The following is a 288,358-nucleotide window of genomic DNA, read 5'->3' as shown; positions in this document are numbered from 1 at the left end:
GTTAATTTATTTCATTATCTGGGAGTGCAATATGGAACTATTTTATCTGACTCAAAGTTCATCAGGATTGCAGTTTTGCTCAAAATTTACCATTATTAGGATTATATTCTAATTCTACTGTAGTTTGCTTAAGTGTTGATCTCTGACTTGTTTTCCAAATAATGGTCATTTTTTCATGGTTCAATCAGTTGGCATTTGAGCACATTTTTATGCATTTTAAACAGCCCAGAGCCATTTTTTTTAGAAAAGTTCTAGCATTTTAGATGCCATATCTTTGGCACTGATGAAGAGTTAACAGATGAAGTAGCCCCCAGAGAATGCCTCCGTAATTTGTGTAACTCTACTATTAAGTACGTTGTTCATTACATTATCCAATGTGCCATCTATAAAAAAAAAAAACATGGTGATACAGTTTCCAATTTTTGATACAAAACTCCATCTATAATTATAACAAAAATGACCAGGAGATGAAACTTCTTACCGTTTTTCATCTGATAATATTGGGGCAGGACCTCCTTAATGAAATGGAAATCTCACGTTATTCATTCCATCCTTAATACCTGAAATGTAATGAGCTGCCACTGCTCAAAAATCCAGAAAGCATTTACTTCTGATTAGTCAGTTTGCTCTCAACAACTGAATACTGAGATGTGTATGTTTTCATTGTCACTCCAACTGCTAAGAAACTCAGAGATAAAGGTTTCATGCAATTGCTCTACTAAGGCAGCAGGACGTGGGGATTTGATACAAATATCTTTTCATTTACAAAGTGGTTTTGCTTTTTTATTGTGTTTAATGCTTTTTGGTTTATTACACTAATTCCATTATCATTAAATGTCTGCAATACGTTTTTGAATGAATTTTAAGATAACAGAAATATGTATGTATGTATACACCATTAAACAAAATTTATGGGAAGGCATTATTTTAGACCAGCCTCTTGTCCTAGGCCCCAGCAGACCAGACCAAACCAAAATGGAGCCACTCATGCTAAATGTCACATAATCAAACTGAAACTTTAAGGAAGCAGTCAAATCCCCAAACAAGCCAGTTTTTCCTTAAAACAGATTTCAACAATCAGTAAGAACCCAGTCTACCTGAGATAATGAGGAAGTCCCTTCTGCTCTAACCTTTACAAGGAAAGAGCCCTGTAGTAGCCTGATATTAACCAATCTATTCTTTTTGTTGTTCTTTTTTCTTGTTTCTACCTTACAAAAACCATCTGTTTTGTCATACACAGGGGAACACTCATTCTATCTTATGGAATGAGGTGTTGTCCAATTCTAGACTCACACACAAAAGGCAATTAGATGTTTAAACTAAACTTATTGTAATTTTGTCTGTTGACAACCTTTTTTATTCACACTTTCTTCTTTCCAATTTTCCATTCTACTTAGGCTTTGTGTTTGCCTGAGACTCACTACAACCTCCCTACCTTCACCATCCACCCCCTGCCAGAAAGCAGAATCTGAGACAAGTGCTTTTGTGCAGGTAGTCTATTGAGCTAGCAGGACAAGAGAACAGGAAGGAAGGATTAGAGAGAGTGAAACAGAGAAGGAGAGAAAGCCAATTCACTGTTAATATGCTATGCTGATCTCCGTAGTGGACAACTGGAACTCAATACGGCCAAGGCCTTCTGAGGTGTCTTAGAGAAATGTGCCTCAAAATGTCTACTTCAGGGAGATAAGGGACCAGATTTCTTCCACCATGAGTCAAAATGGGCAAAATGGGCTACATGCAGTGTTAATAAGCACTCAAATCCACCCCACGCTACTGCATCCAAGAATCCCCAGGCCGAAAACGAGAGATATATAGTGCTGTCAGGTTACATCTGTGAGAATTCGTTGCTGCAGCAGTGCCCAGAAATAAAGATTGAGCCAAGAGGATTAGATGCAAGGCACAAGAGATATCCTATACAAGTTTGAACTTGGTGGGAAACCCTCGGCAGCATTGCCTGGTTTTTTCCTTTTCACCAAGGTGTCACCTGACACCACTGTATGTTACAAATTTGCCATACGCCTTCCTCAGTGGAAAGAGACCAGTGCCAAACCATTTTATTTACTCAGCAGATCTCCTTTTCTTGGAGGAATTTATTTAATGGAAAGTAGTAGCAATATAATCAAGGAGTCCAGAACAATGTCTCAGAGGCAGAGACTTAGAATTGCCTCAGTGGTTTTATCGAGACTTCCTGGGTAGTGAAATGACCCCTTTTCTGACCCTACATCTGTCAGACAAACATTGGGTCTGTGTGGTGGGAATTACAGCTTGTAATAGACTTTGAAATCATAGGAGCTGCCAATTAAGTAGGAAGGAGAATACAAAATCTAGGTTTCTTCTGCTTGTCCTCAACTCCTTCCTAACTCCCAATCTCCAATAAGTGCTTCCTTCCTCCATCTGGAATGTTCCTACCAGATATTAGGAAACAGCAGGAGGGCATCTTTACTCTCTTTCTCACAGTTCCCAAAGAAGGGCCCAATATCCCCATTGGTAAATAGATTTTAGATCTATTGTCACTCATGAGATTATTTTACTGGCTCCTTCATAGAATGTGGAATCATATATAACAGCTGTTTCTTCCCCCGGTGGGGCAAACTGATAGGTGCTACAAGATGGGAGGGTGAAGGTCACTTCCTAGGCAGTAGACTTCAGTGTTAGAGGCAGAGTCCTCATGTTGCTGATCTGGCACCAACGGACTGGCTCTCTGATTTCTAGAAAATTTACTTAACCTCTCTAGGCCTCAGTTCCCCTGATCAGTGAAACGTAGACAGTGATGTAAGTCATATAGGGATGTTGTGAGTATTAAATGAGGTAGTACATAAAAATTGCTTAATATAGTCCCTGGCATAGAGAAAGTGAATAATAGTGCTGGCCAGCAGTATACTACTATAGTGGGAGAATAAAGAAGATAGAGCCAGATATCCAAGGATCAGGGAATAATAGAAATTAAAATGCAAGGGACGCTGTGACCAAGAGGCAAATAAAGAAATAAGGGAAATCACAAAATCTTATATAACTTTTACCCGCAGCCATGCCCATTCACAAGGCCTATTTCCCCCTCTTAATGGTAATACCAACTCTCTAACTTGGTGCCCGTAACTAAAACATCTCAGCAACCTTAGAAGAATTTCTTTCATGAATTTGCTCCTTTTTCTGACCTGCTTTAGTTCTTCCAGCTGCCATTTTAACACAGATGGACCAACTGGTGGTGTTCTAGCAAGGGCAGTGCCAAACAGATATTGTCATACACACTTGTTAAAGCAAATCAAAGCTCTGATCTCTGCAAGAGCACAGGAGAAATGGTTTACCAAATAGGATTGAGAAATCAAGAGGAAAAATATTACATTGATCTCAATAATTAAAAGCCATTAGGTAAATACCCACTGACCAGAGACTTTTCACTTCATCTGCTTAAAATTAATTCGCAATTATGTGTTGGATAACCTTAGTCTCTGGGTCCATAAAATGTATCATTTTTACTTTGAAAAGCTATTTTAAAATATTTTTATATTATTATTGAAGCCAAACCCAAAGTAGATGAGGTCATCCCCTGTGCAATTGTCAGTGTTTGAGAATATTTGCTAAACCAATGGAAAGGCATGGAATTGCAGAAGATGAGGTCCTAAACTATTGTGAATGTCTACCTATTTTAATATTGCATTTGTTTGTTAGCTTTCTTTTCATAGTTAATTCTCTAATCTGTGGGTGAGGAACCATATTGTTATAAATGTTAAGGAGCAAATATTATTGTCTTAATCATATTATTTGATATAATATTGATACTAATATTTTCTATTTTTGATTTAAAATTGCACTCTATTATAATTTACCAAGCATACAAACAAAAGAACTGAAAGTCTTCTTTGAAAATTTTGGACAATTTCCTATATTTTCCATATTACTGGTCATTCTCTTTCCATATGGGATTGACCCAGCATGGCCACCTCTGCCTCCCTTCCTGGAATTGAGCTTTACATCTCCTCAGGTACTATTGAGTTGAAGATTCCAGAAGTCAGTATTATTTGGCAACTTTTTTATTTGTTTGTTTTTGGAGACAGGCTCTTGCTCTGTCACCCAGGTTGGAGTGCAGTGGTGTGATCATCGCTTGCTGCAATCTCATCTCCTAGGCTCAAGTCATCTTCCTGCCTCAACCTCTTGCATAGCTGGTACAAAAGGTGTATGCCACTATGCCTATTTTTTTTAAATTTTTAGTAGAGATAAAAATAAATTTTGCTATGTTGCCCAAACTGGTCTCAAACTGCTGAGCTCAAGAGATCCTCCTCGCTTGGCCTCCCAAAGTGCTAGGATTCCAGGTGTTAGCCACCACACCAAGTCTATTTGGAAAATTTTAAGATCAAGTGGATATAAATGAGACTTAGGAGAAAAATAAACTTAATTAGAAGGGGTGCCTCATTGTGATAAGCCTGTGTTAGGGTGAGTTAGACATAGTCTCTCCAAAGTAGCTACATTATTTGATAAACTGAAGTGTTTTCCACATGGAGTGATGTGTGCCACAGGTAGTCCAGCAATGAAAGGCGTTGAACCATTGAAGAAGAAAGCTATGCCTTTTAAATTATTTTTCAGTTCTTCTGATTATGTCAGTGAGATAGCCTTACGTTAGTGAAAATTGTCTTTTCTTTCTAATGCTTGCTAATTTTCTCTTTTAATACATAAGGAACAGGACTCAGGCTTATTGCTTTTTGTAGATAATACATCAAGAACATCAATCACAGCAATAATAATTGCTAATAGAGTTTAGAGCTTATCACATGCCAGGTGCAGTTCTAAGAACATCACATATGCAATCCCATTTTAAAAACTTTTTAGAGAGGTTTAATATATAAAAGATGTTTTGTACATACACACAAAAAAGTGTACAATTCATATCTTTACAGTAATAAATTTTTAAAACCTTATCCACCCTTTTAATCAGCACTCATATCAAAAAACAGAAGGTTGCAAGCACCCCTCTGTGATCCTTCCAATTCCTACCTACCCAAGGATAATAGTATCCTGACTTCTAACAACACAGATTAATTTTGCCAATTTACTCTATAAATGGACATATTGGGTACACTCTTCTTTTGATCAACATTATATTTGTGAGAAACCCATATTATTTTGTATAATTATGGTCTTTTTTATTGCTGAGTAGTATTTTATTATATAAAGATAGCACCATATATTTATCCATTCCATTATTGATGAGGATTTGGATAGTTTCCAATTTGGGGCTATTACAAGTAATGCTGCTGTGACTGTTCATGCACATCTCTTTTGATGAACACCTTTCTATGGTGTATATGCCGATGAGTGTAATTGTTGGGCTTAACAATTAATTTATGCGTCAACTTGACTGGGCTAAGTGATGCCCAGGTAGATGGTAAAAACACTCTTTCTAGGTGTGTCTGTAAAGCTCTTCCAGGAGAGATTGGCATTAGAATCAGTAGACTAAGTGAAGAAGATTATCCTCACCAATGCAGGTGGGTATCCTCTAATCTGTTAATGGCCTAAACAGAACAAAAAGGTGGAGGAAGGGCAAATTTGTTCTATGCTTGAGCTGAACATCATTTTCTCCTGCCCTCAGACATGGACACTCTTGGTTCTTGAGCCTTTGGATTCAGAGCTAGACTTACACCATTGGACACAGTTCTCAGGCCTTCAAACTCAGACTGGGACCTACACCATCAGTTCTCCTGGATCAGGCCTTTGGATTTGCACTGGAACAACCCCATTGGCTTTCCTGGGTCTCCAGCTTGGAGATGGCAGACTGTGAGACTTCTCGGCCTCCATAATCACATAAGCCAATCCTTCATAATAAATATATTTTAATATATCCATCTATATCTATATCTACACCTATCCATTTGTTCTGTTTCTCTGGAGAACCCTGACTAATATATTGGGTGATAGGTTCGTACATGATCAACTTTAGTAGAAGAGTTTTCTAAAGTGGTTATACCAATTTACATTTCCACTCATAGTTTATAAGCATTCTAGTTGCTCCATATCCTCCTTGATACTTGGTATTTTCCAGGTTTTTTCATTTAATAATTCCTGAAGAGCTGAAGAAACATGCAACATACTCTAGGCTGAGATTCCAAGAATGACTTCTGTAGTCACACTGGAAAACTGGATTGCCTAGGGAACTGTGTCTGTCTTGTGATCCATGTCAGAAAAATTGCTTCCCTTTTCCTATTTCTTTTTTCAGCTTTTTAAAAATTGTGAACTACAATATAGCATACACACACACACACGTGTGTGTGTGTGTGTGTATGGTATATAGTTATATGGTATATAGTTTAATAAATAATTTCAAAGTAAATGCCATGCAGCAGCATCTAGGGTAAAAAAGAGCAATTGCCTTCAGCCCCAGAAAATACTGTCTATCCTTCTGATTTCAACTTTCTACCTCCAAGGGATAACCACCATTCTGACTTTTGTGATGACAGTTCTGTAACAATTTCCTTATTTTTCTTAAAAGTTTTACCACATATCTATAAACATGTTAGTTTATTTTCTTTTTTGTTTTTGAGGAAAATCATGTTGCTGTTTATTTCAGGCTTCTTTGTGAAGTTCTTACATGCTACACGTAGTGTAGTCCATTTGTGTTTATTGCTATATGGTATTCCATTATATAAATATACTAAAAATTATTTATTCACTCTACTATTGAAGTACATTTTGGTGGTTGCCCATTGTAAGCCATCATAAACAAGCTGCTATGAAAATTCATAAGTGTTCTGTGCACATGTGGATTGGTTTATAGTATATGCCTGGGGTACTGAGTAGTCATAGCATTACATATGAGCCAATCCCTCACCTTTAACAGATAATACCTAAATGTTTTTGGAAGCGCTTACACTAATTTACACTGTCCCTGACAATTTACCAGAATAAACAGTTTACATGTTGTTCCAAATTCTTACCCACATTTGCTATTATCAGACTTTGATTATGCAATCTGGACATTGTGTATTAGTTTCTGACTGTTTATCTCCATAATGATTAAAGAAGTTGAACGCCTTTTTATGTTTATTAGCTCTTTGAATTTCTTCCTTTGTAAAAGACCTGTTCTTATCTTCTGCCTATTTTTCTATGGGGTAGTTTGTCTTACTGATTTGATTTTCAGAAATACTCTATATAGCCTGGATATTAATTCTTTGTAATGCATTCATATTACAAACATATCATCTTCCTTGATAGGTGTTTTAATTTTCTTTTCCCTGATGGCTCATGAAGCTAAGCACCTCTTCATAAGTTTACTGACCTTTTGGACGTTCTCTTTTGAGAAGGGCTCAAGTCTTTTTGGCCAGTTTTCCATTGGATTGTCAAACTTGCAAGTGATTATTTATTTGTGGGAGTTTTAAAATATGTTATGAGTACTAGTCCTTTGTCAGATAAGTGTATCATGAATATTTTTCTCTGTGTGTGGCTTTTAGACTTTATTAGCAGTGTCTTTTAATAACCAGAAATTCTTAATTTTAATATAATTACATTTAAATTTAAAAATATCTACTTAGTACTTTTTGTTTTCTGACTAAGAAACCTTTTCCTATGACAAGGTCATGAAGATAGATGGTCTTCTGTCAGCTTTGTTTCCCTTTCACATTTACATCATTAATTCACCTGGAATTGAATTTTTATGTATAGTGTACAGTAGGGGTCAAGATACATGTTATTTTCCAAATAGATATCCAACTGATGAAGCACTATTGAATGAGATCATTTCTTTACCACTACACTGTACTGCCATTTTCATTATATCTCAGGTAAATGAATATATGTGAGTTTGTTTCTGGAACTGCATTTTATTGCATTTATCAGTTTGTCTATCATTGCTCCAATATACCAATGTCTTATTGATATAGCATTACAGTAGTCAGTGAAAAGCTCCCAAATCTGTTCAGCTTCTTCAAAATTGCCTTGGCTAGTTTCCAAAAATTAAATTGCCTTGCCTTCCCATATAAACTTTAAAATTTGATTGTCGATTTTATCAAAAGAAGAAACCAGGCTGGGAAAGGTGGCTTATGCCTGTAATCCCAGCACTTTGGGAGGCTGAGGCGTGGATCACCTGAGGTCGGGAGTTCGAGACCAGCCTGACCACCATGGAGAAACCCTGTCTCTACTGAAAATACAAAATTAGCCGGGCTAATGCCTGTAATCCCAGCTACTCGGGAGGCTGAGGCAGGAGAATAGCGTGAACCCGGGAGGCGGAGGTTGTGGTCAGCTGAGATCACACCATTGCACTCCAGCCTGGGCAGCAAGAGTGAAACTCTGTCTCAAAAAATAAATTAATAAATACAAGAAAAGAAAAAACCTGTGGCGATTTCAGCTTAAAAAAAATAGAATCTGTAGATCAATTTGAGAAGAATTGACATCTTTATCTCATTTAATTTTCACTAAAATTCTCTGAATTATGAATTTGTTATCTACACTTTATTGATGAGATAACTAAAGAAAACAACAGTAAAGAAACATATCTTATATCATCTCAATAATTAGTACTCACTTCTGGATCCTTATCCAGAGTGTACAGGGCAGGATGCAGCTAAAGTACAATTGACAATGTTTTGCTTTCATATTTAATTTTACGATTACTTTCTATTTATAGCTTACTTATTGCAGATATATAGTAATGGTAACTTTATATTTGAAATTAAAAATGAGACTATCTAACAAACATTGTAACAAGTAGTTTAAATCCTAGGCAGATTGTAGAAATAGCGTGTATGAAAGTTTGACTGTGTTTGAGGAAACTCTAACCAATTAAAAGTGTTTGCTTAGTGATCACTAAATTAATATTAATGTTGTTTGGAACAATAACTAGTTAAAAGTATCTAGTTAACGTCATTGACATTGATGTAGGTAGTTTCTTTGGTTTTACTCCTGCTAACTGGATGACATGTAACTTTAAAACCTATATTGCAGGCCGGGCATGGTGGCTCACGCCTGTAATCCCAGCACTTTGGGAGGCCAAGGCGGGTGGATCACAAGGTCAGGAGATCTTGACCATCCTGGCTAACACGGTGAAACCCCATCTCTACTAAAAAATACAAAATTTAGCCGGGCGTGGTGGCGGGCGCCTGTAGTCCCAGCTACTCGGGAGGCTGAGGCAGGAGAATGGCATGAACCCGGGAGGCAGAGCTTGCAGTGGAGCCGATATCGCGCCACTGCACTCCAGCCTGAGCAAGAGTGTGAGACTCCGTCTCAAAAAAATAAAAACCTATATTCCAAACTATTTAGGAAATAAGAAGTGAAACTAGGACACAGCTCCTTTCCAAACTGTTTAGAATGGATGTCATCAATCAAAAACCTATTTTCAATTACTCTCATTCTGGTAATAATACTAACTTTTGAAAGGCAAGATTAACCTGGGACCCACAATAACATTATTTTGCCTGGGAAACGAGACATTTAGTTACAAGGGAACTGAGCATATAATCCTAAAGTTTTCTCCAAGGTATAAAATTCTATTATTCTATGAAATCAAAGAGCTATAAAAGGTTATTGAACACTGCGAAAAAAAAAAGTTATCCTATACTCCTTAATTGGCAAGAATGAAACAGGGACCATTCCATGGTAGCTGTGAGTTTCACATGAATAGTCTACAAATAGCTACTGAGCTGCTTGCTATTGTGTGTATACCATTGAGCCAAACACACACAGCTTCTGTCTATACAAAGCTTGCAGTTTAAGGAACTAGTCTTCATGGAATATTGCAATGAGAAGCAAGTCCTAAAATTTGTTAAAACGCTTAGAAAATGATTTAACCCTCTCATGCCTCATGTTCTAGTTTTTAAAAAGGGGGCAACATAGAACACTAATTTTTTTCCCTAGGATCAAACATAGCTTGTATTGGCAGTTGGTATCAAATTTTACAGATTAGTAGGTTTACAATTAGAACATACAAAGGAGGTTTTTTTCTTTTTCTTTTTTTTTTGAAGAGGGAGGAGAGTTCATACCTGTATGGATAGAACTATGCTTAATGTATTAAGATATATAGTAACAATTTGCGTGTACCATTAAGGATAAATTTCAAAGTACTCCTAATGTAGTAACTCCACTAGTGGATCTTTTAAACTTGTATGTAACTGATATTATCTTGGAAAATAAATATAGTTACCTGGTGCCTAATATATGCAATGTTATCATTTATGAAATGAAGAAGAAATTGGGGTAAACATCCTATGTGGTCATCAAAAGAGGTTTGTGCTTTTACAATTTTTTTTCACAGAAGTTATGCATAGGTAACAATTTTGTATTGCCTAATCTTAATTTTATATTGACCTTTATATCAGAGCAAACGTTTCCTTTGGTTTCTAATGAAGTCATTTATTAAATAATAATATATTAATTCTAATTTTATCTGAAATTATTTCTTATGTCTAGTTTCACAAATTTATTTCTGTTTTATTTTCTTTTTGGTGTTTATTTGAGCCTTTTGTTGTCTACCTATTGCTCTATTCTGTTGTTATATTGATATGTATTTAGAGGGGAAAAAGCTCTCTTTGAAGAGTTCTCAGCAGTGTTAGACCTGTTTTTTAACTTCCTGAGGCAACTTATACAATTGTAAAGAGCCTCATCTTACTTTCACTGTTCCAGTTATGTGCATTATCAGATCAGATAAAATATTGAAGTCAGAGTAAATTTAAGGTAGCAATGATGACTCTTACCTGAATCCAAAGTATCTTCTTTAAGGAAGGAGAAAAACAAAGTGTTGATTATTAAATAATCAAGTATATTTCTCCCTTAATGTGAAATGTAAGTAAAATTCCCTGTAAGCTTTACCAGAAGCCTAGTTAGCACTTGAAGATTGTAATTATACAAAAGTGTAACCAAGACGTTTTAAGAAATTATTAATGTAGTATTAATGTAGTTATAGTATTCCTATTATAGTAGCCAGTAGGAGACAATTTTTCCAAATGAGATTTTCAATGTAAAAATCCTTTTCAGAATCACTCCCAGTTCTATCATGTTGATCTCCTAATACCATGATGTCAACTAAGACTATGTTTGGTTCAGAAAATCTGTGCACATATTAGCATCAGGGCTTGTATGTATTAAAATATCTGAGGCCAGCCTTGTCAGAAAGCTTGATATCAAGGTGGAACACATTTTTGTTATAAGAATTAACTATCTCAAAAGGTGACACTTAGAAGCTTTGAAGACAAATGCCTCGAAATGATACAGACAATCTTGTCTCTATCCAAATTACTTTGTTGGAAGGCGGATTAAGAAAAGAGGCTAAAATCTCCTTTTCTAAAAGTCAGGTATTTTGTATTCATAAGAGGTAATTGAACACCAAGGAAGTAGCCAGAAGGAAAGAAAAAAAATCACCAGGATAAAGGGAACATTCAACTAGTCACCTCCCTTTTTTTTTTTTTTTTTTTTTTTTTGTCTTGTTTATGCTTTCAATGCCCAGAAGAGACACAGATCACAAAAAGTTGGAGGTAATTCTGGTGGAAAAAGAACTGAATCTCAAGATAAGTGAGTTGCTTATAATAGCACATAATTTTGAAATGTTTGTCTCCTGACATAGTCAAATTGTAACCCAGTTTACCAAGAAACACTATAGATTATTTATACTCAGTTAGTTTTTGAATAACAACAAGTAATGAATGTGAAATCAGAAGACTGAAGGTAAAGTTAGTATCCTGATTTTTTTTTTAAGAAAGAATATTATGGGAACCAAGTGTAGGTTTTATATGTCAGATTTCAGAAAAGGAATGGGCTACACATTATTAGATTAGCAAATGATGACCGTCTTCTTTGTTTAGACTGCCATAACAAAAATGTTATCGACTAGGTAGCTTATAAGCAACTTTTTTTTATTTCTCAGTTCTGAAGGCTGAGAAGTCCAAGATGAAGGCACCAGCGATTCCTGGGCTGGTAAAGGTCACTTCTTGGTTCACATAAGGCAGTGTCACTGAGTTCACATTGGAGAAGGGAGCCCTCTGAGAGTCTGTTTTGTAAGTGCAGTGATCCCATTCATGAAGGCAGAGCCCTCATGACTAATCACTTCCCAAAGGCCCCACTTCCAAATGCCCTAACATTAGGGATTAGATTTTATTTTATTTTATTTTATTTTGAGACGGGGTCTCACTCTGTCGCCCAGGCTGGGGTACAGTGACGCGATCTCAGCTCACTGCAAGCTCCGCCTCCCGGGTTCACGCCATTGTCCTGCCTCAGCCTCCCGAGTAGCTGGGACCACAGGCGCCTGCCACCACACCCGGCTAATTTTTTGTATTTTTAGTAGAGACGGGGTTTCACCATGTTAGGATGGTCTCAATCTCCTGACCCTGTGATCCGCCCGCCTCGGCCTCCCAAAGTGCTGAGATTACAGGCGTGAGCCACCACCCCCGGCCAGGAATTAGGTTTTAACATATGAATTTTGAGAAGACACAAACATTCAGTCTATAGCCATGATCCTAAGAGCAAACATACTCATTTTTCTTTTACATGTGTTTACTAATCTGGCAGAGGGGGAAAATACTGTGATACTCTTCATCTTATTTTCAATATGGCCATTTATTTCTTATCCAGGCAGAAATAAGTTATTCCAATCTTCAGTCCATGGCAATATAGTTGTATAGTAGATTCTGTAGAGTTCTTGATCAATATGTTATTTAACAAATCTAATTCTAACATATACTTCCATAACTTGCTCAATATAATCAAAGAATATTTCACAACAATGTTTTAACTTTGGTTTTCACAGTAAGAGATGTATGAAAAACCAAATTACTTAATTCTCAATTAGTATTTTTCTTAGCGTTTCCTCCAAATAATTTCGTTGATGTTCCCTCTGGGACATATGAGGGTCTTAGTGGCCAGATTTGGCAGGTAAGACATTCTGAGTTTCTCTCTCTTTTTACCTCCAAAGGATTGGGGAAGCATCTCAGTTTGCCCTAAAATTAAACTCAACAATCACAGCTTGAGCTTTTCATTTAGCTAATTAGTACTTATTCTTTCAATTGTATTGTCACCCATATGGGAGAAGGACAGCAGATTGCCTGTCTCCTGTCTGTTTCTTTTGATTTTCCTATTAAGCTATTGATAAAAGAAAAACTTCAGACAAATTAAATTTAAAGGAGTTTCATTGAGCAATGAACAGGCAGCCACCAGAATCACAGCAGATTCACAGAGACTCCAGGGGTGTCTCGTGGTCAGAACAAATTTATAGACAATAAAAGGTAAAGTGATGGCCAGGTGCGGTGGCTCACTCCTGTAATCCCAGCACTTTGGGAGGCGGAGGCGGGCAGATCACGAGGTCAGGAGATCGAGACCATCCTGGCTAACATGGTGAAACCCCGTCTCTACTAAAAAATACAAAGAATTAGCCAGGCATGGTGGCGGACGCTTGTAGTCCCAGCTGCTTGGGAGGCTGAGGCAGGAGAATGGCGTGAACCTGGGAGGCGGAGCTTGCAGTGAGCTGAGATCCAGCCACTGCACTCCAGTCTGGGCTACAGAGGGAGACTCCATCTCAGAAAAAAAAAAAAAAAATTAAAGTGACGTACAGGAATCGGAAGTGAAATACAGAAACAGTGAGATTGGTTACAGCTTGGCATTTGCCTTATTTGAAAGCAGTTTGAACATTCAGCAGTCTATGAGTGGCTGAAGTGTGGCCACTGGGATTGGCCAACACTCAGCTCTTGTTATAGGTGCATGCTACTAAGTTAGGTTTTCAATTTTGTCTGACTATTAAGCTAGGTTCCAGTTCATCCACAAGGACTCAAATATAGAAGTAGGGAGTCCTTCTCAGGCCATATTTAGTTTGCTTTAACACTATAAAACATAATGGTTTTTTCTTTTTTTTTTTTTCTGGTTTCTTGTCACTATTCCATATAATCAAGAGAAATTGTGAGGCAAGGAGTAGGAGGAGTAAAGCAATCTCTTACAGAAAAGGCCTCAATTTTCCTTTGTAGATATGTCTGAGCATGCAGGGCTCACGTATACAAAACAACATGTAAGTTTAAAAAATTTCAGGGCAATAAAAGCTAGCAAGCAAATCCATTGCCTGAGAGTCACTGATGACCAAAGCCCTATCTATAGATCCCTAGAAATGTGTATACAAATATGAATTAAAACAATAGCTAAGTAGATTCTCCTCAAGATGCTCAGTAGGAAAAGTGTACCTTTTGAAATATTAAAACTGTTTTAGGTAGTTTTTGTTGTCATTTTTGTTATATTGTTAACAAATAAATTCTTAGCTCTATAGGTGTGGTTATTTGACTATATAGCTACATGTATCTATCAGTGGATGTCCTGGCAGGAGAAAAAAGGTTCACACTGATAGTATTTTGAAGAAAATATAATAAAGAATTCTCTACAAAGGAGAGGGGAGAAGTAAGGAAACCAGTGAAAGGGGTAGAGTAGAGATGCAGTCATGGCTATGAACAGGGGAAAGGGGTTACCACCTCTAAGCCTAAAGGAGCAAAGAGAGAAAGCGCACCAGAGCCAAGTGAGTGTAAGAAGGGGCATGATGGTCTTCCATGTAGGATGGGAGCAGAAATACCCTGGCCTCTTTGTTCCTGCCCTCCAATTTCCTACCATCACCTGGGACAGAGAAAAGGAGAGGTTGCATGGGGCCGGGAGGTGGGGTTGTGGCACAAAACAAGAAGAAATAAACTTATTTAATTTAAAAAAAATCACAAATGGAGTATTATTATTCCACACTGTACAATTCCATGTTACTTCATTAGCCTTTTATTTTTCAGTCCAAGTCTATGACCCATTGTTGGAGATGAAGATGATGTAAATTTTAAGTTCATAGAACATAGAAAGCACTAAATAAATGTCTATTGAATGAATACATGAACAAGTGAATGAGAAATTTGGTTGATTATCTATATGGAATTTCTCAGGCTCAGATTAATAAATGTCTTAGTTCTATTTTTATGATATAATAATTTTTATATTTCCAAAGCTATTCTTCAAACATTCACTTTTTATTCCACTGACCCATTCTAATTCTAAATCTTATCAATCTATTTTTCTAAATTCACTGAGATACATGAGCCTCATATTTTCTGCTCTCGATCCAGAGTCCAAAATTTACATCAGCAAGGTGTGCCTCAGTAGAGGCAAAAGGAATCCAGTCCCCAGTCCTTGAACCCTAAAATAGGAGGATGAAATGGTATTAATGGTTCTGCCTGATTCCTAAATCAAGCATTATACATTATGTCTTCTCTCTCTTCTATTCCATCAAGGGACCAAAAACTTTAAATTAGAAAACAACCTTATGTCAAGGTAAAGACAGTTATTTTCTTTGCTTGAAATATAGTTAAATGTAAGGGCAAGAGAGAATTTTAATGCAGTGAGGACAAAAGTGGCCTTATTTAATAGATTCTAAGCTGCTTCTTAGGCTGTTCTGCAAATAGCAGCATTTCAGAACAATAATAATATATTGATTAAGTGCTTTAAGTAAGTTCTTTCTGGCCTACTGTTTGAACCTTGCAGTTATTGACCATTTTTAATGATAATAATAATATCAATAAAAATAACAGCCACCATCTATTAGGTACCTGTTATGCACAATCCTCATTTGCATTCTCCAACTCAATTCTGCAAACAATTTTACAAAGCTGAAATGAGAGTTTAACATTTAACTGATCAGATAACCTTGCCCAAAGCCTCACAGAGAGGGCAGTGGACACATCATGAGTAAGTGGCAGAGGTAGTTGGAGCCCAGTTTTTCTGAGCAAAACCTTTGCTTTTAAACAATACAGTGACAACCCTCTTTTGACTCCCATTTGAATTAATATACTTTTGGCTGACATTGGAAAAGCTCATGTCTCCTACTTGGATCTGCAGGGTGCTATTAAACTGCCTCTGAGAAAAGAAAGACAGAAATTTTATTTCTACCATGTGTGGTATAGGGGAGGAAAGTTTAGGTGACTTTAATGAGAGTGACTATGATGAGATAAGAAAGATAAAAAACATGTACAGTGAGAAGAGTGAGTTTTTGAAGGAAAAATGGTGCCAGTTGACTAAAGGAGAGTGCATTGTCATTCTGCTCCATGTTCTCTTTCCACTCATACATATTTTCCAAATGGAGCCACAGACATTCAACTTGACCTATGACTGCCCTTTAAATAGGCAGCTCTCCCAGACAACTCTCAGAGGCAGCCTTCACCAGAAAGCAGGGGCAGCAGCACTGACTGGTCCGCTAATTCCTCTCGACCTTGGCTGCTGCTTCCTGCTAACTACCATGACACTGGACTCTCAATTTCCATGTTAGTTTTTGATCTCCAGTCTGGTGGTCTACTAGGCTTTCCTTCTCTGCCTTAGTGGAGTGAGCCTCCCTCTTATTCTTTGGCCCCTGCCTCATCTTTGAATGCCATCACTGGCCATGGCTTTGAGGGCAAAGACTCTCTAAATCAAGTCTTGATCCATTTCCAACCCACCCCCCAGTATACCTGGCCAGAGAAGAAAAGTTAAGCCTAAATTTTTTACAAAAGAAAAAATAACCTTTACAGAATTAGACGATTAAGTATGGCAATTTCTACCTACTCTTATCAAGTAGTTTAATATTTATTTTGTGCATTTACTTCTATAATAAGTAATTCATTCCCTAAGTTTCTATCTAGGGTTCTGTCTTACATGTATAAGACAGAAAGACATTTATAGAGGGCTCTGTGCTAAAAACGCTTTTTTGAAATCAATTTTCAATGCTGCTTAAAAATGGTTTTTAAATGTTTTTAATATAAGCAAAGTGAAGCGGATCTTGAAAGAAAATCTAATCTGCATACTCATTATTCAGAAAATAAACAGATGCGGGATTTGCAATAGAGGCAGGATAGTACAATGGTTAAACATATGGGCTCTACAGGCAAATCTCTTAGGCTCAAATCTTAACTAATACCTATTAGCAGTACAAACTTAGACAAATTTCTTAACCTTTCTCTGCCTCAGTTTTCTTATCTATAAAATTGGAATTATTATGATAGCAACTGATACACAGGGTTTTATGATAATTGAATGATAAGGTAGTAAAACACGAGAAGTACTTAGAATAGTGCCTGGCATAGAAAGTGCTTGATAAATGGCAACTATTACAATAGCTAGCAAGTAGCTCCATGATCAACGCAATTCACAGACTTTATCAGCAACTCACTATCTTCCTCCTTAAACAGCCTTGGCCTGGAATGTAGAAGTTCCTTCTGTCTCTGGCAATATATTCTCTCACTAGAAATAAGCTCCCCTGACCAAATGGCAATTGGTTAAATTCTGACTGTTGGCATCTCACACATATTAATATTTCTAAGCTCTAGTATAAATCCCCTCCCACACAACTCCCCCCTCCCACACAATATGTCACACAAAAGAAGAGGACAGTAAGAACAGAAATCTCATCACTGTTATTATTCCCCATGCATGATTTGAAATGTACTACTGTTTGTCTGGTAACTGCAATAACTCCCAAGAAACCTCATTCTGTCACCAGAGTTACAGGCTTCAAGGATTTGCCTGTGCCATTTGTCAAGCTTTGCAACCTTCACTTTATTCTTTCAGTGTTCTAAAGAAAGGTCATCCCAAAGACTATACTGGTAACTTATTTTCCTCTCTTCTGCACTCTCCTTTATGGCTCCCTTTCTGTTTAGGATAAGAGGCAAGAATCAGAGACAGGATTCATTCAAAACCCATTTCATGCCCTGCCCGCTCTCAGTATCAGGAGAATTTAATATTTGAGTTTACCTTTGGGGACAGACAGATTCAATATCCTGACTCCATCACTTATTAGTTGTGTGATGCAAGACAAATTTCTTGGTATCTCTGATATCAAGTAAATAAGTGTTATTGTGAGATTAGATTAAATGAGATGATCCATTTAATTGCATATAGTAACCTTTCAATAGTGGTATCAATTATTACTGTACTTCCCAAACTCTAACATCTGATGTATTATTCCATGTTTCCTCTCTGAAACCATGTCCAGATCTTGATGCTTTATATCCGTCTATCCTCCTTTCCCCTCCCTCTCCAAAATCATATTCTCTAAATTATCTCCTCTGAATCCTTATTCGCCACCTGATCAAAACACTTCTGGTTCAGTGATCTTCCATATTCCTTTCAAAACAGTTATTTTCATTCCTCTGTTTAATTATCTGCAGCATCCCACAATAGAAGCCATTACCATTCCACTTTTCCTAATGTATGAGGGTAAAGCTTAGATAATTCCCCTCACTTTCTATTAAGGGCACTTTTCTGAAACCCTAGAGCACTCGGGAGGAGAGCGCATAGAGCCACTGGTGATACTGATACTGGGACCGATTGGAAACTGGCTGCGGTTGCCTCAAGGATGTGCCTGGCACACCCGCTGTCTCCTAAGTCACTGCAAAGCCTGAGGATTCAGAAGCTGAAAGGAATCATTGGTGCCAGTGCAGAGGGGTAGAATCTAGACTCATCCTCTGGATTAGGTGGCAAACACAGAATAATGCTCAAAGTAAGGACTTTAGAATTAAGCCAAATATAAGGTCAGGTTCCAGTAACACTACTTTCTACCTGTGTGATCTTTAGCAAGTTATTTTAACTTTTCTGATTTTTGTTTTACAGATTGAAAAACATAAGGGTAAATAAAGCTGTATCTACCACATATATATGTGTGTGTATATGCGTATAAATATTCATTCATCTCCTTCTTTACAGCCATAAGGCTTCCTTAAGCTACTGTTATATCCTCCCTGGAATAATAAAATGCTCTTAACTGGTCATCCTGTTCTGCTTTGCATCTCTCTACTCCATCATCCACAAAGCTGTCAAACTGTTTTTTAAATCATGTAGATTCAACTGTGTAACTCTTCTATTAAAAACAACTTTTCATTGCATTTAGGAAAAAAAACTCCAACTTTTAACAAGTAGTTGGATCAGGCCCCTGTCTACTTCTCTCTCTTCATATCATATCACTTCTCTCCACTCTCCATTGAAATTTCAGCCATACTAGTCTTCTGGCAGTGCCTCAAGTGCACATATTTCTTCCCTACTCAAAGGCCTTTGCACATGCAAAGCCTGGAGGGCTCCTTGTCTATTTATTTGCCTATTATCTCATTCTATTTCTTCAGATCTCAGCAGTAGATCCTCAGAGAGGCTATTCTACACATTTCAGCTAAATTTCATTTCCCTTTTATATTCTCCATTAGAGAATATAACTGTGAATTTTCCATTAGAGAGCTTATCCGTATTTGCATTTCTATATTTATGTTTATGTCTCAATTTAATATTCAACTGGTCCCTAAGCACAATGAACACAGGAGTCATGCCTCTTTTGTTTATTCCTTAACACCAGATGTCTAACTCTGTGTTGGACACATGGTAGACACTTCATGAATATTGGCAGAATCATTGCTGAGTGGATATGACAAATATAGGCAGGAGGCTCTTTCTACTCTTGCCATAGCATACTTTGCACCGTCAGCAGCAGCAGCAAGAATCTTCACAACAGCAGTAGCTATGATTTATCTAATGGCTGCTGTGTGCTGGGCCCTGAGCTAAACTTTTTCTATTCTCATTTAATTCTATCATCCTAACATACTTAGCAGAAAAGGGTAAAAGAAGCATACCCAAGGTCATACAGCTTTGGTGGAGCTCAAAATTTAATACAAATCTAACTGATTTAAAATCTATGACCATGGCTTGGAACAGTGGCTCATGCCTATGATCCCAGCACTTTGGGAGACTTGAGGCGGAAGTATTGCCTGAGCCCAGGAGTTTGAGACCAGCTGAGGCAACATGGCAAAACACCATCTCTACAAAAATGCAAAATCAGCTGGGTGTGGTGGTGCATGCCTGTAGTCCTAGTTACTCGAGAAGCTGAGCTGGGAGGATTGTTTGTGCCCAGTAGGCCAAGGCTGCAGTGAGCTGCACTCCATTGTGCCACTGCACTCCATCCAGCCTGGGCAACAGAACAAGACCCTCTCCAAAAAAAGAAAACAACGACAACAACAACAACAACAAAAAACCTATGACCTTGCCATAAAAAGAGAGAATTGAGCAGATTGCAATTTATCCAGAAAAATGGATTGGGGCTTTTCTTTTTTTTTTTTTTTCAGTGGTGATTTTATTTTGCCAGGCCTGTCCCTTAACAGCACTCTAGAAGGAGAATGACAGCAAAGAAAAGCTAAAAATTAATTTTCAAAATCTCCTTCAAAAGATATATTCCAGTGCTTAAACTTTTCAAATGACCAGGAAATCAGGCTTGAATCTAAATTGCCTTCTCCCAGTGTTAACTGGAGATGAATAATACATTGCCTGTGTTGTAATAGAAGCATAATGTTTCTTTTAGTCTGTTTCAAAGGTAAGAGGTAGAGAACTAGAAAGTAACATTTCTTGGACATCAGTGACTTCTACATTGATTCTGAAAAGGTCATTTTCCCTGTCACTCCAAGTGGCTACCTCATCACCAAGTGCCCTTTTAAACTAGTAAATAAAGACAATGAGTCTATCTTAATTTATACATAAAAAAGAAGCATTGAACTATAATAGGATTCTATGTATGACTTCCCACAGCAGAAGTATTCTATCACCTTAAATGATCATAGGTAATGTGTCCTAGTTATTTAATCTTTTTGGACTTGAATCAGAGACCACTGATTTCAATAGACTTGTTTAAAACAACTACAACAACAATAATAAAAGACGCTGACAAAACTGGTCATGCATGAATGTCGTCACAGGGAGATATGGATTCTTAAAAATAATTCCAGGACTTTGTATGGGCAATATATCTAGACCACAGAGAAGAAAATCTACCTTTTTCTAGCTAGCCTTTTAGATGTCATCTTAGTTACCCCAGGGTAATAGATAGCCAACTGTATCAATATTAAACTGACTTTGAATAACAAGGTCCTCAGTACCCAGAAATTTTCTTTACAATTCTTATTCAGCTTCTATGTGATTGTCTGCAAACATTATGAATAAATTTCTAGTTTTATGCTTGTGGTATTGTATACATCTGTTCCTATTCAACCCTATACCTATACCTCTAACCAAGAAAAAAGTTCATTATTTTGATGTAACTATTATGACCTATTTCCTTAGCTCGGAGTACAAATATGGTCACTATATTAGTCTGCTTAGGCTGCCATAACAAAATATCATAGACTGAATGGCTTAAGTAACAGAAATGTATTTGTTCAGAATTATCCAGGCTAGAAGTCCAAAATAAAGGTTTTGGCCAATTCAGTTTCTGGTAAGGGCCTTTTTCCTCGCTTGCAGATTGCCACTTTTTTGTTGTATCCTCACTTGGTAGAGAAAGGGAGGGAGATATTAAGAAAATGAGAGAGAGAGAGCAGAGAGAATGCTTTAATGTCTAGTCTCTTCTTTCAAGGACATTAATCATATCAGATCAGGGTCCCACCCTTATGATCTCATTTAACCATAATTACTTCCTTAGAGTAATACTCCCATGAAGTCAGGTGAGATACCAACTCTCATTCCATAACAGTCACATGTATTTTATTTTTAAATTAATTAATCCAGTACCTCTATAATCAAATAGGGCTTGTTGCAAAAAGGTCAGTTCTGCTTTCCAACACTAGGCATAGAAAAATTAAAAATCAGATGGTTTCTTAGTAGAACCCAGCTTTCTGCCTACCTTGCTTCAATCTCTGCCACAATGATGGAGTTGAACACTGGTTCTGCAGAGTCCTATGCTTCAGTGATTCCCTAATTGGTCTCAGTTCTGAACAGATTGCAGTGGCAACCATGTTCTGGATCACAAGGTGACCGTTCAACCAGTGGAACATTGAACTGAATGCAGCTCTTGCCATGAACACTTGAGTCCAGGCATTGAGCCTAGGTTACTAGGCTCTTAAATTTCCCCCTCTTGAGTGTTGACTTTTCTTTTGGGACCTTGATTTCCTTTCCAGCTATTAAAGGTGAGTGAGACCATCTCCATCTATCAGAGCAGTGCTTAAACTTTGAAGGAAAAGTGTCCTTTGTCCTTATGCACATTTGTTTATTTCTGCCCTAGCAATCAGAGCCACATTTCCAGAGCTATTATTCACAAGCACATACTTTCCCAAGCCCATAAATATCCTGTAATATCATTTCCATGGGACAATGGGTGCCCAGTACTTTTACACCTGCAAAACTGGAAAGGGTCATTAGAATAATTCTTCTGAAGAAAGAATTAGATAGACAAAGAAGTGACCATTAAATGCACCTTCATTCTTCACTCACCATCTTTATTTGCATTTTCATCTGTAAATCCTCAGAACAATCAAAAGAATCTTACTTAGGACCCAAACAACTGAGAAAGTTAGGGATTTGGGAATTATAAATATTCATAGTTTATTTTGTTCAGCCAATTAATGTTTCCTCTAATCTTGAAAGAAATAGAAATCATAGGAGAATGTAGGCAATGACACATAAAAAAGTGGGCAAATAGAAGTAATAGACAGATTTAGTGTAACCTACTTGAAAAAGAGGATGAAGACATCAGGATGATGTCCCCTAAAAATGTCCTCAGATGATATGAAGGAGTTTTGTGCATAGTCAGGCTCCATGGGAGAACAGGTAAATATGCTACACATAAACTATTATGCATGGCTGTGTATATTCAGGAATATGGATGAGTTGAAGGTGCTCTGAATAGCCAGCATATCAAGAAGGAATTTGCCAAGGTTAGGAACATGGGCCTTTTATTCTGAATACACTAAAATTAGAATTAAACTTGTCTCCTGGCTCCCAAAGAGGAAGCTCTGGTTTTCAGAGCAGGAAATACTTTCTAAGTAGTACTATTGGAAGCATAGATTCTTAGATATACTTAAAAATAGAGATTAAGATTTTTTATTATGTTTTCTACAATAATCAATGACCTTAGGGATACTCTGTGATTGGCCTCAATAGTATTACTTTGTATTCACACAATGGTCTTGTTTTAAATTTGCACCCAAGCACTCTTGTCCATGTTTCTTTAGCTAAGGAGACTAGTTAGATAAAATATTATGAAAAAACTAGCCTCATGTGGTTAGTAATAAGAATGAGGCTAAGCCCTCCAGATTCCCCTTTGTATTAGTCCATTCTTGTACTGCTATAAAAAAAACTGAGACTGGGTAATTTATAAAGAAAAGAGGTCTAATTGGCTCACAGTGCCACAGACTTTATAGAAAGCATGGCAGCATTTCCTTGGTTTCTGAGGAGGTCTCAGGAAACTTACAATTATGGTAGAAGGTGAAAGGGGATCTGGCACTTCCCATGGCCAAAAACAGGAAGAAAAGAGAGAGATGCTAAACAACTAAAGAAACATCTCGTAAGAACTCACTGTTACCATGACATGACAGCACCAAAAGGGATGTTAAACCATGAGAAACCACCCCCATGATCCAATCACCTCCCACGAGGTTCCACCTACAGCATTGGGGATTACATTTCAACATGAGATTTGGGTGGAGACACAGATCCAAACCATATCATTATGCACCCAGACCCTCCCAAATCTCATGTCCTTTTTACATTTCAAAATACAGTCATGCCTTCCCAAAAGTCTCCCAAAGACTTAACTCATTCCAGCATTAAAAGTCCACAGTCCAAATTCTCATCTGAGACAAAGCAAGTCCCTTTCACCTATGAGCCTATAAAATCAAAAACATGTTAGTTACTCCCAAGATGCAATGGGGGTACAGGAATTGGGTAAATACTCTCATTAGAAAAGGGATAATTCAGCCAAACGAAAGGGGCTATTGGCACCATTGGAAGTCTGAAACTGAGAAATGCAGTCATTAAACCTTAAAGTTCCAAATTAATCTCTTTTGACACTATGTCCTACATCCATGGCATGCTGGTGCAAGATGAGGGTTCCCAAAGCTTGGGCAGCTCTGCCCCTGTGACTTTGCAGGGTTCAGCCTCCACAACTGCTCTCATGGGCTGATGTTGAGGGCCTAAAGCTCCTCCAGGTTCAGGGTGCAAGCTGCCGGTGGATCTACTATTCTGGGGTCTGGAGGATGGTGACCCACTTCTCACAGCTCCACTAGGCACTGCCCCAGTGGGGCCACCATGTAGTGGCTTCAACCCCACATTTCCCCTCTGCACTGCCCTAGTAGAGGTCTCCATGAGGGCTCCACCCCTGCAGCAAACTTCTGCCTGGACATCCAGGCATTTCCATACATCTTCTGAAATCTAGGCAGAGGCTTCCAAGCCTCAAGTCTTGCCCTCTGTACACCCACAGTCTTAACACTATGTGGAAGCCACCAAGGCTTATGGCTTGCACCCTCTGAAGATGTGGCCTGAGCTATACATGGGCCTGTTGGAGCTACAGCTGGAGCTGGAGCAGCTGGGATGCAGGGAGAAGTGTCTCAACGCTGTGCAGGGCAGTAGGGCCCTGGGCCTAGCCCACAAAACCATTCTTCCCTCCAAGGCCTCTGGGCCTGTGATGGGAGGGGCTGCCACAAAGGTCTCTGAAATGTCTTGGAGGTCTTTTCCCCATTGTCTTGGCTATCAGCATTTGCCCTACTTTCAGTTGTGCAGATTTTTGCAGCTGGCTAGAGGTGCTCCCCTGAAAATGGGGTTTTCTTTTCTACCACATGGCCAGGCTGCAAATCTTCCAAACTTTTACACTGTGCTTTCCTTTTAAATGTAAGTTCCAGTTTTAGATAATTTATTTGCTCATGCCTATGAGCATAGGTTGTTAGAAGCAGGCAGGCTGCATCTTGAACACTTTGCTACTTAGAAATTTCTTCTGCCAGATACCCTAAATCACCACCCTCAAGTTCAGAGTTCCACAGGGGCACAATGCAGCCATTCTCTTTGCTTCTGCATAACAAAAGTTACTTTTGCTCCAGTTCCCAATAAGTTCCTCATCTCCATCTGAGACCTCCTCATCCTGGACTTCATTGTCCATATCACTATCAGCATTTTTGACACAACCATTTAACATGTCTCTAGGAAGTTCCAAACTTTCCCTCATCTTCCTGTCTTCTTCTGAGCCCTCTATACTCTTCCAACCTCTGCCCGTTACCCAGCTCCAAAGCTGCTTTCATGTTTTCAGGTATCTTGATAGCAATGGCACAATCCTCAGTACCAATTTTCTGAATTAGTTCATTCTTGCAGTATTATAAAGAAATAACTGAGACTTGGTAATTTATTAAGAAAAGAGATTTAATTTGCTCATGGTTCTGCAGGCTGTTCATAGCATGGCAGCATCTCCTCAGTTTCTGAAGAGGCCTCAGGAAACTTACAATCATGGAAGAAGGCAAAAGGGTAGCTGGAACTTCACATGGTCAAGAGCAGGAGGAAGAGAGAGAGAGGGAGGTGCTACACACTTAAAAAAAACATATCTTGTGAGAACTCACTGTTGGCATGACAGCACCAAGGGGGATGGTGCTAAGCCATGAGAAATTGCCCCCATGATCCAATCAGCTCCCACCAATCCCCACTAGCATTGGTGGTTACATTTCAACATGAGATTTGGATGGGATTTGGATACAGATGCAAAATATATCACCCTTCATTTTGGCTGCCCTTTATAAAGGGCTGTCAGAGACTACTGTCAGCCTTTTCAGAGATTGCCTTAGTTAAAGAGAATTGCTTCACCCAAGATCATATGTTTCCTAGAGGGATCCACACTTAGTGATTGATAGACACAGGAATATAAAGGCCCATCTACTTAGGCCCCAAGTGCAACATCCCTGATGAGCTATTTTAGCTCCAACCTTCCCATGGAACTGGTTTAGGCTGTCATCCAGCCTATATCACAGTGTGACTTTTCCCTCTGCCCATTCTTGATACCTTCCTCTTTCTCCCAATGAAGCTGATTATGGCAGATGTGGTAGCTGACTCTCAATACCCATTATAGGCATTGTACTTAGTAATATAATTTCAAATTTTAGATGGAAATATTTCAGTTCAAGTAAAATAACTTATTTATAAACTTCCTCACAAGTTGAGACAACCAAGGAACTATTTTGGCTAAAGAAATATAAGAAAAGTATTTTTAAAAGATGAGATTTACTTTTTTCCACCCTTTCTTCTCAATATTGGTTGGAATGAAGACATGATGGATGGAGATTGAGCAACTCTCTTGGCGCATGAGGCAATATGATAGGTATGGCAGAGAAGCAAAATAGAAGCCTAGGTGCCTGATACTTGTGAAACTACAGTACTAGCCCAAGCTATCTACTTTTTATATGATTATTTTTGTATAAAAAGAAATAAACTTTCATTATTTAGTGTCTGGGGAGTTTTGCTTTCATTTACAGTTGAATCATAATTAAAATAATATACAAGAGATTCAGGGAAAAATAATCAACAAAAGATATAAATAAAGACAATTCCTGAAATAAAACTGAACAATTCCCAGAAAAAACAAGACATGTTTATCTGACATAGAGAGCAACCTGTTCAGATAAGAGCATAAAATCTGTTTCCAGGAAAAACACTTGGAATTAATAACTCATCTCTTATGTTTGACTGTCAAAAAAATTATACTGAGAGGCATTTAAAGAACTATTAGAAAACATTAAAAAATAATTAGATGTTCGAAGAAAACTAAGTGAAAAGCAAACAAGTAACATGAGGGCTTCTGTAAACTACAGAGAAAATACACAACAATTTTTAAAAGCCATAGCATTCTTCCTGGTTCAGCATGAACAATATTTATGTAGTCAAAATAGTGAAAATATTGAGTAATCTTTTAACTAAAATTGAGATATACTGAGAGGATGTGAAGGATCAGGAAGGAGAAGAGGAATTGTGAGTTAAATCCTTACATACCATGTGAAAAGAAAAATATTAGACAAATTAAATTTGACTGACTTTATTTGAGCCAAGAGCAATTCCTAGATAGGTCAGCACTCAGGAACAGAAGAGGTTCAGAGAGCACCACTCAGCAGCATGAGCAGGAAAACGTGAAACAAAGTAGAGGAATCACCTAATTGGCTACAGCTAGGTGCCTGCCTTATTTGGGCATGCTGTGATGAGGTATTTGTCTTACATGGTATAGTCTGATGGGAGGTCCCTGGTTGCACAACTGGTTGACTTGTTGGATGTTTGAGATTTGCTGAATCTCATTTTGTTGTTGTTTTATTTTTTAAGTCAGTTACAAGAAATATTTCCAAGTTAATTCTGGTATGCTTACACACAAATTCTGGGTTCAGAAACTCCAGGTTAATGCCCACCTGCTTATTTTGCCTTGACAACCGTAATAGAAAATATTCATTAATAAGGGTAGAAAATGAAATATATGCATATTGTTTAAAATCATGCAGAAAAATACTTAGAAAACAGCTGAATGAGTTAAAAACACTTGTCTGTAAGGATCAGGACAAAGGGATAAAGTAAATATCATTTTTATATATTTTAATACTATTTACATTTAATTTCTTTCAAATATTTTTGTATGTAATACTTTTATTAAAACAACATTTTATTTTTAAAAATCAAGGAACAAAATTGAAAAGCATTCAGAGAAGGCCCAAATAAATGTAAGAACTGGATAGCAAGAAAAACTGAAGCAAAAGCCTGAGCAACTGAGAGTGCTTTAAATAGCTTTGCAATGTCATTGCTTACAACACAATATGTATAAAACCTAAGCTATGACAATTACAATTATTGCCCATATTCTAAAATTTCCCCAGAGAACATTAGTTTTCTGCCAATTCACATAAGCCGAATATCCTAAACTTTCATTTTCAGAATTAATGCTCTACCCAGAAGGAAAGATCTATGCAACATTCATTCCTAGACTTTGCCATATTGTGAGCTGCTTGAAACTTCAAAAGACATTTAAAAATCCAGATTGCCAAGGGAAGGATTTTTCAATATCTGTTAATTACCACAAACGTCATATTAAACTGCTATACAATAAAAAAAACCTTCAGCCATTTTTAAGACAACTTAAAGACTTTGTAGGGCTTAAAAATATTCCTTTAGAATCTTTTTTTGATTAATTTTTTTTCTTTGTTTCTGACCATATGTTACCTAGGTTAAAATATCTATCTCAGAATTATACCTCAGTAGTGATCTTGAGGAGTCCCTGTATGATGTTATTCATATAATCTGTGCTTGATGGCTAAGGTGGCATTTTTACTAAGTTTTGTCTAACATGTTACCTGCTTTATTATGCAAGATTCTTCTATTTTTCGCCTTGTTTATCCATCACACATATCTCAACTGTAACTGATATTACAAGCCATACAAATGTTTAAAGATGTTTTTGCTAGTTGAGCTAGCCAAAGATTATTCAGATTTGTTTTCTAAATCAAGAAATTCTGTGTCAAAAACTGAACTATTTTAAATATTTTAAATGATGTAGTTATGACCACTGTTCTCCTTTATATAGCTATTCTTCCTCACTTGTAAAAAAACAATGGATTCATTTTTTTCAAAAAAAAAATGGAGAGGGCTGACATGCAGCTCCCACTTGGACAGACATAACAACATGAAGACACACACTGTGGACTTTTTCTCCAGGAACCACTGCAGGAGCATATGAGGAAAGCTAAAAGAAATCACAGATCCTTTGAAAGAAGTGGCAGGCCACTGCAAATTCCACAAGACAGGTGAAAAACTCTGGTGCTCTCTTGAAAGTGCCACCTCCTAGCTGGAGGTCTACCAACTAGGAAATTACAGCATCTCATGACAGAACAACCCTGCTCTAAGGAAGGAGAAAACAAAAGCTAATTCCATTGCCTGCAACATCCTGGCTAACCAGTGGTCCTGAGTCTGTCCATGTGACAACTTCACTGCTCCCATAACCAGCGTTCAAGAAAGCCAGCACCCTAAACTTATCTACAACCAATGACTTTCACTGAGTCTACTTCACTCTCCTGAAATCTCCCACAGAGCAGGTGCTGGTATTCATGGGTGTGGGACCTGAAGATGGATCACATCATAGGACTCGTTGCAGACATTCTCCAGCACCATCCCAGAGCCTGGGAGCCCCTGTGGGTGGCGAGACCCAGAAGAGCAATAACAATCACTGCAGTCTGGCTTGCAGGAAGCCCCATCTCTAGGGAAAGGGGGAGGGCATCACATCAAGGGATCGCCTCATAGGACAAAAGAATAAACAGCAGCCCTTGAGATTCAGATTTTTTCACTGAAATAGCCTACCAAAATGAGAAGGAATCAGAAAAGTAATTCTGGCAATATGAAAAAAAAAAGGTTATATAACATCTCCAAAGGACTACAGTAGCTCCACAGCAATGGATCTAAGCCAAAAAGAAATTTCTGAGTTGCCAGATAAAGAATTCAGAAGGTTGATTATTAAGCTACTCAAGGAGATACCAGTGAGAACCAACTTAAACAAATTAAAAAACAAAACAATGTAGGATATAGATGAAAAATGCTACAGAGAAAGAGATATCATAATGAAAAATCAATCACAAATTCTGGAAATGAAAGAATGTCTTAAATACAAAACATGCTGGAAAGTTTCAACAATGGACTAGAAGAAAGAACTGCAGAGCTTGAAAACAAGGCTTCTGAATTAACCCAATCAAACAAAGACAAAGGAAAAAGAACCAGAAAAAATGAACAAAGCCTCCAAGAAATCTGGGATTATGTTAAACAGCCAAACCTAAGAATAACTAGTGTTCCTAAAGAAGAAGAGAAACCTCAAAGTTAGGAAAACATATTTGAAGAAATAATCAAGGAAAACTTCCCTGGCCTCACTAGAGATCTAGACATCCAAAAAAAGGAAGCTCACAGAACACCTCGGAAATTCATCACAAAATTATCATCACCCAGGAACAGAGTCATCAGGTTATCTAAAGTCAAGACAAAGGAAAGAATCTTAAGAGCTGTGAGGCAAAAGCATCGGTTAGCCTGTAAAGGAAAATCTATCAGATTAACAGCAGATTTCTCACCAGAAATTCTACAAGCCAGAAAGGATTGGTGTCCAATCTTTAGCCTCCTAAAAATAATTGCCAGTCAAGAATTTTGTATCCAGCAAAACTAAGCTTCATAAATGAAGGAAAGATAAAGTTTTGTTCAGATAAACAAATGCTGAGAGAATTCACCACTACTAAGCCAGCACTACAAGAAATACTAAAAAGTGTTCTAAATCTTAAATAAAAACCTTGAAATATATGAAAATAAAATCTCCTTAAAGCATAAATCTCACAGGGATTATAAAATGATAACACAATGAAAAAACCCAATGTATTCAGGCAATGACTAGCATGATGAATAAAACAGCACCTTGCATCTCAATACTAACATTGAATGTAAATGGCCTAAATGCTCCACTTAAACAATACAGAATGGCAGAATGGATTAAAAAAAAAAATCCACCAACCAAGTGTCTGCTGTCTTCAAGAGACTCACCTAATGCATAATGACTCACATAAACTTAAGGTGAAAGGGTGGAAAAAGATATTCCATGCAAATGGAAACCAAAAGAAAGCAGGAGTAGCTATTCTTACATCAGACAAAACAGATTTTAAAGCAACAACAGTTAAAAAAAAAGACAAAGAAGGACATTATATATGCACCATATCTGGGAGCTCCAAAATTTATAAAACAACTATTACTAGAACTAAGAAATGAGATAGATGGCAACACAATAATAGTGGGGGACTTCAATACTACACTGACAGCACTAGACATGTCATCAAGACAGAAAGTCAACAAAGAAAAAAATAAACAGCTATACTCTAGAACAAATTGACTTAAAAGATATTTACAGGACATTCTACCCAACAACTGCAAAATATGCATTCTTTTCATTAGCATATGGAACATTCTCCAAAACAGACAAATATGATACGCTACAAAGCGAGTCTCAATACATTTAAGAAAAATCAAAATCAAAATTTTACCCTCTCAGACCATAGTGGAATAAAATTGGAAATTAACTCCCAAGGGAACCCTGAATACTATGGAAATTAAATAATCTGCTCCTGAATGATCACTGGGTGGACAATGAAATCAAGATAGAAATTTAAAAATTCCTTGAACTGAATGATAATAGTGACACAACTTATCAAAACCTCTGGGATACAGCAAAAGCAGTGTTAAGAGGAAAGTTCATAGCATTAAATGCCTACATCAAAAAGTCTCAAAGAGTTCAAAAAGAGAAAATCTAAGTAACTGTAGAAACAAGAACAAATCAAACCTAAACCAAGCAGAAGAAATGAAATAAAAAAGATTGAAGAACTAAATGAAATTGAAAAAAAATACAAATGATAAGTGAAATAAAAAGCTGGTTCTTTGAAAAGAAAAGCAAAATTGTTAGACCATTAGTGATGATTAACCAACAAAAGAAGAGAGAAGATCCAAATAAGCTCAGTTAGAAATAAAATGGGTGATATTATAACAGATACCACAAAAATACAAAAGATCATTCAAGGCTACTGTGAACACCTTCATTCACACAAACTGGAAAACCTAGAGGATTTGGATGAATGCCTGGAAACATACAACCCTCCTAGATTAAATCAGGAAAAAATAGAAACTCTGAATAGACCATTAAAAAGTAGCAAGGTTGAAACAGTAATTTAAAAAAAATGTCAACAACAAAAACATGCAAGACCAGATAGATTCACAACTGAATGCTCTCAGGCATTCAAAGAAGAATTGGCACCAATACTATTAAAACTATTCTAAAAGATAGAGAAAGAGGGAATCCTCCTTAAATCACTCTGTGAAGCCAGTATTATTCTAATGCCAAAGCCAGGAAAGGACATAACAAAAAAGGGAAACTACAGACCAATATCCCTGATGAACATAGATGCAAAAATTCTAAACAAAATAATAGCTTACTGAATCCAACAGCATATCAAAAGATAATCCCCTATGATCAAGTGGGTTTCATTTCAGGGATGCAGAGATGATTTAACATACACAAGTCAATAAATGTGATACATCAGATACACAGAATTAAAAATAAATTCATACAATCGTCTCAATAGTTGAAGAAAAAACATTTGACAAAATCCAGCACTTCATGATTAAAACCCTCAGCAAAGGCGACATAGAAGGGACATACCACAAGTTAATAAAAGCTATCTATGACAGACTCACAGCCAACATTATACTGAATGAAGAAAAGTTGAAAGCATTCCCCTTGAGATCTGGAACAAAAGAAGGATGCCCACTTTCACCACTTCTATTCAACATACTATCGGAAGTCCTAGCCAGAGCAACCAGAAAAGATAAATAAAGGGCATCCAAATTGGTAAAGAGGAAGTCAAGCTGTCACTGTTCACTGATGATATGATTGTATACCTAGAAAACCCTAAAGACTCATCCAAAAAGCTCCTAGATCTGATAAATGAATTCAGTAGTTTCCGGATACAAAATCAATGTATACACATCAATAGCACTGCTATACACCAATAATGACCAAGCTGAGAATCAAATAATCAAATCAAAAACTCAATTCCTTTTACAACAACTGCAAAAATATAAAAATACTTAGGAATATACCTAACCAAGGAGGTGAAAGGTTTCTACAAGGAAAACACTGCTGAAAGAAATCATAGACAACACAAACAAACGGAAACACATCCCATGCTCATGTATGAGTAGAATCAACATTGTGAAAATGACCATGCTGCCAAAAGCAATCTACAAATTCAATGCAATTTCCATCAAAAGACCATCAACATTTTTCACAGAACTAGAAAAACCAATCCTAAAATTCACATGAAACAACAACAAAAAAGAGACCACATAGCCATAGCAAGACTAAGCAAAAAGAACAAATATGGAGGCATCACATTATCTGACATCAAACTATACTACAAGGCTTTATTTACCAAAACAGCATGGTACTGGTATAAAAATAGGCATGTAGACCAAAGGACCAGAATAAAGAACCCAGAAATAAAGCAAAATACTTAGAGCCAACTCATCTTCAACAAAGCAAACAAAAAGATGAAATGTTTTTGATATGTGAGCCATTCAGATGGTTCACTGAAACATTCAGTGTCATAACAAGAGTCATTCAAAATGCAACCTCACATGAGAAGCTGATGACTGATCTTCAACAAAGCAAACAAAACATAAAAACATAAAATGGGGAAAAGACACCCTATTCAACAAATGCTGTGGAGATAATTGGCAAGCCACATGTAGAAGAATGAATCTGGATCCTAATCTCTCACTTTATACAAAAATCAACTCAAGATGAATCAAAGGCTTAAATCTAAGACCTGAAACCATAAAAATAATAGAGGATAACATCAAAAAAACTCTTTTAGACATTGGCTTAGGCAAAGAGTTCATGACCAAAAATCCAAAAGTAAATGCAACAAAAACACAGATAAATAGATGGGACTTAATTCAACTAAAAAGCTTCTGCACAGCAAAAGAAACAATCAGCAGAGTAAACAGACAATCCACAGAGTAGGAGAAAATTATTGCAAACTATGCATCCAACAAAGAACTAATATCCAGAATCCACAAGGAAATCAAACAAATTAGCAAGAAAAAAACAAATAATCCCATCAAAAAGTGGACTAAGGACATGAATGGACAATTCTCAATAGAAGATATACAAATGGCCATCGAGCATATGAAAAAATGCTCAACATCACTAATTATCAGGGAAATACAAATGAAAACCACAATGAGATACCACATTACTCCTGCAAGAATGGCTATAATTTAAAAATAAAAAAATATATATATTGGCAGGTATGTTGTAAAAAGGGAGCACCTTTACGCTGCTGGTAGGAATGTAAACTAGTACAACCACTATGAAAAACAATATGGATATTCCTTAAAGAACTAAAAGTAGAAGTACTGTTTGATCCAGTAATCTCACTATTGGGTATTTACCCAGAGGGAAAGAAGTCATTATATGAAAATGACACTTGCACACACGTTTATAGCAGCACAATTCGCAACTGCAAAAATATAGAACCAGCCATTATGAATATTAGAAGAGCAATACCACGTGTTTGAAGTATGCCCCTTACCAAGGATCCCAATGAACCAAACCAACTAAAATTAAATGCATCAAAGAATGAGCCATATGAGGAATCTACCCATTTTAACCAAGTAGCCTGCTAATTAATTTTTTGCAACCATAATACCCAACATATTTTTCCATGTGTAATAAGAAGCATTGGCAACTGCACATATTTTTCTTTCCTGTTCAGCCAGTCGGTAGCAATACTATTATATAGTATTCCATGACTGGGTTAAATTAAAACAAAGAATGAGAACAAGTGGGTCTAGAGGTCTGACACTATAAAAGGGACCACAGTACAATTTCAACAACAGTTGCATTAGGGATGTTGCTAAAGTTACTCACTAGGTGGACTAAAGGATCTCTTAGGTCATGTAAAGATTTGGGTTCGGCATGACAAATCTCACACTTTGTCAAGTTATATCCAGAAGCTACTGACTCTGAAATTTTAATTATAGCATTATCCTGCCAAGTGAAGGAGGTAGACATAAGCAAGGGCAAAAATAAGAAGGGAAGAATCCTCATTATGATGAGGAATATTGTTCCAACATCTTGGGTAAAGCTGTCCACAGTGTGATGTCATCAGCTTCTCATGAGAGTTTGCATTTTGAATGACTCTGATTATGACATTGAATGTTTCAGTGAACTATCCAAATGGCTCACGTATCAAGCACAAGGTTTGTCCCTTGAAATTTACATCAGATTGTCCAGTCTCAGCATATAGGGCTTCAGAAACTGAAGTCTTATTCTTAGTTGAAGAGTTGCCACCAGATATCCATGGAAACTAAAAGAATTCAGGATCCAGTCCAGTCTACAGGTAGATAATATTATCTTCAGGTAGATAATGAAAACTCAAAAACAATGAACAGGGATACAATCTAATAACAGATACACTATAGTTTTTCTTCTGAGACATAATTTTTCTCTCTATAGTCACTCCCATTTCTACCAATGATAATTAGAGTAAGACTAATTTGGTCTCATTAAACTTTGGCTGATTATTTTCATAAGTGCAGCAAGAATAGCAATTAACCATATGGGCTCCTTTTAAGTTTGCTTTGCTGGCACTTTTTATAAAGAATCTCAGATTGGACTTTTAAAATAGTCTCAAGGCTATGGGTTCAAACCAAGGCAGACATCAGACTTCACCTCCAGTACATACAGATTTAGGTAAATTTCACTCTTATTTAGGTCTCTAAAATATCTTGAGATTCTTGGGTCTGCCAGGAGGTGACATTTTTTTTCTCACTCACTATAAGGCTTGGAACCTCTGAAGCTAGGCATACTATGTACATTCTCAATGATCACATTCCAGTCAAAATCTTGGTAATATAACAGTATTTCCAATTATATCCTGTTATAAAGACAGGACATTCTTATTGAACTTGTACAAATGATATTATTGCCATAAAAATAAGAATATTTACAAAAGTTTCCAAATTTTGGAAGGATCAGGTAGGGAGAAAAAAATGTTTCCATTTTTGTTCATGAAAGCATACTTACCAAATTGCTTATAACCTATAGATGGCTTAAAAGAAAAACATAGTTTCTTTAAATCTGGAAAGCAAACAAACTAAAAGAAGCAGCAAATTCTGGAAATAAAAATTCATAAAACATTATCTTCATCAGTTTGTTTTGTGTCATGCAATTAATTTTTATTCGCTTGATTTTGGAATAGTAGTTTCATAAAGTCATCACTTTCATTAGAGTTCTGGAAATTCTTACCCAGTCCAATGGTATAATCTCAAAGTTATAAGAAACCTGTACTTGTTAAGAGTCCTTCCCATGAGTCCTCTTAATGCTGAAGCACTTTCGTATTATAGTTGCTTGCAAATGCTTTCAGAAAACACTTAGCTGTCTGTGGATGATAAGACAAAATGGTCACGGCTAAAAGTATGATGAGAATTCATGATAATAATGATACAAATAACAAAGAAATTTTGTTATTTCTGTGGCATACAACATTTTAACATAACCAAAGTAATGACTGATAACATATCAGCTTTCTAAAAATTTCCCATAGTTCCTGGAACATATATTAATAATATATTGATACAAATATAACTCAAAGTTAAACATCATTTCTTATTTGAAAATGCTTTCCATATAATTTAACATACAAAATAAATGTAATTACATTCATACATATTTTCAGATGTCTCAGGGGCTCTCTGAAATGTCCAAAGTTAGTTCAAGGTCAAAAAGACTTACTTATAACCTGATTTTAGGAATTTTGTCAAAAATGTCAAAAGGTTTAAAACACTTAATTTAACAAGATTATCAGATATTGTGAAACAGTTTAAGACAAATATAGAAAAGTTACATATTTGCCAACAAAAATTTAGCTGTTTTAATACTGAGAAGTTTCTATTTTCTTAAGTAATCAAAAGACTATGACAACATGAAACACAATAAATTATCTTGATAAAACATAAAGTCTTTGTTTCCTAGGCCAATTACCTAAAGGGAAAAAACACTTTACACTCTCAAATCAATAACCCCAAGAAAACTGTCATTTTAACACAGAGAAAAACCAACTTCTAGTTTCGTACCAGTGTACTTTTGGTTTTAAGGCTCATTTTTAAAACCCTTATAACAAATCCATTCAATGATTGAAAATTCATGAAATGGTTTCTTTCCTCTTCCTCTCCCTCTCACTCTCCCCCTACTTTCTCTATCAATTCAATTTTATCTGTATCACTTCTTTTTTCCTTCACTCATTGTGAAACAAACTTTAAATAACCTCCAAAATAGACAGATTACTCTTTTCCTCAAAAATGACCAAAAAAAGTTCTCATGCCTTTCAGTAACTTTTCTTACCAAATACACATCTTTCTTTCTTTGTACACTCTGCATACAGAGTTGCCTCCCTCATTATTTCTAATAACTTTAACTACATATATTAATTAGAATTATTTTAATTCTTAGAAATCTTAATTTCTGATGAAAACTAATAGGCATTGTGTTTTACATTAGCATTTTATAGATGAACACTATGTCATAATATGATATTTGTTTTAATTTTGAGACAGGGTCTCACTCTGTCACCCAGGCTGGAGTGTGGTGGCATCATCACAGTTCACCGCAGCCTCAACCTCCCAGGCTCAAGCTGTCTTCTCAGCTTAGCCTCCAGAGTGGTTGGGACTACAGGCACATGCCACCACAAGGAGCTGATTTTCTTTCTTTTTTTTTTTTTTTGTAGAATTGGGATTTTGCCATGCTGCTCAAGCTGATCATGAACTTCTGGGCTCAAGCAATCTGCCTACCTCAGCCTCCCATGCCTCACGGTGGCATGAGCCACCACGCCTGGCCAATTTTTTATGTTCATTACCAAAGCCAAATATATTTGAGTATAGAGATTCTCTATATTACATAAAAATAAGATGCCAAAATATATATTTAAATTTATGTTTAGCAATTAATTTTTCAGTATTTTACTTAGAAATGACTAATTTTATGAATATTTATTTAATTTAACATAAATTTAAGATTTCAAAAAGATTTTTGAAAATATAAAAAGTTTATTTATAAACATTTATTCCATTTACATTCACCAAATTTTCTCATTCTTAACAAGTATGCTTGAATAGCTCATTAAACAAAGCTAGCCATTGAAGGAGTTCAGGAAACGCCACCCCAAATATGTCAGTTTGGTATATTGATTACTTCGAGCTGAAGGCACTTAAAAAACAGCAAAATGCAAGGAGAGGCTTTCTGTGAATCCCCCTCATCTGCCTGAAGACAGATCTTCTAAAAAGAACTTGATTGTCATCAATCCTCTCCCTGGGGAGTTTCATCAGCCAGGGAAGATTAACTCTTATCACAGGAGAGGTCAGATACCACACCCAGACAGACTGTCAAAAACCATCACCTCTTCTTCAAAGACCATTCATCTTTCCCCAGAATCATTAACAATAAGGATCTCTCTCTCTTTATCCCCTGATCATTTTACCGATTTCAGCAGAGTGGCTGAGTTATGGAACACCTGTTTTATCCTTGATTGACCTACCTGATTATTGCTTTATGTGATTGTTAGCTGGGTTGCTTATTGTACTCTTTGCCTTCCTTTTTAGATTTTTAGATTTCTCTGAACTGGGGTAAATAGAGTGGACTGGTTTGGGGCCCTGTAATGTTGAAGGACCAGCGAGTGTTCCTCTGGCCCATCAACCTTTGATGAATTAAACCTTTGTGTCAACCTCATCACTGTCAATTTTATTTATCCCATTTTTAATGGCCATCTAAAAATTTTGGACCCTAAATTTGCATTTCCAAAAAAGATGGCTCTTAGATGAAACAAGATAGAAAACTGACATCTCAAAATCACAGAACTTAGATTTTAGACCTAAATACCATTATTTGCCAAAACAAAGAAGGGTGTAGGTAGAAAGCCCAGTGAAAACAAAAATGATAAAAAGTGAAGTTTAGACCAATGCTTTCTCCCATAATAAGCATTTCTAGTGATTTTTCTTTGTATATGTATATTTGTTACAAGAGTTTCAAAATAACCAGCTAAATTCCAGAAAGGTGGCTTTTCAACTTAGTTTCTGTTCCTTAACTAGATTAAGTATAGAGCGCAGCCCATTAATGAATAGGGCAGACAAAGCATTTTCTATGCCTGGACTCAGAATGGACAGCACTGAAGAAGAAGCAAACTGCTTAATCTGAGGGCCTAACTTTTATTAACATTTCATCTAGCTTTCCTTTTGCCTGTAAGGTAAGATAGTAAATAAATGAAAAGGCTGGCAGATTTAGTGTTCATTATCAATGAGTTGCTTAAGCTTTTTATTTGCTTTTCATAAGGAGTTTTTTAAAGAAAAAAAATGACAAGCTTTTAGAAACTTCTACACATTAATCAGTATTCTTGGGTGGGTCTAATTTGGGAGACCTTTTTTTTTTTTTTTTTTTTTTTTTAAAGACAGAGTCTCACTCTGTTGCCCAGGCTGGAATGCAGTGGTGCGATCTTGGCTTACTGCAACCTTCACCTCCTGGGTTCAAGTGATTCTTCTGCCTCAGCCTCCCAAGTAGTTGGGATTACAGGCACCTGCCACCATGCCTGGCTAATTTTTGTATTTTTAGTAGAGACGGGGTTTCACCATGTTGGCCAGGCTGGTCTCGAACTACTGACCTCAAGTGATCCACCCACCTCAGCCTCCCAAAGTGCTGGGATTACAGGTGTGAGCCACTGAGCCTGGCTAGGAGCACTCATTTTTAAGCGTGCTTCTCAAGGACACTTGAGAAGATGGTACAACACTGTTCATCTGAACATTCCAAATAAGACCATCATAATTTTAAATTATCTTTAGGATGCCATTTTTGTAAGTATTTGCACCTTCCAGGGCCTAATACTTATACATGTAACGTCAGGTACAGCCAGAAGTTGGAATACTTGGTGTTTTAGAAATTAAGAAACCCTATACAGTGGAATACTATGCAGCCATGAAAAGGCATGAATGAATGGCATTTGCAGTGACCTGGATGAGATTGGAGACTATTATTCTAAGTGAAGGAACTCAGGAATGGAAAACCAAACATCATATGTTCTCACTGATAGGTGGGATCTAGCTATGAGGACACAAAGGCATAAGAACGATACAATGAAATTTGGGGACTTGGGGGGAAGAGTGAGAGAGGGGTGAGGGATAAAGGACTACAAATGTGGTGCAATATATACTGCTTGGGTGATGGGTGCACCAAAATTTCACAAATCACCACTAAAGAATTTACTTATGTAGCCAAATACCACCTGTACCCCAATATCTTATGGAAAAAAATTAGACTAGAAAAATAAATAAATAAATTTATAATTTAAGAAGGAAAAAAAAAGCATACCATTTTTACATTGATTTTGAGTCTCTTGGAGCCAAGATAAAAGCTTAAGGAGGAAAACATCATTAGGTTAAGTTGTGTAATACTTTCACAAGTTTCCTTCATTGCACAGACATCTTCTCGAGGATGACAGATAACCTAGTGTTAAAACTAACCCATTCCATAATCCAGCTCATCCCAGGATGGCAATCTTATTTTTAGGTAGTATACACTCTAAGCAGCTTTTAGGTGCCCGATCCATGCCCACCAGTTAAATTGTGGCTTTGGTGCTGAAATTGCTCTTGATCAACTTAGTGAACTATTTTCCCCTACCTATGCATGCAAGAAGTAACAAAGAAGAATAAGCCCAAATTCCTGAGCATTTCTGAAAGCGAGAGCTGTACACCTCATGAAGTAACAGCCACCGACTGCAACCACGGTCAGATACCTGAAAAACCATAGCTCTTTCCAGTGACTCAGTCACACAAAACTCCAAAGGGTCATGTGCTCTCTCATAGCACAAACTAACCTTGGATTCAAAAGCCAAAATGATCAATGGCTCAATGCAAAAAGAGCAGAGTCCAGCTTTTGGGGTTCCATGAGGAAGACGAAGGACCTTAAAAGGGGACAGTGGTGCCTCTCACATTCCTCGAGGAGCCTCAGGAATCATATGCAGTGTTCTTTGGGTCTAGTCATGGTCACCAAAAACTGACAAAACACAAAATTACCACATCTTTAAAGATCTAATTGGCTTTTATTTGTGATTCTAGCACTGAGCAACATCTTGCTCTATAAAACAGAATGAGTGTTTCGATGAGCTGAGCAGAAGAGTTTGGCTTTATAGACAGAAAAGGCTGAAGAAATGAGAACCTGGGAACAAAAAACAGATTGGTCATTTCAAACTTACTTTACTCATAGGGTTAAAATAGAGGAAACTCGCTAGTTACATTGACCGCAGTTGACTGGAATCTCCTGTTTGGATTTTGTTTTATTTTGTTTGTTTTGAAAACTGGCCCATTTCAAAGTTCATTTTGATCACATGGCACTTAGCACAGGTAGTCTAGTCTGCTGGTGTCTAATGCAGGAGGGTAGTTCAAAACAATAGTCTCCCATAAAATTTGTATAACACCTGAAAATCACTAAGTAGAGTGGATTTGAAGTGTTCTCATCACAGAAACTGATACATATGTGAGGTAATACATATGTGATTAGTTTAATTTAGGCATTCCACATGTAAAGATATTTCAAAATGTCATATTGCATACTATAAATATTTGTCATTTTCCATTTGTCAAATAAAATATAAATTAATTTGATAAATTAATTTTCAAAAAACAACTATTTTATTTTGCTTACAATTTTGTGATCATAAATTCAGGAAGGGTTCAGCTGGACAGTTTTTGCTTGGAATCCCTCACACAGGGTCGGTCATGGTGGCTCACGTCTGTAATCCCAGCACTTGGGAGGCCAAGGCGGGTGGATCACCTGAGGTCAGGAGTTTGAAACCAGCCTGGCCAACATGGTGAAACCCCATCTCTACTAAAAATATAAAAATTAGCTGGGTGTGGTGGCATGCACCTGTAAGCCCAGCTACTTGGGGGGCTGAGGCAGGAGAATCACTTAAACCTGGGAGGTGAAGGTTGCAACGAGCAGAGATCGTGCTATTGCACTCCAGCCTGGGAGACAAGAGTGAGACTCTGTCTCAATTAAAAAAAAAAAATCTCTTATACAATTGATCCTGGCTGATATGGTTTGGCTGTGTCCCCACCCAAATCTCACCTTGCATTGTAATAATCCCCATGTATCAAGAGCAGGGCCAGGTGGAGATAATTGAATCATGGAGGCAGTGTCTCCCATACTGTTCTCGTGGTAGTTTATAAGTCTCATGAGATCTGATGGTTTTATAAATGGGAGGTCCCCTGCACTAACTCTCTTGTCTGCCACCATGTAAGATATGCCTTTGCTTCTCTTTTGCCTTCCGCCATGATTGTGAGGCCTCCCCAGAAGTGTGGAACTATGAGTCCATTAAACCTCTATCCTTTATAAATTACCCAGTCTCGAGTATGTCTTTATTAGCAGTGTGAGAACAGACTAATACACTGGCCAACTGCATAACTGGGGCTACATTTATATAAAGGATCCATGGAATGAAAGTCCCAGATGGTTCACTCCTGCGGCAAACAGTTGATGGAGGGTGTTTGCTGGGAGATCATCTGGGATGTCCACTGAGCATCTCCACATACCCACTCCAGTATATTGCTTTCAGAGTAGTCAGAGTTACATGTAGGCTCAGGGCTCAAGATATTCCAGTAAACAAGATGGCAACTGCGTTGCCATTTTTGACCTAGCCTTGGAAGTCACTCAGTGCCACTTCTGCTGCATTCTCTTGGTTATTAATGAGAAACAGTCTCACTCTAATTCAAGGAAAATAGGATCCAACCTCTTGGTCCAACATCTTGGTCAAGTCAAAAAACCTGTAACTATTTTTTTTTAATTATTTATTGAATAGGTCTTTATTTGTCACTGCCATGTGCCAGATATTGCACTAGGGACTGAGCATTTGTGAGTGGACAAAATATTCAAACAAAATGTAGAGCAAAAGTGAAAGTTCTCTTTAAACTCAGCTCCCTCTCAAGTCTCCTATAAGGGAAACTCCTTTTTCTTATTTTTTTAAAAAAATTATTTGGATAAGAGTACCTAACATGAGATTTACCTTCTTAACACATTCTTAAATATACAATACAGTGTTGTTAACTATAGAGACACTGTTGTGCAGCAGATCTCTTGAACTTATTTATCTTACCTAAGTGAGATTATGTCCCTTGAGTAGCAGTTCTCCCATTTTCTCCTCTCTCCAGGCCCTGTCAACTACCATTCTGCTCCCTACTTCTGTGAGTTTGATTATTTTAGATACCTCTTACTAATGAAATAATGAAGTATTTGTCCTTCTGTGACTGGCTTATTTCACCCAGCAGAATGTCCAGATTCTTTCATTATGTCTCATATTACAGTATTCCTTCTTTTGTTAAGGCTGATTAATAGTCCATTGCAGGGTGTGGTGGCACACACTTACAGTCCCAGCTACTCAGAAGGCTGAAGTGGGAGGATTGCTTGAGCCCAAGACTTCAAGGCTGCTGTGAGCCATGATCATACCACTGCACTCCAACCTGGGTGACTGTATTAGTCCATTTTTACACTGCTATAAATAACTAGCTGAGGCTGGGTCATTTATTTAAAAAAAAAAGAGATTTAATTGACTCACAGTACTGCATGGCTGGGGAGGCCTCAGGAAACTTACAATCATGGTGGAAGGCAAAGGAGAAGCAAGGCATGTCTTAACATGGTGGCAGGAGAGAGAGAGCAAAGGGGGAAGTGCCAAACTTTTAAACAATCAGATCTCATGACAACTCACTCACTATAACGAAAACAACATGGGGGAACCACCCCCATGATCCAATTACCTCCCACCAGATCCTTCCCTCAACGCATGGGGATTACAATTTGAGATGGGATTCAGATGGGGACAGAGAGCCAAACCATATCAGTGACAGAGCAAAACCCTGTCTCAAAAAAGACAAAAATAGTCTGTTGTATGTATAGACCACATTTTCCTTGTCCATCCACCCATTCATGAACATTTAGGATGTTTCCAAATTTTGGCTATTGTGAATAGTGCTACAATGAACATTGGTAATAACATTGCTAATATCTCTTTGAGATCCTGATTCCAATTTTTGGATAATTACCCAGAAGTGGAATTGCTGGATCATATGTGTGATTATTAGTTTTAGATAGCCATAGCAAGTATAAATTGTGATGTCAAGTTGTTATAATCCAAGATCATATTGTTATTTTTGAGGCTTCCTAATTGAATTAGCATTTTTGAGCTCCTATGCTTTTTAAAAGTTTACTAAAGTTAGCCCCACTCAAAGTATTATGTTTGAAGTTGTCTTCTATTCCTGAGTGTTTTCTCCTCTTTGACAAGTATATCATATTAATCTTTTAACAAACGTATTGATTTTGCCAAGCAGATTTCACAATAGAGTTTCTAACCATCTCTTGCCACATTTATTAAAATAGTTTTCCACATATAGTTGTTATATTCCTTCATCTTTCCTTCCTTCCATTTCCACCACCACTCTTTCTTCCTTTCTTATCCAATATGCTTTGGCTTTTTGGTCCCACACTCTGCTAGGTACTGAGGGCATTGAGATGAATAAACCATATTCCTTGCTCTACAGTAGCTCACATTTTGATGAGGGAGATGAGAACTAAAAATGACAAATAGTGTGGTAAATGTGATTGCAGAGACATGTGCAGAGGATATGGGAGTGCTGAAGCAAGACTAAAGCTCCTCAACATCTAAGTTATTCAAGAGAGAACAGTAAAATTTCACATTCAATTTATTTTTAAGAGTGGGAGAGAAGAAATTGAAGATCTGAGATACATAACTATAATACTCAAACATATCTGGATCATACATTTCCAAATATAAATGATTTTATAAAGGACATGTCTTGAAAATAGGATTCTTTTAAAAATAATATTACCCACATTCATACAAACATCTTTTCAGATGTTTTCTTAGGCATTTTCATAGGCATTTATTTGAAATCAACATATATCTCACATCATCAAACCACTGGAGGTCAGCTTCTTTGGGGGTAGCTGATAGCAGAAAAACCCCTTGAGATAATCAGAAGTGCTAACCCACTCCAGTAATTGGATTCTCACAACTCAATTAAAAGAGAAATAGCAAGTACATCTGATCATGATATTTTAAATATTTATGAGAACAAAAGGCCTATAATAGTGTCTTTCACTATTAATTTATAGCTAGATGGAAGGAGAATTAGTTTGGACTCTTTTTACTTTCATTATAATTTCTATGATAAAATGTGCCAACTATTTCCCCTTTGGTTTAGCTTGAGAATCAAACCAATGCTTGTATCTCTATTTATTTTAAGGTAGTTTCTTCTAATCTTGCCCCAAGAGAACTTGGCTGCTCACTGCTGTTGAGAGAGGACAGAGGAAGTAGAACTTTTCAGTTTATAGAAGACATCAGCACATTCTACTCAGGAGAATGCCAAGTATTTAAAGTGGTTCAGTCAAACAAGTAGGCTAAGTTTGGGAGATATTTAAGGGAACTTTAGGTGGGTAAATGAGCTGCAAGACATGTAATACATAGAAACAATTGCTTGTAGAAGAAAACACTGGGACTTCTGTGGTACTTTTTGGAGGACAGAAGAGGTAAGGGAAATGTTCCTTCTCCAAGCTAGCTTATACTACATTGGGAAAAAACTTGAAAGTGGATAAATTAATCATATATTCCTCTGTCTTTGAATTCCCAGCATCTAACATAGTGCCTGACCAGAGTATGTGCTGAATAAAATTTACTAAATGTGTGAAGCAATAAATGTGCAGACTGCAACATCATAAAAAGTCACCAACTATAACTAGGCAAAGGGTGGACAAATCAAGTTGCCTTGCATTTGAACTTTGCAATTTCATTTTTCTTGGTATTGCTCAGACAGTGTCTGAACATGATTATCATCCTAATCATAAATCTTGAAGAAATGCATGCAATATCCTCATGTGTTATGACTATGAGGAATATGTAAGATCTTAATAGATGCATAAAAATAGAAATGAGGACTATGCTGGGTTAAGAAAATTTGGTAATGAGTTACACAGTCTGCCCTCATAGTGAAGGGCAGATAGAGTAATACTTTGATGATCCACTTAATTATTTCTAAATTACTTTTGATAGAAGGATGACATAGTTTAGTAGATATGACTTTGACATTGATTCTGCATGGTGACAGACTCTTCCATTACATATTTTATAGTTCATTATCGTGTTTTTTCCCAATAGTTAGCCTTCATTTCTATCACTGCTTAAAGTTACTTTGTCTTGATTTTTAAAAGGAAGGGCTTTTTTCTTGCAGGTTAAGACATACGTTACTACGTTCAACTTCTCATAAGATCAAAGAAAGAAAGAATTTATACCATATAAAAGAGCTCTGGCTCTGGCTCACTGAACTAAACACTCCACATTGCTGTTTGATTCTCCTTTTAGCAAAGCATCCGTTCTAGTTAATTTTTGCAACAGCCATTGCCAGATAACCAAATTCCCTTTTCCAAGGAACACTGAAATTAAAACGTTAATAAGGACTTAGAGAATTAGCCTTAGCTTGCTTGTACATTTTATAAAATGAGAATGCTGTTTGGGGAACTGCCATGTTGATGATATTTGCCATGAACCTGTTCTTCAATTTTCCTGCAGTGTATTTTCCTTTTCTTAGTCTTTTATTCTAAAACTCACTATCCATTAAAAAATGATTGGATTGTCCTTTCTGGAACATTTTCTTCCTTTTGGTTAGAGGCTTTTCTTGGTCCTTGGTGTTTCTTTGTTTTTGTTTTAAACCAAAGGCATTTATTCATAGCTTTTGTTTTAGCTATGATAGCAAAATGGGAGAACTATATGGAATGAAAGACTTTAGGTTTAAGTTCTTCATTTATCAATTGATTTATGTATACCTTCCTTCTATAAATATCACCCGAACCCTGTGAATTGGGGTGTGCTTACTGCCTTTTGTTTTTTAATTTATGAATATTGCTTCTACTTTATTTATACTGGAGGGCTATGTTACATAGGTTTCAGATTATATAGAGTCCTTAAACCCTTATAATGAGAAAGGTACTATACTGAAACTGGTAAGTAGTGTAAATTAAATCTAGTACTACCTCAAAGAGTCTACTGAGATAAAATGAAAGTACATCACACTTGGATGCTTTCATAGTTATCACAAAAGCCAACTCAAGCTGATGATTTGTTGACTCAAGTCACCAAGAAGCTCAAAATTTAGAAGAACTTCTGCACAGCTTAACCTTGACTATCACTCTATTTCCTTGTGATTCTTTAGACTCTTCTGTGTGTCAGCTTTGTTCTCAGGCCAACTTACCTTGTGGTTACAAGCAGAAACAGGGACTACGTGCTTCCTTTGCCCTCAACTGTGGTCAACATTTTGAACTTTATTTTGATTGGACTATTTCTGAGACCATTGTGGCTAAGGAAGTCCCATATTTGATTTGGCTTAGGACTTTTTCCTTCCTTTGTGGCATGGGGAAAATGATTAGACTTATTGATTAGTGCCTTTGAGCAGAGGATAGAGTCAATCTCCTCCAAACCGCAAAGTTGCTAAATAAAAGAGGAAGGCAGTTACCTCAAGGGAAATCCAAGTGCTGCTACAAAAAAGAATGAAGGGAAATTGATTTTGGTAAGGCAACCAATGACTATGTGACTGAGTCTCCATAGATAGTGTTGGTTCTCCACTCATTCCCACTTAATGTTCAAACTCAGCACTTTAATAGGACAGTAGACAGATTGAAAAAAAAACAGCCTTAATTTTTTCACATCGCTGGCAGTATGATTCTGTAGGTCATCCCATCAAAAAGTAGAGGTTATACCCCCATCCTTTGAATCTGAGCTAGAATGGCAATTTGATTTAACATCATAAAAATGTGTTGAAAATGACTGTGTGCCAGTTTTAAACCTGTCCCCCAAGAAGCTTTGTGTCCTCCACTCACTCTCCTGGACTCCTGCTGCCATCCTGCTACCTAGCCTGATCTAGTTAGCTGGAGGATGAGGGGCCACAAGAAGAAAATACAAGTTGTCTCATCGCAGGTCATTCTAGACCACTCAATGACCGAGCTTTTGACCACAGACAAACAGATAAGCCCAGTCAAGACTAGGAGTGTCTGAAAGGGAGGCGAAAGCAAGGGTTATATATACCCTATAGGACCGCTGCTTTATCATCATTCTGAAATCCAACAAACTCTTAAAAGCAAAAGGATTTCTATTAATTTATAGGAAACTCATTTCACAGCAAAACAAAATCTGAATTTATGTAAAGCTATTTGCACTCTTCATTTATCCTAACTTTTTGTGTGAATACACATATGTTTTGCTGAAAAAGATATTAATGTGTTTGGCCATAGGATGCTGCCCCAGATTCCACTGAGGATTTTACAAAATTCATTGTGTATGCAAAGTGTTAGCTTTCTAAATTACACACACACACACACACGCACACACACACACTCCCAAACCAAGCCAAAGCAAATACAAAAAAACAAACCGAAAACAACCTACCCAAATCTTGATGTATATCTGACTCAAAAATTTGGAAACCTGAAAATCCATTTTGCACAGAAAAATTTTTAGCCATTTTTTTTCTTTTTGCCTTTGTCCATCCTACTCACAAAACAGCTTCCCTAATCTTTTCACAGTGGTTTTTTTGTTTCTGTGTTTTGTTTTTGTTTGTTTGTTTTTCTTTTCCCTCCCTCCTCCTCCAAAGTCCCTCTCTTTTAGCCTGTCAGTGTCTAGTTTCAGCCTCCTTCCCACTCTGGGATTTGCCTTCCCCCACCTCTTTCCTTGTATAGTACTACTTAAACCTTTTTCAGCTCCCTAGTTTGCACTTTTAAATATCACCAGGCTCAGTAAATTGAAATACACTCCTTTGCATTTGCCTCTTTAGAAGGGAAGTGAAGGTTAGAAATCAAGGATTAAATTATGACTAAAGTTCTCCATTTTTACATAGACAAATAAAGATAATAATATATTACTGGTTCTTTGATAGGAGTGTAATAATTAGATGAGGCCAAGGTATAAAGAAAATAGTGGGGAAGGATGGGGAGGGGGCCATCAAGGAAGAGGCTTATAAAGAAAACCATAGCCTAGTAGAGTGGACTCCTACGTACGTGCTACCTGGACTTACAAATAGCTAGGGGAGTAAAATTCAGAACTAGCTCGTCTAAGTAGAGGAGGAAGCTTGAAAAAAGGGAAATTTTGATACAGCTGGGAAAATTATTTCAAAATCCTATAGTTTATGAGAATGGAGTCTATGTTAGCAGATCAGGAAGAGGTAGGCATAGGCCAGTCATAAACTTTCTCTTAAAGAACAAGCTACTCTCAAAAATGTAGAGGACAGCTAATGGGGATGAAATCAGGAGGAATTTCTAAAACATGAAAAGTAGATGAGATGTGACTGAAGAAATATGAAGCCACTACAAGGAAGCTACCAAAACAGACAGAGGGGTAAATCCAACAGAAAATCTTTGCTATGAAAATGAGTACGATTTGGCAAAAGCCAACTATGAAAAGACATCTCATGGAAGAGAGAAAGAGAGACTAAACGGAGACCTTATGCCCAAGAAATAGTTAACAGAGTAATCAGAATGGATCCTGGTTTTACATTTGAAGATATGTAAAATTAATTTCCATGGAAAGTTAAGGGAGGACATCACATTATAAAATAAGAAATAGCACAGATGGTAATGAAAATGAAGAAAAGTAAATAGTGAAGAAGTTAAAAACAACATAATGGAAACAGCTGAAAAGCAAAAACTAAAAAATAATAATATAACACATATTGGATCATTTATTATGTGTCAGATACTGTTCTAAGTGATTTGCATATTTTATTTAATTCTTTTTCATACTAGCCAAATAAGCAGTAATATTATCATCCCTATTTTACAGATATGGAAATTGAACTACAGCTCCTTTATAAAACTTATTCAGAGCCACATGGCTAGTAAGTGGCAGACACTGGACTTGACCCAAGACAACTGACTCCAAGCACACTTACTAAACCACTGTTCTACAGACAGAAGATTCAACCTAGAAATCTCTTAAATGCAACACAAGTAGGTAAAATAATAACAATAAAAAAAGGTATGAAGAAATGAAGAGGAATAGACATAGAAGTTCTAGCATCTAAGAGAAATTCTACCTGGAAAGCTTAACAATAACAAAAGGAAGCAATATTTAAATGCATGACTGGGCCAAGCATGGTGGCTCACACCAGTAATCCCAGCACTTTGGGAGACTCAGGTGGGAGGGTTGCTTGAGGCCTGGAGTGGGAGACCAGCTTGGGTAACATAGTGAGACCTTGTCTTTGCAAAAGTAAGTAAATAAATGATAATTGAGAGTTTCTTAGCTTGGAAGAAAGATGTTTCTTCTTTAAAAGAGCCACTGAGTGCTAAACAAGACAAATTTAAGCAATGAAAATTAGATATAGGATTTTAACAAGGGGATTTCCATGATTATATTTTTTATCAAGATCAATCTATGGGTAATGTTATGTGTGAATTAGCAGTTTAAGATTACAGGCAAGGTACTAACTAGCAATAAATGCAACAGTCCAGACAAGAGATGAAGTGAACCTACACTAAGGAAGCAAAAAGAAGGAAGAAGTAGCAACCAGAGTCAGAAAACCAATGCTGAGACTAATAATAATGGTGAAATACTAAAGTCAAATCACATACCATAAAGTCTAACAACATTAAAAAAAGAAACCCTAATGAAGTATAGCCATTACCTATGACACTTGTTAATGTCAGGCCTCCAATAACATAACACATAACACAATAACAGATAACATAATAGCATGGCAGAGTTGAACTATAAAAGTCCCTCAAAAATATGAATCAAAATATGAAATATTCTTACCTGACATGGCTATGAAAAATTATAGCAGTATATCTCAGGGTTTATTTTAAACAGCACCAGTTTTACAAGATGTTTAATGAAAAATAGAAGATCCATAATCTTGTAAGTTTGGGAAAACCTTAAAAACATCTCTTGCCCTTGGAGCTTAAAATCATATATTAGCAAATCAAAGGGTCTCAGAAGCCCTACAGTAATGAAACCTGCTGAATTTTCAAAGTGAGGAATCCTTTCTTCCAGAATTATTTAGTTATATATCTCATGAAACTAATATTTATATATAGATGATATATTTGGGGACATACTGCTCTTGAGACATATGTTTATGCATGTATAGGAATCTGACTTAATTATTCCTCTGATGTACGTTTGAAAGTATAAAATATAGATATAAGGTATTATGCTTTTCTAACATGTCTATTTTATAGAAAAGGGAAAGGTGCAGATGAGAGTGGAAAAGTCAAGTAGAAAGATAGTTTAAGCACTGAATAATATTACTTAAAAAATTAGTAGTAATAATAATTACATGGAAAATCTAAACTAAAATATTTATCCCTTTTAATATTAAAGAAAGCAAAATACAGTAATTGCTTAAACCACTATCTATATAGGTAGATGAACAGATCACTCATTTCCACTTTCTGAGCTCCTTTTTGACCTCCTTTTTAAGGAGAAAATGCTGTTATACCAAGTAAGCCCAAAACTTCACTGCCACAGTAGAAGTTGTTTTGATGCTCACATCTATCTCTTATATGCATCTGGTGGTTCTCCTCTATATTGTGATTCAGCAACTCTGGCTACTTCCATATTGTGGTTTCAAGGTCATTTTAGCATCATATAGAGATAGAAGATGGTATGAAGAGTACAAGGGCAGAAATATCAGACACATAACTACTTCGGCCTGGAAGTTAATGTACATCATTTCCACACATGTTGCACTGGCTAGAACTGGAAAGGTTGTTGAACAGAGATTCAAGGAGTGCATTCATAGTTAAGATTGTTTTGTCTTCTTGATATACTGATGCTTTTATACTTATTGTTTCATTCTATCCCTGGTAATATTCTTTGTCCTGAAGCTCGCTTTAATATAACCATTTCAGCTTCCTTCTGATTAATGTTTGCAGGATATATCTTTTCCTTATAACTTACCTGTGTCTTTACATTTAGATCTCACTGATATTACCTCTTGCTTGGATGATTATTATTAGCTATTTGATGACACTAGACAAGCTCATTTCCATCTATTCCCCAGAAGGATCTTTTCAAAATTTGAATATGATATTATTCTCCTGCTTGAAAACCATCCTTAGCACTTTGCTATTTTCAGAATTAAGTCCACACACCTTATCCTTACTTAGAAGACCAAAGATGATCTGTCCTCTACTAACATTTCTACTATCGTTATTTGACATTCCTCATCTCACACTTCATACTGAAGACATAATAAACGTTTTTCAGTTCCAATAATTCACTTCTGAATTGTCAGAAGTTCATCTTCATCCTGCCTTATTCTTCTAATGGCCAGTTTCTTTCTATATTTGTATCACTTGGATATTACATCATGTAGGAGCCTACTTTGACCCTTCCAATTCAGAATTCGGTTCTCTTCCTGTAGGTTCCCATTGTATTATCTATTTCCCTTGTTACAACACTTATGAAATGGTGTTATACTTACCTGTTAAACTGGCATGTTCCTCACCAGACCATAAGCTCCCTGAAAGTTGGGATGTATCCATTCAGTTCATTGTTGCACCTCCAGCACCCAGCATAGAACTAGTTGATAATTAATGGCTATTGAGTGAATGGCTGAATTACTTAAAATTGTTAATGACCTTAACACAGGCATTCAGTGCAGTGATGATCTCATAAACTGGGTTTTGTCTCTAGAAATGGATGTAATAAAAAGACAAGGAAAGAGTTTAAGACATTGAAACATTTCTTGAGATCATGGTAGAATGGTATCAGGAATGGTTCTGTTCCCTAAAAGGTCATGTGAAGAGGTGAGCAGCAAGCAGTCATTTAAATGAGCAAATGGAAGGGTACTCAGGAAATATAGAGCAGATATCAAAAATGCCAAGCCAAAAAGGGCTAAATTTAATAAAAACACATCAATCAAGAGTGAATGTGGAAGAAAAGCATTGGGCAAGAGTTGGGAAAGGAGATAGCAGAAGAGTGCACAGAAGGCTACCTGTTATTGATTTTGCCTCATGTGAAATACCTCTCTCTGGAGACTTACTGTTAAGGAACTGGTAGCAAACCCACATATCTGCAAAAGCTAAGTAGTAGGAGAACTGAGCCAGATATAAGTTAAGGGTGAGAACTATGAAAATCTGGATACTTTATGTCCCATCTACAGAGTGCAAAACCTACTAAGCTCTAGTTAATTGTTAACATACAAAAGTGAGGTCCACGTTTCAGGATTTTTCATATAATTCAAGAGAAACCAGAAATCCAAATAGCTTTCTCAAATCTTCCAAATTTCCAAATTTGATAAATACCTAAATAAATTGTAACAACTCAATGCACCAATAAAACCATGTATTTAGATCAGATTCAACCCATAGCTGTCAACTTGTGTTTTTTACTTAATTAAATTAACATGGACCCTAACAGCAATAGTAGATTAAAAAGAAAATGAAGGTACAAGATTAGGGCCAGTGAATGCAGTCTTGTTTCTAGTAAGTTTAATTATAAAGGAAATCTGTGGCCTAAAGACAACAGGGCCTTTATGCAACCAACAGACCCAAATCCTTCTACCAATGTCCAATATTCTCCCCATATTGTGCTTTCTAAAGGTGTCATAAAGTTTATATACAAAATATTAGACATGAAATGTTTCCATATTTCTTATTTTGAGATATCAGTGCCCAGATTACTTTAAATCCTAATGTTGTAAGCGTTTCGGGAGAATCTGAATAGCATACCTTTGTACACTCCTCACCCTGCCATGCATAGCAAGATGCCAGGTGAAGGTAAGTCAGAGAAAACTATCTTCAGGTTCTTCTTAAGGTAAAACAGAACGCTTAGATTTTGATATAAACCCTTAATGCAGAGATTGCAAATTAGGTGTTTGGAACCTGAATCCACTCCAACAGCTGAATCCAATCCAACAGCTTTTTATCATGAACAACTGCATATAGAAAAGTACATGAAATAAAGAGGGTTACCTCCGATAATTTAGCTCAAAGAGAACACCCTTGTAAACACATCCGGGTCAAGAAATAGTGCCAGGTCTCAGAAGCCTCCCCTTTAGTCTTCTCAGAATCACTACTCTTTTCTTCCCTTACAAAGGCAACCTACCTCTTGACATTTATGGTAACTGCATTCTTGCTTTTCTTTATTGTTTTGCTAACATCTCCAAATACTTTGGTATAGTTTGCCTCTTAACTAACTAAATATCAATGAAATTATGTAATAGAACTGCACATTGTGTATTTTTTAGTGGCTAGCTTCTTTTCTTGAGTTTTATTGTTGTGTTTTTAATATTCATATTTATTAATTTTATCCTGAAGGTACACATGGTGTTGGATCAGAAACAGATGATTTACTTAAGAGCAAATAATGACCATGCGGTCCTCTGGATCCCAATTCTTACCCTTGGCACAACACAGTGAAAGCCAGGTCAGATGTCCTAGGCGTACAAACTTTGAAGTCTGTATCACAGATGAGAAACAAGAGAAAAAAATAATTTAGTGTGTTTACATACAGAAGCAAGAGAAAACTATCTTTTCCACCCCTCCCCAAAAGATAGAAAAAAAAAATCTTTGCTCCTTGGATGCAATAATTTTGGGTTCTCTAAATGTTTCAAATATAAATACATTTCTTCAAAGCCAAATGCAGTGAGTAGGTCTAAATTACCTAGTCTATTACTACGGGAAACAAATGTTCCCAATAATTTTTTTTTTCTCTGACTCATTAAGGGTTTAAAATACATTGAATTTTGAATAACAAATTGTGATATCTGACTTTCATTAATGTCTAAATTCACTTAAGACAAAACTCAGGTAGAACAGTTAGGGGATACTGCCCCTTTTGGGAAAGGCACTTGCTCTTAACTTCGGTAATCTTCCCCATCCCTATTGTCTGTATTCAGCCACTTTATTTAAGTAACATGCCTACTTGGCCACTGTAAGCATTCTTATTAAATGGAAACCTTTCTAATTTAATGCTTTTTTTTGTTCCTAGAATCTTGTTCATTAACAAGATCTTCATTCTCTAAATTATGGTCACCTTCATTCTTAGCACCAGTATGGGGTATAGGACCATATTCCTCATGCTATCCCTATTCAATGACTGATCCTCCCTCCAGCCTATTCCAAAAATGTCTTTCTTACTTCTCTAGGACCCAGCCTCTCATAATAATAACTCCACTAATAATCCCTTAATAGTCCACTAATCAGCCCTTATTATTATTACTGAAGAAAAAGAAACTGGAACACATCCTCAGTAATTATTACAAGAGGCTGGTTGTTAAAAGTCCCAGCACTACCCTTGATTTACATGGTAAATTTACTTCTCAGAATTTTTCTTATTTTTCAACTAGTTAACTTAGTGTAGTAACGATTGCTCCTCTCACATGAAACGGAGTATAAGTAAACAGGAAAATGTGAGACATTAAAATTAGAGTAAGACCAAAATCATTATGTAGATTTCTAGATAACATTTTACAACTGTGAATTGTTTTATCAGCATATATTGAGGAACTACTGTTGCCTATGTGTCGCACTATTTCATGCCCACATATAGCTTCAAAGAAATAGAAAGAATATGTTGGTTCTCAAGGAGCTTAAATTTTATCTGGAGAGATCACATAGAAAGCACTATAAAATATACATGAAATACTTTTCTATATCTAAAATAACAGCATAAAAGAAAGCATATTATGCTACTAGAAAGCCAGTTAGAAAGGTAACGATAAGTTGAGGACGTTGAACAAGAAAGGCTTTTGAAAAAGGTTCTTGGGTCAATTTTCAGGAAAGTTTTAGACATAGACTTATGAGAGAGGGGGAAAGTATTCCAGCAAGTGGCAATTTTTGCAGAGCTTTTATTTTCAAGTGCTCAATTGGTTCATCTCTATTTTTTGTCAGCAGACTTTTAAAGGGGATTTTGTGGTGTTGGTTGGAATTGATATATTTTTAATGCTCAAGAATATGTAGACAGTCAAGTATTATTATAGGTAATCATCTCGAGTCTTCAGTTCAGTCTTGACATCTTCCCTCTCAACAGAAATACTGCACTTTCTGCAGGAGGTAAGGTGTTCAGCATGTAGATGCTGACCTTAAGGAGTTTATGATTGATTACCTTAGAGATTTAGGCACCTAAGTGAGAAGTTAAACCACATGCAGTGGCTACCTAGCCATTCCAGAAATGTCGTAAAGCAGTGGATGATAAATATCAAAAACACCAGTACTGACAAGTCCCAGCAAAGTTCACAGGAGGTGTAATCCTTGGAAGAAAAAGGCTTCAGGGAAAAAAAAAAAGTAACTTAAAATCAGTTCAGCCTGGGAATCACAGAGGTCCTCTAATCCAACTAGATGAATCCCTTCTATGAAATCACTAATAAATGGCTCTCCTTTTTTTTTTTAATCCTCACCAGTACCAGAGAATTTGCTTTCATGAGACATCAATTTAAAAGTTTTAGAAATAATGTCCTTCCTTATACAAAGTCTCAAATCAGCCTCCTTCTTAAATTTAATAGTGCTATCCAGAGCTTCTCAGATCAGTGCTTTGGCATCCTCCAGCACTCCAGTGTGTCACAGGTGTGCTGACTTATTTATTTCCTTAGCCCTCCAAGCTGTCCTGCAGAGACTGAAGTACCCACAGCCCCAGAACTATGGCCATGAGAAACCTCCTGTGTTTATCACATTGCCATAAATAGTATCACCTCTTATGTGTACTCTGCTGTAAAAAAGATTGTGAAGCATTGCTCAGTATAATGTGTTGGCAAAGAGATCAAGTCTCTGGAATCACACAGACCCAAGTTAGAACCTTAGCTCTGCCCGATATTAGTTTTCAGGCCTTGGAAAAGAAACTACATCTTTTCAAGCCTCAATTTCTACATTGCAAAATGGGTGCAATAATACTGCCTCCCTTGTGAAGTTGGTGTAAAAATTAAAGATGATAACATAATAGCACTAACAAAAAAGTATTATTGTTATTTGTTCTGCTTTTACCCTTTTAAATATACTATAGAATTCTTCTTCTATTTTTAGAAACTTCAGAATATTTGAAGCTAGTTTATTGTTTCCTCTCAGTATTCTCCTATGGCTAAATAGCCTAAGTTCCTAAGTTTTTCCTCGTCAACATAAATTCAAGTTCCTTCTACATCTTAGTTTCTCTCTTTATTTCTTTTTGCATATGTAGTACTAAGAACTGGATGCATCCCTGTAGATTTGGCTTGACAAACTAGTCCTTGAAGTGTGGATGGAATAGGGCAGTGGAGGAAAGATATTCATGCTGGAGAACCGTGTAGTAAGCAAAGGAGAAGTCATAATACATCTGTCATGTTTATCAACAAATGGGCCTCACTGGCTACAAATATAATCATATGGGGGAAAAAGAATTTTAAAGAGGGAGCATTGTGAACTCCTGTAATCATGTGACTATAGATTCTATCCAATGTAATGAAATACCAACATAATTGTCATTAAAGGAGATAGATCTCTCTTTTGAAAGCAAGCAACCACAGTATTTATGTGAGCTACAAGCACAATGTCATAATACATACTATAATCCCTAATCCCTTTTTTCTTTTTTTCTTTTTTTTTTTTTTGAGACGGAGTCTTGCTTTGTCGCCAGGCTGGAGTGGTGCAGTGGCACGATCTCTGCTCACTGCAACCTCCGCCTCCGGCTTCAAGCGATTCCCCTGCCTCAGCCTCCTGAGTAGCTGGGAGTACAGGCACGCGCCACCACGCCCGGCTAATTTTTTCTATTTTAGTAGAGACGGGGTTTCACCATGTTGGCCAGGATGGTCTCGATTTTCTGACCTCGTGATCTGCCCGCCTCGGCCTCCCAAATTGCTGGCATTACTGGCGTGAGCCATCGTGCCCAGCCCATCCATACTATAATCCTTTTTTGCTCCCCTAGAATTGTCCCAACAGGATGCTGGAAAACTGGAGATTATCTGCAAGCTACACATACCCTGGGCTTTCAGTGGCTGTTGGCTATTGCAGTCCACTCTGGTTGAAAGAGGCTGGTGACACAGTTACCTTGTCCTATCCTAAGAGTCACAACTCAGAAGATTCAACCTTCAGATTTCCTTTATTCCTGAGCCCTTTTATTCTGGCCTTCTGGTCTTTCTTCCATTCATTCCATATAGCATAACGCTTAGAATCTGTTGGTGTTCATCCCCCCCCCCCCACCTCTGCTAAGTATTAGTTGTGTGACATTGGGCAAATTATTCTACTTTGTAACTCAGTTTTGCCTTCTGTTAAAATGAGGATTTTTTTTTACAGTACTTTAACAATAAATTGTGACCATTAAATGAGATAATGTATCTATAGTGCTTAGAAGAGAGCCTGGCAATAATAAGCGCTATTTATGTTAACTGTTATTTTGAGTCATTATTATTCATACATTCAACGAATACCACTGTGCTAAATACAGGGGATGTGTTGGTACATCGGACAATCTCTTACCCCTTATGGTCATATTTCTTCTGATTTTGTGAGACACGCAATGACTTTCGAATCTGACTCCTGGATGCAATTTCAGAAGCTGCTGTTGGTAACTGTGGATGAGGCACTTACCCTCTCTGAGCCTGTTTCCACATCTGTAAAATGAGGATTAATAAAATCTACTTGGAAGATTTGTTTTGACTATTAAAAAGACAAAATATGCAAATTATCTGGCACATTTGAAGTCGAATATACTTTCCTTTTCACAGTCTTGTGGCCACACCTGAGGCTAGGGAACTCCACTCTAGGCTTAGAAAACAGTGCTGTCTTCTTAAGTGCTGGGGAGGAGTAAGAGGGTATGGCGGGAACTCATCTGCAGGAAGGGTAAAACCCAGAAGGCGTGGGAGGAGACAGAGACAGGAGGGATGCAGGGACCGCCCCTGGCCTACAACTCCCGGGATGCTCCGGGAGCGCCCCGCCCCGCCCCACCCCGCCCGCCGTGGCGGGCGCTGCCCACCCGGCGGAGCCGAGCGGCGTGCAGAGGCTACAAGTGCCGTAGCTGGTGATTGGGGGACTTTCTCCGGGAACCGTGCCGGGAGAGCGCGCGGTGCTGGAGCCGCACCGGGTGGCCGAAGCAGAAGGTGAGTGGCGGGGAGTGGGATGGGGTGGAGGCTTTGAATGCAAGGGTGAGAGCCCTGGAGCCTAGCAGAGCTGGAGCGCATATCCCCGCTCTCTCTCCTTCGTCTCCGAGTACTAGGCGGACACATCCGTACCTCGAATGCCTCAGTGGGCGCAGAGTTCACCAGAAATGGATAGCCGGATTCCTCGGCGCCTGCTGGGGGCACCGCTGCCAGGTGCTTGGGGCTCGCTCTCCCGGCTTTGCTCGCACAGGGCGCATCCAGAGGTCGCCTCCCCGAGATCAGCCTTGCCTGTGTCAGTTTAAAGCAAATATTAATGCTTTTAATTGATGACAGATGGACGAGGGAAAGTGCGTGTCCCCTCGCTTTAAGGTGCAATGTCGTTAACTGGGCTTTTAAGCAGATCAGAGGAAAAAGAGGGAGAGGACGGAAGAAAAGAGTCTTTAGCTGGTCCCCTGGGATTATCCATTCTCCACTGAGAATGGAAACCCCGGATTAGGGAGCTGCAAAGGAAATCGACTGTGCTGCTAGCATACCTCCGGTAGAACAAGCGAACAAGCGGGAGTAGCTTTTCTTTAAAGAGAGGTAGAGGCGGCCGTAGGGAATTAAGTGGGGATTTCTCTCTTCTTTTGTTATAAACTGAAAGTCTCAAAGAACCCTGCTGATTTTATCCAAGGTAGGCTAGTGTGATGAGTTAATGGTACCAAAGGTTAATCAGAGCCCCTAATGCCTGAGAAAACTGGAAGAAGAGTTATCGGTAATTGATGAAGCCTGTTACCATCACTTCATTCATTGAGGGATCCTTTAGTGGGGGTTTGTTCTAGTTTAGTAGTGATTCTTTTGCCCTGTTGTTTTTTGCTGTTTTCACTGTAGAGAAACTCCGATAACAGGAGAAAAACGTTTTCTGTTTTGCTTTTTTTGTTTTGTTTTAAACAAACTCTTAGGTGTAGCAGAAAACATGTCAATTCCCTCTCCCATATTTTGAGTTGCCAGGTTGACCTTAGGTGACCCTTGCCTGTGTTTCTGTTACCAGCTTTGGAGCTGTGGATTTTGAATTATAAGAAGCCTCAAGCCGTTGGGTTAAATCAATTATCACCCTGGATTTGGAAGCAAAATAAAAGGAGCCTTTGGTTAAAATCTCTAATGATAGTGGAAAGTGAATTTTTATTCCTTAGAAACATGGCAGAGGCAGAGAAAAGCCGATGGTTTTCTGCTCAAACCAAAGTTCTCTCCCAGAAATGCCCCTTGCTGCAGTCGGGGGTGAGGAGTGACATGTTTATAAAATTACAGAGGTAACCTTGGAAATAGCTTCTCACCTATTTGTCTCCACAGAACTCTTACTCTGTGGGTTTATAGTTTGTCTTTTATTATCAGTTCACTTCTAGATTGGGTTTGTAAAACTATCCAGATGGTCAATTTCTTGTGCATTGTGTGATAGCAAAGCATGCAGAGAGGGAGGAACACAGACCCAGGGAACGGGAGTAGCAGATCCTGCAGCTGGAGCAGGCAGGTGTGTGTGTGGAGGAGTGGGTTGGCCCATTGTATTTTGCAGGGATTGCCGTAAGGTCTGTTGCCTGTATGCTTTGGGGTCCAGAACATGCTTCCCCCATGGAGCAGTGAGGGAATAGGGCTAAGTGGAAGCACAGTGAATAAGCAGCATATGGTCTTGTAAATACAGGGCTGTGTCACTAGGGTCATTGGATGTATGAGGTGTAAGCTTAGCAGAGGTGGCTGATTAAGCTGGCCTTTTTCATCTACTTCAGAGCTATGGAATCAAAATGCTGAGTTCCTGCCCAGCTGATAGGGGTGTATAGTCATTCACTGATGGTGATGCTCCAAAGCTAATCTGTATTAGAATTTGCTCTGAACTAGGGAGAGTGTAAACACTTACAATCTTACTGAATTAACAAGTCTATGCTTCCCCAAGTCCTCCAGAAAATCGGCAGCTCTGCTAAAAAGGGCTCTTGCCTTTCTCATTTGTCTTTTTACAGGAAACTTGCCTTCTCGTTTGAGGGATCCTTTTGCAGGAATGCGCGAGTCCTTGAATAAATTTGGCTTGGTGACGGCAGTATTCTTTCTCAGTAGACACTGCCACTTCCTCCACGCACCTTTCTACCCTGACTTAAGTTTCTCAGTGTTAATCACTATGACAAGTGAGAGCATTTGTCCCTTCCACACTTTCCTGCCACTAGGTATCCCCTCCCTTCTTTTGCCTGTTTGAGGTGGAAAAGGGGCTAAACAGGTGCAGCTGTGAAGGAAATGGGGACCCCAGGAGCAACACTCCTGGAAGTACAACCTTAGCTTCTGTTGGGTTCTTATCTAACTCTGTTGCTATTGGCAGACTTTCCGGAAGCTGCTGGGGGATGTCTGACTAGCTCTCATGGAGCTCCACTACCTTGCTAAGAAGAGCAACCAGGCAGACCTCTGTGATGCCAGGGACTGGAGTTCAAGAGGGCTGCCTGGTGACCAGGCAGATACAGCAGCCACAAGAGCTGCTCTCTGCTGTCAGAAACAGTGTGCATCCACCCCAAGAGCAACCGAGATGGAAGGGTCTAAACTTAGTTCTTCTCCAGCATCCCCCTCCTCCTCTCTGCAAAACAGTACTCTTCAGCCAGATGCCTTTCCACCAGGACTTCTCCACTCAGGGAACAACCAAATAACAGCGGAACGGAAAGTCTGTAACTGCTGCAGCCAGGAATTAGAAACTTCTTTTACCTATGTGGACAAAAACATCAACTTGGAGCAGCGGAACCGGAGCTCGCCATCAGCAAAAGGGCATAATCACCCTGGGGAGCTTGGCTGGGAAAATCCAAATGAGTGGTCCCAAGAGGCTGCCATATCTTTGATATCTGAAGAGGAGGATGATACAAGTTCAGAAGCCACGTCTTCAGGGAAGTCTATAGACTATGGTTTCATCAGCGCCATCTTGTTCTTGGTCACTGGGATCCTGCTCGTGATCATCTCTTACATCGTCCCACGGGAAGTGACTGTGGACCCCAACACTGTGGCAGCCCGGGAGATGGAGCGCCTGGAGAAGGAGAGTGCGAGGCTGGGGGCTCACCTGGACCGCTGTGTGATTGCGGGGCTCTGCCTCCTCACGCTGGGGGGCGTCATCCTGTCCTGCTTGTTAATGATGTCCATGTGGAAGGGGGAGCTCTATCGTCGAAACAGATTTGCCTCTTCCAAAGAGTCTGCAAAACTCTATGGTTCTTTCAACTTCAGGATGAAAACCAGCACGAATGAAAACACTCTGGAACTGTCCTTGGTAGAGGAAGATGCGCTTGCTGTACAGAGTTAATTCTGGTTGTGAATATCTTGAGAGTCTGCCTTGGCATTTTATAATATGAAAAAAGTTAATTTATAAAAATTCACAGTGCAATTTATTTGCCTGGCAAGAAAAGTTTATTTCACAAACCAACAGCCAGTAAGTGTTTTTGTTCTCTATGTGTCTTCTATTTAGAAGAAAAGCCATGTAAGATGTATAAGAAACCACAACCAGCCACACCTATCCTTCTGAAGAGCTGAAGGCTAATTAATCTGTAATGGCCAAGAACTTCTACTTCGATAGAAAAATATTTCTAATGACCCAGTCTACAAATTATTTCTTTTACACAAATATATGATGTTATTCTTTGGACACTAGGTGGTCCTACACACAGTAGGATCAATTGCTAATCTACTTTGTGAAAAAGAACTAAGCACTAATCAATAATAAGGCTTACATCTAATTCTCAAAGGTGCTTATCCATTTTCTTGCTAAATTATCCTTCTTGTAATTTGGCTAAACACTAAAACATGGAATTTTTAGTTTGAATATTTTGAAGTTTGAGGATGTTGGGCTTTCCTTATTGTAAAAAATGTTATGTTTGAAATTATTCCTGTTTTCAAAAATGGTAATTAAGTCATTAGGATAAACTTTCTAATAAAAAAAAATTATGTAAATCATTGTAAGACCAATGTGAATTTAAACCACAGTGTTGGTGCCAGATATTAGCCAGGGTCACAGGCTCTTTTTTAAAATGAAGTCAAATTAGTTACTGATATAAGTTTTATATTTTGTGATTTTGCCATCATACTGGTTATCTGTGCTCTTGAAGTCTGCTGGTTCTCACACCAGCAGCAAGAGGCAAGGCATGAGACATTTTAAATATATTTCCAGACATCTAAACATCTAGACAGGCCTGAGTCATGATTGGCTCTGGTGTGCTTCCAGGTAACATCTTGTTATTGCTGTTTGGGGAAAACCACCAATAGAATTGCAGCTAGACTTTTGGGGACTGTGCCTCGCAGGCTGTATCACTTGCTGTAGGCCAAGCAACGAGCACTTCCCTCATGGTAGCAACAGTCCTTAAGCCCAAAGCCAAAAAAAAATAAAATGGAAAGAGAGATTCAATACACTGATTTAATGGGGACTGTAGTCATCGTCAGAACTCACCTCCCACTCACAGTGGTCTAGATGTCATTCAGCAACTGTGAACTCTTGCCTCATGCAGCACAAACTCTTCTCTAAGAGCAGCATGATGAGCAAGGTGCTCACTTTGCAAGACACACACTGGGTGTTCACAGTGACAGACCGCCTCATTATGGTGACGGTTCAGAAAAGGGATGGGAAATGCAGCCTCAGAAATACCTTACATTTTGCAACTCTGCCTGGAGGTTTTTCCAACCTGTGCTCTAAGAGTTGTTGTAACTTCCATGATTGTGTTACCAGGATCAGGGGGTCATTCTTAAAAAGAGGACAGGAGCTGGGAATTGGTATGAGACAGCAGGAATGAGGAAGTAAGAAAGTGATTTCTTTGCAGATTTTTAAAGGCTATTTCAAATGTCTGAAGTTTGTGGTGTTGTGGACAACTGTGGAATACATGGGTGACTTTGGCAAAATGTGTGAATCAGGATATTTATGTGGATGAGCTCTCATGGGTGTCAGATTGATTTGATGAGTGAGGTATGCTGCATATGACTTAAGGGTTGAACTGAAATACAAAAAGGGAGGCTCAGAAGATAGTAAAAAGAGAGGATGGGCATATGAAAGAATTATTAAGTAAAAATGAGAAATTATATGGCCATCAGAGGAAGCTAGATGTAGTTAATTGCCTTATGTTATAGAGCAATACTGATTACTGAAAAGAAAGAATTGAGATGACATAAACATGATTTTTGCTTTCTGTTGCTGTATTTTTGTGCTTTTTGAACAAACTTTGTTTTACTGTGACTCTCATTTCATGATTTTTGTTGAGGCTGCCTTACCAGTGGTATAAGTTTTATATTCTGAAGGTTTCTAAGTCCAGCTCTAGCCTGCTTAAGGATCCACTTTGGATGATGTTGAAACAAGAAGGAAACGATCTGCTGAGTGAGTAGGTCTGAGCTGTGTGTTAAAAAAAGAAGGCATTAAAAAAAAGAAGGCATTAAAGAAAAAACTAATGTTTATTCATAGAAGCTAAATGAGATCAACTGAGTTTTTATTTATTGGTGAAACAGGATTAATTAGCCAAATGGCAGACTAAACTGAATTAATGTGGAATCAATTTTCAGTTTATGAAGGAAGAGGAGTTTGGGAATCAAGTGTTAGGAGGTCTTTTCACTTGATAATAAAGCTTTTCATGTGGAAGCATTTAATGAATCTTGCAGGGCTACCAAATAATATAGATTTGATCTAGAGGTAACATTTTGAAAAATGCCATTTTGGAAAAAAAATATTCAACGGGGGAGAAAAAGACCTAACACATCAAAATACATTTCCTTTCTTTTCCCTAGAATGCTATAATTTCCTTTAAAATTTAAAATCGAAATGTGGTAAGTAAATGCACACTTCAACATTATTTAAATCTGCTAACATATAGAGCACCTCTCTTTTAAGGTTCTACTTATCTGAGGGCAAACCATTACACATTACATGATTTTGAAAATCATCTGAATGACTTCTTTTGGGCTGTGGTGACATTATTCAGATACTTGCCTTAATCGACTTTTCCCTGGGTATTTGGTTTATGTAGCCCTTATCCATCCTGCCTGAATTCAATATGAAGATTACTTGAATTTAAAATGATGGTAACACAGGCAAAGAAAAGCCATGTGCTTTATTTCCTGTTTTTCCCAATCTGACAAAGAGTGTTTTTGGCTCTAGAGGTACTTTGGCAAGACCAGGTGATGCATTCTATAGACATTGGGCATACAATACCTATAGTTTTGGTCTTGCATCCTTCATGGAGATTTGTGACCTTCCGTCTGTCTCTTCAATATGGTGCTGGTTGTTACCTGTGAAAGTTTTTATTGCTAGTCCTAGAGAAGAAAAACATATTTCAGTGGTTCTAGGTCTTTAGCTTATTTACATGGTTTTAGAAATCTAAACTCAAGAGTCATCTTCCTAGTCTCAATGAGAAGACAGCTCGTCTTTCAGCAGTGTGGCCCAATGGGGTGAGTTACAGAAAGAAAGCTGTCTTTCTCCTTTATTACTGGGATCTACACGCTGCTGGTGGATGATTTAAGGCTCCTAATATCTTTATAAGCCAGTTCTTTTTAGGGCACCTTAAACTGTTAGTGGTAGAGTTTGCAAAGAGTTTTCTTTGCAGCGCTGTGTGTCCTTCCCACCCATTGGGAGCTCTTAAAGCAGATCACATAATAAGATGTACTGGCCCCTCATATAAAGAACAGCTTTTCGTCATGCTCCCCACTGTGTAGGTGATTTATAGTTTACAGGAAGACAAGACTGCTTGGAACCATGAAGTTCTTGGAGGCCATGGTTGCTTTTACCCACATGACTGCTATAACCCTTGATTCTGTTCTATCAAGTTACTTGCCTTGATATCATCACATGCTTTGCTGTCTGCTTAAAATATGAGTTCATCCCCCTCATACTTATTTGTTTTAGGGACCCAATTGGACCAGTGCTGGCACATGCCCTTCAAGGTACAATTTCTGAAAAGAGACTGCGCTGCCAAACTTATGTGTGCCTTTACCTCAGTCCCCCCAGTATAAGGGGTGACTTAATCTTGATAAATGAGTGACTGAGCACCATGCTAGTTAAATATTGAGAATTAAAAGCCTGAACCCAATGGCTCTATTTTTTTTTACCACCTTCTGACAAGCAAAAATTCTAGGCAGGAGCATGTGAACATTTTGGTCTTCATCTTTCACGTGTGCAATGATAGGTGTATGCAAAATTTTACTTGGATTAATTGTCAAGTTAAAAAAGTGTTCTATATGTATATCTCTTAGGAGAAGGTTTTTCAACCTGAAGGTCAGATTTCATTGCAGCAATTAATGCCATCAAAAAAACGTGGTCTGACAAAAAAGATTCACAACCTTTGCCAGTGGTTCACCTATTACAGCAAGATGTAATACTATCAATACTTACTGTTCTCTGTAATGGGTTTAACCTTTCCCAGAATTGGACATAAAGAATGACTACGATGAGAAGATTATAATGAAGTCTTACTGGCTTTTCCTAGTCTAAAAAGAGTACTTAAGAAAGAGAATTAACATATCATTTCCTTTTGGCTGATTTTTAGCTATATCTGTTTTTGGTTCATAATATTCTATATTATCATCTCACAAATTTTATAAGTCTTGGGAAATAATTTGCCTGCCTAGTGAATTGACACTGTAAAAAGCAAGACGTTATTTTAAACACATAAAACTAATTTCAAGAATCTGTGGCTTACACTCAAGAGTGTACTCGTGGTTTATGTTTGTGTGCAGATTTATGTGCACTCAAGTCTATGTGCATTTGGACTATATTTTATAGTTATACAGCTTTAATATCCAAAGTTATTGTTAGAATAATTTTATTATAGGAATTTGGCATGCCTTACTATTGACATTAAGAAGAAGAGAAGTCTTTCACAAGTCATGAATGAAGAATTTGGAATCAGCCTCAGAATGAGATGCCATAATTATTATAAACCTGTTTTGGTTGTTCAGCCTCCCACAAATATTTATTAATTTGTTTTTTAACCTCTCAATTTCAGGCTCATGAGAGTGTGAGATATTTGGAAATTATTTTACCGTGAATTGTTATTTTATTTCAGGGGACTATGGGGAGTATATTCCTTTGTTTCAAATTTGGGTAACTCTCCTGTGTTTCAGGAACAGCTCTCCCTATTTTTTCACTGCCATCTTCAGGCTTCCTAGCCAGGCTCCAAACAAATGTCATATAAGAAAGAAAGATTAATTATTACATATTGTGTATTGAGAGTTTGTACCCTGTGGTTCTCATCGTGCTGTTAATTTTACTTTTCTTGCCAAACAAAAATAATTTGACATTGATTATGTGCTTTTTGATATTTTCAAGGGCAATTATTAAGGTTATGAGCTCTTTCTTAGGGCACTTGATGCCTTATATGTTAATAGCAAGTGTGTCATATCATTTTAAAATAAAACTATTCAAAGGCTTTATTGTGTTTATTAAGCTTAATTTAAATTGGAATCTGTAATGCTGATTTGGTCTTTTAAAATTATATTTGAAATTATTTGTCCAAAAAAATTAAAATGAATATTTACCCCTAATTTAGGTTTGTCATTCTTCTTGCTACCATTTCACTATATAATGTAGACTGTGCCTTATTTTTTGTTGTTTTATAGGAAATAGTCCAAGTTATTTGGGTTTCTCTAAATTACTCAGTATTAGAGTACACATTTTATGATATGGAAAAATACATGAATAAATATTTTTTAAAAACACTTATCTGAGTGTCTAGAAAGCTTTTAGGTGAGAAACAAGTATCAAATTAACTTATGCACCTGCTTTTAATCTAATTTTGATCTCCATTTTCATTTGAAGAATGTATCACAATTTATATTATTAACTGGAATTTTATCCTTATTATATATAAGTGCTGTCAAGGTCAAAAACTCTAAAGAGACATTTGGAAGTGAGGCCCCATATCTTGCTCCATCTATTTTGAATAAAAATTGGATCAAGATTCTTATCTACATCCTTTATAGGAAGAAAGTCTACTTCTTTCGATATCTGTTTTTTTCTAGAAGTTCTTTTGGCTTTTGTTAACCACCTCTGATCATTCGGAATAAGCTAAGTGATGCTGTTACATTTCCACAGTCTCTCGCTATATGACCCTTGCAGGTCAGCAGTCAAGGGGACCCAGTCTGATGCAGCCACCTTTTTACATGTCCCTGGTTGCCAAGCTAGAGGGGAAAAGAGTCTGAAAGGTCTCAAAGAGACACTGCACCAGGTCAACATGTATTTAGTCAGGACTAGTCATATAGTCCCACTTAAGCCAGGAAATGCAGTTCCATCATGAGCCCTGAAATGAGGAGAATTGGGACTGTTTGGCAAATGACACTAATGACTACCAGAATTTCTAAGGTCTTTGTTTTGTTCAAGCAGAGTATGTATCAATGAACATAAATATTCTCATCTTCTCTAATGATCACTTGATCAATTTAATATTAATACATTTATACTGGGGGCCAAAAATGCTAAAGGTCTCCAGAGAAGGCAAATTTAGTAGATCTTTATTAAATGCTTAAAAAAAAATTGTCACAATTATACTTTAATATATTACCTATATGATTTTATTGTATTATTTAATCATAAAAAAGGAGATTAAGCCAACATTTGTCCTTTCAACTCATGGACAGGAGGAAGTGCTTACTTTCTTGGGTTCTTACTATGTATTATTTAATTTATACCTCACCTCATTTAATTCTCACAGCATCTCTGCAAGGCAAGTGTTATCTGCATTTTACAAATGAAAAACTAAAGCTGGAGAATGTCAAATAACTGGCCAAAGTTATATAACTAATAAGCGGTAGGAAAAGAATTAAAATCTGGGACTCCTTCACTAAAATTATATATTAAGTTTAGAAGGAATATGACCCTTATAAAAACATCAATTTATACTGGCTGTTTTATTTTGCGCTTATTATTTTATAAACTAAAGAAAATAGCAGGCTTGTGATCTGAGAAATAAGGAACCCTTCCTATAAAGAAATCATATCACTATTTTGCTTTTAGGTAATATAGTGATTTATCAAAATATATGTCAAAACTATCAACTCACAGCCATCCTACTTCTTACCCCTAATGAGACTCAAGTAAGCTTATGCTGACACTTTTCCTTGGAATTGAAAAGAAAATGTAGTTACTCTTTCTATGTGCACAACAGTGAACATAGAGTTTATGTAGTCTCCAGTAAGGGATCCAGGGACGGAGAGAAAGTCACATTTGAGTGCTTACTATGTGCCAGGCATTCTGCGTTCATGTGCAGTATCTTGCATAATCTCCACAACACGTCGAATAATAAAGGCTTCAGAACCATGGAGACAGATGATCTGAAGTTTGAATGCCTGCTCCTCTACTCTTGTAATGACATCTGATCCAAGTTTCTCCATCTGTAAAATGAGAATAATACTGTTTGCCTTGCAAGACTCTGATAGAACGTAAATAAGAAAAGTTAGAGAAAAATGAAAACAAATCCTTTTCTGGTATACCATCATAACAGCTACCATTATCTTGAGTGAGGTTCTTTGTAACTACAGAATATGAGTTTTTGTAGGTACTTGGGATCCTATATGTTCATGTTGATTATCGGCTGATGAAAAACTGAATTGGGCCCAATTGTCAGATGATTACTGATCATCATGATAAAACATAATATTTTTTTACTTATGCTCCTTTCTCCTCCTCATCCTCCTTTTCCTTCTTAATTTCCTCTTCCTCCTTTTCCCCACTCCCTCTTTCTCTCCTCCCTTCCTTCATCATCATCATCATCATCATCATCATCATCATCATGTGGAAACTGCTTATTTGTATGTCTCTTGCTTCCACCATCATAAATACATCCCTCCAAGAAAGAAATTTACATCTCCCTTCATGAACGGAAAAACAATTTGGAAAACAGTCTTTTGTTTAATTGTGGAGTATGGTATGTAAATATCTTGTACTACAATCTTCTAGACCTTGAATAGTCATAACTCCAATCAGCATGCCATGTGGCAAAATATTAATATTTAATTACCTTTTGTTTTAAGACAGAATCTCACTCTGTTGCCCAGGCTGGAGTGCACTGGCGTGATCTTGGCTCACTGCAACCTCAGCCTCTTGGGTTCAAACAATTTTCCTGCCTCAGCCTCCCCAGTAGCTGGGATTACAGGCACCTGCCACTGCACTTGGCTAATTTTTGTATTTTTAGTAGAGACAGAGTTTCACCATGTTAGCCAGGCTGGTCTCAACCTCCTTACCTCAAGTGATCTGCCTGCCTCGGCTGCCCGAAGTGTTGGGATTACAGGTGTGAGCCATGGTGCCCAGCGTAATTATCTTTTAAACAAAATAGCTTTTACCATACCAAAACCCAACAAAATCCTGTCATTTGGTTGAATTGTTTTTAACATTCATAGAGCTAAAACTTAAAAGATTCTATCAATAAGCACTCTGACAAGAGACTGTTCTTCATTGCCATTTATCCAGACCACAGAGTTCATGTGTTTATATTTATCTTTGAATTTTATTGAACCTTGTTCACATTCTGCCAAATTAGCAAAAGTAACTGTTCTGGAATACAAATGACATTAAGAACAGTTGCTAAAAATTGAACTTATTTTCTCCTGATACTGAAATGGCATAATCAGTGATGCCCCCTGCTGCTGAGTGGATCCATAGGAGGGAAACCAGGGTACCAGAGCCGGAAGAGGGTAGAACCCCCAGCCTTCGGCCACACCTTATACAAATGATGAGCTCAGGAAAGAATTTCTTGATTGCGAACAGAATATAAGGGGGCTAGGAGAGACAGAGGCTGACCCTAAACAGTAAAATATGAAGCTGAAAGAGACTTTGAGTGATAAAAGTTCAGTAGTGATGCTGCCTTATGTCAAAGAGCATTATAAGGTCAAAGCTGTTTTTTATAATCTCAAAAGAGCATCGTTGAGCTGAAAAAGAGAAGCCATGGGTCAGGAAACAAAGAAACAACTCAGGCTGGAGGCAGGAAAATTTTAATATGGTTATTGGCACACGGAACTGATGGGAGCAAGTAACACAAAAGCCTAAGTTTGTAAGGGAAATACATTGCCAAAGAACCCATGAGCCTTAGACTGTTTGAGCCTTAATAAACAACATTTGAGTCCCCAAACTTGTAGCAGTAGGAAACAGGCTAGAAAATGTGCTAGAACAGCCCCCAAAGAGGGCATGTTTCAGAATACTTATTTTAGATGTGGCCATAGATAAAAGGAAGAAACTCCTAGGGCCTTGAATGAGGGGCCTTGGAAACAATGGACAAGTGATTCCTTCCAGAAAGAAGGACAGGGCATATCCAAGGAATTTACCCCACCCACAGGGCAGAAATACAGCACAATGCCTGACTGACAGAGTTTCAGCATTCTGATGAACCAATGATTATGTCAGATTGTTTCTTATGGTTATCATGTCCTTGTTCCATTAGTATATGTTTTATGTGAGGTGTAACATATCTTCTGTTTATAGTTTGCCAGATCACAACATCTGGCAACTTTATGAGAATACTATGTACATTTTGGAGGTCTTGGATTTGGAGCTGGAGGCATGTTCTGGATGGGTCCTTTAGTCTTCCTCCTTGGGAGTTGAGTCTTTGTGTGTAAGAAAGGATAGACTAGCCAAGTGTTGTGGCTCACACCTGTAATCACAACACTTTGGGAGGCTGAGGCAGGAGGATCACTTAAGGCCAGGAGTTGGAGACCTGCCTGGGCAACAAAGTGAGACCTGGTCTCTACAGAAAAAAAAAAAAAAAAAAAAATTAAAGGAAGGGAGAGACTATGGCACATCTGCCAAAGATCCATGCCCATTTACTTTGTGTAGAGTTTTTGCTAGAGAACAGCAGCCTAAACAAGGGTTGCATTTCCCAGTTCTCTTTCCACTTAGGTAGGTCCAAATGGCTAATTTGCACCAAAGGAATGTGAGCAAAGTGACGTGAGTTACCTCCTGGCTCTAGTGGTTAAGAAACCAACATGCCTTTATGCACTTAACTTCTCAATCTGGTGGCTGGATGAAGCTGCCTAAGAACTTACAGAAGCCACACTGAAGGCATAAATCCTCCAGCAGCCTGGTTTGGGGGGCTGTCTGCTTCACTATTATTGAGAACCTTAGGCTGTTAAAGGCTCTGTCATCTTCCAAGATTACTCTGGTTGTTAATATCTAGCTGGCAGACAGAAAAAGGGACAGCATTGGAGATTTTGTGGAAGGTTTTCAGTCCAGTTGGTTAGCATTTGGTATTATTGCCACATCCAGCTGCAAGGGAGGCTGGGAAATGTAGTCCAGCAGTATATCTGGGAGAAAGAAGAAATGGGTTTGAACAGCTAGCCAGTCTGTTCCACAAGGTATGACCTGCTTATAGTTAATTTCCTATTTAATGTTTGCTTTTCTACTATTTTCTTCATTTCTACATATCAAAATCTCCCTCTAGTTCACTATGAGCTTTGCCTTCTTTTTTCCTCAAGTGAATTAGGTTAAGTATCTCATGGTAAAATCTTAGTTTAGATCACATTTCGTGTATAAGTCATATATGGCTGCATAATACATTACCCCAAAGTGTAGCTTAAAAAATTAAACTTTTATTATCACACAGTTTTCTGTTGGTCAGGAATTTGGGACCAGCTTAGCTGGGTGGTTTTGGCTCAGGGTTCTCTCATAAGGTTTCAGTCACGCTGTTGGCTAGGGTTACGGGCATTTTAAGGCTTGCCTGCGACTGAGGATTCTATTCCAAAATTACTCACTCACATGGCTGACAAGTTTGTGCTGGCTGTTGGCAGGAGGTCTTGATTTGATTCCTTACTACTTGGACCTCTCCATAGAGCTTCTTGAGTTTCCTCCAAACAAGGCTGCTGGGTCCCCTGAGGAGAGGGACCCAAGACAGAAAGAAAGCTGCAAAGGATTTTATGGCCCAGTTTTGGACGTCAAACACTGTCACTTCCACCTCATCCTATACATTAAAATAGTCACTAACTCCAGCCCACAGTCCAGGATAGTGAAACTAGGCTCTACCGTTTTAGGGGAGGAGCGTCAAGAAGGAATGCGTACATATTTTAAAACCTTCACTCTCAGTATTTTGATTTTTCTAAATCCTTCTATTTTCTTTAGTGTTGCTAATATAGTACCTCTTTACTTAATTAGTATTTTAATTATATGTCTATTTTAATTCCTATTTTAGGAATGTTAACTGTATCTTTTTTTAGGATATATTGATGAGAGTGTTGAATTTGATCTTTAAAAAATCAGAGCTGACTTTGAGCCTTGCAGAGAAAAATCAGGCTCTCAAGCTAAATGGAAGGAAACAAGTCTGTGGGTGTGTGCTCCAGTGAATAATAACTGACCTGAGTGCAGAGCTGAGCACTGCACTTCCAAATTTAGTATGTATATCATGATTTCGAGGAAAACTTCCAGTTCTAGTCTCTTCCTCTCCTTTTCAGTGCCAAATTTGCCCAATTCTCAATCAAAATACCCATAGTTGTCTAATGTAGTGGAGAATCATTACTATATCATATTAATAAGTAACTTACTTATTGATGCTTATGTAGTTAATAATAAAAGCTAACACTATTGAGTGCTTATAATGTGCCAGGCCCCAGTTCTCATATTTACTCATCGAATCCCCATGACAATCCTGTGAGGTAGGTCCTTTTATTATCCTTATGTTATACATGAGCAAAGTTAGACTTATCATAGAAATTATTAGCTTCCCCAAGGTCACACAGCTCATAAGTGGCAGAATTGGGATTCAAATCACTTAATACACTTGCTTGAGGTTAAAGTTACCAAGTGGTGTAGCTGAGCCTTCCCACCCAGATCTAACACAAAAATTCATGCTCTTTTCATCTATAATAAATAGGCTGCCATTTACTTCTGTAGTTCTTTTCACCCAAACTGTTTGCCCTTCCCTCCACCAAGGCCAACCTCATGGATGATTAGTCACATTATCATTGATCTCTCCCTTCTTTAAATGGCTGTAGCACTTTGTATGTATTCCACAAGTTGCTCAGTATAGGCTGCCTTAATTGATCACTAATTGTTTCAAGCATTGGTCATTTCTTTCCAACTAGACTTTAAAACTCTAGGAGAATAAGGACCCTCTCTTATCTCCACAGAACCCAGATCAATACTAACTCATACTAGTCACTTGTTGGTTTTTCCTGACTTGCAAAGATGGGAACATCCCATCATGCCACATACAAGTCAGTTGGGCCCCAATGCCAACACAGCCTCTTACCTTGGTTTCCAGTATAGGAAAATAACCCCAGGAAGAAAAAACTCTCTAAAGGAAAATGACAAGTCAATTAAAGTTAGAAAACATGACCCAAAGGAAAACATAAAAGAACAATGAATTCCACCTGGACAGCCAAATGCTAAGGTATGTCTTAATAAAAATGTACTAGTTTACAGTAGCTAATATACACTCAATAATTAGTATATAATAGTTAATAGAAATATTCACTCTAACCAGGAATCAAAAATTCATATTAAAATATTAAACTATGTTAAAATATGGTAGTTTTTTTACCATAAAAATGGAAATTATGTTTCTTTTTTTTAAAGCAACATTTAATGTTGCTATGAAAGATGATACCTCATACGTTACTTTTCGGAGCATCAGTTAATACATTTCTTACTGGAACATAACTTAACAGTATGTATCTGGAGTCTTCAAGGTATCCTTTCTCCCAGCATCCTGCTTCAAGGAAATTTAGAATAGAAATATTCAAAAAGATGGATAAAAGTTTATAAAGACAGTTATCACTGAATTAGCTAAAAAAAGGAAATACCAAAAAAACCTCATATCTCAACAACAGGGAGATTGCTCATGGTGTAGGCCCATAAACTGGATTGCTGTACAACCACTAAACATAATTTGCAAAGATTCTTAAGAATCTGGAGAAATGTTTATAAAGTAACATTAAGTGAAGTAGCTGATGATGCAGCAGCGCTTTCTCTCAAATATAGCATCATCCCAATTATGTGCTATATATGTGATTTATATATACATAAGACCAGACAGAAACATATTGAAATATAAACAGTGTTATCTCTGCAGTAAAATTATTGATAATTTTTTTGTATTTTGTTATATATTCCAAATTTGTCTTTCCTTTTTTCTAAATATGCTTTAAATTTTTTAGCAAACATTTATGTAACACTATACATCAGCACTGAGTCAAGGAATTTACAAATATTAACTCATTTAATTTAATCTTCCTAAGTTCCCTATGAGGTAGGTAGTTTTGTTACCTCCATTTTATTGATGATGACATTGAAGTGTAGAGAGGTTAAAATATTTCCCCAAGGTCACACAGCTAGTATATGGTGTTAAGTCCATATACTTAACTATGCTATGACAGTGAAAAACTTTGAAATGAGGAAACAAAATAAAATAATGCCTAATTAGAGAAAATAGTAAAGTATGAATTAATTATCTTGACCTCCCCAGGTTAATATAAGAGGATAAGAAAGCAACCTGAAGAACTCAGTTATCCATCAGGAAGACTATTCTGATGTCAGGATTGTTACACTGGAGTGAGTGACAAGGGACGATGTGGGACCTTCTCAGTGAGACCAGAAAAATGGGATTGATTCTCCTCTGAACAGCTCATGTCTTCATGTGGAGGGTAGGGGTAGGAAGGAGGCTCTCAAAGTCCCTTCCAGGCCTAGGATTCAGTGATTCATGAAATCATGAAGCAAGGTGGGAGGACCCAGTTTGTCCTTTACTTACATTTATGCTCTCATCTTTTAAAGGAGCCACAAAAATGAGACTGCTTCCTGTAAATATAATATGTTAATATTTTTTTCTACAACTGAGACATAATCCAAGTACTTTCTAAGAAGAGAGAGAGTCTGCTGTTCTCTTACCTTTCTTCTCAGACTTGAATAAGCCGACTGAGGAAAATAGAGTAGAAAGAAGAACCTGTCAGCATATTGTCAGGTAAGTATAGGAATTACACCACATAAATAGCTACCATGAATAATTTATGTGGAAGCTAGATGGCATTATTTGTGCTGAACTGTACTTCATCCATTTTCCTTCCTTTTCTTTTGGGGTTTTTATGAGTTTAGGTTTTGTGTCATTATATACATCAGAGGAAAAATAAATATCTGTTTAACAATAAAAACATTCAAATTTGTTAAAAGGCCTATAAGATTCTGGGAAGTTTTTGTTGTTGTTGACCTCTATCCAGTTGCAGTAGAAGAACAATTTAGTATAATAATTGCTATTTTTTCTCACTGTACTAAACCATACCAGTTTTTTAAAAGGAATCATTTTATCTTATAACAGTGGACCCACTCTGTAGCTTTTTACTCACAAATTGAACTTCCTCTTTCTCCTCCTCTCTGTATTTGGTCATATTCACAAAGGCTGTCCATGAGCCACTTGGTAGGTGGGAACATTTCTGACAAGATCTATTGATCTATGGAGAAAGTCCAATGAAACAAGGACTAAGTAAGTAATGAAAAATTTTACCTAGGAAACAGCAATAAAAAGCTAAGATATGATGTGATAAAACTCCATAAAAGATATTTGTAGGGCACTGTAATACCAGGTTTAAAAAAAAAAAAAGATGCTAGAAGGGAAATTGGAAACTGGCCCCAAAAAGTGTTAATAGATAACAAATAAGCACTTCTTGTGAGACTGTTGAAGGGAAAACTCATAAAACTCAGAAAGGAATTCACACATATCTTAAGATTGAATCTCTACGGGGACAAAATGATCATTGTGCACCTGTTTTAGAAAGGCAGTGAATTAAAAAAATATATATATTGCTCCTCTTTGGCTTACAGAAAGTAGTAGAGAGAGAAGCCCAGGCTAGGAATATAATCTGTGTGTGGTAAAGGGAAAAAGTGGAATGACAAATGTCTCTGCCAAAGTACACGGTCCCTTTATTTAGTAAAATAATAATAATAAATAAAGAGAAAGCTGTGGCCTAGTTTGGGGTCAGAGAGAGAGAGTGGAAAGTACAACCCACTACTCTATATGAGAAATAATGAAGAATTTGAGGGTCGGGCACAGGCAACTAGGGAGAAAAGAGGACAGCAGAGAGAAAAGAACAGAGGCAGAGGGCTCAAGAAGGTGGCTGTGGGTGGAGGCTTAAGAAGGAAAAGTGCGCTTGCTGAGAAATTCTCAGTTGCAAAGATGGTTGAAGGACTTTGAAGATCTATGATGTGACTTTTTTTGTGTGTGTGTAAGATAGAGTCTTGTTCTGTCACCCAGGCTGGAGTGCAGTAGTGCAATCTTGGTTCACTGCAACCTCCGCTTCCCAGTTCAAGCAATTCTCGTCCCTCAGCCTCCTGAGTAGCTGGGAATACAGGCACAACACACACCATGCCCAGATTTTTTTTTTTTTTTTAGTAGTAGTAGTAACCTACTACTACTAAAAATAGTGTTTCACCATGTTGGCCAGGCTGGTCTTGAACTCACGACCTCAAGTGATCCACCCACCTCGGCCTCCCAAAGTGCTAGGATTATAGGCGTGAGCCTCCATGCCCTGCCTCACGTGACATTTTTAATATTAAGCTGTTCCCTCTTCCAAATTGTTCTGTATATTTTCTCTCAATATCTTCAAACCTTGCATACAAGTCAGTCATACGTAACAGCCTCAGGTCAAAGGGTCCATGGGAAATTTAAGGATAAGACATGGAAAAGAAGGCATGCCCCTTGGAATTACCCTTCTACTGAGGTCTACTTGGCAAAGGTGACAGCAGTTGAGGGAGATGGTTGTTCTAGAATTCCATGATCCTTAGGGAAACAGGTGAAGGTTTGAGCCAGACCTGAGAGCAGCAGGTAGGAGCTGATGGTAGCAGAAAAGCGGACCCTCATATGCACTGGCTCACTTTCAGTTTTTCCCAGACCTACCAGAGGAAGGTGGGAATTGAAGAGAGTTGTGCTATGACAGGGGAGGGAAACGCGGGTGTGAAAGTCTACAACACTTGGGTTACAGGAGGAGCTGGTGGTATTGCTGTCAGAGACAACACCTATGTATGTCATGATTATATAAATTGAATTTTTCTGTAGATAATGCAAGAGCTACTCATTTTTTTAAAATGAAAGTAGCATAATCAGATTTTAATGTTAGAAAGAACACTCAGATGATAGGATCGAGAAGAGATTGGAAAAGTAGGTGAGGATAGTTGGGAAGATTAGGAAGGGTCCAGAGATAAATAATAAATTAGGATGTCGAAGAGAGAAACCAAGAGGAGGCAATAAATTAGTCATTTCAAAGATCAAATCAATAAAGTTGATGGTTAATTTGAATGGGGTGGAGCAGTGAAGGAAATTGCTTGAATTATTAGTCACTAGCCAAGGTATGGAAAGCTTAGGAAAAAGCACAAGATTTAATGGGAAGGATATGTTGAGTTTGAGGTCTGTGGGGAACACTTAAGTGAAGATGGCTAATGGTCAGTGGAAGTATGGGTCTGGAGAACTGGAGTAAGGCTGGGCTTATTTATGATATAAAGCTTTGTGACAATATTCTCTCAGCCCAAAATTGGGATCCAGAGTTTTTCCGATTTCCAATGGCCAGTGAATTTATTTTCATGAAATTTTTACAAATACATGTGGAAGCGTATCATTTGATTTCAACTAATCTTCTTTGAGTAAAAGAATAAAGCCACTTGAAATCAAAATGTCCCTGAAAAAAAACGGTATATGGTCACTATATTTATACCTCATCTGTTTCAAAAAGAATTGATGTAATTGAGATGTTAGACCAAAGCTTAATAATAAAAAATATTAATTAGAAATTGATAAGAAAGAGAAGAAAATATAAGTAACTAGATCCCTGAAATTAGTCAATAACCCCAATACAAGTTTAAGTTAACTTGAGATTTCTGTTAAAATTAAGAAGGGGTGAAGAATATTTGATCAAAGTTACAAAGTATTTGATAAAAATGAAGGTCAGTATTAATTTAGGGAGAGAAACACTTCTTGACACAAAATTCTATGGAGAATTTGTCACACAGATCTGTATATAAAGGACACTGAGCAACAGTGAAAAATGGTTTTACCAAAGCTACAGAAATGTTCTCAAAATGGATCCTTCCTATATTGACCCTATTTAAAAGCTAAAGACATAATATTGAGTCCAAAGGGAAGATACTTTTTTTCAGAAAACTAAGATACCACGGCTCAAGTAGGTTGCTTTTTGATGATAATTAAAGGAATGGGGCCAGAAATCTTTTGAGGATTGGATAGTGAACATGTTTTGCTAATGCTCACATCTTAAATATTTTGAAGCAAGCTTCTGACAAAATTGCTGAATCTCTACTCTTTTGTTGTTGAATTCTCTGATGAGTGTTTAGGTTTTTGACATTCTGTGTATAGATGAAAGGAAATTTCAAATTCTTCAGGTTTCAGACTGTGATGGTTAATATTGAGTGTCAACTTGACCGGATTGAAGGATGCAAAGTATTATTCCAGGATGCGTCTGTGAGGGTGTTGCCAAAGGAGATTAACATTTGAGTCAGTGGACTGGGAGTGGTAGACCTACCCTCAATCTGGGTGGGTACCGTGTAATCAGCTGCCAATGCAGCTATAATAAAGCAGGCAGGAGAAGATGGAAGAGCAGACTTGCTGAGTATTCCGGCCTTCATCTTTCTCCTGTGCTAGACTCTTCCTGCCCTCAAACATCACACTCCAACTTCTTCAGCTTTTGGACTTTTGGACTTACACCAGTGGTTTGCCACGGGGCTTTTGGGCCTTTGGCCACAGACTGAAAGCTGCGCTGGCGGCTTCCCTACTTCTGAGGTTTTGGGACTCGGACTGATCACCACTGGCTTCCTTGCACCTCAACTTGCAGACAGCCTACTGTGAGACTTTACCTTGCGATTGTGTGAGTCCATTTTCCTTAATAAACTCCCTTTCATATATACATGTATCCTATTTGTTCTTCCCACTAGAGAACCCTGACTAATGCAAAGACCTATGGGAGAAGAGTTGAGGCTCTATTGTGAAAGTTTTGGAGGCACATTTTATGGTGGCCCACGTGGAAGACCTTACCATGTTTCCATGAATGAGGGCCTCTACAAATTTTGTAAAGGTCCTTCTAACTTGGAAAATTACTTTGAATCTATTTAATCCCTTACAGAATTTTACCACTGAAGGTTAAAGAATATAATTTTGGCTTGGAAACTTCAATAATTTGTCATCCCAGCCAAAAAAGCAAACTCTTTATTGCCTCTACAAAGAACATTCCCATGAACCCATAAGATCCAAATGAAATAACTCAATACTTCAGCTCTCTTTTGATTAGTTAAAAAGAGAGAGACAGAGAGAGAAAGAAAGAAGAAAGGAAGGAAGGAAGGAAGGAAGGAAAGGAGAAATAACCCCCAAATTAATAATATAATAATAAAGTTATCCCTCATTGCTGCTTTCACTGGACACCTTCAAATATGATCTCTTTTAAAATCCTGCTGGATGAGGTCATTTAACCATACCTATTTAAATATTAGGGAATACCAGTAAATGCAAGTATTTTCATTGTTAATTAGATTATGCTAATGCTACTGAAAATAATCTGCCGATATACTTTTTGCTTTTTCCAAAGCTCTGATATGAACAAAACAGTTTGGTTCTTACACACTTTTTTTTTCACATTTAGAGAGAAAGCCTCCCCCAATAAGAAAAATTTGTCAAAATGCTTATGAGCACTTTAGATTTAGATAAGGATACATCATTCCATTTATTGTATGTAAGTATAATAATTTAGGACAATATGTACAGTCAATCTGTTTAAAAATTGTCTCTATAAATTGTTAAGTATGTGATAAATCTTGAGCTGTTATTAACGTTAAAAGTAACTAAAGATGGCCAGGTGCAGTAGCTCACACCTGTACTCCCAGCACTTTGGGAGGCTGGGAGGGTGGATCACTTGAGGTCAGGAGTTTGAGACCAGCCTGGCCATCATGGTGAAACCCCATCTCTACTAAACATACAAAAAATTAGCCGGGTGTGGTACCACGTGCCTGTAATCCCAAGCTACTTGGGAGGCTAAGGCAGGAGAATTACTTGAACCCAGGAGATGGAGGTTGCAGTGAGCTGAGATTACATCACTGTACTCCAGCCTGGGTAACAGAGTGAGACTCCATCTAAAAAAAAAAAAAAAAAAGTAGTTCCAAACTGCTAAGACCTTAGTTAGGTTGTGTTGCCTATGGGGTCCCCAAGCTCATCACCATCCCTTAAAGTCCAGGATGATGGAAGCCTCTCAGAATCTTGACTAAAAATTCCAGTATCACTGACAGTGAGAGCAGAGAGTACTCTAAGTAAGGCAGGTTTGTCAGACCTGAACCTCTTTTCTCAGAATTGTCTAAATTCTGATCACCAGTTCAAACCTGGAACTCAGTGCCAAGGTCTTTAGTGTAGAAACAGCAAATGTGCACCTATGCACCTATTTCTTACACCTATTTCCAACCACAAGTTAATCAAGCACAGAGAATGTGTTGAAGTTGTGTGCCTGAAAATGATAACCACATTGACTTGATAGGCTGAAAACGGAAGGGGAAGAGACTAGAAGGCCCAGACACATCAGAGCCCTAAAAATGTGATATAGCGAGTGGATGAAGACTGATAAACTCAGCTTCATTGAGTTCTTATGGATTTTCTGCAGCTGGATAATGAGGCAGAGAGTTCATATCTGGCGAAACTGGGACTAATCTTATTCCTTAAGTTGCCTACGAGAGTAAAGAATGTTTTTAAAGACCAGATACAAGCATTTTTAGCAGCCAGCAAATTGTAAGTGGAGATAAGACAGAGTGGATGAGCTGGAAGAAGAGCTATCCTTCCTTGAATAGCAGTTCAAGCTCATATTCCCTCTGTCACCATTCAGACATGACCTCCGCCAGCTGAGCCTAATGCACAACCGCAGCATAAAGAAATACTGTCTCTTAGAATGGCATGCAGCAGGAAGAGGCAGGGCCTTTTGTCTCAAACCAACTTGTGCATACAGAGGAATAAGGTATTATCCTCATCTTAAACTCAAAGCACTCTCTATTTCAGAACAGGAAAAAAATGTACATGGCATCCAGGAATTTACTCTTTTATTTAATCTCATTCTCCTGCTTATCAGTTATTACCAGAACTTTATTCTCACCTTTTTAACCCTTCCTTTCCCTTTATCCCTCTAGGAAAGACACATTTTTAATCATTGACAAATGTTTGAGGTTTTTGTTTGTTTTAGTTTTAGTGTTTGTTTGTTTAGTCCTGACTATAGAACATGTCCAGCCTGTTGAAATTCTATCAAAGCTCTAAGGCTTACAGATGCCACCTGCACTGTTAACTTAGTCTTTCTTCTCCCATTGCTTGCAGTTGGTATGCCATTGCTGTAAATTAGACTGAATCTGCCATTGAGACATCCTCTCCTTTATCTTGTTTGTGTTGTGGAGATAAGAGATAAATTGAATGCCCCAAGTGAAATGCTATCAAGTTTTCCCTCTATGTGTAGAAATGGCAGTTTCTGAAGGCTCACTTATTCTCAGAACTTCCACCCTCTAGAGTTGATACAAAAGGAAAAAAAGGAGGTAAAAATCCATGTTTACTAATTGTTTTCCCACTGGGAGGCTTTTCACTAACTCTTTTACTTTCTTTTCCAAAATACTGTTATGTCAAGCTGTGTGCATGAAAGAATGATTAAATAATCAGAAACCTGTAATATTAAAAGTTGGAAGAATTTTTGTTTAATCCTGAGACTATGCAAATTGTCAGTAAGCCTATACCAGGCTGAGGAATAACTCTGGAGATTGTTATAATTTCTCAAATCAAGAATGCTTTTAATTCAGATATGGAATTTCACTAATTAAAATAAGAATACCAGTAAAATAATTAGATCTTTTACTAGAGAGGTGCCTTGCACATCTGCTTTGTGCTAAGTGCTGACATATGTTTACTTATTACTCTAAACACCATAATGAAGGGCAGACATTCTTACCCAAGGTATAAATTAATACTTCTTGGTGGTATTCATGGTCATTCCCAAATAATCTAAACCACAGATACTAAATTCAAATGCCAAGCGTCAATTGTTTCTTTTATGTTATTTATAATATCTCCAAAATTGGTGAATATTACAGTTGAATTGTATTTTAAACATACGAGTACTATGCAAACTATTTCATGCCTAGGTTTGTGTTTATATGGCTAAATCTCAGGAAAAGATTTTTAGTGCTTTAGAGGCACAGTTAACATTTTTCAGAATTACTTAAAATTCATTCATCTCTTTGCCTTTACCTCCTTGGGTTCTGTTTTCCCTTGTGTCTGACTCACAACATCTACTTTATGTGGGATGGTCTAAGGCATAATAGATGGGAATGTTACAATGGGGAAAAGGGTTGGTTTCCTGAACTTATCAATGGGAAGAGAGGAAAGGTTTAATTGGGATTCAGCCAGATGCATGGGATAATTCATTCCATGAAATATGGATTAGATGAACATAAAGAAATATGGGAATGACTGTGGAAAGGTAAAATAAAAGAAAACAATTTGGAGGAAATTTATTCTTATGTGTGCTTTCATTTATTTAATAATTTTTATTGATTGCTAAATTCTAGAGATTTTGCTAAGCAATGGAATATAAAGGTAAACAAAGCAAAACTAGAAGCTACCTGTCCTCAAGGAGTTTTTTGTTTTGTTTTGTTTTGTTTTTAAATATGAGGAGGTCTCACTTCATTGCCCGGCCTGGCCTCAAACTTCTGGTCTCAAGCAATTCTCCCGCTTCTCCCACCTCAGCCTCCTGAGTAGCAGAGATTATAAGTGCATACCACTATGCCTTCTATTAAATTTGGATCTAGTAGAGGAGACAGGTATGAATCAAATAATTACATAAGAGTACCATTCGAATTAATGATAGGTACAAGAAAGGAAAAAGATGGGGAGATATGAGAATGTATCATGGGGAAAAAGTATATATAAGGAAATGATGTTGGAGCTGAGACCTGAAGCTTGACTGGTGACAAGATAAATGCTGTTGGTCATTGAATTTTGACACATTCAAGGTAGGTTCTACCCATGGGGCTGAGTTCAAAATCCCTGAATACTTACGACAGATAAACAAAGGAACTGAAAACAGGAACACATTAAGAAATTACACAAAATGAGGAGCTGACATTAAGTCCTAAGCCTGCATATTACTAACTGTGCTTTGAGGATTTTCAGCTTATTCATGAGAATCAGCTATTTGTCCTTAAGAGAAGGCATGAAATAATTCAGAGTATTTTCTTTAGGTCACAGGAAACCCAGCATGTTGGAAGCTGGAATCCATCATGTCAAAGTGTATTATATATTTGTATTATTTGAATCTCTGAAATGTTAGTTAGGTGCAATTGGAGAAATGGAGATGATAGTCTATGCCAAGTTTATTTGTGGGCAAAGAGGCTTTCATTCATGAAGCACAGTTGTTTCTGCCTCAAAATCTTATTGAAGATGATGTCTATCCTGTCAACTTTGGCCTCTGGTGTTAATAGCAGGAAGAATGAAACACTATTAAATTATTTCTAAACTTCGCTGGATTGAATTCTGATCAGCTCAGAAGTGTAAGAGGGATTGCATTAGGTGGAGAAAGAGTCTTTAAGGGTCTTTATTCCAAAACCTTACAGGAGGGCTCCAAGCCCTGTGGCGGGTCTGTTTTGTGTTGTGACTTGATAGCAAATCACAGTGTTTGACGAATTTTTTTGGAACAGAGAGCTATTTGTATATTTTTTGTAATAAACCCTTGAAATATATTTCATAAGGGAATTGCCTAGCTTTTTGAAAGATTGGTTGATGTTATAAATGTCCTCACGCAAGGACTAAAGAGAGAAGAAAAAACTCAGTTATACCACCCAGAAGAGCATTAAAGCTGCATTTTATTTGGACAGATAGGAGAATAGGAAGAGGGTAACATATTTTTGCCTGTGGCTTCTCTGAACAAAGACCTTGGATATGAGACTATCCATCTCCAGCCTCAGATGATTTTCCTGAACACGAATAAGAGGCTCAGTTTAGAGCCTGTTAAAATATCCTCTCTAATAAGATGGAAACTGCATCTTTGTTTCAGACATGGCCTAGGTACAGAACTGTACCTATGGCTGTCATTTGTAAGGATAAAATAAACAATTTTCATAGATCATTATTAATAAAAGTTTACATGTATTGTAGACTTACTGTGTTTCATCCTCTGTGCAGATCTCTTTATATTGATATTTAATGTTTATAATAACACTATGAGGTAGGTTCTATTTATATGTTGGGGAAACCAAGGTGTAAAGAGATTAGAAAACCTAATGTAAGATCAAGTAAGTGGATAATCCTGGATAGAGCCCACGTTCCTGACTCCTGAAACCATGCTTCTAACCACTATAGTGTACCGCTTTTCATCCCCAGAGTCTAATATTTAGTTTCAGTTATACTGGTGATGTTTAGTGGATTGATGGAGGAACGAATTGATGAACGAATAGAAACCAAAATAAGGTAAATAAATTCAATTAGTTTAATAGATTCTCTTGCAAGGGAAAAATAGAGGGAAATTTAGTAAAAGTAATAAAATTTAACACACACACACACACACACACACTCCAAAACCACTTAAAAAGAACCCCGTACAAGAGGAGAACACTGCAATTAGAGGAGGCCCTTTTAACTGACAGAGTCAGCCAGCAATGACCCAATCCCAGAGCAAACAAATCATCTCTTTTCCCTTCTGCCTGGCAGATTGGCTTCAGTGTTGAACCAGTAAAAGCTTGGGGTTGTAGCACTCACAGGTTCACTATAGATCATGGTGTAGGGTTACATCGCTGTACCCTCTCCAGGTAATGACACCCTTGGCTAAGGCTCACATCAGACACCAGCTATCAGGCATGACATTGCTACAGCCAGACTACAAAGTGACATGAGAGAATTTTGAAAAAGGGCAAGGGGATAATTGCATCTCTTCCAAGGAGAGCTTCCTGAAGCTCTCCTTGGCAGTCATCCAAGTAAAGCTGAGTTAATGTTGCAGTCAGAGCAAGAACAAGCCACAAGCATTTGCTGCCTCTCACACTCCTGCCAATAGATGCATTCTGTTAAAACTGCACTCAGAACAGGCTTGCTAATAATCGTCAAGCTCTGCTACTGGCAACTCATCTCTTCAGATCGTTTCTGTGCCCAGCACAGCCTCTGTGACCGCGCATTGCTACCCTGGTGCACTTGGCTTTTCAACCCAGATCACCAGTCCCAAGAGACTGGCTGACCCTTGTTCTGCTTCACCTAAGCTGCTGGAAGTTCCACTTGCAATCAAGCAAAAAGGCCTTCAGACCTATTATATGGTCTGTTTGTCAAAGTGCTCTGAATGTCATAGTGGAAGTCTCTCTCTCTCTCTCTCCCTCTCTCTCTCCCTCTCTCTCTCTCTCTCTCTCTCTCCCAGTCTGCAGAACAGTGGCGCAATCCTGCCTCACAGCAACCTCCAACTCCCAGCTTCAAGCGATTCTCTTACCTAAGCCTCCTGAGTAGCTACAACTACAGGCATGTGCCACCACACCTGGCTAATTTTTTGTATTTTTAGTAGAGATGGGTTTCACCATGTTGGCCAGGCTGGTCTTCAACTCCTGACCTCAAGTAATCCACCTGACTCATAGTGGAAGCCTTCTAAGCCATGCTTTACATCATGCATATTAGACGACTGAACTGTGTGAAACTCTTCCTATTACAGGTCAAAATATATAGTGGTTTAACCCAGCACGTTTATCTTACCCATTTTTGTACAAAGCATATACCATGAAATTTAAATCTCATTCCACCTCATTCTCTCAGTTCTCCTCCATAGAAGCATCTGTCTTTAACAATTTATGTAAACTTCCAAATATTTTCATGGATATGCTTACACAGATTTGTTTCTAAGCATATATATTTCTTACACCAATGAGACCACATCTGTGTACATACAGTGCCATTCTTCTTTGCCTTGCTTGTTTTTACTCAGTTTATATCAAGGATCTTTTCTTCTCAGCCATTAGAGAGCTACCCCATTCATTTTGCATATTCACTTTATGGACATATCATTATTTAATCAGTCCCTTTTAAGTTGTTTCAAAAGTTTTGCTATTACAAACATTGCTGCAATACATACCTTTCTATATTTACCTTTTTATTACATCAAATATATTCATAGAATAAATTACTAGAAATATAATTGATGAATAATAGGTATATGCATTTTACGTTTTGATAGATACTGTCAAATTGCCTTCCAAAGACATTGGAATTTACCCTTCCACCAATAGCAGATGAAACAGTTCACTTTTCTTAATACTTAATCCACCCTCACAACTGTTACAGATAATTGTGTTTTTTAAAAAATAAACAAGGCAGTACAGATTAGAATTGTAGCTTATCTTACCCCTCTTCGATCTCATACCCCTTTTTACTTCCATTGAGATTATAGCCATATTAAATTTATTATTCCCACAATTTTTAATACTGTTACTTCTAATACATGGATTTTATGGATGCATTTTACATATGTTATGAATGCTTTATACATTTACTTTAAATAAACACTATATATATTATTTGGACACATGTCTTTAAGCATTATATAAATCATGTAGTATGGTATCGTCATTTGGCAGCTGGATTTCTTAAAAATCACGTTTTATTCCTGGAATTTACCCTTTATCTATATAGCTTTGATTTAGTTTATATTTTTCACTGATATATAGTACGCAGTACCCATTGTAAATGGTGGAATATGCTACCATTTATTTTTCTAACATCCCATTGATGGGAATTTATATTGTTTTATACATTTTTTAAAATATTTTACTGTTATAAACAATATGATAATGAACATTTTGTTCTTCTTTGGTCTGATAATTTCTCTGATAGGTCCAAGGGTGTGAGTATCTTCAGGTTTGCTAAATGATACCACTTTGATCTCATTTATTCTCCCATCAGCTGTGCATTAGCACTGTCATTACTCAGCATCCTCCACAGTACTTAATATTGTCCAACTAAAAAGGTTTGCTAATCTGATAGGGGCAAATTATATTTCTTATTGTCTCAATTTGCTTTTCCTCCATTACTAACGTGATTGCACATCTTTTTATACATTTCTTGGCCATTTGTACTTCCTGTTTTGTGAATTGGCTTTACATGTATCTATCCTTCACCCAACTGAGGTCAAGAGAGTTAAGCCTCCTGGTCATCTCTGTGCTTGGTAGGGTTTTTCTAATGTATTCCTTCACAGAGGATATAAATTTTAGGGATCTTTGGTATATGCCAGAGTTTCAGTTCATATGCTTGCTTACTAGTTTTCAGCATTCCCTTTGTTTCTGCTTTATATTTTAAAATGTATTTGTTCTGTTTTGTTTTATTTTGTGGTTTTATTTATTTATTTTTGTAAAGGGATTTTTAGGATCATTTCTCCAAGCTATTTCTGGAACTGGAAGTCTGTTAAATTTACTTGTAGGTTATTATAAAATTCTTATAGAATTCATTAAACGATAGAGCCTAGTTACTTATGTCTCTAAGAAAGCATCTGCATAACTGTCTGAAAGGTGTTCTGCCTTTGAAAATTCAATTTTTAAATTCTCAAGTGACAAAAGAATTTAACATTTCTCTTGATAGCACAGGAGAAAAAGCACACAATCCAACTGAAGAGTGAAAGATGCAGACTTCAGGACATCAAAGCTTCAGTGAGAAACATAATAGTATAGATTTGAGGGTAAGCTACAACGTGTTTGCTAAGGGGACATTTCTCCTGATTTGATTTGAAAGGGCAAGCAGGGAGGTGAAGAAGACTTCATTGAAGAAGTCATAGGGAAATTTAGCACATAAATGCATTATTAATTATGGTGTCATTAAGCTCATTTTCTCTAAAGCAATTATATAAATTTTAAAAGTACATCTATGGTACTTCTTGGAGGCATTAAAAGCAATGTATTGTTTAAAAAAAACACAGAAGAGAGGCAATTTATATCAGCAAACATGTAAATTGACTTTGTTAAGGTTCTTTCTCAGATAAAAGTGACTAATTAACTTACTCTATTATATAAGCTTGTGAATATCTCTAAAAAACAGCAAAGAATAAATATTCACAATAGTATAATATTTAAAAATCAAGCATCATTTATTTTAAGAACAGTCTGTGTGGAGATAAATATTGATGTATACAATTGGATGGAATATAAGAATACAAAGAGTGTTATTTCTTTTAAGAAGATTTTATTAACTAGGGTTACATATTTGTTATCATTAAATTATCCACATTGAAGATGATCCTAATTATTTAGCCTCCATCTACTACCTACTAGATAAGATGGTCCTAATCTAGCATTACTGTTCTTATTGCAAACAGTAAGAAATACCTGGATGAGGTGTTTTAGACCCCAAATTGGGGCTTAAAGGCTTAGCTTGTAGACCTCAAATTAGGAACTGTAAGAACAGGATATATTCTAATCCTTTTCCATTAATAGTATCTTATTTCTCCTTTGGGTATAGTCCCCTAGCTCCTGAGGAAACAAAAATGATTAATGGAATTACTGTGGTCTGTGATCAGTGAAGATGTCTATTGAGAAAAATAATCAGGATTGGCACCACAACATCAGAAGTTATGCTATTACCAGGTAAGTAAACCCTTTCCCTGGTTCAACTTCATTCTTGCAGTTCCTGCAATGTGTATGGACTCAGTCATTATGAATACAGCAAGAAAATGGCAGATCTATCCTTATAAGGATACATTTCCTTCCTTCCTTCCTTCCTTCCTTCCTTCCTCCCCTTCCCTCCCCTCCTGCCCTCCCCTCCCCTCCCTCCCTCCCTCCCTCCCTTCTTTCTTTCTCTTTCTTTCTTTCTCTTTCTTTCTTTCTTTCCTTCCTTCTTTCTTTCTTTCTTTCTTTCTTTCTTTCTTTCTTTCTTTCTTTCTCTTTCTTTCTTCCTTCCTTCCTTCCTTCCTTCCTTCCTTCCTTCCTTCCTTTCTCTTTCTTTCTTTCTTTCTTTCTTTCTTTCTTTCTTTCTTTCTTTCTTTTCTTTACAGTGGTTTGCTCTGTTCCTCTAAATTTGCGGATATGCATCTTAGGTTATAAAGGAGTGAACAGGTTGATTTGACCTAAGGTGAGCTAAAATTGAGGAGCGTAAGAGACAGTGGTGTTAACTATACCAAGAATACACTTACTGGAACAGATTCAGAATTTTAGTACCTTCTATTTTTAAGTTAGAAAGGGAAACATAATATAATTTTCCATGTGCTGTTTACTGAAGAAGACAGGTTGGCGTCCAAAAATTCTGTAGAATCAGATACTTTGTATCACATATTAAAAGAGTTCTCTACTTTATACACATAGTAAAACCTAACTTCTGTTTCATCAGATGGATTTATACTATTTCTGGAATGCTGCCTTTCATTTACTTTGAGGTGGATAAAACCTAATCGTTTGAAATTTTAATGATAGAATTAAATAACTATGAAAGTTCAGAAACAAATTCATTCCAAATAAACTCTCTCATTTTCAGTTGTACTTTATTTTCTTATTACCCAGTATTTTGTTGTTGATGCTTGCATGTGATTAAAATATACTTCCTTGATTCTGGGAATGGCAAACGTAAAATAAGAAGAAAAAGTACTCCCCATTCCCCCCATTCCTATATTTCTTAATTCCTGATAATATGCTTTTTCTTCTCTATTTTCTCTTTGTCTTTGCCTATACTGTCTCATTTAAACCTTAAGTTAATTTTAATATGGCAATAAATTTACATTGTTATTAATATCCAATGTCTACTCTGAACTTTGTTCTACTCTGACTCTTAACAGTACGTTTTTGCATGTATCTCCTATTTTAAACAGATGTATTTGACATTTAGTTGCTAATTAAACCAATCATTATCAGAATTCACAATCATTTCTTAAACATCATTAAAAAAGCAATTTGTGAGGTATAAAATGTAAAGGTGAGATTGATTTGGATGAGTTATTTTAATACAAAAATCTCAGACTTAGGTCCTGGAGAAATAAAAATCAGTGATGCCAAATAAGCATTTTCTTACAGCGTAAAATGTCCTCTTTAAGCTTAAATTTTGAAAGGCATTACATAGTTTTAAGTGGGACTTCTAGCCTTATTTTCACATGCTATATGTGTAGGTTATATTAGTTTTCTATGCTGTATGACAAATTATCACAAACCTAGCAGCTGAAAGCGATATACATTTATTATCTCAGTTTCTGTGGTTCAGGCATCCAGGCACAGTTTAACTGTGTCCTCAAATCAGGATCTCAGAGGCTGCAATCAAGGTATCAACCAGGCTGCTTTCTCATTTGGATTACTGACTGGAGGAATCTGCTTCAAGCCTCACTCAGGTAGTTAGCAGAATTCAATCCCTTGGGATGGTCAGACTAAAGGCAGGCCTTGACTGCAGTGTTCCTGGAGACAGCCTGCAGTTTCTTGCTATGTAATCACTGTCATGGTAAATTTTATGTGTCAACTTAACTGGATCACAGGGAGCCCAGATATTTTGGCTAAACATTATTTCTGGGTGTGTCCATGAGGGTGTTTCTGTATGAGACTTGCATTTGAATCAGTGGACTGAGAAGGCAGATAGCCCTCCCAAATAGGAGTGGGCATCACCCAATTCATTGCGGGCCTGAATAGAACAAAAAGGCAGAGGAAAGAAGAGATTGCCCCCTCTGCCTTACTCCTAAGCTGGGACATCCATCTTTTTCTGCCCTCAGACTGAGGCTTACACTGTCAGCTCACCTGGTTTAGGCCCTTGGACTTGGACTGAACTATATCATGCACTTTCCTGTGTCTTCAGCTTGAGATGGTGGATTGTGGAACTTAGCCTCCATAACACATGAGCAAATTTCTCATAATAAATCTCTGTCTACCTACCTAGCTACCTAGCTACCTAGCTACCTAGCTACCTACCTACCTACCTACCTATCCATCCTATTGGCTCTGTTTCTTTGGAGAACCCTGAGTAATACAGCCACTAACTTCATAAAGTTGGCAAGAAGAGTCTTTAGAATAGTCTGCTAGCAAGGCAGAATCCTACATAATGTAACATAATCACCCAGTGACATCCTATCATGTTTGCCATATTTTATTGACTAGAAGCTAGAAGTCATAGCTTCTGCCCACTGTCAAGTGGAAGGGATCACACAAGGACACCAAGACCAGGAGTCCAGGATCATGATAGGCAGCACCCTTAGGCCTGTCTACCATATAGGTAAATGTAAAATATGTGTTTATTATTTTTATCTTGAATATATTTTAACATTTATTTAAAAATCTATTAACAGTATAAAATGAGAATAAGAACTACATATGGAATTTTAGCATTTGTTGAAATAAAATACATGTCAACAAAAACACAAAGGGGAGTAGGAGATACAATTAATTTTGTCTTTGGTTTCTTAACATTGCTTACATGGTGGAATAAGATTGCCTGATAGTAGATTATGATAATTTAAAGATGTGTATTATATTCTGTGGAGAAGAGGTTCCCAATGTATAAGCTTCAGAACTTGTTAAGATAAGCAAATTCTCAGCTCCTACCTCCTACTTTTTGAATCAGAAACTCTAAGGTTGGGCCTAGCAGTATGTGATTTAACAAACACTCCAGGTAATTTTTATGCATTCTGAAGTTTGAGATCCACTATAAAGTAATAAAGTGAGGTACAGCTAATAACATCAGTAGAAGGGGTAAAGTAGATACAAAATACACTTGATTCACACAAATAAATGCAATAAAAGAGGAGTAGAGGAACAAAGAGCAGATGAAACACATAAAAAATTCCAAGATGATAAACTCACATATCAATTTAAAGCAATACAAAACAGAGTAGACATGTCTGAATATGGAAGTGCTGATAAAGACTTGGAATAAGCTCCTAAATGGAGATGAAAAGGACAAACATTAAAGCAGCCAGAGTAAATCTGATAGCTGGAATAGGCAAACTGGATCTTTAGTAAGTACAATTGGTGTCCTTGAAGTATGAAACTCAACAAATGAAACAGAAAATATTGAAAGATAAAATAAGGAAATTATTTCAAATAAGAAACACCTAAAGTTGCCATCCAAAGGGCACATAGCCTCCTTTTTTTGTTTTTTAGGAAAATTTCATTCCAAACATTTAAAACAGCATGGCAAGATATTTTTATGGCAAATGCTCAACACCACGACATATCATGAGGCTGTTTATTCTTAGACATCCAGGCATAATAAGAAAAATACCTACTGGGGGAAATATCAGGCTGGCATCAAATTTCAGTATACAAACATTCAATGCCAAAAGATAATGAAGCTATGTTCACTAAATTCTGAATGTGAGAACTCATAATCTAAGAATATTATATTCAGCCAAGATATTCTTCCCATGGCATTCTTAAACATGAAAGGATTAAAGAAATAAAATGCCTGTTAATTCATTCTCGAAAGACTACTTGATCAAAAACTCCAGCAAATTAAGAGATGAATCAAAATGTTCAAAAGATTGTTTCAGAAATGAAGAAGCTTAGAAAAATGAACACAAACTGAAATATATGAGGAATTGAAGAGAGAAGGATGTGACAAAAGTATGGCTGTGTGTTCCCAAAAGGCAAACTGAGGTTGGAAAGTAACAAATTTTTAGTGACACTAATGTCTCCTCCTTTTAGCTGCTCACTTATAGGATTTTCATTGTAAGTGCAAGAGAAAAAAGGGCCAGTGAACTGGTTATACTGACAAGAAAGACATTTCTAAGACAGATAAGAAATTAAGCAAATTTCTAAGGAGGAGATGTATTTAGAGAAAGGAAGAGATGTAGATGCTTACAAAAGTGTAAGAACAGTTGTAGTGGGAATAAAGAGTGAACAAGTTGAAGAATATGAGGTTGTTGGCAGAGACTGATGTATTTGAAATGACAGAAATTGTTATATAAGAATCCAGAGAAAAATCAGTTTGAAGTTACAATAAGGTCGGTTGAAATCATGCAATTAGGTTGTTAGTTTACAGGTACACAGTTGGGATGAAAGGAGGTTTAACATGTTGAGATTAACTTGTTAGATCATACATGTGGACAGTGAAGCATACTTGCTGCAGTGACAGCAAGTTTTTGAACATGAGATGCCATGTCATTGACCTTTGACCAAGGACTACATTTATAATTTTCTGTCCTTTCCTTTTTTCATTCAATAAATATTTCCTGAGAGCTTATTCTGTGCTAGACACTCGTCACAGCCTTTAGGTGAATAATGCATTTACTCTCAACAGCCGTATGAAGTAAGAACTGTTGTCATCCCTTGTAAAGAACTTTTGTTATCTTAGAGATGAGAAAAGCAAAGCACTGAGAGGTTAAGAAATTTAAACAAGGCCACTGAGCTGGCAAGTAGTGGAACCAGGATTCAAACCCAGAGAGTTCAGCTTCAGATCCAGTGCTCTTTACCACTGCATCTTTAATATTGTCTCATCCTTTTCATCATTTAGAAGTGATGGGCTAGCTGTGTTTTCATATAAGGTAAGGGTTGTCATTCATTCATTCATTCATTCATTCATTCAACAACATTAATTGATTGCCCAGGCACTGTTGTCATGTTCACGACCATAGTCCCCAGCATCCATGCAGCTTCCTCTTTCTCTTTAATAAAGTTTCCTAATGGCATCTGGTAAGGCAAGTTCCCTGCATTCCTCTTCCTTAGCAACATTGTCCTAGCTCTTTTCACATGTTAGAATAATTTCGTATGTTCTCCAAAATCCTCTTGTAATTCTGATTGGCAGTATATCATCTATAGAGATGAATTTAGGGGAAATTTATTGTTTCCTAAGATCAAAGTATTTTATTCCCTTTAGTCTAGGTAGGTTTGTTTGGATTTTTTGTCATTGTTAATAGAAAAATTTGGGGTTTTTTGTTTCTTTATTTTGATTCTGAACATTTCTTGTTATATTTAGCTCGTTTATGTTTTTTGTTGCTGTTATAAAGCAGAGCTTTCCTCCCATTAAATTTTCTAACCAGTTACTGTCAGTATAACATACAGCTATTGATTTTTACATATAAATTTGTAACCAATGTCCATCTTGGATTCTTTTATAGTATCTAGCAGTTTGAGGTATACTATCTTGTGTTTTCTAAATATATAATCTTGACATTATTTGGATCCAAGGCAAAAAAGAATGTGCAACAGAGCCAGGATTCAAATTCCTTCTCCTGATCCAAGTTCAATGGCATTTCTACTGTGCTACAAAGTGTATTTATAGCTATGTGGAATGAGATGCACAATGTATAATATGGTCTAAGAAATACTGGACCTCGGCCTCTCCCTAAAAATATCTTCTCTTCCTTGAAGCTTATCATGGAGCCCAAAATATTTTAACCCGAAAGAATCTTTTTTGTTGGGGAGGTTGTGCAAACAGCTTAATTGTCAGAAGCAATTCTGTTAGAGTTCATATACCATAAGGAATAATATTGTAAGGTATCTGTCCCCAAAGTGGATTATTTTTTGCTAGACTCTAAAGTCCATGAACGCGTTACCGGTGGAAGGTATCCAGGTTACTGGTGGTGAATCCATACGGGTCGGTAGCAATCTCAATTTGCCTCCTCAGAAGAAAGAATTTGACTAAGGGTCATAGGGCAGAAAAAGAGATGAAAGCAAGTTTGAGAGCAGGAGTGGAAGTTTATTTAAAAGGCTTTAGAACAGGAAAGAGACAAATGGAAAATACGCTTGGAAGAGACCCAAGCAGGCACCAAGGTCAAGTGCAGTGTTTAACTTTGATCCAAGGACTTTATAGGCAGCCCCCTTCCCAAGATTCTCCCCTTAGGGAGGGCTGCCCACATGCGCAGTGCCCTCCTTACCCTTGGGAGTTGAGTATGCGCAGTGTGTTCAGGCAGTTGTACGCATGCCCATTTGAGATTTTCCTTCTTTTTCAGAACACCCCAGAACATCATATTCTGCCATTTTGTCTCTTAATGTGTATGCCCAGGAAGTTTCTTCTCCCTGGTGTCTGCGTTCAATTAACGCTTTAGTGTAACAGCTGTGGACTGTCAGGAAATGGCCCCTCCCTGGTGCCGACTCCCAATTTATCACTTTTAGAGAGACAATGTCATAACTGCCAAACCATCACCCAACATTCCTAGTGGGTAGGGAAGAGCCCTCTCCTGCTCCATTCATGCCTAACTACCTGGAACAAAGGGAGGAATCACTGCTCTCACTTATGAGTTCCTTGATGCAACAAGTAGTTTCTGTAAATGTGTTTGCTCAATTGAAGTGAGTTAGAATATGGAGAAAACTAATCCATAAGATGTTAATAGGTGTTATCTAAAATGAATTTCCATAATTAAATATGTTTGAGCAATGCTGGGTGAAACAATGTTTACACAAGTCACTTTACTGTGGAATGTTCAGAGGCTTTATGCATCTGTGTAGGTATCTATTTTGATTCTCAGAGTGAGACCTGGATTTTCAAAGTTTTCAAACTTGTTTTGCCATGAAGCCTTTTCATTTCCCTTGGAGCAGTTTAGGATTTTGAAAATGCTGCTGAAAAGGATCATGAGTTAACAGATACCAGTAGTAATTAGCGAACAGAGAGCTAGGATCAGAGTCCTGTGAGGTGTGGCACAGGCTGGAAACCTGAGCAGAGGAGAGGTCATGAAAGGAGAAGCAGGGAGACTTTGAAGACAGACTACCTACTTTTCAGCTCTAGACCAAGACATCATCTTGCAAGGCCAGAGAATATAGGTATCTGTGGTTACTAATCTGACATCATTTTTCTAATAATGTCTGGAGAGCAGTCAAGGTACTCCAAGTGTGTCTTCAGATCATGGGCACATGTGATGTAGCCCCACATTGAGAAGTGTGCTTCTCATTCCTCTTGAAAACCAGCACAAGACAAGATTGCCCTCTCTCACCACTCCTATTCAACACAGTATTGGAAGTTCTGGCCAGGGAATAAGGTAAGAGAAAGAAATAAAGGGCATCCAAATAGGAAGAGAGGAAGTGAAACTATATTTGTTTGCAGATGACATGATCCTATATCTAGACCACTCCATTGTCTCAGCCCAAAAGCTTCTTAAGCTGATAGGCAACTTCAGCAAAGTCTCAGGATATAAAATCAATGTGAAAAAATTGCTAGCATCACTGTACACCAACAACAGTCAAGGCAAGAGCCAAATCATGTATGAACTCCCATTCACAATTTCCACAAAAAGAATAAAATACCTAGGAATACAGATAACAAGAGAAGTGTGACCTCTTCAAGGAGAACTACAAACCACTGCTCAAGGAAATCAGAGATGACACAAACAAATGGAAAAATATTCCATGCTCATGGATAGGAAGAATTAATATCTTGAAAATGGCCATACTGCCCAAAGCAATTTAGAGATTCAGTGCTATTCCTGTTAAAATACCATTGACATTCTTCACAGAATTAGAAAAAAAAACAACAACTATTTTAAAATTCACATGGAACCAAAAAAGAGCCCAAATAGCCAAGGCAATTCTAAGCAAAAAGAACAAAACTGGAGGTGTCACACTACCTGACTTCAAGTGATACTAGAGGGTTACAGTAACCAAAACAACATATTCTCTGTATTTTCGCTATATTCTCATACAAAACACATCTGGCACCACGTGTATGGTACAAGAACAGACACACAGCCCAGTGGAACAGAATGGAGAACCAGAAATAAGACCTCAAACCTACAACCATCTGATCTTTGACAAACTTGACAAAAATAAGCAATGGGGAAAGGATTGTCTATTTAATAAATGGTGCTGGGAGAACTGGCTAGCCACATGAGAAAAACTGAAACTGGAACCCTTTCTTATACCATATACAAAAATCAACTCAAGATGGATTAAAGACTTAAACGTAAAACCCAAAACTATATAAAAAGAAAAAACCTATTAAAAAAAAAAAAAACCCTAGAAGAAAACCTATGGCAATACCATACCATATAGGTAGGGGCAAAGATTTCATGATGAAGATACCAAAAGTAATTGCAACAAAGTCAAAAATTGACAAATGGGATCTAATTAAAATAAAGAGCTTCTCCACAGCAAAAGAAACTATCAACAGAGTAAACAGACAACCTACACAATGTGAGAAAATTTTTACAATCTATCCATGTGACAAACGTCTAATATCCAGCAGCTACCAGGAATGTAAACAAATTTACAAGAAAAAAAAACAACAACCCCATTTAAAAGTGGGCAAAGGACATAAATAGACACTTCTAAAAAGAAGACATATATGTGGCCAACAAACATATGAAATAAAGCTCAACATCACTGACTATTGGAGAAATGCCAATCAAAACCACAGTGAGATACCGTCTCATGCCAGTCAGAATGGCTATTACTAAAAAGTCAATAAACAACAGGTGCTTAGTGAGGTAGTGGAGAAAAAGCAACACTTTTACACAGATGGTGGGAGTGTAAATTAGTTCAACCATTGTGGAAGACAGTGTGGCGATTCCTCAAAGACCTAGAGGCAGAAATACCATTCAACCCAGCAATCCCATTACTGGTTATATACCCAAAGGAATATACATTCTTCTACTATAAAGACAGATGCATGCATATGTTCATTGCAGCACTATTCACAATAACAAAGACTTGGAATCAACCTAAATACCCATCAATGATAAACTGGATAAAGAAAATATGGTACATATACATCATTGAATACTATGCAGCCATAAAAAGGAATGAGATCATGTCCTTTGCAGGGACGTGGATGGAGCTGGAGGCCATTATCCTTAGCAAACTAACGTAGGAACAGAAAACCAAATACTGCATGTTCTCACTTATAAGTGGGAGCTAAATAATGAGGACACATGAACACAGGGGGGAAACAACAGACACTGGGGTCTGTTGGAGGGCAGGGGGTGGGAGGTGGGAGAGGATCAGGAAGAATAGCTAATGGATGCTGTGCTTAACACCTGGGTGATGGGATGATCTGTGCAGCAAACCACCATGGCACACGTTTACCTATGTAACAAACCTGCACATGTACCCCTGAACTTAAAAGTTGCCAATTTAAAAAAAAGAGAGAGAGAGAGAGAGAGAAGTGTGCTTCTGCTGCTGGAGATCATAGAGCAAGTAGGCTGGCCACATGCAGGATCAAGTGGTACATACTTCTCTGTGATACTCTTACCCTTAGCTTTATCATTTTAACTCCCACATTTCACCTTTACCCTGACTCCTCCATCTAGTTTATCTGCTTTTTTTTCTGTATTCTTGTCAGCTCTGTAAATCCTTCATTAGCTAGAAAGGAACATTGTATAGAAAACTCTTATTTGTTTCACTATATGCTCACACAAAACACTTCTGGCACCAGATGTGTGGGTTCCACACACACACACACAGGCCAATTCCCTGACATCAGCTGGGTGTCCCAAAATTTGACTCAATTTGGACACTATCTAACTAGAGATAGCATCAGATCCCAACAGGTTGAGGGCTCAGTCCCACAAGACTGTGTCCACTTCAGGCACCAATCACAAGTCCAGGCTGTGACATGTGCTCCTGACTGTGTGGCTATCAATTCAAGATTCCCCTGACCTCGTACTGAGACTCAATAATTTGCTAGAATGGCTCATAGAACTCAAGACAATTTACTTACTAGATTGGCAGTTTATTATAGAAAGATATAAATCAGGAACAACCAGATGGAAGAGAGGTATAGGGCAAGGCATGAGGAAAGGGACGTGGGACTTCTATGCCCTCTCCAGACTTGCCACCTTCCCATCACCTCCAGGTGCTCAACAGCCTGGATGCTCTCTGAACCTTGTCCTTTTGAGATTTCATTGTGAAGGCACAATTGATTAAATCATTGACCATTAGTTATGGTCTCAACCTCCAGACCCTCTCCACTCCCCAGTGGTGAAAGTTCCAACCCTCTGATCACATGGTTTGTTCCCCTGGCAACCAGCCCCCATCCTGAGGCTATTTAGGAGTCCCTAGCCACCAGTCATCTTATAAGCACATAAAAGACACCACTTTGGAAATTCCAAGGGTTTTAGGAGCTCTGTGTCAGTAACTAGATGAAGACCAAATATATATTTTTATTATAAATTATAATATCACAGGCATAAATAAACAAATACCATTGCCAGGAGGTACTAGTACTTAATCTCTACCTTTGTGAAGCTCATAATTTATTGAGATGCCAAAACCTAAGCAGACAATCACAGCTCAGTGTGAGAGGTTCTGTGATGGTGCACATACAAGATATAAAAGGGGTGTCTGCATTGCCTAGGGAAAACCAAGATGCTTCATGCTTTTGAGACAAGTCAATAGTTCATGTAATTTCAAATGCTGAGTGATTCTACAACCATTTATCTCTCTGGATGGGAAATGCAACTGGAACTCTTTCAGTCAAAATAGCCTCCCCTCTTAAATGATTTTCCTTGGGACAACATTGAAATGTTGCAGACATGGCAAGCAGGAATCTCATCAAGTTTGGAGTTGAAGCAGGACGAGCCGCAGACAAAACTCCTCAGACAGGGAGTTAAAGAAGGAAGAGGTTTATTCAGCTGGGGGCATCAGCAAGACTCCTGTCTCAAGAGCCAAGCTCCCCGAGTGAGCAATTCCTGTCCCTTTTAAGGGCTCACAACTCTAAGGGGGTGCGTGTGAGAGGGTCCTGATTCAGCAAACAGCGGGTACATGACTGGGGACTGTATGCACCGGTAATTAGATCAGAACACAACAAGATAGGGATTTTCACAGTGCATTTTAATACAATGTCTGTAATCTATAGATAACATAACTGATTAGGTCAGGGGTCGATCTTTAACTACCAGGCCCAGGGTGCGGCGCTGGGCTGTCTGCCTGTGGATTTCATTTCTGCCTTTTAGTTTTTACTTCTTCTTTCTTTGGAGGCAGAAATTGGGCATAAGACGATATGAGGGGTGTCTCCTCCCTTAGAGTGACAAAGGATGTCAATATGGAATTAAAATGGACCTTAGATATTCCACTATGATTTTACACAACTTAGCAACTACTTACATATATGTACGTTTATTAAGTGCTTTAATATACACCAGAGTCAGCAAATTACAACCCGTGGGACAAATCCAGCCCAGCACCTGTTTCTGTATGACCAGGAGCTAAAAATGACTTTTACATATGTAAATGCTTAGGGGAAAAATCAAGAGAAAAAATAGCTTTTTTTGAAATATAAAATATGTATAAAATTAAAATGCTAGTGTTCATAAGTAAAGTTTTATTGGACACTGACACACTTGTTCATGTATTGTCTATGGCTGCTTTTGCCCTCCAACAGCAGAGTTAAGTAGTTACAACAGAGACCATAATTACCAGCAAGGCCTGCATATTTACTCTGGCCTTTCATGGAAAAAGTTTGCTAACCACTGAGAATTACCACTGTTTGATCTGCACAGGAACCTATGGGGAAATTAGGAGAGTGGTCCCCCCAACTAAACAGAGGAAGAAAGAGGCTGAAGAGTTTAAGTTTACCTTGCTTGTGAGTGCTTATCCTAGAAAACTAAATGCAGATCTTATGACTTCAAATGGAATATCTTTCCATTATAGTAAACATACGTTTAGGCCCTTTTGCTCTAAATGTGGTTACTATCATAAAGGAAAATAAAAAATCTCAGGTCCCCCAAATTTCTTATGCAAAATGGAAGATTAAGCTGGGAGGCTGAGTCATGCAACACCCTTTTTCCAATGAATAGCTGTTAGCAACATTATCCATCAGCCAGATTCCCAGGGAAGTGTAGAAGGCCTCAGACATCTACAAAGGGTTCCTCCACAGATCACTCATAAGTAAATTCTTTGCTGTACTCCCATAAACAAGGGCATGCCAATTGTAACTTTAGGTCTACAATCTAAGTCTAGCTCCTAAAACTAAAGCCTGTTCATTTCCACCCTGATAATGTCAATTACAAGCTTTTCTTCCCAGGTGTAAAACAAAGACAAGACTTAAGTCCTCCACCTTGCCCAGAGACATCTGCATAATTGACTTTTCCTTTCACTCCCTTTTGTCTTCAAATATTCACCTTCTCTTACGTAAAATGTAGATTTACTATGCACTAATGTGTCTCATAGGAATGTAACTATTCACTTTACCACCCTACCTGCCCTTCTTCATACCTGCCTTTCCCCCTTTAAGGAAATGTATAAATACTAAACCTCCTAAAAATCTCTTAGTAAAAACAGCCACAGAAGTGCCTGTGTCTTGTGTTTTTCCCGGAGGCACCCTTAAGCTAGCTTAATAAACCTTGATGATTGAGACTTTTTTCTCAGTTACTCATTTTGGTTGTTACCATTATTATTTGAAATTTTGTCTTGTTTTGTTTTGGTTATTTTGAGTAGGGAAAATTCTGGTCATTTCTGGTCATTAGTCCAATTATCTGGCCTAAAAATACTCGATCTGAATCTGAAGTGACGTCAGATCGACACCAAAACCCACACTCAGAATTTGCCACCCGGCAAGCTCTTGTAGTTGATGCTGTGAGCCCTGAATATAGGATAACAGTAAAATCATAAAGTGTAAAATAAGAGGAAATGTTGCACACCTCCCAGGGCGCAGGTGCACTAAACATTGCCCACCTCCTTCTTTTATTCTCTTGCTTCAGCTAAGAAAATAGGATTGAGTACCTTGGTTGCCATTTTTTAAATCCCTAGGTAAAAACTGTCTAAATAAAGATTTTCATGTGGGCTGCAGTTCACATCTTCCCCCACATTTTCAAACATTCTTTCTCCCCTTGGAAAGCTACTCAGCAGAGTGCCCCTGGAGGGAGGTGAGAGGCTGTGGAGGAGAGGGGGAGGATGGGACACTATTGAGAGAAAAATAAAACTTTGTGCAAAAATAAACTGAGCTGGCTGAGCCTATTGATATTATAAATTGATTTTTAAAAATCACCAGTTAGACAAAATTCTCTAGAAGATTTTCCTGGGTTTCTGCTATCATAAGAGCCAAGAAAATCTAAAATACGACAAACCATAGACAAGTCTGCCAGGTAACTTTACAATGCTATAAAAACAAGAAAGCTATATATTTTTCCTCTTACCTCCTTTCAAGCATTCCATCATTATAGATATGGAATTGAAAGATTTTTAGTTCTAGAACACTTTGCATATATTTTAAAGTGATGCTATTTTTTTCTAATCAATAAAATCAAATTCTTCCACCTTTTTTCTGTTTAATTTCTGGTAAGGCCTTTTTCTGTTGTTGTAATACAGTATTTCACAAAGTTGTTTTGCTGCAAGAAGGAGAAGAAGCAGCTTTCAAATTATACAAAAGAGAGAGTTGAGCTAAATAAATTCAGTGGGAATATTGTCAGTGTACTTTCTTAAGAGAAAAGGCCACAAATTCGACTTATATTACCATTTTATCACCAAATTTTGAATTTATTTACGTACAGTAAACAACATCAGGTTTTTTGCTTTTGTTTCAACTGAGAAAAACCACCTCCTGGATTAATTGAGGCTTAGCCTGTAACAAGAGACATAGATCATTTAACATTTTCTGCTTAAAGTATGTTCATTATGTTCTTGCTGATCTGTTTCAAGGCTGTTGCAATGCATAAAACTATCGACTATATAAAGCAACAAGCAAGGAGGAAATGCCACTTGTGCTGAATGCAAAAAAATCGTCTTCAAGTTGTTTTCAGTTACAACATCTCTATTGATTTACGGCTTTCCTGATTGAAATGTTACACTCGGTCATTAATAATAGTAACTCATATTTGCATGATGCCTTCTGGTTTCTAACCCACTTCCACTTTATGCCTTCATTTGATTCACACGGAAGTCTCTAAAATCAGAAGGCTTGTTGTGTCTGTTTTATAGTGAAAAATCCAGGCTTTCTCAGAGAGCCAAAGCAGCTTGCTCAGGTGTATATAGATGGTAAGTAGCTGAGCAAGAGAGCTCAGGACTTTGAATCCAGAACACTTTCTACTATAGTTACTGCCTTAGCAAATACTTAACAGTTAACATATGTGACATCACAGAATGGGCAGGAAAAAGAATAGTATAAATAGGATAGAATAAGAATAGTTTCACAGAAGAAATGAGGCAACTTTTCAGAGTCACACAGCTAGTAGTAGTGCTACTTATGTCTTAGATTCGCTGTCAGAATCTAATGTAGCCACAGTGTTGAGAACTATGCTTCGTATAAAACAGGAATCTAATAAATGAAAGATAGTGTGGTAATAGCTATCATAGCATGGATCACATTGCATTAAAAATGAATTTTGTTTTAAATTGCTTATCCAAATAGGTAATACATGCATAAGGCACAAAATTATTTATGTGCTGTGAAATTGTTTTTTGTTTTTACTTTTAGTTTCGGGGGTACATGTGAAGATTCATTGTATAAGTAAACTCATGTCACAGGCGTTCGTTGTACAGATTATCTTATTACCCAGGTACTAAGCCTCGTACCCAATAGTTATTTTTTTTCTGCTCCTCTCCCTCCTCCCACCCTCAACCCGACCCCAGTGTCTGTTGCTCCCTTCTTTGTGTTTGTGATTTCTCATTATTCAGGTCCCACTTAGAAGGGAGAACATGCAGTATTTAGTTTTCTGTTCCTGCATTAGTTTGCTAAGGATAATAGCCTGTAACTCCATCCATGTTCCCACAAAAGACATGATCTCATTCGTTTTTATGGCTGCATAGTATTTCATGGTATATTTGTACCATATTTTCTTTATCCAATCTGTCAATGATGGGCATTTAGGTTGATTCCATGTGTTTGCTATTGTGAATAAGGGCACAAAATTCTAGTAGGCCAAAGCGATCTACTGAGAAAGGTAAGTCTCTTGCTCCTGTCTCCCAATCTCCCAATTCCTGCTCCACAGACATTAACTGTTATCCATTAGTAAGGTATCCTTGTTTCCCAAGTAGTTTCCACATGTCCTCTTCTTCAAAATGTTAGCTATAACTAATGTTCTTATTTGTTTCCTAAAGTTAAATTTGTATATTTTTGATTAGGTCATATTACATGAGCTGAAGCATAATATAAACATCATTCTACATCTTGTAATTTTTTTACTTAAAAATAGGGTAAACATATAATTTACATTTCAGTTGGGCTGATCTGAGGGAGGAAAATGAAGCAATTAGCAATTATGCCAGGTGTAAACCATGGCTGTCCCAAATAAACCTCTATAGCTTCTTACTTGATGATCTATTTTTAAATAGCATTTCATATCAGTACATAAAGTTTATTAATTTAAAAGTGTTTTACTATGTAATGCTTTATACATACAAAAGAATTGTGACATGTGTGTGAATTTAAAGCATAAACCTAAACCACTCAACCTAAGAATTTGAATCTTACTTTTATATTAAAATCACCTACGTGTTCATGCCCATTCCCATCCCTTTTCTCTCCTCTGCAAAGATTAGCAGCCACCTGAATTTCATGTTCATGATGTCACTGATTTTTTTAAAGTAGTTTTCTCACATAGGTAGGTATACCTAAACAATATATTGTATAATTTTGCTTTTTTGTATTATAAAAATATCAGACAGTACGAAGTCTTCAGCAACATGCTTTAAAAAAAATTCAATTTTATAAGATATTATCTATATTGTTTCACATAGCTGTAATTCATTGACTTTCACTGATGGGCAATTTTCACTGTTTATTAAGTATTTAGGAATTTATGTATTCATTCTTCTTTTGATGATATTTGGGTCATTTCCAGCTTTTCTTCCAATACAAACAATGACACTGTGAACTATTTTGCACATAGTTTTAGGTGCACATGTGCAAGTTTCTTCAAATCATAGACAAGAACTTATTGGTTTTTAGGGTAGACACATGTTCAGCTTTATAAAACAGTGCCAAATTAGTTACCAGAGATTTTAATAACATTTTACCCCCTTCCCAGCAGCGAGAGCCTTCTGATCTGTACAGCAAGATCAGTGATCACAGATCACTGTAACAGATGTAATAATAATGGGAAAGTTTCAAATATTGTGAAAATTGCAAAAATGTGACACAGAAACATGAAGTGAGCACACGGTGGTGGAAAAATGGCACCAACAGACTTACTTGACACAAGGTTTACCACAAACCTTCAATTTGTGAAAAATGTAGTATCTGTGAAGCACTATAAAGCAAAGTGCAATGAAACGAGGTATGCCTGTAAATCACCCTTTCTGGTATTCACGAACTTGTACAGCTCCTGTTCTTTGAATCTAGGTTAACTTAGTTAACTCACTTTTGACCATAGAACGGGACAGAAGTGATGCTGCATGTCTTTGAAGGTTAGGTCATTAGAAGCCTAGTAGCTTCCAGCTGGGTGTCTCATATACTTTATATGTGGGTCAACGATTATGGGTGAAGCATGACTACCCTGAGATGATCATGCTGTGAGAAACCCCATGTTAGCCACTGTTGGGAAAAAGCTGAGTGTTGGGAAGAAAGCTGAGGCAGGGCTTGCATGTCTGACATAATGTCCTCTGGAATGTGTCTAGACTTGCTGGCTGTTTGCTTCTAGTCTTCCTAGGCTCCTAGATGGATTGTAGTTCCATTATGTCAAGTAGCAGAACATGTACCTTATAAATGCTAAACCATCACAGCTGTAGATCATGCACCTGCCCTTTTGACCCCCACATTCTCACCACCTGTTTCTCTGTTGGATTACCAATAAATAGTGTGGGCTCCCAGAGCTCGGGGCCTTCACAGCCTCCACGATTGCGATGGCCCCCGGTCCCACTTCTCTCTCTCAAATTGTCTTTTTCTCAATCCTTTGACTCCGCCGGACTTCGTTGCCCCCATGACCTGGTGTTGGGTCTGATCACCCCAAAAACCACAAGGAGAAGCTACCTGAAGAGAGAGGCTCCCAGTCCCCAAGCTAGCCAAGTCACCCTAGCTAAAGCACCAGATATGGAAAAGAAAAAGCCCTCTTGGACTTCCAGACCAGTCAAAACTTCAGCCTTATTCATCTTCTGACATAAAATCACATGAGGAATCCTATGAGAAAATCACTCACCCAAGCCCAGTCAACCCACAAGAACTACAACAGATAGCAATTGCTGTTTTGAACTACTTAGTTTTGGAGTGATTTATTACACTGCAATAAATGATTAAAACAACTCTTCCCTCTTTGCTTATAAAATGGCCTGATGAGAGTAACGATAAAGTAACCCACACACCCCAAGGGTCTGAACTGTCCTACCACTTTTTCCTAACAGTAAAGCCAAGGGAGACATATGGTCTGCCTCCTAAAATACAGCACACGACAGTTTTACCTAATTCTACAGAAGCGTTATCACAAATTTTCCAGAATGCACCATGAGACTGTATTGCCCAGTGCCCCCACTTTCTTCCTTCAGTCAATCCCACATTTTATCTTGTGTTACTTTCAGTATCTATTCTAGGATTCAGATTCTGAATTAATTAAGGATTGCATTTGGCTGCATGTAAAGGAATCTTAAAAAGTTTAGTCAAATGAGGAGTAATTGTTATTTATTTATTTATCAAAAAGTCAAAGATATGCAGTTGGGGGCAGAGATAACTAATTATGGCCCCCAATTTTCTTGCCTTCTTTCTTTGTAATAACATTCATTATTTTTAACTGAACACATGTCTACCTTACAGTTAAGTATGACTGTATGACTAATTTCTGGCTGAAAGATGTAAATGGAAATGCCCTATGTGACTTCAGAAAGTATTTTTAAAGGAAAACATTATATCCTTCTTTTGTCCTTTCTTGGTCATGAATTAAATTGTAGATATAATGGCTAGATTATGTGACTATACAACAAAATTCAAGGAGTCTGAGTGCCTAATGACAGGAGTTGCCCTGCCAGTCCTGGACTGTTCATTCCTAGACTTCATTAACATAAAAGAGAAATCAGCTTTTATTTTGTTATTTCACTATTATTTTGATTTTATTTTTCCCAAAGCTGAAATTAATTCTATCTAATATGGGAGTACAGGGCTGATGCAGAAGCTCCATCAATGGGCCAGGATGCTCTGTCCCTTGATGCATGGCTTGCATCCTTATAGTCACTTCATTGTATCACCATGACCCTTGCTCCCCTGGCTTTCATTCCAGGAAAAAAGAACAGAAACAGGTGTAATGCCTATATCAACAAGGTAAAGCTTTCTAGAATCTGTGGGATAGTTCAGTTATCTCATATTGGCCAAGTTTTGATATTTTGACACCCCAAATGAAATGAACTTTCTGTAGTAAGATGCGTGAAGAAAGAGAGATGAAGGAGACCAGTAACAGGGTCTGCCACAACAGTGTGTCAGGAGTAGTGCTCTGAATGTTCTGAACTGTGCACAAACATAGTTTCTGCACTAAATGGACTGTTTCTGCACTAAAAGGCCCCAATCATACATCCTAGGTGGAGGTATACAATTATGATCCATTCACAAACATTTATTAAGCTTAGTAGAGAGGTGGGACTGGATACATCAATAAAGTAGTCCCATAGACCATGGTTAAAATTGGGGCCATCTCAAGAAAGAGCACACATATTGAAAAGAATGGTGGGCTGAAAATGAAACCTGGTGGAAAGGTAATGAAAAGAAGATAAGCACAGGGGGAGAGATTCCTAAACAGAGCAACAGAGATCAGTTAAAGAGATAGTAAAAACCAGAGTAGTTTATGAAAATCATGATAGAAAAATTCAGGTATTATATGTAGCATGAAATTCAGCAGGTGAGTACAGGGCTGAAAGATGCTCCTAATATTTACCAGTTTGGAGATTATGTGCTACTTTTTGAAATGGTCTCAATAAAGTAGAGAGTACCAAAATCATTTTACAGGGAATTGAGAACTGAAGGGAAAATAAGAAAGTGGATGTGAGTGGTAGACTCACATATATTGCTTTGAGTAAATGCTATTCAAAACATTCCTCCTCTACTGAATTTTTATTATATCATGTCTTATTGTATTGTATTATACTGTACTGTATTGAAGTTGTATTGACCTGCAGCTACAGAGATCTAAGGACACCCTTACCCCAGACTGGTGACACTGTTCCTACTGGTCTCAGAGGGGTGAGTATGACTTAGTGTCTTTCTGTCAATACTAAGAAACAATTTCAGAGTCAGACTACCTTTGATAGAAAATGAATTTTAATATTTTAATATTTAGAATCTACACATTTAATCTCATCAACAAATTATGCTTGGGTTTTAAATAATGCATGAACCAGATCCAAAGGACAAATGTTCTAAGTGATATTCTATCTGGAGCACATGAAAATGTTACCAAGTTGATTTGATATGCAAGTCATTGAGAAATCATGTTAATCCAATGAAGAAGAAATCAGGTTAGACCCAAAGGAAATAAAGGAACAAGAAGAAACTTCATCCCATGCACTTTATACATATTACGTCCTCATCAGTACCCTAAGAAGTTTTTATTTTGTGATTGAGAAAAGACTAAGATTTAAGGTGATCAGTAGTTCACTCAGGAGTCCATACATAATAAGTAGCAGAGCCAGGGTATGAACCCACAATTTTATGACATTCAGGTCAGTATATTTTCACCTACATGATCCTGCCTTCTAAAGTAACACTTTAAAGAAAATAAGCAGAAGGCCAAAGGGGCTTTTAATAAATTGCTGGTGTTCCTTTTCTATTTTATAAAGTTAAACGTTTGTCTTTTGAGGAATAGTTTGAAACAATCTGACCAAAAGGCATCTATAGTGGAGCATAATATTACATTTATAGAAAGAAATTGGCCTAAGCTGCAATAAGGCCATCTACAAATCTATGTCCCTGTTTGTAATGAAAGTGATATCAAGGTAAATTTATCATTTCTTTTAGAAAAGTAACCCAAGATTCTACTCATACAGCCCACTAGTGTGACCTACCTGCACAACAAACTGTGTATATGGTAAATAGAGGTGTGGTGAAAGTTTTTCAAGGCTTAAAATTCCAAGATTATTTAATTGTCAAGTACTTAAAACAATGAAAACATTTGTCCAGCATCTAGATCTCTTTTTTTTTGAGACAGCGTCTTCCCTAGATCTCTTTTAATAGCTACTCAGATAATTCTGCTCATCAACTTGCTATTTTTCTTAGTTTGAATGTTTCACATGTGTATGTGTGCATATTGTGCATTTCCCTGGAATCGAAAACTATAGCTTCTATGATACCAACAGGAAGGAGAAATACTGTTCTAAGAGTGGCATGTAGACTAATAACATCTAATTATCACTAGAGTTGTCATATCTACTAATTTATATAGGATCATCAGAGAACAACCTATGACATTAATTCTAAGAATCATGCAATTTATTATTTTAAAAATAACTTACAATTCACATTTCAAGTAAAAAAGAAAGATCTTTTAAAAAGAAAGCCCCGTGTAATTTCAGTTAAGAAAATTTCTATAACAAGTAGACCTCAAATATAAAATGGCTCAAATACAACAGAAAGTACTTTCTTATGTTAACAGTCAATGGTGATGCTAGGTTGGTGGTGAAGATAATGGTGAGCTAGGGGTCTTTTCATGCAGTTTTTTTAGAGACAAACAGTGCCAAAAGTCCAGCTGAGGTTAGAAACTAGGGATTTTTCAATGATGTCAAACTAGAAAGTTGTTTAAAAGCAGAAAATGCTTGGATTAATCCAAAGCTAGGACTTCATATTTTGCAACAACAGAAAAAAAAAAGAAGGCGAGTGATTTGAGAGTTGTCAAGTGAGCAATTCAAGTAATAAGCCATGGGGTATGTAGGCAAGAAAATAAAGTTAGAAGAGAGTATATAATTTGGGAGAAAATGAAATTGAATCTTTATATGTTTGAAGAGTAGGTGTACAGGGAGGAGGAAAATGAGTAAGCTTGATGTGTGGCTGGAGAGTGAGATATTGGATATTAAGGAGTGGGCAATATATAAAGATAAAGATGCCATATGACTCAGCAATTCCACTTCTAAGTATATCTCCAAGAGAAAGAAAAGCCTATGTCCACATACAAACTTGTACGTGAATGTTTACAGAGGGATTATTCATAACATTTAAAAGGTGGAAATAGCCCAAATGTCCATTGATGGACAAGAGGTTAAACAAAATGTAGTATGTCTATACAATAGAATATTATTTAGCCATAAAGAGGAATGAAGGACTGATACATTCTACAACATGCAGGAACCTTCAAAACATTACGCTAAGTGAAAGAAGCAAGTCACAAAAACTGTATACTAAATGATTCTACTCATATAAAAGTCCAGAATAGAGAAACTGTAGATACAGAAAGTAGATTATTAGATGCTCAGGGCTGAGGAGTGGGGAAATGGGGGGATAGAAGGATGAGAGCTAAAGGATATGGTCTTGCTTCTTAAAGTGATGAAAATTCTCCAAAATGGTTGTGGTGATGGTTTCACATATCTGAGAATATATTAAAATCCATTGAATTATACAATTAAATAGGTGAATTTTATGGTAAGTGAATTGTTTCTCCATAAAGCTGCTAATAAAATTGGCAATGACTGGGTCCATCATGAAGACGCAGAAGTGGGCTGCTAAAATAGAATGGAAACGAAAGTCAGAACTTGAAAACTAGGATATTGAATGAGACAGCTACATGGACATTGACGGAGAATGATGATGGAATTAGAGATAGATTTACAAAGTCAGATTAGGGTCCTTAGTGAATGCGGAAGAGTCATTAGGGTATCAACAGGTAACAGTGATAAGCAGAAAGTGGCAGTTAACTATGCCATTGAACTACAAGTATTGATGTTTGTTGTGTCTTTTTTAAAATTTTAAAATATATACATTTTAGACAGGTTAATTAGAAATAATAGGAATGCCTAGTGCCATACACAGGCCTGAATGTGATAATAAGCAGCTTCCACTTGAGAAGGCTGCAGAGTCTCAAGTGTCCCCGGTTGAATTGATGCGAGGATGAACCTAAGGCATTTTGTGAATAATTTCGGCTCCTTAAGGAGGTTCTTTTTTTCTTTCTTTAAATTTTTCTTTTCTTCTTTCTTTTTGAATAACAAGAAAAAGTTACAGAGGATATTAAAAAACTTAGCAGAAAGGAAAACGATGCAAATATGAGTTGAAGTAGTGGGGAGGAGGAGAAGAGCACTGAACATAATAGAGATGACGATTTAGCGAAGAAAAATAATTAACGTAACTTGTATTTTGAACAGTGTCAAAGAATGACATGAATGAGAGGTATATTAGGGTTCTTCACAGGGACAGAACCAATAGGCTAAATAGGTAAACAGATAGATAGACTGATGAAAGGGGGGTTTATTAGGTTAATTGGCTCACTTGATTATGGAAGCTTAGAAGTTTCATGATAGGTCTTCTGCAAGGTGAAAAAATAGGGAAACCACTAGAGGGACTCTCACTCCAAGGATGAAGGCCTGAGAACCCACGGGGACCACTGGAGTCCACAGGCTGGGGAACCTGGAGTTCTGATGTCTAAGGGCGGGAAAAGTGTGTCCGAGCTCCGAGAGAGAGTGTGAATTCATCTTTCCTCTGCCTTTTTATCTATTCAGGCCTCCTGCTAACTGGATGGTGTCCACCTACATTGCGGGCAGATCTTCCTCACTCAGGCTTCTGACTCACATGCCAATGTCCTCCAGGAACACACTCACAGACACACCCAGAAATAATGCTTTACCAGCTCTCTTGATATCCCTTAATCCAGTCAGGTTGACACCTAAAATTAACCATCACGAGAAGAGTGAAGGGATTCACTGGTTTGTAAATAGCTTGGAATTCTGAATGAACAAATGCGATGATGCTTGATGTTGTGGAACAGCTAAACCAGAGCCACATTTCAGCAACTGGCTTATACCTGTGAGGACTTCCAGTGAGAACACAAAATGTGCCACACACTGGGCCATTCACCGTGGTATGAACAATCCCTTTCTAGGATAAGAGTTCTGTATTCAACAAATTCCCTTGTTTTTACAAGAAAATAAATGCTGAATATTCATAGCCTGAAATGAGGTAATAAGTGATAATAAACAAATCTGGAAGATATTTTCAAAATGTTAAATTAAGGTCTTCTTTACAAAAGTAGATCTTAAGTATATAGTTTGTTCAGTTTGACAAATGAGTGTACTTATGTAAACTACATTGTTATCAAGACATGCAACATTTCCAACACCCCTAAAAATTTCCCTCCTACCCCTTTCCAGTAACTCCTCTCCCTCATTCCCTAGAAGCCACCACTCATCTGATTTTTATTCTCATAGATTATTTTGGCTTATTCTAACTTCTTATAAACTGAATCATAAATTATGTACTACTTTGTTTCTCTCTTACTCAACATCGTGTTTTTGAAATCTATTCATGTTATGTGTATCAGTAGTCCATTTATTTTAATGGCTTTTCCACTGCATGAGGATATCACAGTTTATTTAACTATTGTTCTCCTGTTGATAGATACCTTGGGTTGTTCCAGTTTGGGGTTACTATGAAAAAAATAGCTGTACACATTCTAGAACAAAGCTTCTATAGTTGTTTTTAAATTCTCTTAGGTAAATACTTCAGAGTATAATTGCTGGGTCATAGGGTACATACATATTTAACTTTTTAGGAAACTGCCATACTATTTTCCAAAGTGGTTGTACCATTTTACACTCCCACCAACTATATGTGGAAGTTCCAGATGCTCCACATTCTCTAAAATGCTTGACATTGTCCATCTTTTTTCAATGTGTTTTGATTTTCATTTTCCTGAGGATTGATGATCTTGAGTGCTTTTTAAAGTGCATATTAGCCATTCATATATCATATTTTGTGAAGTATTTGCATTTTTTTTAGACAATTAAATGCCTTATTGTTGAGTTGTAGGAATTCCTTCTTATGTATTCTAGGTGTGAGCCTTTACATATATATACATATATATATATATTTGAAAATATTTGTCTATGTATAATTGTAGCTTTTCCTTATAGGCCCATGATCAATTTCAAATTAATTTTTGAATATGTCATAATGCAGAAGCTGAAGTGCCCTTTTTTTGGATATCCAGTTCCTCTGGCACCATTTTTGAGATTTTCCTCCCCTCATTGAATTGCTTTGATGACTCTGTTGAAAATTATTTTATCATATATATGTGAGTCTATTTCTAGATTCTATATTTTAATCCGTCTTTATTATTTTACCAATGCCACACTGTCTTGAGTACTGCAACTTTGTAACACATCTTGAAATCAAGTGCTTCTTTGTTAAACAATTTTTTGTCTATTCTAGGTCCTTTGCATTTCCAAATACATTTTAGAAACAGCTTTTTTATAGTCTTAAAAAGCTCACATGGGATGAAGAGAATTTGATTATATTGAACATGTGTACACACACACGTATATAAATGGGGAGAGAATGGACAGCTAAACAACTTTGAATCTTCCAATTAACAAATATGCTGTTTCTTTCTATTTACTTCGGTCTTTTAAAATTTCACTCAGCACTGTTTTGTAGTTTTCAGTAAAGCAATACTGTGTATCTTTTGTTTAGTATTTTATGGCTCCAATACTACTGTAAATGGTATTTTTAAACTTTTAATTTCCAACTGTTCACTGCCCAAGACATTTTAAAGGAAGTATTGGTGTGTCTTAGAACTGCATGTACAGGAATTGAGAATGGGAGGGGAGTGGAGGCAACTGAAAGAAAAGGATGAAACACTAAGTCCAAGGCTGTATGTCTAGGGATCAGAAAACGCTGCTGTTAAATTCTGAAAAAAATAAGTTGACTTAGGAGAAAAAATGGTGGGCTTTTTTTTTTCCATACTTCCCTTCCTGTTTTATGTGGTGTAGATTCTCAGGAAGAGCTATAGATCCTTTTGTGAAAACTGAGAAAAATCTCTCTTATAGGAAATAATGATTAAACTTAAATTCTTCCACAGAACAATAATCAAACATTAAGAAATTATTAAGACATGGTATGGCTAAGAACATTTTTTTTAAATATCAGACAAAACTGACCTGGTTGTTTCATTCACTCAGAACACAAGGCTAGCTACCTCTGTTAAGAATATTGGCAATGCTGACAGGCTTAGCATAAGACAGAAAATTATTAGCAGAGTCTGACAGATGCCATGTCCTATTTTGAGTGTGTATTCATGCTCTCTATCACCTAATCCTCCCAGTAATTTAGTGTGTCCTACGGAAGAAATTTTTATTTGAAAACTCAGTGCCATCCTTATCCTAAATAACTAGAGCTGCATTAAATGCTTTGGCAGGCAGAAATGAGCATAGAGATTTTATGCTCCTGAGTGTGATGAGTAATTTTTGCTAAATATAGATCACTATGTTAAATTGATATGCTGAGTTTCCAAGTATTGAGAACATGTATTCTATTGATTATAAGATTGTACATTTTCCCAGAAATTTCTAATCATCTTTTTTGATAACTCCACTTTCTACAATCTTAATGGCCCTTCACTGTGTCCTTTTTTTGGGGGGGATGGGGGGCGGTGGTGGATAACGACATGAAATAGCAATTTACTCAACTTCCTAAATCTGGGTAGAAAAGCAGGAAATATAGGGTTAACATATAAATTCTAAGACACACAAAAAAGGTTTATAAAAGGCAAATTTAAGAGATGAATGAAAAAGATATGAAAATAAAAAAGAATAAAGAAAGCAGGGTAAGGTGTTTTTAGAGTGAGGAGAAATTTGTATGTTGTAAAATCCCACCATTAATTAGGGTCAAAACACCAAGCATGTTTATGCTGGATGAGCAAAGAACTTTATAAGAACACATGGTGGCAGGGCGCGGTGGCTCACGCCTGTAATCCCAGCACTTTGGGAGCCGAGGCGGGCGGATCACAAGGTCAAGAGATCGAGACCATCCTGGCCAACATGGTGAAACCCCGTCTCTACTAAAAATAGAAAAATTAGCCAGGCGTGGTGGCGGGTGCCTGTAGTCCCAGCTACTCGGGAGGCTGAGGAAGAAGAATTGCTTGAACCTGGGAGGCGGAGCTTGCAGTGAGCTGAGATCGCTCCACTGCATTCCAACCTGGTGACAGAGTGAGCCTCCGTCACAAAAAAAAAAAAAAAAAGGAAGTCTGCATACATTTAAAGCTAAAGCGTATAGTTTTACATTCTGGAGATGCACAATAAAAGGTGAATAAATATATAAATGAGTAATTTAATTAACCATATAAAAGAACTTTATCTGAACAGGGGAAACGGCAATTTCTATGAAATATTAGTATCCAAAGGTGCAAGAAAAGATAATACAATGGTGTAGACAGTTGTCTTGATTGTGTCGACGAGAGGCAGTTGGTCTGTGAGGGACCGTGCCAGGGTCTGCATAACAAATTGCTACTGTTTAAATGCAGCCCTGCCAAGGAGTGCTCCAGAGTCTTCTGCAAGCCACAGCCAGAGTGATTGCCAGAGAATCAGAGAGCATCCTAGGTGGATTTAGACACATAGGCTGGCCACAGCCCAGCCTGCCAGCTTGACTCCCCAGCCCCACTCTATTGATCAGCATGGGGAGACTTGATTTTTATAGGCTTTTATTTGACCTTGAAAAGTTAAGTTACAGAAAGACTAGCAGGCTCATGCCAACCCTGAAATGTTTTCCTTTTTAGTCAAAAGGCAATGCCCACAAAGGCTTTTATTCAGGCAGTTGAAGGCACAAGTGAAGGAGAAAATTGTTTTTGAAAGACCGCTGGGACTCTTTGAAAACCTAGTTACTTTGGAAGTATTCGTGGGGTCCAGTATAGCATTAGGAGCATAGAAGGATAAGGTAAGTCCAAGCAGTTCTAACTTATTTGTCCACTAATGTTCACTGACCACACTCTGTTTCTGCAAATTATGTTTGAGATGTTTCCCCAGCCAGGCTGTGAGCTCCTTACAAGCTAAGAAAATGACTTCCATTTTTATATCCATTGCATGTAGCATGGTGTCTGGCACATAGAAGTTGTTCAACCAAAGTTTCTGGAATTGAATAGAATGGAATGGGATGAAATGAAATGGAAAGGGAAGAAAATGAATGATATTTAGGAAATTCCAATTAATGTTTACCTCTCTTCTTGAGAGGTAAAATAGGGAAATATCTATAATATTCTATCGCATAGACAAAGCATAGTTTTATAGGAACATCTTTTGAAAAATGCTTTGAATTTTTTAGATTAAATATTCTGATAGGCAAAATGTACCCCAAAGATATCCTTGCCCTAATTCCTGGAACTTATGAATAAATTACATGGCAAAGGAACTTTGCAGATGTGATGAACATTCCAAAAAGATTATGCTGGATTATCTCTTATACACTGGGAAAATCTAAACACATGAGCCAGAGAGATCAGAGAACTTTCTAATTTTCTTTGGCTGAAGTCAGAGATTCAAAGTATAAGAGGGACTTGACCAATCATTGCTGGAGAGGGCCACATGAAGAGCATGATTAAAGAATACAGGCAGCCTCTAGGAGCAAAGACCAGCCCCTAGCTGACAGCCAGCAGGGAAGGAATCTCAATCCTACAACCACAAGGAACTGAATTAAGCCAATAACATGAAGGAGCCCAAGAGTAGTTTTTTCCCTTTGCCTTCAGTAAGGAATGCAGCTCTGTTAACAAGTTGATTTTAGCCCATTGAAACATGTATCAGATTTTGGACCCAAAAAACTATGAGAAAATAAAGAAGTCTCATTTGCAGTTGCTAAAATTTTAGTAATTTGATATAGCAGCAAGAGAAAGTTAATACAATGATACAGTGACTTTATAATTCTCGCACTTCTAAATAATCTGACTTCAAAGTTAAATTACCGTTTATTTAGTATAATTAGCAAAATAAGTGGATTGCCATATTTTGCCTCCTGTTTTGCTTAGAAAAACACATGGCTTCTTAACGCATTTATTCATTCAACAAGTATTTGTTGAGAGTCTGTATGTATAAGAGACTGAAGAATGGCCTGTGAATTATAACATCAATATAGGTTACACTGATGACTTTAGGTGGAGAATTAATTGGAGCTGATTAGATCATTTGGTACTCAACTAGTTTATCTATACAAAAGGAAAATTTTACTAACACTAATCATATATGTGACCCAGGACTAGCCTTCCTGAATATAGTTATACCTTGCTAAATTGAATGAATAGCAATAAATCAGTGTTTTCCAGTGTGCTATGGCATACTGGTTCCACAGGGTATATTAGTAAATGTTGGGTTGGAATTGGAGAGGGAGGGGAAAAGGTTCTATGATCAGGAGAGGACTTTTATAGACTCCTGCCACCCCTCCTACTTATCTATCAATATCTTCTCCCTTAAACTCTACCTTCCTACCAGTTACCATAAATGAAATATTCATGCTGATATCTAAAGACTTCTTGATATCTAAAGCTGATGTCTATAGCCTCACTTGTTCTCATAGGAAAAATGCTCTTACAAGTTCCCCCTCTCTCCTACATTATCAATTCTTTACACTCTTCCGGATCATTCTTGTAGCCATACAAGCATATGCTATTTATTCCACTTTAAAAGGGAAAACAACTTCTCTTGGCCCACTTTTCTCCCACTTTTTAAAAAAGCCCCATTTGCAGCAAAACTCCTTAAAAGAGCTGCTATACTAATTATTTCCAATTATCCCTTTCTTCTAATTCTCTCCCAAACACATTTCATCGGGAGTTGACACCACCACTTTTCTAAAATTGCACTCATCTAGGTTCCTAGTGACTCTGCATTGCTAACTCCAGTGTTTAATCTCAGTCCTCACCTTACTTGACCTGTCAGGAGCATGTGACATAGTTGTCACTCCCATCTCCTTGATATACATTCATTATTTGTATGCCAGGCCACCACATTCCCCTGACTTACTTCCTATCTTATTGGATACTTCCCAGTCTCCTTTGCTGGACTATTACCTTCTTCCCAGGCTCTTTGATGTTGGAGGCTCCAAGGCTTACTCTTTGGTCCATTTCTATTTCTATGGACACAATTTTGGTTGGTGATCTCTTCAATTTTCATGTCTTTCAATATAATTGATATGTTGATTGCTTCCAAAGTTGTATCTCCAGTTCAGACCTCCCTCCTGAGCTTCTGGCTCATATCAAACTGCTTTCCCAGCACCTCTACTTATATATCTATGAAAGATAGCAAAAACAAAACTGAATTTCTGATCTTTTCTCCTCAAAAAACTAGCTTCACCACAGCTCCCCACATCTCAGTTGATGGCAAATCTATCTTTTCCGTTCCTCAGAACAAAAGCCTGAAAGATATCCTGTACACTTCTCCTTCCATCATATTCCACATCTAATCTGCAAGTTCTCTTGACTCTATGTCCAAAAATCTTGCCACTTGTCATCATCTGTACTGTTGTCCTCCTAATCAAGATTAGTTATCTCTCATGTGGATTACTGCAATGGACCCCTAGTGGATTCCTGTTTTCTGTCTTTGCAATTATATAGTTTGTTCTCCACACAGCAGCTGGAGTGATCTTTTTATAACTCAAATCATTATTTCTGTGCTCAAAACTTTACAGAAGCTCCCAATTTGACTCTGAGAAAAATCCAAAAGCCTTAAGTGGCCCATCAAGATCTTCATAAAATATCCTCTCTCCTCTCCTATCTTGGATGATCCTTCTTGCTCATTTTGCTTCAGCCACAATGGCCCCCTGGTTTTTCAACATTGGACTTGTTCTTGCCTTAGTATTGGTTATTTTCTTCCCCTGAAATGCTATTCCCCCAATTGCCTATTTGTATAATTCACTTCCCTTTTCATTCAGATGTCATCTTCTCAATGAGGCCTCTCTGGACCATGCTCTGTAATATTGAATGAAACTTGTTCCTACCCCTGCACCAGCCCCCCTAATTCACCTAATATCCTCTAGGTTTTTTTGGCATTTATCATTTCCTATCATATTTTTGAATTTTTTTTTTAATTGTTTATTTTTCACCTCAACCCTCCAGCATGTAAGCCCTACAAGGACATGGTCGTTTGTCTATTTTGGCACTGATATATCAGTACCTCGGACAGAGCTTGACTTATAGTAGAACTTAATGAATAGTTGTTGAATGAATGAATAAAATGTATGTTCAAAACTAATAGAGTTTGTTTACTGATGAATCCCTCAGATGCTTTAATATACTGATAAGATTCGTGAATCTCCCAAACAGGTGCAATGTTTTTACACTTATTTGATCACCAAACTCATTTGTTACACCGTACCTATTAACGTCTTATAAAACTGGCATTCCACAATTTCAAAAATGCTATATCAAATCATTCTTTAGTTTCTTCTATCTACAAAATGTATCATTTCACCAGGAAATATTTTGCAATCTTAAATTGCTTGTAGGGCGTTGTTAGTGCTATTTGACAATTGATTTACTATACTTTAAAAGAGGTCATGTGCTTTCCAAGTGACACATAAACTCATCAGGCAGAATTTTGCAGTAGATGAATTTTACCTTACCTGGACTCATTTATATGCTTTCCTCCTGCTTTCAATGCATTCTACAACATTCCCATTAGGTATAGAGGTTTTAGACTGGTTAGAGACCTTAGAGATGATGATATATAGTCTTACCATTTTAAGAATGAAGAAAACTAAGCAGAAAAGGGATTTTACCCCGGGTCTCACTAGTTGAGCCACAAGAAGCAGGCCCAATCAATATGGCCCGAAATGTCCATAATAAATCTGATAGTATATTGTGTATTACAATCCTTATTTACCCAGGTGCATTCTTCACCTAAGTTCTCACATGGTATACAAAAATTCTTTTCTGATCCCTTCCTTCATAAATATCCAACAATCTCACCCTGATTATGGCAATAATTACATATTAGTACTTCCTACAAAATGTTACATTATCCTTTGAGTAATTTATAGCACCTTAGATGTGAAAAATAAATCTCAAATTTCTGCAATAACACATATCCTGATTAATTAATATAATCTTTGCCCCTATAACATGTTTAAAGACATATTGCTTTCATTTTAGAAATAAAAACAGAAAGCTTCTCTTGACCCTACTTTCCTCTCATCTTTTCTTTCATTTCATTTTCAGCTAATCTCCTTGAGCAAGTTCCTATATTCTCTACATCTCCTTGATTCTAGCAGAAACTACATACCTGTCTTAGGATAGCTGAGTATTTTCACCATTTACATCTCAAGATGCATATACTTTCTATTAGTCTAATTTTCTAAACATTTAAGAGAACATAGCTGAGTATGTTCTTATCCCCAATGCCCAAAGAAATAATTTAAAAGAATATTAGGGGGAAGAAAACTAAAAAGAATGAGTAGTTGTGTTTCCTGTGGTGTATTTACCCATTCATTTGTTTAAGAAGTGGTTTTGAGCCCCTATTTTCCTTTTAGGGGTTCTGAGACACAGAGATGAACAAGGCATCTCTTATTAGGAATTATAACTTTCAGTGGAGAGAAACACAAAGATAAACAAATAGCAAGAAAAGTTTTGGTAGTGCTAAGAGCTATCATAAAGACAAAACAAGATGACATTCTTGAAAGATTTGAGGAACTATCTGGATTAGGCAACCAGAGAAGGTTAAGGAAGTGTCTTTAATGAGCGATCCAAATGGCAAGGTGGGGCAAGTCTTCTAAAGAGGTGAGGGAAAAACATTCCAGGGGAGATGGCTCGAAGTGGGCCTAAACATGGTGTCTTGAACTAAGAGAAGAAAGGAGAGTTTGGCTGTAGCTTGTGAATGAAGCAGAACACAGTGAGAAATGCCCAGGCTGGTTGGCAGAGGCCAGACTGTGCAGGGCCTAGAGGCTGAAGAAAAGAGGTTGTGTTTTATTCTAAGAGGATTGGGAAGCCATCAGAGAGTCCTAAGCAGGTAAATTATATGGTCTGATATCTTCCTTAAATAAGTCAAATCACTCTAGCTTCTGCATGGAGACTGACGCAGAAGCTAATAAATAAAGGAGATGGGAGGAAGCTTCAGCCATTGGAGTCTGCCCAGTGCACCCCAAAATATACCATGAAAGTGCACTTTCTCTCTGTACCTAAGATTTCCCTGGATATGCATAGTGAGGTGCTTTAGTCTAGGTATAAGCAATTTTAACTTGTTCTGCTTTTGCCTAAAATATCAATAAACTCATTTTAATAAATGAACTTGCTTATAATGAACATAATAATGAATCACTTTTTATTTCTGAAAGAAGGAAAAAATTTAATCATCTCTTAATTTTGTATATGTTGTTCTTTATGTACTTTAATTACCACCATTATCATCACTGGCATCATCCCACAGACTCAAAAATGATCATGGATACATCTGTATGGCACCATCTGTATCTAGCCATACAAAATCCAACTTGATTTCATAACATTTATGTAATAGCTATGATGTTCTGCACTCTGGGAGGTTCTGTTGATACTCAATTAAATAAGGGGACTGTCACTGTTCACACAAAATAAAGAGTTCAGTCATGAAGACAAGCCTATAAACCAGTAACTGGAATAGAATATGTGTTTTGGGAAACATGATGATGAAATAAATAGATTTACATGAAGTGCAGGAGGAGGGGGAAGATTGGGAAGGATTATTGAGAAAATAGGATAATTGAACTCTGCCAGCCTAAGTGGAGGTTTGGCAGCAAACAAGGGTGGAGACAGAGGAATCTTTACTAGAAGCAATCATCAAGCAAATAATGAAGACCTCGAAAGTACAGGGTGTGTGAAGGAAACAGCAAAGTTGGACTGTGGGGCTCAAACTCAGGATCATGCCTCATCATGTTAAAGAAATTTAACCAAACTGTTGCAAATATAAGTTCACAGTCAAATGAAGTTTCACCATGTCTAAGGCAGGAGCACCTTCGTTTACTTTAGAAAACAGTTCATCTATAATTGCTTTAAAAATTGAATTTAATAATTCCCTGGAAGAAACATTTTTAAACTACATCATCTTTTTCTTGCCATGTGAGGAGTAAATTTCACATTAAGTCCCCCCTTTAATGTGCCTTCTTTTTATTTATTAATATTTCATCTTGGTTTTGGTGTTGAATGTACCATCTTTCTGGTTTTATGTTTTCATTTTTTCAATACGCTGAAAATAAATTTAGGGCTTCTGTAGGCTATTCAGAGCATTGAAGTTAATTGTAACTCCCTTCTATTTGGACTTGTTTCCGTGAAAGCCATTTATAGTTGATTGCCTCAGCAATCTTTGTCACAGGAAGAATTAATTTCTTTGAAAGGTTATGGTTTGAAAGACTCAAAATGATTGCTGCCTTGCCTATTTTAGTGAAACATATTCATATATATATATATGCACACACACACACATACACACGAAAAATAGATTTCATAAGTTGTTAGATTTACAAACTTGGTCAGCCACTGAAGGTTACTCTGGTATGTGAATTTATTTGAATTTTCTGATTTTGCCAAGGACATTATGAACATTTTGTGAAATAATTGAAATTATTGTTAACTCAGACTGAACCTAAATTAATGTTCTGCTTCAGAATTTAACAAATGCATATATAACATCACATGGCAGTGAATCTGTGCAATTTAAATCACCCCTTAATCAGTTTTGCTAAAAACAGAATCCAGAATAAAAAACACCACCACACATCTCATCTGCCTCACAGGATTCTCACTCACATGGAGCTCCCTCTAAGGGTCAAATGAGCTCACTGCAGCACAGACTGTACCCAGCCCAGGAAAGAGATGCGTGTGTGCTCAGCCCTGTAAGGAACACTCTACCTGCACCTCTGTTATCCTCACAAGATCATGAGGTAGGTCAGTCCTAACACTTTTCTCATTTAAGTGGTAAGAGCACTGAGGAGTAAACAAAGGACCTGATCTTCCACAGCTAGCATATGCAGCCATCAGGGTTTAGACCTAGGGCTCTATAATTCTTAACCTCTACATCAATGTGCTCTTAGCCATGATAGTAATATGAAGATGAATGATTTTAGTGTAGATAAAAACAACACTATAAGTATCAGCAATAAATAAAGCATCCCCTTTTAAAAAAAAAATACAGCTTAGTGGGAGCAAAGGTTTCTGGGAGATAGATGCAAATTAGCATCATACATATTGTGTCAGGTACTATACAGGCATTTTAACTTACTTTAGCTCTTTAGTCCTCAAAACGATCAACAAGGTAAGCATTATTACCCTGTTACTGAAATAGAAGCCTGAAGGTAGAGAGTAAATGAACTTGTTCAAGATCACACAGCCAAAACTGAAATCCTTGAAATTTAAACCGAAATCCCACTGATTCCTAAGCCTACGCTCTTTCCATTAAAAATCGGGTGAGTTTTTGGTGGCAAAGTTTTGGTCAGTGTTCAGTCTTAACATTCCTGTCTTCAAGTTGTTCACCATAGCAAGCCACTTTAGAGCAACAGGAAGGTCACTTGTATATGAAAGATCCAGGGTTAGTTGCTTACAAGAATTCATTTGTGGTAGGCAGAATAATAAAATAGTGCTCCTCACACCCTGCAAAGATGTCTGTGTTCTAATCCCCAAACCTGTAAATATATTACTTTAAAAGGCAAAAGGGACTTTGCAGATGTGATTAACTTAAGGATCTTGCTATGGGAAGATTATTCTGGATTAACCAGATGGGCCCAATATAATCACAAAGGTACACTACAACTCCAAATTGATCATAGTCTTAAATGTAAGATCTAAAACCACAAAATATCTAGAAAAATGCAGAGAATAAAACATTTTTGACCTTGGATTAGGCAAAGATTTCTTGTGTTCAACACCAAAATCATGACCCATAAAACAACAAAATGTTACACACTGTACATCAAAGAATCTCAAAATAATTATGCTGAGTGAAAGATGGGCCAAGTGGGCAAAAAGGAGTGCATGCTTCCATTTGTATAAACTTCTAGGAAGCATAAACTGATATAAGGTAAATAAAAGCAGATCAATGGTTCTTTGTGGATCAGGGAAGGGGCAAGGAGAAACAGAAAGGAAGAATTGCAAAGAAATCTGAATGTCCCTTTTACTTACTGGGATACAGCGGTGAACAAGATAAATTTGCTTTCATAAAAAGTCTTTGTTTTCATGGAATTTATATTCTGTATGAAGGAAATCGTAAACCACATAATTTAGAAAAGTTGTAATTGCTATGAAGAAAATAAAACAGTCTGATATGTCACAAAGTGACTGGAGTGAGGATGGTTAGTTGAGACTGGGGAGGAGAAAATAGAAAAGATCTCTCTAAGGAGATGGCTTTCAACCCAAATCCCGAGTGAGAAAATCCTGAAGCAGAGCATTCCACATCGATGGAACAGCAAAGACAAAATTCCTAAGAATGGAAAGTATTTAGAGAATCCACGGTCAGAAAGATGACTAGTGTCGCTAGAGCAAAGAAAGGGAGGAAGAAAAGAAGTAGGGTAGTTGTAATTATTAATTTCTAGTATAAATCTATGCTAGTGTGTCCCAGCTGGAATTTGATAAGATTCTAGTGAGACAGAGTGTCTTTCTTGGTAGAGAGGAGAGATGGGGTTTGGGGAGCATGTCTGTCTCATTAGCTGCACAAAGGCTGCAAATGTCTTGGATACAGAGGTTGGGGACAATGTTTGATTCACCACTGTATCTCCAGCACATTACTCATAGGAGACATTCAATTAATGCTGATTAAATTAGTGAATTTGAAAATCATCTCAGAAGTGGGTATTTAAATTTTATATCTTGGCCAGGCACGGTGGCTCACGCCTGTAATCCCAGCACTTTGGGAGGTCGAGGCGGGCGGATCATTTGAAATCAGGAGTTTGAAAACAGCCTGGCCAACATGGTAAAACCACATCTCTACTAAAAGTACGAAAATTAGCCAAGCGTGGTGGTGGATGCCTGTAATCCCAGCTACTCCAGAGGCTGAGGCAGGAGAATCACTTGAGCCCAGGAGGCAGAGGTTGCAGTGAGCAGAGATCGTGTCATTGCACTCCAGCCTGGGCGACAGAGCAAGACTCCGTCTTGAACTAAACAAACAAACAAACAAACAAACTAATAAATAAATAAATAAATAAATAAATAGTTATATCTTAATTTGGGGGCAGTATTCCTCATTTTACTTATTTGACAACTTTATATTGATCGTCTTTTTTATGGTAGAATACCGAGCTGAGCACTAAAGAGACAAAGATGAGACTGTCCTACTTTCAGAGAGCTTATAGACTACCTAATTTGTTTGAATTTACATTATGTTTGCAGCTTTAAAATATTTCTACAATGGCTATGGGGACTATTAGATCAATTATTCATAAAGCATAAGAAGTTATACTGATATGAGAAAGGCACGCCAGTGAATAACAAAAGGTGGCATCTCATAATAGGTTTTATACTATGTCTTTTCCAAATCAGAATTGATTGTAGACTATTATTTAACCATTTCCCACAATACTGTCCACTTAAGAGTTCTCATTGCTGTGCTCACAGAACAATGTTTAGTTCTAACTGTAGTTGGGCTGACAACCATCTGACAAGCTAGGAGGATTTTTAAAAATCAAAATTGATACAGAATGTGATTATTTTATTTTAAAATAAATTTGGATATCTATAAATACTTTTTTTTTTTACAAAATTTGGGGACAGCTGGTCTGCCCACCCTTGTGGAGTGATTTTGAAATTCACTTTAACCCTTGTCTGTTTGTGGAAGTCAGATAATTAAGAACATTGTATTTGTTAAAAATTAGCTAAAGTTCCAAAGAGGTTGTTTACATGAACAACATTTCAAGATGATGACATAATTATCATGAGAATAAAGAAAAATGTAGAAACTCAATTAGTAGTAATTTGTGCACATGATTTTTTAAAAATATACTTTAAATAGCCTTTTCAGTGGAAGATTATACTACCTTCCAACAAATCGAAACAGTGTTTACACATATAAAGTGGTATAACCTGTTTAGAGGAAAATTTTGCAATATGGATCAAAAGTCATAAAAAATACATGCCATTTTTTTCTAAAAATTCTACTTTGAGAGGATGCTTCTCAAATTTATCCACCAAAGAAACTTTGATGATACAAGTAAATCTGATTTTCCCCACCCCCCACTAGCCTCTCCACTCTCAAAGTAGCCTGCCAATGGCTTGAAATTTCTTTGAAATTCCAGTTTGGATATTTAAACTGTATGCATATTTTGCATTCTACTCTGTTAGAAAACCATATATTAAATATAAAAACAATAAGTTTATGGCTTCCTGTGAAATAAAAACATCTGAAAAACTGTATCCTCCATTTGATTAGAACCAGAATAAGAAAACAATTAAGAAAATGTGCAAAGATGTGCCACAAAGAACGGTGAGGGTGGTGCTCTCTAAAATTGAAATAAATACTAAACAATGCAGAGCTGCCAAAATAGAAGATCGATCCAATAAAGTATTATATTGTGGAAGACTACAATGATATTAAACACTTTTGTGAGAATGTATATTTAACAAAATTAATTTTAAAAATATTAACAAAATAGGTAGTTAATCATGATAATGCATCTAAATAACAAGTAAACAACATAAAGATCTGGTCCCATTTTTGTAAATGTTTGTGTGTTTATGCGTCTCCCCAATTTAATCTCCACCAGAATATGTCAATTGAACCTATATCAAGAGAATCAGAGTAAAAAGTATTTCAAAGTAAATGTCTTCTAAAAACTGCTCTACTCTAATTGAGTTTACTCTCAAAATATGCATTAATGATTTATGTAATTTTTATCGGAACACTGCATATGTGACTACAAGGATACAAATATATATATATGTGTATATATACGTATATATACGTATATATATATACACACACAAAATGTTATTAACTAGCTATCTAACTTTGTAGTATGACATAATGGGTACATTTCATTCATTATCTCTTTATTGCTTTTTTTCTGATTGTTTTAAAAATGAGCACATTTAAACTATGTGAATATAAATTGCATGTGTAAATAAGAATAGAAACTACAATTTTCATATCGATACCATGTTTCAAATTTCATACATATTAAATGTTGATTGCCTCAATGTTGTTTTAAAGGTTCATAAGAATATAAAGAAACATCAGGTGACTTATACATATACCAACATTTCAGCTTCAAATCTTTACACAGAGCACCTCTCACAGTTCAGGACTCAGGTCCCACCCACATTTCTCTCTCTCTGTTAGTGTTGTCAAAAATCCTAGTGTATCACAGCTGTTCTGTTTCTAGCAGGTGTTATCACTAATTAGCTCTTCAAAACTAAACACAAGAGGAGTCTGCGCTCTTCCCCAAGTACTATCAGCCAGCTGCTGGCTTTCTGCTGTTGTGAACAGAGGTTTGCAGGCATTTTCATTCATGTACCACTGTAGGTAATAAAACTCTGAGCACACTCCAATGTATATATATTTATTTAAAGTATATCCATATGCTGTATCAATATACTATATTAATACACTGCATATTTTTCTAACTGGTACCACTCTTTCATCTATTCACAGTACAGCAGCCAGGGGGTCCTTTTAAAACCTAAGTCAGGGCCGGGCGCGGTGGCTCACGCCTGTAATCCCAGCACTTTGGGAGGCCGAGGCGGGCGGATCACGAGGTCAGGAGATCGAGACCATCCCGGCTAAAATGGTGAAACCCCGTCTCTACTAAAAATACAAAAAATTAGCCGGGCGTAGTGGCGGGCGCCTGTAGTCCCAGCTACTCGGGAGGCTGAGGCGGGAGAATGGCGTGAACCCGGGAGGCGGAGCTTGCAGTGAGCCGAGATCCCGCCACTGCACTCCAGCCTGGGTGACAGAGCGAGACTCCGTCTCAAAAAAAAAAAAAAAAAAAAAAAAAAAAAAAAAACCTAAGTCAGATCATATCACTAGAAACCGCCAATGGTTCCCCATCTCACTGAGAACAAAACCCTAAGTCCTTAAAATGCCCCTGAAGGTCTTATACAACCAGTTCACCACCTCTCATTCTTCCTCCCTTACGCCACTCAAGGCACACTTACCTCCTGCTATTCCTTAAGCATATTTCCAAGGCATATTTCCCACTCAGGGCCCTGTTCCCTCTACCTAGAGTCCTTTTCCTCCAAATCCCCACATGACCATTCCCTCGCCCCTTCTAGTCCCTGTTCCAATGGCATCTCTCCAGTAAAGCCACCTTAATCATTCTGTTTAAAATTGCAACTCACTCTCCCATCCCCAGCATTCCCTATCTGCCTGTCACCCTTTGTTTCTCTCTGGAGCATTTATGAGCTCTAATATACTACATAACTGACATTTTTCAGGTTATCTGACTCTCCCACTAAGATATCAACTCCATGTGAACAGAGATTTTTGTCCTTTTGGTCTCTGCTGTATCCCCAGTACCAAGAAAGGAAACTTCCATATGGTAGATGTTCAATTACTGTTTTCTGAATAAATATATTAAGATTTGAATTGATAGTAGTTGATCATTTCATAGGTTTTAAAATTCATCTATTGAAATGATTACATATATTTTATTGGGCCTATTGAGGGAATATAATATTTTAATTCCTTTTCTTGTGTTAAATTTTTAATTTGATTTTTTTGAGTAACTCCTTTATTATTTTATGCTTGTTAAAATTTAGCATGCTTGTAATTATTTAGGATACTTATTTGCATTAAATATAAGTAACGTTGATATGTAATTTTCTTTTTTGTGCTCATTTTGTCAGATTTTGTCAAGATCATGCAAATTTTATATGAATGATTGATAAGAGATTTAATATTTCCCATGTTCTGGAGCTATACTTTCCCCATGATTTTTGGCTTATAGTTCATAATGAGGCAAATTTTATAATTTCATTTATTTAGAAAAACATTCATTTTCATTGAGTTTTAAAATTTATCAAGGTAGAAATATGTATAATATGCTCTGAAATATTTCAGTGTTCCCTCTCTCTGTTTATATATATTCTGATTATTAATTTTATAAACTTTTATGTTCCATTTTTTATTGAATATATTTTACATGTATTTTTTGTTTTTTTTTAATTCTTAAAGAGACTCCCCTTTGATGTTTTAAACCAATGTTACTGTTTTGCTGTTTACTTACTAAATAATTTCTCATTTTATTTTTAATAGTTCTCTTTGATGATTTTCTCCTGCATGCTTTTTACCTAATTTTTCTAAACTTCTTGAGTTAAATACTCATTTAATAGATGAATATGCTGTTTTGTTTAATAATGAAATAACATAAAGTTGTAAATTTTCCTCTCACTGTAACATTGGGTGCATTGAATAACTTTGATGTACAGTCCTCTAATTTTAAAATTTCTAATCTATAATTTTAACATTAATTTTCTCTGTGACTCAGAGTCAGAACAGAGAACAGACACTTTAATATCTCATTTGCCCCTTTAGCACCATTTCTAAACAGGTTACCTCTTTTGTAGGTGATGAAAGAGTTTTTGAATTCGTTAATTATTTAATAGTTTTAATGTACTGAAATTTTAAAATCAATTTCTAATATTTCATTTTATTAGGAATATATCCTATGTAACTTTTTACATCATGGAACATATTGCATATTTTGATTTACTGTGTAGTGATGTTTGAAGGCAAAGCATGTTCTCTGTTCATGGAGTAAAAGTTTGAAATGTATTTGGAAGTTTGCTCTTAGTAATTACTATATTTAAGCATTCTACATTGCAGTTTTTTGTCAAAAGCTACAGAGCTGTATAAAATTTACCTTGTAGAATGTGTTTCTGTCTATATTACCTGCTTTTTTATTTTCTTTTTTTAATCAATTTTTATACTATGTCATTTGCCATATAAACATGTTTAGTGATTTATTATCTTTCTTATGAATTACAATTTCTTCAAAGTAAACTTGTATTCTATGGCTTAATGAATATCTTTCACTTCAAATTCTATATTGTCTGCTATTAAAATTGTCACCAGGGTTACTTGTCTCATAAATATTTGCAAACCTGTTTATTTTTAAGCTATCTATATAATTTAATTTTTGTTTTATGTCTTCTTAGCAGCATTTGGTTAGACTTTTTTAATTTAAAAAAGTTTAGCCCCATTTATTATATATATCTTTGCCTGTATATGTTTTTTGTATTTTTATTATACTTTATGCTTTCTCACTTATTTCCAGTGATATAGAAAGTGTGCATTCGCTTTTTAATGTACTAGTGATTTTCTTTACATATAAAAGTCATTCAAACTACATTCCTCTCATTATTACATGACATAAACACAACTTGTCAGACAACTTGTCTGACTATAAAATGATTGTATTATAGGCCTTTCTTCTCCAGTTTTTTTTAAATGATGATTCACTGTTTCCCAAAATTTCCCATTGCAGAACTGTTTAAAGGCAACTCATTTTTTTTTCTTTTTCCGCTTCTATTTTAGGCTCAGGAGCCACAAGTGCAAGTTTGTTACCTGAGTATATCGTGTAATGCTGAAGTTTGGGGTATGAATGATCCCCTGGCCCTGGCAGTGAGTCATCGTACCTAGCAGTGTTTTAGCCCTCGCCTCCCTCCTCCCACTAGTAGCCTCCAGCATCTAGTGTTGCCATCTTTGTGTCCATAAGTACCTGATATTTAGCTTAAATAAAGATATTTGTTATATGATATAAATCACTAAACATGTTTATATGCCAAATGGCATAACATAAAAATTGATATTTAAAAAAGAAAATTAAAAAGCAGGTAATATAGATAGAAACACATTCTACAAAGGAAATTTTATACAGCTCTGTAGCTTTTGACAAAAAAGAAAAGATACAATATAGAATGCTTAAATATCGGAGTTGTGTTTATGTTGTGTTTATGTCATGTAATAATGAGAAAAATGTAATTTGAATGATTTTTCAATATGTAAAGGAAATCACTAGTAAATTAAAAATAGAATGGAAACATGGATGGCCTCCAGCTCCATCCACGTTGCTGCAAAGGACATGATTTTGATCTTTGTTAAGGCTGCATGGTATTCCATGGTATATATATTCCACATTTTCTTTATCCAGTTTATTATTGATGGGCACCTGGGTTGAGTCCATGTGTTTGCTATTGTGAATAGTGTTGCAATGAACATGCAAGTTCATGTGTCTTTTTGGTAGAATGATTTGTTTCCTTTGGATATTCATAGAGTAATGGGATTATTGGTTCAACTGGTAGTTCTGAGTTCTTTAAGAAATCTTCAAACTGCTTTCCACAGTAACTGCACTAATGTACATTTCCACCAACAGTGTATAAGCGTTCCCTTTTCTTTGCTGCCTCGCCAACATCTGAGACAACTCATTTTCTATCTTTGTCAGTCACCTGTTCCTCCCTTGTCACTTGAAGAATTTTTTCTTTATTCTTAGATTTTAACTTTTGTGCCAGAGGGTATCTATATCTCCTTTCTTGGTAATTTTGCCGAGAATTTCATCTAACTATCCTAGTATTTTGAACTCCATACAATTGTATTCCACTGTGACAGATTAATTCTTCTATTTCAGTTATTCTATTATTGTCTTCTATTTCAGTTATTCAGTTATTGTCCTCCTCTAGAATATCTATACATTTTTACCTTGTTATTTCTCTTTTAGACCAGATTAGTCTTATGTCAATTTTAGTATCAACTTGACTGGATTAAGGAATACCTAGAAGCCTGGTAAAGAATTATTTTGGGGTGTCTGTGAGGGTGTTTCTAGAGAAGATTAGCATGTGAGTCTGAGGGGACCAGGTAGGAAAGAACTGCCCTCAGTGTGGGAAGGTGTCGTTAATCTGCTGGGGGTCTGGAGGGAACAAAAACAGAGAAAAGGTGAATGTGTTGATCTGTCTGCTGCAGCTGGGATACACTCTTTTTCTCCTGTCCCTATGCAACAACTCCAGGCTCCCTGGCCTTTAAATTCCAAGACTTACACCAGTGGCCCCCTGGGTTCTCAGGCCTTTGGCCTTGGACTGTTACCCCATCAGCTTCCCTGGCTCTGAGGCCTTCTGACTTGGACTGAGTTTGATGTTTTCAGCATTGCAGGGTCTCCAGCTTGCAGATGGCTTGTCCTGCAACTTCTCAGCCTCCATAATTGTGTGAGCCAATCCTAACAAATCTCCTCTCATATATCATGTATATCCTATTGACTCTGTCTCTTTGGAGAACCCTGACTAATACAAATTTTAACATGGTATATGTATGCCCTTAATAGCACCCATAGATTTTCCCCATAGCTGCTATCACAGTTTTAATGTGTATTTTGTGAATATTTATTAAGTGCCTATCTCCTTTACAGTGTGTGAGTGCAATTATATAGCTGAATCCATGTATCATGTGTTCACCACTGTATTCCAACAGCCCAGCACATCATAGGTGATAAAAAATATGTATTGAATGAATGCATCTTTCTGGTCTTGCACATAGCCATTTTATTTTTTTACCCAATTAATTCATCTCTTTTCTTTGTCAAGTTTTGCCACTGTAAGTTTAAGGCCATTAGAATTTTTTCTTAACCAGTCTCCTTTTCTATCTCATTATTTTATAATTGTATATAATTCAATTTTTCTATCATCTCAGTCTATTCTTGTCTCAGTTTTCAGCCCATTTCCTATGGCCTTATCTTCTTATATGCTATTTCAGTTGCTAAATTTTTAGCCAAATTGCCAAAATCTGTTAAGGATCCATAAAAGACAGTGGTTCCCAAATAGATGTTCAAATCTAGAGTCACCAGGGAAACTAAAACCAATGAACCAACCAACAAAAGTTCATGTATTTGTGGACTCCAATAACATCGTCAATAACTCTGGAATAGATCCTAGGGGGACATATTTTTTTCTGTGTGCAGAATCCCAGGTCTCATTACAGGAAAGTAAATATAAAACTACAATTCCTAGCATGCACTGTTACCAGAGCTCTTCATGTCTCTACACCTGACCAGAGAGAACACTACCTCCAGGAAGCAATGTCCCACAAGCTTCACCCCTCACTCCATCCCCAGTTTCTTTTCTGTTACATTCTAAGGGCTACAGATTCTTCTGGGATTTTGGCAATAGATTCCTGGTTTTAGTTGACAGGCTTGTTATGAGTTTTCATCTTGTATTAAATACAACACACACACACACACGCACACACATATATAGCATGGTAGTATGGGAGGCTAAATGAATCAAGGTGTACCAGGAAGCAATTACTTTGAACCATAATCCTGATCATGTGATAATGCTTAGCATGGAGTGTCAAAACTGGATCAGGATGAGAATGGCTTTTACTCAGGGAGCAGCCTGATATGCGTACTCAGAGCTCGAGCAGTATGAGGAGGACATCCACAAGGAGGCCCATCTGCCATGGTGTGCCAGTGCTAGAGCAGCATGGGAAGGGCTTCACTTGGTGAAGCTTTATTCATGTGAATAAAACATGAAACTATGAGTCAACAGACATAAATTCATACATGAATCAACTGACATTTTGATAAGGAATGAGATATTTACATAGTTTCAAGATAGAGAGCTTAGTTTTCAAGCCTACAATTTATAATTCAGGCTGGAAAACACTGATTTAAACAATGGGGAAACCATGTGCAGCGTATCCCTAAAGAGTTGGCATTGGATTGATAATATTTTCTGGTTAAGCTCATACCTGATTTTTCAGTGTCTTATTACGCCCTGGTTCTCAAACTTAAGCATGCATCAGAATCACCTGGAGGACTTCTTAAAACACACATTGCAAGCCCCATCCCTCAGAGCTTCTGATTGAGTAATCTGGGGGTGGGTATCCTGGAATTTGCAATTTGCAATTTTGATGTCCAAAAAGTTCCCAGGTGATGCTGATGGTCCAGACCACACAATGACAACGAGTCTTACATTACCAAGCTTCCCTCTGCCTCCAGATATATCTCTATATCTATATCTATAGATATAGATATGCAACTCTCCCATCCCCCAACATAGTCTCACCCATACCCTAGACTTGGGCCATACTAGAATTCTGGGCACATTTCTTATAATGGCATGCCTTTTCCTACTTTCATAACTTTATTCATTATAGTCTCTCTGTTAGTAATGTCTTCTCCTGACAGCCTCAAGAATGGCCCTAGGAGACCTCCCTCTTACATGGGCTGGTGCCAGGCAGTGACTGAGCACAACAGGACACTAAGGCAGATCCATGCCTAGAGGTTTTGACTCAAGGACTCCCCAGTGGCCTTGCCAAACTTCTAGACTGCAAGGTGGCCTGGGACAATTCCACCAAGCTTCCTTTCTTCTCTCCTTCACAAGGTCACATTTAAGTCACAATATTATGGCTCTTCTGCCTTCTCATATCTCCTTTACCACAAACAATGCTTGCTCTCAAACCAAAATTGCTGAGAAGAAAAGGTTGTAGAGGTTAGATCAGTTAAGAAGGAACTGAGGTGGCACCTGTGCTAACACCTAGGGATGAAGTAGGGCTATAAGTAGAAGACAGGGAGAGTGTTTTGGAATAAAAGTAACAGTCTGCTTGGAATAGAGAGTAAAATTCTCTCTTTGGGTTCTTTATGGAATATCCTTTTAATTCACAATGCATGGGAGGCTTTGGAAAGAGAGAGACCAGGAGTGGAACCTCCAGCTGGCCACTTAATAACTCTACAACTTCAGGTAAATCACTTAAGCTCTTCACTCAGTTTCTTATATGTAGAAATGAGGATGAAAAGGATTGTGGTATATTAGAGTCACTAGCTCAACTTCCAGCATAGAGTAGGTTTTAAACAAATGTTAATTCTCCCTTGCCCTTGAATAGTTGATATTCTGAAAGGTAAAAACAAATAAGAGGAATGTAAAGAACATGGCTGTGCTTTGGTCAAGGATAGGCCAAGGTAGGATGTTTACATTGTACATGACTCAATGATTTTAGAGCGCAGGCATATAACTCCGCTTGTTATCACAGCCATGTAGCCATAACATGGGAAGGCTCATCATTTGGCTCTAAGCCACTATTGTCTGTAAAAGGTATAATTGCCCTGCTAACACTGTACAGGCATGCTTGCACCCAGAGAAGGAGAGAGAGAGACAGTCAGAGCTGTGTGTCTTTGCAGATGGACAGTGGGGAGCCAGAACACAGCTCCGCTCGCTCATACCCAGAGAGAGAAAGAGTTAAGCTGCTGACCCTGACGGCAAGAGAGAGCCAACCGTGCAGCTGTGTGTGGGAGTAGCCAGCTCAAGCAGCTGAGACAAGGCGAACAGTGTAGAAGAACTAGTGTGAGTAAGCTGCTGATGAGAGAGCTGCTGAATAAAACTGCATTTCACCTGCCTACGGCCCCCTAAGTGTTCTTTCAGCTATCTGCTCATCTACCCACTCCCTTCAGACCTCAGCATGAGCTGGAACCTAACCCTGGCCATAACAGTTGGCTTAGTTGTGAACCTGACAAGGAAGAAAATGGGTTTAAAGATACCAGAACTCACATGCAGTTCCATATAGTAGACAGTGGCAAGCATGACTTGCCCTGAGATTCTGGCACAGTTCATCAGTGATACCACAATCTCCTGCTCTCATCACATGTTAAGATAAGAATCTGGCAGTCTAATCATGGTCCCTATAGTTCTCTAGTGATTGAAAGGTAAAGCAGACAATGCTAAGCATTGAAACACTGCAGAAAAAACATGTAAGAATATACTAAACGCATCCTTTACTAAAACATAATTAGAGCTAACATTTGTTAAGCTTTTGCTGCATGCCAGTCAGTGTGCTAGGCACCTTATGATGCAATCTCATTAACTCTTCTCAGTAACTCTGGGAAGTAATCCTGTTATTATCCCCATCTTACAGATGAAAACCTGAGACCCAGAGCAATTATGTAATTTTCCTAAAGTCACTTACAGTAAGTGGTAAATCTGAGATATGACCCTGAGAGTGTGATTAGATTCATAATCATAATATTGTATTGTCAAGAAACATCAAATTAAAAAGCAGTTTGTTTTATTGTTTAACAGCTTTATTGAAATATGATTGATATACAAAGAACTACGTATATTTAATATGTTCAATTTGAAGAGTTTGGACAATCCAAACACAATATACCATCACCACATCAAGGAAATAGACATGTCCAACACCTCACAAATTTTCCTTATTTCCCTTTGTTTTTTTGTTTTGGGGAGTATTTTTGTTTGATTTTGTTTTGTTTTGGCAGTAAAAACACTTAATATGAGATTCATCCTCTTAAATTTTGAAGTGTGCAATACTGTATTGTTAACTATAGGCACTACTCTGTACAGCAGACGCCTAGAGCTTATTCACCTAGCATAAATGAAACTTTATGCCACTGAACAACAATTCCCCATTTCTCTTACTCCCCTGCCCCTGGCAACCACTACTGTATTCTCTGTTTCTAAGAGTTTGACTATATTAGATACCTCATGTAAGTAGAATCAAGCAGTATTTGTCTTTCACAAATACTACTTATTTCACTTAGCATAATGTCCCCTAGGTTTATTGATGTTGTCACAAACAGCAGGATACCCTTCTTTTTTAAGGCTTAGTAATATTTATTGTACGTGTATGCTACATTTCTCGTTCTATTCATTTGTTGATAGAGACTTAGATTGTTTCCATATCTTGGTTACTGTGAATAATGGTGCAATGAACATGGGAGTGCAGATATGTCTTGGAGATAATAATTGTATTTCCTTTGGATATATACACAGAAGTGGGATTGCTGAGTCATAAGTTAGCTCCATTTTTACATTTTTGTGGAACATCCATACTGTTTTTCATAGCTGCTGCAAAATTTTACATTCTCACGAACAGTGTACAAGGATTCCAATTTCTCCACATCATCACCAATGCTTTTTATGTTTTTTTATAGTAGCCATCCTAACAGGTGTGACATGATATCTATCTTATTGTAGTTTTGATTTGCATTTTTAAATAATTAATGATGTTGAGCATTTTCCTTAGTATACCTGTGGTCCATTTGTTTGCCTTCTTTGGAGAAATGTCTGTTCAAGTCTTTTGTCTATTTTTTAATCATGTTATTTGGGTTGGTTTTTTTTTTTTTTTTTTTTTTTGCTATTGAGTTGTAGAAGTTTCATGTGTATTTTAGAAATTAACCCCTTTTAGGTATATGGTTTGCAAATATTTTCTCCCATTCCATAGACTGCATTTTATTCTGTTAAATCTTTCCTTTCCTGACATGAACAGACACTTTTCAAAAGAAGGCATATATGCAGCCAAGAAGCATATGAAAAAATGCTAAACATTAACCATTAGAGAAATGCAAACCAATACCACAGTGAGATACCATCTTTCATCAGTCAGAATGCTATCATTTTAAAAGTCAAAAAAATAACAGATTCTGGTGAGGCTGCGGAGAAAAGGGTGGTAGTATAAGTTAGTTCAGCCGTTGCAAAAGGCAGTGTGGTGATTCCTCAAAGAGCTAAAAACAGAATTACCATTTGACCCAGAAATCCCATTATGGGATATATACCCAAAGGACTATAAATTGTTTAACCATAAAGACACACATGCATGTGTATGTTCGTTGCAGCACTATTCACAATACCAAAGACATGGAATCAACCTAAATGCCCATCAACAGTAGACTGGATTAAAAAAAAAAAAAAGGTGTTACATATACACCATGGAATACTATTCAGCCATAAAAAAGAATGAGATCATGTTCTTTGCAGCAACATGAGTGGAGCTGGAAGCCATTATCCTAAGCGACCTAACACAGGAACAGAAAACCAAATACTGCATGTTCTCACTTGTAAGTGGGAGCTAAACATTGGGTACTCATGGACACAAAGAAGAGAACAGACACAGTACCTACTTTAGGGTGGATGGTGGGAGGAGGGCGAGAACGGAAAAACTACCTATCCAAGTACTATGCTTCTTACCTAGATGATGAAACAATCTGTACATCAAAACCGATGACACACAGTTTACCTATATAACAAACCTGATGTGTACCCCTGAACCTAAAAGTTAAAACATCCTTTGCTGGTACAGAATTGTTTTACTTTGATATAATCCTACTTGTTTATTTTTCCTTTCACAGCCTGTGCTTTTGGTGTCATATCCAAGAAGTCATTTTTAAACCAACGACAAGAAGATTTTACCCTATGTTTCCTTCTAAGATTTTTAGAGTTTCTGTTCTTACAGTTAAGTCTTTAATTCATTTTGAGTTTATTTTTGTGTGCGATGTAAAGTAAGGCCCCAATTTCATTATTTTGCATGTGTATATCCAGTTTTCACAACCCAATTTTTTGAAGAAACTATCCTTTTTCCATCGTGTATTTTTGGCATTCTTAACAAAATCAGTTCACCATATATATGTGGGTTTATTTAAAAATGTGTACATCATAGGCTTTAAAACCACATTATGGCCTATTAAAGACATGAGAGATCATGTAAACTTTAAAACAACTGCTAAAATTTTGGCGTGTTTGGTTTTTTAGAATGTGATTTCCACCATGATTTGGCCAATCCAAGTAATTTGGAAGATTTCTTTGGAAAGGGTGGGGATAAGGGATTTTTTTTTTTTATAGTTTAAGTTCTAGGGTACATGTGCACAACATGCAGGTTTGTTACATAGGTGTACATGTGCCATGTTGGTTTGCTGCACCCATTAACTCATCATTTACATTAGGTATTTTTCCTAATGCTATCCCTCCCCCTACCCCCCACCCCCCGACAGGCCCCGGTGTGTGATGTTCCCCGCCCTGTGTCCAAGTGTTCTCATTGTTCAGTTCCCACCTATGAGTGAGAACATGCGGTGTTTGGTTTTCTGTCCTTGTGATTGTTTGCTCAGAATGATGGTTTCCAGCTTCATCCGTGTCCCTGCAAAGGACATGAACTTGGGATGAGGGATTAAGTAAAGAGTATGAGGTACATGAGAAGGTAATACTTCAAGGCGGGAAAAGGAATGGCTGTCCAAAGCCTCTAGATCACTGTCATTCTCTATCCATCTACTGCCCCTGTGACTTTTTTATTTTGTACTTTTATCTTAGTGTCTTGGATATCACCAAAAATTTCAAATATTATTTTACATGCATGTGCTTGCATACACACACACACACACACACACACACACACACACCCCTTGTAATTCTAGAAGCTAATGTTAAACATAGGAGTTGGCTTGTCTGTCAGATTACTAAAGAGCAGAAACACTTGGAAAAAATATGGATAATCCTGTTTAAAGCTACTTATGAATAATGGAATGTAATAAACATCAGCTTTAAATAGAAGGATAATTATATAGAGAGATTTTTAAGTAATTTTCAAAAAGTAATAGGTCCAAAATAACCTATTAAGGGTCAATGATTCCCACCACCTTCAATGTGCAATTCAATTCAATAAACATTTACTGTACATTGACATTATTAAACCAAACCTCCAAGACTTAAAAGAGGTGATGAGCTATTTGTGTAGATATGCAGGGAAGAGCATTCCAGGTATTATAGATACATCATAAGTTCAAAGACCCTATGAGGAAGCATGCCTAGTATGTTTGAGTGTGTGTCATAGGTATAAAATCAGAGTACATCCTCCCATTTTGGTTTAAAGAATGAAAACTTAATTGCTTTACCACAGTAATTTGAATTTTTATAAATTAAATGGAACCATAAAACCTAAAACGTAGTTATTAGAAATATTTTTAAAACAGATACGTGTTGAGCTAATTCTTCTAGAAAAAAATAGCAAATATTTGGGATGCAATGCAATGCAAAAGAAAGATGAGACTGTGCTTAGCTGTGCCTCTGGTGTGCTTAGTAGATCAATGGTGGCTCTCAGCACCTGCGGCCATTGGCTGCCAACACAGTCCTCTGCCTACAGCCACCTGTTAATTTAGGCAACAGGATTCAGAATTCTCTGAAGTGGCTGGGGCTCTGCTGTTTGGAATTTTGATAGCAAAAGAATCCTTCCAAGAAATCAGAGTTGCTGTACTCCACAGAACATGAACATCCTCAGGCCATCCTGAATGACATTTGCAGCAGGTGTCTAATTAGAAACTGTAAGTTCTCTTGTGAGCATCTCTAATGAGAGTATCTGTGATTGTTGATACAACACTCTCACTGAACTCCTTCTTCCAAATATGGAGCATTAGATTTGGTATAATACAACTCATGTGTGTTATGTATATACTTTTTTTTTCATAAGACTCCTGCAGCCACCTTGTAAGGTACATAAAAGATGTACGAGCTCCATTTTACTGTTAAGATTTCTGGCCAGGGCATCTACATCTGCTTGAGGAGGTTATTCATTACAGAAAGAGACACAACTAAGGAGTAAGAGAAGGCTGAGATCCATCCCACATTCTGTTCATCAAGCCTAGTGCCAGCTGGGCTACACCCACAAAGACAGGGGAGCCTTTTCCTAATTTGTATATAAGAACCATATGGGCTAGAGGTAGCCCTGTGTCTGAGACTTGGGATTAAATGACTTGCCCAAGATCCATCCAGGAATTAACAACTCCTTTTTCTCTCCTAATCACATTTCTCTGAATTAAATCTGCATTCCACTACAACACACTAAAACAGACTTCAAGGCGTTGTTAACACAGATAAATAACCTTCCTTCTCAGAACATTTTGCAAGCATCAAGTTCGTTGACTTCCATCACACTTTTAGGTCTTTTTCCAGTTTTATGTTGTCTTTTTCTTTATTAGACACCCTATAGAGTCTGCTAATCACAAGCTGACACAGATACTCAGTAAAGAAAAGGGTTTTACAAACCGTGGGACTAATTTGGGCTGTATAAATATGTTAATATCAATTACAGAAGTAGATGAAAAGAAAATTCGATGCTATCATGATTTTACTAAAAGTGATGTTTCTAAGTGATTTGACATGTAAAATTTGCCCTCATACATTATATCGGATGTTTATATCCTTGAATTTCAGTGATCACTAAGCAGATATTTTTCACTTTGAGATTTACAAATCTCTGAGGCCTCTCAAGGGTTAAAGCATGGAACAGGCATGTTAGAAAACTTTGCTGACAGTTTGACACTTGTACTCCCCTTTATTTTACACATAATCCTCAGACACCTGGAAGGTAAGACACCACCTCCTGCAGGTAACCTCCCTCCCTCCTTCAGTCTGAGTTTGATGCCTCCATCTATGTTCTGACAGTTCCTCTTGGAGGGCTTTTGCCATGCTGCTGCCTCTGATCATGTGTTTACTTTTCTGTCTTCTCCAATAAGTGATAACTCCTAGGGAACAGAGACTTTGTCTTTTTTGTTTTTGTATTCACAACATATAACACAAAGTAGATGGTCAATATATTTTTACTGAATGAATGAGTGGAAGATAAGATAATGGTAGATCTGTTCCTGTAGACCTAAATTTATAAATAAAGAGTGTACTTTTACACATCCTTCCCCAGAAATCTATAAAAGATATCACAAATCGATAAAAAGTTAGAAGACACACAAGTGCATGGACAGAGGCACTGCTTGAGACCGCTCTTAACCTGCATTGGGTTCTCAAGGTGAGCCTGCCTATCGCTACACTATAAAACAGGAAATAGGAAAGAGATGAAAGCATGGGATGAATAGGATGAAAAATGAGGGGAAATGTGTAGATAAACACATGCATAGGAACAATGAAAATATCTATAACCCTGTCCCCAGTCTAGTAAACTTGAAAGGAGGAAACCTAATAGAAAGCATAGGTTTCAGTCCCCTCTTGCATTCCTTGTTATTACTAACTCTCTTCTCTTCCAAGATATAAACAGGCAAGTTGACCTTTCCAAGCATCAAACTTCCCATGGATAAAACAATGAGACTTAACTAAAGTCTTTTCTAACCCTAATTTTCCATGAACTGTAAGAATTTTCACTGCTGTCAGTTCCTTATACTTCTGCCAATATTCCAGAAGGGGGCAGCATTTATTCACAGTAGGGGAACCAAGGAAAAGTTTTACTTCTGCTAGCCTTCAAAGCAATGAAGATTGGGAAGTTAGATGAAAGGGGCATTTGAACTCTTTCTTGAGTTTGGTATGAGTACAGAAGGATGTCAAGAGTTGGAAAGTTAGCAAAAATCCTGGTATCTACCCTGCCGTAAGGGCATTTAGCAAGGAGCCAGGCAAATAGCTCTGAGAAAGAGATTCATTCCCTCTGTTTACTTGCCATTGACCGCAGATGCTGAGTACAGTTTCTGGCATGTAGTAGGTGCTCAATAAATGAATGATTGACAAGAAGAGGTGAGTAATAAGGCCTCAGGGCTAGCCACAGGCATAAGTATGAAACAGGCAAATCTATCTTTGGAGCTTCTCTTTTTTTAGGGTTCATCCCTCCTTCTATGACCCTAATGCAGTTCTGTACATCTGTAGCTCTCTTATCTTTACACCCTTCTTCTTTACAATTATTGACTCATCCATTCATTTACTTAAATGTTTCAAACACTTGATACATATACCAGATTTTACTTTGATTCCTCTTCCCTGACAAAATACACCCTAGTTAACCTTATGCCTTTAGATACAACAGTTCCTAAGGGCAACTGTATTGAGAAGCAGAGTTAGGGCTGGGGTTGATCTTCATCTTAATATACTCAAGGAAATGTACGTTACAACAACAACAAAAAAGTGAATCTCTAATACTGGGCACATCAGGTAGTGAAGATGATAATTTGGGATAAGAGGATCTGTTCAGATCCCCTTAAATCCTATATGAACTTCCTTAAGGGTAGCCTTGATTGCTTTGTTCCAAAACTGAGCATTGGGAGGGACATAGGAACTTTAGAGATCACGTATTCCACCTGCTTCGTTTTGTACATGAGGAATGAAGCCTAGAGGGATTATTCCTTTCCCAAGGAAATACACTGCTGACTAGCTGCAGAGCAAGGTCTAGAATCAACTCTCCATGACCCCTTCCAGTGCTCTCTCTAGGGATCTGATACTCTTTTTCTTTTTCTTATTCTTCTGCTTCTTTTTTTTTTTTTAACAAAATTCCTACCCACTCACTGTTTATTACCTGAGTTTTTTAACAGGCTTTATTTTTAGAATAGTTTTAGATTCACAGAAAAAACGTGCTTACCAATAAGTTATTTCATGGATTGTCTTTTTGATATAGTATCTAAAAAGTCGTCATCAAATCTAAGTTGTGAGGTGGGGGGAGGGGGGAGGGATAGCATGAAGAGATATACCTAATGTTAAATGACCAGTTAATGGGTACAGCACACCAACATGGCACATGTATACATATGTAACAAACATGCATGTTGTGCACATGTACCTTAAAACTTAAAGTAAAATAAAAAAAATTTCTCTCCTAGTCTATGTTCTTAGTGTTTTACAGTTTTGTGTTTTACATATAGGTCTATGATCCATTTCGAATTAATTTTTGTGAAGGGTGTAAGATGTGTATCCAGATTCATTTGTTTGCATGTGGATGGCCAGCTCTCCAGAACCATTGGCTACCTTTGCTGCTGCATTTTTTTTTCCTTTCCTCCTTTGTCAAGATCAGCTCACCAAATTTGTGTTGGTTTATTTTGAGGCTTTTCTTTCTTTTTTTTTTTTTTTTTTTAGATGGAGTCTCACACCGTCGCCAGGGCTGGAGTGCAGTGGCTCAATCTCGGCTCACTGCAACCTCCGCCTCCCAGGTTCAAGCAATTCTCCTTGCCTCAGCCTTCCAAGCAGCTGGGATTACAGGTGCCCACCACCACACCTGGCTAATTTTTTGTATTTTTAGTAGAGATAGGGTTTCACTACGTTGGCCAGGCAGGTCTCAAACTCCTGACCTCATGATCCGCCCACCTCATCCTCCCAAAGTGCTGGGATTGCCAGCATGAGCCACCATGCCTGGCCTATTTCCCTATTCTTTTGCCAATACCAACCATATGATCTTGATTACTGTGCCTTTATAGTAAAGCTTAATGTTGGGTAGTGTTAACTGCCCAACTTTGTCTTCTTCAAAATGTTGTCGTTTATTATGGATTTTTTTACCACTCCATATTAACTTTAGAAACAATTTCTCAATATCCACAAAATCGCTTCTTGGGATTTTTATGGAGATTGCATTGAATCTATAGATCAATTTGGGGAGAAAAGACATCTTGACAATCTTGACATCTTGACAATACTGACTCTTTACATGAACATAAATTTCTCTGTTTATTTAGTTCTTTTTTGATTTCTTGCATCAGAGTTTTGCAGTTTTCCTCACATAGATTTTGTTTATATTTTGTTACAGTTTTGCCTAAGTATTTCATTTTGGGGTGTGCTATTTTAAATGATATTGTGCTTTTAATTTCAATTTACAGTTGTTCATTGCTGGTATATAGGAAAGCAATTGACCTTTGTATGTTATTCTTGTATACTACAATCTTTCTGTAATTGCTTGTTAGTTCCAGGAAGTTTCTTTTGTTAAATCAGATTTTGTTAAATCAGATGGACAATCATGCCATCTGTAAACAAAGGCAATTTATTTCTTCCTTCCCAATCTGTAAACCTTATTTCTTTTTCTTGCCTTATTGCATTAGCTAGGATTTTCAGTATGATGTTGAAAAGGAAGAGTGAACCAGGATTGCCTTCTTCCTGATCTCAGCAGGAAATCTCCCAGTTTATAACTATTGAGTATGGTGTTAGCAGTGGGGTTTTTACAGATGTTCTTTATCAAGTTGGAGAAATTCTCTATTCCTAGCTTGTAGAGAGTTGTTTTTTTTTTTTTTTTAAGTCATGAATGGGTGTTGGATTTTGTCAAATGCTTATTCTGCATTTATTGTGATTACGTATTTTTTTCTTTAGTCTGTTGATGCCATAGATTACATTAATTGATTTTCAAATGTTGACTCAACCTTGCACATCTGGAATAAATCCCACTTGGTCAAGGTGTATAATTCTCTTTACACATTGCTGGATTTGATTTGCTAGTTTGTTTTTAGAGTGATTACTAGATTCCTCAATGCATCTATTTCCTTTTTCTCCAAAATGAGAATAATAATCCTTGTTCCAGATACTCCTCAAAAAGCTCTGTATCACTAATCTGCAGGAATGATAAAAGCCCATTAGCTCAGGAGTTTAGCCTGATTTTGAGATTGGCTCTGCCATGCTCCAGCTGTGTAAACCTGGGCCAGTCATTTACCCTCCTGAGCACAGTCACTCACTTCTCATAAACACTAATGACATCCAAAAATGGCATTTTAAAGCAGCTTCTCAGAATTTCAACTACATCACGAATTCACTTCATTTTGATTAAGATGATTAAATGCCCCATGTATATGAAATACTTATTTTTCTCTCCTTTATTTTGCTATCTGATTGCACTTCTCAGTAAAGCAGTGTTGATCAACACTGGCCATGCACTCTGTGTTCTAGAAAACTTGAGCCATAATGTACCTTTAATATATCACCATTATTAGGAACACCATCACACTGTTTTCTTTTCATATTCTCTTTTAGTCGTTGGATGCTCATCAAGGCCATTCCTAGGGCACAATTTTATTTCGGTGAAATTGAATGTTAAAGTACACCAAGAGCAGCCCAGAGAAAGAAAATACATCCCAAAACAGCAATAGGCAATGTGACAATTAAAGGCTTTTCTGTAAGTGTAGAATAGCTTTCCCTTCTAAGTGTGGAATAACCCCTCTGCATTAGCATCTATCTGAGTGGTGCTAACATCCCCCCACTGAGTTTCTTATTAGAAGCTTCCTTTAGGGACTGTCCAGTCACATGGTCCCTTGACGTGGGTGCCCCACAATGAACACACACACACACACACACACACACACACACACACACCATTTATGGCCTAGAGCAGTTTATCCATTTCCCATACTTTAAAACCGTGGTTTTCTGAAGCTTCTCTTATGCAGATCCTTTCATAAAAGAAAGTCCTCTTTGTCACAAAATATAGGAATTACATAATCTCAGAGTAAATGGTCTTGCTTTCAATTGAATAAATTTAGCCATAAGAAAAAGTCTCTATGTTATGCTTATTATTTTCACTTTACCTCACACCAGTGAAATCTTGTCATAGACCTGTGTTTGGAAACCACTGGCAGAGGGACAGCTCAATTAATAAGCTATATAGAGAACTGGGAAAGGCTGACTCACCTCACTAAGGTGAGCAATGTTCTAGTATAGATAAACCCCAGAGAATACCCAATTCCAGAAGGACAGTTTAGGATCAACCTCAATATTTTAAGTGCTTAAGACCACTGTGCATCTAATAGGCATTGTACAGCAAAGCAGAAGGGAGTGTTGATTAAGTCACCCAGGCTTCCTTCTCCTCATTTTGCAGAGATCATCCTTAACAGTAGAACAGGAGGCCCAGTGTTTCATTACCTTTATGTCTATTATTTCAATATAATTGTTCCCCAAATATATCTGAGGTATTCTGGCCAATGTCATAGAACACCAAGTGTGAGATTAACTCCTGATAATGTTTACTTGTTTGCTTGTTTTGAGAACAGAACCCACCTCAGTTACTCTGTGGCCATGGCATAGAGTGTGACCTCTCAGTGTTTTAGGCATGGTCGAGAGTAGGACCACACACAGTCCCTGCCCTTGAGATCCTAACTTTTCAAGTTTACATACATACACATAGCACACATAGTGTTACAGACACTGGCATACAAAATGTTTAGTCCTATAATTTGGTTTTGATGTCTGCTTTAATTCCTTAGTAGGAAGGGAGGGAGAGAAGGAGGGAGGGAGAGAGGGAGGGAGGGAGGGAGGGAGGGAGGAAGGAAGGAAGGAAGGAAGGAAGGAAGGAAGGAAGGAAAAGAGGGAGGGGAGGGAAGGGTACAAGAGGGGAGGGGAGGGGAGGGAAAGCAATGATGGTAGTTCCCAGAAAGAAGGGCAATGCCTGGTCAAAGATTTATGGGAAGTGAGAGCCCTGATCTTGCCCAGCTCATCCGGGAATTATTCTTGCTGGAGGGTTATTTGTTAACTGCTGTCTGGTCAGCTTTTCCAGGGAGTCTAATCCTCACATTTACAGACACCAAAGCCAAGCCAAGATTGTTTTCCATGAATAGGGATTTATAGAATGAGGCTACTTTAGGCATTGTTTAGTATTTGGTGAACATTTTACTTCGTATTTAAGAACAGAGTCAGTACAGGAAAAAAAAAGTGGTAATATTACCATAGTTTGGAAAGCACTAATTTTAAAAATATTTTCTTCCTTTGCAGCATAGATATGGCCCTATGTGACAGAGGGTATGAAATGGTTAAACACTCAAACCTCTGAACTCCTACAGTCATGAAGGACTTCCACTGATGTTTCTGAGTAAATATGATAACCATGTTTCTGTGTAATAGAAGGCTACATTTTGGATAGGAAATAACAGTAACAACAATAGTAATGGCAGCTAGCATTTATTGAAATCTTCCTACATGCCATCCACTGTCCTAAGCATACCACAGGTGGTATTGCATTTAGTCCTCATGATATACCAGAGAATTAAATAACGTAATTATGTCCATTCTACAGCTGAGGAAACTGTTTCCTAGAGAGTTCAAGTAACTTATTTATAATTAAGCATATAGTAAAGATGGAAGCAGGGCTTGAACCCAAGCCTTATGCCTCACAGTGATTATATATTTCTATCCAGTCTAATAGTTAATTTTCTCACTAAATTTGGAAATGGATAAAGCACCCTTTCAGTTACTCTGAGCTTGAAAGTCAAACAGATTTTAATCTTGATTGTGTGACCTTATAAAAGTAACTGAATTTCTCTGAGCCTTAGTATTTTATTTTATTTGTAAAATGAAATGGAAATGATTATACCATTCTGAAAGATTACTGTGAAAGTGAGAGATAATACATAGCAGCCATTCCATACAGGGAAAGTATTGCCACAGCACAGGCAGGACACAGACTTTCGTGATTAAGGAGGAAAAAAAACCACATGAACAAGAGACACAGAGTCCAGGCACTCAGGGCAGGCACTCAGGGTAAAGGGTGATCAGTAGTAGGTCATCTTGAGAAAGATTGAAGAAAGTAATTTCCCTTTAAGCAACTCAGTTGATATAGTATACTTTGAAAAAACTTGCAAAATAAGAAGAGACTACGGGTAACATCATCACAAAACAAAACAAACGCAAATAAAGAGGATCAGTAGACCTCATACAAAGAAAAAAACAAACAAACAAATCCCCAAACATTATGAAAGATTACTTCTGAGCCATACCCAGCCAAATTAATTCACATAGTAAGAAGGAATTGGCTGGGGATGGTGGCTCATGTCTGCAATCCCAGCGTTTTGAAAGGATCTCTTGAGGCCAGGTGTATGAGACCAGCCTGGACAACATAATGAGACTCTGTCTCTACAAAAAATAAAAAATTATCCAGGTGTGGTGGCATGAGCCTGTGGTCCCAGCTACATAGGAGACTGAGGAGGGGAGGGTTGCTTGAGCCCAGGAGGTCAAGGCTGCAGTGAGCCATGATCATGCCACTGCCCTCAGCCTGGATGACAGAGCGAGACCCTGTCTCCAAAAACATAAAATAAAATAAATGTTTTAAAGGAGGAATTGAAGCTTATATCAGAACCCATTTGCCTGTCATATATAATTCAATAGCCACATAACTAGCATAAGTTAAAATTTATGCCAAACCATAGTTCTCATCCTGTGTTATGGAGGAGTCATCTGTGACTCCTTTGTCACAGAGCTCTGTTGAAGCTCTGGGTTAAAGAATCCTAGTAAAACCCTAGACCAAGTGGACATCCACTGACCATTGCAGTTAGGAATCCAGTGTGCAGTGTGGGAAAATGAGACAGATGATCTTCTAGAAGATCACCGTGGCCTGGTCTCCTTTCCCATTCTAATCCAGTTCCACAGCCTTTCTACTGTGGACACATTAAAGATCAAAGATGAAAAGGAAAACAAGAACTTTAGGGACAGTGGAAATGACAGCACCAGCAGCAAAAGTAAAATCTAAAGTAGGTGAAGACGGAATCTGCTGGACTAGCCGCAGAAATCTTCATGAGCATTTTGCTACCTTAAGTTAGATTCTTCCATTGTAGAGGTCCCTATCTTCACAACGTATAGTAATGAAAAGATAAAATGAACACAAATAAGGCCTGTTATTTACTAGTTTGTTTTGTGTACACAAATTGTGCATTCAAAAAGCTGAAACTGAATAAATTTTGTCAATTATATTTGCAGTTGTGAGATTTACTTAATTGCTGTCTATTAAAATGAGCAATTTTAACATCTTTGGAGAGCAGGGGTTTGGAGGGAATTACTGCATTCCCATCCTTTTGGGATAGATCCTTCAAAGACTGTGCTTTCATCTGCCAAATGTTACTACAGTATGTCTTTCAGAAACTGACTTTGAAGAGAGTTATTAGAAGACAAAAAATACGATTGTAATTATATTTCTCATTTTATGCCGCACCATGGTGTTTCAATTTGCTACCGCTATTTGCACACCTAGCAGGCACTCAGTGGATATTCATTAAATAATAGCAATAATTTGCTAATGAGTTTCAAATGGCATCTCATGAACATGCAGACCAAGTGCTTTGAGATCAAACAGATCTGATTAGCTCACTACCCTTTGAACAAGTTTTTTAACTTCTCTAAGCCTCAGATTTTTCATTTGCAATATAGAAATGTATAATTACCTCTTCCATTAGGTATTCATTTAGATTAAGAAAATAATTCATATAAAACTTTTGTCTCAGAACCATTTGCAGAGTAAGTGCTGGAAAATATTAGCTATTACCACTTTAATGCCTCATCTTAGGCAAATAATGTATACAGTTTATTGATCTACATCCTTGGCTATATAAGTTACATATGAAGACTTTTTGTGATACTGTCAAGCATTTTGTCATTGGAAAATGTCATACTTTTTGATGGAAATTTGTGAGATTCAACAAACAAGTGAATAAATTCTGTCTCAGAATTTGACTTGTCCATAGCTTCAGGGTAGATTATTCGGAGTAGGTGATAAAAGTGGATTTAACAGCAGAGGGCAGAGCACAGGCACCAGAAGGAAGAGAATAATTCACTCCTAAGAGTGAAAAAAGAGAAGACCCCATTTTCTGATGCTGAGCTTCCTATCATTTCTGATGGGCATCACTGAAAAAGTACAAATTTCACAGCTGGGTCATCTATATATCAGTTACAGGGGAAGAAAAGTATGCCCATGCTGCCCCTTCCCCCTTTTTTTAGTTCCTTAGAAAGGGAGGAAGATGGAAACAAGAGAAGCAGAAAACTTCACTATACACAAATTGGGAGAAGATCAAGGTGGGGTGTAGTGTGCTACAGTGGATAGGGCATGGGCTTTGTAATGGGCTAGATCTAAATTCAGTTTCCTGGCTCAGCTACTTGCTACCTAGGCTAAGGGTGGATCACGACTTACCTGCATATTGTGCCTCCCTGCTTCATTTTTGTTATGGTAATAAAAATTGTAACTATGACATAGAGTCATTGTGAAGATATAGTGAAATAAGAATGCTGGTAAAATGTCCAATCCATTTTCTGGTCTATATAAGGTCCTTGCAAAATACTTCTCACACACTCTATAGGCAAGGTAAGTACCCAAGTGCTTGCCAAAATGCTGCTTCTTACACCTCCTTACTAACTTCTTCTACGAATCTCCTTGGTGTTCGAAATTTGCATTGCATTAATTTAGCTAAACTGGAATTTCATTTCCCACATCCACCTTTTTTTCCTCATGTGATCAGTTCAAGCCCAGATGAAGAAGCAGAAGTAAAATCCCAGCTATCTACTTCTGGTACTGAGAAGATTGGTGCAGCACAAAGCACTGTTGCTGTTGCAGCTCATGCCAGCTGGTGCTGACCTCTTGGCTTCCTGGCTGGAGAGTGGAGCAGCCAGGCCCCCAACTCATCCAGATCCTGCTGCATCTTCTCTGACTCCTGGCCCAGCGTGTGGTTAGCTTCCTGACAAAGGGGCACCAGCTATTCCTGCAGAAAACTCTCATCATGAAAGTTGGAAACTTGAAGGCAAAGGGGAATGCTTGTGGGTTCTAGTTCATTTTTGAGGGCTCCAGCTCAAATTCAGCTTCCAGTTTGTCTTTGCTTCGCCCACTCCACAACTATGTTCTCTTCCCAGCCACCTGCCTGTGGGCATCATGTCCCAGCACCAAGTTCAGGAACTAAACTTCACATACACTGTTTCTCCTCTTCCATAGTTGTGTACGGTCAAATCCTTATAATAAATCTCTATAAACATTCATGTATATGTATGTGCATATAGGTATATGTGTATGTATGTATGCATGTATCTTGTTGGTTCCACTTCTCTGATAAGAACCTTGGCAATACAGCGAGCCTTCTCTTTCTGTGTCAGGAACTGTATACTGAGAGCTGAGGAGACAGATGAATAAGGTGCAGCTCCTACATTCACAAAAGTTCACAGTTCTTAAAGGAGAATTCAGCATCATTCTTCATATAAAAACTTATGAAGTTTCTATGGATTTGCCTATTATGGATATTTCATATAAATGAAATTATACAATATGTGACCTTTTGTATCTGGGTTTTTTTTCACTCAGCATGTTTTCAATGTTTGTCCACATCGCAGCATGTATCAGTACTATGTCACAGCATGTATCAGTATCATATCTTTTTATGGCTGAATACTATTCAACTTTACAGGCATATCACACTTGTTTATTCATCTATTGATAGACATTGGGTTGCTTACACCTTTTGGAACTAGATAGAGGTAGTGGTTGCACAACATTGTGAATGTACTAAATGCCATTGATTGTACACTTTAAAGTGGTCAATTTCACATGACACGAGTTTCACTTTAATTACTTGATGAGTGCAATGTATATTGTTCAGGTGATGGATAAGCTAAAAGCCCTGACTTCACCACTATACATTCTATGCATGTAACAAAATTGCACTTGTACCTCATAAATTTATACAAATAAAATGTTTAAAGGTTATGATGTTACAATGTTGGTTTCCTTTTGAAAGAATATATGTGCATCTATAAATGTTCAGAATGAAATTGAGGAGACTCTGCTGAAGTTTATAGATGCCAAACTGGCAAAAAGAACAGCTACGTGGTCATTAAAGTAGACATTTCCAGGGATAAGATTAGATGCTTTCCATATTTAACTGGAATCTGCTTCGTGTATTATTCTTTACTCTGCTATTTTGCTGCATGCCTGCCATTGATTGACTTCTTGACATGCACATAAAATCAATTAGCATTCAGCCTCTAAGGATAATTCAGTGAATAGGTTGCTGCTTTCACCATTTAGTCAACAGAGAAACATTTCTTTCCACACCACCCCGTACCTATTTAGGAAGGCATTTGGTAACACTTAGCTTGCACATGCCAACAATTAGATGTCAGTAGAATTTCTATGCTCAATCTTTTGTATACAAGGAATGTATTAGCTGACGTTTCCAGTCTTCTCACAATTTTCTGAACTCATCCGTTTTTGCCCTTTCATCATGGAGTGACTTTAGAGACATCAGTTAAAGGGCCTCCATGTCTTGCCTCCAATTATCCTTGAAAAGGGGACAGTATGAAAGTAGATACGGAGATTGAGTGTATGCCAGGCCACTTCCATTATCTGAAACTCTTTCATGGTTTAACTTTTTAAAGTAAATGTAACTTTTCCTTCAACTGCTAACTCAGCTTTCTTTTTTGTTGTTATTTTACTTCTTTCTTACTCCAAAGATCTGATGTGAATGTCCTTGTCTTACAGAATTTTCTGACCCTATCTCCCTTCACTATCCTTTTATATAATACTCCAGCCATACCGGCTTATGTGTAGCTCTTATGACAAATACAACTTATCTTCATCTCAGCACCTTTACAATTGCTGCTCCTCCTCCTTGGAACATTCTTCCTTCACAGAGTCATGTGGCTGCCTCATTTCATCATCCAAGTCTCAAATTATTTGGTAACTTCCTAGCTAAAGCAGCCCTCTCTGCCACACTCTACTGCATTTGCCCTCTTTATTTTTTACTGTGTTCCCTTCCTAGATTGTATAATCCTTGACAATAGGATTACTGCCTGTCTAGTTCACAGGTATTTTCCCACTGTTTTGAATAGGGCTGCAGCAGATTGGAGATGCAATATTAACATTTTGACTAACAGGCAATTATCATGCAAATAAGTATAAAATTGCAAATGTGATTCATGGTGGTACCATTCATTGTGACAGAAGATGCTGGAAAAGATCAAGCATGCATTTATTTATTTGTTTGTTTGTTTTTGTTGATTGGTTGGGGGTTTTTTGCAGGCTGGGGCAAATTATAAGCTCAGTTTTAACATTTTAATTTCAGAGTACTATTGATATTCTGAAAAGTGGTATCATATAGGTCATTTTGTAGATTAGACTGGACTTAAAAGTTGCAGGTCTGGTCTAGAATGCATTCATTAAGATATCTGCTTCTCATTGGTTATTAAATGTGGGCCTGTATAAGATCATCCAGAAATAGCAAAAAGAATAAGAAGAGAGGAATGCCAGTAAGGGGTGGTTAACACTGGAAAGAGAACAAAATGGGATTGGTTGGTGAAGGAAAAAGATAACCACTCACATGTGACACCCTGTAGAAGACAGGTTTCAAGAAGGAGAAAATTGTATCATGAGTGAGATGCTTCTGAGCCTGAAGTTAGATGTTGAGGACTGAAAAATATCCACTGAATTTCATCACCTGGAAATTTCTGTTAACCTTTGCTAGTGTTGTTTTACTGAAGTGATGAGCCAGAAGTCAGACTGGGCAGCAGATAGTGTGATCCTGACTATGACTTCATGCAACTCTTTACATACACATGCACAAAAATCGGTTTCTGCTTTATGTGACCTTAGACAAATCTCATACACCTCTCTGAATCTCAGCTTTATTATCTGGAATGTGAGCAGCTCACAGCTACATGGAAGGTCTCTTGTAAGAATTAAACTATAAGACATGAAAAAATGCCTGGAACATTATTTGAACATTCACTCAACGTATATTCCTCTCCCTCTCTCTTATTTCTCCCACTTGAGAGTTTTAAAAAAAATCTGTTGCCCAGAATCAACATATTGCTATAAACAAGGACTGCATGGGAAAAACAAATTAATTGTGTGATAAAGTACTATGTAAAAAGAGCAATTTCCATATATATATTGGAATGATGTTTATGTCTCCTATATCCATTTGGTGATATGCCTTACTACAACTGTAGAACACTGTGAATTTATGTCCTGTCTATATTTCCTCCTAACCTTGAGATTTTTACAATAGACTTTACTTCCCAACTAGATTATTTCCCTATCCCTTGGTTGCCTGTTTATTATGCTTCCTAAGAAACTATTTTGCATGTTTCATTATTGCATCACTCTCAGTAGACTTCATTCTTTCACTCATCAAGATTGCAGGGAGCTTGAATCCTTCAAATTGCCAATGAACATTTCCAGTTTATAATACTTATCAGTTCAGATCTGCTGAAGTCATTGCGAACTTCAGATCTTTGTTTTAGATTTCAACTCTATGGGAATGCTGAACACAAATGACCATATACTCACTGTTGCTTTCAGTTCCTTGTTTTGATCACATGTTCTGGGCACTTCAGGCACATGTTGAACCCTTCAGAAACCCACTGGCAGTTTTCTTTCACAAGCTCCCGGTTTAGGTGCTGCTCGTCTGACTGCAGATGACTTTCATCATACGGGGCAGGTTCCCAACAACTACCTTTTCCTTGTGGGAAGAAACCAAAGAGATCACATCCTTTCTCTTTGGAGCACCACCAGCCAGAAGGGAAGCAAATGTCCCAGGCCCGGCCAACATGGGACTGTGACTCTTCAGCAAGAAACAGAGACAAAAGAAACCGTTTAGATTCTTTCATAGCAGCAACAGAAGCAGCCTCCATGTCCTTTGTAAAGCAGTAGCTCTAGACCAGTCTGTTTGGACTAAAAGATTTTGGATTCTTCCCTCTTGGCATAGAAGTGTCTTGGTTTAAACCCAGCCTCCATGCCTGGTTCTCTATCCTCTCATTAACTTTGTGAGCTCCTGCTATCCTTGCAAAAAGAAGTCTTCACATGATGGAACCAAATATGAACCCAGCAACCATGCTTCATGGCTGAGCTGGCACTTTATTATTATTATTATTTTTTATTTTTTTTGAGATGAAGTCTTGCTCTGTCGCCCAGGCTGGAGTGCAATGGCACAATCTCAGCTCACTGCAACCTCCGCCTCCCGGGTTCAGCCATTCTCCTGCCTCAGCCTCCTGAGTAGCTGGGGCTACAGGCGCCTGCCACCATGCCCGGCTAATTTTTTATTTTTTATTTTTTTAGTAGAGACGGGGTTTCAGCGTGTTATCCAGGATAGTCTTGATCTCCTGACCTCGTGATCTGCCCGCCTCGGCCTCCCAAAGTGCTGGGATTACAGGCTTGAGCCACCGCTCACTTTCTGACAGAATTATTTGTTACTCTTGGCAGATTTCAGGGAGAGAAAAAAAAACAAAAAACCTGCCTTGCCAGAGCTTCTGTTGCCAATGACTATCACTCTGATGGCATTCTCCAGGGGAAGAGAACACTGGGGGACTAAAAAAAAACAAACAAAAAAAAACAGTATTGTAATTTAGATTGCCACTCCATTTAATAATGGGAAAATGGTATTACTTTAGTGATAAATTTTTTAAAGCCATATGTAAAATGTGAGCTGGATTCTGTTTATAGAAATGTATGGATGAACACATTAGACAAAGTTAGCCTTGCTGATTTACTCAAGACAGCTAAACTGATGAATTTCAATTAAGCCTGTTACAAACCTGGCTCTGACTTTTAAAATCATCTATTTTGACTCAAGACTGAGTAGCACTACATACATATGTGTGTAGTCCTACTCAGTCTTGAGTGTATATATACGTGTGTATATACATGTACGTATGTATATATATGTATTTATGTACTTCTCTAACCCATAAAAGACACAGACATATAAAAAAGTTGTTTATCCTTTGAGCACCAAACATCACATGAGTCCCTTTGAAATGTTAAAAATTGGAGCCATTGGTCTGTTATCTGCATAAGAGAAAAACAATACTGTGGCTTCTGGAGAAATGGAGAGGAGGGGGTGAAGTGGGAAGAACAACACCAACAGGAATGATAAACTGGGTTTTAATGACAAAGTCACTTTGCCAACTGCAATTCAGGTGCCGGGTAAGCTGATCTGACTTCATTAGGTGATTGCCAGCCTCCCAAAGCCATCATCAGCCTGGAAGAAAGCCATATGTGTTGGTCGCACAAATGGACATTGATTTTTCAATAAACTGGAATCCAAAGCCAACATCATTCCAGTGATATCTTTTCTCAGGAGAGAGGATTTCTCGCTCATGCCTGGCACCATGTCTTGGCTCTTATATTTCAAGAATTACATGGGTGAAGCAGAGTAGAAAACATCAGCTCACTTAAGTCATGTGATAAATGAGGCAATTAAGTCAATTAGATGCACAGTTACTGAGTTATATCTGTTTTGCTTTGTAAAATATCATTTTACATAGGATCATCTGTCTTACCATACTTGACAGCATTAGAATTCTGTGGGGCAGAAAAACTGTGGTTCGTTACTCTATGAAAACAGTGCCTCCTCTCCTAACTGAATAAAGTAACCTTGGCCTCTAAGTTGGAGGTGTGGTTCCTTAACCCTTTCTCTGTAAGAAGGCAGAACACATGTTGTATTTGGTATTTGTCCGCATTTCTTGATATATATAGCTTTCCTACTAGTCTTCATGTGACTGGGGGATTAGAACACAGAAGTTTAATTTTTTCCAATGCAGGACTTATCAGATGCATCTCTTTCTAGAGAGAGAAGTGAAGTTGTAGCAAATTTACAGTGTTCTGGGAAGAGTCACTTAAGTGACTTTGTAATGAAAAGATAAGTGGGCACCTTTGTCAAAAGGAAGAGTGCTTGGAGCTTTAGTAGCTTAATGCTGTTCACCATCACCCCCATTCCCTTGGCATACAGACTTGACACTAGAGAAGAGGTTTGTACATCTGCAGAGGAGTCAAGGAGCCCTCTAGGAAAAGAAACCATGATGAGACAGTTTGCTTTTAGATATTCAATGCCTTTAGAGCCTACAATAGATTGCAATGGTCCTATATAAGGTGTGTGGGCTGGTCAAGACTGCAGGAACAGTTAGGGGAAGCTAACCACAAATGAAGGTAATACTGGACTGGTGGCAAGGCTTGATTAGGAGATATCAAGAAATTGCCCATGAAGCAAATTATGTTTCCTTTGCTCCCCATAAATTTCATTTCCTTTGTTTTAAAGTAATGAACCAACATTTAAAAATAATATTTCTTTTATAAATATAGATTCCTTTGGCCAAGGCACATCCTCTGTAGTTTGCTCCAAAACCCACCATTCACATACGTACTCCTGCTCTCCCCACTTCATTTCTATTTTGAGTTCTTGACCTTTTGCCTAAATTGTTATAGGGGAGGGATACCAATATTGTGATGCCATGGGGCTGAGACTGGAAGCCCTTGCTCCCCTAGCTGCCTGGGAGTATGATTGGGAAACTTTAGCTGAACATGTGAGGAGGAGCCTTGGAACATCCTTGATTGGACTGAGCGTGAACATGAGTTGTGATCTCACACGCTCAAGGGCAGTATCTAAGAAAGCCTTCATTGTGGAAGAAAATAAGGATATTAAATGTGGATTTTCTGGTCGAATAATATATAAATCTTTAGTTTGAAAGATAATGTCAAATTGACTTCAGAAATGTAGAGCCAGGTTAAATACTGATGAATACTTCTTGAGAGCACCAGTTTGCATACCAGTCAGCATTGGCCATTATCGATCTCTTTAAGTTTTGCTAAACTGATGGAGAAAGATAGCTCATTTCTACTTCGATTTGAATTCACCTCAATACTAATGAACTTAAGCACATTTTGAAATGTATGCTAGTCATTTATATTTTCTTGAAGAATTTCATATTTATAACTTTTGTTCATTTTTCTTATTAGGTTATTTGTTTTTCCTTATTTAACCATAGAAACCCCTAGAGTAGGGGTTCCTAACCCCCAGGCTATGGACGGGTACCTGTACGTGGCCTGTTAGGAACCAGGCCACACAGCAGGAGGTGAGTGGTGGGTGAGCGAGCAAAGCTTCATCTGTATATACAGCCACTCCCCATCACTTGCATTACCACCTGACCTCTGCCTCCTGCAAGATCAGCAGTGGCTTTAGATTCTCATAGGAGTATGAAACCCTATTGTGAACAGCACATGCGAGGGATCTAGGTTGCACACTCTTTATGAGAATCTAATGGCTGATGATCTGTCACTGTCTCCCATCAGACCAAGATGGGACCATCTAGTTGCAGAAAAACAAGCTCATGGCTCCCACTGATTCTACATTATGGTGAGTTGTATAATTATTTCATTATATATTACAATGTAATACTAATGGAAATAAAGTGAACAACGAGCGTAATGTGCTTGAATCATCCCGAAAACATCCTCGACCCTGTCCGTGACAAAATTGCCTTCCACAAAACTGGTATCTGCTGTCAAAAAGGTTGGGGACTGCTGCAATAAAGGACTTAACTTTTTCTGTTGTGTTTGCCGCAAATTCTCCCAGTCTGCTGCTTGTTTTTTAACTTTGTTGATGGATCTTTCCTTGTGCAGAAATTATTAATTTTTATTTAGAGAAATTCATTCATTTTTAATGGCTTTTGGGTTTTATAGGTTTGTTGGCTTTTATAGGTTCCCTCCATTCCACATTGTCAAAATAATCTCTTGCACTTTTCTTTAATGTCAGTAGTTTTTTGTGATTGTATAATCACCTGGAAGTTATTTTATGTGAGGTAGAGATAAAATTTTTTAGCACAAATGGAGAGCAAATTACCTTACCACACCACCTTCCCATTATTTTAAAATTCAAATTAAATTTGAATTTAGGATCGAAATATTTAAACTTGAATTTAAATTTGAAATTCAAATATTGGAAATTAAATTAAAGTACAATTTTAAACTTGTATTTGTAATTAGCAGGTGTCTTTTTGCTTTTTGGTTTGTTTTGAGATTTCACAAACAACTTCCTTATGGGAGTGTTGATTACTCACCATCTTCCTTTCTGGATTCCTCAAAAATTAATAATAAACACTTAGAGTCTGATAAGGATAAAAATGTGCAGCATGAGCTTTGTACTGGCTGAGTAGTGTCCAGTAATCCCCTCAAAATATAGAACTTCCAGTATGTTGTATAAGAGGATGAGTTTGGTCTAGGGCCAAGGTGAAGTTTTCTATTTTTTTTTTTTCTACAAATGTTGGACTTAGAACCTGACTGAGTGAGATTTGCAAAGCAATTACTCACCCAGCTAAAGGAAGACAACATCATCTTCCAAAACTAAACCTAGTTTTCTTGTAATATTTGCCCCAATAATACTTCCCTCCAATAAAGAGCACAATTCTGTCTTTTTTAAGAAGTATAAAACAGGGCCGGCGCGGTGGGTCACGCCTGTAATCTCAGCACTTTGGGAGGCTGAGGCGGCTGGATCACGAGGTCAGGAGATCGAGACCATCCTGGCTAACACGGTGAAACCTGGTCTCTACTAAAAATACAAAAAAAAAATTAGCCGGGCGCGGTGGCAGGTGCCTGTAGTCCCAGCTACTGGGGAGGCTGAGGCAGGAGAATGGCGTGAACCCAGGAGGTGGAGCTTGCAGTGAGCCAAGATCACTCCACTGCACTCCAGCCTGGGCGACAGAGCGAGACTCTGTCTCAAAACAAAACAAAAAAAGAAGTATAAAACAAAACTTCCCAACTTACGCTCCCATTGTTTATCTTGCTTAATTTTTTTTAGGATATTCTTGCATTTTTTTGTTCAAAAGAATTTTAAAAGAAACTCATAACTTTCATTTTTAAAAAATACTGGGATTTTAATTAGGATTTTCTTTAATTTATACATTTATTTAAGTTTAATTAACACCTTTATTGAGTTTTCATATTTTAAAGCTTTTATTCAGGCTTTATTATATGTACATCAATAAAATTACATAATATCCCCTATAAAAACCTTACACATTCTTCTGCTTATTCGTGGATATATTTAATAATTTTATTGCTATTTAGTTGGATTATTTTCTCTTTCATTTTTTCTAATTAAAATTTTATTGTTAATAGAAAAGAGATTGAGTTTTGTATTTTGACATTGTATCAACCTGTTTTACTAAATATTGTTCCATTCCTTCTCTCAGACAATTCTATTGTATGCAAATAGTAAAAGTGTTAGTTTCTTGGTCTATATTTCTAACTTATTTTTCTTTTTGCCTCATTGCATTTGTTAGGACTCCCATTCCAGTTGTCATGATAGAATTAGGCACCCTTATTTTGATCAAGACTTTAATTAAAATACACTAATGTTCCCCTATTAAGTATTATGTTTGCTATTTGCTAAGTTTTTCCTTTTTCTTTTATTAAATTAAGGAAGAACTTACTTATTTTTAGCTTGACTTCATTAAAAATGGTGTTGAGGAAGTCCTAGCCAGAATAGTTAGTCAAGAGAAAGAAATAAAGGGCATCCAAATTAGAAAAGAGAAAGTCAAATTATTCCTGTTTGCAGATGACTGATCTTACATATAGAAAAACTTAAATATTCTACCAAAACTTATTAGAATGGGTAAATAAACAAATTCAGTAAAGTTGCAGGATACAGAATTAACATACAAAAATCAGTAGTGTTTCCATACACGAATAATAAAGTAACTGAAAAAGAAATCAAGAAGGTAATCTCATTTACAATAGCTATGAAAAAACAAACAAAATACCTGGGAATAAGTTTAATCAAGGAAGTGAAAAATCTCTACAAGAAAAACTACAAAACACTCATCAAAGAAATGGGAGAGTATACAAACAAATAGAAAGACATCCCATGCTCATTAATTGGAAGAATTAATATTGTTAAAATGACAATACTACCTAAAGTAATCTGCAGATTCAATGTAATCCCTATCAAAATACCAATGACATTCTTCACAGACATAGAAAAAACTCCTAAAATTTTCATGAAACCATAAAAGACCCTGAATAGACAAAGCAATCTTGAGCAAAAAGAACAAAGCTGGAGGTATTCCACACCTAGATCGTAAAATATACTACAAAGCTGTAGTAACCATAACAGCATGGTACTGGCATAAATGACTAAAACTAGAATGAATTTAGAACCCCCCGCCTCTCACCTATACAAAAATCAACTCAAAATGGATCAAAGATACAATATAAGACCCAAAATGATAAAAAAAAAAAACTATTAGAAAAACATAGGGTAAATGCTTCAAGATATTGGTCTGGGAAAAGCTTTTATGAATAAGACCTTAAAAGCACAGGCCACAAAAGCAAAAATAAACAAATGGGATTATATCAAACTAAAAAGCTTCTGCACAACAAAGGAAACAGTCAGCAGAGTGAAACAATAACCTACAGACTGGGAGTAAACTACTTATCTGACAGGGCATTAATATCCAGAATATGCAAAGAACTCAAACATCTCAAAAGGAAAAAAAAAATGGGCAAAAAATCTGAAGAGATATTTCTCAAAAGAAGACATATAAATGGGTTCAAATCCATGAAAAAATGTTCAAGATCACTAATCATCAGAGAAATGCAAATCAAAACCACAATGAGGTACCATCTCACCCCACTTAGGATGGCTATTATCAGAAAAACAAAAAATATCAAATGCTGGCAAGGATGCAAAGGAAAGAGAATTCCTCTACACTGTTGGTGGGAATATAAGCTAGTGCAGCCACTATAAGGACCAGTATGAAGGTTCCTCAAGAAACTACAATTGGGACTACCATATGATCCAGCAACCCCATTGTTGGTAATTTATCCAAAGCAAAGGAAATCATTAAATTGAAGAAACATCTGCAGCCCATGTTTATCACAGTCATATTCACAATATCCAAGATATGGAATCAATCTAAGTGTCCAACAACAGGTGAATGGATAAATAAAATGTGGTGTATATATACACAATGGAATACTATTCAGACATAAAAAAGAATGAAATTCTGTCACTTGCAGCAGCATGGATGGAACTGAGATACATCATGTTAAGTGAAATAAACCAGCAAACGAAAGTTAAACATTGCATGTTCTCACTATATATGGAAGCTTAAAAAGTTGATATCATAGAAGTAAAGAGTAGAATAGAGGATACCAGAGACTGGGAAGGGTAGAGGGAGAATATGATAAATGTTTAATCATAATAAATGAGAAATTACAAAGAAATAAATGTTTGAGATGATGGATAGACTAATTTATCCTGGTCTGATCACTATACATTACATGTATCGAAATATCACTATGTACCCCATGAATATGTACAATGTTTATTTGGCAATTTAAAACAATACAATTTTTAAAAGAATGGATTGATTCATGAGTAATACCATTTTGTAATAACATAATTGTATAATGGTCTCTAATTTGTTAATTTAGTAAATTATATTAATAAATTTCCGAATGCTACATCATTCTTACACTTCTAGAATAAAACTTGTTTGATCATTTACATTATTGTCTGAAAAAAATGCTAATTTTAACTTGTAAATATTTAACTTATTTGTAATTATGTTTATAAATGATACTGAACTATAGTTTCCTCTTATTTTTTCTTTTATTTTCTGTTTTTTAACAGGATTATGCAGCTCAATTGAATTAATTTTAAAGTTTTTCAACACTTTTAATGCTTCAGAAAGTTTAACAGAGTAATTATCTGTTCCTTAAAGGTTGAATAGAACTGGCTTATAAATCATTTTGAGCTGATGTCGTTTATAAGAATAGACCTTCAGTATGGTTATTTATATATTCCACTTTTACCTCTTTCTGAGTCATTTAAAGTAATTTATACCTTCTTAGATAATCCTGCATTTGTTTTTTATTATTATTTTTGGCAAGTTATTTTTACCATCTGTCAAAATTTCTTTAATTCCATCCTTAGCTATATCTTTTTTCTTGCTTCATTTTCTTCAGTCTTTTCTTTATTCCTTAATACACTTACTAAAGAAAACAAAGGCTAACTTCTCATTTTATTGATTAAATCTGCTATAGATTGTATTTCATTATTATTAATATCCACTTATTTCTTTATTGAGTCAAACTCCAATTTCAGCAGGAGTTGGTCCATAGTGTGTGCTTAACTGAAAGATTTTAAGAGCCACACTAGAGCACTATAAGAGTATTTATGGGATATTGTAAGTACTTGTAAGCTTTTAAGCAATCATTAAAATTAAGGAAAATAAGGTAATTTAATTACAAACTGCATAATCTCTAGGTGGATAGAGCTTTTGAAATCTTTTAGTCTAACTCTACCATTTTCTTCATTTATTTATTCATTCAAGTAATATTTTTGAGTGCCTACTATGTAGTGCATGCTGTGCTATATGCTGTGGATATAGCCATGAACCAAATAAACATGGTTGCTACCATCATAGGGCTTACAATATGGTGGAAGAGACAAACATTATAAACAGATAAATATAAATTAGTGGTTAATATTTTTGTTGTTCTATGTATTCAGAAGAAAGAAATTGGGTGCTATGAAAGAAAATAATTTAGATGAAGAAATCACAGAAAATCTCTTTGAAAAGTGACATTTAAGTTAAGAATGATGATAGATGTTAGGTAGGTAAAAAGTGAAGGCAGCATAGTGGGGGTGAAGAGAATAGCATATGCAAAAGCCTGGAGATGAGAATGATCCGGGATTGCTCAAAAATTAAAAGATAATGGATTGAAACTAAAGCAAATTAATCAGTGGAAAAGAAATATGGCTGATATATAGGCCAATACCTGAGCATAATGAACCTGTAGTTACAACCAGAAATTTTGTATTTGATTTTAAACAAAATGAGAAACCACTGAAAATTTTTAATCAGGGAGTAACACAATTGAATAAACAAAAAAATCTGCCTTTAGGGCAGAGTAAAGATTGAAGCAGAGCAAAGATGGACACAAAAATGTAGTTAAAAAGTATTGACATATATCATGCAGGAAGTAATGGTGGCTTGGACTAGAATGGTAGAGATGGCAAGATGTATTCTGATTTGAAGCATTTCCCAAGATCAAATCAACATGACTAGGTGATGACTTTTTTATTTTAATAAAATACACACAACATACAATTTACCATTTTAACTGGTTTAAGTGTAGAACTAAGTGGCATTTGGCATGTTTATAGTGTTACGTAGCCATTACTACTATTTCCAGAACATTTTCTTCACCCCAAAAGGAACTCATACTCATTAAGCAGTCACTTCCTATAATGGACTAAGCTGTGTCTTTCCCAGAATTCATATGTTGAAGTCCTAAGCCCCAGTACTTCTTTTCCTTGGAGTGGTCCAGAGACTAGCTTATATGGTCTATAGGAGGAGCTAATAGTAATTGTGAACTTCTTCTATTTAAGAGAACTTAATCCATCTTGAATTAATTTTTGTATAAGGTGTAAGGAAGGGATCCAGTTTCAGCTTTCCACATATGGCTAGCCAGTTTTCCCAGCACCATTTATTAAATAGGGAATCCTTTCCCCATTGCTTGTTTTTGTCAGGTTTGTCAAAGATCAGATGGTTGTAGATATGCAGCATTATTTCTGAGGGCTCTGTTCTGTTCCATTGATCTATATCTCTGTTTTGGTACCAGTACCATGCTGTTTTGGTTACTGTAGCCTTGTAGTATAGTTTGAAGTCAGGTAGCGTGATGCCTCCGGCTTTGTTCTTTTGGCTTAGGATTGACTTGGCGATGCGGGCTCTTTTTTGGTTCCATATGAACTTTAAAGTAGTTTTTTCCAATTCTGTGAAGAAAGTCATTGGTAGCTTAATGGGGATGGCATTGAATCTAGAAATTACCTTGGGCAGTATGGCCATTTTCACGATATTGATTCTTCCTACCCATGAGCATGGAATGCTCTTCCATTTGTTTGTATCCTCCTTTATTTCATTGAACAGTGGTTTGTAGTTCTCCTTGAAGAGGTCCTTCACATCCCTTGTAAGTTGGATTCCTAGGTATTTTATTCTCTTTCAAGCAATTGTGAATGGGAGTTCACTCATGATTTGGCTCTCTGTTTGTCTGTTATTGGTGTATAAGAATGCTTGTGATTTTTGCACTTTGATTTTGTATCCTGAGGCTTTGCTGAAGTTGCTTATCAGCTTAAGGAGATTTTGGGCTAAGACGATGGGGTTTTCTAGATATACAGTCATGACATCTGCAAACAGGGACAATTTGACTTCCTCTTTTCCTAATTGAATACCCTTTATTTCCTTCTCCCGCCTAATTGCCCTGGCCAGAACTTCCAACACTATGTTGAATAGGAGTGGTGAGAGAGGGCATCCTGTCTTGTGCCAGTTTTCAAAGGGAATGCTTCCAGGTTTTGCCCATTCAGTATGATATTGGCTGTGGGTTTGTCATAGATAGCTCTTATTATTTTGAGATACATCCCATCAGTACCTAATTTGTTGAGAGTTTTTAGCATGAAGGGTTGTTGAATTTTGTCAAAGGCCTTTTCTGCATCTATTGAGATAATCATGTGGTTTTTGTCTTTGGTTCTGTTTATATGCTGGATTACATTTATTGATTTGCATTTGTTGAACCAGCCTTGCATCTCAGGGATGAAGCCCACTTGATCATGGTGGATAAGCTTTTTGATGTGCTGCTGGATTCGGTTTGCCAGTATTTTATTGAGGATTTTTGCATCAATGTTCATCAAGGATATTGGTCTAAAATTCTCTTTTTTGGTTGTGTCTCTGCCAGGCTTTGGTATCAGGATGATGCTAGCCTCATAAAATGAGTTAGGGAGGATTCCCTCTTTTTCTATTGATTGGAATAGTTTCAGAAGGAATGGTATCAGCTCCTCCTTGTACCTCTGGTAGATCCTGGACTTTTTTTGGTTAGTAAGCTATTGATTATTGCCACAATTTCAGAGCCTGTTTTTGGTCTATTCAGAGATTCAACTTCTTCCTGGTTTAGTCTTGGGAGGGTGTATGTGTCGAGGAATTTATCCATTTCTTCTAGATTTTCTAGTTTATTTGTGCAGAGGTGTTTTTAGTATTCTCTGATGGTAGTTTGTAAAACCATAAAAATCCTAGAAGAAAACCTAGGCAATACCATTCAGGACATAGGCATGGGCAAGGACTTCATGTCTAAAACACCAAAAGCAATGGCAACAAAAGCCAAAATTGACAAATGGGATCTAATTAAACTCAAGAGCTTCTGCACAGCAAAAGAAACTACCATCAGAGTGAACAGACAACCTACAAAATGGGAGAAAATTTTCACAACCTACTCATCTGACAAAGGGCTAATATCCAGAATCTACAATGAACTCCAACAAATTTACAAGAAAAAACAAACAACCCCATCAAAAAGTGGGCGAAGGATATGAACAGACACTTCTCAAAAGAAGACATTTATGCAGCCAAAAGACACATGAAAAAATGCTCATCATCACTGGCCATCAGGGAAATGCAAATCAAAACCATAATGAGATACCATCTCACACCAGTTAGAATGACAATCATTAAAAAGTCAGGAAACAACAGGTGCTGGAGAGGATGTGGAGAAATAGGAACACTTTTACACTGTTGGTGGGACTGTAAACTAGTTCAGCCCTTGTGGAATTCAATGTGGAGATTCCTCAGGGATCTAGAACTAGAAATACCATTTGACCCAGCCATCCCATTACTGGGTATATACCCAAAGGATTATAAATCATGCTGCTGTAAAGACAGATGCACATGTAGGTTTATTGCAGCACTATTCACAATAGCAAAGACTTGGAACCAACCCAAATGTCCAACAACAATAGACTGGATTAAGAAAATGTGGCACATATACACCATGGAATACTATGCAGCCATAAAAAATGAAGAGTTCATGTCCTTTGTAGGGACATGGATGAAACTGGAAACCATCATTCTCAGCAAACTATCGCAAGGACAAAAAGCCAAACACCACATGTTCTCACTCATAGGTGGGAATTGAACAATGAGAACACATGGACGCAGGAAGGGGAACATCACACTCCGGGTACTGTTGTGGGGTGGGGGGAGGGGGGGAGGATGGCATTAGGAGATATACCTAATGCTAAATGATGAGTTAATGGGTGCAGCACACCAACATGGCACATGTATACATATGTAACAAACCTGCACATTGTGCATGTGTACCCTAAAACTTAAAGTATAATAATAATAAAATAAATAAATAAATATATAAATTTTAAAAAGCAATAAATCTTATAAAGCAATAAAGTCAGCTTTATAAGAAAAAAAAAAGAGAACCTAAGCAAATTGGGCATGACAATAATAATGGCAGTGGGAGCAAAGCGGGAGGATCACTTGAGGCCAGGATTTCGAGACCAGCCTGGCCAACATGGCGAGACCTTGTCTCTACTAAAAATACAAAAAAAAAAAAAATAGCTGGGTGCAGGGGTGGGTGCCTGTAATCTCAGCTACTTGAGAGGCTGAGGCAGGAGGATTGCCTGAACCCAGGAGGCAGAGGTTGCAGTGAGCTGAGATTGCACCACTGCACTCCACCCTGGGTGACAGAGTGAGACTCCATCTCAAAAACTAAAAATAAATAATAATAATGGCAGCGTAGGATTACTTTTTGTTTCCAGATTTCTAAATGAAGATATTCTAATACAAAACTAAATTATCAAAGCCAGTTTTCAAATTGTATATATTTTTATACAATTGGAATCCATTATTTTTGTTATCTGCACTTTTCACCTAATATCCTATAAGAATTTCTCCTGTGTGATTAAAAGTTATGAAAAGAGATAATCTGTTGAAAATATAAGTAAGTATTAATGCATTTGATGGTATAGTGTTTTGTTTTGGAAGGAAAATAGACAACACTGTTAAGTAGCATCCCCTCCAAGAGAAAGGCAGCATGAAAACTGGCCTCCTGCTTGAAATCTACACATGGCCATGGTCAAAGTACAATCTACCTGGATATCTCTCAAGTCTATGGTAAATTGGGATGTCACTACAAGTTAGTAATAGAAAAAAATAACAATAAATTGTCAAAACTTGGGTCACGCTTGCTGGTCACAGCTCATCTACAAGAATGTTTCCTTATATGCAAGTCTTATTTAAAAGGACCTAGGAAGACCTGGGCTGATCCAATCTCATGGCTCTAAAGGCAACTAGCCATATTCAGTCTATGGCTCAAGTAAAAGTAATATGCTGATCAGTACAGAAAGATGGATTTTGCAGTAAAAACACAGTCAGAATAACTGTCATTACTTGTCAGTTTCCCTCTTGCTGCGAGGTAATGGTGGAAACATAGCTGGAGTTTGAGGCATTTCTGGAAAACAGTCAAGTTTGAGGCATTTCTGGAAAAAAGTCATCTTTTCAGATTGTGCATGATTCATTTGTTTCAGAAAAAAAAAAAAACAACAGAATACTAAGGCCGTTTTGAAACTGACTTCAGCCCCAAATCAATTTCTTTCACATTAAATTTAAGCTATTGTATTTTCAAATCTTTTAAAGAATATTTTACTCTAACATACTTCTAGCTCACTGATACGTATAATACATTTTATATGTTAATGTTCCTCATTTGAAAATAATATATTTTATTTGAGAAGATTAATATTTTTATGTTTGTAGTCAGTATTAACACATTTGTTTAATTAATTACAATTTTACAAAAATCTAGATTTAAGTAACTAATTATTTGTAACCACTGAGTTGGAAAGTAGAGAAACTAGATTAGGTTCCTTTCTTTCTAGGCCAGACAACTCCTAGCCATGCCAGAAATTCTCTCCCAGAAACTGTATTCACGTCACAAATTTTATTTAAGTAAAATTCCTATCTCCTAGCCTAGGAAAGTGAGATGTTGGAGTCAAGAGATTTACGATGACGTATTTTACAGCTGAAGGTTAAACTGTAAGTGCCAATAGCTGGAAAGAATAATTGATCTTTGAATAATGTTTTGATTTACATTTTGGTGTCTGTGACCAACGTCCAGGCTAATTGAAACTTTTCCTCAACATCTATAAGACTTTCTAAGTCAAGCTCATAAACATTTATTGATTCTTTCATTCAGTTATTCAACAACTGTTTTGTGCCTGGTGCTGATGACTGCCAGAAGAAACAAGAAGTCATTATTTATTCATTCATTCATTCCATAAATATTCACTGGACTCCTACTATGCGTTAGGCATTGTTGCAGGTGAGATTTTCGTTGAGATAGGTCAATGAAAAAATGTAGACAAAATTCCAGCCCTCAAGGTGTTTACATTCTAGTTTGAGAAGGGGGAAGGAGAGAGTTAAATAAAATATAAATATAATATACATTACACATTTTACTAGAGGGTGAAAAATATTAATTGAAAATATAATAGGGCAGGGTGGTCAATGGAAGGATTGAAATTTTAGATAGGATTATGACAGCAGTCTTCACTGGGAAGTTTACATGTGAGAGAAGACTTAAAGGAGAGGAGGAAGTGAGCCGTGTGCATGCCTCCTAGGCAGAGGGAACAGCTTGTGTGAAGGCTTTGAGGGGGGACTGTGCCTGGTATGTTTGAGGCCCAGAAAGGAGGCCAGTGCATCAGAAATAAGGCAGCAAGAGGCAGAGTCATAGGAGATGAAGATAGAGAAGTAAGAGACAAGACCACGTAGGGTCCCATTGGAGGGATTTTTGGCTTTATTCCGAAGCAGATGGGCAGCTCTTAGGGGTGTTGGGTGGAGTAGTGACATAAGCTGATAAAGTCCCCAGAAGTGACCCTACAAAGGATTTTGCGGTCCTGCATATGTTCTGAGTTTACTGACTTGCCACATTCCATTTCTGCCAGCCAGTCCTGATATCTTTCCCCACTCCTTTACAATAAATACTCCCCTTGAATATCCTCCTCTTTCATTATTTCAAGTCTAAATTCCTCCACCTTTTACAAGAGTGTTTTACATGTATGTCCTTTTTAAAAGAGCCAGTTTATCAAATTCTCTGCCTATCCTTTTTGTTTTTCTTTCTTCTTCTAATTATTTTGCTCCTATATTATAACTAATATGAATAATATTATCTCATTATCTTAATTTTCTATACTAAACTATCTTCAATATTACATGGTCCTGCCTATTTCCAAATAAGTGGCATCCCCTGGAATGAGTATGTTTTAGTAACTGTGGATAGCACTGGCCTAGGCCTATGCCCTGTTTGTCTAAGTGTAAGCATACTCAGCATTTCCTAATGTATTTTTAATTGCTGTGTCACATCCTCTGAGTTTCTGTTTCACCTTTTCTAAATTTAAATTTTCCTGCCATTTAGCTCCCTGAAAGGCTAATAGAAAAGATTTATTTTTCTATTTAATTCCCTTGTGCTCTGAAAACAGAATAAAGTTGTGACCAGATTACTTTAAAAAGCCTGTAATATTGGGTAGAAACAAAAACAACATTCATTTGAGCACTTTGTGAGTCGCTGGGTACTCTAATGCGATTTTAAATTGTTTATTCGATGGACATAGATGGCAGTTAAGAGGGTTTCCTGTTACATTTTGCAGGAGTGTCCATTGTACCATGGCAGCTGATCAAGGCCAGTACTCCAACTTCAGTAGACAAGAAAGAGGGCTTCCCCTCCAAAGCTACCAGAATCACATCCACATTCTGAAAATTTTAAAGCAGATCTGGATTTTACTTTTAGTTTCAGGTCTCCCAGAAGAAGATACTGATATCAGGATTCAAGTTCAAATACAAGTACAAGCAATACCAAAAGGAAAGTGGGGAGATGACACCATAAACAAAAGGTAGTCAATGAAGGATATGCTGCTGAGCCAGCTGCCACAGTGGGCAACTGGAGCTTATTCCCACAGGGGAACTCTAGGAAACATATAAAACATATGTCTCAGAATGATCTCATCCAGGAGGCAAGGGATCTGGGGTATATATACACCAACTTCCATATTCATTGGTGAAGGCTAAGGGTATTAACTCCTCAGTAATTCTGATCTGCCACTTTTCACAACTGAGGGTTGGGGATTGGAAATGATAAATCCTTGGGCTCATCTGGCTGTTGAAAGTCAGGCAGAGCAAACTGAGATATTTGAGTGACATGGGTCAGGCACTGACAGTATCTGCTACACATTGGAATCCACCTCCCCTCCAGAGCTGCGTGTATTAACTCACAGATTGTCTGCAGCACAACTCTACGGAGGACAATTCACATAGAGGACAATGTGAGTGGTGCCATTCTGGAGTTGTACAGCTTGACCTTGCCCATCTGGGGCCCAGTTCAGTTCACACAACTACAAGTATTTTTGGTCCAAGTGACATGTTAATCTGTCAACTTCTCTTATAGATCAAGTCCCACAATTAGTTATAATCTACCGACAAGGCCTGACCTTAAGCACATGGTTCGATTATAGAAATTTCTGAATAGCTTCCATGGAGTAATACATGAGGCTGAATCTTCAGACTTACTGGCCTCTTTCTCTTTAGTATTATTACTTTTCACTAAATGATCTCATGAGTCAGACATATACAACCTATGACAATTAGTATAATGTTCCTGGAAGCAAGGTGATGGCTGATGGATTACAACATGCAAGACGAAAAGCCAAGGATATTTGTTTCCAGTATAATTCACTTTGTTTTTTGGATCACACTCTCTTTTCACCACTAATATTCAGAGATGCACACATATACACATACAAACACATCAATATTTAACAAACTTATGAAGCACCAACAATACCCTATGTTTAATGTTGGGTATATTTACATGAGTAAGTTGCAGTATCAGCCCCACAAAGCTCATGTATATGGGGAAAAAAGATATAAAAACACAATTATAGCACAATGTAAAAATTTCTGATAACATACTTGCTTGTGGAAACAATAGTCTCTAAGGATTGGTTCTTACCTAGTTTTGTCAACTCCAGGCATCAGTATTTAGCTGTAAAATTCAAGCTGAATTTACCTAGTCTAGGCATTCATATCTAACAAAATGTTTAACTTGGGACGTTATAAAAATAATAGGAAATTTTTAAAATGTTTGAACCCATTCATAAACATGAGAACTATATTTGCCATACCCAAACTTAAATCAAAGTATTAACAATAGGCTAAATACTATCCAGTAGGGTTGTGATAACAGTGTTCCACTATTCCTCACAGCAGAACTGGCCAGAGAAATGACAAAGACAATAATATCTGTTCTGATCTCAGCTGAATTCTTCTTCTAGGTCTGCAGATTTTCTGTATTTCCCACAGTACTTTCTTTTTGTCCCCTCTACTTTTCTCTGGCATTGGGTTATTCTGATGGCTTACTTTAGGTACATTTTAAGCATAGTCTTTATCACTCGATTGCTTTTGCACTTTTCTTCCTTCTAAAGCTCTCTCCAAAATACGTGCTCCTGTTTCTTGGCTCTCTCCCTCAGCTGACTACTCTCTGGCTATGCTCTCTGCTGGCCAGATTCCCTGCCATCGTGAGAGATGTTTACATTCAGCCCTAGGTGTCCTGAAGATTCACTTCCTAGTTAGAGCCTGGGCTCAAAATATTCCCCTCATTTCTTGGTGCCAATATGCTTCCAATGTAGACTGCTACACAGCAGCTTCTCACTGTAGGCCCTGTGTCTGAGATCATGTGACAATAAAGTCCGAAACTAGTATTTCCAGTAGGTACTGAGTACTCCAAGTGTGTAGTCATAATACAAGGCAGGTACTGACTACCACAGAAGAATCTTACCCTGGTAAGATCAACTTCCATGATCTGTGTGTGAGGATAACAGAGACAGCTCATAGGATTTTTAAATAGACTAGCTAATTCAGCAAGTGCTATATCTATGGAGTTAGCCATGCTATTACTTCCTTGGGCATTCTTTTCATGAAATACAGTGGATCCAATTTTCTTAGAATTTGAATCTATGTCCTTCAGAAGACTGAGGTTATGCTCTATTTACGTCTCTGCTACATAAGATAAATGAAGTTGAAAAGTTGTGTTTAATCATCTGGATCTTCATGTCAAAACTATCTGTGTTTGAACTATTCCAACTCTTTCACTCAAAAGCCAACATCTGGAATACCTGCTTTGTGACCCATGTTGTACTAAACCCATTCCCATCCTGCTCATTCTTTATGATCTTGTCCTGAGTGAAGAACTGGTCTTGCTAACCTGTTCTTGACACAGGATATAGCATCATTGTGAATGTAAAGTTATTTAATTTCTTTGAACATCAGAAGGACCCTTGTTGGTTGATCTCCTTCAGAGAGATCTGAGGGATAGGAGGAAAGTTAAATTCCATGGCTTTGTATATTTTAATCCTTTGACTTGAAATCACAAGGATACTAAATTCAGCTGGCACATTCCAATGACCCAAATGTCAAACTGGGCTCCATCCTGAGTGAGTTTCACACAGAACAAACAGCCCTTTATAGATTCAAGAGTGGCCCAGGCCGGGGACTGACAACCCCAGAAAGCAGCTGTGCTGGTCCCCACAACATAGTCCTAAGTAGGGAGACACACCAGACAATAAGAAAGATACTGAGACTGTGTCTCACAATGCCAGAAAAATAAAATCTAATCTTTCCCTGATTTCATCTACATGAAATCAAAATATTGTATTTCTGGAAACATCTGGATGATTGAGTAAATTTTTGTGCAGCTTCATCTGAATATTTGATAAAATTTAGACACAGCCTGAGGTTCCTAGACTCAAGCCATCCCCTACTGTTAGGAACAATTTTTTCTTCTTTTCCTCCCCATAAAAATGGGTTCACTCTTCTTTATTTAGTCTAACAGAAGGATCCATGTACTAGCACTGCCTTAGCTTTGCTTGGCTTCAGTTACACAAACTAACCACACTCAGTTGGACGGCAACTGCCGTAGCCGTGTGCCTGCCCGCTCCAAATTCATGAGTGGAGTTTTTCCACCCACAGTGTCAGGTACAAGATCTGAAATAAGGATTAAATTCTCTAGTACAAATAAGGGGAAAATTTAAATGAAATAATACTTGTGCTAAGCTTAAGTTATACCCAACTGCTCCCCATACAGAATAATACTAAAAGCAGGCAGGTTTTCAATTGATTAATCACTGTCATCCTGGCACTAGGCTAACTTCCTTACATATATTATCTCATTTAACACTTTACCTTTTATGGAAGGCAATATGGAATTCATCTATAGAGTAATTTATCAAATTCTTAACTGCTTGAATATATTTCTCTCTTACTTTTTTTCAATCATAGTTTGTTTTAATCTAGTTGAGCTGTTGGTCCTCCCCTCCATTTGTGGTCCCTGAGGGCTGTCAACTCCCTGTTGCCATGAAATACCAATTACATACTTCCAGACCACTAATCTCTCTCCACCCCACCAGCTTTCCTGCTCCTGACCACAGAGTGACAACATCAGCTGCACCATGCCACGGAAAACAGGACTCAACATTTTCGGAGAACCAACTCAGCTAAGAGAGCTTCCTGAGTTGTGAAAACCCTCTTAACACATCAATATTGCATGAACCTTAATGTCACCTGCTTTTCTTTTGGGCACAGGGGTCATTAGCCATGTGAACATCTTCAGTCCAACCACAAACAGAAACAGGACAGTTGCTTTTGCCCCAGGGGGCCTTCTAACCTTGGCAAGAGGGTGGTACAGCTCCATGGGCAATGTGGCAAAGTGAAAATCCTGTTGTCTTGCCACATAGAAAACCAAGATATTGTGGGAGCTTGAGCTAGTATTTAACTTTTTGGCTCTATTCTAAGCCAAATTGGAGGTGCCTTATAAAAACAGTTGGATAACTCCTAGTCAAACACTAAAGAAAATATTTCCAAGAGTGAGCACTGGCCATCACCAGTCCCTACCTATAGTTTAGGTGATGTATTTTGCAACTGCATTCAACCAAGTTTTGTATGAACCCTCATCAGGTCTCAGCGTTCTTCCCTGATTCAAAAACCACTGAGAGGACTAATGAAACTGTATTTTTCCAACTGTATACTCACTTTCAAAACATCATATCACTAAGCATAGGTATGATATTCTCAACTTCTTCTCTAGTGTGCCTTTTTATTATTAATGAGCACAATTGGTCATTCTTGGAACTTTGATTCGCTCTTATGGGGATTTTGGAGTTTAAAACAGAACATAAAGGTTTATAAATCAATTACTTTCTGATTATTTTCTTTTTTCTTTTTGTGGTTTCCTTCTTTTTCTTTAACCTAAAATTCATTGCTGGGTCCTAATATTACGGTGAACATGGGATGAAAATAGATTCTGGTAACATGTTACAAACCGCCAAATTCATCCATCTTTCATGTTTTTCTGTATCCTGACTTTCCACAAAGATGTCGTATATAACTATTTTCAAGGCTTCTTAATCTGTTTCTGAAGAGCCAGTTTTATTAAAGATCTTGTGGGGAGTTGAGAAGCAAGTAAAGAAAGTATCAAAATAAATCACTACTCTCTTCATTTGTTTTTATAATGGGGAAGTGACATCATATGGTGCATTAAGACTCAGCCACAACCACACAGCACTGCAGTATATGGGAGACTCAGTATCAAAATTCCATCGATGATCTAAAGCTCTCACATACTGTGATACACAACACATGATACTGGATTAAACTAAGACACTCCTTTCTTTCCAAAGACATTGCAGGGCAAATCATTCCCTAAGCAGGTGGTGCTTCTGACCCAATGCCTACTCAATGTTCTGAAGTAAAAATATTGAACACAGCACTAGAATTGGCTATTTGTTCATAGGGGAACTGAAACTGGAATAAATCATGTACACTTTTTATTATGAAATAAAGAAAGGACTTTTGACAGCAGATCAAATAATTTATCCAGATTCAGAGTGAACATTTTATTTATACTTCTACTATACTATGAATAGTTTTCCTGAGTACAGAAAAAAAATGAATATAAAGAAAAGGAATTAAGCCATTCATTGCCTTTTTTTTTTTTTTTTTTTTTTCACAGAATCTTACTCTGTCATCCAGGCTAGAGTGCAGTGGTGCAATCTCGGCTCACTGTAACCTCTGCCTCCCGAGTTCAAGTGATTCTCTTGCCTCAGCCTCCCCCATACCTGGGATTACAGGCATGCATCACCATGCCTGGCTAAGTTTTGTAGTTTTAGTAGAGATGGGGTTTCACCATCTTGACCAGGCTGGTCTCGAACTCCTGACCTTAGGTGATCCGCCCACCTCAGCCTCCCAAAGTGCTGGGATTACTGGCGTGAGCCACCATGCCTGGCCCCATGCACTACTTCTGAAGAATGCTGTATTCTCTCATTCTGGAGATGATTGTCACTTCCCTCTGATTTGTGACTGTCAATGATAAACTGACAATGGAAATAGTCAAGTATATAAACTTTCCTCTGCTTTCAAAAATCTTACTTAAAATCTTATTAAAATTTGAAAACAAAGCTAATATCTTATTGTTCTAATCAGAATCTGCTCAGAGTCACCAGTTATTTCCACTTACTACCAAGAATTGAAGGATATGATTTTCTTCTACTCCTTACAGCATATATGCAAATATCACCAGCCCAAATTTTCTCTGCATTTCAGCCCAGAATAGAAGGTGAAAGCTTTGGGCTCAGTAAATGTTTTAAATGACTAAAAGGGCCACTAATGATGACCTTTTCATTGTAACGTGCTCGGCAGGATAACTTGTGTGTGTCCTCCTTATATCCGCTCCTTCTTGAGCAGGCTGCAACCCCAGCCTCAGCGACTTTGGCAAAGTCTTAGGCAGAAAGAAAGAAAATAATGCTTTGAGGGTCAGGAAGTCAGGCAGAAAGGAGAAGTTACGTATTTGATAAACTGAAACATAACCTGAAAAACGAGAGAGATCTATAAGTCCCCTAAGTATTGCCTGCATATGCTCTAACAGCAACCTAAGAAAGTGGCAAGACTTCAAAGGGGGAATGGTTGAGTAGGGTGTGTAAGGAGCCAAGATCTCAGGCACCAAGATTCCCTGGTCATAAAAATCTTCTGTGCCCAAGTGCAGCACAGAAACAGCAGAACTTCAGACTAAATTACAATGTAAACTGGATTAATGTTGTAACTGCAGTTCAACTGTGGCAGACTACTGACCGATTATCTGAATAAGCTTCTCCAATGCTTTAGGACCAAGCAGAAACACAAAGTTCTGGAGGACGGGAAAAAACAGTCATACCAATGATGAAATTTGGAGTCTCAAGATTGACAAAAAAGTTTTTAATGTGATATTTTTTGTATAAATATGTTTATTTTGCTTTGATAAGAGTCAAACTTCCCCGATATATCAGGTGCTGTTAACATAACAAAAACCCAGTACCCAACTATGTATTCTTGAAAGTCAGAAAAACTGGTTTCTTTCCTTGCTTCTACCTTGGGTGTGTGCTTTGACCTTAAAATAAGTCACTGAAGTGTGCTCAGCTTCAGGTTCCTTATCCTTAAAATGGGAATAAGTGTAGCTGTCAGGCTTATCTCACAGGGCCAGTAGACACAGAATTACCAATAGTAGTAGTAGTACCAGAGTTAGAGCTGGTGCTATTGTTGCTGTTGTGGCTTATTTTGTTATGACATGTCATGAAAATGGTATAACTTCCCTAATAACATTAACCAATGACTATTATTAATACAATAACTGATAAACAACATAGTTTCTCTAGCTGGAAAAGGTAAATGTTGCAGATAATATAAATGTGCCTTTATATATTAACTTATGTTTTGATAAATGTATTAAGCCATAACTAGAAATCAGCTTTGAGGTTATATTTCTAAAAGAGGGATAATTATAAAAAGCTCTTTGAAAAATCACTTATTAAATTTATGAACATACTGAGGAGATGGCTGGTTGATTTTTTATCCTGTGAGTAATATTCAAATATGGGTAGTTTGCCTTTTAAAGGACATTCCAATAACCAAATTTTAGTGGCAAACTGATTTGAAATAGAGCATGGTATCTTAGCCAAGCAATATTTTTGCTTTAAGTCAGGGAAACAAGAGCTGTAGAACCAGGAAATGTGGAGGAGCATGGAAAATATTTAATCAAGAGTTATTCCACTACAGGAAAATCACTGGTGTCCATAAAATGAAGCAGATGACAGCATTGTTCTGCTTCTTAGTATTATGGGAGGAGGTACTAGGCGTTCAATTTCGTTCATTTAAAGAGGGGAAAGAACAGAGAGCAGAATGCTGAAATCTGGCAGGGGATGGGGCTGGGAGGGTGTAGGTAGGCAGTAGGGAGAGGTGTGGAATCTACATAACATTCCAAAGATGAATTAGAGCTAGGAATTCTACTTTTATAAACTATGCAGACAAAGGAGAAATGATGAATGAGACCATTAAAAAATATCTAAGGGATCTGAATTTTACCAGTCTATAATTTGCAAAACCTTGAAATTCCCTTTATCATAACTATATTATCATGGAAAATCCTGAAGTCAGTAAGTAGTTCCTACTACCCAACTAATAAGTTACCTATTACAACAATAATCCAGAAATCTATATTTAAATGTAGCAGTGAAACGCTTCCATTATCTTTGGAGTTTTTATTTCCTATTAGTGAAAAAGAGTGACTCATCAAAAATTACTCAGTAACTGATGATCATTCTAATTAAAATCTAAAGGTAGCATTTGTATTGTTTAATTCACATGCATTATCATATGACGGGAAAATACATCATTTTACTATAATATTCTATCTTGACCAAAAACACTTAACAATCTTATGTTCATTTTTTCTGCTTCCCTGAGATATTGGTCAGTCTTATGTGCCTACTCACAAAAGTGGAATAACCACTTGTTACACAACTGGGACTCATACTCAGCATACCAGGACAAGAGTCTGTTTTTAATCTAGATCAACGAGATTACAGCCACTGTGACCCTGGCCACTTCGAAAAGCACATAGATTCTTTTCATTGCACACACACACAAATCAATCTATGTTGGGAAATTAGACCTCTCCTTGCAACTATCATTCTGAGAAATAGGCATTGTTTCTGTGGGAGAGCAGGATGAACCTAACTATTTTAAATGGATGATGTAAGTAGCCCATTAAAGATGAACCAAGATTGTACTAGAAAATAAGTTTGAACAAAAATCATCAGAGTTAATGCTGCAAAATGGCCTGAGTTCATCTGCACTGAGAAGTGCCACTTGGGCTGAATTATTTATAATGCTAAATTTCCTCATGTGGTAAATGTAATGCAGTATTTGGGTAGGATTCTGTCTGGTCGGTTAGTTGCTTTTAAGCCACTGGGCCTTTAAAACCCCAATGCTCTTAAATCTGGGCCAAGAGATGGGATGTGACCACATTATGTCTTGTAAAGTCTGTATTAATCTCCTTTTTCTGTTGTCTAATCTCCCATCTCTCAATACTAAGATGATGAAGAGTAGATTAGGTAGTCACACTATAAAGCTATGCAGGGGTACATTAGCATGAGTCTTGTAGTAGATTACACGAGCAAAAGAAAGTCCGTTACATCCACTCCTTTGTCCATAAGCTGGGACAAAGCATTTTATTTGACTGCTGCCCTTAAAGGGGTCCAGGAAGCCCCCTGGTGGGGAACCAAAACTAATATTCAAACCATACTCCAGAGAATCATTACCAGTTCTTGTCCTTGACTTTGACGCTTTTAAATTCTTTTAGGAATTATTGCCAACACGTGCACTGTAATCACTCAACTCGTAGTTACTGTGGCTCCTAAGCAATGATTAGCTTTTAAGCAAACGAAGTCTATTAGATTAATCTTAGATAAACACCTATGTTGCCAGCTGATTATTGGATAACACACAGAATCTATTTCTGAAGGTGGTGGCTTTTTGGAAGACTATATCACCAGGCTCTCTCTTAAAATAGCTTTCAATTGGAGAGTTTGGATTCATTCAGTCCAAATAAATGAGACCTGTGCCTAAAAGTTCAGTTATTCTTATTATTTAAATGTTTCATTCTGTGGTGATTTTGTCTCCCTCCACAGTCTTCTATTCAACATCAAGGCAATAAAAACAAACTTTTAAAAAATTGTTTTGGCAATGTAAGTAAATCAAAATATTTACTTATTCCTTATGCATAGTCTAATTGAATGATATATTCTTAGCATTACCCCTGTCTTTCATATATTAACAGACATTTTGCATTATTGGTTTTGTGCTGCAAGCATATTGTTTTGAATCAAGTATCCTTTAGAACAACTTCTCCATCTCTTTGTACATGTCTGTATCAGCAGTTAAGTCAGACGCTCCAAAATAGTACTGTTATCTATTCAATAAAGAAGTATTAAGCCTTTGCTGTTCCTTAGACTCTGCAACCCTCTTCTCTCTTTCCATCTTGACTCCAGTCTGCACACTTAGACAACCACATTAGCAAGGACCAATCTTAACTTTAGGCATACTAACTTTAAGCATCTCCATTTACCATTCTTTGACTTGATATCTTTACCATTTTTGTTAGTCCAGCCATTACTTTCTTCATGCATATTTAGTGTCTGAGTTCTTAGGCTATTTATGTACTCAGAAATCTTTGGAAATAAAACCTTCCTTGCATTTTTTAGTTCTCTACTGTGCTCTCCTTGTTGTAGGCAAAGGGGTAGGGCCTCTGCTTCCTGCTACTCTTTCTCCCTGATGCCCATTTCTCTTATCCAGGATTCCAGATTATCATTTGCTCTCACACTCCCTATAACAAGGCTATTTTCCCAATTGAAATAACAATTCCCTCATTAGACAACTTCTTCACCCATCCCAGACTGCTGGACCAGTTACTGTCTGTTATATAATAATTCAGGTCGAAGTTATTCCTCTCTCCTGTAAATGAGTCTGTTTCTGGCACAGAACATGCACATACAGTAGGAGAGGCCAATTTCAAATGCTGTAACCTCTCAACTTGGCTTGTTCCACTGTAATTCACTATTCATAGTAAGTTATATCTAACATGCAGGAGAAAACAAGGATATCAAGGTATGTGACCATTGGCAAGAGAGATAATCGGTATAGTTTATCAAAAAAAAAAGCTTTAAGTTGGATCAAACCAGGTACAATTTTCACTTGATCTCCTTGTAATCTAGAGACAGCTTAAGTATGCAGACTGTGTTTGGTCAGGTATCTATATCCTTTTTCTAATTGAACTCCATTCAGGTGAGAAGTAATATTGTAGAGTCAAAATAGCGGAGACACAAACATTAGCGGATCTATGATCTAGACCTGGCTTTGCCACTTACTATTACCCTCACATTGAGCAGGTCTCTTAACATCCTCTACTTGTTTCTTCTAGGTTATATGGGGACAATAATATTAATTAGCAGATACCTGTAGGCCACTGAATCTTTAAGACTTGGCTTTGGTGAATTAGAAAAGCAAGGAAGAAATTCCTGGCCAGAGAAATCAGGCAAAAGAGAGAAATAAAAGGCATCCAATTAGAAAGAGATAAAGTTAAACGTTCCCTGTTTGCAGATAATATGATTCTATACCTAGAAAAACCCATGTTCTCTTCCCAAAAGCTCTTTGATCTGAAAAACAACTTTAACGAAGTCTTGAGATACAAAATCAATGTAATCAATGTACAAAAATCAGTAACATTCCTATGCACCAACAACATTCAAGCTGAAAACCAAATTAAGAACTCAATACTATGCACAATAGCCACAAAAAAGAATAAAATATTTAGAAATACAGCTAACCAGAGAGGTGAAATAGCTTCACAAAGAGAATTACAAAACACTGCTCAAAGAAATCAGAGATGACATAAACAAATGGAAAAATATTCCATGTTCATGGATAGGAAGAATCAATATTGTTGAAATGGCCAAACTGCCCAAAGGAATGTACAGCTTCAGTGCTATTCCTATGAAACTACCAATGACATTCTTCACAGAATTTGAAAAACCTATTTTATTTTATCTTTTCTTCAACTTTTAAGTTCTAGGGTACATGTGCAGGATGTGCAGTTTTGTTACATAGGTAAATGTGTGCCATGGTGGTTTGCTGCACAGATCAACCCATCACCCAGATATTAAGCCCAGCATCCACTAGCTATTCTTCCCAATGCTCTCCCTCCCTCTGCTCAACCTGAGAGGCCCCAGTGTGTGTTGTTTCCTCTGATGTGTCCACGTGTTCTCATTGTTCAGCTCCCACTTATAAGTGAGAACATGCAGTGTTTGGTTTTCTGTTCCTTTGTGAGTTTGCTGAAGATAATGGCTTCCAACTGCATCCATCTCCCTGCAAAGGACATGATCTCAGTCCTTTTTATGGCTGCATAGTATTCCATGTTGTATATGTACCACATTTTATTTATCCAGCCTATCACTGTTGGGCATCTGGGTTGATTTCCTGTCTTTGCTATTGTGAATAGTGCTGCAATGAACATATGCGTGCATGTATCTTTATAATAGAATGATTTATATTCCTGTGGATATATACCCAGTAATGGGAATCCTGGGTCAAATGTTATTTCTGCCTGTAGGTCTTTGAGGAATCACCACAGTCTTCCACAATGGTTAAATTAATTTACATTCTCACCAACAGTATAAAAGCGTTCATTTTTCTCCACAACCTAGCCAGCATCTGTTGTTTCTTGACTTTTTAGTAATCGCCATTCCGACTGGCATGAGATGGTGTTTCATTGTGGTTTTGATTTGCATTTCTCTAAATCAGTGATGTTGAGCTTTTTTCCATATGTTTGTTGACCGCATGAATGTCTTCTTTTGAGAAGTGTCTCTTCATGTCCTTTGCCCACTTTTTAATGTTGTTTTTCTTGTAAATTTGTTTAAGTTACTTGTAGACTCTGGATATTAGAGTCTTATATCCAGACCTTTAAGTATTAGACCTTTGTCAGATAGATAGATGGAAAAAAATTTCTCTTCCTCTGCAGGCTGTCTGTTCACTCTGATGACAGTTTCTTTTGCTGTGCAGAAGCTCTTTAGTTTAATTAGATCCCATTTGTCAATTTTTGCTTTTGTTGCTATTGCTTTCGGCAGAAAACCCTATTTTAAAATTCATATGGAACCGAAAAAGAGCTCGAATAGCCAAGGCAATCCTAAGCAAAGACAACAAACCTGGAGGCATCACATTACAACTTCAAACTATACTACAAGGCTACACCCCATGTGAATAGAGTTCCCCCATGTTCTACCTGTGGTAAACAGGGTGAGTCAGAGTACTGTGGGAACACAGAAGTAGGGCACCAACCAGGTCTGCAAGGATTGGAAAGACTTCCCAGGCCAGGTGATGCCCAAGCTGCTTTTCTTGAGATGCAACCAGATTCCCCAGAGCTTTTTATGCATAAATTGTGGGGTCAAAACAGAGAAATCTCACCTTCTAACTACAATAAGCTGGTCTCTAAGGAACCTCAAACCCTAATGGGGCACACAGGCCTTCCCTAATCTCATCACTGCTTACCACTATAGTACATAACTGGGCATCTATGGAGCCAGGCTGACCATGGTAATACATCCAGAAGAAAAACTCTAAGTCAAAAAACATTGATAAGCAGGGTAGTTCTACTAAACTCTTTGTGGAAAAACGAAGGGCATTATGTAACACAATACACAAGAAATCTTAAAAACCTCAATAAGAGCAACTCCCTTTCCTTAAAGTTCTCATGTCTGTAGTAGTTGCTGCCTTTCCTGTTCTCTGTCTCCTTGTTTAATGTCTGTCTTTCAACGAATGTCTCGATCTCTGTCTCTGTTTGTTCCCTCACTGCCTATCTGTTTGTTTTCTCTCTAGGTGTCCCTACCTCTCTATCATGTGTCTCTCACTATTTCTGTCTTATGTGTGTGTTTGTATGTGTGTGTGTTTTTCCATCTCTCTTTGTCTCTCTCTTTCCCTCTATCTCCACCACCTCCTCAACTTTTCCACCTGCTTATTTCTTCATCCTGACTGTGGAAGGCTCTATCTCCCAAATCCTTTGTTCTCCCAATGGGTCTATCCATCTTTTTTAGCGTATAAGGTAATCTTCAGCTGCTTTCATTTTCCATCTCTATCTTTCACCCCACTGTAAAAAGAAGGACTGTTATCTCTGAAATCCACATTTCGTAGAAAATCAGAGATGGAAAATTGTAAATGCTTATAGTTGTATCATCCTTTTTCACCAGTCTCATCTGTTATTATTTCCTTCCTTTCACTCTCCTTATAAGGAATAGAGAATTTCTTGCAATTTCACAAACTCCTTCCTCCTTAGAAGGTCCTTTCCAGCTTGTCTAACGTATGACTTCCTCCTGTTCCCTGGCTAATTCCCATTCTTCTTTTAAACACTAAGTGTCACCTACCCAGAAAGGAGGCTGCCCCGTTCATTGTGGAATCAGACATTGATTTAGTGCTTCCAGAGCCTTCTGTGCTTACCCTTACAGCATTCATCACACAGATTAGGAATTGTTAATAGGGTTTAATGTCTTCTCCGTAAGACATGGTTTCATAGACATATGAACCCATGTACTTTCAGTGCCTGGTTCAAGCTGCTGCTCCATAAACATCTACTTAATGAAAATTGAAATTCTAAGGGATAAGAGTGATCCATGCCAATTTCCATTTTCTTTGAAAGATTCCAATCTTAAATTGCAAACAAAAAGACCAATGTGCCATTACTGATAAGCCTCTCCATCTTTCTCAGATGACCTCAGCAAAGATAGAAAAAAAAAAAAAAAAAAAAAAAGAGCTGCAAGGGAGAGGAAAAAGATAAAAGACCAGGTTCAGTGGCAAAAATCACAAAGCAATTCTTGCAAATCATAAACTAAAAACATCTTGGCTGCATAAAGCTGCTTTTAAAGCAGAGTCGTATAATTTAAAAAGATCATTTGTACAAGGGATGCCATAATTTTGGCCAACAGTTCTCTTACCACTGATTTAAGAATCTTGGAATAGGTAATTCCAAGGAAAAGGCTTAAAGTAAATGAAAATATATTCAAATTATAATCAAATGAAAATGCTACAGAGGAGATGGTTAGGTGGAATTTTTTTCAGGTCCCTAAATTTAACCATATGAGATTATTTTACAAGTATCATCCTAGTCAATCTCTGGGAATGGATTTGCTTTTTAATACTAAACCACATTTCATCACATGGATGGATCCTAACCTCCCTTATTTAGTTATTTCCCTTGATCACAGATAATTTTCCATGTTATATATACAGCATATACATAACATGATGGTAACTTTTTCAGACTTGGCAAACTGGAGCTACAAATATACAAAATAAGCAACGGTTAAAATCTGTTCTCTTCTCCCAGTGAACTGAGTTACCTGCATGAAATACTCTCTGTGGGGATATTACGGCTAACTGTTTCACAATGAAGTATAACAAAAAGATGAAAAAGGGGCAGGTTTATGATGTGTGAATGATGTGTTTAAGTCATTTTATAGACAAGCTCTCTGTAAGGCAGAACTATCTAACTGTAGGTTTAAACAGTATCACGTTAGGTATTGTTTAAATCTTATTTACCTGGACAATATTATTGATGTGTTAATTACCCAAATGCATACAGAGTTTCTCTAAGTGTCAGGGACTGGGTAAGGTTTCTGCTATGGAGTTGAGGGTGTGAGTGAAGTTTTGGGAAGGTTGAATACCAAGAAGAAAAATAAGACTTGGCATCTAGCCCAGAGAAGCAGACAGTTAAATAAAGGAGAGAGACTTGTAAACTTGCAATTCAGCAAAGAGGAAAACAATGGCCCATCTGGGCCCATTCAATGGAAGGAATCTTAACCATCAAGTTTAAGATAGGCCTGCCAAGGATGCAAAAGCTGAGCTAGAATATTGGAAATGAGTAGGGAGTAGTAGAGAAACTAGCTAGAATGGTAAGATTTAGGAGAAAGAATTGCCAGTCTTTGATGACTGGTGAATGAGTGGGGTGGGAGAGAGATAACATCTAGATTTCTGCTTTGGAAAACAAGTAGGTCCTGGTGTGCTGCAAGTTGTGTTCTTTGGAAGCAGATGCCAAAACAAAGACTGGCATGACAAGTATTTATTAGAGATCAAATTCTGTAGAAGGAAGGCAGAGGAAGCGGGGTTAGGTGGAAGGAGAAGATGAATTGCAATGCAGGCCTGATGCCTTGGTCAATGTCTCAGGAGCTCTGGGTAGCATACGGCTCATCAAAGTTGTCCTGAAGGGAGCTGAAATGGCTGGGGCTTTGTGCTCTCACTGTACTGAGTAATTGGATGTAGACCAGTCCAGGAACGGCATGGTCTTAGGTGAGATGGCTCTCTGAAGCTGTGGAGAAACCTGTGGGAGCTGACAACTGAGGCTGCTTGCTGACAACATTCCCAGCTACTGGATACAAGTCCTCCTTGAGGGGTATCTGGGCAACACAGGTTGGAGCAGGAAGTGGTTTGAGTGAATATAGAGTTCTATCTTGGACATATTAAGACTGAAAGACATTTAGCCAGAGACAACCTGTAACCAATTAGTTGTATAAGAAGTCTTTGAGTGCTGGAGAAGAGTTTCGTCCAGAGACATAGATCTTGGAATTACCAATATTCGAGACTAAATTGAAGCAATGGGAAGCTAGGCAAGCTCACCCAGGCATGTAAAAATGGCAGAAAAGGACCAAGACTGGAAGCCAGGAGAACACCAGCTTTTCTGAAACAACCAGAAAGAAAGGATATTGACAAGGTTTAAGAGAGAATGAGAATCCAAGGAGGATCATTTCATAGGAAACAAAGAAGGAAAATCCTTCTAGGAGGAGACATTGGACAGGAGTCAGCACTTGCCTTAGAAAACTTCAGTAAGACAAGGACCCAAGTGTCCAGTGCATATGTGTGTCTGTATGTGTGTGTGTGTTAGTGGGCTATCTATAAAGGCCACACCTCAGGATCAAACCACATCTTACCTCAGCATCTCTATCTCCCTCTGCCATCTTGTCCTTATCTTTAGTTTTGAAGGAGAAATGGTCTTTTCTCCATATTAAATGTTAAATTACTTGTTGGTTTATCACATTTAACTCCTTTCTTTATATATTTTTCTTCAGTTGGCTATTTCTACCAAGTCTCCATATTTTCTGCCTTATTGTGACAGATCTGCCCTATAGTGGCAGGTGGAAGCCGTGGTAAAAGTAAGTTTAGCTTGATGCCATCTTCTAGCTATCATCGGATTTCTCTATTTTCTTTCATTGATTACTTTTCTTGTATCAGGGGTATATTTCTATTATTTTTATTTCCTCTCCATTCAATCCTCACCACTGAAATGTTTATTCTCTTGAAGACTGTTAATGATAACTACCTATGTTTTTCTAATCTTTGTATTCAAGTTATTAGGTAGTAATCATAATTTTGGCTTTACAGTTGAGGCTCAGAGAGATTATTTGATTTGCCAGAGATTACAACATTACGAAGAGGCTCAACCAGGATTCAGATTGGCATTTGCTTGGCTGCAAAGCTTTCCTAGAACAGCCCACTGCCTTTCTCACATTCAGGACTATTGATAAATTCAGAGATCTTTTTTCCTCATAATCCTTGTCATCAGCTGCATTTGATATTTTGGCTTTCCTCTTTGTGGAAGACATCTGTTTTTACCAGTCTGGAATTATTTTCTTCTAAATTGGGTAAGAGTATCCCAGTTTTCTCTTTAGAGACCCACTCATTTCTCTCATTTCTAATGTGTCTATCTCAGCACATTAGGGCTGGTCTCAGTCACTCCCAGATCTAGAGGTAAGCACATGACATAAAAGAAAGCAAATATAATAAGGCCAAAAATCCTGTGTATATGCCAATGTTCCTGATTATTTTAGGTACCCCATTCCTACATAACCCTTATACTTCTAGGTGGAAAGACTGATGTACCAGTTTGAAACATGGACTTGCTGAAACTAACAACTACTTGTATGATTTGCTGAAATCCCTGTCCTCTTTCCACTGTACCACGATGATCCAGTGTTTGGCTTAAGCTCATAATTCCAATACAGGCCTTAAGCTCATAATTTGTATGGCCAGCAGCCACCAGGAATGAGTCACAAGCTGGTCAGCTTGTTCTCTGCGATGATTTGGGGTCTTCTCATTTTCCTTCTGCCTTGTTCTCATTCTCTATGTGGTCTTAGTGTCTACCAGACTCTTGTTCCTTCAAATTTTAATTTATGCTGACTTCCACTTCTAAAAGTGATAGACCTTGGACTTCTCGAAATATATATATGTAATTAATATATATATATATATATATATATATATATATATATATATATATTTTTTTTTTTTTTTTTTGAGACGGTGTCTCACTCTGTCACCCAGGCTACAGTGCAGTGGCACGATCTCAGCTCACTGCAACCTCCACCTCCCTGGTTCAAGCTATTCTCCTGCCTCAGCCTCCTGAGTGGCTGAGATTACAGGCACACATCAACATGCGCAGCTAATTTTTGTATTTTTAGTACAGATGGGGTTTCACCATGTTGACCAGACTGGTCTCCAACTCCTGACCTCCTTTGCCTCACAAAGTGCTGGGATTACAGGGGTGAGCCACCGCGCCCGGTCCAAAAATATTTTTTATTGTCTATTTCTTGGTTTAGTTGGGGTTTGGGGTTGTTTTCATATTTTTACTTCCAACTAATTCTTCCCATTTCTGGTTGCTTCAGAGCACTTACAAACCCAAGATCCAGCATCCAGGAACCCAAACATAGCACTAATCCATTTGGCCAATACCCAAACTTGTTATGCTGGTGCTTCAGAAGAGGAGGATCAGACAATTTTCTGAATTCACATTTACCTCTCCTGCTTGTAAGCAAGAGTCTCAGGGATGAGGACCAGGTCTGGTTAACTTTTGGTTCTCTCAGTCCCTGAATAACACCATGGTAGTTATTGAGAACATCTTGCTATATTAAGCTGGTTGGACCCCATATGGCTTAGGATTAGAATCTTAGAATTTCAGTTTTTAACTGTGCCAAGAATTCTCCCTCTAACCTGGAATGACTCAATATTTCCCTTACATATAAATTAGGGATGCTGATTGGAATTGTCTCAAAAGACTAATATTTTCATACCAAAAAGTGAATATTATAAAATGCACTTTATGACTATTACATAATAGAGAAAACCACAAAGAAAAGAGGTTTACATTTGTTATGATTTCTCAGCTTAATTTCAAATTTTATCTTTTTTATAAAAATGGCTTCTGGAAAAAATTTTTACCAGAATTTGGAAGTTTTCATTCAAGTTCAATATGAGAAAATCCTAGAACAGTAGAGAATCATATGATATTGGACAAGATCTAATTTTCCAAAGAAGGAAGCAGAATTTCTTTTGCACGTTTCTAGTCTTTTTCTACTTTTTTAGGTGGTAGTTTCTTCTTTATTTTGTTACCTACATGGCAAAAATAGAGAACAAAATGTGTGACCACAGGAATTCTAAGCTGAATTTATGATCGTGAGAGAGGTATGCTTAGGCATCACTGAGGGATGTACTTTGGTCTCTTCGGGACAATGAAGTCATCCTAAGAGTGGTTATGTCTTGTCTTAATGAAATCATAGGAAGATTTCTATCTGAAACTACCACAGGTAGAACAATACATTTGTGAAATGATAGTTTTCTTCAGTGTATGAGGTTACATATAGTGAAGAGTAACTCTATGTGGAAGAAGATATTGAAGTTCGAATGGACTATTAAATAAACCCCCTGGTTTTCCCTCTTGAATCTAAATCAATTGAGATGGGCAAAGGAGTGAGCCAGATGAAGATCAAAGTAGGACTCCCAGGGAACATGTGACAACAATGAGCTTCCCGATTATGAGCCCTGAACTAAGCAAACTTATTCACCCACTCACTGTGGGGGAAGAAAAGCAAGTTTACAACCTTTACCACTAAGATTTCCATATGGTCCACTAGAGCAGATTCTCTGCAGGCAGGCAAATCCCAAAGACCAAGGGGAGAAGAAGGAGCTACACTTGCCAGATTCTCCTTCGAAACTCACCAATCTTGAAATTAGTCTGCCTCTCCTGGGGACGAAAGTAAACCGCTGAGAGGGGAAAATTCCTTTTGAATGAAAAGAGGAGTGAGGAATAAGAGCACTTCTGGCCCCTATCAGCACCACCAAATGATGTGTGCCTGGCACACTCATGAGTGTGGGATTATAGGCATGAGCCACTGTGCCCAGCCTTTTTAAACTTTCCTATAGAAATATCTTTTCCAAAATCCTGGATGCTCAAAATGATATTATCTCAATAATGATACTTTCCCTAGAATATATTGTTTGATGTGCTATATTGTTCTACAATGTTTCAGTTCTTAAGAACCTTTCTGTTAAATATGATGGTAACCTTGTTTACTATCCAATTTATCATAATTTATATTTCTGATACTTATAATAACCAGCTGTGGCAGGAAAGACCTGCAGAAGATTTTCTTAGATGTTGATGCCTATGAAGAAGACTGAGAAAGAATGGCCAAGGGTGGGAATTGAGCCAAGAAGAAATTCTCCTGGAATCCAGCAGCTTGGGGGAGTAAAAGAGAATTTCCATGGAGGTGCATTTTCTAAGAACTATATTAAAAATTTTTTGCCATCAATGATTTTGGCTTTGCAAGGTCACTTTCTAAGTGTTTCTTTTTAAACGTACCACAGATCATTAAAAATTTGTCTTTTAACTTTCTTCTTTTTTTTTTAATTTTTTTATTTTACAGAGACATGGTCTGGCTATGTTGCCTAGGCTGATCATGAACTCCTGGGCTCAAGCTATTCTCCAAACCTGGCCTCCCAAAGTCCTGGGATTCCAGCAGAGAAGATTCAAGAAGATTCCAGAAGTGGTCAAGACATTGATGTTAAACAGTTAAGTAAAATAAGGACTGAAATACATATTTGCCTCTGGCAAGTAAGAAGTTACTGCATGCCTCAATGAAAGTAGTTTTAGCAGAATGGTGGACTGAAAGCCATTTATAATGGGTTCAGGAGTAACTCATCTGTGGAAATGGAAACTGCTATTATGAAATGTAGCTTTCCACTTCTAAAGATTTACTTATGAATATAAGGAAAAAGAAAGTACAAGATTTTACAAGATATGTTAGGTCAAAGGAAAATCGATGTTCTTTCATAAAAAAATGACTACCAATCTAATAAACATACTGAAAACCTATAGTAATTAGTACATTACTGATGTATTTCTACATAATGCTATCATACGATAAATTACAACTAATTTCTGTGGTTCCTGTAATTAGACCATACAGTATACGATGGAACTAAATGTGATGAAAAACAATATATACAAGAGAGTTCTGCATGCACCAGGAACTTTATCAAAGGCATCCTGGAGGGAGTAGGGCTTGGCCATTCCTTAAAATTAGGTGGAATATAAAAAAAAAAACACTTGGTAAAAAGGACAAAGATTTTTCAGGATGGCAAGAAGGAATAAAGGTATTGATTCAGGCATAATAATTAGAATGCAATTTTTATTTTTGAAAAATTCTTCCCATTGCCTTTTCCTCTTTCAGAGGCCCCAAACCATTGCTCAGCTTCAACCCTGGTCTTCTCCTTCTTCTTGAAAAGACTCCCAACCCTAGAATTATTAGTCAAACTAGACATGGGTCAGGGTGGAGAAAATAAAACAGATTGAAGTGGTTTATGTGTTTTTTCCCTTTCTTTACCTAAGAACATATTTATAATATATCACAGGCAGTGATTACTATGTATAAGATACTAAATAAAGCACTTTTTCCATATTAACTAATTTCTATAATTTAATCCTCAGTATAACCCTATATGAAAAGTATTTCTATTTTGCATTTTACAAATAGGAAAACTAAGACACAGACAAGGTAAGTAAGTTACCCAAGGTTATCCAGCTAGTAAGTAGCAGACCTAAGATTTAAAACTAGGCAGTCTGGTGCCTGGGCCTAAGCTCTCAAATGCTTTTCCTCTGCTGCCTTTATCCTTTTTTCCATCTTTATTGTTATTTTCCACTAAGTAAAAGTAATGCAAGCTCAAGATCTAAGAAAATAAAAAATAAATAAATAAAATCAAAAGTATGCTGTCTTATAATGAAAACAATGGTCCCAAACCCCTCTACCTTCAACCACTGTTTGCTTTTTAATATTTTTTATTTATGTAAGTATGTTTTAATGTAAATTGTATAAGCAATACATCTTTATATTATATATGCACATATTCTGAAAGGTAAATACAAACACGACAAAATTCCCACCTACCCAATGGTACAGACATTTTAGAAAATTGACAAATAAATAGCAAAAGCCTCCATGCTTCCCACCTATCCCAAAGCTAATCATCAATCCCAATTTGTGTAATTCATCTTCAGAAAAAGGATATTTGCACATAACCAAAATAGATGTATCTATTGTTATACTTCTTTAAAAAAGCACAACAGAGTAAATGAATCATCTTTATGCACTGTGCTGTGCTTTGCTTTTTTCTTATATAATGATAATTATTTAATTTTTATACAACAATAATTATTTATTATTTAAACAATCTCTAAAGAGTAGATGTTTCACATATAATGATATATGTACAAAAGATGAATTAAGACACATCCAAAGCCATGTGGTTTTGGGCTAATTCCTTGTTACATAAACTTTTTTACTTAATATAAATACAAGTACATCCTGTGAACTAGGAAGTATGGGAGATAAAAAAGAGTACAAAATGTGGTCCCTGTCATTAGTAGCTTATTGTGAAGATCCAAGAAGATGTCAAGTAAAGGCAAGTGTGTCACTGCCACCCTCTGCCCTGTTCTTTGGTCAGGGCCTCCAGCGCTTTGTTCTGCAGCTGCAATCTTAGGCCCATCATCCCACTGTGCTCTGAAGAATATAACTTTTTTGGAAGAAATTCCTGTCTTCAATGCTTCAGGCCAGTTAAGAGTCTCAAGTGGACAGAATATCAAATACTTGATTGATGGCCAGCATCCCTAAATGAGAGTTATTTCCACTCTGGTGTCTGGTCATGTATCCCTGGAATGACAGACAAGTGGGCTGTCCTGAAAGAGTATTCCTGGGCCTTTTGAAATGTCACCTTCTTCTGAATGCTTTCATCCACAAGTCCATCAAAGATACAAACTTCGTTTACATCAACATCTTCAAGAGTGTATTCTAAGTTAGGAGTCGGGAACACAAGGCTTTCCAGAGGAAATAAACTAAAAGAAGTCTTCTTTTATGTCTAGCAAGTCGCTAGAAAATTCATCTTCGCTCTTCACACAGGGCACTGTCTACTGTGAATCCAGTGAGGCAGATCCAAAATGGCCTATTAGATTTCATCTGAACCATACAACCTTCATATCTGTCCAGCCAGTCTACTCAATTCCTTCTTTGACATGGGGTGGGTCATACTCAAATTGATACACAGCCTTTGTCCTGAGTGTTTGTCTTCCAAAAGAATCTCTTTGCTTAGAGATCTCAGAAAATATTTGCTGTGTTAGGGGCAGATTCCTGGATTTTCTGCACAATTGGCTTTTCTTCTTTCTTTTTCTTGCTTTCTTTTGCCTTCTTTACTGCAACTATCTTTTCCCAGTGTCTCTGTTTTCTCTGGATATTTTTCTTATGATACCCAGAAAACCAAATTGTTTGAGAATGAGCACCATCCTGCACTCTGGTGGTCAGGGTCTCTCCCTCCTGGCATTTGCATTCTGCATCAATCTGCAGAAACTGAAAGCTCTCAGATATTTTAGGTATTCAGATATTTCAGATATTCCAGGTGACTGTGTTCTAAGCACTCCCTTCTAATTCCCAGTCCATGTGCCTAGTCCACTTATCCCATCATGCACTTTGCTTTTTTCAATTGAAAATGTATCTTCAGTATTTTTCCGTGTCAGGACACACACATCTACTTCCCTTTCTTTTAAAGGTTGCATGATATATAGTAAGATTACACTATAATTTACTTAACCAATATTTGTATATATTGATGGATACTTTTAATGTTTCCATTTGTTTTAATTTTCCTGTTGTTGCATTTTTCTTAGATTTGTTGTGAAATTGAAAGAGTTAATGCGAGTAAAAAATGTTTTTTCTTTCTAGCAAAAATCCAATTATAAAAATCTAACAAAAACAACTGTTCATAGAAGTCAAGACCTAAATATGAAGAAGACTGAAATGTGGCATGATTTTAAGTAGTTAGTAGAGTGTCAGCAAATATATTGACTTTTGCACTAGGATTTTTTTTTTTTTTAGCGACACATGGTCGTAACACTGGGTGTATAAGGAAGTCATTGTAATCTCAACGTACTCTCCAGCTCACCAGTGAACAGTTCTGTGTATAACAATGGGGAGAGGAAATGGGTGAACAGACTGATGCAATGCATACACATATATCAAAAAAAAATAACTCTTCTCCTTTTAGCTTTACTTCTCATTACTGCTGTTTCTCCTTGTCAACTGGGGGTCCACATATTCTCTAGGCACCACCAGGAAGATAAGCTGACAGTGCCCCAACCACACACATACACACACACACCTCAAAGCTCCCTTCCATATATTCTGAGCTATAGCTGCCTCTACTCCTCTGCCTCATCCTTCATCTTGCTCTCATCCTCTTTCTAATTTCCAGATATTTTTTAAAATCTCATTTTGTCTTCCAGCCTCCTATCTTTCCTAGGCATTCATTCCATCTTGTGTTTCTTTACTGTAATTTTCATAGAAAAATAGCCTAAACTGGAAACCACAGAGAAGATATTTTTAAAGAGATTAGTGATTGTTAATTACAGTTATAGCCTAAAGACTATATTCAGATGAAAGAGAGGAAAAACACAGGAAATTCTGAGAATAACTGATGAATCAGTTCCTAAAGAGGGCAGTAAAGTTGGATTCAGCATGTAAACAAAGTTCTTTAGCAAGGAAAAAAAGATTCATTCATTTCAAAATTCTTTACTGAAGTTCTACTATATTCCAGCAATGTCATAACCACTGCAAAGTATAGTGGTACTTTTTTTTAATCCCATTTTTATGGATCTTGCATTTTAGTTGGTGGAGTCAAACAAAATGAATATACAGAATGTTAGATGGTAGTAAGCGCTATGGAGAAGATTAAGACATAAAAGGGAGATACAGAACGGTGTAGAGTATCAAGCAATTTTAAATAAAGTGATTAGAATGCCTCAGTGAGCGAGGTGTGGTGGCTCACGCCTGTAATCCCAACACTTTGCGAGGCCGAGGTGGGCAGATCACCTGAGGTCAGGAGTTTGAGACCAGCCTGGCTAATATGGTGAAAACCTGTCTCTACTAAAAATACAAAAATTAGCTGGGTGTGGTGGCAGGTGCCTATAATCCCAGCTACTCAGGAGGCTGAGGCAGGAGAATCTCTTGAACCTGGGAGTCAGAGGTTGCAGTGAGCTGAGATCATGCCATTGCACTCCAGCCTGGGGGACAAGAGCAAGCCTTCATCTAAAAAATAAATAAATAAATAAATAAAAAGAATGCCTCAATGAGAATAAAACATTCAAGCAACAATCCAAAGTAAGTAAAAGAAAAGCCAGGCAAATTTCATGGAGAAGACTGTTCCAGGCAAAGGGAAGAACAAATTCAAAGGCCCAAGGCCAAACAAGGCCAACATAGTCAAGGGACAACAAGGAGATGGACAACTGAGGAGAATAGTGGGCTGTGAGGTCAAAGAGGCAATGGGGAACCCAATGGTATGGAGTTTTATAGGCCATTGCAAATACTTTGGCTTTTGCTTGGCATGAAATGAGAACACAATAGATAGTTTGGGACAGAAAATGTAATCTGATTTACATTTTTAGCAGAATAACTCCAGATACTGTGTTGAGAATAGATTGCAGGTGCACAATGTTGGAGGGAGAAAGAGGATAAATTAGGAGGTTATTGAAATAATCCAAACAAGAAATGATAATGACTTGGCTGGCATGGATAACTCCAAAGTGTGTAGCCTAAAGAGCTGGAGGGATGTGAGTTGCCATTACCTGGCATGGGGAAGATGATGGGACAACAGATTTTGGTAAGGAAGATCAGTGAAGTTTGAAAAGCTTATTGGATACCCAGTAGAGATGTTTCATAGGTAATAAGAAGTATGAGTGTGGTTCAAGAGTTCAGGTTAGGCTGGAGATATAAAAAGCATGCAGCTGATAAATATTGACTCATTTTCCCTTATACAGAAAAGAAGGATGGATACTACTGTGGGAAGTTTTATAATGTAGGGAAGGGAAACTGTTAATATCTGATGGCCTCTATTTTGTCTATGAAAGCCGAGGCAAAATAATCTACTCAAAGAGAAAAGGTTGAGGCTGTTAACCCGCATTTAGTGAAAAAAATTGCCAAGCAACATTGAAGGCTCCACTGGACTTGAAAACCCTAAGCCACAGCCACCTGGCTACTGAACAGTGCAGAAGTAAGACTGTGTAACTACCAACTAAAACTACCACAAACTTAGGGTTTTCAGGGAGATAAAGGACGTTAGGATTAGACAGTGCAGGGTTAGATACCTGGTGCTACTGGCTGCTTGTCTGGTGTCAGATATCAGGTTGGTGAAAAGTAATTGCGGTTTTTGCCTTTGAAAGTAATGGCAAAACTGCAATTACTTTTGCACCGACCTAATAAGATACTTAACCTTTGAAATCTCAATTTTGGCATTTGTAAAGTAAAAATAACAAAATCTACCTTGCAGAGTTTTTGTCACTATTACTAAACATAAACATAAGTTTTCCAGAGCATCACAAACAATAAATAAGAGTTATTGTTACTTCTCATATTACTGTCTTTCCTACTTTTTATTTGCCATCTAGTTTTCCCTCATCTCTTTTCAATTCTGCTGGCATTTATTGAATACTTATTGAATGTCATGTAAAGCTGAGTGCTTTATAAGCATTTTTGCATCTGAGTCTCAAAGCAATTCTCTAAGCTAAGTACTATTATTATCCCATTTTTGAAGATGCAGATACTGAAATTTAGAGACTTAAGCAACATGCTCAAGATGAGACTTCTAGGAACATAATTGCTCTTTGAAAGCAGAAACAAGTTCCCAATTTCTGCTGCAGGGTCTAGTTCATTACTATTCAGACAACAGACAACCAGGTTGTACTGGATGAAAGAATGGATGAAATCCTCATTTGGAATCTCAGAAGATGTAAAGAACCCACGTAAAAGTCCATAGGAGAGTTAGAAAATGACTATTTTTAAGTAGCTTAATATAAATACTCTTTTGCTTTATTTTTTATTTTGAACTTGTAGATCAGTGTATTGTTTAGCGGTTCCTGTGTAAGAAATCACCCCGAAACGTAGTAACTTAAGACCAAAACTGCTTGTTATAGTTTGTATTTCCTGAGGGTTCTAAATAAAGATCAGAAGTCTAACTGGACTAAAATTAAGATATCCACAGGACTGTATTCCTTCTCGTGGCTTTAGAGGGGAATCTACTTCCTTGCCTTCTCTAGATTCTAGAGGCCACTTACATTCTTTATCTCATGACTCCTCCCTCCATCTTGAAAGCCAGCCATATACTATTTTCAAATCTCTCTATGACAGCTACCCTGGCTTCCATTACCCCATCTTCTCTGACTCTGAGTCTCCTGTCTCCCTTGTGATTATAATAAACGCACCAAGATGATCCAGGATAATCCTCCCATCTTAAAATGCTTAGTCATATCTTCAAAGTCCCTTTTGCCATGTAAAATAACATATTCACAGGTCCTGAGGATTAGGATATGGACATCTTTGCGGGGTAGTGAAGCTAATTTTGCCTCGCACAGACAGCTTCTCTTACCTACCTGGCAGTTGGCAGATTGTCAGCCCAGATGCCTCAATTTTCCTCCATGTGATCTCTCTTTTCCCCTGCAGGCTTGCTCATGCTCATAAAAACATAGTGGTCTCAGGCCTTTAGCTCAGAAAGAGGCCAGGCTCCAATGCACAAGCAGTTTCCACATTTGCTTATGTCCTTTTGACCAAAACAAGTCACATGGCCACCCCAGACTCAACAGGTAGAAAAATATACCCCACCTCTTTATGGGAGGATTTGTGACATCACATTGTAAGAACCTGGATGCAAAAAAACGGGAAGAACCTGTGGCTATTTTTCAATTTACCAAAATTAACATAATATGTGAGTGAGAACGTCTAAGGCCTTCCCTCTTTGATTGGAATAACTGAGGTCTTTGCATGGCTATTTCCCTTGCCTAGAATGCTCAAAATGCATTATCTTTTCCTGGCCAAATTGTTTACCCCTTTCTTATTATAGCTTAGATATGTATACCTCCAGGAAAATTCTTCTAACCCCAAACCCCATAGTGTTCCTGGTGCTTTATTTTAGTGTTCTCATTATACTAAGTACTTACCCCTAATATAGCACTTAGCGCTCTATATTGAAATCACCTGTTTATCTTCTTGCCTTTCATCCTAGACCATAAGCTTCTTTTGGGCAAAAAAATGGCTCTTAGTTTTTCACACTTTCTCTGTGACTTAGCAATGTATCCTGTATATAGTAGGTTAAAAAGGTTGTATTGAATACATGTATTAAGAAATATTCTATAAACTCTGATTATAGAGTTTCATTTACTCGTTTATCCCTCAATTGCTACTAATGTTTTTTTAAAAATAGATTTCTTTACTTAGTGAATCTTTAATCCCATACTTTTTTTTTCCTACTTTAAAACCTAGCCTTTCATTGATCAGCTAAACAAGAAAGGAAGGAATTTCTAGTACTAAACATTAGTCATAGAAAAAGTTTTCCTTGGAATAAAAAGCTAAATTGTGATTTTGGTACCTCGATAATACAAATTGGTTGTGTGACATTTACAAAATCCACAAATTGCTGCCAAGGATGCTGATTTGCCAAACTAGACATCTCTAAGGCTGTCTTCATCTGGGTGGCCAGTCAAAATTAGGAGCTCAGGGATAACTTGACTGATATTTCTTCAAACTAAAACCAAAATAAAAGCTGAGGTATTTTGGGATGTTTCCAGGAAGGTCTTAAGAGGCTGCCTGATTGCTGTTAATACATAAGGCAGAAGGCAAAGATTTCCAAAATTACATGACTCAAGGGCTAAGACTCCAGAACTGCAGACACAACATGAGTAAGCAGACCACTCCAAATTGCCAGTGGAATTAAGGAATTAAAAAGGAGATGGTGAGTTACAAGAAACAGAGCTTGTTTGGGGAATGGATACTTGGTGTGCCTGTAACCAAGAAAGCCAGCTATAATACAAGCTAAAATGAAATGTACAGATGTTTAATATAATGAAATAACCAAGGAGGAACCCACCCCTGTGTTATTCTCCAATGTAATATGTAATGTTCTATAGAACATACTTGGAATATGGGTGGTTGCCCTGGCCATTTTTTAGCTCAGGTAATGATATTTTTATAACCTGAGTTATGAAGGACAAAAATATATAAAGACAGCATTGAAGTCCAAAGACAATCAAGTTAGCTAATGTTTAAATATCTTGAGAGTGTTTCTATGCCAATGTTAAAACTGTCACTGTTAATGCCTGAATATTTTGCAGAATCTCAGTTCATTAAACTGTAAAACAGATCACAGTTTAACAACAATAACAACAAATTCTAGGCTTTTTGAGAAAGATTCTGAATTCCAAGTCTGTAAGCAGAATATACAATAAAAGGCATATTCTTGTCTATTTGGAACTTATTCATGAACTCACCCATGCAAATTGGCTACAGCCTATACATTGTCACTAATTTTGAAATCTTGCATTTAAAACTCAAAGACACAATTCATTTAATCTTGGTGACAACACTGAGAGGTGGGCATTATTATTATTATACTCATTTTTCAAATGCAAACTTGGCACAAAACATTTAGCTAATTGTCTAAGGTTATATAATTATTGTATAACATACTTGAATCTAAGCAGGTGATTCCTAAACCTATTCCCTCAACCCAAGCACTACACTGACTTTCTTAAAATATACCATGTCACTTGTCCTAAAGTGTATATTTAGCATGGATACACATGGAGAATTTTGAAACATCCTAATACAGTCATTTCAATTTAACAAATATTTCTTGAGCCCATGTTAAGTATGAAGTTCTTTATTAGACTCTTTCCAAAAAAAAAAAAAAACTTCGTGAACAATATATATCAAGTGGTTTACTGGTTTTATAATTTCTCTTAAAATAATTTTATAATTGTCTCATTAACTAATAGAGGCAAGCATAAATCTGAGCCCACAAACTTAGACATGTAGGAAATAATACTTATTCATTACAATTCAACCTATTTAAATCATTGCCATAGCTTCCCTGTGTTCACCTAGCAAGAAACCCTTTCTGCTGTGTTGTTCTCCTCCTCCAGCATTGTCAGGGGCTCAGTCTTACATCATACCAGATTCCTGGGGATGGGGATAAATTAATCCCTTGGTTATCTCTTAGAATGTCTGAATGTCCATTTCCACAACTTGTGTGGCTCCTGTAAGTCTGATTCCTCTGTTGTGTCTGTGCTCCATGTTTTGGGTAAGGGAATGACAGGCAAGGCTGGGAGCCCTCAGACCCAGAACCATTTTCCTTTGATGCCCCATTTTTGCCATGTTTCTTGGACATGATCTTGTCATGTCTCTAGTACATGATCATGAAATGGGTCAAGCTTCTCCTCTGATCACAGATTTCTGATCACTGACCCCAGATTTCTCTAGCACAACCAAAATTTCTTCTTTCTGCTAGATCTCAATACCAATACATGCAACTAGTATATTGCATGATGCTGAGGTTTAGGGTGTGACTGATCCCATCACCCAGGCACTGAGCATAGTATCCAAAAGTTTTTCAGCACTTGCCCCACTCCTTCCTTCCCATATTGTGGAGTTTCCAGTGTCAATTTTACTCATCTTTGTGTCCACGTGTACCCAATGCTTAGCTCCCACTTATAAGTGAGAACATTTAGTATTTGGTTTTCTGTTCCTATACTAATTTGATTAGGATAATGACCTCCAGCTGAATCTATGTTGCTGCAAAGGTCATGATTTCATTCATTTTTGTGGCGTGTAGTATTCCATGGTGTATATGCACCACATTTTTTTATCCAATCTACCATTGATGGGCACCTAGGTTGATTCCAAGTCTTTGCTATTGTGAAAATAGTACTCTGATGAATAAGTGAGTGCATGTGTCTCTTTGGTAGAATGATTTATTTTCCTTTGGATATATACCCAATAATCAGATTGTTGGGTCGAATGGTAGTCCTGTTTTAAATTCTTTGAGAAATATCAAAACTGCTTTCCACAATGGCTGAACTAATTTACACTCTCACTAATAATATGTAAGCATGCCCTTTTTTCTGCAGCCTCACCAGCATCTATTATTTTTTGACTATTTAATAGTAGCCATTCTGACTGGTGTGAGGTTTTACCTCATGGTGGTTTTGACTTACATTTCTCTAATGATTAGTGATTTACAGCATTTTTTTCATATGTTTGTTGGCCACTGTATGTCTTCTTTTGAAAAGTGTCTGTTCATGTTCTCTGCGCACGTTTTAACAGGGTTGTTTGTTTTTGTTTGTTGATTTGTTTAAGTTCTTTATAAAGTCTAGATATTAGACCTTTGTCAGATGCATAGTTTGCAAATGTTTTCTCTCATTCTGCAGGGTGTCTGCTTTGTCTGTTGACAGTTTCTTTTGCAGTGCAGAAGCGCTTTTGTTTAATTAGGTCCCATGTGTCAATTTTTGGTTTCGGTGCAATTGCTTTTGAGGTCTTAGCCATCAGTTCTGTGCCAAGACCAATGTCCAGAATGGAGTTTTCTTCTAAGAATTTATAGTTTGAAGTCTTACATTTAAATATTTAAATATTTAATCCATCTTGAGTTAATTTTTGCATCTGGTAAAAAGTAGAGGTCTTATTTCATTCCTCTGCATGTGGCTGACCAGTTATCCTAACAGCATTTATTGAACAGGGAATCATTTTCCCATTGCTTGTTTTTGTCGACCTTGTCAAGGATCGACAAGGCTGTAGGTTTGCGGTTTTATTTCTGGCTTCTCTATTCTGTTCCATTGGTTTATGTGTCTGTTTTTATACCAATACGGTACTGTTTCGGTTACTGTAGTCTTATGTTACAGTTCGAAGTCAGAAAATGTGATGCCTTCAGCTTTGTTCTTTTTGCTTGAGATTGCTTTGTCTACTTAGGCTCTTTTTTTGGTTCTATCTGAACTTTAGAATAGTTTTTTCTTATTCTGTGAAAAATGTCATTGGTAGTTTGATAGGAATAGCATTGAATCTGTAGATTGCTTTGGGCAATATGGCCATTTTAACAACATTGATTTTTCTAATCCATGAGCATGGAATATTTTTCCAGTTGTTTATGTCATCTCTGATTTCTTTCAGCAGTGTTTTATAGTTCTCCTTGTAGAGATCTTTTGACTCCTTGGTTAAAGGTATTCCTAGGTTGTTTTTTTTTTCTTTTGTCTATTGTGAATGGGATATGCATTCTTGCTTTCGTTTTCTTTTTCTTTTAGAGATGCGTTCTTGCCATGTTGCTGGTCTCCAAATCCTGGCCTCAAGTGATTCTCCCACCTGAGCCTCCCAAAGTGCTGGAATTACAGGCATGAGTCACTGCACCTGGCCTCATAAACTCTTTGAAATGGAGTGTAGATGTTTACAAAAGGCCCCTTAGTTCAAAAAGCTTCTGCCTTACACTTTCCAAAAATATGTGTGGCAAAAAATTGCTAAAGATCAGCTCTGTCCTTGAAAATCAGGAAGGAATAAATATATCTATACAAATTAGTATTTCAACGAATTACCCTGGCCTCAAGTTATAAGTGAAATAATGAGATTGCAGAGTTTAGCTCAGCCTAACACTCCTTTAGTCTAAGTCAATGGTTCTCAAAGTGTTATCCTTGGACCAGCAGCATCAGCATCACCTGAGAACTTCAAATACAACTTCTTGGCATACATCCCAGATGCACTGAATCAGAAGTTCTTCAGTTGGGTACAGCAATCTGTGTTTTTAAAAAGCTTTCCAAATGATTTTGATGCACACTAAGTTTGAAGACCACTGGGTTAGGCTATGTATTTCTCTAGCGTGGACTGTATACTCTTGAAATTAGCTATTTATTTGTCTCCTCCATTAGACTGCAAATTTCATAACAGCAGGAGCCATGCCAGTCTTTTACATTGTTATATTCCCATTGCTTAATATTGACGGTAGGGGTAAGGGGTATATAGTGAGTGCTCATAAATGTTTGTTGAGTACACCAATAAATGAATGAGTTAAGAGATGTTTTATTTTTCTATGGGATTATCATTCTAATTTTACCAGATTATCATTCAGAGCGCAGTCGTGAACTTGTAACAATTCCTACAATGAATTTAATAACTTTTCATGATATAATAGGCCTTTGAGCCTACTTTTCTTAGAAGAGCTGAAAACAGATGTGCCTTGCAATATTCCTGAGTGTGACTGTTTAACTAAATTCATGAGTTCATTCATTCACTAAATATTTATTGAATAGCTACCTATTTTTAGGTCTTCTGCTAGTAGTTTTGGGAGCTAGATTGATAGTAAAGTGTATTTGTGGCTCTCAAACGAGTATTCATCTCAGTAGTTAATTAATTCTAAACCTATTACACAAATTTGTTGAACACTATGCATTATTGGAGAATGAACTGATAAAGCCATATGTGTCTTCTGAATAAAGTCGAAAGTGTGCAGACAATTGCAGTTTACCAGCTTTGTCGATTGTTTTCTAGGACCATTCAAGCAATTAACAGATGTATCACACAAATAATTGAACACATATATTTTCTCTCTTTTTTTTTTTTTTTTTGAGATGGAGTCTCGCTCTGTGGTGGAGTGCAGTGACACAGTCTCGGCTGACTGCAACCTCCGCCTCCCAACTTCAAGCAATTCTCCTGTCTCAGCCTCCTGAGTAGCTGGGATTACAGGCATGCACCACCACGTCCAGTTAATTTTTTGTATTTTCATAGAAACAGGGTTTCACCGTGTTGCCCAGGCTGGTCTCAAACTCCTGATCTAAGGCAATCCACCCGCGTCAGCCTCCCAAAGTGCTAGAATTACAGGCATGAGCCACGGCGCCTGGCCTGAACACATATATTTTCCTAAATCTGTTTTTGTATTTCTAACTATTTACAGATCATGTTCATTTGAACGATACATGGATCCTTCAGCTAATGATGATTACTAATCATTACATTTACTAACACTTACTGATCCTTCACTGTGCCAGGCGTGTCAAATACAAAATATTAATTATTAATATATTACACTGATATTATTCCCTGAGAGCAGTTCAGTGCTCCCCTCAAAAGACCTAGGAAGCTAAGAGATCACATGAAAAATAAAGATGGAATAAAGTTTATGAAGCCCCTTAATGATGAGCTCTTTTCCAACTTAAGATGAAGGAGAAGGCTTCCATGACAGCTAGCAAGAAAGATTATTGGATTGGGCTATAGATTAATAGATTTAGTTGTTACTTGGCTTTCAAATTAACTATCCAGACCAAGGCGGCCTGAGAACCTACCTGTCCCACAAGTCTGCTCACTGTAGTCCAAAGGTCTTGGGGTGAGATATACTTCTGTTGAAGAGTACAACAGAAGACAGTCCCATGCAGAATTATGGGCAAAGCTGTATTGTGGGTGAGTTAACATGGTGGGAGCCCTTACAGTGTGACCTCAAGAGTATAGTAGCACATGGACTGCACAGCAGGAGAGAGGAATGCACACAGTGCAAAATGAGAAGCAGCACTGTCACAGTGCTAACAGGACAGGATTTGGGCCGTGGCAGTGGCATGCTGTCCCTGAAAGTCATCATTAAACATATACGCTTACAGGAAAAATGAGAATGAACTGTATCAGTAAGGCATGTATTTTGTATTTTTTGTTATTTTTCTTTGTATTTTTCCTAAAAGATGTCTGTAATGAGTATATATTGTTATTACAACCAGAAAACACAATATGTTGGTTTTGAATAGCACTCAGATTTCCAGGCAATCAATCTACCTGCCAACTTCAAAAGGACAAATAGCTACTTACCTTCTCTATTATACTGTAAGCTGATCTTCTAAAATCATTCTTAAAGTAGAGAATTAAGAAAATAACAAAGCAGCCCAAACTATAGCATCATGATCCCACAAATAACCAGGCTTTGATTGTTTTCTAATTTGGAAGGAAAAAGTCATGAAGTAACAATTGGGCAGGGAGAAAAAGTTGAAAGCAAAAGTTATTTTCAGTATCACTTTATATCATCTAAAAAGTGATTTATAAATGGCTAAAGTGATGACATCATTCTTGAATAGGTATGGGCTAAGAGTTGTTAATAGCATCCCTGGAAGCCAATCAAAGCCTGTTGTTTTGGAAATAATTATTAATCTCACTGTTTACATAAGTGTTTCTTGGCCCTGATGCTAACTGATGAAAGTCAGGGGTCATTATCCCAAGATACCAACTAGGCCAAAATGACAATATTTTTCTGAACCAATGCACAGTTGTGAGAGACTGACTTAACTGTGCATAGGTTGACTATATAAAAGATATTACTGTGATTTTTTTTCCAAAAAAAAATTTGCTAATCTCATATATTTAATGCCCTGAGCCTGAAATAAGTAAATATCCAAGGTTCTTCCACAGATCAATTTTGAGAAAAAGAAATGGATGAAGAGAATAACTTTAGATTGAAAAAAGGCTGATATAGAATATTTTAAACATATAATCAAAATAAATATACTGAGTAGAGACATACATTTAAATGATGAAGCTAAAATAAAAATTTAAGAAGTGATTACTATAGGCCAGGCACAGTTGCTCATGCCTGTAATCCCAGCACTTTGGGAGGCCGAGGCAGGCAGGTCACTTGAGGTCAGGAGTTCAAGACCAGCCTGGCCAACATGGTGAAACCCTGTCTCTACTAAAAACACAAAAATTTGCCTGTAATCCCAGCTACTCAGGAGGCTGAGGCAGGAGAATCGCTTGAACCCTGGAGTTGGAGTTTAGAGAGAGCCGAGATCACACTACTGCACTCCAGCCTGGGCGATAGAGCAAGACTCCGGACTCCGTCTCACCAAAAAAAAAAAAAAAAAAAAAAAAAGTGATTACTATAAAAGAGTAAAAGAATAGTAGTTACTTTTGAGAGTATGGAGGGGGTTACGAATGAGACAGGGGACATAGAAGAAGTATCTAGGCTAACTGACAAAGTACTACTTCTTTCCCTGCGTGGTGATATCAAAGATGTTTGCCTGATAATAATTTATTAAGCCTTAAAAGTTAAATTAAAATTATTTTAAATTAGTGCATACATACCCACAAAAACCCCACATGCATTTGGTATTAAATCCAATACATTAAAAATTCTAAGAGTGGTTCTCTGCTGAAGACAATATCTCTCTCCCTTCCCTATTCCCGATCGAGGAAACTTCGGAAATTTCCTGTAATACGTAGGGACCAAAATGAGTCATCAAAAGTACTGTGGGTGCATTTTTAATTGTCATTATGACTGGAGGGGCATTAGTAACATTATATGGGGTCAGATTTATAAACATCCTATAGCATAAGAAGAGCCCTATATGATAGGAAAATTATCCCACCCAAAAGGTGGAGTGTCACCCATGTAAAATTAACTAATCAATGATAATCACCTAATGTCCTGTGATGCCACATTTATTTATTTCATTATACTCATGTCTGCCCTTTCAGAAGGGAACACCATGTGTACACATGTATATGAACACACAGACATATACATGCATATATGTAATGTGTGTGTGTGTATAAAGAACTAGTCTATCAATTTCTAGGTTGAACAACTCATTTCACAGTTCACCAAATTGTAGTTTGATTGCATGTGGTTAAGCTCATGAGCCTTAGAGTCAAACAGTCTGGAAGCAAAACCTTGAGCAAGATACTTAATCCTTCTAAAATTCAGTTTACTCATATATAAACTGAAAATAATAGTATTAGCTACATGTACCAGGTAACTATTGCTAAGTAACCAACTACCTTATAATTTAGAGTTTAAACCCAAAACCATTTATTATTCCTTGCAATCTGAGATGGGCTGGGCTTGGCTGATCTCAGTAAGGGCTCACTCAGGCTTCTGCGATTACCCAGAAGAGAAGCTGGGGCTTGATAGTTTAGGATGACCTTGCTTGGGATATCTTGGCTCCTTTCCACATATGTCTCATATCTCTCCAGGAGACTGATGGCCTGTTCACTGGTGGTGGCAGAGATCCCAGCAACAGAAGGGAAATGTGCAAGCACTTTTTCAAGTCTCCACTTGCATCAGTTTGCTATTGTTCCATTTGCCATGCAAGTCACATGGTCACGCCTCAGTCAATGTTAAAAGAAATTACTAAAGGGTGTGGATGCAAGAGTGTGTGAAAAAATGGGACTATTAATGCGATCAGCCCACCACACCGCATCACAGACCTGTGTGAAAATTACACATGCCAATAAGTGTAAAATACATAATACAGTGCCTAGCACACAGTAAGTGCTCAATAATTGTTAGTAATTATCAGGAGTAAGAGGCTACACATAATATTTCAAGCTTCCTACCTAGTGTAGCTGAATATGTTATGGAATTATAGTTGTGTCTGAATTCAAGACTACTTATTCCCGATAAACTTTTTTTTTTTTTTTTAATGCTAGAGACTTTGGAAATTTCACCAAGTTACTGAAAATTTGTTACTTAGATCTGGATTGACTTAGTTTGAATCTATTGAAAAACTGCAAAACAAGTAATAAGAAAAACAACATGAAGATTATGAGAATATTTTCCTAGAATCTTAACAACAAAATAGAGTGTTAGTAAAAAATGAAATAACAAAAGAACATTTTTTAAGCATGAAGCTTATTTCTCTTCAATAAAGTTGAATAGACAACCTTAAAAACTTTGAAATTGAACCCCTAGAGGTGGAAAAGTATGTACAAATTTCTAAGCAGAGTTCTTCGCAGGGTTACAAAAGCAAATTCTCATTTTTAATTAATAATTGTGAAATGACATGATATTACTGGACTTTGAATTTAGCTTGGAAAAGCTTTAGGCAAACAAACATTTTCACTGACCCTTCAGAATCTGCACTGGCCCTTCCCACAGTTCTACTTTCACACCCAAGTATGAAATGTGAAGACATGCACGTAGAAGTGCAGTCAGCATTTGGCTGCATTAGCTGAATGTGTCTGCAAAGAGAGGTTGGTAATACCAGGAAACTAGAAACACACAATCAGCCTATCTGTTAGGAGAACACCAAAAAATTTTCTTCCCACCAATTATTTTACCAACTTTGCTTTCCACCCAGAAATATACAAGCGGTAAAATAGATCACATTTTCAGTGTTTTGGCTAAAGACTTGTCATTAATTGTTTCTTACCCTGAAATATTGGATCCTTACTGCTGCTATGGCAAATTACCACAAATTTAGTGGCTTAAGACAACACAAATTCATTCTTTTACATTTCTAGAGGTCAGAAGTACTAAAGTAAAGGTGTCAGTAGTCCTGCCCTCCTCTTTCCTTCTGTAGGCTCTAGAAGAGAATTTATTTCCTTGACTCTCAGCTGTTCCATACCATCTGTATTCCTTGGCTTGTGGCCCTTTTCTTTTCAAAGCCAGCAACATGGTATCTTCAAATCTCTTTAATTGTCTCTGTCTCTCTCTGCTTCTGAGATCACATTTCCTTTGATTCTGACCTTTCTGCCTGCCTTATAAAGATCCTTATGATTATACTGGGCCCACTCAGATAATCCGGGATAATCTCCCCATCTCAAGATACTTCATCACTTCAGCAAAGTCCTTTTTCAATGTAAAATAACATACTTATAGGTTCCAGAGATTAGGAAGTGGGCATTTTTGAGTACCATTATTCTGCCTACCACACCTGGTCAAAAAGGAGATTGCATATTTTAAAAAATTATATAATAAATATGTATTTCTTAACTGTCAGCTACAAAGAGCTGACATTTCAAATGGGAAAAGTGCTATTTGGCCTTTCTGATTTATAAGCTTATTGTGAAGATTAAAATAATATGGAACAATCTTTGCATTCTGCATGCATCTGGAATATAGACTAACCCTCAAATTAGAGAATATAATGCTTGAACTTTCGCTTGTCAAGAATAGCAGGAGTAATGAGAAGTTTGATCTGCATTTTATCAAAGCCCTAATCCTATCTATATTTTAATTCCAAGGAACCTCTTGCTTAATAGTATCCAAGAGAGAAAGGAGTGCTTACTAGGGTAGAGAGCTACTGGAAGCTGGGTTTGACTTGACCGATCATGGTCAACACATAGTAGCTGAGACAAACTTTCCTTTCCTTTCATTTTCATTCTTTGAGGAGGGGTGAACCCATTCCCTGGTGTTATGGCCAGTAAAGAGATCTGGATGCCCAGAATCAAAGCACTTTCACTTCTTTTACTCGGCCACTTCCTCAGGATGGAGAGCAGAATGTGCTATATAAGGCGTGATTCCTGAGTACACTCAGGCAATGTCGATCCTAGGCAAAGTGATCTCCAATGGTTGTGTCCAGAAACTTGATGGGGAATCAGACCCCTTTTATGCTGGCTGTTGGGTTCTTCACAGACTAACATACTGAACCTCAGGTAGGCCTGATCTTCCAAAATGCTACAGCCTTAGTTTTTAGATCTTTGGGGTCTTTTGTTCCTCAGGGAAAGTCATTCCCAAGGAGAGTTGAATTAAAGCTGATTCCAAATGGAGAACATAGATATGGCAGCTGCTTCAAATACAGAGTATAATGCTCACTCTTTTCCTTCTGCTAAGTGCCATCTTTCTCTGATCTTAATGTTAGCTTTACTTAAAAACTTGTCATTGATGGTTGGTCGGGACCACCCTAATACTAACAGAGCTCCCCAGTTGTGAATCTGAGGGAGAACAAACTAAGGGAACAGAATTGCTTCCTTCTCTGCCAACTCTCTGGGCTCCTCATACAGGCTAGCCCACTCCCACTAATTCCTTATACTGATGGGAGGCTTAAAGAATAAGATGGAAGATCTCCTTGCAACTTTTTGTTACTGCAGCATTCTATTCAGCATATATTCACTTACTCAAATAGGTACTAAAGCCTTTCCCAAGGAGACCTTGCAACTCTACAGAGTGGGGAGGAGCTACTTTTCCTGATTGAGAATATAAAGTAATTAAATGTCTACCGGACTTTCTGGTTTAAAGATAATGTATATGAAAGGACTCCATAGATTTTAAAGGGCTGCTTAAAAACAAATTGTAGTAAATTTTATCTTTTATCAAGGAATGAAGGAAAGGACATCACAAAAATTAGCCACTCTGTCCATTTGAAGAACTTAGAGTAGTCTCTGATCCTCAGTGGGCTTACAGTCTAATTGCAAAGATGAGATTAAGTGTCATTAAAGTATTCAAGAACAATGCAAGACAACATTCAATCAGAAGAGAGAGACCAACAGAAATCCAAAGTAGTAAAAAAATTAGTCAAGGTTGCAGGCTGGAATAGTCAGAGAAATCTTCATGAAAAGGGACGTAAGCTGAGATTTTTGGTTTTAATGAATAGATGTCAGCTAAACAGAAAGTCTATTTGCAAACCTTCTAAGTGAGGAGAGATATGATATTAAAAATAAACCCAGTGTTGGCGAGGTGAATGAGAATTGTCTTGTCTGGTCTAAAGGTGTGTTTAAAAGAATAGTAAGAAATTAAATTTGAAGACCTTTTCTATAACATCTAAAAAATTAGCAAAGCATTGTGAGATGATTTAAGAGATGCTGGATCCTACTTCAGGCTTCTGAACAGAGGAGAAACCCAAGGAAAACATTGCCTTGAGAAGCACATAACTCTATGGTATGCAGAAAGGATCGGAGGAAGAAAAGACCAGAGGCAGCAGTCTCAGATAGGACATAATTTCAGTCTCTCTGGTGGAAAGCCTGGGAGAACATCAGTAACAGGAAAAAAAAAATGCGCTAAGACCAGCCATACTGTTGAGGAAGAAGCAATTGTTTTGGAGTTTTGTTGTTGTTGTTTAAATTGAGTTGACATTGAAAAGATGAGGAGAGAAATTTGAGGGAGGAGCCAAGGGTTACTTTTTTAACAGATACAGGAGAGATTTAGGGAGAGGCCACTTGAGTAGGGAAGGCAGAGAACTTGATTTGACCATGATACATTTGAAATTGTGGCAGCATGGGACTGGAAAGCTATAGAATCGGGACTGGAGGTGAATATGAATGCATATACAAGGCCAGCTACAATGTTACGTGACAATAAGAAGGAAGAGAATATTCTTGATAGCCCTCCATGCCAGCGTGTAAGACTCACTTTGGGAAGGACAGAAAACTCTCAGATCACCTCTACTGCTCAGACTGTGATGCTGACTTCTTCACTCTGAAGTGCAATTCATCTGGAGGCTCCTTGGTGCTGTGAATACATTACTGTGCAGATTCATTTGCATTACCCAGATTCTGGGGCCTGAATCTAGGCCACCTGCAATGTTAAGTTGAGGAAACTTTCCCCACATGCCTAAATGTTAAGTTGAGGAAACTCTTTCCCCACATGCCTAAAGAGGAGCAGTGGTCTCGGTTTTCTTAGAGTGAAGAGTCCCCTGAAAATCAGCCACATTGCCAGAGTAAAGGAGGGAAATGGAGAGCCCATCCATGAACAAAGGAAAAGGTTTGGAAAGAGTGGAATATCTTTCCAACTGGTGTGGGTAGCCTTATTCTGCAGGATGTCTCAGAAAGTTACAACAGGCCCACAGGACAGCTGTCTTTCCAAAATGATTCATGGATTTTGAGCTAATGTACAGTGTTGGGAGAGAGGAGGAGTAATTTATAGGGGGAAATAGGAGTAGCATTTGGTTGAACATATAAGCTAAATAATGTTAAAGCATGCCCAGCAACTCCCTCTACAAGTGCCAAAACATGATTTTTCTCTTCTTGCTTTTAAGCTTATTTCATCAGCTGGTATTCTATAAATGCCATTTTTTGGGGATGGAGGTGGGGAGGAGAGTTTTTTATTGTGGCTTCTCCAGTTATTCTGTTTCAGTTGCAATTCTCCCACCAGAATGTTAAGTCATATGGCCATAAAAACACTCCAGGTGACTGCTTTGTGTTCTGTGCCCATGCTCTTCCTCTTCTCTTGATGCCCATGGGAAATGTCAGTGAGTAGCCTCAGTTTGCCGGTAACTTTTGTCATCTTCTACGTGGTAAATTGCTTTTCTCTCTTTGGCTTGTATTCACTTCCTTTAGAGAAAGATACTTTTCTTCAAGATTTCTGCAAAGTAATTTTCCTGTTGAAACCAAATAAAATAAAATACCAAACATTTGCCCTATCCAAATAATGCTTGATTGCTTAAAAATGCATATATTAGAAAATTTATGCCTCATGACATGGCAAGCAAAAGAGGTTTAGTTGCCCCAAATCTTTACACAAGGGTGGTCACCACTGAAACAAGGCAAGGAACATGGCTAAGATCCATTAGAGAGCATTTGGAAATCAGTATTGATGCTGACAATTCCACAAGCATGCTCACTGGGGAGCCAGCTAAATCTTCCAGAGAGAGAGAACATAGTAAGATGGATAAGAACAAAGACTGGAAGATAAACAAAACTGGTTCCAATCCCAGCTCTAGCACTCACTGCTTATATGGTGTTGAGAACCTTATCCAATATCTCAGAGTCTCAATTTCCTTACCTGTGAAAAAGGATAATGTTATATTCATTGTGGATTCTCATAAGGAATACATGAGATCAAATCTTAAGTTCATAATTACTAGCTTATAAGTGTCAGTTATTCATTACCAACCAACCTAAATGAAAAGACAGCTGAGATTCAGGTAGAAAAAGAAAGGAGTGATGCTTAGCCTAATCAGAGAGGGAAGAGATAGCAGCACAAATTTTTTATTTGCTTGACAAATTTCTCCTGAGCCAGTGATGGTTCTTGCCCTTCAAAACTTAGTATTATCACAATTGAGTAATGATGGCTCATAAAGAAATGTAAAAATCCTATAAAATCCTATTGTTTCTTGGGGAAAGAACAAGTATAAAATGGTGGGGGAAAAAGTCAGCGATTATTACAGTAATCCTCTGAGTGATAAAAACCACTTTGCACAGAGATGACAGATTTTTCACAGAAACAACCAAGGCTTGAGGTTTTTATTTCATGCAAGTCATAAATGTGTGATTTTTTTATTACTCTGAAAGAAGAGGATTGCTGCCTAATGGGACCATTATTTGAACACTCTTCTTCCCAGTACGGAATCATTAACTTTGTAAACTCTGAGCCCACGGTGTTCTGAACTAGAATGAACCAATCTTAAATTTTACTCATGCAAACTAGAAGAACATGTTCTACTTAATGTTCATCAGAGAATCATTTTAGAACTGAGAGTGATCCTGGTCCAACTCTCATTTTGTCAATAAGGAAATTAAGGTTCAGAGACTCCCACATTAGGTTACTGACTTACTCAGAAACCACATAGTAAGAAAATGACACAGCCAAGAGGCAAACCTAGGCCTTTTCCATGAAGTCCAAAATGACTAATCTAACATATTAACATGTTAATCTAACAATGAGCAATAAATGTTCATTGAATGAGTGAATGAATCCTAACTCCCAAATTTGTTCATTTTCTACTTCATGTGACTTTCACTTATTTCTTTCTTTCTTAGGTAATTTTTATTTAATCATGGTCCTTGAAATGGTAGTTAGAGGTTTATTTAAATAAACTAATTTTCTATAAATTTCTCATCATCTTTTAAAATTTATAACATCATTGCATTTTCTAATGATAAATATATGCATTGTCATTGGTAAACATGGAAAAATTCAAGAAAATAGAGTACAAATTATTAATTATTTTTGTTATTGTTATCTGTGATAAGAAAACAAGAGCTATCCACTTAGCAAATTTTTAAGTATGCACCACAGTGTTGTTACCTCTTCTTTCTTAAAGATAGCATTTTTTCTGTCCTATCATACACTCTAGTTACTGTCCATCCTTTTTCCTTTCCCCTATACTTAATCTTCCTGAAAAAATTCATTCACATGTCCTGTATCATCTACAGCTTGAAGCCTGTCACAGCCTCTCCAATATTCTCTAGGCTGGGATAACGTCCTTCCTGTGCATTCTTATAGCATCACTGAGTTATTCTGTAACTATTAATCTCTACTGTGGCCTTCTGTTCACTCACCTGCCTCCCAGTTGAAATGGTAAGCCTCCCATGAGGGTAGGAACAAAATCTTACCTGGGTTGAAGCTCTAATGTCAATTGGGCACAATGCCTGACTTATAGTAAGAGCTCAATAAATTTCTGATAAAAAACAGCTTGGAATGGATATGTTATTAATTAATTTAATCTAACTATCTACACCCCCAGTGGCTTGTATTGGTCAAAACAAAAGTAGAAACATTTCTATTTGATGTTTTCTAACATCTGAGATTGATTTACAAAAATAGAGGAATAAGGAAAAGAAGGGGCACCAGAAGCAATCGCAACAAAAGCAAAAGTTGACAAATGGGAACCTAAGAGCCTCTGTACAGCAAAAGAAACTATTCACAGAGTAAACAGACAACCTACAGAACGGGCAGAAGTGTTTGCAAACTATGCATCCGACAAAGGTCTAATATCCGGCATCTTTAAGCAACTTAAACCAATTTACAAGGAAAAGAAGATAAATTAGAAGTAAGTTTCATAGCTTCTTCCCATTAGTCTCAAACCAAATACAAGTCTCTACCTAAATATGCTGAGTGTTTTGAGTGTGCTTTTGACACCAAGTGGAAAGCAAATGGGAGAGTTATTCTAACCATGCTTCAAAAATTCTCGGAAAGCTAAAGGAGGGTAAAGTTCTACAATCCTGTTTTTCCCAGGTGACCTAACAGAATCAAATCACATTCAAACTGGCAATACCCTTTCGGGCTTGGAGGCTGTGTTCCTTCACACTCCACTACCTGCAGCACCCATGACCTCACCAACACCACTTCAGGACACTTTTTATTAAGCATCTGTGTTAGATTGCTAGAGCTGCCATAGCAAAGTACCTCACGTCCTGGAATAACCTGGTAGTCTTGTTCAATACTATTCATGATAACAACAATGGAAAAAAAAATCTATTCCCAGCCCATGCCACTCTCCATGTAGTGTTCTTCCCATGTCCAAGTGGCTTTTCTTCAGGACTTTAATTTCTTCCCACATTCTAAAGATGTGCACATGAAGTGAATTTCCATGTCTATTTGGTCCCGGTATGAGTGAGTGTAGGTGTATGTGACTGAGTGAGTGTGCCCCACAATGAAACAGGGTCTTGTCCAGGGCTGGTTCCTGCCTTGTGTCCTGAACTGCTGGGGTAGACTCATGACTCCTGTGACATGGAACTGATGTGGGCATTTAGTGCTATAAATTTCCCTCTTAACACTGCTTTAGCTGTGTCCTAGAGATTCTGGTACATTGTCTCTTTTTTCTCATTAGTTTCAAAGAACTTTTTGATTTCTGCCTTAATTTCATTATTTACCCAGTAAATAACTCACTATTAGTAAATACCCACTATTTCCATGTAGTCCTCCAGTTTTGAGTGAATTTCTTAATCCTGAGTTCTAATTTGATTGCACTGTGGTCTGAGAGACTCTTTGTTATGATTTCCTTGCATTTGCTGAGGTGTGTTTTACTTCCAATGACATGGTCGATTTTAGAATAAGTGCTATGTAGTGCTGAGAAGAATGTATATTCTGTTGATTTGGGATGGAGAGTTCTGTACATGTCTATTAGGTCCACTTGGTCCATAGCTGAGTTCAAGTCCTGAATATCCTTGTGAATTTTCTGTCTCGTCGATCTGTCTAATATTGACATTGGGGTGTTAAAGTCTCCCACTATTATTGTGTGGGAGTCTAAGTCTCTTTGTAGATCTCTAATAACTTGTTTTATGAATCTGGGTGCTCTTGTATTGGGTGCCTATATATTTAGGATAGTTAGATCTTCTAGTTGCATTGATCCTTTTATGTAATGCCCTTCTTTGTCATTTTGATCTTTGTTGGTTTAAAGTCTGTTATCTCAGAGACTAGGATTGTAACCCCTGCTTTTTTTTTGCTTTCCATTTGTTTGGTAAATATTCCCCCATTCCTTTATTTTGAGCCTATGCATGTCTTTGCATGTGAGATGGATATCCTGAATACAGCACATTGATGGGTCTTGATTATTTATCCAATTTGCCAGTCTGTGTATTTTGATTGGAGCATTTAGCCCATTTACATTTAAGGTTAATATTGTTATGTCTGAATTTGATCCTGTAATCAAGATGCTCGCTGGTTATTTTGCACATTAGTTGAAGCAGTTTCTTCATAGTGTCATTGGTTTTTATATTTTGGTGTGTTTTTGCAGTGGCTGGTACCAGTTTTTCATTTCCATATTTAGTGCTTCTTTCAGGAGCTCTTGTAAGGCAGGCCTGGTGGTGACAAAATCCCTCAGCATTTTCTTGTCTGGAAAGGATTTTATTTCTCCTTTGCTTATAAAGCTTTGTTTGACCAGATATAAAATTCTGGGTTGAAAATTATTTTATTTAAGAATGTTGAATGTTGGCCCCCACTCTCTTCTGACTGGTAGGGTTTCTGCAGAGATATCCACTCTCAGTCTGATGGGCTTCCCTTTGTAGGTAACCTGACCTTTCTCGCTGGCTGCCCTTAATAATTTTTCCCTCATTTCAACCTTGGAGAATCTGACAATTATGTGTCTTGGGGTTGCTCTTGTCTATGAGTATCTTAGTGGTGTTCTCTGTATTTGTTGAATTTGGATGTTGGCCTTTCTTACTAGGTTGGGGAACTTCTCCTGGATAATATCCTGAAGTGTGTTTTCCAACTTGGTTCCATTCTCCCTGTCACTTTCAGGTATACCAATCAATCATAGGCTTGGTCTTTTCACATAGTCCCATATTTCTTGAAGTCTTTGTTTTTTCCTTTTCATTCTTTTTTCTCTAATCTTGTCTTGACACCTTATTTTGGTAAGTTGATCTTCAATCTCTGATATCCTTTCTTGCACTTGATTGATTTGGCTATTGATACTTGTGTATGCTTTATGAAGTTCTCGTGCTGTGTTTTTCAGCTCCATCAGGTCAATTATGTTCTCCTCTAAACTGGTTATTCTAGTTAGCACATCAGAATGGACAGGCAATCTACAGAATGGGAAAAAATTTTTGCAATCTATCCATCTGACAAAGGTCTAATATCCAGAGTGTACAAGAAACTTAAACAAACTTACAAGAAAAAAACAAACAACACCATTAAAAAGTGGGCAAAGGATATTAACAGACACTTTTCAAAAGAAGACATTTATGTGGCCAACAAACATATGAAAAAAAAATCTCACCATCACTGGTCATTAGAGAAATGCAAATCAAAACCACAGTGAGATACCATCTCATGCCAGATAGAATGGCAATCATTAAAAAGTCAGGAAATAACAGATGCTGGCGAGGATGTGGAGAACTAAAAATGTTTTTATACCTTTGGTGGAAGTATAAATTAGTTCAACCATTATGGCAGACAGTGTGGCAATTTCTCAAGGATCTAGAACCAGAAATACCATTTGACCCAGCCATCTCATTTCTGGGTATATACCCAAAGGATTATAAATCATTCTACTATAAAGACACATGTACATGTATGTTTATTGCAGCACTATTTACAATAGCAAAGACTTGGAACCAAACCAAATGCTCATCAATGATAGACTGGATAAAGAAAATGTGGCATGTATACACCATAAAATACTATGCAGCCATAAAAAAGGATGAGTTCATGTCCTTTGCAGGGACATAGATGAAGCTGCACTAACCCCAGGTAGATAGTATCAAAATTGAATTCAATTACAGGACACTTAGTTGGTGTCTGCAGAGAACTGAGTTTTTGCAGGACGAGAACCTAAACATTTGGTTCCTGAAGTGTTCTAGGTTGAGTGCAAATACAGACAAATGTTTTTTCTATACATTCAAAAAGGTGATAAATTAGTTTGAGATAACTCTATAGCCTCTAACCAGATTATTGCAACTTAGGTCAACTTCCATTATAGACCAGACTATCAACTAATGTACCAAGGTAAGTGATGATCCTGAGCATAACTCAGGGAGTCAAACTGCAAGCCATTCTGAGTCTTTATTTGTAAAGTTGCTTTGACTATTTTATTTTATTTTTTATTTTTGAGACAGTGTTTTGGTCTGTTACCCAGGCTGGAATGCAGTGGCACCACTTCAGTTAATTGCAACCTTCACCACCCAGTCTTAAGCGATCCTCCTGCCTCATCAGCCTCGTGAGTAGCTGGGATTACAGGCATGCACCACCATACCCAGCTAATGTTTTTGTATTTTTAGAAGAGACGAGGTTTCACCATATTGCCCAGGCTGGTCTCAAACTCCTGACCTCAAGTCAAACATCCGCCTCAGCTTCCCAAACTGCTGGGATTAAAGGTGTGAGCCATCATGCATGGACAATTTGACTCTTAATAAGCCCCAATAATCAGCATCATTCCCCTCACTATGGGTCTCAGTGAAAATTCTGGTCTCTCATTTAGGATATTTTTTCTTAACCCTCTTGAAGTATTCCTTTAGTGACCACATTGCAAAAGGTTCCTCCCCTTTGAGTATGAGAAGTCTTCTCAATGTACTTTCTTGAGTACAGAAGCAGAAATAAGAGTAATGGTTAAACTCTATTGAGTGCTTACTGTATAACAGGCACTGTGCTAGGAATTTTAATTTGTTATCTCATTTTTTTCTTTACAACAACCATAGGCGGTCATGATTAGCATTATCCCTACTTTACAGGTGACTTACTTAAAGCACACAGCTCAACTATGGTGAAGCAAGAATTTGGATTCCTTCTGTATTGTTCTAAATCCCATGTTTCTATGTCATACTATCTCCCACATCACTATAGATCATTTCCCAGATGGCATAGATGCCCACAGGAGCTGGATACCATATGACAGAGCCCTTTGTCTATAGCTTGCTTTATTCAAGGGACCATCTGGAAGTGTGGGAGGAGGGAGGTCAATCTGAAAGATTCCTCACTCTAGTTGTAAACTATAGTAGTTTTGCAACCTTGTTCTCTCTAAAAACCCAAGTAATAACGGAGAAAGAAAATGGAATTTGCACATTGATTGTACTGATTTGTTGAGTGGTAAACATTTTGAATTATTTTTACACACTTAAAGGGAAAATGATAGTATTAACAAAAGAGAACAAGAGAATTTGCATATTAAAGATTTTTTTATGTCTCCACAAAATGACTTCTAGCCAATCCAAAATTACCTAATCTTCTTTAGTAATGACCATTAAGAAATCATTTATGGATTTCTTGTGAGTGTTCAGAGATACTAATGGGCTTTAGAATGATTTGGGAATCTTCCTGAGGTCAAAGGAAGAAAATGAAGTATGAAGTGTTGATAAAATGTATGAGGTGGCTAATGGGCAGGTTGTATATATAGATAGACAGATAGGGTCTAGCAAGAAAACATTGAATTTTTATAGCATACATTTCAACAAATGGAAATCTCACTGCCATAGCCTCTTATCTTCACTTACGAGCCAGGAAGAACGATAACGTTGTGTGTAGCCATCTTCCATATCAGATTGTCAATGATTTTCCAGTCCTCAGGTCACTGGCCCAGACCACCTCCACAGCCATCACACCCTCAGCTGCTGAAATCTTATGAAAAGCAGTGGAGAAATAATGCACATTTGATGAGGCACCAATAAACGACTTGCTCTTACACAGCGTAAACGGCTAATTTAAACATGATTGTTACATGGCAAACATTAATACTGCAACCAGCCCATCTAGGAATCAGGTATCTCTCTAGGCTTTTGTTACATATGTAAGCCAACAAAATGATATTAAATCTAATGAAATTAAGAGGTGCATAATATCATAAAATTCTGAATTGTAAGAGGGACATTCAGAGCAGAATTTTATGACTTTATTTTGAATCATACAATAGCATTCTGGATTTTTTCCAATATAGAGACAAACAGAATCATGTTTTATAGAAAATAAATGTATTAGAAATAATGTAATAATGTAAATAATGTAGAAAATAGTTGTAATACAAACAATAGAATAGTGGACAAGTTATCATTTTAAAAGAAATTTGTCTTGAGTCATCAGTGAATCTAACTAAGAAGCCTGAATGAGATGTTGAATTATTGTTTAATAGAAATAATCCCAATTCTGGCTCTCAGTAAACCAGGTCTTAAGGTCAAGTCAATTGTCTACATTATTGAGTGATTCAATTATACACTGATTATGTATTTGGAGTATACATAAAGTTTATATGAAGTTTGCTTGACCTACTATGTACCCCTTACATACTGTTCCTGTATTTAAGGAATGTATTTGTTTGAGAAAAGACATAATTGATATTTTCCAAATATAATTTTTTTAGGCATATCAGACTCCATCCCTATAGTAACATTAAGCTTGCTTGCAGGTTAATATTGGGTAGAGAGACTTAAAAATAACTAGATTTTATCAAGAGCAAGACAACAACAAGAATTATTTTGCATAGTGGGCAACAGTGTAGGCACATTGGGGATATTAAATGATATATATTTGATAAAGTATACTCTGCAAACATTTTGACTGCTATACCTTATCTTTAAACCTTAAACTATGATCCTATGTTTAATCTAAAGAATTCACATCTGCAATACATAATTTTGTGTTTTGTTTGGAAAAGAAAATCTAGAACGGTCCAAGATAATTTTTAGTACCAAGAAGGGAAGAGCAAAGCTACTTGTGAACTGGAAAGCAATAGACGCAAACACTTTCAAGGGAATACTGGAAAGAAATATGTTAGTATTTAACTGTGATCTCATCGCATGACTATATAGAATGTTTACCTCATCACATTTTGATTTGTTCTTTATGGTATGAACATAGGAAAAGTTTTTCAAAAAAATGCAGAATTGAAAAACTTGGAACCTTGCTTTCATGTTCCATTCCTACCCTTTCACATGTGTGGTTTGTGTTGTGGTTAACAGTTTAAAATCTGTGTGTTCCCTCTTCCACATGATTAACAAATATGCAAGATAAGCTTTAGGGGTCTAGGTCAAAGTCTCCCACCACTTGCTGCCCTGTGAGAAACACACATCCAAATTCTTATCTTTCCTCACCTCTCACCCTCCACCTCTCTCCCTCCAGAGTTTTCATTAACAAGACAGAACATTCTGTGGGAAAACTCTGCAGAAAATCTAAATGTTTTCAAATATACTAAATAGGTTAATTTAAGTAAGTATGGCTCTCTCTCTGTCTTCCTACATTTAGCTAATACATTATCTCTATCTTTTTCTGGTACTTTAAAATATAATAAAATAATCTGAAAGATGGCATTTGAGGGGTAATGAAATAAGAAGGAACAGTGAATAATTTCATTCAGCACGTTATAGACACACAGTTCCTATACAGTTAAGGAATAATAAAGGTTTACATACCTTTATCTTTACTATGGTCTTTAACTCCACAGAAAAGGAAAACGTAGATATGGCTGACCAATCCAAATATACTCAATGCCTATTAATTACATGTTCAGTAGATAGGTGTTATGAGAAAAATGAAAGATATAAAATAGAGTGTCCTACTGTTGAAATGTTTAAAATTTAGCTGAAGAGACTATGTATACCTTAAATAAGATATGTATAGTTAGGAATATATTTGCATATCTATTTTGACATGTCAGAGGACAGCATTCTGGAATCCACAAATTTTCTTTAAGGAAGAAGTAATCACTTTCTCTTGAGGTGTTCTACAGACAACTGGGCCTTCAGTTACAGATACAATTTTTATACTTAAGGAAGAGAGGAATAATATAAGCAAAGGTATTAATGTGAGAAAACCTTTAGAAGCTTCTGGAAAAAGTGTGAGTAGTTCACAAGGATCACCCAAATTCTTTAACAGTAGGTTATTGCATTCATTATTCTGCTACCTTTCTATCTGACTGGCCAAGGCCAGGTTAACACTTTAAAGCTCTTAATGAATAGATTATGATGTTGTTCCCTTACATACACAGACAATATTTAAAATAAAGGCAAGAGAATCTATAAAAGGAGGTCAAAATTCTGATTTGTTTTATTTTGGAATAATACAATTCATTGGGTAGGGTGCTGTTGGTTCTCCTACTTTGCTGATGAACTAAAGTAAATTGTCAAGACTATGCATATCCTGGCACTGGGAAATCTGACTATGGCTGGAAGAATTAACTTTGAAGAATCTTATTATGTCTCCCAAAGTTTTCAGATAAGAATAAGATTAGACACAGTTTCTCAAAGTCACCACTATAGGTATTTTGATTCCAATAATTCTTTGCTTTAGGGGGAGTGCCCTGTGTAGGGTGTTGAGCAGTATTACTGGCCTTTACCTACAGGACAGCAATAGCAGTTGTAAAAATCAAAAATGTCTCCAGACATGGCCAAATGTCCCATGAGAGAAAAATCCAGGGGACATTCTGGCTCTTTGAGAACCACTGGGTTAGAGGAAAGCATCAAAACTAGTAAATTAACAGGAAAGTCCATCAACTTTCCCCTGAAAATTAGAAATACATTTTCAAACTCTATTTGCACTTGCAACTGATCAATTAGGAGTGAAAGATACTTAAAATATGTATTAATATATTAAGGCTAGTGTTGGCCTAAGATGAGTAAATAAACAACTAATTATATACAAGTGTAAATATTAACACAAATCAGGAAACCATTAAAGGCTATTCACAGCCAACATAGAAACACTGTTATCTGCACCTAAGAGAAATACTGGAGACCAGCAATGAAGCCCGTTAGAAAGTTCTTAGTTTCTGGGAGAAGCCATTTCAAGACTACTAGCTTCCTTGAGCTTCAAAAGCCAACAAAAGCCAGCAGAACTAGTGCCCACTTGGAAAAGGGTTTGTTTGTTTTGCTTATCTGGAGCCAAAGACAACACTCTTAATAGTTTTGAAGACCTAAATGTTTCACAGCATTTAGAAAGGACCTAATTTGTAGACAGAAGTGTCTATCTATAAATGAGCACATATCCTCCTCACAGGGCCTTGACATACAGTCAAAACTAATTTAAAAGCATTTACACTTAACTATTTCTAAACAAGGAGTAGAGGACCAATAAAATTGTGAGTTGGTTAGTTTTTTTTCTCTGTGAAGGTAGAAAGCAGAATATTTGTAAAAGGAGAGGTTGGCAAAATAAAACCACACCACCATAGTTTTTCTGCCACTATTTTGAGAAAATTTATGATTTCTGATTCTAAACTTTAAGCAATTTGAATGTACATACCATATTACTTTAATCTTTGTATTCTTAGCACATAAAATATGCCTGGTGTACAGTAAGTATTTAATATATGTTTGTGAAGTGAATCAATAAGAGGAAAGAAAGGGGAAAAGAATTTTAATTTGACATTCTGAAATATGTAGCATAAAGTTGATTATGAAAGAAATTTAAGTCTCTTATTACTGTTTTTATTCAGATAGATTCCCATCCTCTCATTTCAAAATTTTATCCTTTAAGATAATCAAATTTACATTATACCAAACTATAAAATACTAAGATAACTTCACAGAATTCCCAAAATAAGTCATGGGGTAGAGGCCATTATTCCTCTTTTACAGAAAGCATATAACATAATGAGTTCAGAAAGGTTAAGTGATGCCCAAAGCCACAAATAGTGGAGCAGGAACTCAACACAAGCTTCAATTCTAAAGCCACCCTAAGTATACAGTATCTCAAGTGATGTCAGTGGAGGATAACATTTAGTTTGTTGCAGTGTTTTAATTGCATATAGTGGTTAAAAAACATGCATTGGTGTCAGCCTCCTATCCCCACAAATTACCAGTTGTGGGATCTTGAGCAAGCTATTTCAACTCTTTGAATCTGTCTCTTCATCTGAGGAACTGAGCTGACAACATCTACCCTATAGGCTTGGTAAGATAATATAGAGGGAGTTTCACCCATGTTCCATCAGTAGTGGTCATTGTCATGCATCATTGTCAATGTGATGGAATCTATGGGTGCTGTTATGTGAAGTTCTGAGGGTACCTAGACTGTTTATGGCAACATCAGCACTTCCGGGTTTTGAAAACTTATTCTCGTTTTGCCCTTTTATAAACTTTCACCTCTTAAAATTTGAATTCAAAATTTGAGTAGATTACGTGTTAAGATATATGTGAAATCCTGGGTTTGGAAGAGCAGAATTTGGTTGTGGAATGTAAGAGAAAGCATTCTAGTGAAAAAAATTCGCTAGGAAGATTTTTCTACATATGTAAATTTTAAAAGGCAATATGCATCTCCATCATGACCAGAAATAAGGAGTGCTTGAGTGCTTATTTTGTGCCTGGCTCTGTTGTAAATGCTTTGTGCGTATTCACTTTCAAAATTGACACCCACACACTTGAGGTAGGTTTTATTATTACCATCCTCATTTTACACAGATGGGGTGACAAGCACTAAGAAATTAAATAACTCAACCAAGTTCACCCAACTAGTAACAAAGATGATTTGAATGCAGAGCTACCTCCAGAATCCATGCTTGTGACTACAGTACAAGCTACACCTCAGCAGAGATGTCATGTTGCTAATCACCCACACGTCCACATGGATACAGCAAAGCACTTCTGTACTTTTCCCATCAAGTCTCCCATCATAGAACCCTGTGTAACAGACGCAGCTGATACCCTGCTTCATACTTCCTGGCTGTCTAGTTCACTTACAGCTACAGTAAAATTCACACAAAAAAATGGGCAACTTCCCACCTGGGCCTCTCTAGACCTTGCCCGAGGGCGTTTTCAGGGAGGGGGACCTGGAAGAAGGACCTACCAAAGACAGGCACAACCTAGAACTGCAGGAGACTTAAAAGCTCTCAGGTCAAACTTTAATTAATACAAAACAGGAATTGATAAATAAATACTCAGCCTCAGCCTCCCCAACCCATTCACTTTCTTGGAGAGTCCTCGGTGGAATTGAGTCTAGTGAGCCCACAGCAATAACTTGTTCATTTAAGCACCATGTATTGGCTCTTCACACTTCCCTGTTTCACTTCCCAAGTTCCTCCCTGTGTTTTCTGTGATCACCTCTTAAACAGACTACCTGTATCCAAGGCTTAGTCTTGGGGTCTACTTTGAGGCAACTCAAATCAAAACAAATTCAGCTGGGCATCTGGAAATTTCCTGCTATCTCAAATCTCATAGTTTCCTTGATGCCAACTCTACCTACATCTGATCACCAAGGACCAGGCATCATGGGAGCAGCAGGAGTGGCATGAGAAAAGGCTTCAGGAGACTTTAGATCCTCTGGATTCCTCAAACTGAAAGATAAACACTTCCTCTTACTGACATTGATCATTCTCACAATATCACTTCTATGTCATGATGCTAGTTTCTTTCTCTTTACTCTTACTAAGAACCTATCAAGGAGGCAAAGTAGGGATGTGAAAGGGGTGGGAAGAGAAGTAAACACTGTCCCCTCAGACAAGGATTCCAAAAATTGAAAAAGGATTAATAATCATATCATGAATGTGCTGTCATTAGGAAGCCAAATGTCCTTACTAAGCGATATCTTTCCGAGACTTCTGATTCACTAGAAAGAATATACACAAACCTGGAAACATACAGACCTGAGTTTAAATGCCAGCTTCACCACAAAGGATATGATCTGGAGCAAATCAACTTCTTGGGGCCTGATTTTTCATACATGTATAATGATGTGGGAATATCCGCCTTCTAAAATTGTTAAAGGCTTAAATGAGATCATGCATCTGAAAGTTGCTGACAGGTGTTTAATAAATATCTTTCCATCCCTACCCATATCCCATTACAACCCTCCACCCCACGGAGAAATAGCCATGGGCAATTTTCCTAACTCTACTCAATCTTACACGTGCAGAGATATCTGCTGATCTGTTGTATTAACCTCCTGGAAATTCTACATATTTATGGTCAAAAAATTTTACTCAATGATTATCTCTTTTTTGCCCATTATCTGCCAGATTCTTCAAGTTAACTAAGGTAAAGTAAAGAACTCAGAGAAAATGTAGATGAAAATAAACATCAGATTTTGAAACTATTGTATAACATACATGCATTAACATGGCCAGATATATGGAAAGTCAATTTAAGACAAACAGTGATAGCTGTACCAATGATAATAGCAAGGTAAATAAATAATTACCCCTACCTCTATGACAAATAGACTATTTTCCAACAAACTAATGCAAGAGAAGGAGGAGGAAGAAGAGGAAGAGGAGGTGGAAAAGAGGAAGAAAAAGAAGAGGCAGCAGTAGCAGCAAAAAGCATAGGCCATCTTTTGTCTCTGATTCCAACATAGACTCTCCTCCTTTTACATTTCTCCCACAAAGAGTTATGTGGTTCATACATTATATGAATCTTCGAAATACACAGACATTTAAAAGATTCAGCTGAAGATCTTACACATAAATGACTTTTTTACGTTTTGAACAACAGCAAAATGGTGTAGCTTCAAATTACAGAAGCATGCATATATGTAAATAACTGCTCTCCTGGGACATGAGGGCTGGACTCTGAGGCCTCCTTACTCTAGGCTTCAACTCTTTCAGAGCAGGAGCTATGCTTAAGCTCCTACTGGAAAGCTGGAGCTAGGATGAAAAATGTACTATTTGTTCCACCACTGCTCACCCACATACAGAGAGAAAAAGCACAAAGAGCTGTGGCCAGGGGTCTCCCAGCACCTGGCTTGCTGCACAGCCTGTCACATATGTCACAGTGGCCCATGCACTTCTTTGGTGACTGGAAATTGTGGAAAGTGGACAGGCTTCAGCCCTCTCACAGAGTCACACAACCGAAGCAACACCTGCATTTGCATGTGGAATTCACAGAAGATTCAGAACCGTCTGCAGGACATTTTCATGCCTTCCAACTTTCAGTAACTGAACTTCTTACTCTGCTTATTCTTGGACTTTTAAAAATTATTACTCAAAACTCCTAGTTGCTGTTTCTAGTTTCTATTCCTGGAAAGCAGTATTTTATTTTCTAATACTTATTTTGCCATTTGGATATAAAAACATAAATATCTGAATTTGAATACTTACCCTACCACTTAATAACTATATAAGCTCTCTGTATCTCAATTTCCTCACCTATAGGCTTGATGATATTTATGCAATAAAATTTTTCTCAAGATTAAATGAAAGTATAAAACTGTGCTATAAACTTCTATGTCTCATACAAATATAGAATAATAATTCTCCTTCTTAGAGATCAACACTTTTAGAAAGGAGACTACAGTTTACCAGGTTCTTGGATGGGGCCTGGGGTGTCTCATGCATTATCACCCTAACAAGTACTGGGCAATGATGCTGACAATGATGGTTCACTCTTGTGGGTCACATTTTGCTAACTGGGTGAAGCATTATGTCTGTTTTGTCCCATTAAGCCATTTAAAAATCAAAGCAGTACACAAGGTCACTGAATCATCCTTCTCTAGTTTAATAAAACATACTAAACATAAGTAACTCCTCTCAGAGCTGAGAAAGTAAATGGCATTTCAATTCATTTTCTGTGTCATCTTCTTCAACTAATATGTAGTGTTTTCAGTGCGTCAGTCCCTACAGACTGCACAGTGGTGGGAAAGATTTACCAAGCAACAACAAACAGCACAGAACCAAACCTTTACGGAAGTACTCCAGTGTACTGATAACCAGCCACAGAGCTACTTTCATATAGTACACAAACCAATACATTCAAGCTGAAACAGAAGAACCTTTATGATTGTCTATCATGTGGTTCCTTAGGTCACAGATGATAAAACTGAGAACCAGAGGAATAAGATTGTAGCAAAACTGATTTTCCATTTACAGTGAAGTTTGAGTTCCAAAACCAGCCTCAAGCAAAGACCTAACAAGGAAATTATACTCATCAAAATATACACAACCTAGGAACTGGTCAGAATCCCCACCAACAAAACCCTTTTTGCCCATTGCTACTGCTCCAAAATATTTCAGCACTAGAATCCATTCCATATATCATTTAAAATGTAGGCCTTACTTTCAAAATATAGCCTCTGGAGTTGATAAAAGAATCATGGAGTATATCAAAGGCAATAGGCATAAAAGGCTTTAAGTTGCTGTGAGAGAGGCAGTGAGGGAGAATGGGGTGCCTGAATCAGCTACTTCTGTCAATTTTAAAATACAGAGGACAAAAGCTTGTTGTGGGATGCAGTTTCTTCTTCATCTTTCTTCAAGGCAGTAAAGATAGGGATGAATCATTCATTCTTTTACCTGCACTATAAATCTTAGCATCACGACCCATGCTGGTGCTTCCAGGACACAAGCTGGGAGAATGGGGGTGGGGAAAAGAAAGGTCTCAGGAAAACTGCTTGAGGTATAGCGGGGTTCAACACTGGTAAACTTTTCTTGAAATTAGGGGAGTCCCAAGGCTGAATTCTCAAGTAGGTAAAATTTTTATTTTATATTTTTTCCTCCTCTTTCCAAGACCTTCTCTGAGGACTTGATTCCCCCACTTTCTCTCCCCCACATCTCCCTAGGGCTCCTTATATTCCATTCATTCCATTTTTATGGGGTCTGGGTTCTTCCTGTTAGATCAGCTGTAGGAAGATTAAATTTCTGCTAAATTATAATACCCCTCAGCTATATCTTCTTTTGAAATGATGACTCCCTATAAAACCAAGAAGCCTTCAAAAGCCAACCAAATGAGGTTTGAATGGAGGAATCTTAGACAGGCTGACAAATGGACAGGAGGTCCCCTTTAGACAGTGTGGGGTAGTGGGGCTTCCTACACCCCAGAATCAAAAGCATCTGCAATAGCAGCTGCTTCTGTGTGAGGTTCCAAATTTGTAGGATTTACTTTAAAACAAAAAGGTTATCAGTAGCATTAACACTGAGTTCATCAAAACTAGAGGAGATCCTGAAGAGCAACCCATAGGCCGTAGTACTACTTATGCTCCAAATTAATTAAGCTTCATGAAACCAAAGGACCAAACTAAGGAAAAGAGTAAACCTCACCCACATTGGCTCCTTCTACTTCAGGGCCTTTGCATCTGCTTGCGTTTGCATGAAATTCTTTTCGCAATGATACTCCTCAGTTCCTAATTTTGCCTCACTAACCCCTACTTATCTTTCAGTGATCAGGTGACATGTGACATCACGGAAGAGTTCCAAGATGCCGAGAATAGATCATCTCCTCTTCCACTCTAAATTGCTCTGCTCTACCACTATATATAAATATATAGTCAGTATATATAAATATAGTCACTATACTGACTATAAATATATAGTCAGTATATATAATATAGTCACTATATATAAATATATATAGTCAGATGACATTAACCAACTCCAGGTATCTTTATTTATAATAATCATCTAAGGGGGATCATTCACTCAGAATTTTACAAGAACAATACCATCTGTTGGCAACAATAGTGCTACATCATAGAGCAACAACTATGTGAAACTTAAATCAACTTAAGCACAAATCTACATAACAAATCAAAGTTCCAAGCATCAGCTTAGCAACAAACTTGGAAGCTAGTTCACTTCTAAGGTGGTATGTGTTGGTGTGTCTTCTTATGTTGGCATGAAAATCACTGTACGGTAAAGATCTTGTTAAGTGGAAACAGAAACGGAAGTGTTTTCCAAGAACATATATCTGCCATAATGCCAGATCAAATAATAAAATAATTCTTGCCCTATTTTATATATCAGAATTGCCTATTTAAAAAAATCTCTCCCAACCTTTCCACTAAATACTTATAAAATTTTTGGACAAAAATCATCTAATAAAATAAAATGAGTGCATGATGTCAGTTAAATGTTCAACTGGGATTCTACAATGCAGATTGTAGCTAAGCATTGTATTCCGCCTGATTTAATGTCATCTTATGGAATAAAGTTACTTTTACTGTTCTTTATTTGTTTACTTTGACATCAAAAGGAAACTGCAACAAATACGTAGGAAGTACCTGTGTGGAATGGTATGGTGTGCTGCCCAGATTCCCCTTCAGAAATGAGGAATTTATTTCCCCAGCTGCTGGCAGTACTGCCAGAGCACGGCCCTCTGCCATGAGCACTCTTGGAAGATCATCTCAGCTGAAGAAACACGCTTTGCCTAAGATCATGTCTACTTTCAAAAGAAGCTCCTATCCAGGCCAGGCGCAGTGGCTCAGGCCTGTAATCCCAGTACTTTGGGAGGCCAGGGCAGGCGGATCACGAGGTCAAGAGATTGAGACCATCCTGGCCAACATGGTGAAACCCCGTCTCTACTAAAAATACAAAAATTAGCTGGGTGTGGTGGCACGTGCCTGTAGTCCCAGCTATTCAGGAGGCTGAGGCAGGAGAATCACTTGAACCTGGAAGGCGGAGGTTGCAGTGAGCAGTGAGATCACGCCAAAAAAAAAAAAAAAAAAAAAAAGCTCCCATGCAATCCCAATCATTGCAGGTATATAAAAGCCCAGAAACCTTACCCCAACTCTAAAGTGTCATCCCACATCCAGAGCTCCCCACGGGACATGCTGAGGTCTTCAGCATGATAAACCTTCTTATGCTGGTATGAACATCACGTTTCAACTTCTCTCTCTACAGAATTCTGTTTTCTTCTTCTCCCTTCCACCGGTATTGATCTCCAGGATGCTTCCTAATAAATGTCTTGCACATTAATCTCCATCTCAAAATCTCCTACTGGGGAATGCCACCTACAACAGCCTGGAAGTAAAAACCCTAAACAGTTACAGTTGAGTAGTTGTCAATAGAGAAGTGGCTGAAAAGTAAGGGCCTGTTAACTGGAACCTCAGCTGCTTCTTCCTGTCCAAGGGCTTTGGTTTATGTGGTTGGAAGGTTGAGGTGAGTGAATTTCTATGAGGGAAATTTCCTAGGAGGCCACTTTCTAGTATACAAATGTGTCTTGTTTAATAATGGTCTGAGTGCTAACCATTCCCTAGGTGAAGGCTTTGCTACCAGGAGATATGTGGCCTCTAGGCCTTTGAGCCTATGGCTGTCCCTTCCAAGCCATCCTTGGAATTGGTCTTTGCCCTCTCTGTAGCTTCCGTCCCTCTGGGCTGTTCAGCGTCTCCTGGGATAGAAAGGGTAGGAACTGATGATTTATTAAGCCAGTTTACTTTTCTATGTATCCCCTCTAACAAACTGAGAATGGAAAAGAATGACACTTTCAGTTTATTTCCCCTCTCATTCAAGAGAGTCCAGAATATTGACCTTTCAGTATTGTATGCTTTGGTCTCATATTATTTTAATAATGCAGTTTTTATTAGTATGGTGCAGGTCTCAGAACATTCTATTCATACAATTCTATACTTGAAATAAAAATATAAATTTAATTACATTATACTACTAACACCTATTTGATTATTGTATTTTGTTTGTTTTTTTGTTCATTCATTTATTCATTTTACTTGACATATATTTATTCAGGCTCTTCTATGAATCACATGCTTTAATATTCCTGTGAAGTAAATGTAACACTCAATGCCCACCTGCTGGCCCCTCACCCCAATGCAGTGCTCCTGCTAAAGTCAATTTTATTTTTGAGTCCTAACTTTGAGTTTCTCACAAAACCCCCCACAGCTACACAACTCATCTATTATCAGGATCTATGTGAATTCTACTAAAACATTGCAGATGGTTTAGTAGCATTCACATGTTACATAAGTTTGATTTCTCCTCCCTCTTCCTACAGGAATTTTCACAGTCGAATATTCTAGGTCATTCTTTCTGGAATCTGTAAACCTATTCCTCCTTTCATCTTGCTTTCTTGTCTTTGCGAGTCTTGTTTCTATTCCCTTTTAGCCTCTCACCACTATTAGAACATTTCCTTGAGAAAATTATTCTTAAAATTAAGCTAAAAAATATCAAATCCCCTTGATATGCACTCAGGGGTATTGGAACTAAGGGATATAAGAAGAAAATATTGATTTAAGATTAATGAAAATGGGAATGACTTTAGTTTGGGCTAAAGCATAAAAAAGAAGAAAAGGGAAAGAAAGGGCAGCAGTATTGCAATATGTTGAACTGAAATTGTTGCATAAATATTTTTCATTCACAACTTTTTATTGATTTTTAAACTGACAGTCTATAACATTGCATAATAGCTTATTTAATCTTTTTTATTAAAAATTGTCTTATTAAAGATTATTTCAGTTCATTTATATTTAAAAAAATACCCCATACAAAAAAAAAAAAAAACCTTATGAAAATGGTACTTCTCCCAATATTCTCAAAAATTGAGTATTATGTGTCAGGTTCCTAAATGCTCCACATACAATAATACAAGGAAATTTTTACTCTTATTACCCCATTGGAAGATGAAGTAAACTGAGACTAAGAAAAATGAGGTAATGTGCTCAAAGTTTCAGTCAAGGGATTTGAATTCAGGTAATCTACCTTGTAGTTTATACTCCTCATTAGGACATGATACTGTCCCATTTGATGTAAGGTCTAGAGCCCTGGGGAATGTGTCTAGCCAAGATGAAAAGCCAATCAGAGTTTGTGGGTTTGGACTTTGAAAGTGAATTCAGACCTCTTGGCATTTGCATTCTCTTTGTGGTGGACAAAATGCAAACTTCTATTTGAAAAAAGGGAAACAACGTGGTCTAAATGGCTTCAAGGTTTTTGAACATCAAACAGTTTTTACCAAAGAACAGTAAAATCACTGAAGTGTATCCAAATAAAAAAATACGTGGATTTGACAGCAATCTGATTCACAAAATACCCAGAGCCATTTCGTGATTATCATAGTTCCAAGTTAAATAGAAAGCTCTGTGTTGTATTCTTCTCTCCCATTAATTGATTCCTGATTGGATATTCCTGATCTTCTAAGAGCATGCCAGTGGGCACACATGGGGAGCTTCATCATTCAGGAAATGATGTTGGTGGGACCCAGAGGTTTGGCAGGGTGAGTGGCTTGGGGGCAGCCCTGGCTGGAGCTGCCTCCTCTCATATGGTCCAAGTCAGTAGCACCAACTGAAAGTAGGCACTTTCAGTATGGAAATTTCACAATGGTTGAATTTTTTTTCCCCAGTCCTTCAAAGTCTGTGGTTGAAGAAGTGGGCAAGTAATTTGTGCCTGCAACTTGGTAGTGTAGGCAGCTAGGATCAAAGTAAGGGAAATTGTACAAATTGTCCATTTGAATATGAAAGAAGTAAAGAAAACCCAGCCAACTCAATCAAATACTGCTTTTTTTCTTTGAATTCTTTATTTTTATAATTCAGAAGTTTATGTTTTTCAATGGCTGGGTAGCAAAGTGGCAGAAGTGGCAAGATTTTGAGATTGCTACTAGAAAACCTGACTTAGAAAGCAGAAGACTGGACTTTTTATTATTTTAATGCCAATGAGGCATAATTCAAATAATCATGTCAAGCAAATTTAGGCTTTAATGACTTACAGAACACTGAGTTAGGGAATAGTTCTTCTTCAACTTGAAGAAGAAACTAGAGCCAGGATGCAGCTGGAGCATAAAAACCTCACAAAACACATTTCTTATCTTAAAACGAGAGAGCTGAACCACCTTCTCTAATGCTCTTTCCCATTCTAACATTCCTTGACCCTATTTTATACTAAATGCATGTGTGGAGCTGGATAGGTCACTTTAGCTTTAGTCTAAAGGCTTTTGATAATGCATCATAGAGTCCACCAGTTCTTAGATTGACTCCTGTTAAAGCTCTGATCTTGTAGAACATTCCAGAGCCCAACACTGAAAGTGAGATAAACTAGATTTGACCCAGATCTGACATTGGTTAGCTACATGCAATTGGCAAGCAACTAGTTTCATTTCTTAATCTGGAAAATGAGACTAATACTTTCCCTTTAATATTTGGTTATCAAATAATCACCATTTGTTATTCTTATGACCCTTCATAAAATTATGTTAAATATTATTTTAATTATTTTAATATTTCTTGAAGTAGAATAATGTTAAGTAGGTTTTAATATCTTTAACATCAAGGAATCTATGAAATATAGACAGCATCCTTAATACCATTTTTTTTTAACATAGAAATAATGTGAGATTAAAGAATCCAAGAATCAGTGCCTGATATAGTTTGGCTGTGTCCCCACCTAAATCTCATCTTGAATTGTAGCTCCCATAATCCCCAAATGTCGTGGAAGGGGCCCATTGGGAGGTGATTGAATCATGGGGGTGGTTACCTCCATGCTGTTCTCATGTTAGTGAATGAGTTCTCAGGAGATCTGATGGTTTTATAAGGGACTCTCCTCCTTTTGCTCGGCACTTTTCTCTCCTACCGCCCTGTGAAGAAGGATGTGTTTGATTCCCCTTCAGCTGTGATTGTAAGTTTCCTGAGGCTTTCCAAGCCATGCAGAACTGTGAGTCAATTCAACCTCTTTTCTTTATAAATTACCCAGTCGTTGGTATTTCTTCATAGCAGTGTGAGAACAGACTAATACAGTGCCTTAAAAAATACATATAAGTCATGAACAAGTATTTGAAGATATACCTTCTGGTGATAGATGACATATCAGTTAATTGACAGAAAAATTTAGTCACACTATTTACCTGGCATTGTTAATTAATTGGAAAGGAGATGAAACCAAAGACGTTGCTGAGGAAGAATTAAAAATCGGCAACAACACATATAAAAGTCCTCACTTAACCAAATTCTGTCACCAGCTCTTATTTGTGTATTGAATCTCATTCCAGCAAGAGCACTATCTATTAATTTGAAACACCATTATGTTTTCTATGAGCACAACTGTATCCTAGAAAACTAAAAAATACCCCAAGGTTCTATAATATGAAATACTAACTATAATTTACTTGTGATGAATAATTAGTATGTTGGAGAGGTCAGAAACACTTTATTCCCAGATATTTTACATGACTTGTTTGTATCTTCTTGTACCCTAGCTTAGGAAAGTTAGTGATTCAGATTTATTGTTCTTAATGTCTCCTATAAAGTCTTTATCTAAGTTTATTTAAACTCCTAAATCTTTGGAAATGGAAATGGGAAATTTCACCTACTGCAGATATACACCCTATACTTTAATCCATGGATCTCAGATACATTTCTAACATGACCAAATTCTCATTTACTTCATGTTTAAATGAAAATACTCCATATTTACATGCTTTAAAACTCCAGAAATTGAGGCAAATATTGACTGCTCTGGATAATAGTTGTTCAGAGACTAAATGATTCATATAATCCCACATAGAATGTAGTATATTTTGAGGACAGGATCAGGTTTTTCACATTTTATCCAGTCCTTTCCACTCTCTGAGCACCATTCATCCAAAATTTCCCCAGCACAAATGTATCATACCTTGAGCTCTGTAAATGAGGCAGAGTGAATAACTGAATTGGTATTTTAATTTCCACTTCAAATATGTTGGAAACATTCATGTGAGTTTTGTCTTTGCTCAAAACCCTCTAGTGGCCTCTCATACAACTTATTCAGAGGAGAAGCCAAAGCCTGTGATCCTTTAAGCCCCCTCCTGTTTAGCCTTTCTCCCCTACCTGCTGTCCTCTGCTCTTTTCATGGCCCACTCCATTGCTAACCCAGACACACTTCTACTTCAAGTCCTTTCCAACTGCTGGTTCCCCAGCCTGGACACTTTTTTTCTAAGGCATTCCTGTGGCTGTTCTGTTTCCTTGACTCTTTAAGTTCTACCCAAATGTCACATTCTCAACTAGGCCTTTTCTCTCCACTTTTTCAAGAATTTTACCCATTTTCCCACATTCTCTTTTTGATACTTAATCACTACTTGATCTATTATACAAGCTATTTTATTTATTATCTTTCTACTGACTGTACCCTCCAACTAGAATGTAAGATTCATGAGGGCATAGATTCATGTTTCTATTTTTTCACAACATATTTAGCACTTAATAAATATTTATTGAATGAACAGATGCATTTCTGGAGGTCCATAATTATAATTTAAAAAGAGCATTTACACAAACTGGCACTAAATAGGTAGAGTCAGCACCCTTATCTCCCCCCATCTCGGGGAAGGATGATCTCAGTCCTTCTCAATATTAATTTCAGTAAGTTTTCTCTTTTACCTGCTAAATTCACATTTGTGCTCCTTCGATAATCTTCATCAGAATCAACTTGAATCTTTGTTGAAAATGCAGGTTCCTAGGTCCTAGTTCAGGTCAAAATCTTTGGGTAGGGGATGGGACATTTGTAACCTATATTTTTAATGATCTTTTCAGGTGGTACTTAATGCACACTAAAGGGCGACAGCCACTGACAGAAATATTTTTGGCCCGTTTATTTTCTTACTATCTTTCTTCTTCTGTTCTGAGCTCTGTGTTAGGGTATACCCTAGCCAATGTCAGTCTATGTAGTAGGGACCATATCCACATGGTTCTTCTTAAATTATGCTGAGTACAAGGACACACATGCTTAAGCAATTGCTTGAAGGATTTTAATGGAAGGGATGAGCAGAATGACAATAATCATTGCAATGAGGTTTATTTTGACCCTCACATTCTTCCTTTTTACTAAATAGGGTTTAGGAACTAAATTACTTTCAAGTCTGTTTGTTGTTGCAATGATAAAGGCATTTTCCTGCTTTTCATAAACATCTATCATGTCCAAGCTTCTGAATTTTTTTTTCTTGCTCTGTCACCCAGGCTGGAGTGCAGTGGCATGATCTTGGCTTGCTCCAACCTCTGCCTCCTGGGTTCAAGCTATTCTCATGCCTCAGCCTCCCCAGTAGCTGAGATTACAGGCACCAGCCACCAAGCCCAGCTAATTTTTATATTTTTAGTAGAAATGGGGTTTCACCATGTTGCCCAGGCTGGTATCCAATTCCTGACCTCAAGTGATCCACCCTTCCTGGGCCTCCAAAGTGCTGGGATTACAGGTGTGAGCCACCACACCCAGCCCTGAATATTTTAAGAATAGTTTAACTTAAACACGTTAAACTTAAACAAGGTAAACAGTTGGACTCAGGTTCAGCTGCTTCTCTCCTGAAAGAACTTATTTTAGATGAAATTTCCAGTTAATATTCAGAAATCAAATAAATCTTACCAATACATCTTACCTCATTCAATCCTTTGAAATCTATAGAGAAACTTCAGCCTTGCTTATGTGCATTCTCAGAAGGATTTATCTGTATAACTCTTTGTCTCCAATGATCAAAGAGGGAAACCATAAACTTTGCAAGACCTTTTATAAAACCTAGCTTCAAACTGACTCAAGGTTTTTACAGTGAATATGGGGTTTTACAAGGCAAGAGGGAAATAAAATTTGTTTATTTTTTTATTTGTTTGTTTACCTAAGCAGCATACACATTTTTCATACAATTTGGGTTTGGCATTACCCACAATGCATCTGGCCAAACACTTTTTTTCCTTAATTTTTATAACCAGAGAAATTTTCAGAGAAATTTAATCCACATGTTTCTGATTCATTCCATATCCAGTAATGTTTCAGTGAAGGATGTTTGATTCCAAGACCTCTGGAAAAGATTCTTTATCTACAGTTTCTAAGATGGCAGGTAAGTGAGTGTAAATAATGGGCTCACTCAAGGTGGGAGATCAGGCACTACAAGACTGACACAAAACGCAATGAGCCAAACAGCCCTAAGGGACAAGTTTCCTCAAGGTTCTGGGAAGTTGAAGTAGCCTATTTTGACCTCAAATTCCAAGTGTGGTTAAACCAGTATTAGTTTACCAGCAGGAGCAATTCTATTTGCATAGAAACTCTACTCCAAAGGCTTGAGTGTTCAATATTTATTGCATATTTAATATGTGCCAGGTATTATTGCCACAGTCCACGGGGAAACGAGAGATGAATACTCTCTCTTACTGATCTGAGTACTGACCTCAAAGAACTTCTAATTTAGTAGGTGGGAATAAGATCCAGTGAGTCAATACCAATGTTCTTCTTAAACCTGTAAGACAGACTGTCTAGTTCTTTTTTTTTCTTTTTTTCTTTTTTTTTTTTTTTTGACAGAGTCTTGCTCTGTCACCAGGCTGGAGTGCAATGGCACAATCTCGGCTCACTGCTGCCTCCGTCTCCCAGGTTCAAGCGATTCTCCTGCCTCAGCCTCTCGAATAGCCGGGACTACAGGCACGCACCACCATGCCCAGCTAATTTTTGTATTTTTAGTAGCGATGGAGTTTCCCCATGTTGGTCAGGCTGGTCTCGAAATCATGACCTTGTGATCCACCCGCCTCGGCCTCCCAAAGTGCTGGGATTACAGGTGTGAGCCACTGCGCCTGGCCGTTTAGTTCTCTACATAGCCTACATCAGCAACCTCACTCAAATCCTAATACACAAAAATACATGCATAGACACATGTGCACACATACACATACACACAGGATTGTAATCTTAGATCTCGATAGAACTAGAATATTTTATTCAATTTAACCAAAATCTATCTTTTCATCACACATAGCATACAAAGCATTTTAAACATGATACATGTTAAGTGAATAAAGTAATATAATGCAATCCATTTTCTTGCTTGTTTTACAGATTTGCAGAACTTAAAAGAATACTGTAAGATTGGGATTGATGCCACCTGAAAGTGAAGAGCCAAACTGAAAACGTCATAAGTGTCTTAAGAAGTTCGACTTTAAACTAAATTCAAGGCCATTTATGGACAGAATACCATGGTGGGTGGTGTCATCACTATATGTGATACAGCAAGAGCTTCTACAATATAATTAGTGATTATTGCATTCAATTTAATCAAAGAATAGTTTACCATAACACCAACAGGCCATCATTTTATAGTTATCAGGTGGACCAGAGACCAGAATCTAATTGCGCAGATTCTCTTAATAAAATGTTAGTCTATATGTTTGTTTATTGGCTGGTTGGTCTAAAGTGGTTGGTTTATTCATTTTAGACATTCTAATTTTTGACTCCTCGATGTATATATTGTGCATTTTACGCCAATGCACTTTCAAATGAAACTGTTGAATTTCCTCTGCAGATTAGTTAGATTATATTTTTCAAAGGGGACCTCAACAATGATACACATTCTGCATGCTCTCCTGTCATGTGACCTTGTCCAATTCTGAACATCAAAAGCTGGAGTGTATTTCTTCACTTCCTTGAATCTGGGAGGCCCTGTGATTATTTTGACCAATAAAGCACAGGGTTGAAGTGTGATCACATGCAAGAAATGTGATTACCCCAAGATTACTGCACTGTGAGAAGCCCAAGCCAAGTGGAAAGGCTCTGGACGGTGAGTTGCCATGCAGGCAGAGGCAGGCCAAGGAAAACCATAGCACCTGACAGTGAATGAAAGTCATCTTGGAGTATATCCTCCAGTCCCACTGCCTCAGCTGACACCATAGGGATAAAAGACAAACCACCCAGTCAAGCTATTCCTGAGTTCCTTACCTCCAAAACCATGAGTACAATAAAATGGATGATTTAAGCATCACGTTTTGGGGTGGCTTGTTATGACACAATAGATGACTGAAACAAAGACTTCTAGGGAGCTTTCTGCACTCTTTCCAAACCTGTACTCAAATGTGAAAAGGAAAACTTAAGAGTTACAGAAGTCAAGGTCAGCATACTGAAGAAGTTTGAAATCTAGTGAGTGCCACAACGTGTAAGACTATATAGGGAGATGATCAACAAAGAAACAAATAAGAACAAGTCATAAAATATTAACGGTAATAAACAGAATCCCCAGAAACTTTGGGGATGAAAGAGATAATCAGTGCTCTGACTTGAGTACAACCATCAGATAAGGCTTCTCATAAGTAAATTGCATCTTTAAATAGAGGTGGGTTAGCATTGTCAGAAAGAGGGTAGACGTTTCTTGAGGAAAATAGTATGAGTGAAAGATAAAAAGAGGAAAGATAAAGAAGGAAGGGGAAAAATAGAAGAAAGGAAGAAAAAAGGATCAAGAAAAATAAAAGGGAGATTAAGAGGAACCATCATAAAACTGGTTTGGCTGGAATGAGGAGCAAATTGGGATTGGAAAAGTGTATTTTAGACAAAAAACCCATTGTATTCGAGGTAGATGAATAAACACAAATACTTACACAAATATATATATACACACAGTGAGTTCTAGCCTAAGGAGCTAAAAAAACCACACAAAAGCTTGTCCTAAATCTTAAGGCATCATACCCCTAATTTGGATATGAGTTTGATTTCACAAAGCAAAAACATAAAATAAATAATTAGATGTCACACTGTTTTACCCAAACAACCACATTTGCGTATATCACCAGTGAGGGTGCCAGCTGCACCAAATGTCACCAGTTAGCAATCAGCCTTGGGAAACCTTGCCCCACTTTACAAGGTTCCTAGAACTGGCTATACACAGGAATCTAAGAAGCAAGTAGCATATTTAGTAGGCTTTCTTGTCCTGCTGATGCCTTCAAATAACAGTTATTTATGCTGCTATTGAAGACTTGGGAAATATTGAGTAGTGTCACTGGACTTATTAATATTTGGCTGCACAATGAACCTTAGACATCATCTTAGTTCAACTGCCTTTTGCAAGTGAAAAATTGTGGTACTCAGATTCGGCCTGTTTAGGGGCAGAATCATAACTTGAACTCAGACTTCTGCAAGTCAGTTTAACACCCTTCCTCAAAATAAATCTTGATATTCACCCTGAGGATTCTGTCAACATATCTAGGAGGAAGTATAGGATAGTGAAAAAGAACATCAGAGTGGGGTCCAAAGACCTGGGTTCAATTCTTATAATCCCTATGAGATATTAAGGAAGTAAGTTTCTTTCTTTCTCTAAGTATCAGCGCTCTCTTTGAAAAATGGATATTCATTTGTTCAGTCATAGGCCAGATACTGTTCTAGGAATTTATGATACATAATGAACAAAACTATAATCAATGGTCTTATAGAGCTTACATAAACATAACAAACAATAATAAAACAAAGTAACATGATCTGGATTACCCTGGCTGCTGTGTTGAAAACTGATTTTAAAGGGTTAAGAGGCCAGTGTAATCCCAGCACTTTGGGACGCCAAGGCTGGTGGATCACGAGGTCAGGAGATCGAGACCATCCTGGCTAACACGGTGAAACCTCGTCTCTACTAAAAATACAAAAAAAAATTAGCCGGACGTGGTGGCGGGCGCCTGTAGTCCCAGCTACTCGGGAGGCTGAGGCAGGAGAATGGCGTGAACCCAGGAGGCGGAGCTTGCAGTGAGCCGAGATCGCGCCACTGCATTCCAGCCTGGGCGACAGAGGAAGACTCCGTCTCAAAAAAAAAAAAAAAAATGGTTAAGAGCTGCTGTAGGAAAACAAGTTAGAGGCTATTGCAATTATACAGTAGCAGGTGAGTGTGGGCTAGACTTGAGTGAAAAAAATAGAGGAAGTGGAAGAAAGTAGTTAAATTCTGGATGTATTTTTACTACAAATCCAACAACATTTTCTGATGGATTATAACATGGGGAGTAAAGAGAAGGGTCAAAGGGACTTGAAAATTAGGGACCTGAGCAACTGGAAAGATGCAATTATCATCAACTGAGATGAGAAACGTTCTGGGTGGAAGAGGTGTGGGAATAATGTCTGGAGACTATTTATAGGCATTTCAAAATTAGAATATCTACAAGGTAGCCTAGCAGAGATGTTGAGTGGAAAACTGTATATTCAAGTCCAGAGTTTTGACTGGCTGAAGATGTTAGTATGGGAATTTTCAGCATATAGATAGCACAGTCTACTTGGTTGCTGCAATTGCATTGGGTAGCACATCCAGAGGGAGAGGTAAGTCTGTTAAAATAACATTTTTAAGGAGTAAAAACCACCTGATTTTGTTCCATTCTGAAATCAAAAATCTTGCTTGAAAGAATGAAGGATACTCTGTCAGTTATCTAATTGTAATAACCGCAAGGATCCTTCATTTTTAGACTTAAAGATAACAACAAAAAGTAAATAAATGTAAATGGCTAAAAGCACATTATATACTGAATGCTATATGCATTTTACTAAAATGTTGATTCAGGCATAGATTTCAAAATTAATTTCAAATTATTTACAGTGTATTTCTTATGTCAGTTTCTAGTTCCTCCTTACAAAGCTTATAAAAACTTTTATCCAGTTATGCCTTAAAAAGTAGGCAATAACCATATTTCTTCCTCTGTTTTCCAGTTTCTGATAATATACTTCTTTATGTCTCCAATCTTCTTTTCCTACTAATCTCTACTGGTAAATGTCTTAGCCATATCAGTCTCCTTACAAGTCAGAGATTTCCGAGTTTTTGTCTGGGCATTGAAGTCAAATTTATTCTTACATAGTAAGTCACAGGATTACTGAAGAGCTTTCTTTTTTTTTTAGAGACCTCTGCAAAATGCTGATGACCTGACTGCTACTAAAACTCTATTCTGCATTTCTATTATCTTGGCGCTCTAAGTTTTTTGTTTTTTCTCTGCTTTTGACCAATTATTTGATTATTGGGGGTGGGGGTTGTTGTTGTTTGTTTGTTTGTTTCCTGCCTCCTTCCACAAAGATTTTAAGGATGGTTTCAATCATGTATCCAATTTGAAAGGCTATCATAAATATATGTCGTACAGCAGAGCTTTCCAGTGGTATGCCATGAATGCTTTTCTGGTACACAAACATGCTGACCTCTTGGCTTTCAGGGAAGCAAAGTATAGTTGGGTGGCCCAACTCTGGATTGATTCCCTCCAGCCATAAGCAGTCATTTCTGTTTTCCTCGGCATATGCTATCGTTTGAATGTGTCTCCTCCAAAATTCATGTATTGACACTTAATAGTAAATGTGGTAGTATTAAGAGGTGGGACCTTTAAGAGGTGACTTGGGTCATTAGGGCTCCTCCTTCATGAATGAGATTAAGTCCCGGAGAAAAGAGGCTTCAGGCAGAATTAAGCTACTCCTGCCCTTCTGCCCTCCACCATGTGAGGATGCAATATTCTTCCCCCTGGAGGAGTCAGTGATAAGGCGCCATCTTGGAAGCAGAGAGAAGCTCTCACCAGACACCAAACCTGCTCCTGTCAGCACCTTGATTTTGAACTTCCCAGCCTCCATAACTGTGAGAAAATAAATTTCTTTTTTTTTATAAATTACCTAGTCTCAAGTATATTTTGTTGTAGTAGTGCAAAGAGACTAAGCCTGCCATGTAAGTACGAGCATTTTCTTTGTTTCTGAATTAATGAAATTTAGAAAGGTAGTACCTTAATAAACTTTCTGTTTTAAGACATATTAGTTCTTGGGATCTAATGTACAGCATGGTGACTATAGTCAATAATACTGTATTTTTTACTTGAAATTTGCTAAGAAAGTAGATTATAAGTGTCCTCAGCATTGCCCTCCCTCCTACTCCCCACACAAACATACTCACAAAAGGTAACTATGTATGGTGATGGTGTGCTGATGAATTTGATTGTAGTAATCATTACACAATGTATATGTATATCAAATAATTACTTTATATAGCTTGAATAGATACAATTTTCTCATGTTAATTACACCTCAATAAAGCTGGCAGGAAAAAAGAAAAAGGATACTCTATAGTAAAAAGAAGAAAGAAAGGAAGGAAAGAAAAAAGGAAGGAAGGAAAGGATGGAGGGAGAGAGGGAGGAATAATCTAAAAAGTTGCTAGAAACAACAATACTCTTAGTGGCCAAAGCAAAAAAGGAGCCACATAAGATTTCTTTTTAAAAAAAGAATTGTTATCATGGAGAGGTCAACCTTTTCTCTAAGAAAACTAAAATAACTTTTCTATGGCTCACTTTTATGTAGTGAATAATGTCCTAACAATGCACCAACAATAGAGACAACGATTAATTTTGAATACGTATTTCTATGGTGTCTTTCAATATAGGATGAGGCACAATGCTGAAACACTGTTTACTCAAATTCGTTTTATAATGACTTACAACAATATAGCATTACTGCCCCACTCTTGGTAGTGTTCTTTAAAAAGAAATATTGAAATATATTGAAAGTCCTTTAGATATTTTTCCATAAATATTATCACAAATAACTTTTCTTTTTTAAATAAAAATTGATAATTGAAGAGTTCAAAGAACATTCCTCAGGAATGAATTCAGTACAAATATTTTGTGTTACATATTTAACAACCAACTATGCAGAAAGTAAGGTTAACATTTTCTTGTGAAGAATCTAATCAAGACACAAATCTGAATAAAAGGCCACCTCACTTGAATGGCCAAGAACTTACATGCAGTACCAACATTTTTCTTTTGCAACAGGCCTGGTTTTAAGCCACAGATGGATGAATGGCTAATCAAAACTTTAAACTTCTAGATCCTATATGGCATGCCATAAGAATTTCAGCTGTGAATTGCCATCATCTCTCAGAATAATATAAAGCCAATTATAATAATTCATTATAAGGATAATGTCTAATTTCAGAACAGTCTATGCTTGTGCTTTCTGAGATGAGTTTTCTGTATCCTGGGGTAAATAAATGTCTTATTTTGTACTGAACTATTGGATAGAAACCAAGTAAATATCACTTGACATCTTGCAGGATGAATGAGTTGAATATCAGAGTGTTGATCTTAAACCATCCTTTTTGACCATAACGTATAGCAAGACTAGCTGAATATGGTGGTTATTTCTAGAGTGTAATAATAAAATCCAATCCTCAGTAATTGCTCAAAATAACCAGCATAGTTGAATGTTTACAGCGTGACACATTCTGTTCTAATTGCTTTAAATATATTAACTCATTCAATCCTCACGACTCTTTGAGGTAAATACATTAGGATTCTCACTAAGGAAATTCAGATACTGGGAGATTATTTCATTTGCTTAAGATTACATAATTAGAAAGCAGGGAAGCTGAGATTCTAAACATGGCAGTCTGATCCTACAGTTTACATTTTCATTATCATTTTATACTTTCCAGTATACAGAAGAATTATCTTTCCGGTCTTATTACAAGGGAACAACAGCCCATCTCATTTAAGCCAGATCATATCCTTAACAAACAATTAGAAAGGCATAGAAACTAAAAAACTCATCATTAAAAATTGCAATTATTTCTGCCTTTTCTGTAGTCTATCCTGGTGTTTTCTGAAAACTAAAGTCTATCCTTGTGATTGGCCTTTGGCCTCCTTCTCCTTCTCCTTCTTCTCCACCTTCCCCTCCCCTTCCCCTCCCCCTCCCCCTCTCCCTCCTCCTTCTCCTTCTTCTTTTTTTATAAAAAATCATAACTTTCGAATTGGGATCCTTTCTAATGGGATCCTTTCTAATTGGGAACCTGTTTAGTCTTTTTTTCTGATAGGCAAAAACCTGCATAGCAGAGCTCTGTTAAATTGTCTCAGAGTGCAGAAACTACAGATAATTAAGGTTTAATCAAATTTCATGTTAAAAATTATACAAGCTATATTTTAAAAATGAATTCTGCAAGAAAGTTTTCAGTAAGCCCATGTGATGCTTTGAAAATATTATTCAATGGTTTGGGATTTTGAAGGTCCTTTTCACATTTGGGTAAAAAGACTGTCCATGAATTAACTGTCATTGACTGTCATTATCATATGACATTGTCGATGTCCTAACCGTCATTGACTCTTGCTGTCAATGAAGTCTTGGTGTTTCCTAAAAATTACACTGAGAATTGAAACACTTTAAGTAGAAAATTATTACTTAACAAGGTGTCTTATCAAAGTTGGTGGGGGAATTCTGTCACCTGCACAGTTGTTTCCATTCATTCTATCACAAAAGAGATAACAGCTGAGATGGAAGAGAAATCACTGATAAATGGCACTGTAAAATGATTTCCTGACATGCAGAAAAGAGTTTTGTTGACTGTTCAGAGACATTTAGAATAGGTCCATTTGTCTTTATGTGAAAACTGTTTCCTAATGGTAATGAAAGGATCATATTACAGTACAAAAACATTTTTTGAGAGCCTTTACAGTAAAGAATTACTGTGTTTGTCTTTCGTCAGAGTTCTTTTACTCCTGTTTGCTTTTCCTTTTTAACTCCTTTCTCCAGCTTTGCATGTTTATGTTAGGTTTTTATTCTGTGAGAGTGAAGAATGAATCATATAGGTAACTCTCATCTTCAAACAACAGAATGGCAAAGATAGAGGGGAAAAAGAGAAGTATCAGAAAAATTATCACAGAAGTTCACTTGCTATCATGAAAACTGAGACTAGACCCAGTCTCAGAGAAAAAAAGAACTGGAGAGCTGAAGATTTCACTTAAGTGATAGCAGTCTGATTTACCAGGACAGGAGACAACTAACTAAATAATAAATTACAAGTTTTATTTATTTCATATTAATTTTATATAATACCTGTTGCCTCTTTTTTTTACCTTATTTCAAGCATTTTATTCGGTCATAGGGATAAAATAATCCATGAAAATTGGACTCTGCCCTCAATTTGCTCACAATTTAGAGGGCAAGTATACTAAATAAACAATTGATATTAATTTCACAGTCATAGACTCAGTTATGCAAAACTGGAATTTCCAGGGCAGCAGTGGAAAGCTTAATCTAGCCTGTTTCAGACACTTCCAGTTTAAAACTTAGTTTCTTTGTTGTTCACGTGTCAGTTAATTCAGGGATTTCACTCCCCACTTGTCCTTCCCTTCTACTTGGGTGGTGTCTGATGTTGGAGGAGGCTCAGACACCACGGTATCCAGGAAGTTGGAGGTGGGAGGAGTGGGCACATGTCCAATCCATAGTAATCACCTGGCCTCCCTGGGCCCTGCTGAGGTTTAATGTGTCTAGCCTGTTCTTGGCCATTGGCCACTGAACTCACTGTTTCTGGAAGCTGATGAGACTTGGGGTGCTGTGTGGCATCCAGTAGCAAGGGCCACACAGTTTGTGTTCCACAAGACCTCTTCTGGGCAGCTTTTCTCCCTCCCCTTTTTTTCTCATGGTTATGGGAAAATGTTGAATATTCTCCCAGAGAGTTTGGAGGCTTGTCTCAGGTCATCTCTCCACCATTCCCTGCCTTTTTGCTTTGCTATTCCAACCTCTGTGTATCCTGGATGTGGGATCTCTAAAATGTGGGCAGTATTTCCTGTGGTGCTCCTACAAAGTAAGACACAAATCTTTGCTCCATAGGCCCCAGAAATCTATCTAGAGCTTCTATACCAATGTACACTTGGATCAAGGGAAACGTGAAGATCCCTAACCCTCTGCTCAACTTTCTATTTTCATCTCCCTTTCTCATGAAGTATCTATCTATCCTCAGCCTCTCTGCATGGTGGTAAAATCATTTTTAAATCAATAGGCATTCATTCACTTTTTGGTAAATTATATGAAAGCCTGACATCTCCAGGCTTTTCAAACTCAGAGCAGAACAATGATTTCTTGCTTTCTTTTCTCATTTCTGCAGAAGTGATCAATCCTGAGGACAACGTGTATAGAAAGCCCTCAAGGCTGAGACCATCAGAGTGAAAAAACATGGTAAAGCATCTAACTAGTATCTTGTTATACATCTGTAACTTGTCTGTTTCTCTGTTAAGTCTCCAGCTACGTTTGATAAATGATTTATCTTCCTCCCGCTAACACATGGTGGTTAGTTATATAAAGATCAAAATGACAACTTATAAATGTAAATTATAAATAGGGATTAAAAAGGGACTCTTTCTCTTCCCATTTTGGCTAAGCTACCCACTCACATTCCAAAGTGAGCTACTACCCTACCCAAGTAGGACTTGTAAAGAAGATGGCAGAGAAGACCTTGTGAACTACAGCTAATCATTAGCATCCAGCCTGTAAAATAGGTTGGGGAGTCTGAGACACATGAGTAGAAAATTGGAGTCCGTTTTTGGAGATAATTGTTAATGGGCTATGAGACCCACCAGGTATGGGATTAGTCCAGAGAGATTCAAGAACACATGCATAGCTTCATTTGTGAGGAGCTTAGGGGATATGGTACTATGGACTGACCCATACCGAGAGACTTAAAGGGCAAGAAAAGGCAGAGTAGAGAGTTAGGCTTTGGGAAATGAAGTGTATTATCCTGTGAACTACATGTGTACGTAAGGAAAGACAGAAAGCATGCCCTGACCTGGAATAGTCTTCAATGAATTTTGCACAGAAGAGCCACTTGGACAAGTGTTGGAAGACTCACACTGAGAGTTGGTGTGGAGGTGATGCATCATCTGTGCCATGGAACTGGAGGTGAGAGATGTGTAAGTGAAGGAGCAGCACCTGAAAACTCTGCAAGTGAGTGTCGGTTTAGCTTTAAACATCCAGCAATGCTGGGACCAATGTTAGCTCACAATAGTGCCAGTCTAGTAACACTTTTCCTGACCCTTAGCTCTTCTCCACATTCCAACCCTACCTTTTAGTACTGGGAAAGCCAAGAAGTGCCTAGTGAATGGAGTAGAAAAAGAGAAGTGCTGACAGGGTGACAATAGTCAATAATAATATATTGCATATTCTTAAATAGTTAAGTGTAAATTTCAAAGATCTCACCACAAAAAATAATAAGAAAGGTGATAGATATGTTAATTAGCTTGGCTTAATCATTCGACATTACATGCATATATCAAAAATTATATTGTAGGGGAAAGGACTCCTTTTCAATAAATGGTACTGGAATAACTGGCTAGCCATATGCAGAAGATTAAAATTAAATTAGATACCTTCCTTACACCATATACAAAAATCAACTCAAGGTGGATTAAAAGCTTAAATGTAAAACCCAAAACTGTAAATACCCTGGAAGACAACCTAGGCAGTACCATTCTGGACACAGGAACAGGCAAAGATTTCATGATGAAGATGCCAAAAGTAATAGCAACAAAAGCAAAAACACATTCTATCCTGACTCTCCCACTGAATGCAGCTAAAAAGCCAGGACAGGATACAGGGAGTAGCTGTTTGAGAACTGAAAAGTACAGAGTAGCAGGTGGATTGGGGGAAGATATCAGAATTCAAAGTGTCACCTAACTAGTGGTGAGTTTACAACTTCCCTTTCCTCTGCTATCACCCAGCTGGAACACAAAGCAGTCAAAAATCCAAAAATAGCATAGGCAGGCAAAGCAAGAGCTAGAGGAGCAGCCCTATTGTTCTGGCTCCAGCAGCGGGAAAGGGGTTCCCTAACACTCAGGACAGAGAAAATTTCCCCATGAGATTGGTAACAAGTCAAGGATATTCACTCTCATCACTCCTGTTCAACATCACACTGTTAAGTCCTAGCTGGTGCAATAAGGTAAGATGAAATAAAAGGCATACAGTTGTACACAAACACACAAAAAGGTCCATTTTACTCTAATTCAAAAAATAATATAAAGGGAAAGGGAAAGTTGTTGGGAAATTTCTTGTTCACTCCTTTGATTTTCTGGTAATAGGCAATAGCTTGCCAAGAACTTCTGGCCAGGCTGAATTGTCCTACCAGACATGCATTAAATTGTCTAGCCGAGATGTGTCTCTTAATCACACAAGCACATTACTGAAGGTGTTCTCCAAGAATTACAGAAGAACTTCCAAAAAATTTGTCAGAATAAGAACTGCCAAAAAAAAAAAAAAAAAAGAAGAAGAAGAAAAGAAAGGAAAAGGAAAAAAGGCTTAGAGAAGCCAGACTCTGTTATTCTTGGGAAGCTTCATTGCCAAACCAAACCCCGTCAATTTTAAGATAACATTTATATGGCATTGGGACGATTTCCTTTCATACTAAGGGAATGGGGCACTTACCTATTTCTGATTTAAATACATCAAACTGAATGTTATTTCTTTTGGAAAATAAAGATCTCAGTTTCACTTGTTCAATTCTGATTTCAAAGTTAACCTTACAATTTTAAAGACTGCAAAACTGAGCCTCTTTTTAAGTACACGATGATCACATGAATGGCAGAATTGGTAATACAATAAAAAACTCAGGGAAACTTATTCATTGATCATACATAGGGGTTGGTAAAAATATACTTGTATATAATTTCTTTATTGAAATAACACATAAGGTCTCAATGAAAATATAAATGCATATGTATATATTAATTTATTCTTAAAATAAAAACACTCAATACAAACACTCAAAACAACACTCAAAACACTCAAAAACCTAAAAAAAAGTACGTTATTCCTCAGAAAAATAAAGGAAAATAATAATAGGTTTTTAAAAATCAGGACTATTTGTTTTGTTTTTTTAATTTTACTTCAAGTTCTGGGATACATGTGCAGAACGTGCAGATTTGTTACATAAGTACACATGTGCCATGGTGGTTTGCTGCACCTATCAACCCGTCATCTAGGTTTTAAGACCCACATGCATTAGATATTTGTCCTAATGCTCACCCTCCCCTTGCCTCTTAAACCCCGACAGGCCCCAGCGTGTGATGTTCCCCTCCATGTGTCCATGTGTTCTCATTGTTCAACTCCCACTTATAAGTGAGAACATGAGGTGCTTGGTTTTCTGTTTCTGTGTTAGTTTGCTGAGAATGATGGTTTCCAGCTTCATCATGTCCCTGCAAAAGACATGAACTCATTCTTTTTAATGGCTGCATAGTGGTGTATTTGTGCCAAATTTTCTTTATCCAGCCTATCATTGATGGGCATTATGGGTTGGTTCCAAGTCTTTGCTTTTGTAAATAGTGCTGCAATAAACATATATGTGCATGTGTCTTTATAGTAGAATGATTTATAAACCTTCAGGTATATACCCAGTAATGGGATTGCTGGGTCAAATGGTATTTCCTTGAGGAATCACCACCCTGTCTTCCACAATGGTTGAACTAATTTACACTCCCACCAACAGTGTAAGAGTGTTCCTATTTCTCCACATCTTCTCCAGCACCTGTTGTTTCCTGACATTTTAATGATTGCCATTCTAAATGGAGTGAGATGGTATATGACCGCGGTTTTGATTTGCATTTCTCTAGTGACCAGTGATGATGAGCTTTTTTTCATATGTTTGTTGGCTGCATAAATGTCCTCTTTTGAGAAGTGTCTGTTCATATCCTTCACCCACTTTTTGCTGGGGTTGTTTGCTTATTTCTTGTAAATTTGTTTAAGTTCCTTGTAAATTCTGGATATTAGACCTTTGTCAGATGGATAGATTACAAAAATTTTCTGCCATTCTGTAGGTTGCCTGTTCAATATTGATGATAGTTTCTTTTGCTGAGCAGAAGGTCTTTAGTTTAATTAGATCCCATTTGTCAATTTTGGCTTTTGCTACAATTGCTTTTGGTGTTTTAGTCATGAAGTCTTTGCCCATGTGTATGTCCTGAATGGTATTCCCTAGGTTTTCTTCTAGGGTTTTTATGGTTTTAGGTCTTACATATAAGTCTTTAATCCATTTGAGTTAATTTTTATATAAGGCATAAGTAAGGGGTCCAGTTTCTGTTTTCTGCATATGGGTAGCCAGTTCTCACAGCACCATTTATTAAATAAGGAATCTTCTCCCCATTGCTTGTTTTTGTCAGATTTGTCGAAGATCAGATGGTTGTAGATGTATGGTGTTATTTCTGAGGCCTCTGTTCTGTTCCATTGGTCTATATATTTGTTTTGGTACCAGTACATGCTTTTTTGGTTACTGTAGCCTTGCAGTATAGTTTGAAGTCAGATAGCGTGATGCCTCCAGGTTTGCACTTTTTGCTTAGGATTGTTTTGGTTATACAGGCTCTTTTTTGGTTCCATATGAAATTTAAAGTAGTTTTTTCTAGTTCTGTGAAGAAAGTAAATGGTAGTTTGATGGGAATAGCATTGAATCTATAAATTACTTTGGGCAGTATGACCATTTTCACGATATTGATTCTTCCTATCCATAAGCATGGAATGTTTTTTCCTTTGTTTGTGTCCTCTCTTATTTCCTTGAGCAGTGGTTTGTAGTTCTCCTTGAAGAGGTCCTTCACATCCTTTGTAGGTTGTATTCCTAGGTATTTTTTCTCTTTGTAGCAATTGTGAATGGGAGTTCACTTGTGATTTGGTTCTCTGCATGTCTATTACTGGTGATAATAATGCTTGTGATTTTTGAATATTGATTTTGTATCCTGAGACTTTGCTGAAGTTGCTTATCAGCTTAAGGAGATTTTGGGCTGAGACAATGGTGTTTTCTAAATATACAATCATGTCATCTGCAAACAGAGACAATTTGATTTCCTCTCTTCCTGTCTGAATACCCTTTATTTCTTTGTCGTCTGATTGCCCTGGCCAGAACTTCCAATACTATGTTGAATAGGAGTGGTGAGATAGGGCATCCTTGTCTTGTGCCAGTTTTTAAAGGGAATGCTTCTAGCTTTTGCCCATTCAGTATGATATTGGCTATGGGTTTGTCTAAATAGCTGTTACTATTTTGAGATATGTTCCATCAATACCTAGTTTATTGAGAGTTTTTAGCATAAAAGGGTGTTGAATTTTATCGAAGGCCTTTTCTCCATCTATTGAGATGATCATGTGGTTTTTGTCATTGCTTCTGTTTATATGATGGATTACATTTATTGATTTGCATATGTTGAACCAGACTTGCATCCCAGGGATGAAGCTGACTTGATTGTGGTAGATAAGCTTTTTGATGTGCTGCCGGATTCAGTTTGCCAGTATTTTATTGAGGATTTTCGCATCAATGTTCATCAGCAATATTGGCCTGAAACTTTCTTTTTTTATTGTGGCTCTGCCAGGTTTTGGTATTAGGATGATGCTGGCCTCATAAAATGAGTTAGGGAAGAGTCCCTCTTTTTCTATCATTTGGAATAGTTTCAGAAGAAGGAATGGTACCAGCTCCTCTTTGTAACTCTGGTATAATTTAGCTGTGAATCCATCTGATCCTGGGCTTTTCTTGGTTGGTAGGCTATTAATTACTGCCTCAACTTTTCAGAACTTGTTATTGGTTTATTCAGGGATTCGACTTCTTCCTAGTTTAGTTTTGGGAGAGTGTATGTGTCCAGGAATTTATCCATTTCTTCTAGATTTTCTAGTTTATTTGTGTAGAGGTGTTTATAGTATTCTGTGATGGTAGTTTGAATTTCTGTAGTCAGTGGTGATGTTCCCTTTTTCACTTTTTATTGTGCCTATTTGATTCTTATCTCTTTTCTTCTTCATTAGTCTGGCTAGCCGTCTATCTAGTTTGTTAATCTTTTCAGAAAACCACCCACTGGATTGATTGATTTTTTGAAGGGTTTTTCATGTCTCTATCTCCTTCAGTTCTGCTCAGATCTTAGTTATTTCTTGTCTTCTGGTGGCTTTTGAATTTGTTTGCTCTTGCTTCTCTAGTTCTTTTAATTGTGGTGTTCGGGTGTCAATTTTAAATCTTTGATTCTTTCTCATGTGGGCATTTAGTGCTATAGATTTCCCTCTAAACACTGATTTAGCTGTGTCGCAGAGATCCTGGTACATTCTTTCTTCTCAATGGTTTCAAAGAACCTCTTTACTTCTGCCTTAATTTTGTTATTTACCCAGTAGTCATTCAGGAACAGGTTGTTCAGTTTCCATGTGCTTGTGCAGTTTTGAGTCAGTTTCTTAATCCTGAGTTTTAATTTGATTGCACTGTCATCTGAGAGACTGTTTCTTATGATTTCCATTCTTTTGCATTTGGTGAGGAATGTTTTACTTCCAATTATGTGGTCAATTTAGAATAAGTGCTATGTGGTGCTTAGAAGAATGTATATTCTGTTGATTTGGAGTGGAGAGTTCTGTAGATGTCTATTAGGTCTACTTGGTCCAGAGCTGAGTTCAAGTCCTGAATATCCTTGTTAATTTTCTGTCTCATTGATTTCTCTAATATTGACAGTGGGGTGTTAAAGTCTCTCACCATTATTGTGTGTGAGTCTAATCTCTTTGAAGGTCTCTAAGACATTGTTTTATGTATCTGGGTGCTCCTATATTGGGTGCATATATTCGGGATAGTTATCTCTTCTTGTTGCATTGATCCCTTTACCATTATATAACGCCCTTCTTTGTCTTTTTTGATGTTTGTTTGTTTAAAGTCTGTTTTCTCAGAGACTAGGATTGCAACCCCTGCATTTTTTTTGCTTTCTATTTGCTTGGTAAATATTCCTCCATCTCTTTGTTTTGAGCCTGTGTGTATCTTTGCATGTGAGATGGGTCTCCTGGATACAGCACACCAATGGGTCTTGGCTCTATCCAATTTTCCAGTCTGTGTCTTTGAATTGGGGCATTTAGCCTATTTACATTTAAGGTTAATATTGTTTTGTGTGAATTTGATCCTGTCATCATGTTGCTAGCTGGTTATCTTGCACATTAGTTGATGCAGTTTCTTCAGAGTGCTGTTGGTTTTTATGTTTTGGTGTGTTTTTGCAGTGGCTGGTAGCGGTGTTTCCTTTCCATATTTAGTGCTTCTTTCAGGAGCTCTTGTAAGGCAGGTCTGGTGGTGACAAAATCCCTCAGCATTTTCTTGTCTGGAAAGGATTTTACTTCTCCTTTGCTTATGAAGCTCAGTTTGGCTGGATATGAAATTCTGGGTTGAAAATTATTTTATTTAAGAATGTTGAATATTGGTCCCCACTCTCTTCTGGCTTGTAGGGTTTCTTCGGAGAGATCCACTGTCATTCTGATGCGCTTCCCCTTATAGGTAACCTGACCTTTCTCTCTGGCTGCCCTTAACATTTTTTTCTTCATTTCAACCTTGGAGAATCTGACAATTATGTGTCTTGGAGTAGCTCTTCTCAAGGAGTGTCTTAATGGTGCTGTATTTCTTGAATTTGAATGTTGGACCATCTTTCTAGGTTGGGGAAGTTCTCCTGGATAACATCCTGAAGTGTGTTTTCCAACTTGGTTCCATTCTCCCTGTCACTTTCAGGTTTACCAATCAATTGTAGGTTTGGCTTTTTCACATAGTCCCATGTTTCTTGGAGGCTTTGTTCATTCCTTTTCATTCTTTCTCTAATCTTGTCTTCATACCTTATTTCAGAAAGTTGATCTTCAATCTCTAATATCCTTTCTTCCACTTGATCGATTTGCCTATTGATACTTGTGTATGCTTCGTGATGTTCTCTTTTTATGTTTTTCAGCTCCATACAGTCATTTGTGTTCTTCTTTAAACTGTTTATTCTAGTTAGCAGTTCCTGGAACGTTTTATCATGGTTCTTAGCTTCCTCGCCTTGGGTTAGAACATGCTCCTTTAGCTCAGAGGAGTTTGTTATTACCCACCTTCTGAAGCCTACTTCTATCAATTCATCAAACTCATTCTCCATCCAGTTTTGTGCCCTTGCTAGAGAGGAGTTGTAATCATTTGGAGGAGAAGAGGTATTGTAGTTTTTGGAATTTTCAGTATTTTTGCTCTGGTTTTTCCTCATCTTCATGGATTTATCTGCCTTTGATCTTTGAGGCTGATGACCTTTGGATGGGGTTTTTGTATGGGGGTCTTTTTTGTTGATATGGACGTTATTTTTCTGTTTGTTAGTTTTTCTTCTAATAGTCAGGCTCCTCTTCTGCAGGTCTGCTGCAGTTTGCTGGAGGTCCACTTCAGACCCTGTTTGCCTCATATCACCAGTGGAGGTGACAGAACAGCGAAGATTGCTGCCTGCCTCTTGCTCTGGAAGCTTAGTCCTAGAGGGGCTCTGGCCTGATGCCAACTGGAGCACTTTTGTATGAGGTGTAGATCCCTGCTGGGAGATCTCTCCCAGTCAGGAGGCAAGGGGGTAGGGACCCACTTGAGGAGGCAGTTTGTCCCTTAGCAGAGCTCGAGCGCTATGCTGGGAGAATCCTCCTTGTCAAGATTCACTGTTCTCTTCAGAGCAGACAGACAGGAACGTTTAAGTCCACTGAAGCTGCGCCCACATCTGCCCCTGCCACCAGGTGCTCTGTCCCAGGGAAATAGGAGTTTTATCTGTAAGCCCTGACTGGGGCTTCTGCCTCTCTTTCAGAGATGCCCTGGCCAGTGAGGAGGAATCTAGAGATCCAGTCTGGCCACAGCTGCTTTGCCACGCTGTGGTGAATTACACCCAGTCCAAACTTCCTGGCCTCCTTGGCACTGTCAGGGGAAAACTGCCTACTCAAGCCTCAGTAATGGCAGACGCTCCTCCCCTCACCAAGCCCGATCATCCCAGGTCAACTTCAGATGGCTGTGCTGACAGCGAAAATTTCAAACCAGTGGTTCTTAGCTCGATGAGCTCCATGGGAGTGGGACTCACTGAGCGAGACAACTTGGCTCCCTGGCTTCAGCCGCCTTTCCAGGAGAGTGAACGGTTCTCTCTCCCTGGGGTTCCAGGCGCCCCTGGAGTACAGAAAAACAAACAAACAAAAAAACTCCTGCAGCTACTCTGTGTCTGCCCAATGCCCAAACAGCTGCCCAGTTTTGTGCTTGAAACCCAGGGCCCTGGTGGTGTAGGCACAGGAAGGAATCTCCTAGTCTGCGGATTGCAAAAACCGTGGGAAAAGTGTAGTATCTGGGTTGGATAGCACAGTCTCTCATGGCTTCCCTTGGCTGAAGGAGAGAGGTCCCTGGCTTCTTGTACTTCCTGGGTGAGGTGATGCCCCACCCTGCTTCTGCTCACCCTCCATGGACTGCACCCACTGCCTAACCAGTCCCAGTGAGATGAACTGGGTACCTCAGTTGGAAATGCGGAAATCCCCTGCCTTCTGTGTTGGTCTCACTGGGAGCTGTAGACTAGAGCTGTTCCTATTTGGCCATCTTGCCCTCCCCAGGACTATTTCTTAAAAGGCAGGTGGAAAACACCCACGCTTACAAAAGCAGGGCTTTTTAAAATGGCTTGGCTTTAAGAAGAAACGTCAATGAAAATATGGTGTTATCAGTTCAATGAGTGGACAACCTCATCCCACCAATGCGGTTCTTTCTCATAAACGTGTTTTAATCTCATTTCAATAACCATTAATGGTCCAGTTTTTAATCTACTGTTAAAACATTCCAGATCTCAACTTCCTCCTCTCCTTTGCTGATACAGACACAACAAAAGTAAACACACAGACAAATAAATAATCATGCATGACAGAATATTCAGACATCCCCTGTTTTGTTTTAACAACTAACCTATTTCAGGATGATGATGTCTGTAGACATGGCATTTATACTGATCAGGTATTTGGATACCTATTCAAGGCTCAGCAGTGGTATGTTTCTTAAAGTGTTTCCTTGCCTGGGTAGTTTGGAATAAACGGAAGTAGGTATTCATGTATATAAAGAATAGCGGGCAGATTGGGGAAAAATATGAGAATTCAAAATGTTACCTAACTAGTGGTGAGTTCACACCTATCGTGATATAAGCACACACATCAGACATGAATTTATTTGTAGTTGGAAATCTATCTTCCTATGAGTAGGAGAGATGGGCAAAGGAGGGGTTACTGCTCCCCTTTTGGTAGGAGGCTCCAGCATCTCCATGGCCATTTATACATTTTAGGGAAGAGGAAGCAATTAGTCCCAAATTATTGCAGCTGAACCCTCCTAATCTGAATTCACTGCCAGCATGCACACATTCAGCAATAGTCTTTTCCCCAAATACATGTCTTCCTTCTTGATCTCTGATCCATTCAGTTTTTTAGATTATCATGTAATTGATTAGATAAAAAATATATATAACAATAGTATATCTGGCAAAAATACTTAATAGAATTAGTTAACCAAATACAAAATTAACAGCAACTAGCCCAAGATGATTGTACATTTCATTTCTCTCCCCCACTGCCCTGATATTCTAAGTTTTGTGAAGTTGAAGACAGGGATGGGGAGACTCTTGCCCTTCGGGAGATTCACTTGTCTCCTTATTCTCAAACCCTTCTCATCTTTCTGTATGCCATATGAACCTAACATATTCTCCATTTGTTATACAGCGTCTTGTATGAAGTGCTGTATTTCTTTGACCATGAGAACAGCCCTGAAGCATAGCTCTCATTAACCCCCTTCCTCAAACAAATCAATTGAGCCTCAGGAAGGTTGTGTAACTGACCCTAGTGTGTCTAACCATTAGGAGCCCACTGGGGATTTAGGCCAAAATCTTGTGGTCTCACATTGAGTGAGGTCCAATGAACTCCTGTAGATGTAGTGACTATATGTCCTGGTTTGCTCTGAACAGTCCAGGATGGATGTCTGTTCCCTTTGCATCCTGCCAGACTTGATATTTTTCCCTGTCTTTCTTCACTTTCAAAAGCATCCCAGTTTGGACAATAAATGATGGGATGGCCGTGCCTTTGGAACACTGACTGATACCACAAAGGGGAAAGATGTGTTTTTTGGTTTCTTCCTTTCTCTCTTTCTCTGCAGCTTTGCTCTTGATTGATTTTCCTTTACATCTCAGACAGAACCTGCAGCCTCTCTTGGGGCATTCCTTCCAGGTTGGTCTTCTGAGAGCTTTTCTCTATTAGGATTGTATAATAAAACAGATATGCCCACCAAGAGACTCAATTGTAAGAGTGCTATTGTTTAAAAAAAAAAAAAAAAAACAGGAATTAGGAAGGAAACTTGGACTAACATTTACTGAATGCCCATAATGCGGTGAATGCTGTGCCAAGACTTTTACATAAATAAATTTCTCATTTTTCCAAAGAAAAACTGAGATTCAAAAAGATTAAGTAACCTTCCCAGGGTCTGAATAAGGATCCTAACCTTCATAGTGTGACTCACATGCTCACTTTCCCTCTCCAACATGCTGCCTCCTACTTAACTGCAAATATAATACATTCATGTGTTAATATAAAAATGTGACCAAGTGGATTAAGGTCTACATATTCCATATTTTAAAAATTTGTATTTTTCCAAGGCATTTTTGACCTATATACCGTTTTCTGTGTCACACAGCCATGCATTATTACATGGGCTTGTGGTAACCAGACATATTCATTTTTCCTTTTATTTCTTATAGAGTTACCAGTGATGTGTATGCCTGTGTGATCAGCTTCAGTAGTTTCGGTTTGGGATAGGGGCTCCTCAAGTGGCAGAGAAAATTCTGTCCATTGGTATATTGTTTTTGTTTTTTAATAAAGTTTGGCAGAACAAAATAAGGCTTCTCTGTAAAATATAACAATGCCAAGTTTACACAGCACTCACTTTTGAATTAACCTACAAAGTTTTGGGTTATTTAAAACCAGTTATTTAATGACTTCTCTCTGATAGACATTCTAGAGAGTCTACGGACTAAGAAGATTTTGGCTTGTATATACTAAGAGAACTGACAAAAAGCACTGAGCTGAAGCGAAGAAGTACAAGTCAGAAAGGCCACTGCTAAGAGAACAGATTTGAGTAACTTTTAAATGTTTTCACCAGCAAAAAAGGTGATGTTCGTGGATAATGCCTATGTTAATTAGCTTTATTTAGCCATTCCACAATGTATATGTACATCAAAACATCATGTTGTTTCAAGATCCCTTGGAAAGGAGAAAGTGTGAAATTACTCCAGAGACAAATGCCAGAGGCCACATGAGGAAGAGCACGGACTGTGGAAGCAGGCTGCCGAGTTTGAATGGCAGCTTGGATGCCCACTAGTTACCTGACCTTGGGCAACTTTACCTTTCTGTGCTTCACTTTCTTTCTGTACAAAAAGGGGGTGGTGAGAGCATCTACCTTGTGGGGTTCATGATCAATGTACAAATCCCCAGTTTTCAAAAAAAAATCATGTTTTATACCATAAATACATACAGTTTTTAGAAATAGCAAATAGTTTACAACAAACAAAAACAAGCCAGAAAGAGCATATTTCTGTCAATTACCTATGCTCGTTCACAAGCAGGCAGGGCTACTTTTCTTCACAGTTTGATGTCACCAACCTTCTGATTGTGGCCCCCTGTCTGGAAAAAAAGGGCATTTTTGTGTTCTTATACCATGTGTGAGAACACACCTCCCATGTGAATTTGGTGGTAGCCCTCAGTACAATCCCCTCCATTCTTCCCAGCCTTCCACATATACAAAGCTTCTGCTTTGTGGTCCCTGTGGCACTTTTGTGAATCTGGGGACACTCCAAGTGAATGACTCAGAATGTTTCAGCAGCCAAAACCAGGGCACTGAGCATCTCTGGCCCAGCTGCAGAAACAGCCTGCCATTAGCCAGGTTCTCCTGGAATCTATCCTTCGCCCCCAGATAAACAAAAAGGAAACATAAAGTTTTCACATCACAGCTTGCAACCAAGGGAAATTGTGAAGCAAAGTCTCCCTCTGCAACTCCTTCTGCAGCAGAATTCCAATCCCCTTGACACCAGGCTGGGACTAGAGCTCTGAAAGGAGTGTAAAGCAGCAGAAAGAACACTGTCCTGCAGACTGGGTGCTGGTCCTAGTTCTGCCACCAACTTGCTCCATGACCTTGGGCAAGCCACTGCAATTCTCAGATGTTCAGAAGCTTCACTGTCAAACAAGAGTGGACTCTATGCTTTCTGAGTTTCTTCTGGCTCAGGTATTGCAGGATTCTCTGAGTTCCTGATTAACTGGTTCTTACTAATGTATTACATTATTGTACATTGTAAACAAAAAGCCTCATCATTTATTCTGCCTGTCTCCCATGAGATAGAGAGCACTTTGGGGACAATGTCTGTACTGTCCATTTATGCCCTAAGACCAAGTATAATGTCTGACACATAATAGGTACTCAGGAAAGGGGGCCCAGCTATTTCTTGGCTAGCCAGCAGCTGTAACTGAAGGTCATTTAAGAAGGGAGGATGCTACAGCTGATTTTCAGCAGAAGAGTTACTGTAGAACAGGCCATACTCTGTATTGCATTTCAAATCTTATTTCAGTGGCACTGACTCTACCACTTTATGATCAGCTTTAATTCATCACATTAATATGTTTATCAGTATAATCCATATGTCTATTTGCTTTGTTTTATTTTCAATTTTCTCAACACAAAATGTGTGGGGGAAGGGAGAAAAAACTCCCCTTATGTTGTTAACATTTCAATTTGGAAGTGCTTTTCTTGCTGTGTCATTTAAACAGATCTCACCTTCCAAAAGTAAAAACTAGCCAGAGATGCTATTCTTCATACCCTAGCCCTTCTCTACTAGCTAGTACTGCAATGTATTAATTGGGTTCATTAATTAGTTAATTTGTTAATCAACGGACTTAATGGAAGAAATAATATTACAAAGAAAACATGAGAAAGCAAGAAAACCTGTTGAATCAATAACTTTGGTGGGTCACTAAATAATATTGTGTCCAAATTTCATTACCATTGCCCAGGCTTCTGACAAGTAAACTGTGGCAGTCAACGTGCCAGATTCCCCAAATTAAACATACTTCTTCATAATTAAATATCACAGCTTCATTGTTCCGATAACAAAATTGAAATATTTTCCACCACGATAACATCCTTAGCAGTTAATGTCATTGGAATAGAATGATGTTACCACATGATAATAGGCTCTCAATGCCAAAGTCAAGTTAGACTGTTTATTTTCAAAGCAGATCATTACATTGACTTTTTTTCCATTACCAAGTGATTGATGTAGCTTTAAAGGTGACCAACAAAAATTTCACAAAAAAATGATCTAACGATGGGGTTATGTGCTGAATGATTCAAATACCAAGGGAGATGCCACATATAGCAGCATAGAATCCATTTAAAAATTAACCTTTACCAAACCTTCAGCAGCAGTTTTGCTCTGCAAAATGAGAGCAGCTGCCAGAGGCTCCAAAAGTACCTCAAAACACAATAAAAGCTTGTGTTGACATAGTCCATTTGTCGATAACTATGGAATTCTGGAATAGAACACCTGCCAACAGAGGAACCTGGTGTACAACTAACAGACATGAGCCAACTTATCTTGACAAGCAGCCTGAAGAAAGGTGGCACTACAAATACCAGGCCCCACAAACCAAAGAAAAGCCTTCCCACACCCACACGCCTCCTAGACCACAGCTCTTTCAGCCACTTGGGGATAAAATCCTATCAGTGAGGTCATCTTCAAATACTAAAGACTAACAATGAATACCATTCTCTGAGACTCAAAGAAACTACAAAAGTCCTTTCAGCCAGAACATGCTCAGTGCAAATGATTGCATTATCACATTTTGTCTCTCTGCTTCAGAGGAAGGCAAAGGGAGAGGAGTACTCTCTCTAAAATAAAAATGCTAGGTGATTTAACTTGGAGTGGTTGACTTTCAGAATCAGATGTGGCATTGGAAAAACACACCAAGTTCTGTACACTACTCATTTTAACAAATATTTAATGAGTAAGGCATTGTGCTAAGGGCTGCTGGAGGTTGAAAAAGAAAACAAAACAAAACCCAAAAAAAGTCTACTTTACCCAAATCATACTGCCTGTTCACTGTTATTTATTTTCTCTGCATGAAGTCATTTGGGCTGGGAGAGTTCCAATTGAGCGTACTTTGTACAGTCAGTGCTTGCTGCTTGCATGAGATGTGTGCCATGCACAATATTTTTGATGTTGATGTTAATTGGTGTTGAATACAACTTATTTATAATTCTAAAGAATTATACATGTGTTATGGATGCCTGAGGCTTCAAGGGCCTAAGTTGCATGTTAAAGACTAAAAGGGGCTGGGCACGGTGGCTCACGCCTGTAATCTCAGCACTTTGGGAGACCAAGGCAGGCAGATCACCTGAGGTCAGGAGTTTGAGACCAGCCTGGCCAACATGGTGAGACCCTGTCTCTACTGAAAAAAAAACCCAAAAATTAGCTGGTTGTGGTGGCAGGCGCCTGTAATCCCAGCTACCTGGGAGGCTGAGGCTGGAGAATCACTTGAACCCAGCAGGCAGAGGCTGCAGTGAGCTGAGATAGTACCACTGCACTCCAGCCTGGGTGACAAGAGCAAAACTCCATCTCAAAAAAAAAAAGTAAATAAATAAAAGGGACAGATTTATCAACAGGACAATCCAGTAAGGTGACACTAACTAGTCACTGGCAAGTATAATAGCCAAAGTGTCTGACAAACAGTGTTAGTACAATCTTTAAATGATTGCCCATTTATGAGAATAAGCACAGTAATCCAGAGCCCCTTAAATATATTTCAAGATAGCATTTCTCAGTGTCACATGTTGCCCTAGGGAAGATCCTGTCCACTCAGGGCTAACCAAGGACTCTTCAGCCCTGATTGATATAGCTGTCCTACAAAATCCTTAGAAATGCTTTCATGCCAAGCTCCTGTCCAGTCCTCCAGCAGCTTCTGCTGTGATGTCCCCTACCTGAAGGAGATTATCCTGTCAATAAAGTTTCTAGCTCTAGGCATGCTTGATCTAGTTTGATTTTTCTGTAATGATCTGTTTGGATCTCTTGCTCCCATAGTCTTTGTTCTACTTTTTTAGCACCCTGTGCTTCTCTTCAGTAGCACTTATCCCACTTGTTATTGGTCTAATATCTGTCTTTCTCATTAGACATTAAGCAGTATGGCATAGTAGTTAACATCTGGCTTGTTCTCTACTGTATTCCCAAAATTTAGCACAGCCTTGGTGCATAGTAAGGGCTTAATTAATACTTGCTGACTTTCTTGATTCTCACATCCTAATCTTTACCCAGACTGGAACCTGTTCGTGGTCAGGGGGAACACTGAGTTCTAGCTTAAAACTCATGAAACTCTTAAGCAAGTCAAACTTGCTACCGAGGTCAACTTTACCTTGTGCTGCCTTGTAATAATGCAACATTTGACTTATTCCTCAGAAAAAAAAAAAAAGAAAAAAAAAGCCCTAACTCTGAACCCTAGTTTGCTGGTCTAAGGCTGTGACCATGGCTTGTTGCTATTGCCAGTCCTCTCTTGGTGAAGGTAAGTATTGCATGGGTACCTGCTGACAACCTTCCCTCATGGCCCATATTTCATAGTCTCCACCTCTGGACTCTGCCTATTGGTTAGATTTCTCAGATGCTTTTTCTTGGACTTATCTGATGCTGTTTGCATAGAAATCTTTCTGTTGCTTATCGTCATACTCTGACTCATTCGAAACCTAGTCTAGCTTTGGACAACCTTACTGCTAGAAGTACCATGCAGTTTGTATCGCATATATTTTTAAAAGCTTTATGTCACTTGTTAAAGATAATTAATATACTATTTTGATGTAAAAATTTTGGAATATCTTCATAATTTGTTGTAGAAATTAAGTAAAACACGTAATTCATTTAATTTAAAATAATTAAATAAATAAAGTAGCATCGAATTCTCTGTAGTCATCATTTATTCTTGAGACTTTTGGCAAGTTAAAAATATCCAGTCAACAAACTGCTTTCAAAAACAATATTTAATTAATAAGAAATTTAATAGGTAATAGAGTAACATGATGTTATACCTTGTATACGTTAAACATTTATTAGCTTCAACTTTGCTGTTATCTTTTCATATTTTTTAAGCCTCAAGTATTTTTATGGGCCCCTGAGAAGCTTATGGTCCCTAGGCAATATTCCTATAGTGTCAAAGGCAAAAAAATGCCTTGTCTTAAGAAATATTTTTATTCTCATGAACCAGTGTAAAGTTCCACAACCTGGCCTTTGCCAGTCTTCTAAGACTTGCAAATCTGAACTCTTTAACGGGCAGCTGTGTCATGGGCGATAAACAAAGCTCTTCCGTTGGGTTAGTGAAATCTCCATGCTATGTTGATTTCCCTATCATTGTTAAATACTGATAATTTTTATAAAGACTTAGGACCCTAGTCAGTGATCTTTTCAAAGAGATGTATCTGAGAGGCACTGTGACCCACCGAAGTTTCCTCAGCCACTCAGTAATGCAAGCCTTCATCAGGCTCAGGCAAAGCAGTGTCTCCTGCCTAATGCAGAGCCCAGGACAGACTTTCTCCTGGTAACCAGGCAGGCACTCAAGGACAAACATGCCATACCAACTGCAATTAGATGTGGGTCCCAAAATAGACACTCCTGGTTATAATATTAATTTACTTCAAATTACATATGCATCTCTAACGTATTACCAAATAATATGTTTCACAGATATTGGAGATGGGAAAACTTCATTAGATCATACAATTCTCTTTCTCTCTTTTTTTTTTCTGGCATCTAAATGATTTCTCCAGTACCCTATAATTAGTGGAATTGGTCATGACCAAACTGTCAACTATTCTGGAAGCACTTACTTAATCATGTTAGCAAGGGACAGGTAAAAATGTGATGTAATTGAGTCTGTATTTGCTATTTTTGGGAATTTATTTCTACCCACTGTATTGGCCCCACAAATAGAGGTTATTTCATGCTGTTTCAATAAGTAATATGCTGTTAATTCATCTTTCTAATCCACATAAGTCTGCTAAAGATCTGAACATGGTTAATTATTTTACATTGCTAGAAAATTTCTCCTACATTCCTCCAGGGAGCCAACTGCTCATTTATAGATACATCAGTGAAACGCACCTGGGTTGGTCCACCAAAGACTCAGTTCCTTTGGATAAAACCTGCTGGATTTCCATCTTCTTTGGTCAGATGATCGAGCAACAGGAGCAATGTGCTGAGTCTGAGAAGTGCAGCTGGATTAAAGGCCTGGGTCTGCTATTTACTGTTTGTGAGTCACTGGGAATTTTTCTTAATGTCTCTCTCTCTCTTCTTCACATCTTCATATAGAAAATCCTGCTGGGAGTAGGACCCGCCCATAAGGTAACTTGTAAAGATTAAATGAATTAGAGTAGTAAGCAGTCATAGAATAAATGTTCAATAAATGAAATGTGATTTGTTTGTGCCACAGAGGCCCAAATATTTGGTCAAACATTATTCTGGATCTTTTTGTGAGGATGTTTTGGATGAGATTAACACCTAAATCAATAGACTGAGAAAAGCAGATTGTGCTCCCTGATATGGGTGAGTCTCATCCAATCAATTAAAGCCTTGAATAGAACGAATAAAATCATCCTTCCCTGAGTAAGAGAGAATGCTTCCTGTCTAACAGCCTTCAAGTGGCAACATTGACTTTTCTGGTACCAAGCCTTCCAGTCTTTGGCCAGGAACTATACCATTTGCTCTCCTAGTTCTCAGGCTCTAGCCTTGGACTGAGATAAACCATCCACATTCGTGGATCTCTTGCTTGCCAATTTACTCTGCAGATCCTGGGACTTGGTCACCGCCATAATTGTGTGAGTCGATTTCTTATAATAAATCTCTTTATATACATGTGTATGTGTGTATATATAATTATATATGTGTATATATACATCTGTATGTTTGTGCATATCTATCTATCTACAGTCATATGCCACATAACAGCATTTCAGTCAATGACAGGCTGCATATATGATAGTAGCCTGATAAGATTATAATGGAGCTGAAAAATTCTTATCACCTAGTGATGTCATAGCCATCGTAACATCATAGAACAACACATTATTCAGGTATTTGTGATGATGCTGGTGTAAACAAACCTACTGTGCTGCCAGTCATATAAAAGTCTAGCACACACAATTATGTACAGTACATAATACTTGATAATGATAATAAACCACCATATTACTGGCTTATGTATTTACTATAATATTGTTTGTATTGCTGTTTTAGAGTGTGCTCCTTCTACTTGGTAAAAAATAAAGTTAACTGTAAAACAGCTTCGGGAAGCTCCTCAGAGGTATTCGAGAAGAAGGCAGTGTTACCATAGAAAACAACAGCTCCATGTGTGTTATTGTCCCTAAAGACCTTCCAGTGGGGCAAGATATGGAAGTGGGAGACAGTGATATTGATGATCCTGACCCTATGTGGGTCTAGGCTAATGTGTGTGTTTGTGTCTCAGCTTTTAACAAAAACGTTTAAAAGTAAAAATGAAAATAAAAACTTTTCAAAATAGGAAAAAGTTTATAAACTACAGATATAAAGAAAATAATCTTTATAACTGTGAAATGTTTGTGTTTTAAGCTATCACAAGTCAAAAGTTAAAAAATGTAAGTTTATAAAGTAAAAAAGTTACAGTAAGCTAATTTATTATTGAAAAACTGTTTTTGTAAATTTAATGTAGCCCAAGTATACAGTGTTTATAAAGTCAACAATTGTGTAGACTCACAACTCATTCACTGACTCAGCTAGAGCAACTTCCAGTCCTGCAAACTCCATTCTAAATGCCCTATACACGTGTATTATTTTTATCTTTTATATCATATTTTTACTGTACCAGTTCTATGTTTAGATATGTATAGATACACAAAATACCACTGTGTTACAATTGCCTGCAGTATTCAGTACAGTAACATGCTGTACAGCATAGAGGCAGTACACGTAGCCTAGAGGCAGCAGGCTATACCATATAGCCTAGATGTGTAGTAGGCTATACCATCTATGCTTGTGTAAGTATACTCCATGGTGTTTGCATGATGATGAAATCACCTAACAGCATATTTGTCAGAATGTATCCTCATTGTTAAGTAATATAAAATGTATGTGTGTGTCATATATATAATAGATATTGTATATATAATGTGTGTGTGACATTGTCACTTAATGACACATACATATACATAATATAATAAATATAATATATGAGGTGATATACATGTTATGTATATATAAATCTGGCTTGAAGATGGATGGGGCCACGTAGGAAGAAATGTGGGAAGCTTCTCGGATGCTGAGAAAAGTCCCTTACTGACGGCCAGGAAGGAAACAAGGACCACAATCATACAACCACAAGGACTGAATTCTCCCAGCAAGCTGAATGACCGACCTTCGATGTGAATTTCTCCTAGAACCTCTAGACCAAAGATCTACTTCTTTCTAAAAATTCTCACTAATATCCTAGGAGCATAAATTAATATTATCATCTTATAGGAGCAGAAACCAAGTTTCACAGTCATTAATCAATCACCCTTTCTAAGATCACAAAACTAGTAAGTACTAGAGCCAGGATTTGAACTAAAGTCTCCTTAAAGATATAGCTTGGGGGTGGATGCAGTGGCTCATGCCTGTAATCCCAGCATTTTGGGAGGCCAAGGTTGAGGGATCACCTGAGGTCAGGAGTTTGAGACCAGCCTGGCCAACATGGCGAAACCCTGTCTCTACTAAAAATATAAAAAAATTAGCTGGGCGTGGTGGCAGGCGCCTAAAATCCCAGCTATTTGGGAGGCTAAGGCAAGAGAATTGCTTGAACCCAGGAGATGAAAGTTGCAGTGAGCCAACACAGTGCCACTGCACTCCAGCCTGGGAGACAGAGTGAGACTCCGTCACAAAAATATATATATATTCCTGTTCTGTAGTAAAGAAGAAAATAAAGCTGAAGAAAATTACTTTTAGCTGAAGACAGGACAATATTTCATAAAGGAAATGTCATTTAAGCTGAGCCTAGAATATAAGTAGGATTTCACCAAATAAAACAATCCAAAGTGGTTTTGGGAGAAGTCTGAGAATTAATTTAGTTCAGATCATACCTGAGACTTAAATGCCCTCTACTTTTAGTCACTCTAAATTGATGCACGGCTTCTGCTTGGATGCCTCAGAGAGGTGATAGATGTTCCATTAGTAAACCTTGAAAAAACTTTCATTCCTGGATTATGTGGTTCTGTCATTTTAATATCCTTACTATTTCTTTTTTCCAAAATGAAGATACATAACCATAACACAGAAAGCAAGATTTTAGATATGAAAAATCTGATCCTAAAGAATATTGTCGGCCGGGCGTGGTGGCTCACACCTATAATCCCAGCATTTTGGGAGGTCAAGGCAGGTGGATCACCTGAGATCAGGAGTTCGAGACCAGCCTGGCCAACATGGTGAAACCCTGTCTCTATTAAAAATACAAAAATTAGCCAGGCTTGGTGGTGGGCGCCTGCAATCCCAGCTACTTGGGAGGCTGAGGCAGGAGAATCACTTGAACTCGGGAGGAGGTTGCAGCGAGCTGAGATTGTGCCACTGCACTCCAGCCTGGGCAACAAGAACAAAACTCTATCTCAAAAAAAAAAAAAAAAAAAAAGGATATTGTCAATTTTGGGAAGTGATCATAGCAGGATATTAGCAGGGTCAGACTTGCATTTTCAAAGATCTCTCCAGAAATGTGGAGGATGTGAGTGGGTTAAGGGAGGAGAAAGATGAGATGAGACTCTAAATGAGAGTATATCTATAAGTATGGAAAGCAAGAACAGACAGAAAGGAATATTGAGACATATGACTGGAAGTATCAGCAATTTATTGATAATAAAAAGGGATCAATCAAAAACGAGTCAAGTGTCTGGCTGGGGAGATAGGATGGATAGTGAAATGGAGATTCAAAAGGTTGAGCAAATTTTTAGAGCAAAGGTGTTTGGTTTGTTTCCATACCTAAGACATTCGAGGCATCCCTATGATCTGAGGATGAAATATTACTTCTAGTTACCGTAGAGGTGAGGTATGAAGAGAGACATTGGGGTGTCATCATTAAGGTGACAACTAAAGCCCTACAAATGGGCAGGCCTACCCACGGATAGAAGCTAAGGAAGGACAGCAGTGATTAAAGGATGGAACCCTAAGCAACACCAACACTAAGAGCGGGAAGAAGAAGGGAATTGGGAAAGGAAGGAGAAATTGTAGGAGAAGCAGGAAAAACACAAGGGGAAATTTATTGTATATATTTTTCCCCTGCTATGGTATGTATGCACAAGCATAAGTTAAGAAAAATTATTGAGAAATACTATTTTCTTATTTAATCACTCCCATATAATTAAAGACTGCCCATCCTCCTCAGTTTTAAAATAGTGTACAGTGAGTTCCTAGTTCACTGGGTTAGGAAAAAACAGAGACAATGTGTCAGCACTTATTCCTCTGTTTTCTGTGCCAATTCCCTCTTCAGTCTCCAGGCTGTCGCCCTCTTCTGTGAATGTCCATATCATGGGTATTTGAGCTGAAGCCCTGGCAGCTCCAGGCTGCCCCTGCACCATGTTTTTTCTCTTACATGAAGCCTCGATTAATCATCTTTTGCCTTCGAGTGAGAAACTCAGTTCTTGAAAATGAAGAAATTCAAGTTTCGATTTCAATTAACTTAGCTTGTGACTGCTGTATCAATGGTGAATCATGCCTCTTTGAGGAGTGAGATTAACAAAAATAAATGAAAGTAATGAGGGTGGCAGCCAGGGCAAAATCACCCTTTCATTACATTACTTTCTACCAAATAACTTTACAGTGTTCCTATCAGAAGGAAGAAAAAAAAGACTTCAGAAGAATTATAATTGGCAATCCTTCATTAGCAAAAATTAAATCAATCAAGAAAGGCCTCTGGTTCTTTGATTTGGGTCCAGCATATTCACTTTCCTCACTTCCAAAGCCTTGGTTTCATGTCTCCCCCAACCCCCTACTTAAATTTGCAGCACCATGACAACCATTATATATTTTACTTGTGCATCCATTTAGAATCTATTTTCCACCATGCAAAGTCCATGAATGTTGAAGGTTTTTTCCTACTTTATTCACAACTGAATTTCCAGTATGTAGAACAATTTTTGACACATAGTACATGTTCAATAAATAAATTACTTTTTTCACATCAACATCAAATTTATTTCTACTATATTATATGATGCCAACAAATAAGATATAAATTATTACTAAAAATAATAATAATATTAACAAACTTGAGAGATATGTAGTGAAAATACTCCTAGTAGTGTTCGTATGGAGCTACATAACCTTGAACAGTTAATTTCTCTGGACTTTATTCATCTATAAGACAGTGAAGCAAATTAACCCTTAAGATCCCTTATAGCTCCAGAATCTGAGGATTCTAAGTTTAGGGTAAACCAAGGAAATGAAAGAAGAGAATGGAAGGGTCAATATCTCAGAATGCTTTTAATAATGGAATGGTGGCCTCAAAGGGTAAAATGGGACAGAGGTAAAAGTGAAAACAGGGTGTGGGGAAGTAGAGAAAGTGGTCAGTCAACTCTGAAAAGCAGGGCAGAAATGAGAGAGTTCAAGAAGAGACAGTTCATGAAGTGTTTGTCTTAGGCAATCATTGTGCACTTCAGGATGAAAGATACAAGACCAGGGATGCATTTATCATCTCTTAAGAAGTTGTTGAGGAAGAAGTTCTGAGTTAATAACTGCAGGAAGGAGGAGAACTACCCAGGAACAAAGTTTTTGTTGGGACCCTGGTATTGCCACCCATCCCTGAGGAGCTTCGGTTTCATGGCTGACTCCAGGCTGCTGACAGTGTCTTTTCATTCTTGGCTATGATGGTAGAGAATGAGCTGATGAAGTGATTCAGATACATCCTTACACTTGAAAAATCCAAAGAAAATTCTTAGTGGCCCCTCCTAGAAAATCTCAGGGGATGGTTCATCTACTGCAGGCCTTTCCCCTCCTTCTTGCCTCTGCTCACCACCACAAATAAAAGAAAGTTTTTCTGAATACTTATTTTGTTTCACAAGGCCCCAATCTCAAACTAATCTGCAGTTAAAATGTAGACATTGGAGGGGATTTATCTTAGAGAAAGTTCAACTTTCTCAATAAGTACATACTTGCACAATATTCAAAATGACTTTAAGTAAATATTTGGTTTCATTTGCTCCATTCTTTTTTTTTCTTCCACTCAGGAAAGAATGCACCAAACACATTCACATCAATTTTCTTTCTTTTTTATTTTTTTAAGCAAATCACAAAGACCCAGCTTACCAGCTTTCCTTTTTTGTTTTGTTTTGTTTTGTTTGAGACAGAGTCCTACTCTCTCCCCCAGGCTGTACGGCAGTGGCGTGATCTCGGCTCACTGCAACATCCACCTCCCAGGTTCAAGCAATTATCCAGCCTCAGCCTCCTGAGTAGCTAGAACTACAGGCACACACCACCATGCCCAGCTAATTTTTTAAATTTTTAGTAGAGACGGGGTTTCACCATATTGGCCAGGCTGGTCTTGAACTCCTGACCTCAGGTGATCCGCCCGCTTCGGCCTCCCAGAGTGCTGGGATTACAGGCGTGAGCCACCGTGCCTGGCCACAGCTATACTTTTTTAAACCTAAGCTTAACATTACATATTTAAACAATTGTCAAAACGTATCAAGTTGCCAGCATTCATGCACAACTGGAAAACATTCTTAATTTATATTAAACCAAAAATGTATTACCATTATTTAATTAATATCTTTCACTACTAAATACTGAAAAAAAAATTGAAGTTATTTCTGTACAACAGGGGTCCCCAACTCTCGGGCCACTGACCTGTAGCAGTCTGTGGCCTGCAGGAACTGGGTCACACAGCAGGAGGTGAGCAGTGGGCAAGCCAGCAAAGCATCATCTGTATTTACAGCCATTCCCCATTGCTGGCAATATCTCCTGAGTTCCATCTCCTGTCAGATCAGTGCAGTATTAGATTCTCATAGGAACGTGGACCCTACTGTGAACTGCACATGTGAGGGATCTAGGCATCATGCTTCTTATGAGAAGCTAATGCCTGATGATCTGTCACTGTCTCCCATCACTCCCAAATGGGACTTCAGGAACACAAGCTCAGGGCTCCCCCTGATTCTACATTAAGATGAGTCGTATAATTATTTCATTATATATTACAGTGTAACAATAATAATCATAGAAATAAACTACACAATAAATGTAATGTGCTTGAATCATCCCAAAACCATCCCCAACCCCCACTCCAACCGTGGAGAAATTGTCTTCCATGAAACCGGCCCCTGGTGCCAAAAAGGTTGAAGCCTGTTGCTGTAGAAGATTCATCCTGTCAATGTTAACTTCACAGCAGGACAATACTAGGAGGCTCACATTTCAGATACAACGGGAAAGCAAATCCATGCTGGTGTTAGTATGCAATCTCATCCTACTACAAAATGGTAAAGTCTCACCTTGGAGTACGTTTAATAAAAAGGCAAAGTGCACACAGAGATTTCAACAATTTTAAAGACAAAAAAAGGTCCCAACGATAAACTCAAAAGTCTATGACAAATAGGGGCTCTGTTGAGCTGTTTGTAAATACTTTAGATTAGGTACAATTAAACTGAAAGTAGTGTTTGTTTGAAATCTTTAAAAAAAAGTTCCTGTTGGCCTGGTGCGGTGGCTCACGCCTGTAATCCCAGCACTTTGGGAGGCCGAGTTGGGCAGATCACGAGGTCAGGCGATCAAGACCATCCTAGCTAACACGGCGAAACCCTGTCTCTGCTAAAAATACGAAAAAATTAGCTGGGCTTGGTGGCATGCACCTGTAGTCTCAGCTACTCGGGAGGCTGAGGCAGGAGAATCACTTGAACCCGGGAGGCAGAGGTTGCAGTGAGCCGAGATAACACCACTGCACTCCAGCCTGGGCAACAGAGCGAGACTTTGTCTCAAAAAAAAAAAAACAAAAAAAAAAAAAACAGTTCCTGTTAATCCTCAAATGGCACTTGTTATTATTTAACATTTCTGTTAAATGCATGCATTGAATTACTTGTTACCCAAGCCAGAAGCTGCTTCTTACCTTTTATCGTTTAGGACTTTAACTAGCTGTCTTTTTCAACATCTATTCCTTCTTGACAATCCTCGACAATCCTCTTTGTAGTAATTTTCCTGCCAACCATTTTAGTAGAAGTTGATAGAGATTTAAAGTTACCCATCCCAGTACCACCAAATGAGGTGGAAGAGAATGAAGTGAGACCCCCATGACCTGAATGAAGTAAATCCAAAGAAGTCAAAAACTTCCACCAAAAACTTCCCTGAAGACATCACCTGGGTTACAGAATGTGAAGCCAAACTCACGGAACTGTCAAAATGACTTCCACCTCCTCTCCGCCAACTAATCTTTCTTTGCCATATTTTTCACAGATGTCCGCTTTTTAGCATCTGACAGCACTTCATAGGCCTTGGCTACTTGTTTGAATTTTCTCTCTGCTTCTTTATTCTCAGGATTTTTATCTGGGTGTTACTTCAGTGCCAGTTTTCGATATGCCTTTCTAATATCCTCAGTTGAGGCATGTCTCTGCAAGCCCAGAACTTCATAGTAATCCACCATGTTTTAACAGATTGTTGGAACAGGTCCCAGGACAGAGGCGACTGGCAGTGAGATACAGGGGAGGCGAAGTGGTGGCCCAGGTCTCCTCTAGGCTCCAGCACCGCTGTGCTGGTGGCAGCGGCCTGCTCCGCTCTTTAAAAACAAAATCCAACTGACAAAATAACATCACTAAAATTTCATTAAATAAAAAATCACTAACATCAAATATAATCAAATAAAAACATAACTATTCCTCTAGCATAGCTACCTACAAATGCAGTAGGGTTTCCTAATTAAAACCGAAAAGAAAATAAACTCACCAAATCCCACCGGAATTCATTGAATGCGGCTAAAAAGTTTTTAAATATAGAACAGTGAGCTTGCTTTGTGAATAAGTCTGTGCATTCTTTTACTTGTTTATTTAAATTATAACTGCTGTGTTTAAATATTACAAAGAAAATAAATATATCCTTTATTGAAAGAAGTGGAAACAATAATTTTAAATGACTTAATTAGCTCTACCAATCCATTCAGCTACTGCTTTTTAGTCTGTACTAGCAGGAAACCATGACTTCCTGAATTTGGAAATGATGCATAGCCCCCAATAAACTTACACAATAATGTGGCCCATTTTTTCTTCCAAACATAACAGCAACTGATCTTTATTCATTTTGTCTAAAGTAAAAATTTGCATATCATTTCAATTTTTTAAGCGATTTCTAGTAATATTTGAAGAGTATTCCAGGTATATCTTAGCAGGCAGGTGAGGAAGGCAGACCTACTGGTTTTATTTTCATGAGAATTTCAGGGGACTGATGGTAAGAGAAACATGTCTGGGCCTCTTGGGATTGAGGAGTGGCCCAGAAATCTGGGGATAATGACTCCTGCTTAGCTTCACAGGCATTATACTGTTTGAAGAGAAACTCATTCGAAGGGAAGAAGAGTCAAGACATTACATTGGGCTGGGCACGGTAGCTCACACCCATAATCCCAGTACTTTGGGAGGTCAAGGCAGGAGGATCACTTGAGGTCAGGAGTTCGAGACTAGCCTGGCCAACATGGCAAAAATCCATCTCTACTAAAAAAAAAAAAAAAAAAAATCAGCCGGGCGTAGTGGCGCACTCCTGTCTCAGCTACTCATGAGGCTGAGGCAGGAGAATTGCTTGAACTCGGGAGGCAGTACAGCCTGAGCAACAAAGCGAGACTCAAAAAAAAAAAAAAAAAAGGACATTACCTTGGTCCATTAGCTAAGTTCAGTGTTTATTTATAAAGGTAAATGGTTTTTAGTACAGTATAATGTGGTATCATTAAAATTGTAAGTCCAAGCTGCACAAAGAATGTGTGCCAAGGAAGGAGGAGAAGGTACAGCAATTACAATATTTATCAAATGGAAAAGCACATTACTAGAAGTACCGTGGACCACTTAGAACACACTGTGACTATAGCAAAGAAGTTATATTCTGAGGAAAAAATGAGTAATTTCTGCCCTACTGCTTCCCTTCACCCAAACGTTACCACCAATAGTGAGCCATGGTTTCTAACATTTCACAAGTGAGTTGACTCATTCTTCAAGTAACATGTTATACAAATAAAAGACCAATGAAGGGAAGCTCCTGCATTGGTTTTTTAGATAGCTGGTGAAACGTTAGTTCTGGATGTGTGAAAAGGGTGTTTCTGGAAGAGATTAACATTTGAATCAGTAGACGAAGTAAAGAAGATCTGCTCTCCATAATGTGGGCAGGCATCATCCCATCCTTGGAAGACCTAGATAGAACAAAAAGATGGAGGAAGGGTGAATTCTCTCTCTCTCTTCTTAAGCTGGAGCATTCATCCCCCTTCCTTAGACGTTGGAACTCCTGGTTCGCAAGACTTCAGATTCCAGGACTTACACCACTCCCCAACACTGAGTTCTTAGGCCTTTGGACTCAGACTGAATTATACCACCAGTTTTCCTGGTTGCCCAGCTTGCAGACAGCGTATCATTAGACTTTTGGGCCTCTATGATTGCATGAGCCAATTCCCATAATAAAAATATATGTGTATTTTGGGATATATAGGATACACACACACACACACACATATCCTGTTGGTTCTGTTTCTCTGGGGAACCCTGACTAATACAGCCTATCACAACAGTGTAGTTATAAATGTATGGAGTACAAGTGTGATTTTGTTACATGCATAGATAGTGCACCAGTAAAATAAGATTTAGAGTACCCATCACCCAAATAACATACATTGTACCTATTTGGTAATTTTTTATCATCCGTTTCACTCTTTCACCTTTCTGAGTGTCCATTTTCCATCATTCCACACTCTATGTTCATGTATCACAACAGTTTAAAGCTAAATTGGGAGCAGTAAGACTGGTCAAGATTGATTGGATTTGGGATATATTTTACAGATAGAATTGACAGAATTTGATGATAGATTGGGAATTCATAGAATGCAGGAAGTACTATCAGATGAGTAGATTTCTATGAGGAGACTAGAGGACAAGAATTTAGGAGTTAGCTAATTGCACATCCTATGTTTTAGAAGTTCAAATCAATATGTATATAGAGTGCATATATATATATATATGCACATTATATATAGTTTTTTACATTTACTCATATTAAATTACCATATTTGTATATCAAAAAATGGTTGTCAAAAATTTTATATGCTTAAACCAAATAAAAATAAATTCAAGAGTAATAAGCATATAAATGTTATTTAAAACCATAGCACTTAATCAGATTGTGTATCATGCTGGAGTAAATGGAGAAGAAGAGACACAAAAACTGAGCCCTGGGACACTTCAACCTTTACAGATCAGGAAGATAAAAAGGAAGCAGAAAAAGGGAACTAAGAAGAAGTAATGTCTGAGAAAAATTAGAAAATTTTGTCTTAGAAGACAATTGGAGGAAGTATTCCAAGGAGGAGGAATGAATCACATTTGATGAAAGCTTTTAATAGGTTAAGTAACCTGAAGACTCAGAAATGACCATACAAATGAAACCAATTAGCTTTACAAAAGGCAGTTCATTCATAATGTTGGAAAAAAAAGAAACATGTGTGCTCTAAAAAATAAATTCATTACTAACAATGTCAATTGGTAATTGGCATATGATTTCTCAAAGTTTAGGCTTCCTTTTTTTTTACAGTTTAGATATAGTATATTTCCCCACCACCCTAATAGGTTTAAATAAGTATCTTTGCAAGTTAAGTCTATTGCTTAAATAATGCAGAAATATAAAATAAAATTTTTTTTATTTTTATTTTTTGAGACAGAGTCTCTCTCTATCACCCAGGCTAGAGTACAGAGGCTCGACCTCAGCTCACTGCAAGCTCTACCTCCCAGGTTCACGCCATTCTCCTGCCTCATCCTCCCAAGTGGCTGGGACCACAGGCACCCACCACCATGCCTGGCTAATTTTTTGTATTTTTTTTAGTAGAGGCGGGGTTTCACCGTGTTAGCCAGGATGGTCTCGATCTCCTGACCTCATGATGTGCCCACCTCGGCCTCCCAAAGTGCTGGGATTACAGGCGTGAACCACCGCGCCCGGCCCAGAAACATAAAATCTTAAGTCAGCAGATGGATTAGACTTCAAGCACCCAGAAGCATGTTCTGGTGGGAAATATCTGTACCCAGGAAATTAATCTTTACCCAGTCTCAGAATAAATGCTCAAAAGAAAAGTATTGAAGCTTTTGTACCAGTCACTTGGAACCTGTTGTGAAGAGATATATTGGCAGAATTATGCACAAGTGGTCAGGTAAGCAGATTTTTTAAAAGAGAAAAAGAAGAAGGAAAATGCCAAAATTGATATGCCCAGCAAAATTTTCATTCTATGAAGTGATATGATGTATGGTTTCCTACTTTGTGTAACTGAATCTGTAAATATCTATATCTTTTATCATAACAAAAATGCCTTCACCCTCACACACATGCAAAGAAGAACATTACATCCTAGGACAAAGAATCAGAGATTAAAAAGAAAAAGATCATAAATATATATGCACCTAACAATATAGTCTCAAAATATAGAAAATAATTTTAAAATGATAGAAAAATTTGTAGCTGGAAATTTTAATCCAGTTCTCTCAGAAATTAATAGTTTAAAGCAACCAAAAATAAATAAATACATAAAAAATTCGAATAACATAATCAATTATTTTGAATTAATAGCTATATAGAGACATTTACACCCAACAACAAAAAAAGAGAGAAAGTATATTTAGCACATATGAAGCATTTGTAAAAACTAACTAGTACTAGAACAACTATGACACAAAAGAAGCCTCAACAAATACCAAGTAATTAATAGCATAAAGGTACTTTCTCTAACAATAATATGATAAAATTAAAAATTTATTATAATCAAATAGCTTTAAAAATAAAATATATATGGAATATGAAAATACACAACTAAGTACTCTTGGGACAAAGAAGCAATAATGTAGAAATTATAATATACTTCAAATTGAATGACAATGAAAACACTACCTACCAAATGTTGCATCACAGCTTATGTTAAAAGAGTATTTAGAGTTTTAAATCTACTTAAAAATAAGAAAGCTATAAAATAACTGAGTCAAAGACAGAGCCAGAAAACAATTACATAAAGCTTATTTTAAATAGTTAACAAAACTAAGTGGTAATTCTTTGAATAGACTAATAAAACAGAAAAGGCCCTAGTAATACTACTTTTAAAAACATGGAAAAAATTACTAGCAATAAGTTATAGATGTAATAGAGATTTTTAAGATAATAAAATATTATTAAAACTATATGTCAAGACATTTGAAAACCTAGCATAAATGGATATATTTCTGGGGAAAATATAATATGTCAAAATAAACCCAAGAAGAAATATAATACTTGACTAGATGAATCACCATTAAAGAACTGCATATGTGAATCAGGAACACCTCCTCCAAAAAATGACCAAACCTTGGTCCAACATGGTTTTGCTGTTGAGTGCTACCAAACTATAAAGAAGAGATAATCCCTTTTCACATACAAGTTGTTCCAGAATAATAGAAGAAAAGGGTAAGCAGCTCAACTTATTTTATAAAGCTAGTGTAACTTGAAATCCAAAAATAGATGAACAATAGAAGAATAGAAAATTATGAATATTTTTAAACATGCGCAAATCTGTATATAAATTATCAGATAACTGTATCTACTTGTAAAAAAATAATATATCATGATTTAGTATAGTATAGTCAAACAATCCAAGATTGTTCAATATTAGCAAACTTAATGAAATTCACAGCATTAATAAACTAAAAGGAAAAATCATAAAGTTATCTCAATAGATGAAGAAAATAATATTTGATAAAGGTCAATACATATTCATGAATAAATTCTCAGAAAACTAAGTGAAAGGAATTTCCTTGACTTGATAAATTTATCTACTAAAAACCCAAGGTTAACTACATTATCTTTTAAGAACTAGAACAAAATAAAAATTTCCATATCTCTGATAATACACATCTTAATGCAGGAAGAAAGAGAAGTATGGATTATGATGATTGCAAGGTGCAAGACATGTCAAGATGATATAGTAATGTACAGGAAAAAAAACTGAAACAACAAGCCATTGAAACTAATAAGAGTTAATCAAATTTATAAATATACTACCATATTACAGAAATCAAATAACTATAAGATGAGGGTAAATGAATAAAAAGTGGACAAGGTATTGGTGATATGGAATTGTTCAAGCACTTTTAACTATCAAAAAAGAAGAACTGAATAAACATACCACATTTAAATTTAATACAATACCAAGGTTTTTTTAAAAGTCCGTAGAAATTTTTAGGGGAACTTTGAAAACATTTTTAAGTTTATATGGAGGAATAAAATATCCAAATAGCTGTGACTCAATATCAAGTATTGAGACAAATTAGAAAGACAGAACAATAGAAGAGTAGAACTGGTTTGAAACAGACAAAAAGAAAAACTAATGGGGCAAAATAAATAGTCCAGAAATAAGACTATGTATTGATTATCTTTATATAGAATATAAAGCAGAAATTCAACTTTTTCCTCACTATATAGAGTGTTATAATATATTTCTCCAAAACATCTACAAAACAACTTGGACTTTTCTCACAAATTCACATTATGAGAATTTACTGGAATCCCTGATGGAGACGTATTGGAAAAATAAAAGATTTTCATGCCTACACCCAACTCAATATACTGGTTTCACTGGTTACAATGAAGTCTAGGAATATCTTAAATCCAGTGGTTTTGCTAACAGCACAGTGAAGCTAAGGATTCCCAAAGTTCAAACCAATATGCCTCTGAAAAGAACAATACAATATTTATAAGAAAATTTAAATAGAAACATGATGAGGAAAAAGAAGTAACTGACTTGAGGCTGTCAATATTAGTGAAGTGATCTTCCAAAATATTTTATAGAGGCAAAATAGTTTCTCCAACATTATAGGGACTACTGGAGTTCCTGATGGAGTTGTTCTTTCATGTTTAAGTAGTATGGGCTTTTTGAGAAGGAACATATTTTTTCTTACCTTTCCTGCTATATACAAAGAAAAACCTTTGACATTATGTAGAACAAACATAAAAGATTCTGAAAGATGGAGAGAAGATGGTAAGTCAGCCAGGAGCATTAAGACCCAAGGAACAATATGGTAGTGACTATCCTGGGTTTTTGTTTTGCCTCATTTATCCCAGGCTTTGAGCTGAAGAAGCTGGCAACCTCAAAAGACAATGACCACAGACAAAAACCAACAAAACAAAACAGTCTCCTGCTAAAGAACAGTCTCTAGCCAAAGAATAAGAAAATGGCAGTTTAGTAAGATAGAAAACTTTTGAAAAATAGCTGTGCTACTCTGGGTAAACACCACAGAAAAAAACAAACAAAAAACTATGACACCCATCCCTATACCCCATACCCGAGAGCAAAGGCCCAGTGGGGAGTCTAGACTTTCCCCATCAGTGGTTGCAATGAGGAGTCTCAACCCTGCCACCAGGGTTGTGGCAGGGAAAACTGAGGAGAGGGTTGGAACCTTTATCCCCACTAGGTGGTAACAAGGCTCTGCATTCCTCACAGTATCAGTGAAAACCACATAGGGACCCTGGACTGTTACCTCCACCCAGCAGAAATGAAGTACATCTCTCTCTCTCTCTCTCTCTCTCTAATGGAGTGGTGTCAGAAAAAAGCTATGACTCAAGGTTTTCATCACCTCCCAACAATAATGAGGTAAAGCCCCTGCTGTGGGATCAATGGATGCCTCATGGGGAGTGAATCCTCCCAACTTCGTCTAGTAGTAGAAAGAAGTGTCCCCTTCAGGTGACAATACAGACCAACAGGAAACCAGCTAAAAGAGATTGTTTAAATAAGATCTAGGTTTTCAGTACACAGTATTCAAAATGTCCAGGTTCAAATTCCAGAACTAGGAAGATTTCATACTGACTGAAAAAGGCAATCAAGTAATGCCAATATTAAAATAACAGAGATGGCAGAATTATCGGAAAAAAAGTTTTTAAGTAACCACCAAAAAAATGTTTCAACAGGCAATTACAAACATGCTTAAAACAAATTTTAAAAAATAGATTATGGTGTTAGGAAATAACTAAATAAAAAGAGAGAGAGAGAGAATCTGAGCAAAGAAATAGAGATACAAAGGACAGCCAAATGGAAATTGTAGAACTGAAAACTATAAAAATTAAAAATTTTAAAAATCAATGGATATATTCAGTAGTAGAATGGAAGTGACAGGGGAAAGAATCAGTGAACTGGATGATAGAACAATACAAAATTACTAAATTTGAGCAACAAAAAGAAATTTTAAAAGACCAGAAAAAAAACCTTCATGGACACGTGAAACTATAACAAAAAATATATAACATTCTTGTCATAGGAGTCCCAACGTCAGAGGAGAAAGAAGACATGAATAGAAAATTATTCAAAAGACTGGGCATGGTGACTCATGCCTGTAATCTCAGCTCTTTGGGAGGCCAAGGCAGGAGGATTCCTTGAGGCCAGGAGTTTGAGACCAGCCTGGGAAATAAGGGAGACCTCATCTCTACAAAAAATGAACAAAAGCTAGCTGAGTGTGATGGTGTGTGCCTGCAGGCCCAGGTACTCAGGAGGCTGAGATAGGAGGATTACTCAAGCCTAGGAAGTCAGACTGCAGTGAACCATGATCATGCCCCTGCACTCCAGCCTGGGCCACAAGGTAAGAACTTGTCTCAAAAAAAAAAAAAAAAAAAAAAAAGGAAGGAAGGAAGGAAAAGGAAAAAAATTACTCAAAAAAATAATGGCTGAGAAACACTCCAAATTTGGCAGAGTACACAAACCTACAGAGTCAAAAAGCTAAGTGAACCCCAAATATGATAAATCCAAAGAATCTATGCCAGGACATGTAATCAAATTTCTGTAAACTAATTTTTTCAAGAATTTTTTGAAAGCAATTTAAAAGAAACCACACTTTATGATGACTTATAATGTTTCAACTTATAATTTTTTTTCTTTACATTGGGTTTATAAGAACATAACTCCATCATAGATTGAAGAGCTCATCATGACTTACAATAGGGTTACAATTTCTACTGAATATGTATTGGTTTTGCACCATTGTAAAGTCGAAAAAAAGGTTAGTTATAAATCCAGGACCATCTGCTGTGTTGTCAGCATTGAATGCATTTTTGACTTACAATGGTTCATTAGGATGCAGCCCCACCATAAGTCAAGAAGAAACTGTGTAAGAGAAGAATTCAAATAATAGCAGATTTCTCATCAAAAGCCATGAGCACCAGAAGTAAGTGGAACATTTAACATGTATAGAAAAAAACTGTCAACCCAGAATCCTATATGCAGTCAAAATGTCCTTCAGGAATGAAGGAAAAATCAGACATTCTCAGATGAAAGAAATCCAAAGGAATTTTTCACCAGGTGACCTACCTTAAACAAATGGCTAAAAGAAGTACTTTAACAGAAAGAAAATATTTTTTTAAAAAAGGAAACTTGGAACATCAAAAAAGATGAAAGGCTATGGTAGAAAAAAATGTGGCTAAATACAATAGGCCTTTTCTTTCTTCTTGAGTTTTCTAAATTATGTTCAACAGTTGAAGCAAAAATTATAATATTGTATGTATGATGTGGTTCTAAATGTATGTAGAGGAAATATTTAAAATATTATAAATGGAGAAGAGTAAAGAAACATAAAGGGAAGGAAGGTTTCTATACTTCACTCTAACTGATCTAATAATTACACTAGTAACTGTTAACTTAGGTAAATATAATGTAATACCTAGAGCAACCACTAAGAAAAAAATACAAAGATACTCAAAAACAATAGTGATACATCTAAATGGAATTCTAAAAATTGCTTGAGTAACTCACAGGAAGGCAGGAAAAAGGAAACAGAGAGATGAAAAACAGAGAAAGTAAAGATAAAACAAAAGAGTGTTGTTTTCATACCCATTGGTGTGATATATGAGATGAGATATATTCAATGTCTTATACAAATCCTGGACCTACCTGACCTCTTAGGTCAGTTTCAAGTTCTGTGACATTGTGCTTCCAATGACTATGAAATGTAATAATGTCTGGCTGCTACTTAAAGGCAAGAATTTTGGCCAGCTCACTAAGACTAGTTTCACTCATCCCCATCTGCCTTCCCCACAGTTAGTACAGGGAAGAGAAAATTCGGCTAGATCAAGCTTTCTCTGCCTTTATAATACAATTCAATGTCCCTTGGACACATCCTGAATGGTGCACTGTCCTAGACTCACTCTGTAGTCTGGGGAGTGCCTGGAAAGCTGGAAATTATCTTTGTTTTCAAGTTATACAGGGATGAGGAGAGTGGACAAACATCAATTACAAGCAAAGTGCTAAATCTACCCTGGGAATTGCCTACATAAGTGAAAAATCAGATCAACTACCTAGAAAAACTCAGAGTTTTAAGAATACTGTTTCTAGAATCCAAATTCCCAAAATGGTTCATTACAGTAGTCTCATTTTTTTTTCAAAACCTTAAATGAAAAGTGCTGTTAGCACTGATATTTCAATATCATTGACAGAAAACATGAGTGGAATAACCCCTAGTGACATTTCTGTGGTTCTGTGAGATTTGCAGTGATGACAGGCATAAACGTTTGATTTTGTTGAGGAAGTTAGTAGATGGAATTTCGTGGGTTTACAAGAAGCACTTACTATGTATGTTATAACAAGATAAGAGTTCAGGATCCCTCTAAATCATAAGACCACATTCAGAATCATAATCTCAGCTTGAATGGTCTAGTAAGATTATCACACTACTATTCCTTGACTCCTCAAAACCATAGGCTGCTTACTCTCTTGGTCACCTATGATTTGGAGTATTTGATAACTGTATTTATACCACTTTTAGATTACTAACATCACTACAGTGGAACTTAAATTCTGTTCATCAAAGATGTGATACCAATTTTAAGTAAATATTTGTAATGGCAGATTGAAATTCACATTCTTCCCCTCCACAGGCCCAAAGTAAGGACAGAAGATTTGAAATTGGGTAATTAAATAGCATTTGAAAGTAACTTCTTATAATCAAGCATATCTATCATAAAACTTGATTCCCATTTAAAAAAGCCAAAGTCTTTTCTATTTTTCTATGGTTCAATTAAAATTCATTAAATTTAAGAAATATGGAAATCCTTCACAAATAAAAACATGAGGTGAGTAGAGATTGCAGGCAGACATTTTTGTCTATCTAGTTGAGTTTCCAGCCTCTTATTTCCCAGAACAATTTTTAAGTAGGACATAGAAATCAGAAAGGCGATATAATCTCAAAATTGGCTGTGATTCAGGGTTGTGTTATTGGTGTCTTCCAGGAAGCCAATTTTTTAAAAAATGAAAGAACACTGTTTTACAAATGGCAAGTCAAAAACATACAGGTTTATTTTAAGGAATTTCAGGTGTGTTTCTACACCCTACTTCTTCTTTGCCAATTTTTATCTATGAAGGAGGGTGGCAGAAATGTTAACTCTCTGGTGGGCTGAGGACAAAACATGAGCGTATATGTGCCCATGTAACTAACATACACAGATGCACAGCCCCCACCCCCTGCAAACATGCATTGCCTACTTAATTTCTTCTCTGTCTACTTCTCCAATACCATCTAAGAAAGGGGATGTGTGAATGGATTGAGAACCTCATTCATTATGGAAGAAATGTTCCATTCCTTGGTTCTGTTGGTCTTGGGAGAGAAGATATGTGTTAGGAGTAAAATGTGCATGACTTCATATTGTTCAGGACAGAATGGCATGGACAAGAGCTGTTTGTGTCCACTGAGGACAAGGCTCCCAGGAGTTTGGGGATAACAAATATTAGAGAGGAAAAGCAATTGTAATGGTCATTAATTATGATAGTTTATGTTCTTAGTTTATGGTAGTTTATTGTTCTTCTGGTAGTTTATGTTCTATGGTAGTTTATGTTCTCTCATAAATGTTTTTGAGAGATGCAATTAATGGGTGAGTTCCCTGTTCATACTCTGCTTATTTAACTCCTTGTCCTTGGGTTGGAGGAAAAGATTATATCCAAGATAATGGATGGTGAATTGGAAAATACGAGGGAATACTAAAGCTCCATAGAGTTTAGCTGTGTCAGAGAAATATTTTCATTTATAATTCAATATACTGTAGAAAAATGAAACTTTTTAGATATTTTTATTCACTGAAACCTTATCCATCCCTATCTTGGCATCTTGAATCCACATGAGTATTTTTATTCCAACTGGTTGAGAGGCAGAGATGAATTTTTGAATTTCTAGGTACACACGTTTATTTTTAGACTCTGTCATTAGAGATGACATGCTATTTTGTTTCCTGCCATAACTGATATTCAGAAAACATTCGGATATTTAGCTAACATGACCTCAAGAACTTCCATGGGTGTTCAGCTCAATATGTGGCAAAAATTCCCTTTTTAAACAGTCTTACCTATCTGTCAAATAAGTCTTACTTATCTGGAAGTATACAGTGCTTCTAGATGTTAGGTTCTATTCTGATGGAGATCCAGCATGGTTCATCACTTCTTTACTTTTTCCTTGTAATGTAATGGTTAATTTTTGATAACGAAAAATTCATTTATTCTGTAAGGTGTTGAGCAAAGGAAATTGAAAAACTAAAATTAAAAATGAACACAGATGTGAATGGGAGATTCCACGAAATTTAGAGTTTTCAGATTCATATTTTAAAGTGAGTGAATTTCAGCAGGTACCAGGGACCAGAAATATTGGCTTTTGTATGGGTTTTTAAAAAAGGAGAGGCGGCTGGGTGCGGTGGCTCACACTTATAATCCCAGCACTTTGGGAGGCTGAGGCGGGCAGATCGCAAGGTCAGGAGTTCGAGACCAGCTTGGCCAATATGGTGAAACCCTGTCTCTACTAAAAATACAAAAACTAGCCTGGCATGGTGCTGAGTGCCTGTAGTCCTAGCTACTCGGGAGGCTGAGGTAGGAGAATCGCTTGAACCCGGGAGGTGGAGGTTGCAGTGAACTGAGATCGCACCACTGCACTCCAGCCTGGGTGACAGAATGAGACTCCGACTCAAAATAAATAAATTAAATAAATAAATAAATAAATAAATAAATAAATAAATAAAGGAGGGGAGGGGAGAGGATGATTCATCTGGAGGTTATTTGTGTGTGTGTTGTTTAAAGTAAGGATTAAATTTTGTGGGTGTGTGTTGTTTAAAGTAAGGATTAAATTGTATTTTTCCACTTAGGTTGAGCCAACATAGCTCTGAGATGGATGTGTAGAATAGCTGTTATATATACCAACACTGAAGCCAAACTGTCTGGGTTGGAATCCATGCTTGGGAGTCTTCAAGTTATCCATCTCTCTGTACCTGTGCTTTAGATTTGTCAGCTGTAAAATGGTGCTAGGAATATTCATATGGTTCTTATGAGATCAAGTCAGTATGTATTTCAACATTTGAAACAGTGCTAGTACACACTAAATGTTCAGTAAGTGTTAATTGTCATTATTATTTTATAGGTCAACATTATTTTTTAAATAATCCACTGTTTCATGAACGATTTAAGTAACTAATCTATTCTTATCAGTTTTGAATCTGCACATAGGCATGATTTTGGAACCTCTATTCTACTCTAATAGTCTATTTGTCTCTTCTTGTGCCAGTACTAGAGTAATTTAATTGTCACATATTTGCTGTAAACCTTGTTATCTTAAGGTTTACTCTCATCTTTTCTCTTCTTTTCTAAATTGCTAGGGATATCCACAATTTTTATTTGAATTGCATTAAATTTACAGATCAGAATGGGAATAAATATTGTCTTCACCATGTTATTTTTTCATTCAGAGATGTGGTATAGCTTTCCATTCATTTAGATCTTTTTTGTGTGTTCTCCAATAGTGTGTTAAAATATTCCTCTGTAAAAGTCTTATTCATTTTTTAAGATTTAGTGCCATTATATATGGGATTATATTTTCTGTTTAATAATAACTGGTTTAAAAGACAGAGAAATTGTTACTTTTTAGGGTATAATGTACCCCTATTTTAAGTGAATCATGTGAGATTTATTATAAATATTTTTATTATTAGTTGTTAAATTTATTAGATGCTTTTTCTACATCTGTCAAGGTGATTGAATAATTGTTTCCCTTCATTCTGTTAAAATGGTGAGATTGATTTTCTAAAGTTAAATTTAATTTTGCAATTAGTTGATGTTACCCAGATATCTTGCTAATTTTTACTAGTTCTAATAATTTCCTGCTGATTCTTATGAATGTTCTATACAAATACTTCTATCAACTTCTTTTCTAATCCTCATACTTTTTTATTTTTGCATTGCGTGGTATGAATTGCAGTATTATATTCAATATTAAAATCAAAACTAAAAAATAATATATAAAAGGCTAATTTCACAGCATCCAGGGAAGGATCTTAAGTAAGATGTAAAAGCACAAATCCATAAAGGGGAAGTCTTATGGATTTGATTTTCTCTGATGACAGATCCAGAGATGATATTTCCATCTGGCAAAGAATACATAGGCTGTACAAGGGTCTCCTGCAAATCAGCAAGAAAAGATGGGAAACCCAATAGTAGAATTAGCAGAGAATATGACTATACAATCCACAGACAGGAAGCATAAGTACCTGATATACAAATGAAAAAGAACCTTATTAGCAATCAGAGAAATGCCAAACTAAAATAACGATGAAATAGTACTTCATACCCATAATTTTGGCCAAAATAAAATGTTGAGCAGTCTCGAATCATGAGTAAAACATATGGCAGTAAGAATCTTTGTGTGGATGCATATACTCATGCAGCCAAACAGAAGAGCAAATTGGAAATAATTACAAAAGTTGACTACTTGCTTACTGTGAGCCTAGTGATTATAATTCTGTTATATAACATCCCCTGCCAAGGAAACCTTTTATACTGGTAAAAATATATATGTAGCATGTTCACTGTAGCATTGTCCTAGTTAGAAACAAACTAATTAGCTATCAATAGGGAAATTGATGAAATACATGGAAATCAAGAAGAATGAACTTCTGCGACATATTGACATTGATAGATTTCAAAAACATAATGTTGAGTGAAACAAAGTAACAAGGTACATCAGATGAGACCATTTCTGTAAATGGAGAGCACATACCTATAACAATACTATTTATTGCTTATGAATGTATATATGCAAATAAATATATAAAAATGGCTCGGAAAAACTCCCATTAAATACACAAGAATAAATGTCTTTGGTGGGAAAATGGATTTGGAGATGGGGACATATAGAATAATAAAATCACATGAAGGAATCAAATGCAAAAGGGAAGTGGTACATGGGTCAATTCTGCTATAAAGTGAGAATTATGATCAATTTAATTCTATGAATGTTTAATTTTTAAAAACTGAGAGGGAGTAAGGGAAGGAGGAAGGAAAGAAAGGACAAATTTTTAAAAAAGAAAATGAATAGCTGTTCTGAAGAGTCAGAATTATGCCAAAAAATAAGAGGAATGAAAATACTAGCTCTAGCTCTCAAGCAGGGAATGATTTCTATGAAGTAAACTTAAAGTGCCTAATGGAACTATTCACGGAGGATCTAAAGAAAACTGGTAATAAATGTAAAATCAGCCCATACCTTTA

General features: G+C 37.3%; 1 protein-coding gene, 1 long non-coding RNA gene and 2 pseudogenes across 3 annotated transcripts, besides 2 other annotated features; 2 read left to right on the top strand and 2 right to left on the bottom strand.

The window, feature by feature from the left end:
• Positions 58,195–58,374: a silencer, noted in NCBI's record as "silent region_19468". NCBI's record gives its function as "represses an Ori minimal core promoter by ATAC-STARR-seq in GM12878 lymphoblastoid cells {active_cell/tissue: GM12878}" and the evidence as "EXISTENCE:reporter gene assay evidence [ECO:0000049][PMID:35858748]".
• TMEM74 (transmembrane protein 74) lies at positions 58,310–239,054 on the top strand. Of its 2 annotated transcripts, NR_136411.2 has the most exons (4): positions 58,310–58,428; positions 190,467–190,611; positions 237,078–237,152; positions 238,139–239,054. NR_136411.2 is itself a non-coding variant. In NM_153015.3 (2 exons), the coding sequence occupies exon 2, from the start codon at positions 60,806–60,808 to the stop codon at positions 61,721–61,723; it is 918 nt and encodes a 305-aa protein (NP_694560.1). In that variant the 5' UTR covers positions 58,310–58,428; positions 60,767–60,805; the 3' UTR covers positions 61,724–66,930. The 2 variants fall into 2 exon arrangements, 1 of the variants encoding a protein (NP_694560.1); NM_153015.3 differs by lacking the exons at positions 190,467–190,611; positions 237,078–237,152; positions 238,139–239,054 and adding an exon at positions 60,767–66,930.
• Positions 58,790–59,084: a silencer, noted in NCBI's record as "tiled region #8108; K562 Repressive non-DNase unmatched - State 18:Pol2". NCBI's record gives its function as "represses a minimal TATA promoter and a strong SV40 promoter by Sharpr-MPRA in K562 cells {active_cell/tissue: K562}" and the evidence as "EXISTENCE:reporter gene assay evidence [ECO:0000049][PMID:27701403]".
• LOC102723368 (uncharacterized) lies at positions 74,829–89,043 on the top strand. Its single transcript, XR_428397.5, has 3 exons — positions 74,829–75,320; positions 87,960–88,056; positions 88,833–89,043. It is a non-coding gene; the product is annotated as an uncharacterized LOC102723368 (long non-coding RNA).
• LOC124902049 (uncharacterized) lies at positions 173,762–200,258 on the bottom strand (annotated as a pseudogene).
• Positions 239,055–272,770: 33,716 nt separating the features above from the next.
• LOC101060000 (dnaJ homolog subfamily B member 6-like) lies at positions 272,771–273,259 on the bottom strand (annotated as a pseudogene).
• Between the last annotated feature and the right edge of the window lie 15,099 nt (positions 273,260–288,358).

Source organism: Homo sapiens, chromosome 8 (assembly GCF_000001405.40).
Source record: "Homo sapiens chromosome 8, GRCh38.p14 Primary Assembly".
In the NCBI taxonomy this organism is placed as follows: Eukaryota; Metazoa; Chordata; class Mammalia; order Primates; family Hominidae; genus Homo; species Homo sapiens.
The sequence above is the reverse complement of the archived record's forward strand: the minus strand, read 5'-3'. Positions and strand labels throughout refer to the sequence as shown.

Bases quoted from the DNA above. Each gene is read 5' to 3' on its own strand.
- TMEM74 (NM_153015.3), top strand. From the start codon at position 60,806: ATGGAGCTCCACTACCTTGCTAAGAAGAGCAACCAGGCAGACCTCTGT.